General features: G+C 43.5%; 5 protein-coding genes, 1 long non-coding RNA gene, 1 other non-coding gene and 1 pseudogene across 9 annotated transcripts; 2 read left to right on the forward strand and 6 right to left on the reverse strand.

The window, feature by feature from the left end:
* Nucleotides 1-9,747: 9,747 nt before the first annotated feature.
* Nucleotides 9,748-36,604, reverse strand: Tmod2 (tropomodulin 2). The gene is made up of 10 exons (XM_048332164.1): nucleotides 36,538-36,604; nucleotides 28,821-29,002; nucleotides 27,486-27,642; nucleotides 26,193-26,315; nucleotides 21,699-21,785; nucleotides 21,049-21,179; nucleotides 20,043-20,150; nucleotides 14,510-14,653; nucleotides 11,389-11,533; nucleotides 9,748-10,382 (listed from the first exon to the last, which is right to left on the reverse strand). The coding sequence occupies exons 2-10, from the start codon at nucleotides 28,944-28,946 to the stop codon at nucleotides 10,348-10,350; spliced, it is 1,056 nt and encodes a 351-aa protein (XP_048188121.1). The 5' UTR covers nucleotides 28,947-29,002; nucleotides 36,538-36,604; the 3' UTR covers nucleotides 9,748-10,347.
* A 2,359-nt stretch (nucleotides 36,605-38,963) lies between these two features.
* Lysmd2 (LysM domain containing 2) lies at nucleotides 38,964-47,214 on the forward strand. Of its 2 annotated transcripts, none has more exons than XM_048332166.1 (3): nucleotides 38,964-39,157; nucleotides 45,688-46,001; nucleotides 46,893-47,214. In XM_048332166.1, exons 1-3 carry the CDS (start codon nucleotides 39,131-39,133, stop codon nucleotides 46,933-46,935), a joined length of 384 nt encoding a protein of 127 aa, XP_048188123.1. In that variant the 5' UTR covers nucleotides 38,964-39,130; the 3' UTR covers nucleotides 46,936-47,214. The 2 variants fall into 2 exon arrangements, with proteins under 2 accessions (XP_048188123.1, XP_048188122.1); XM_048332165.1 differs by lacking the exon at nucleotides 38,964-39,157 and adding an exon at nucleotides 39,845-40,135.
* A 2,123-nt stretch (nucleotides 47,215-49,337) lies between these two features.
* Nucleotides 49,338-67,919, reverse strand: Scg3 (secretogranin III). Its single transcript, XM_048332157.1, has 12 exons — nucleotides 67,829-67,919; nucleotides 66,966-67,018; nucleotides 66,410-66,461; nucleotides 66,093-66,308; nucleotides 63,147-63,289; nucleotides 61,991-62,140; nucleotides 60,012-60,192; nucleotides 57,999-58,115; nucleotides 56,541-56,624; nucleotides 55,140-55,277; nucleotides 50,635-50,715; nucleotides 49,338-49,649 (listed from the first exon to the last, which is right to left on the reverse strand). The coding sequence occupies exons 1-12, from the start codon at nucleotides 67,917-67,919 to the stop codon at nucleotides 49,531-49,533; spliced, it is 1,425 nt and encodes a 474-aa protein (XP_048188114.1). The 3' UTR covers nucleotides 49,338-49,530.
* A 13,800-nt stretch (nucleotides 67,920-81,719) lies between these two features.
* Nucleotides 81,720-180,414, forward strand: Dmxl2 (Dmx like 2). Of its 2 annotated transcripts, none has more exons than XM_048332139.1 (44): nucleotides 81,720-81,918; nucleotides 95,585-95,710; nucleotides 96,861-96,932; nucleotides 99,606-99,684; nucleotides 101,271-101,406; nucleotides 102,546-102,612; nucleotides 113,273-113,451; nucleotides 115,785-115,968; nucleotides 117,175-117,349; nucleotides 121,783-122,022; nucleotides 122,989-123,260; nucleotides 124,321-125,017; nucleotides 125,303-125,424; nucleotides 130,854-130,943; nucleotides 135,050-135,167; nucleotides 135,762-135,881; nucleotides 137,574-137,801; nucleotides 139,073-140,752; nucleotides 144,086-144,196; nucleotides 144,509-144,678; nucleotides 146,166-146,263; nucleotides 148,971-149,136; nucleotides 150,329-150,593; nucleotides 152,274-153,349; nucleotides 153,908-154,099; nucleotides 156,052-156,128; nucleotides 158,203-158,333; nucleotides 162,897-163,145; nucleotides 165,720-165,898; nucleotides 167,333-167,463; nucleotides 168,182-168,267; nucleotides 168,662-168,863; nucleotides 169,443-169,560; nucleotides 172,466-172,528; nucleotides 173,204-173,290; nucleotides 173,367-173,488; nucleotides 174,515-174,647; nucleotides 175,210-175,270; nucleotides 175,377-175,504; nucleotides 175,902-175,979; nucleotides 177,243-177,334; nucleotides 177,925-177,977; nucleotides 178,613-178,830; nucleotides 179,195-180,414. In XM_048332139.1, the coding sequence occupies exons 1-44, from the start codon at nucleotides 81,832-81,834 to the stop codon at nucleotides 179,402-179,404; spliced, it is 9,168 nt and encodes a 3,055-aa protein (XP_048188096.1). In that variant the 5' UTR covers nucleotides 81,720-81,831; the 3' UTR covers nucleotides 179,405-180,414. The 2 variants fall into 2 exon arrangements, with proteins under 2 accessions (XP_048188096.1, XP_048188097.1); XM_048332140.1 differs by having other exon boundaries at nucleotides 158,206-158,333.
* Nucleotides 90,496-95,236, reverse strand: LOC125340515. Its single transcript, XR_007208769.1, has 3 exons — nucleotides 94,756-95,236; nucleotides 93,336-94,707; nucleotides 90,496-90,506 (listed from the first exon to the last, which is right to left on the reverse strand). It is a non-coding gene; the product is annotated as an uncharacterized LOC125340515 (long non-coding RNA).
* Nucleotides 95,072-95,196, reverse strand: LOC125341268. Its single transcript, XR_007208947.1, has one exon. It is a non-coding gene; the product is annotated as a small nucleolar RNA SNORA11 (small nucleolar RNA).
* Nucleotides 180,415-183,675: 3,261 nt separating the features above from the next.
* Gldn (gliomedin) lies at nucleotides 183,676-215,669 on the reverse strand. The gene is made up of 10 exons (XM_048332156.1): nucleotides 215,268-215,669; nucleotides 206,064-206,115; nucleotides 199,395-199,412; nucleotides 198,684-198,791; nucleotides 191,419-191,565; nucleotides 190,848-190,976; nucleotides 188,188-188,268; nucleotides 187,867-187,992; nucleotides 187,077-187,227; nucleotides 183,676-184,565 (listed from the first exon to the last, which is right to left on the reverse strand). Exons 1-10 carry the CDS (start codon nucleotides 215,667-215,669, stop codon nucleotides 184,088-184,090), a joined length of 1,692 nt encoding a protein of 563 aa, XP_048188113.1. The 3' UTR covers nucleotides 183,676-184,087.
* A 26,861-nt stretch (nucleotides 215,670-242,530) lies between these two features.
* LOC125340513 lies at nucleotides 242,531-244,045 on the reverse strand (annotated as a pseudogene).
* Nucleotides 244,046-286,714: the final 42,669 nt, after the last annotated feature.

The raw sequence follows: 286,714 nt of genomic DNA on the forward strand, positions 1-286,714 counted from the left end.
ACTCAAGAGGCTAAGATCTGAGGATCCCAGTTCAACGCCAGCTTGGACAGGAAAGCCAATTCGATTCTTTTTTTTTTTTTTTTTTTTTTTTGGCCAGTCCTGGGGCTTGGACTTAGGGCCTGAGCACTGTCCCTGGCCTCTTTTTGCTCAAGGCTAGCACTCTTCCACTTCAGCCACAGCACCACTTCTGGCCATTTTCTGTATATGTGGAGCTGGGGAATTGAACCCAGGGCCTCATGTATACGAGGCAAGCACTCTTGCCACTAGGCCATATCCCCAGCCCGCCAATTAGATTCTTATCTCCAATTAATGCCAGAAGTAGAGCTGTGGCTCAAGTGGTAGAATGCTAGCCTTGAGCAAAAAATGCTCAGGAACAGTATCGAGGCTCTGAGTCCAACCCCCAGGATCAGCATTAAAAACAAAATTAGAAGACAATATTCCATCTTGTGGCTATTGCAGCTTATTTTCTGTAGCAAGAAATCAACTTGTCAAATGGTCCTAGAGATCACAGCTTTTCCTCCACAGATCAGGTTCAAGTAATATTTACTCACTACATTATACATGCCAATCACTGTGTCTTTTCAAACTCTAGCAAGGACATCGGTCCTGAGTTCAAACCTATTGTGCTGTCAAAAGAAAAAGAAGGAACAAGAAAGAAAAAGAACATAGTTTAAATGAGGACAGAGTAGGGTTTATATTTGTTTTTAGGGTTTGGTTATTATGGAAATGATTGACAAACTGGCAATCCAATTCTCTGCACCACATTACTGTATTACAAGCTCTAATCAGTGTTATCTTTGATCCTCCAGCTGAAATGACTCCTAAATCACACATCTCACTGAATCATAAGGAAAATAATTCAAGATTTAGGGGGAGGCAACTCTCTCCTTCTCAAAGGCTTCCTGTAGGATTCCATTTCCTTGCTATACATAAGCATATTTGTAATTCATAAGACAGTGAAGAAAAAATTTAGCTGTACACATAGATTTGAAAGTAAAAGGTAAGGATTTCTTTCTGGAGGTTGCAGTTGGGTAAAATGGAGAAGGAGAAGGGAATCAGAGAAGACAATGATCATGGCTGGGTTCACACACACACACACACACACACACACACACACACAAATTTATGGAATGGATCCAAGCAAACTCTGAAGCCTGATATCCCTTTGTGTCACTTCCTCTCTGCTTGTGAAATGCCACCTCTTGCAGAACTCAAATTTCCTAAACATCATCCACTGTAGTTCATTTTGCATTTCCCCACATTTTCAAACTCTATTATGTCTCCTCCAGAGATGAGTCTTACTATTTTGGTTTTTCTTAGCAGTCCTGGGGTTTGAACTCTGGACCTTTGTGCTTGCTAAGCAGACATTCTATCACTTGAGCCACCTCGCCAGTCCCTAAAGGAGCACCTAATAACAACACATTTCAACCAAATTGCCATGGGGCTGAGAATCATAATCACTCTTCAGTGAAAGCCAAGACTGATGACAATTTTCCCTACGAAAGAACAGACTTTACAGTCTATAGCTGGAGCGCGCACGCACGCTGCCACTGGGACTTGGACTCAGGGCCTGGACACTGTCCCTGAGCTTTTTTTACTCAAGGCTGGTACTCCACCTCTTGAGCCACAGCGCCACTTCTGTCTGGTGGTTTAATTGAAGGTATGAGTCTCAGACTTTTCTGCCCAGCGTGACTTCAGCTGCAATCCTCAGATCTCAGCTTCCTGAGTAGCTAGGATTACAAGTATAAGCTACTAGCACCTGGCCCAATCATTTATTTTGAGGAAACATTCCGTTTAAAAATTAGCCAGACAAGATTGATCTTTACTTTCACCATTAAAATTTATTAATTTCCAATGTTCTTTACATTTTCATTTAGATATACCAATCCATACACAAATGAATACATTACACCTTTGAATGCAGAAAGATCTTGGTTAATTGAAACAGTTAACATTACCTTGCCATTAGGTCTGAGTGACTAATTCCAAAGGGCCCAAAATCACACCAATTTGGGCCAACTGGGGTCCTTATTATCAGGACAAGAGTATTTTACATTTTATTCATTTTTCTTTATTACACATTTACTTTCCACGTGATGTTCACTTTTGCATTTAAAACTCAGATTGTGTGTGTGTGTGAGTGTATAACAAGTGGAGCTTGAACTCAACTTGTCTACCCAGACTGACTATCAAACAGGGACCCTCAGATCTCAGCCTCCTGAGAAGTTAGGATTACAGGCATGAGCCCCTGGTGCCCACCTCAAATTAGTCTGTGTTTCTCTAATGAATTAACCAATTTCTTGGTGCTAATGGAACAAGCTCTCAAGTGCAAATGCAACAGTGTGAATTTTTCCATAAGTGCTTAGCCAAGCAAATCTGTGACTATGAGTTTGAACAGTGTATACAAGTATTATTTCCTTAATTCTCCTCAACATGATACATATCATATAGGCAACAAGTCACGCACTACAGACATCAGAACTGGGAAGACATTACAGATTAGGAGCATGCAAGTATTTTACACTTTTCAATGCAAACAAAAAATGCCACTTAATTCATTTTCCTAGGGAGAGGTGGGAATGAAACAATTTTAGATAAAGGTATAATTAAAATAGAAATATTTCCACATAGATAGTTCTTTCCTTTAAAACAAAGTGGCAGAGATAAGAATTTTTTTATCAGATCAGAATATTTTCTTTCTTAACTGAAGATTGTCACTGGCACCATTTGGTAGTAAAATAAAATGACTCAAAAATGGTGTTTTCTGTCCACCTCATTCTACCATGTGGCCATTTTCTATTGATCCATACTTATATTCAATCCATAAATGTTTGCAATTCTGGGTTAGTTTCTGCCCATGTACACTGTGCTTCTAATTAGCTTCTCTGTTACCCAGGTAGTATGTACTTAAAAACACAAAAAACACAAATTTTAAATAAAATCCATGCCATGTTTACTGTCTTGTTTCCTACTTTGCTTTTCCTCTTCTCCTTTTCCACTGATTCTGAGGACAAAAGTATCCTTTTTATAAAAATGCTTTGTGACTGTTTTCTTATTTGGTTTTGCCTTTAGTTTTTGTTAAACAGTTTATTTTTCTACAGGGCTAGGGATTAAACCCACACTTGCCCAGCAAAGAGCTCAAACTCTGAACAATCTCTCTAAGCCCTTTTTGAAATACATTTTTCTGACAAGGCTACTTGTCCATCCAGCAGAGTTCTGAAGACATGTAAAGATACTGAATGGAATCGATAACCGATGGCAGAATATTCCATCTTCTTCCTGAACAGAGCCTTCTGGTGACGAATAGAGCTGCAATGTAGACATTATTAACCCACCCACATTCAGAGGCCCTGAGTAGTCTTAGAATCATATATGGGGGTGTTTGTTGTAAAGTGTGGGAGCTCAAGGGAGTCCCAGAGGTCATCTAACCCCCTCACTCCATTGTGTGTGTGTGTGTGTGTGTGTGTGTGTGTGTGTGTGTGTGTGCGCCAGTCCTGGGCACTTGAACTCAGGACTCGGGGTGCTATCCCTGAGCTTTTTATTTATTTGTTTTTGCTCAAGGCTGGCACTCTACCACTTGAACCACAGCGCCACTTCCAGGGTTTTTTTGGAGATTACTATCTATGGACTTTCCTACCCAGGCTGGCTTCAAACTATGATCTTCAGGTCTCAGCCTCCTGAGTAGCTAGGATTACAAGCGTAAGCCACTGGTGCCTGGCTTATTCCATTTTTTGTTTTGTTTTGTTTTGAAGGTAAACAGAGTAAGTGTAAAGAAAGTAGTTAGGCTCTCCACTGGAGAGGGACCCAAAGACCATCACTTCATTTTATAAATGATAAAAGATAACGCAGATGGAAAGTCTGGCCTTAAGTCACATTGTAGCTAGTATCCAAATCAACATTTATTTCCCCAAACATCACCTGGTCACAAGTGGAGCTTAAAACTCTTGTGGAATTGGAGGACAGCTAAGTTCAAGCAACATATATGAAGCACCTACTGTGTACAAGCACCTTACCAGATGGTACTAAAAAAATACAAACATCGATGAGACCTAGTCTCTTTCCCTGCCCCTACCCCCACTCTCTCCCCAAAGCCTTGCAAATGTGTCCTGGGAGGCTTTGCTTCAAGATCTTTCTTTTAAATAATCCTGACCAGGGCTGAGGTTGCTGGTGATAGGTCCTGGCTGTCCCCCCAAAGCTGGTTTCACTGTTAGAGCTAGGGAAGGTTTGTTATACAGCAGCGAGGCATGAAAATTCTTCCATTGCTAGGCCAGGCTCTCCTTGGTCTCCAGTAATAACTTAAACCTTGGCCTCCTCTATCCCCTAGTGGTGACTGAAAAGCAGTAATTCCCTGGATTGTTTCCCCAATTCCTTGTCACTGTTTTCTTCCCCACTTTGTGTCCTGTTGTAGGAATCCTACAAAGATTGGGGCCATTTTCCCAAGACACTGTCAAAGCAATCCTGGACACTGCATATTCCTTTACACTCTTCAACTACCTCTCTCACCTCCATCATAGCCAGAGTGCAATTCCCCTCTATTCTAAAACACATAAAAGATACATATCATGGTTGTTCAGCATCAAACAGATCCAAGAGGCAGTGGAAAACACTAGTGAGTTGAGAAGACAAACAAACAAAAAAAGATCTCCTGATTTTCTAAAGCACTTCCTAGTTGATACCCATGTTTTTAATCTGAGGATTATAGTTTCTTACCACAACTCTGTGAGGTAGTTAGTGAAGATACTATTCTCATTTTCTAGCTGGGTAATTGGAGACTTGCCAGACCAGGTGACTTGCCCAAAGTTACTCAGTTAAGGTACAATGGAGCCAAGTGCCTAGTGTTCTGGACTCCAAACCCAGGGCTCTTCCCCCTATATAGTCTATAATTGGCAGGCAATTAAATGAATTGCCCAGGATCATACACCTGCTAAGTGTTGGTAATGGAGTTAGGATTCACTCTCCAAGTCTGTTAGTATGGTACCTTTTCACCATACCAACTAGCTGAGCCAATGTGCTCGGAATGACTACCATGGAAGGGACCAGAAAGACTGGTTAGCAGATTACTCTTTTCTGCCTGTACCTCAGCCTCCTCCTTCAATCTCTCCCAAGTCTACAAGGGCATATTTTGATGCATGTACGGTTCCTAGGACAGAGCCCTAGAACCTGTGGCTGTTTAAAACTTGGAATCTCCTCCACTCATCTGACTGTTCAGACATGGGTATAAGAGTCTTAGCTCTCATTCTCCTTCACCATCTCAAACCATCCTCCGTCTCTTCTTGCCAGAACTGAGACTTGACTTCAGCGCCTGTGTGTTGTCCCTGAGCTCTTTCGTTCAAGTCTACTACTCTTCTACTACCACTTGAGCCACAGCTCCACTTCTAGCATTTTGGTGGTTAGTTGGAGCTAAGAGTCTCACAGATTTTCCTGCCTGGACTACTTCCAACTGAGATCCTTGGAACTCGGGCTCCTAAGTAGCTAGGATTACAGGTATAAGCCACAAATGCCCAATGCCAAGAACTCTCATACTGTGCATACCCACTGATGTTTCACATCCACTTTAAGTTCAGAGCACTGCACGATGTTCCCCTGGTAGCTATTCAGAAGACAGTGGCTTCCCCAGCGCCCGCGCCAGGAGCCAGAGAAGCAGCTGTTGCAGTATTTTGCTGTGCTGATTTCCTGTGAGGGAAACTGGTTCACAGGAGAACAGGCACTGGAATGACTAATGACTTGTGAGTTTGTACATGGAGATGAGTTTTTACTGGAAGATGAGCTGTGGGCTGTGAGATGGGTGTGAGTATGGGCCCCTCTAGGCTTGTGAGTCTCTGTTTCATCTAGGCCCAGAGGGGGATAAGGGAAGTGAGGTTGGAAGAGAGCATCTCCCTTCAATAGTGGTCCAGATGTAGCCAAATACTTCAGGATAGTATTTGGTGATCTTTTATGTACAAAAATATTTATATACAATGTGCCTTACTGAGATAGAAGGGAAGGGAGGACTCAATCACGTTGATGAAGACGGAATTCTATGCATGTTAGGCACAAGGGAAGATCTGGTGCAAAATGAAATGACTTCTAGGCTTTTTATATTTATTTCCTATGAGTCATCCTCCATATTCTGTGAAAGGAGGTGACATAAACATACAATCTCCAGGGGGGAAGTTCACACTTAACTCGGGTCTACAGTAACTCCACAGGCTGGGGGGGCGGGCGGGGGGAGAAAGTGGAATTGGGGAGATAGCATCTCCCTTCAATCAGGTGTCCAGATGTAGCCAAATATCTACTCAGATATCTGACAACACACACACACACACATACACACACAGACACACACATATTTACATCAGGCCTCCACAGATGAAGGTAGTGGGTTTATATATGCTAACAGGGTAAAAGAAATGCACCATGTACTCGTACGTGGGGAGATGGAGCACTGGACTAACGATAAGTTCTAGACTATCAAACTTGATCTAAGTCATCCTCCACACAGGCTGTGACAGGCATTGGTTACAGGAATGCTGTGATCTGGGTGAGTGACTTTCTATGGAAGCTGGACTGTACCACATTATAATGGGAATTACAGGAACCCTGGGACACATTTATCTCCCTTTAATCAGTCATCTTTAATCAGTCATCCAAGTATTACCAAAGATTATCTAGCAAAGCAGAGACATATAAAAATAATTTATATACATTATGTCTCATCATAATGGGTAGTAAAAGATTAATTATGACCATAAAAGAGTGTGTGTGTGTGCACGTGCACACGCGAGCCAGTACTGGAGCTTAAATTCAAGGGCCTTGTGCTCTTGCTTGGCTTTTTGGAGCCAGCTCAACTGTAAGATTTTTGGTGGTTAACTGGAGATAAGAATCTCACAAACTTTCCTTCCCCAGGCTGGCTTCAAACTGCGATCTTCAGATCTCAGCCTCCTGAATATCTAGGATACGGAAGTGAGCCACCGGGGCCTGACTATGAAAGAATTTTTACTTATACACTTAGGGTAGATAAGAGATGAAATCTTAGGAGCCCTGAGCTAAAGAATCTCAGAGACAGTGCCTAGGCCCTGAGCTCAAACCCCAGGACCAGCACACACACACACACACACACACACACACGCACGCACTTGTACAAAGAGAGAGGAAGTCTTAGGGTAAATAAGTGATTCAACAAAATGTATGTTTATCTTCTAATAGTTATCTTCAATGTGTAAATGTTACTTTTTAAGCTACTACTTAAAATACAAGTAATAAGAAGACAAACTGATTAGTAATCAATCCTACAAACTCTATTATACAGGACCCAACTATTTTATAAGCTACAAACAGTGCTATATTTTTTATAGTGCCTGTTATTTTGCCTTAAATACTATTAACAATTGGCTTGGAGAAAAGCAACAGGTTTAATCCAAATTTGATTTTTGTTTCTTGAATTTTTTTTGGCCAGGGTTTATCATTAATTGTTTAAGCCCCCACTGTGGAGCTATAGAGAATATTCTGTAGGGTCAAGATTTCTTAAGGATAAAGACAAGAGAGTGTGACAAATTCAAAGATAGAGAAGGAGAAATGGTTCTCCCATGATAACCAAAAGGTATGTAATTTTTAAATGTATTCATTTGAAATGTATATAATTTGCCCATTGGTTGCTAACAGTCTTCTTTTTTTTTCCTTTTTTCTTGGTGCTGGTACTGGGACTTTAACTCATGGCCTTGTGCTCTAATTTGGGGCTTGTTCTGCTCAAGGCTGTTGCTCTATCATTTGAACCATATCTCCACTTCCAGCTTTTTTTTTTTTTTTTTGGATGCCAGTCCTGGGATTTGAACTAAGGGCCTGGTCAGTGTCCCTGAGCTTTTGTTGCTCAAGGTTAGTGCTCGACCATGTCAGCCATAGTTCCATTTGGAATGTCATGGACGTTTACTGGAGATAACCGTCTCATGGAATCTCCTGCTCAGGCTGAGTTCAAAACTCCATCCTCAGTTCTCAGCCTCCTGAGTAGCTAGGATTACAAGAGTGAGCCACCAGTGCCAGCACATACAGTTTTTTTACCGGTTAATTGGAGATTTTAAAAGTCTCACAGACTTTCTTGCCCAGGCTGGCTTTGAACCATCATCTACAGACCTCAGATTGAGCCAGTAGAGCCTGGCTAATATACAGTTTTTGTTTGTTTAAACGCTCCTGCAAACAGACTCCATGTGCTTTTCAGCTAACAGGAACAGTATATTAATGTTTTTCCCACTAGCTCGTTTTGCTCCTAACAACTAGCTCAAGAACTGTGAGTTACTGACCAATGGAGGCCCACCTCTGCTAGGGTCTGCAGGTTCTTAAGCTCTGAATGTCACTGGCACAAGAGATGTCACTTTTACAAAGATCCGAAAAACAAAATAAAAGGATGAGCTGAAGAGAATGGAAGGAGAAAGGGAGGGAGAGAGAGGGGCCTTGGGCAGTGGCAAGAGTCATTAGTACAACCTCAGGCACCAGGCCAGGTAACAAATTGTGACGTGTGACATCTGTCATGTGGAAAAAAATGCTTCTTCTATCACCTGTTGATTTAATTTCTCATCACACTGTCACACCAAAACATTAAAAGATTACCATTATCAGGATTTCCATGGGCTTTGTCTCAATAGTATAATTTGTTTCAATAGTATATAATAGTATAATATAGTTTGCTGGTTCTGGGGTTTGAACTCAGGGCCTAGGTGCTGTCCCTGAGCATTTTTTATCAAAGCTAGCTCTCTCTCTCCCACTTGACCCACAACTCCACTTCTGGCTTTTTGATGGTCAATTGGAAATAAGAATCTCCACAGACTTTCCTGCCTTGGCTAGCTTCCAACCATGATATTCGGACCTCAGCTTCCTGAGTAGCTAAGATTACAGGTGTGAGCCACCAGCACCAGGTTATTCATATCCCCGTGCCCCTCCCCCTCCCCCATGCTTTCCAATGTCTGGATGGATCGTGGCATGAGGAAAGAAATCTGTATAACAAATATCAATGCTTACAGGTCATCCTGTGATCTTTTTCTGTGACATACAAAGCAAAATACATGCTTTTAAAGCTTGTCAAACGAATGCAATATTTTGTGCTAGACAACATTGGTTAAAGTGCAATTGTTATCATTGATTTAGGAATGTACAGTCATAAAATTCTCTCACACTAATTTGACACTTTCCTATCATGCTGGGATAACTCTATATAGCTTTACAAAGAAGTATCCATTAGGGCTAGGAATGTGGCTTAACAGTAGAGTGCTTGCCTCGCATACATGAGGCCCTGGGTTCGATTCCTCAGAATCACATAAACAGAAAAATCCAGAAGTGGCACTGTGGCTCAAGTGGTAGAGTGCTAGCCTTGAGCAAAAAGAGGCCAGGGGCAGTGCTCAGGCCTTGAGTCCCAAGCCCCCGGACTGGCAAAGAACAAAACAAAAAGTATCCATTAGAGTCATATGAAAGATTTAATTTAGGTTAAGGAGTCAGTCATGGTAGATGTAAGAATTCATTTTGCTATTTTTGGGTCTGGCTTGAAAGTATCTTTGTGGGTTAATAAACAATTTGTATCCATTTTCAAATGCTGCATGTATTATGTTTTGTCTTAGGTGCCAATACTGGGGTTTGAACTCAGGACCTTTACTCTTGCTTAGCTTTTCTCTTCAAGCCTGGAACTCTACTACTTGATCCATACTTTCCACCTCTGGCTTTTTACTGGTCAAATGGAGATAAGAGTTTCTTGGACTTTTCTGCCTAGACTGGCTTTAAACTAGGATCTTCAGATCTCAGCCTCCTGAGTAACTAGAATGACAGGTGTGAGCCACTAGTGCCTGGCTTTAAAGAGTCACAATGTTTTCTTATTTATGACAGTAATAACTTTCATCTTCAATCAAGTGGGCATCTGAGGGGAGAATTTGTGCTAAATAGGTCACAATTTTCTCCCTGAGGGGAAGATTGGCAATACTAACTTCTTATGTGATAAGCTGAACACTTTGTGAATATTGAGCCTAACTCAGAGCTATGCGTGTAAACAGAGATAGGTCTCTACCACAATCACAGTTACAAACACATAGTGTATGTGACAAAGCAAAAATAATCTTGTAGGACAGTGACTAAAGTCATTTTTCAGGGTCACCACTGTCCACGATCTACATCCATCCCCTTGTACAAAATGCCAGAGGTACAGAGGAGTGAGAAAAACACTAAGAATCCCATATAAATAAGTCATGGTCGCAAAGAGTAGCAATTAAATTATTAGTTGTATGGTTAACGGAAATAAGTGACCTTTGATCAAATGGTCCCATGGAGAGGAGAGGAGTTTGGTTCCGCTTGCCAACAGCTGCGTGGTGAAACGTTCCCTCTTCCCACAGACATTTACCTTCGGTCTCCTTCAACTCTCTTCTTACGAACTAAGTAAGAAACAGAAAAAGCTTGAGGCTGGGGATGTGGCTTAGGGGTAGAGTGCTTGCCAAGCATGCCTGAAGCCTTGGGTTCGACTCCTCAGTACCACATAAACGAAAAAGCCTGAAGTGGCGCTGTGGCTCAAGTGGTAGAGCGCTAGACTTGAGCAAAAGCAGCTCTGGCCGAGTTCAAGCCCCAGGACTGGCCAAAAAAAGGTTGAAAGGGATATTTCTGGAAATTCCAGATGTATGCTGGGTGCTGGTGACTCATGCCTGGAGTCCTACTGACTCAGGAGGCTGAGATCTGAGGATCACTGTTTGAAGCCAGCCTGGGCAGGAAAGTCCACGAGACTCTTCTCTCCAAGAAAACACTCAAAAAGAAAAAAGAAAAAAGAGGGAGTAGAGCTGTGGCTCAAAGGGGTAGAGCACTAACCTTGAACAAAAAAGCTCAGGGACAGTGCCCAGGCCCTGAGCTCAAGCCCCATGAACCGCCCCCCCCGCCCCGCCCAAAAAAAAAAAATCCAGACACACAAAACCAAATATAACACAAAGATACAAGTTATTTAAATCTCTCGTGTGTGTGCGCACGCACACACGCGCGCCAGTACCAGGATTTGAATTCAGAGCCTAGGTGCTGTTCCTTAGCACTTTTGTCCAAGGCTGGTGCTCTACCACTTGAGCCACAGCACCACTTCCAGTTTTCTGGTGGTTCATTGGAGATTAGAGTCTCAGGGACTTTCCTGCCTGGGCTGACTTTGAACCGTGATCCTCAGATCTCAGCCTCCTGAGTAGCTAGGATGACAGGCGTGAGCCACTGCGGCCAGTCTGCTATGTGGAAATCTTAACGACTGCTTGGAACACAAAGACTCCTGTGAGTGCAAAATAATGTGGCTTTGACGAAGGGCTGGGAGACAGCCAGGGCCGGGGTGTGCTATCTGAGGTGTGTCTGAAGGGGACAAGTGAAAACGCCACTTGCTCTCCCCAATGCCACCAGCGCCTGTCAGGATTGCATTACCCAAGTCATTATTCTTGGTGATGGCGGCTGCCACCCTGGTCCGAGGCCCCTGCTTGGTGAACTGGTATCCGAACTTGAGGATCCGGGAATTCTCCTCCAACATCTGGGCCATCTCCATCTCCACAGCGGTTCCCAGCTGCTGCCTCTGGTGGCAGGTGCAACACACAGGACCACCCGGAAGAAAGAGGAAAGCGTTAGTGTGTACCAAGAGGCAAAAAAAACTATTTTTCTCCTATAGTGTCATTTATGTCCCGCTTCTTGACTAGAGGCAAAATCCAGACAGAGAGCTGAATCTAAACTAAGCAGATCATTTGTGAAGGGTAAAGTGACTACAAAAGTAGTGTTAAAGTAAATTAAGATATGTGGTGTTTCTAAGGCATCAAAAAAAAAAGATTTTAAACACAGGGTCTTTTTTCTTCTTCTTTTTCTGTGATCAAAACTGAGGTTTGATGTTTTTTTGTTTTGTTTTGTTTTTGCTAGTCCTGGGGCTTGAACTCAGAGCCTGAGCACTGTCCTTGGCTTCTTTTTGCTCAAGGCTAACACTCTACCACTTCTGGCCTTTTCTATATATGTGGTGCTAAGGAATCGAACCCAGGGCTTCATGTAGACGAGGCAAGCACTCTACCACTAGGCCATATTCCCAGCCCAAAACTGAGGTTTGAACTCCAGACACTCTACCACTTGAGCTATGCCCCTGCCCTTTGCTACTTTTGTTATTTTTCAATTAGGGTCTCATGCTTTTGTCCAAGGCATCCTGAGACCTTGATCTTCCTCCTTACACCTCCCAAAGTAGTTGAGATTATAGACATGAGCCATCATGGAGACTTGGCTTGTCTGTAGAGATGGAGGTTTCCTAACATTTTGTCCAGGCTGGACTTGAACTATGATCTTCCCAATCTCTGCCTTCTCAGTAGCTGGGATTAGAGGCCCATCATCTCCAGACATGCTTTTAAATGATGAAACTGTCTTACAGTAATTAATTTAATTGTCGAATTTCCTATTTTGGAAATTATACTTAAACTTATTAAAGATCATCAACCATTTTCTTTCAACAGAGTCTAATGAATCACCAAGCTTGAGAGAAAAAAATCTGAGAGTGCCCAGGCCCAGAGTTCAAGTCCTACTAGCAACACAAAGACAAAAACAAAAAACACATCACATTCAAAAAAAGAGGGTGTGGGAAGAGGAAGTTGTATGGAGAGAAGACATATCTTTCTCAGTCTGGGTCTTTCTTTTATGTGTGTGTTCGCCCCAGGGCTTGAACTCAGGGCCTGGGCACACTGTCCCTGAGCTTTTTTGCTCAGGGCTGGCACTCTACTACTTGAGCCACAGCTCTACTTCCAACATTTTTGGTGCTGAATTGGAGATAAGCGTCTCATGGGCTTTCCTGCCTCTACTGGCTTGGAACTGCCACCCTAAGGTCTCAGCCTCCTGAGTAGTTAGGATTACAGGCGAGAGCCACACACTTCTGGCAAAATGTTGGATTTTTAAAAAATTAATGAATCAGCAAATTTTAAAAAACAACCCACACAAAAAAGAAACCAAAGTTTAGGCATGTGTCTTCAAGTCACTTTTTTTTTTTTTCTTTGCCAGTCCTGGGGCTTGAAGTCAAGGCCTGAGTACTGTCCCTGGCTTCTTTTTGCTCAAGGCTAGCACTCTGCCACTTGAGCCACAGCGCCACTTCTGGCCATTTTCTGTATATGTGGTGCTGGGGAACCGAACCGAGGGCTTCATGTATACAAGGCAAGTGCTCTTGCCACTAGGCCATATCCCCAGCCCCTCAAGTCACTTTTTTAAAACTAATTTTTTTCCTCTGCTCAGATTTCTTTAGCACTCTCCCTGGGGTTTCCTCAGTCTACATCACAGAGTTCACTCCCAGTGGCCTGCAGCCTCAGCAGGCCTTAGGAGGTGGTACAGGCCTTGGAGGAAGGGAACACGCTTTAGGCCTCTCTGGTTTACATAGCCAGCTGTGGACTTCAGGGGCTATCCAACCGAGAAAGTTGAGAGATTATTTTCTTTCAAATTCACACACCAGAGAGGAAATTGACTTTATTTTCTTGTTGTTGTTAGTCACGGGGCTTGAACTCAGTGCCTGGGTACTGTCCCTGGGCTTTTTTTGCTCAAGGCTAGCGCTCTACCACTTCTAGTTTTTGAGTAGTTAATTGAAGATAAGAGCCTCCTGGGGACTTTTCTGTCCAGGCTGGCTTTCAACCATGATCCTCAGATCTCAGCCTCCTGAGTAGCTAGGATTATAGGCTTGAGCCACTGGCGCCAGCTTTTTTTGTTTGTTTGTTTTGGTGCCGGGCCTGGGGCCTGGGCACTGTCCCTTAGCTTTTTTCACTCCAGGCTGGTGCTTTACCACTTAAGCTACAGCTCCACTTTTGGCTTTTTGGAGGTTAATTGGAGATAACAGCCTCACAGACTATTCCTGCCAGGGATGAGGTCTGGGAGTTACAGAAAGTGGCAGTGCTGCTTTGGCTGAGCACGGGAGACTGGAGGAATGCAGTGGTAGAGAAGATTTCGATCCCACTTAGGGTGTGTCCTGCTACTTTAAACCAGATCATCATCTAGAACCTTGGCTCCTTCTGACAGGTTCTCAGCAGCCAGCAAGACTGCATGAGGTTGGGTCTGCCTTTTGGATCTATTCTTCCTGTTCTAGCAGTTTTCAACCAAAGACAAGAAATTTCTGGGGAGTAGATAAGAAGTGTCCCCTCTGCTTCCTCCATTTGGCCAGAGTCCCAGAGAGAAGGAAAAGCAAGGCTGAGAGAGCACTGGACTGAGAGTCACACTAAAAGAGAAGGTGATGATGGTTGAACCCTCTTTGCCTGCCATCATAGTGTGTGTGTGCGTGTGTGCGTGTGTGTGTGTGTGTGTGTGTGTGTGTCTTCAGGTCTCAGGCTGATTCACTGTGCACTGTTTAATTGATAATATGCCCTGTTGCCATGAAGCAAGTTGTGAAAATTTCCAGGAGAACCAAGAGCAGCGTGAGGAGTCACAGTACAACTTTGCGTCTCAGCTGCTCTGTGCATGAACATCTGTGCCCTTTCTTCCTGCCCAGAAACCCCAACTGAGCATGCGTATCCACCCCTCCCTGTGTGCCCTTATGCTGCCTCTTCCTTACCTGGTTGTCAATCTTGATTTCGGTCAACGTGTCGTTTTCCCTCAGTGCATCCACCAGAGCCAAGATCCCAGTTCCCGTAATAAAATTGGACTCTACGTTTAGACTTTTCAAGGTCTTGTTTACTTTCAGCATATCTGCAAAAGCCTAAACATGCAGAAATAAGCAATGAATTGGAGTGTCTAAAGACTGCTTCAGTGAACCCCTCACACCTCCAAATAAAGAACAGATTTTGTTTTTTTTAACCACACATAAAGAAAACCTTCCTAGCCAGGCACTGGTGGCTCATGCCTGTCATCCTAGCTTCTCAGGAGACATAGATTTGAGGATCATGGTTCAAAGCCAGCCTGGGCAGGAAAGTCCGTGAGACTCTCATCTCCAATTAACCACCAGAAAACCGGAAGTGGCAATGTGGCTCAAGGGGTAGAGCACTAGCCTTGAGCTGAAGAGCTATGGTCTGAAGCCAGCCCAAGCAGAAAAGTTTGTGAAATCCCACTTCAACCCATACCTGGGTGCCTTTATCCTAAACCACAGGGTAGGCTGAAATTAAGAGGCTCAAAGTTCTAGGGCTATCTGGGCATAAAAATCAACAACTCCATCTTTTATTTATTCGTTCATTCACTCATTCATTTATTTATTTTGTTGGCCATAGGGCTTGAACTTAGGGCCTGAGGAATATCCCTAAGCTCTTTTCACGCAAGGCTAGTGCTCTACCCCTTTCACCCATAGTACCATTTCTGGTTTTCTGGAGGTTAATTGGAGATGAGAGTCTCACGGACTTTCCTACTGGGCCTGGTATGGAACCATGATGCTCAGATCTCAGCCTTCTGAGTTGCTAGGATTAGAGGCGTGAACCACCAGCACCCAGCCAACAACCCGTCTTAATGGAGAGAAGGTGGCCTAGGTGGCACTGAGTGTGTTCCCAGAAATGTCAGGAATCCTAAAGTAAATGGATTGTGGTCCAGTCATGTGTCAGGATAGAAAACGAGACCCAATCTCACCCTATGTCAAAAAATATCCAACTGAGAAGAAACGGGCCTGGCTTATACAAACTAACCTTGCTCTCTGCTCAGTCATAGGAATGGGCAACCACAGACATAGTTGAAAAATACCACCAAGAAAGAGGAAAATCAAGCAGACTGAAACAGGACAATAAACCATACAGGGAACAAAACACACACAGCAAAGTATAGTGGCTAACAACATCTGTAATCCTAGCTACTCAGGAGGCTGATATCTGAGGTTCACAGTTTGAAGCCAGCTTAAGTAAGAAAGTCTGTGAGACTCTTATCCCTTAACCACAGAAAAAACTAGAAGTAGTGCTGTGGCTGAAGCGGCAGAGTGCTAGCCTTGAGCAAAAAGAAGCTCAAGAACAGTGCTCAAGGGCTGGGGATATGGCCTAGTGGCAAGAGTGCTTGCCTTGTATACATGAAGCCCTGGGTTCAATTCCCCAGCACCACATATACAGAAAACGGCCAGAAGTGGCGCTGTGGCTCAAGTGGCAGAGTGCTAGCCTTGAGCAAAAAGAAGCCAGGGACAGTGCTGAGGCCCTGATTCCAAGGCCCAGGACTGGCAAAAAAAAAAAAAAAAAAAAAAAAAAAAAGAACAGTGCTCAAGCCCAAAGTTCAAGCTCCAGGACCAGCAAAAAGAAACAAACATCCCTACATCCCCCAAGTTGATACATTTCTGTATACTCTTGGCTTCTTTCCTTGACTGAACATTAGAAAGGCCTCTAGGACTTTAAGCAAAGAGCAACACTTGGTGTAGCACCCACAGACACTCATCAGAGTCCCCAAAGTAGTTCTCTTGTGATCCTCCCAGGCAGGATTGACTACAGCCACTGCAAATCAAATCACAAAGACCACAAACAGGACGAAAGAAAAGCAAACTGCTTTCAGGGAGTGAAATAAGGAAGTATTAAAACTATTTTAATTCTTTTTATGGTGGAAAAGACAAGAAGAATGAAGAGGAGAAGGAATTCAACAGGGGAACAGGTTTTTCAACCTCAACATGATGGACATTTGGGGAGTCTTTGCTAGGGGAGGTAGTCTCTGGGACTACAGAGTATTTATTTAGTAGTAGCTCTGAGACCTTCATCAACAGCACCCCTTCTAGTTGTGATACCCCAAAACATCTCCAAGCTGGGTACAGTCAGCTCACAGCTGAAATCCTGTACTCAGGTAACAGAGAACTGATGATCATGGTTCGAAGCCAACCTGAGCAGTAAAGACTTTAAAATCTCCAATTAACCAGCAAAAAAAAAAAAAAAGGTGGGGGGTTATCAATTAAGATGCATTGTGCTTATAAATTGATTTGCTGAATGGTCACCCCTTTGTACAACTTTAAGATAATAAAGATAAAATGACAAAAGCTACGCTGGGGATATGGCCTAGTGGCAAGAGTGCCTGCCTCATATACATGAGGCCCTGGGTTCGATTCCCCAGCACCACATATACAGAAAATGGCCAGAAGTAGCGCTGTGGCTCAAGTGGCAGAGTGGTAGCCTTGAGCAAAAAGAAGCCAGGGACAGTGCTCAGGCCCTGAGTTCAAGCCCAGGACTGGCCAAAAAAAAAAATGACAAAAGCTAGACATGAGGTATGGCTCAGGTGGTAGAGTGCCACTTATGAGCATAGAAGCTAAGTGAGAGGATAAAGCCCTGACTTCAAGCCTGGCATAAAACACACACACACACACACACACACACATACACACACACACACACACACACCCCTCTAGACACTGTCAAATGGCTTCTGAAGAGAAAATTTGGAAGTCTTTGTATGTGTCACACAATTTCTTCAACAGCAAAAAGAAAAAAAAAAAGCCACAAGTATGGTGTGCCATGTAAATACTTCGCATTTGGTCTTTTAAAATAAAAAAAAATGCATTAGGACTATTTTTTTGACAGTCACATTTTTTTGAACTCAGGGCCTAGGCACTGGCCCTGAGCCTCTTTGTGTCAAGGCTAGCACTCTACCACTTTTAGCCACAGCGATCCTTCTGGTTTTCTGGTAGTTAATTGGAGACCAGAGTCTCGTAGACTTTCCTGCCCAGGCTGGCTTCAAACCGTGACCCTCAGATCTCAGCCTCCTGAGTAACTAAGATTACAGGTATGAGCCACCAGTACCCAGCTAAATGCATTATTATTGTTGTTGCTGTTGTTGTTATTATTATTATAGGGATCAGGGCTTTATATCTGCCAGACAAGTGCTCTATCACTAAACTACATCCCAGCCCCAAATATACACATTTTAATTCGAATACCAGAAAGGAATGTAGCAAGCTTTGGGATTTTCTTTTGGTGTTAGAACAATAAAATGTCACAGCAACGGGTTTTGCACAAAAATAAAAAATAAAAATTGGAGGATCTCCCAGCAGGCAGCCAGGACCTTGCTAATTTCCTTTAAACTTGAGAAAATACTTTTATCATTCGGAACAAAACCTAGGGAGACTCAGCCAAACATAACCCTGGGCTGTAGGACCCAAGTTCACTTCAGTTCAACAAATATTTGAACATTTATTCTGTGTGCCAGGGATAAGAATGTTGATAAAACAGAGACTAGATTTCCTAAGTGTTCTGCAAATAATTGAGTAGAAAAACATTTTTAAAGAGAAATGTTCTTTTCTGTACTTCATAAGACTGTATGGAAATATATTTTCTGGGCTATTTAGATGGTAGCTACCTGAAATTCATAGCTGCTGAGCCTCTGAAAAGTGGTTAAGTCTGAGCCAGGTGCCAGTGGCTCACTCCTGTAATCCTAGCTACTCAGGAGGTTGAGATCTGAGGATTACAGTTCAAAGCCAGCCTGGGTAGGAAAGTCTGTGAGACTTGTATCTCTAACTAATCACAGAAAAGGCCGGAAGTTGGGTTGTGGCTCAAGTGGTAGAGCGTTAGCCTTGAGCAAAAAGAGCCCAGGGACAGCGCCCAGGCCCAGAGTTCAAGCCCCATGACCAGCACACACACACACACACACACACACACACACACACACACACACACACTCTCTCTCTCTCTCTCTCTCTTAGTATGAAGCCAGGCACTAGTGGCTCATACCTGTAATGCCAGCTAAGATCTGAGAAATCTAGTTCAAAGCCAGCCTGGGCAGCAAAGTCTTTGAGACTTTGATCCACCAAAAAGCCTGAAGTGGAGCTCTCACCTAAGTAAGAAAAAGCCAGGAGTGGCGCTGTGGCTCAAGTGGTAAGAGTGCAAACCTTGAAAAGCCTTGAGAACCTCAGGGACAGTGGCTCAGGCCCTGAGTTCAAGCACAAAATTAAACAAACAAACAAACAGGTGTGAGCCACCACAGCATGGTTCTCTCTTCTCCTTTCTTATGCAGAGCGGGTCAGAGCCCAGGACCTCGTGCATGCTAGGCAAGCACTCTACCACTTAGTCTTCCACTTATTTCTACTAGACAGTGCTATCCTAAATTCTTGATTTTCTTTTTGTGGCATCTTGGTTAGGAATGATAGTATTTTTTTCCCCCTACTTTTGGATCTTTTCTGTCCCCTGTCCCTCAGCGGGGACAAGTTTCATGCACATTCTTCAGCCACTCTGCGTTGTGTGGCACTTGGGGTATGGTGGCCCAGATGTCAGTACAGCTGGCTTCCATTTGCATGCTGTGCATTTCTTAGTGAAGTTACTCAACTTCCCTAAGCCTTAGTCATCTCCTCTGTATAGACATGATATCATCCACACCCCTTGGTCTCCGCTCAAGACAATTCTAGAAGCCTCGTGTTGGGCTCTGGGTTTGAACTTTAGATAGAAAAGTCTCTTGAAGCTTTTTAAAATTCACAGGCAAACATCTCGAATGCCTGTAATGAAGCACTTTTTCCATCTGTAGGAACATTCTTTCCTGAGAAGGACACAGGAACTGTCTGGGCTCAGCTCAGCCAGATATGGGTTGGACCCTAGCAATCCATCTTGGCATACGGCCAACAGGCTTTCTCTCTGAACCCTGAAGGACAGCAATTATGGCAGGACGTGTTAACTGGTTCTGGGTGAATAGGCATTCATTTGATCCTATCAGCAAACCGCAATTCTCAGGAAACTGAAGTGCAGAGAAGTTACTGTAGATGTTTCCAAACAGTCAAATTAACCTGAAAAGTATTACCAAAAAAAAAAAAAATTCTAGTTCCTGTCACAGCATAGGCTTTCAACACATAACTGTTGAAAAAAACAGTTTCAAAGGAAGGCCCTGGTGGCTCCCGCCTATAATCCTAGCTACTCAGGAGGCTGAGACCTTAGGATCCCAGTTCCAAGCCAGTAGAGGAAGGAAAGCCCATGAAACTCTTATCTCCAGTTCATCACCTAAAAAGCTGGAAGTAGAGCTGTGGCTCAAGTGGTAGAGTGCCAGCCTTGAGCAAAAAAAGCTCAGGGACAGTGCTCAGGCCCTGAGTTTAAGCCTCAATATGAGCACAACAATAAATAAATAAATGAATTTAACAGATCTACAGATTGTTACTAGAGAAAACAACTTACAAAGAGTCTCCAGTGAGTTACACAGCTTCAAATTGTGTTTCTCAACATTTTACTCACAATGGCCACAGGGTCGTTGCTGCGAGTAGCAGCCAGGCTAAACTTCTTCACATGACTGTTGGTCTCCAGGGCCTTTGCAAATTCCTTCAGGGTTGGAATTGGAATGTTCTAGGGAACAGAAGACAGGGGTAGTGGATAACGATTGTACAGCATACCTGTCCCAACATGAAACATTGGCAGGTCCCTGGGGCTCATGCTTGTCATCCTAGCTACTCAGGAGGCTGAGATCTGAGGATTTGCGGTTCAAAGCCAGACCAGGCAGGAAAGTCTGCGAGACTCTTATCTCCAGTTAACCACCAGAATACCGGAAGTGGCATTGTGGCTCAAGTGGTAAAGCGCTAGCCTTTGAGCACTCAGGGATAGCACCCAGGCCCCGAGTTTAAGCCCCAGAATTGCCACCAAAAAAAAAAAAAAAAAAAAAGAACAACTTTTTACTGTTTTGATTTTCTGATCAAACCCAAGATATTATATATTACATAATTAAGTATCAGTGTAGTGCCCTACCACTAAGTTACACTAGAAGCCCTTCCACATCTTTTAAATACCATACAGTATATATTTAGGTGGCTGAGGTTATATTATCCTAAGACAGTAGCACCACCTAGTGTCCAATAAGGGCATTGGACACAATCTCTTAAGAATTATGCACATATTCAACACACTTCAGTTTCTCTTTTTTTTCTTTTTGCCAGTCCTGGGGCTTGGACTCAGGGCCTGAGCACTGTCCCTGGCTTCTTTTTGCTCAAGGCTAGCACTCTACCACTTGAGCCACAGAACCACTTCCGGCTTTTTCTATATATGTGGTGCTGAGGAATCGAACCCAGGGCTTCATGTATGCTAGGCAAGCATTCTACCACTAGGCCATATTCCCAGCCACCACCCCAACTTCTTTTTAGAGGGGTATCTTGTCACAGAATCAGTGACTACAAGAGACTGCCATTTTGTGTGAAAGTCGAGCATCAGTCAGCTGACTTCACGCTCGGCTGAGGCAGACACAGGGACATACCTTGATGTTGTTGAGGTTGACTTCTTGCAGGCTGGGGTCATTGGCTTTTATCTGCTGCAGACTGGCTTCTACATTCGTGGGATTGGGTGGTTCTTCAAATATTGGCTTTACTTTTTCACCTTTGACCACATCTAAAACACAATTCTTAAATTATTTTATTATTATCTTTTTTTTTTTTTTTTGTATGCTGCTAGTAGGGCTTGAACTCAGGGCCCTATGCTCTCATTTTTTTTCCCCCACTTAAGTCTGGTACTGTACCAATAGAGCCATATCTCCATTTCCAGTTTTTCCTGTTTAACTGAAGATAAGAGCTCTGTCCAGGCTGGCTTTGAACTGCGAGCCTCATATCTCAGTCTCTGGAATAGCTAAGATTATAGGTGTGAGCCACGAGAATTCACTCCTATGCAACATTTTTTTTTTTTTTGGTGATTTTCCTCTTTTCACAGAACAATCCTACTAGGAAAGTATGTTCTGGGAAAGCCAATGGGCTGCCATTAGCTGTACTGAGACTGAGAACCACCACATAACCGCCCCGCCCCCCCGCCCATTTTCTGCTTCTCCACTCTGGCTTCATTGTTCTGAGCCCAATGATCCCCCAAGAGGCAACAGGCCTCCCTCCTCCTCAAAGTCCCCCATCCCACACGACTTACTCCTCACGGGCCCCTTGCCGCCTTTGCTGTTGGTTGTTTCTTCATCAAACTTTGGATTGTTGAGCAAATTGTGGACTCCAAGCACAGCTAAAAACCAAACCAACAACGGGGAAGCATTATTTTCAGAGAAACTCATCAGCATGTTCACACTAATTTACCCTTGAATAACTCTCTCTCTCTCTCCCCCCCCCCACCCCCCATACCTCCTTTAATAGCACTGGGGTTTGAACTCAAGAATCCCTAGTTTGGGGGCTGGGAATATGGCCTAGTGGCAAAAGTGCTTGCCTCATATACATGAAGCCCTGGGTTCGATTCCTCAGCACCACTTATATAGAAAAGGCCAGAAGGGGCACTGTGACTCAAGTGGTAGAGTGCTAGCCTTGAGCAAAAAGAAGCCAGGGACAGGGCTCAGGCCCTGAGTTCAAGACCCAGGACTGGCAAAAAAAAAAAAAATCCCTAGTTTGTTAGGTAAGTGCTCTATCACCTCAACCACACCTCAAGCCTTTCTGGCTCTAGGTTACTTTTCAGATAGGATCTCGATTTCCATCCCACCCCAGGACCAGCCGTAGGGCCTTGAGGCTTCTCTATCATTCTTTTATTTACTTTTTTGGTCAGTTGTGGGGCTTGAACTCTGGGCCTTGGAGCTGTCCCTGAGCTCTTCACCTCAAGGCTGGTGCTCTACCAGCCACTTCCAGTTTTCTGGTGGTTAATTAGAGGTAAGAGTCTCACAGATGTGCCTGCCCAGGCTGGTTTTGAACTGCAATCCTCAGATCTCAACCTCCTGAGTAGCCAGGATCACAGGTGTGAGCGAGCCACCAGCTCTTGGCTCTATAATTCTTTTAAATTATTATTATTATTATTATTATTATTAGCAGTACTAGGCTAGAACTCAGAGCTGAGCTTGCTAAGCTGATGCTCTACCACTTGAGCCACACCTCCAACCCTGATATTTTTTTTTGCCAGTCTCGGAGCTTGAACTCAGGGCCTGAGCACTGTCCCTGGCTTCTTTTTGCTCAAGGCCAGCACTCTACCTCTTGAGCCACATCGCCACTTCCGGCTTTTTCTATATGTGTGGTGCTGAGGAATCGAACCCAGGGCTTCATGCACGCTAGGCAAGCAGTCTAGGCCACATTCCCAGCCCCCAGCCCTGATTTTTGCTGGTTCATTGGAGATGGAGTCTCACAACTCGTCTGCCTGGGCTGGCTTCAACTGTGATCATCTGGGGGTCATTCAGCCACTTGAGTAGGGAGGATTATAAGAGTGAGCCTCCAGCACCTGGCCTTATAATTCTTTTTTTCTTTTTAGTATTAGGCTTGAACTCAGGGCCTGGGTGTTGTCCCTTAGCTCCTTCCCTCAAGGCTGATGCTCTGCCAGTTGAGCCACACCTCTACTTCCAGCTTCTTGGTGATTGATTGCAGAGAAGAGCCTCATAGACTTTCCTGCCCTAGCTGGCTTCAAACTGTGATCTCAGCTTCCTGAGTAGCTGGGATTACAAGTACGAGTCACTGGCGCCCAGCTTAATCATTCCATGTATTAGTGGCACAAACAGAAACATGGTGGTCCTCTCCATCTCTCAGTGCAACAGGAGTTTCCTTTCCCATCCTCAGAATCCCAGGGTGGAGCCGAATATTGACCTAGCAGCACAAGGTCAACCGAGCATGCTGTCACTCTCCTGTACTATGTTGAACTGTCACTAGGGGGCAGTATAGCACACAGGAAATCACAATGGGACAGGCTGAAACAGATTTCCCCCTGCTGGGGGAAATCCCAGGTGAAAAGCCGGGACTTCTGAGTCCCCATCCACTCTACTGTAAGCTACATATTAGAAAGGAAAAGGAAGGAATCAGCACAAGGAAGAAATGGAAAATGGCTAGAGCCAGCACAAACAGGAAGGAGTTAAAGCCAGATGGGTATGGTGGTATATGCCTGTAATCCCAGCACTTGGAAGGTAGAGGTAGAAGGATAGAGAATTTGAAGCCAGCTTGAGTATGTAGCAAGTCTTTGTCTCAAAAAAGCTAAGGGCTGTGGACGGAACTCAGTTGTAGAGTGCTTGTCTAGCATATGCAAGGCCTCAGGTACAACTAGAATTGTTAATAATTATTATAGAATTGCCAGGTGCTGATGGCTCATGCCTGTAATCATAGCTACTCAGGAGGCTAAGATCTGAGGATCCCAGTTCAAAGCCAGCCTGGGAAGCAAAGCCTGTGAGATTCTTACCTCCAATTAACCACCAGGAAACTAGAAGTGACACTGTGATTCAAAGACCACTTTGAAGAGTGCTACCCTTGAGCTAAAGAGCTCAGAGATAACTCCCAGGTCCTGAGTTCAATCCCCATGACCAACAAAAATTTTTTAATAAAAAAAAAATAATAGAGCAGTCACTCAGAATTTGAATCCTGTCACACACTTGTGTAGCTTGGGAAATAACTAAATGCCTGAGTCCATTGTTCATGTAACAGCTAAGCTAATCTTCATTGTTAGCTCCGTTGTTTCATTGTTTTATTGTGTGAGACAGGGTTTCATTTAGGTAGCCCAGGTGGCTTCAAATTCACAAGCCTATTGCCTGAGTTTCCTGAGTCGCTGGGACTGTTTTTATTTTTGGATAGAATCTCATTAATAGTTTTGCCCTGGTTGATCTCAAATCAAGATCTTCTGTACCTCCTAAGTGGCTGGGAATAGAAGCACAAGCCATCATCCCTGACTCTACGTTGTAACTTTCTTTTTTTTTTTTTTTTTTTTGGCCAGTCCTGGGGCTTGGACTCAGGGCCTGAGCACCTTCCCTGGCTTCTTCTTGCTCAAGGCTAGCACTCTGCCACTTGAGCCACAGCGCCCCCTCTGCCCATTTTCTGTATATGTGGTGCTGGGGAATTGAACCCAGGGCCTCATGTATAGGAGGCAAGAACTCTTGCCACTAGGCCATATCCCCAGCCCGTAACTTTCATTTTATAGTTTTCCTGTGAATTCTGCCTCTACGACCCTGCTCCAATCTGGCTGCTTCAACTAATCTCTAGACAACTGTAGCTAAGAGCTAGCCTTGGTTGGAAACCACATCAAGATAGGCCAGCCTGAGATGCTCTGTTTTAAGAGAGTAATTACCATTCCCCTGAGATTAACAGGCTTGCCTTTTGGCACTTCCTATCTAATCCTCGGTGGCTACTGGCCATCTACTTCCACAGCTTCTCCCAATCTTCCAGAAAGAGTCACTCTAGAGCAGATCACTCCATCTGCAGCCAGGTTCCCCTCCTGAATTCTTAGGGAATCCCAGACAGGGGAGGGAGGCTGAGTACCCACAGATCAGAACTCCAGCTGGATCATCTCTGATTCTATGGATTCAAGGATCAAGCATCTTTGGAATGATTGGTGTTTCTCTCTTTTTCTTTCCCTCAGGCATTTTCTTGGGAATTTAAGTCCCACCCTGCATTCTCCCTTCAGCCAATAGCAATAGAGATCACGGACAACCCTCGGGCGTAGCAGTAACCAAGAGGATCTCTCCACAGAAACCACATGGCTAAGCCACTCCCTGCCTGCCAAGTCCCTCTTCCCCCAACCTCGGTGACACCACTTCTCCAGGGATGCTCAAACACATGAAATTAACCTCATCTACTGACATCATCCCAGAAGGAAGGAAAATGTGCTTTACCCAGGAGCCGGTGGCTCACACTTGTAATCCTAGCTACTCAGAAGGCTGAGATCTGAGGATCATGATTGGAAGTCAGTCTGGGCTGGAAAGTCCATGAGACTCTTACGGCCAATTAACCAGCAAAAAAGCCAGAAGTGGAGCTGTGGTTCAAGTGGTAGAATGCCAATCTTGAGTGAAAAAAGCTAAGGGAACAGTGCCTAGGCCTTGAATTCAAGCCCCAGTACTGGTGCACCTGTGCATAGACACAGGCATGCGCGCACACACACACACACACACACACACACACACACACACACACACACACACTGCAGAAAAACAAAACCCAAACACCAGAAAAAAAATTTAGAATACAACAAAGAATAAAAACCAATTTAATCTGAAAGTTCTTGGGAAGCAAAAGGGCTGTCTTTTTTTTTTTTTTTTTTTTTTTTTTTGCCAGTCCTGGGCTTGGACTCAGGGCCTGAGCACTGTCCCTGGCTTCTTTTTGCTCAAGGCTAGCACTCTGCCACTTGAGTCACAGCGCCACTTCTGGCCATTTTCTATATATGTGGTGCTGAGGAATCGAACCCAGGGCTTCCTGTATATGAGGCAAGCACTCTTGCCACTAGGCCATATTCCCAGCCCAAGGGCTGTCTTTTTACCTGTTAAGTTCCCATAATTTTTTTGTTGGTAGCCATTTTGTAGAATGGGCACTAGGTGTGCATTTTACAGCAAAGTGTTTCAGAGTAGTTCAGTCACCGCATCAAGTCTTACAGCTACACTATGGCTGAGTGGGCAGGAGAAGCCGGAGCTGCCTGGAAGTCCCTGGGGGGAGGGGGTTGGGGACAGGGACAGAGATGGGGAAGACTACTCACCCGCCAGGTCATAGAGTTCAGTGTCAGAGGCGCTGGCCAAAGCTTCTTCTAGTTCTGGGTCCAACGTCACTTTTTCTTCTTTATGAGTTTCCACAGGCTTTTCTTTGGGGATGAAAACTCTCCCTTTAAATTAGAAGAAAAACAACGTATTATGTAGGCCTACAGGCTCAAGCTTGTAATCCTAGCAACTCAAGAGACTGAGATGGGTGATCGAGGTACAAAGCCAGTCTGGGTAGATAAAGCAAAGAGACTTTTAGTTGCTTGTCTTGGGGCTTGAACTCTAGGCTTGGGCACTGCCCCTGAGCCTCTTTTTGCTCAAGGCTAGCACTCTACCACTTGAGCCCTAGCACCACTTTTTCTGTTTATGTTGTACTGAGGAGTTGAACCCAGGGCTTCATGCATGCTAGGCAAGCACTCTACCACTAAGCCACATTCCCAGCCCCAGTCTGGCTTTGAACTGTGATCCTCAGATCTCAGCCTCCTGAGTAGCTAGTATTATAGGTGTGAGCCATTGGTGCCTGGCCCTAGAGAGATTCTTTTTTTTTTTTTTTTTTTTTTTTTTTTTTTTTTTTTTGCCAGTCCTGGGCCTTGGACTCAGGGCCTGAGCACTGTCCCTGGCTTCTTTTTGCTCAAGGCTAGCACTCTGCCACTTGAGCCACAGCGCCACTTCTGGCCGTTTTCAATATACGTGGTGCTAGGGAATCGAAGCCAGGGCTTCATGTATACGAGGTGAGCGCTCTACCACTAGGCCATATTCCCAGCCCTCCTAGAGAGATTCTTATGGCCAATCAACCCCCCAGAAACTGAAAATGGAGCTGTAGCTTTTTGCTGATTTACCAGAGATAAGATTCTTATGGACTTGGCTATCTGGGCTGGCTTTGAACCATGATCCTCAGATCTCAGTCTCCTGAGTAGCTAGGATTATAGGTGTGAACTAATACCCAGCTCAGCCATAATTCTTGTTGTTGGTTGTGGGGCCTGAACTCTGGGCCTGGGCACTGTCCCTGAGCTCTTCAGCTCAAGGCTAGCATGCTACCACTTGAGCCAGACTGCCACTTCTGGTTTTCTGGTAGTTAATTGGAGATAAGAGTCTCATAGACTTTCCTACAGGGGCTGGTATGGAACCACAATCCTCAGATCTCAGCCTCCCAAGTAGCTAGGATTACAGGCATAAGCCCCCGGTGCCTGGCTAGCCACAATGTTTTAAGATAGGGTATCCAGTTCATCAGCTCAGGTCCAACATTGAAATCAGGCCCCTCTCCAATGCAATATAGTAAAAGTAGCTTTCCTTACCTTTCTTTTCTCCAGTGAAGGGCACAACGTCTTCCCTGTCTTTCTGTTCCAAAGCCTCCTTCTCCAGGTACATGAGGAGGTGCTCCCGGTCAAAGGGGCCAGTGGCTGCTTTCTGTGTCTGGTCCTTCTGCCGGAATCCAGCCGGAAGTGTTGCACTCTGACAAGACAGAAGTGTGAGCAGAAAGGAAGGATGTCTGTTGAACTGACTCTCTCTTACTTCTTTGTGTGTGTGTGGTGTGTACATGCGTGCTAGTACCAGGGCTGAACTCAGGGCTTTGCATTCTAGCTCAGCTTTCTTGCTCATGGCTGGTGTTCTACTACTTGAACCATACTTCCAGTCTACTTTTTGCTAGTTAATTGACAATGGACTAGCAAAGACTTTTTATTTTTATTTATTTTTTTTTTGCCAGTCCTAGGCTGTGAACTCAGGGCCTGAGCACTGTCCCTGGCTTCTTTTTTGCTCAAGGCTAGCACTCTGCCACTTGAGCCACAGCGCCACTTCTGGCCATTTTCTGTATATGTGGTGCTGAGGAATTGAACCCAGGGCCTCATGTATACGAGGCAAGCACTCTTGCCACTAGGCCATATTCCCAGCCCTTTTTTGCCAGACAAGCATGGTCATCCTAACTACTCAAGAGGCTGAGATCTAAGGAAGCCAGCCTTGGCAGAAAAATCCATGAGATTCATACATCCAATTAATCACCATAAAACCAGAAGTAGAGGTATTGGCTCTAGTGGTAGAATGTCCAGGCTTGAGTGACAAAGCTAAGGGAGAGTGAGAGGCCCTGAGTCCAAGTCCCAGTACTGGCCAAAGAAAAAAAAGTATTTGAGGTTAAAAATATATATATTTGAGGGGCTGAGAATGTGGCTTAGTGGTAGGGTGCTTGCTTGGCATACATGAATCCCTAGGTTCGATTCCTCAGTACCTCATACTCAGAAAATGCTGGAAGTGGCACTGTGGCTCAAGTGGTGGAGCACTAGCTTTGAACAAAAGCAGCTTAGGGACAGTGCCTAGGCCCTGAGTTCAAGCACCAGGCCTGGCCAAAAAAAAAAAAAAAATGAGGTTATTAGATAGCTTTGGAAGTCCTTTCTTTCCCTAAATAACATTAGTTTTTCCCTCAATTAATGGGGGGAAAAATCTACTCTTCATTCACATGAAACTGGTGGTTGAGAAATACATTTGCATACTTCTCCATGAATTTGTCAAAGCAACTGACCAAGGACCAAGGAAGGAAGGATACAGAACTCACACTCAGAGTTGAGGGAGTCAAGCTGCCTGAGAGGTCCACGCTGGGCCATTCCCTCGCCACCCCATTCTGGTTCCATGTCACTCACCTCAGGATCAAGGTCATCTAGGACATTTTCCAACTGTTTCAGCTCCTCCTCTGACAGTTTGCCAAGAAGCTCATCTTCATCGATGTTCTTGTATTTCTCCAGCTCCTTTTGAAAGGGGAGTGCCATCTTGGTTCTTGTGCTGTCTCTCACACCCGGCACTTCCAAAGTAGGCCTTCACACCACTGCCAATGACACAGACAGACTGTTGGAAGTTTTGTCTAAGATTCACCAACAGGACTTCCTGTTACGGAGATTTTTTTAGACCAACACACTGAAAGGCAATATTCCTTTTTGTTGTCAGACTTGCCCATCTGGGAGGCCAATAATTCTGATCTTTTTTTTTTTTGTTGTTGGTTGTGGGGCTTGAACTCAAGGCCTGGACACTGTCTCTGAGCTTTCTCGCTCAAGGCTAGAGCTCTACCACTTTGAGCCACAGCACCACTTCTGGTTTTCTGGTGGTTCACTGGTGGTCTCACAGATTTTCCTGCTTGGGCTGGCTTTGAGTCGTGATCCTCAGTCCTCAGCCTCCTGAGTCGCTAGACATACCGGTGTGAGCCACAGGCACCTGGCTAAGTAATTCTGATCTTTATGGGGTATCTGCAAGGAGGCCTGCTCAGAGACTGGCCCCCCTAGATTCCCCATTTTCCAGTGATGACTCAGATAAAGGTGGCCCCCATGGGGAAACAGGTCACAGATTTGGGATGTGCATGCCTGGCTTTCTGGGCCCAGGGTACTGAGTGCTTTTCCACCAGGCTGCCCTGCCTTCCCTCCTTTCCCAGAGCAAAACAGCCATCAACAATGCCGTAATTGTAAGGCAGTTGTGAGCCACACACTTGCCTCTTTACAGAGAGAGAGAGAGAGCTGTGAAGAATACAAAATGGGGTTCATTCAGGAAAGAGAGTTTGGGAGATCCCAATGAGAAAGCTTTTGCCTAGTAACTGCCCTGAAAATTGACCAAGTGACACTCCAAAACGCTCCCACATGACCATGCTACTTTTTTCTTTTCTTCCTCTATCTGCCACTGCATTTCTATTCTCATTTCCTTCAGTTCACTTTGTCTTTTGGTGCTGGTCCTGAGGCTTGAACTCAGGGCCTAGGCACTGTCCCTGAGCTTTTTTTTTTTTTTTTTGCTCAAGGCTAGCATGCTTCCACTTGAGCCACAGCGCTACTTCTGTTTTGTTTTGTTTTTCTTTTACAGATAAGAGTCTCACAGACTTTGTGGCCTGGGATGGCTTTGAACCATGATCCTCAGATCTCAGCCTCCTGAGTAGCTAGGATTACAGACATAAGCCACCAGCACCCAGCTAATCTTCTTGTAAGCTTCAATTTCTATGTTCTAGCAAAAGCAAAGAAAAAGGACTTGTAAGGCTATAATATAGCCCAATGGTAGAGCTTGCTAGAATGAGAGAGGCTCTGCCGGGTTTGAAGGAGGAAGATGGGGAGAGAGTGAGGGAAAGAAAGGGCAGGGAGGGCAAAGGGAGGGGGCGGGGACATAGTTTTCTGGGTGCCAATGGTTCACACCTGTCTGTAATCCTAGCTACTCAGGAAGCTGAGATCTGAGAATTGAGGTTTGAAGCCAGCCCAGACAGGGAAATCTTATCTCCAATTAACCACTAAAAAGCAGGAAGTGGAGCTGTGGCTCAAGTGGTAGAGTACTGGTCTTGAGCACATGAAGTGCAAAAACAGTGCCCTGGCCATGAGTTGGAGTCCCAGAACCAGCATACACACAAAAAAAGAAGAAAATAATATCCTGTTTAATAGCATCAAAAACACACATTTGGCTGGGAATGTGGCTTAGTGGTAGAGTGCTTGCCTAGCATGCATGAAGCCCTGGGTTTGATTCCTCAGCACCACATACACAGAAAAAGCCAGAAGTGGGTGCTGTGGCTCAAGTGGTAGAGTGCTAGCCTTGGGTGAAAAGAAGCTAGGGACAGTTGCTCGGGGGCCCTGAGTCTAGGCCCCAGGACTGGCAAAAAAAGAAAAAAAATGCACAATGTGCCACACATAACTCTCTGAAATTGTGATATTTCTCAGAGCTGATGATATCCGACAAATCCAATGGCCTCTGTGTAAATGTTCTTGTGTAGTTTGTGAGCATCCTGTGTTTCTCCATGGGAAGTTGGCAGAGAGAACTACACGGAATGCCCCGCCCTGTTCTCATGGCCTGTGCTCTGCTTGGAACTGGGCTCAGATCCAGCTCCACTGGACAGCAGATGCCAGAGGTGAGTGAGGCCTTTGCCATCCAACCAAATAACACTGATGGTTCCTCTCCTGTTTTTCCTTTTTGCCAGGACTGGGGCTTGAACTTCAGGCCTTGTGTTCTTGTTTAGCTTTTTCATTCAAGGCTAGCATTCTACCACTTGAGCCACACCTCCATTTCTGGCTTTTGGCTGGTCAATTGGAGATAAGTCACTCAGATGGCTTTGAATGGAGATCCTCAGACCTCAGCCTCCTGAGTAGTTAGGATTGCAGGTGTGGGGGCTGGGGATATAGCCTAGTGGCAAGAGTGCCTGCCTCGGATACACGAGGCCCTAGGTTCGATTCCCCACACACCACATAAACAGAAAACGGCCAGAGGCGGCGCTGTGGCTCAAGTGGCAGAGTGCTAGCCTTGAGCGGGAAGAAGCCAGGGACAGGCCCTGAGTCCAAGGCCCAGGACTGGCCAAAAAAAAAAAAAAAAAAAAGGATTGCAGGTGTGAGCTACTGGTGCCTGAGTCCATGTTAATTCTTTATATTCATAGGTTAGTATATTCATTCAACAAATACTTATTCAAAACGGATCTTTTCCAGATGTTGCTGGAACAGTATCAGTGAATAAACCATGACACTCGGCATTAGCTGAGCTTACAGATCATCAGAGAAAGACATACTTAAGTCATCAAGGTGATCCTAGACTAGCGTACTAACAACTCTCAAAGCTAGAGGAGACCAAAAAAATCCTCATATTCCCTTAGAGCACAAGTTGAACTTGAAGAGTGAGAACAAAGGTAGTGTGCGTGTGTATGTGTGCGTGCGCACACACACACAAGTCCTGGGACTTGAACCTGGGGCTTAGGAGCTGTCCCTTAGCTCTGCAAGCTGCCATTCTACCACTTGAGCCACAGCTCTACTTCTGGCTTTTTTTTTTTTTTTTTTTTGGTGATTAATTGAACATAAAAAAGCCTCATGGAGGGGGTTGGGAAGGTGGCTTAGTGGTAGAGTGCTTGCCTAGCATGCATTGAAGCCCTGGGTTTGATTCTTCAGTACCACATAAACAGAAAAAGCCAGAAGTGGCCTGATGGTTCAAGTGGTAGAGTGCCAGCCTTGAGCAAAAGCAGCTCAGGGACAGAGCCTAGGCCCTGAGTTCAAGCCCCAGGGCTAGTAAAAAACAAACAACAACAGAAAGTCTCTTGGACTTTCCTGCTCAGGCTGGCTTCAAAGCACAATCCTCATATCCTAGCCTTCAGAGTAGCTAATACTACAGGCGTGAGTCACTGGTGTGGGCTACAATTTTTTAACCTTGAAGCAAACATAGATCCACTACGGAGAAGAATGGAACATTTTCATCGCTGTTAAAGGCAAATCTGTGTTGTGGGGTGGGGGTGAGAGGAGTTATTTTGTTCTCCAGCTCAGGGCTGGAATGTACCCCCCCCCCCCATTTCCCAGGCCCTGCCGGGCATTCATATTTGTTTTCCTCCCGTCAGGGATGCTGCAATGGAAAGTTTGTCCAGCTGCAGCCTCTCCTCCCGCAGCGTGTCTGTCCCATGGCAAGCACTCCCTGCGCAACCAGATCTGAGGCACGCACCGGGATGAGACACGTGCCTACACAGCCGGCCAGCAGCCCAACTGAGCATGCGCACAGAGCCGCCTAGGCTCATGGAAAATAGGACCTGAGCTGAAAGGGAGGGGGGCGGGTGTCTCTGGCCCTTAAATAGCTCTTCCTGTTACCCAGAAATTCAAGGCTTGAGCAGGGGAAAATGCAATCAAGAGAGGTTTTATTTGCTTCTCCCTCTCCTACTTCGTTTATAGTACTGTAAAAGGTGAAAATTAGATGCAACAAGCATCAAGGCAGCCTTTGCTCCTGCAAAAGCCAAGAGCCAAAGCCAGGCGCTGATGGCACATGCCTGTAATCCCTGCTACTCGGGAGATGGTAAGATCTGAGGATCATAGTTCAAAGACAGCCCGGGCAGGAAAATCTGAGACATTCTGTCTCCAAAATAACCAACAAAAAGTTAGGCCGGATGCATGGCTCAAGTGGTAGAGCACCAGCTGAGCAAGCTCAAGACCCTGAGTTCAAACCCTAGAACTGGAAGAAAAAAAACAACCCACAAAAACTGTAGGGACTAGAAGAATAACTAGTAACTAGTAGCTAGTAGAATGCTTGACTAATAAGGCTCTGAGTTCAAGCCCCAGAGAAAAACAAACAAAATCCATCATGTACATTCTCTTTTCTTGACATTATTCTCTAAATAGCAGTGCAAGAATTACGTAGCATGCCTCTGTATTAGGTATAAGTAATCAAAGATGATTTATAGCACAGGGGAGAATGCAAACACTAGGCCATATTATAAGAGATTGAGATCTGCAGATGGGAGGGCCCGGGAACCAATTTCTTTTGGGTACTGCAATACTTTGAAGTGGGTGCTAGGGGATGGGATCTCTTATGGGGCCTCTCAGTCTTGCTTAGCTTTTTAACTCAATGCTGGCTCTCTGGTGCCTGTACTACTTGAGCCACACTCCCACTTCTAGCCTTTTTGCTGGTTAACTGGAGAGGGGCTTAGATTTGCCTGCCAGGGCTGGCTTTGACTCATGGTTCTCAGTTCTCAGCCTCCTGAGTAGCTAGGATTACAGGTGTGAGCCACCATAGCTCTTGGCTCTCCAGCTCTTACCATCCTGCTGTGCTTGCTACACCCTGAGCTTGCTCAGTCACCTTGAAGGTTTCTTTCCTGAGTTGACTGGAAATTCTAAGTGTCAAAGTGGTCACCTCCAAGACACACATCTCCAAAGACAAAGAAAGTGGTCACCTCCAAGACACACATCTCTAAAGACAAAGAAAGTGGTCACCTCCAAGACACCCATCTCCAAAGACAAAGAAAGTGGTCACCTCCAAGACACCCATCTCCAAAGACAAAGAAAGTGGTCACCTCCAAGACACACGTCTCCAAAGACAAAGGCCAGCCTCCAACGTAAGTACAATATTCTTTCTACATTGAGGAAAATTAGCAAGACCATCTAACATACTCTATATTTGAATTTCCCCAATCATCTCCAATTTTTTTTTTTTTTTTTTTGCCAGTCCTGGGCCTTGGACTCCGGGCCTGAGCACTGTCCCTGGCTTCTTCCCGCTCAAGGCTAGCACTCCGCCACTTGAGCCACAGCGCCGCTTCTGGCCGTTTTCTGAATATGTGGTGCTGGGGAATCGAACCTAGGGCCTCGTGTATCCGAGGCAGGAACTCTTGCCACTAGGCTATATCCCCAGCCCATCTCCAATTTTTTGTTGTTGTTGTTGTCAGTCATAGGGCTTGAACTCAGGGCCTAGGTGCTGTCACTGAGCTTTTTCACTCAAAGCTACCACTCTACCACTTTGAGCCACAGCTCTTCTGGTTTTCTGGTAGCTAACTGGAGATAAGAATCTCACTTTCCTGCCAGGGCTGGCTTTGAACTGTGATTCTCAGATCTCCACCTTCTGAGTAGCTAGAATTACAGGTGCGAATCACCGTTGGTGGGGAATGTTATACAGGAGACTTATAACACATCTTAACAAATCATTTGGTTAAGGCGATGACCTCCTAATCTCTTCATGGTAACAACATAATCTCCCTAAGTAACCTGTGATGAGTACTCTGAAATAATGCAAAAATCCTGTGCCCTCTTGGCAAGTGTGGCTCACACTTGTAAATCTAGCTATTCAGGAGGCTGAGATCTGGAGGATTGAAGTTTGAGGCCAACTTGAGTAAAAACAACACATACACATGAAATAAACCCTCTAAGATTCCTTCTCCCAAATAACTAGCAACAAGCTGGTCTGGAGGCCTGGCTCTAGTTGTAAAGCATCAACCCAGTAAGAGGCCCTTCAAAACCCAAGTTCTGGAAGAAAGAGGAAGGAAGGAAGGAAGGAAGGAAGGAAGGAAGGCAGAGAGAGAGAAGGGGGAGAGGGAAGGAGGGAGGGAGGGAGGGAGGGAGGGAGGGAGGAATCTTGCTCCCACCAATCTTCCACTCAAAGGTTCTGTAGTAGTTGAGGAGTTCTTGCTTGAATGAACTGCGGAGTCAGGATTTGCATTTGGCTGGTTTGGGGCTTGTCTTATTCTTTGTATGGTCTATTTCGTTTTCAAACAATAACCATCAGTGCGCATCTTCACTTTCTCCCACCACACTGTGCTTCCTTCTGGCTGGAGCTTTCTCCTGCCTTCTTACAGATCACATCTGACAGCTCAGGCCCAGCCCTAGGGCACTTACTAACGCTTCATCTGCTGATTTCATCCTCCAGAATAGAAAGAACAACAACAAAAACCCCAGCACATTGCAGTCCACCCATTACTGAAACACAAATGGATCTCACAGGGCTAGAGAATACATAGAAGAAATCGCTCTTAGGTTTAAATATGGTGTGTGTGTGTGTGTTTAAGCCCTAAAAATAAAAATCTTTCTTCCTAACTAGGGTGGAGCTGCCTGCTTTTTGTAATTTTTAAAATATTTTGTAATGATGTTAAATATATGTACCTTCATGGGATCAATTCCCTGAAGAAAAGCGAGTCCTAAGTAATTTTACTTGTCCTCCCCACCCCTGTTTGCATGGAGAAGGAAGCTAAGAAGACAGGGTCCCCCTTGCTCCTCAATGATGACAGCCAGGTTTTAAAATGATCAAATGATCTCCTGCGGATGTTCTTTCCCCCTTCCGTGTCGGAGGAAGCACCGCGTGATTCAGACATTTAATGGGCACAGGCGCAGCGGTGCCAGCTGCCCCCTCTTCATGGCTAATTTGCATTTGCAAGGCATCACCTTCCTACCTTGGAATACTTGTCAGTAAGAGAAGAAGAGGGGGGGGAAAGAACACATTAGGTGCCTTTTAAAAAAAAGGGGGGGGGAGGGGACCAGCCTCTATTTCTGCAAGGCAAGGGGATAATTTTAGGAAGCCTAAGGAGGGCACGCAGAACCATTATTTCAATCAGAAAAAAATGATATATACGTATACATACACACACATATATATACACATACACATAACATGCACATACATACACACGTACACATGCCTGGTCCTCAGGGGCCCGGGCGGCTCCGGCCAGCCCCGTGATTGACAGCTCCGGGCTCTGCAGGGAAAGACGCCGGCGGGGCGGCCCGGGCCCCATCTCCACGCATAAGGCCCCTGGGGTGCGCCTCCCGCCACCCCACGACGGCAGGAATGGGGGGGGGGGTAACACAGCGGAACGGGGACATAAAATATATAATAATAATAATAATAATAATGGTAGCAGACACCGCTCAGCCCTGCAGCCGGGGCGGACCCGGGACCGCGCCCTCTGCGGCGGGCGTCTCCGCGCCGGGTTGCGGGAGGGCTGCGGAGCCGCCTTGCGGGGCGTCCCCTCCTCCCCCCTACCCCCATACACACACGCGCAGCCCCCATCTATCCCCCTCCCACCTCACCCCCACAGACTCCCCGGGAAAGAAAGAAAGAAAGAAAGAGAAAAAAAAAAATCCCCGGGCCGAGCCTCCGCCACCCTCAGCCCCGCGCGCTCACCGCTCCGCGCGCCCATCCCACAGCCGGCGGCGCCGCGGGCCCGGCCGGCCGTCCGTCCGTCCGCCCGTCCGCCGATCCGTCCGTCACCCTGGGAGAAGTCACGGATCCCGGGGAGGGGGGGTGGGTGGGGGGGAGGGATGGTGAGCCCGGGGCGGCGCCGTAGCCCCGGGGCGAGCGCGGCAATCAACAGGCGGCTCCGGGTCCGGGCGCGGCGGCGGCGGTGGCGGCGGCGGCGGGCGCGCGGTGGCGGCGGCGGCGGCAGCGGAGCAGCCTGGGAAGCGTAGTTTTCTCGGCGGCGCGCGAAGGCCACGCGGGGGCGAGGGGGAGGGGGAGGGGAGGGGGAGGGGGAGAGGGAGGGGGAGAGGGAGGGGCTTCCCCTTTCCCCAGTCCCGGGGTACCCAACTGGACACCACGTGGAAAATGAACTCTGCGACTCCGTGCGCCGGGGATGGGAGGGGGAAGAGCTGGGAGTGAGGGAAGGGGTGACATTATCCAGAAAGACACCCACCCCTCTGTGCATCCCCTTTATAATAAAAACCCCAACTACAAAAGCTGACTCAGGCGACAGACACCAGGCCCCTCCCCCCCCTCCACACACACCCTCGGATTTACTGGCTAGGGGGGGGGGGGGATCCTTGAGAAGGAGGAGTAGCTGGGTTCTTTCTGGGGAGGGGGATGGGGTAGGCAAAGTGAAGTTTAATGAGGCTGATGGGAAAAGTTCTATCTTGAGACTATTGGGAGTTCTTCCCACTCCCCCCCCACTTCATGCCAGTATTAGAGTTTGAACTCAGGGCCTCAAGCTCACCCTTAGCTCTCCCCCACCTCTCCCTCAAGGTGGATGGTCTGCTACCTGAGCCCCAGTTCTGCTTCTGGTTTTTCTGTGGTTAATTGGACCTAGGAGTGTCTTGGATTTTCTTCATCTGCCTGGCTGGCTTTGAACAGAGATCCTCAGATCTCAGCCTCCTGAGTTCCAGGAGGATTACAGGCCTGAGACTTGGTGTCTTTATCTGTCAAATAGGTTGGAAGTTAAAGACCCTAGCAGGTGCCTGTATGTGCTGCTCAATAAGATGTTCTACTTGGAGGTCCACAAGGGAGTTCTTGGGTTCATTCCACTGCTGGAAAGGCCTTACTTACAGTGGTAAGGAAAAAAAAAGATTTCCAGGCCCTGCTTATTGCTATAATCCTAACTACTCATGAGACTGGGATCTGAGGATCAAGGTTCAAAGCCAACCTACGCAGGAAAGTCTGTGAGACTCTTATCTCCAATGAGCCACCAAAAAGCTGGGAGTGAACCTTTGGCTCAAGTGGTAGAGCTAGCCTTGAGCAACAGCACCCAGGTCCTGAGTTCAAGTGAAAGAAAGAAAGAAAGAAAGAGAGAGAGAGAAAGAAAGAAAATGAAAGAAAGAGAGAGAAAGAGAAAGAAGGAATGGCAGGCAGGCGAGAAAGGAAAAAGAGAAAGAAAGAAGGTAGGGAGGGAGGGTGAGAGGGAGGGAGGGAAAGATACATAGCTAGGCCTCATTGGGCCAGGTATATATTAAATCTATTTCTGTCATTGCTATAGGCGTTACATTCCATCAATGGATTTGCAAGGAGATAGACTTTCCTCTCTGCCAGGTAGAAGCTACAATGTCGAGTACTATCCAGTGTTTGAAGCATGAAAGTGAGCTGTGGGGTGATGCCAGACCAGGCCCCAAATTATGAAAATACATAGCGTAGTGGTTGGTGGTGGGGCTTCCAGAAGGTTTTCTTTATTTCGTCCTTCCTTTCTTTTCTTTTCTTTTTCTTTGTTTGGTGCTGGCCCTGGGGCTTGAACTTGGGACCTGGGCGTTGTCCCTGAGCTTTTTTGGCTCAAGGCTAGCGCTCTACCACTTGAGCCACAGCTCCACACCTGGCTTTTCAGTGGTTCATTGGAGATAAGAGTCTTAGGAACTTTCCTGCCTGGACTGGCTTTGAATCTCAGTCCTCAGATCTCAGCCTCCTGAATAGCTAGGATTACACGCATGAGCCACCAGCACCCAGATTTTTTTTAGTTTTTTTGTCTTTTTTTTTTTTAAGTTTGTTGATTCCCTGCCCCCAAATAAACTGCTGCAGAGGAAATTCCATGTTTTAAAATATTAATAACACCTATTATAATACCCAAATGTAGCTGGGTGCTGGTGGCTCACATCTGTTATCCCAGCTACTCAGGAGACTAAGATCTGAGGTTTTAGTTTCAAAGCCCGCCCAGGCGGAAAAGTCTGTAGGACTCTTATCTCCAATAAACCAGCAAAAAGGTGGAAACGGAGGTGTAGCTCAAATGGCAGAGCATCAGCCTTGAGCTAAAAAGCTAAGCAAGAGCCTAAGGCCCCTGAGTTCAAACCCCAGCACCCATATACACAGCACACACACACACACACACACACGGAGATACATGGCACATATGCATAGGATGGAGGGAGGGGGCAGAAGAAATAACACTGCATTTGTGAGTAGAGGTGTTGGGAGGAGGGCTTCCTAAAGATGAAGACTAGGTAGAGTTCTTCGGTGAATGTAATGATAAGGTCAGAGAGCCTGCGTTCTGGTTTCAGTGTCATCCAGGAAACCAGAAGGGAAGATGAATGCAGGTAGTAAATTACCCATGGTGAGCCAGGACCCCATACCCATTAGCGTGGCTTTCAAGGCAGCCCCAGGACTAAAGCTGGCGCTGGGTGGGCAGGGCAGGGCAGGGCAGGGCAGGGCAGGGCAGGGCGGGGCGGGGCGGGGCGGGGCGGGTTAGTTGGGGAAGGAGGCGCTCGCTCACCAGGCCGTCTATAGAAACACCTTGGAAGAAATTGGCCCCTGCTGGCTGGTCCCAGCCTAAGTGGGCCAGGACGATGCCTGGGGACCTGGAAGGGTCACTCGGGGATGGCTGGGGGGATGCGAGGGGAGGAGGGCGCCAGGTCTCTGGGCATTGGCAGAGCCACAAGGTCACAGCAATCTGGGGATCCCTCCCATCACAGTTTACCATTGCGGCGGCCAGGGCTGCGCTCTGGGGGTGCCGGGCTTTAGTCTCGGCTCTCCCACCGCAGGGCGAAGGGGCGTGGGGCGTGGCCAGGCCCTCCCCCCACCCCGGGGGGGGTGCTGCGGGGTCCGCCCGGCCTCCCCTCCCTCTCCCCCCCTCCGCACCCCTCCCCGGCAGGTGCGCGCGCGGGCGGCCGGGGAGGAGGGCGGTGCCCGCCGAGCCGGGCCCGCAGCCGCATCCCGGGGGGGAGGTGGCGGAGGCGGCGGGCGCGGAGGACGCGCCGCCCCCTGGGCGCGGCTCCGGGTCCCGCGGCCACGGCTTGGACCCATGGCGGCCCGGTCGCCCGTGTCGTCCCTGCGGGCGGGCGGCCCCCGAGCGCGGCCACCCCCGGGCCCCTCGCCACCCCCGGGCCCCGCGCCAGCGCCGCGGTCGCGCTCGGGCTCCGAGTCCGAGGACGCCGAGCTGTCGCTGAGCCTGGCCCGCACCAAGACCCGCTCGTACGGCAGCACTGCCAGCGTGCGGGCCCCGCTGGGCGCCGGCGCCCTGGGCCCGTGCCTGGAGCACCGCGTCCGCGCCGGGGACACGCTGCCGGGCCTCGCGCTCAAGTACGGGGTCACGGTGAGCGCGCGCGGCGCCGCGCCCGGCCGGGGGGTCCGGGGCCCGGGGGAGGTGGGGCCGGCCGGGGGGGGGGGTCGTGGGCCCAGGGGGGGTGGGGCCGGCCGGGGGGGTCCGGGGCCCGGGGGAGGTGGGGCCGGCCGGGGGGGTCCGGGGTCCGGGGGAGGTGGGGCCGGCCGGGGGGGGGATCCGGGGCCCAGGGGTGGTGGGTCGGCCTGGGGGTCGCAGGGCTCGGGATCGCGGGCCCGGGGGTCGTGGGAAGGCCTGGGGCCCGCGGGCCCGCGGAGGTCGTAGGCAGGCCCGGGGAGCCTGCAGGGCTGGGGCGCGGGGATCGCGGGCCCGGGGGTTGTGGGAGGGACTGGGGGTCTCGGGCCTGGAGGTTGTGGGCTGGGATCGTTGGGGGGCGGGGGTGACACGGGAGGGCCGCGTAGTTGGAGGCTGGGATCGTGTGGTGGTGGGGGGCTGGTAGCCATCCGGCCCTGTGCTCCTCCACAGTCCACAAGGCTGGCAGAGCCACCATCACCCTCGCTGGTTGTCCTGCCAGTGGGACCGGCTGCGAAGGTTCCCTTCCCAGGCTGCCTCCTTCCCTGTCCGACCCAGATTCATTCATTCATTCATTCATTCATTCTCGTTCTCTTCCTCTCTCCATTTCCTCCTTCCTTCCCTCCATCCCCCCCTCCTCACTCTTTTCCTCTCTCCCTCTCTCCTCTCTTCTGTCTTTCTCGTGTGTGTGTGTGTGTGTGTGTGTGTGTGTGTGTGTGTGTGTGTGTGTTGGGGCTTGAACTCAGGGCCTGGACGCTAGCTATCCCTGAGCTTTTTCTGCTGAAAACAGACACTCTACCACTTGAGCCACAGCACCACTTCTGGCTTTTTGCTGGCTAACTGGAGTTAAGCATCTCAACAGACTTTCCTGCCCAGGCTGGCTTTGAACCAGGATCCTCAGATCTCAGCCTCCTGAGTAGCTAGGGCTACAACTGTAAGCCACCCAGGGCCTGGCTCCAGACCCCACCTTTTGGGTGAGGAAGACCAAAGAGGATTAGGGCTTTGGCACTGGCTCTAGCCAGCCTTCACCTGCTCACCTGCCTCTCACCCCTGTGTATTTACTCAAAGCCCAGCTGAGGTCAGGCCTGTGCCTGTAAACAAGCTCTGTGAAAGAGGCTACTGGATGGTTCTGGGCTTTTTTTTTTTTTTTAATCCGTCTTTATTTAGAAGTGAAATTACACACCTGGGGTTCATTGACAACCATGAATGTGAGGCCAAACTGGCCAAGGACCATGTTGTAGCTAGGGAAACCAGAGGGCTGTGTTTATTACAAATTTATAAGTGTGTGTCTTGGGTAGATTGCATTGCACCTCTGGGAAGCACATAGAGACCTAAGGGAACACATTGTTTCATGAAAATTATTGATAATGCTGAGCTGTGTGATGGCTTATTATTATTCTTTTTCTTTGGGCCAGAAGTGGGACTTGAACTAAGGGCCTGAGCACTGTCCCTTATTAGCTTTTTCGCTCAAGGTTAGTGCTCTACCACCTGAGCCACAGATCCACTTCTGGCTTTTTGGTGGCTAATTGGAGATTAGAGTCTCATGAACTTTCCTGCCCAGGCTGACTTTGAACCACCATCTTTACTCAGATCTTCATCTCCGGAGTAGCTAGGATTACAGGCGTGAGCCACCAGTGCCTGGCTTATGATGGTTCTGTATCAGTTACAGTGTTCCTTCCTGAAACATCTTAGACAGCCAAGGAGGAGAAAGATAACCAGGTCTGTATCTTGCTCTTAAAGTGAAACTCTAGACATCACCAAGGCCGGAAACTCAGCTTGTATTTTGCTTATTTAAGCAGGTATATATTTTCCACCAAGTCTTTTGTTATCTAAACATTTTGCAATGAGGGCAGTTCTGTAGATGTCATTCCTTGCAGAATTGCCACTAAACTTTCCTGGAAGTTCTTGAAATGTGTGCACAGATCTCTAGTTCTCTTTGGACATTATTGAAGCCTGGATTGGATCAGAGCTAGAGAAGAGAAGGCTGGGAAACGTTGTTATTAACTGTGTGCAATACTTGCTGTGGACCAGACGTTGCATGAGTCTTGTTTGAACTTGATCTTGGTTAATTTGATGTTCACAAGAACCCTAGGAGATAGATTTAATTAACCGTTGTATGGGTAAGAAGAGGGATAAGAGGCAAGGATATTTTCTGAGTATATTTATTCATTGAGGTCAGGTTGAATTGACACAGTAATAAAGCACTTTCCTTCTTTCCTCCCTTCCTTCCCTCCTTCTTTCCTTCTTTCCTCTCTTCCCTCCCTCCCTCCCTCCCTCCCTCCCTCCCTCCCTCCCTCCCTCCCTTCCTTCCTTCCTTCCTTCCTTCCTTCCTTCCTTCCTTCCTTCCTTCCTTCCTTCCTTCCTTCCTTCATGCCAGTACTGAGGCTTGAACTCAGGGCTTCTCACCCTCCCTTGGTTTTTTCTCTCAATGCTGGAGCTCTACTGCTTGAGCCATGGCTCCACTTCAGTTTTTTTGCTGGTTATTTTGGAGATAAGAGTCTCATGGATTTGTCTACTCAGCCTGGTTTTGAACCTTGATCTATGAATCTCACCTTCCTGAGTAGCTAGGATTCCAAATGTGACCTCCTAGTGCCTGGATTGACTGGTCCCTGGCCCCTGCTGGATCCCGTACATCCCTGGGGGCGGGTATTATATTCCCCAAATCAGGCTGGTAAGAAATTTTAGCCCCTGGAGTTGAGCAGATGTGGTAAGGCAGGAGCCCAGGCTAGGGGCTGGGTTAGGAGGTGTAGCCTGGGAAAGATGTGATTTGAAGATCACAGAATGTGAAAAACACACCATCTGCTGCTGGCTACAGTCTTTGCTGTTGGTGCCTCTCCCAGCTTCCAACAGCTTCTGGTCTTCATCCAGCTTTACACACACACAGCTTTTGACTGAAGTATCTTTACCAGAGTAGAGGAAGTGATCTTGGGAAACTAAAACTCTTTGGGCCAGGTTGAGGAAACTTAAAGATAGTTCAAACCTCAGACATAATCTGGCCAGATCTGTGTTTATCCTCTCTGAGATATGAAAATTCCTTCCTTAGTCTCAGATTCTAGATTTAGCTATTGATTTTTCTCCCCTACATCCTGGCTCTTCCCAGTTGGATTCAAGCCTGAGGAGAAAGAAGGGAGCAAATAGATTAGCTCTAGGTTGCCATGGTGAGCTTTCCACCAGGAGGAAGCCCTGCACAAACCTTCTAGATGGTAGAGAAACTGAAAGTGGAAAGAGACCCCAAAAGCAGGCCGATTATTTGCATAAACTTTTCGTCTTTTTTCGACACCCTCCCTCTACCCGCCCCCCAGCTTGTCTGCTTGTCTGTCTTTTCTACAATCTAGAGTTCATCTTGTTTTCCATACCCACATATGATCTGTACAGTTGTACAGTTGTTGTTTTTTTTTTCCTGGTGCTCGGACTTGCTCAGCATTCTTGCCTTTAACTAGTGCTCTACCACTTGAGACTTGCCTCCAGCCCAACTTTTTTGCTGGTTAATTGGACATGGAGCCTCATGGATTTGTCTGCCTGGGCTGGCTTCAGAAGGTGGTCCTCTAGAGTCCTCATGAGTCGCTAGGATTACAAGTGTGAGCCATGGGCACCCATCACATGTAAAAAGGAGATGGTGAGATCCAGATGGAAGAATAGTTGTGAAGGTTGAGACAGTATGTGTCAATTCTTTTTTTTTTTTTTTTGAATTACAGGGTCACATTTTAATTCCTGAATTTTACAGTTCAGCATTAATATCACCACATGTATACAAATGGTGTAAAACAAGTACAGTAGTATATTTTTAATACAAAATAAACATGTTTTATGGAAAAAACTATACTTCATATCTACACAGACAGCCCATCTTTTCCAAACAATAGTCAAAATTAAAATTAACTACAAAATTTCCAAACAGGGGAAACTGCTTCAGTTTAAGCTACTCTGGGAAAATGGACCCATAACACATTACAAAAGGTGATCTAAAGACTATAGCTGGAATTACTATTTTTTAGAATTTTTTTTCCCAATGTGCATTGTTAATTGTAGTTTGGGGACTTTTTTTTTAATCTCAGCATGATCTCAGATCATAGATGAGCAAACTAACATTAAAATATTTACAGTTAACTTGTTCTAAAAATAAAACCTCTTAACTGTTTGCCTCAATTATTGTAAATTTATTCACATACATGGAATGTGCTTTTACTCTTAAAAAAGCAGCTTTCATATTACACCCTTTTTTTTTTTTTTTTGGCCAGTCCTGGGCCTTGGACTCAGGGCCTGAGCACTGTCCCTGGCTTCTTTTTGCTCAAGGCTAGCACTCTGCCACTTGAGCCACAGCATCACTTCTGGCCATTTTCTGTATATGTGGTGCTAGGGAATCGAACCCAGGGCCTCATGTATATGAGGCAGGCACTCTTGCCACTAGGCCATATCCCCAGCCCCATATTATACCCTTTTTGTATATGGGAAAGCTTCATGTGCTGCATGTGATTATGATAACCTAAGTAAGTAGCTTTATGGATCAAAATGGCCTCTAGATGTTAAATGCCATTTGATTCAGCACTATTCCTTTATACTTTAAAACTTGCCCGAAGCTTTCAAGAGACACAACTTTACTGACAAAATAGAAAGTGTCTTTTTATCTTCCACAAAAGATTGTACTGGTAAGTGGATGGAGACATCCTCTTCTACCCCTTAAGTTTTCAGAGTATCATTTGGAATGGAATACTATTGTACTGTTTCTTAACTGTGGTTATCCCCTAAAAGTGCTGATTTTAAAGTAATATTAGCCTATCCATTCTGAATCCATGATTTTGTCAAAATACAGTGAAATTAAGAATAGTTGTGGCTGGGGATATAGCCTAGTGGCAAGAGTGCCTGCCTCGGATACATGAGGCCCTAGGTTTGATTCCCCAGCACCACATATACAGAAAACGGCCAGAAGGGGTGCTGTGGCTCAAGTGGCAGAGTGCTAGCCTTGAGCGGGAAGAAGCCAGGGACAGTGCTCAGGCCCTGAGTCCAAGCCCCAGGACTGGCCAAAAAATAAAATAAAATAAAAATAAAATAAGAAAAAAAAAAGAATAGTTGTGAAGGTTGAGACAGTATGTGTCAATTCTTTCCTTTTCTTTTCTTTTTTTGTCAGTCTTGGGGCTTGAACTCTGGGCCTAGGCATTGTCCCTGAGCTTCTTTTGCTCAAGGCTAGCCCCACTGCTGACCAAAAAAAAAAAAAAAAAAACCCTAGGTAAAGCAAAAAACAGGGAGAGAACTGGGGGCGTGTGGCTCAAAGGGCAGAGCACCTGTCTAGCACATTTTCAAGGCCTTGAATTCGTACCAGAAAAACAAAACAAAAGAAACCCCAGGAATTGGTTAAATAAGTGACTTAAGGCCACTGAGTTGAAGGCTGTCTTACAGGGGAAATAGTGTGTGGGTGAGTCAGTGAAGAGTTGTAATTCTGGGTTTTATAATAGACCCTTATCTTGGATTGGGTAATTTCTAACTGTGTATCCTTTTTTTTTTTTTAATGAATTTAGATGGAGCAGATTAAAAGGGCCAATAAACTGTTTACCAATGATTGTATATTCCTGAAGAAGACTTTGAACATCCCGGTTATAGCTGAGAAACCTTTGTTGTTTAATGGACTAGACTCCACTGATTCTCCAGAAAATGAACGCAGAGACAGCCCTGAAGAGGAGCCTGAGGGGGCTGGGGCACAACTCCCCCCTCCCAGCCCTGACCCTCTTCCTGGTCAGCCCCAGGAAGTGTCAGCCAGAGATTTCCTGCAGAGGCTTGACTTGCAGATTAAGATTTCAACCCAGGCAGCCAAGAAACTAAAAGAAGAAAGCAGGTAAAAATTCCCTGGTATGGCTGGGTGCTGTTGGTTGCCCATACCTGCAGTCCCAGCTACTCTACAGGGTGAGATCTGGAGGAGCTTCATTTGAGCCTGGGCAGGAAAGTGTGAGACTCTTCTCTTCCATTAGTTAGAAGGTGAAGCTGTGGCTCAAGTGGTAGAGAGCTGGCCTTAGATGAACGAGCTAAAGGGGGTTGGGAATGTGGCTTAGTGGCAGAGTACTAGCCTGGAGCAAAAAGAAGCCAGGGGCAGTGCGCAGGCCCTGAGTCCCAAGCCCAAGGACTGGCAAAAAAATAATAATAATAAAAGCAACAACAAAATCTTCACTTTGTTTTAATAGTAGCATTGTTGGCTTGTAGCTTTGGAAAGCTGCCATGTTCAAGATTATGCAAACACCTTCAAAGGCTGCAGGGCCTTGGAGAGGACTTGTAAAATACAGACCCTCATAAAACATTTCAAACCCTGTCCATTTTCACTCCTACATAAGATTTCCTGTGAGCTTTCTTCTTTGATTTTCAATCTGTCAGTGGAGCAAATTTTTCCCTCTTATAGAATTGGTTTTCCTTCTTCCTCTATGATCTCAAGAAGGTGCAAACTGCCTTGGTTCCTTTTTCTCCCTTGCTACTAGGAAGCATGCAACTAAAATTGATGCAGGGGTTCAATCACTAACTTATTTGTTTATTTATGCAGCATTAAAAATTTAATTATCTTTAGTTGTATAAAAGTCATGCAACTTTTGAGATATGCCCAACTTCCTAAGTTGATAAAACTCCTGTCCTTTTTTTGGGGGGGGAAACCAAATGTTAAGTTATAATCTGTGTATGTTTTAATTTTCTGAAAGCACTTTTAAGCACAAATGTATATTCTGTTTGTTTCTCTTTTTTTCAGAGATGAAGAAAGTCCCTATGCAGCCTCGCTCTACCACAGTTAGGTTATTAGTGGGTATAATTCTAACCTGAAAGGTTTGGATTGTAAAATATAACAGATGAAGATTCTGGATTCCCATAGCGCCCTTGTAAAACTGTAATTCAGTAGATCTGTAATTTTTAAGTCTTTATTATGGCCTGACAGCAAAACTGTATTCTGAGGCTCACTTTTTTTTTTTAATTTGCCCATCCTGGGTCTTGAACTCAGGGCCTGGCGCTGTCCCTGATCCTCTTTGTGCTCAAGGTTAGCACTTACCACTTGAGCCACAGCACCACTTCCAGCTTTTTCTGAGTAGTTTATTGGAGATTAAAGTCTCACGGGGACTTTTCTGCCCAGGCTGGCTTCAAACTGTGATCCTCAGATCTCAGCCTCCTGAGTAGCTAGGATTACAGGCGTGAGTCACCCGTGTCCAGCTTGAAGCTCTCACTTTTTGTAGGTGGTCTTAGATTTGCTTTTGTAAATACTGGTTGACATAAAGTATCAGAGACTATTTCTATATTTAAGCTGAAGACTTTTTCTTTCTTTTGCGGTATTGGGAAACCCAAGGGCCTTGTGCTTTGAGCCACGCCCCCTACCACTTGAGCCACGCCCCTCTCCCCTCACCTGAAAACAGTTTATCTCCTGTGGAAAACACCATGGCTGTTTAAGTGATGCTGAATTTATTGTGTCTTTATAACTGAAGTGCTACATATATATATATATTTCAATATGTATTGCATATTCTGTATTAATAAAAGAATGAAATTTTGTCTTCTATTTTGTAAAAAAAAAACCCAAAAACCAAAAATACCAAACTACCAAAGTCTGAATGAGAAAAATAAATTATGTTTTCACATAGGAGTGACTTGTTTTGTTTTCTTCTTCAGGGAAAGATAAAATACATTTTGAAATTATATACTTTGAAATGGTGACTTTTCTGCCTGGGCTGGCTTTGAACCGTGATCCTCAGATCGCAGCTTCCTGAGTAGCTAGGATTACAGGCAGGAGCCACCAGGGCCTTGCTATAAATGCAATTTTGAAAGGGGGAAAAAAAAGTAGCAATAACCTAAGAACAAATTGATCTCAATCCCTACAGCCTTTGCCCTGTCCTGTGGCCTGTGAATGTGGAATTTTAACCAGAAGAATAAATAAATAAAAGATCCCCCAGATAGGATCGATAGCTGATTCTAGTTTCTTTTGATCGTACCACTAAGTCACTCAGTAGAGTGTCTTGCAGCCACTATCTTCTACCACTTGAACCTTGAACCTTCAAACTCTTTTATTGTTTCAGTTATTTTTCAGGTAGTGTGTGTGTGTGTGTGTGTGTGTGTGTGTGTGTGTGTGTGTGTGTGTATTTACCTGGCTAGCCTCACACTGTGATCTTCCTACTTCTGTCTCCATGTAGCTGGGATGTCAAGCGTGCATCACTGTGGCAAAGCTCTCTTTGGCTTAAGAACACAGTGGACATTTAAAAGGATCCTCTGTGGCATCCCTGGCTACTTTATGGTTGTCTCTAAGGTGGTGGCTCAGGCAGAGGCATGGCAGGAATCTGGGGTACTCTAGGGGAGCAATCTATTGTTTCTCAGAATAGAGGCTTGTTGTTGCTGTTGGCCAGTCCTGGGCTTGAACTCAGGGCCTGAGCACTGTTCCTGAGCTGCTTTTGCTCAAGCTTAGCACTCTACCACTTGGGCCCCAGGGCTACTTCTGGCTTTTTCTGTCTATGTGGTGCTGAGGAATCGAACCCAGGGCTTCACGCATGCTAGGCAAGCACTCTACCACTAAGCCACATTCCCAGCCCCCCTTGTTGATTTTACTGGTCCTTGGGCTTAAACTCAGGGCCTATGTGCTGTCTCCCTGAGCTTTTTTTGCTCAAGGCTGGTGCTCTACCACAGCTCCACTTTGGCTTTTTTTTTTTTTTTCTTTTTGGTGGCTAGAGAACTAGAGATAAGGAGTTTCATGGGCTCACTTCAAACTGTGATCTTCATATCTCAGCCTCCTGAGTAGCCAGGATTATAGGTGTGAGCCCCAGTGCCTGGCGTGCTCAGTGTTTTTAAGTGTCGGTGTGTGTGTGTGTGTGTGTGTGTGTGTGTGTGTGTGTGTGTGTGCTGTTTGACCTAAGAAAAACTGAGCAGCTTGAAAGAGCAGATGGCTCTCCAGGTACCAAGGCCTTGAGGCAGCGTGAGTTGGTTTCATCTCCCCAATAATCACACATGTTCTTGAAGGGGAATTGGCCTGAAAAACATAACCCACTTAATTCTTCAGGAATGTGCGTGCGTGTGTGAGAGGATTCAGTTTTCTATTTGGTTCACAGGCTCTTCTAGAGCTACACACACATACACACACACACACACACACAGAGTTGTAAACTGCAAGTCACAGCTGAAATAAGAATTCTACATACAAAACAAAATCGCAGCTTGCTACAACTTTACTTCTCAGATCATGTCTATGGCAAGCAAGAAAGCTATGTTTTTTTACCCACTTCTAAAAGATTAGCTACTGTAAGTTCACGTTCTAATAATCCTTGCATCAAAAAAAATTTAATCATAGAATTAGAAGGGCTTGAAGCTACATCATGTTTTCTGGGATAGTCCAGAGACTGCTGGATCTTTGCTCCACTTTACAGGCTGCTGTAAATCTGCTTGATAGCATTGGCTTCTTCGCGATCAAGGATGCCTTTCTCCACATAAGCATCTGCCTGTTGGTTGATGAAGTCTCTCATCTTCGAGAGATCGTAATCTGGAAAATATAAGAATATTATAAGCCAAGATCTGGAAGGAACAATCCCTTTAGAGTGATGAGCATTAAAAAGCATTTTGGTAATGACAGGATTATAGGAGATAGATTTGAACTCAGGACTTCATGCTTGTGGGACAGACCCATCATCACAAGCCATATTCCTAGTCTTTTTTTTTTTTTTTTTGCCAGTCCTGGGGCTTGAACTCAGGGCCTGAGCACTGTCCCTGGCTTCCTTTTGCTCAAGGCTAGCTCTCTGCCACTTGAGCCACAGTGTCACTTCTGGCCTTTTTGTATATATGTGGTGCTGAGGAATCGAACCCAGGGCAAGCACTCTTGCCACTAGGCCATATTCCCAGCCCCCATTTTCCTAGTCTTTTTTGCTGCTTCTTCCTCCTCCTCCTCTTCTTGTTGTTAATTGGAGATAATAACAAGATTATGGAAGATACTAAGATTTGAATACAGGGCCTCAGCACTGTTAGACAGACACTCTACCACTTGAGCCTTGCCCTCAGGCTTTTTTGCTTTTAGTTATTTTATTACCTCTGATTAATCACTCAAAAACTGGAAGTGGAGCTGTGGCTCAAAGTGATAAAGCACTAGTCTAGAGCAAAAGTAGCTCAGAGACAGCCCCAGGTCCTGAGTTCAAGCCCTATGACCACCACCACCACCACCACCAACAACAACAACAACAAAAGAAAGAAAAGACCTTTGATTTAAAATATCGCAAGAAAGGGAGGAGGTAGCTAACATAAGGTTGCCAAATGTTGACTATTGCTAATGATGGGCTATGTTTCACTGCTTCCTCTACATTTACTTGACATTTTTCATGAGAAAATATAAAAGAAGTCTGGAAAGGCTGATCTGAGAAATAAGAGAAAGGGGTTATTTTCCCCCCTGCATCAGAGAGGCAGCTGGTATATTGGGGGGTGAATTGGAGGAGACTGCAATGCCCTGCACTTTGGGAAAGAATCTATGGCAATCCTACCTTCTTTGTTGCCTTTTTTGTTGTGTTTCTTCAACCATTCGATATTTTTCCTTATGGCTTCTAAATAGGCTTCTGTTTTTCCTGGAAAAGACAAGAGAACTCTCTCATCAAATGCACCCCCTTGCCTCCTCTCCTCTCCCTCCTCCTCCTCTCCCTTTCTCCCTCCTCTCTCTTTCACTCCTCCCTTTACTCCCTTTCTCTCTCCTCTCCTCCCCTCCCCTCTCCTCCTCTCTTTCTCTCCCTTCTCCCCTGTCTTTCCCTCCTTTTCTCTCTTGCCTCTCCTCTCCTCCTTCTCCTCCCCATTCTTCCCTTCCCCTCTTCTCTCCACTGATTTCTCTCCCCTCCTCCTACTCTCTCTTCCCTCCTCTCTTCTCTTCCCTTTCCTCCCTTTCCTCCTCTTTCCCTCTCCTCTCCCTCTCTCCTTCCCTTCCTTTTCCTTCCCTCTCCTCCCTCTCTTCTTCTTTCCCCTTCCCAGCCTTCCTTTTCCTCTCTCCCTCCCCAGCCTTCCTTTTCCTCTCTCCCTCCCCTCCCTCCTCTGTCTTCCCTCATACCCCCCTTTTCTCTCCCTCTCTCCTCCCCTCCCCTCTCTGTGTCTCCCCACCACTCCTCCCCCATTCTGGGCTGGGACACTGGCTGGGGCCTTGGAAAGTGGGGAGACACGGGGTATGGCTGCGCCTTGCTGTTTCTGGTTCCACTTTCTCTTGTGGGAGCTGGAAAGTGACTCTCACTTGTCACGTGCAGGAAGCCCACAGGAGTCCCTCAGGAAAGCTCTGCTATTTTTCTGCAATTGATTGCAGCTTCCTTCGGAAAAACTAAATGGCTCATGGCTGAGGTCATTGGGTCTAAGCCTTAGAGCACATGCTGGGGCTGATGGGAAGCAGGCCAGGACAGAGAGGCGCCCGCTTTCCCAGCTGGGGCTACTCTCTGCTTTTCAACACCCTAAGAGAAATGTCCCTTTCCGTGCATGCATTTGTCCTAGCCCTGCTGTGCTGTCCTGTCTGCCTGTTCCTGCCAAATGAATCAGCAGGCTTACCACTGCATGGACTAAAGACGTTACACCTGAAAATGTTTATAGAAGTTCTTTTTTTATTTTTGGCTTGTACTGGTGTTTGATGTCAGGACTCTGAATTCATTTGCTAGCTCATGGCTGGTGCTCTACCACTTGAGCCATGCCTCCAGCCTTACTTTTTGCTAGCTATTTTGGAGATGGAGTCCTTGTGACTTTTCTGCCTGGACTGGCTTTGAACCATGATCCTCAGATCTCAGCCTCCTGAGTAGCTAGGATGACCGGCAGGAGCCACTGGGTCCTGGCAAAAGTTGTTTGATATAATGTTTAAGATGATGTTGTGCTTCTACAATTATAGTTTCAAGTGCACACAGCAAAAGCAACCAGTACTGGCATCATGCATGTGGCAAGAACCACCCAGCCACTCAGCTCAAGAATTTCTTTACCATGGTCCCATTTGACATGTCTAGAACGTGAGATGTGGAACACTGGAGGAGCACTGGATTGGGAGGCAGAGGACCCAGTTCAAGACCCAGCTTCCTTACTGTCTGGCTGTGAGATCTTGAGAATCACTTTACCTCTTGTGTTTTCCTTTACTGGTGTGAGAACTGTGAATTCTTCAAAGGCAATGTTTCCTCCCCCCGCCCCCCATAGGAAAATATACGTGTGTTGAAGCTGGGGGGTCATGCCTCTAATTCTAGCTGCTGGGGGGGGGAGTGGCGCTGAGTTCTGGGGATCAAGTTTCAAAGCCAGCCTAAGTACAAAAGTATATGAGACCCTCATCTTCAACTAACCAGCAAAAAGCTGGAAGTGCAGGTGTGACTCATCAGGTCATGAGTTCAAACCCCAGTACCTGAACAAGAAGAGGAAAGAGAAGAGAGAAAAGGAGAAGGAGAAGGAGAAGGACAACAATGATGATGACTAGGACTACAACTCATGAACGAAAGCCAGGTGGCTAGCTGGGTCTCCTGTGCCTGGGCTGAACTTCCCACACTATGTGCTAGTTTGGGGGTAGAGCTCCTAGCAAGCAAGCTTAAGGCCTTAAGTTCAACCCACAGGGTTACCAAAAGAAAGCAAGGTAACAACAATTTCTTTTAAAAATGGCTCATTCAGAGGAGAAAACTAGACAGGCTATTTATTTCTGGACATTTCTAGAAGAACACCTGTTTTTTTTTTTTTTGGCCAGTTCTGGGCTTGGACTCAGGGCCTGAGCACTGTTCCTGGCTTCTTTTTGCTCAAGGCTAGCACTCTACCACTTGAGCTACAGCGCCACTTCTGGCCATTTTCTGTATATGTGGTGCTGGGGAATTGAACCCAGGGCCTCATGTATACGAGGCAAGCACTCTTGCCACTAGGCCATATCCCCAGCCCCAGAACACCTGTTTTTATTGAGCTTAAACAAGAACATCTACAGACTTTAGTCAATGGCCAGATCATTTAATTGCATAGGTTGACTTCTCTGGTCTAAAAATGTTGAGTTGAGGGGCTGGGAATATGGCCTAGTGGCAAGAGTGCTTGCCTCATATACATGAAGCCCTGGGTTCGATTCCCCAGCACCACATATATAGAAAATGGCCAGAAATGGCACTGTGGCTCAAGTGGCAGAGTGCTAGCCTTGAGCAAAAAGAAGCCAGGGACAGTGCTCAGGCCCTGAGTCCAAGGCACAGGACTGGCACACACACAAAAAATGTTGAGTTGATACGCTGTTTAAGTGAAGGTTGGCGGGGGAATCACCTTGGCTATTTTAATTCTGTTATCTTGCCATTAATGACCACACTGCAGTGAGTTCATGAGTGTTATAATGCTGACGTCATCCTTTGGCTGATCATATAAAAAGATTTTCAGTGACTCACATGCCACTATGAACAAGTAAACATCCAACTGGCAACAGGAGTCACACTTAGATAATGGAATAAAGTTTTAGTGTCTTTTCCTTTGGTCTCTAGAGAGTAATTTGCTTGAAAAACATGGAGCAAGTTAATAGATAGGAATGGAATAAATTTTGTTTTATGGGCCTATTCCTACATTTTAGAAATGGTCGTTGAATCATTCAAATAATTGTACTAATTAGAAATCAATGTTTGGGAGAGAACAAAGAAAAAGAAGGCATTTTGTTTTCAAGACTCATAGTACTGGGCTGGGGATATGACCTAGTGGCAAGAGCGCTTGCCTCGTATACATGAAGCCCTGGGTTCAATTCCCCAGCACCACGTATATAGAAAATGGCCAGAGGTGGCGCTGTGGCTCAAGTGGCAGAGTGCTAGCCTTGAGCAAAAAGAAGCCAGGGACAGTGCTCAAGCTCTGAGTCCAAGGCCCAGGGCTGGCAAAAAAAAAAGACTCATAGTACTAAAAATCTGACTTGATGTGAAACCCTTTTGTGTAAAGTACTTGAAATTAAAAAAAATACAAAAAATGTGGCACACACACAAAAGATACTACTTATTAGTAGAGTGGTAAAATTTAGATTAAATTAAAGCTGTAGTTATAAGGGGTCTTCTTAAGGTGATTGAAAATTGTGAATATTCTTAGTGCCTTTAAGTAATTTACTTATTGATTGATTGGTTGGTTGATTTTGCAGTGGTGTGTGTATGTGTGTCAAACCCAGGGCCTCTCACTAGGCAAAAGTGCTTTACACTCCAGTCTTAATTGGTTCATTGTTTTAAAAGTTAGGTATAGCATAATATGGCCCTGAATTCCCAATCAAGTTTTAAATTGTGAAAGATAAGTGGTTTTGGCTATAAATGTAGGGAGAAATATTCAAACAAGATGCTATACTCCTTCCTTCCTTCCTTCCCTCCTTCCTTCCTTCCTTTCACTCTCTCTTTTCTTCCCTCCCTCCCTTCCATCTTTTTTTCCTTTTTTTTTTTTTTTTTTGGACTCAGGGCCGAGCACTGTCCCTGGCTTCTTTTTGCTCAAGGCTAGCACTTTGCCACTTGAGCCACAGCGCCACCTCTGGCCGTTTTCTATATACGTGGTGCTGGGGAATTGAACCCAGGGCTTCATGTATATGAGGCAAGCACTCTTGCCACTAGGCCATATTCCCAGCCCCATCTTTTTTTTTCCTTTCTTTTGTTCTTTGTGCCATTCCTGGGCCTTGAACTAAGGGCCTGGGTGCTGTCCCTGAACTTTTTTTTTGCTCAAGGCTGGTGCTCTACCAATTAAGCCACAGCTCTACTTCTGTGTGTGTGTGTGTGTGTGTGTGTGTGTGTGTGTATGTGTGTGTGCATGCGCATGTGTGCGTTTGTGTTTAATTGGAGAGAAGAGTCTCATGGATTTTCCTGCCCAGACTGGTTTCAAACCTCAGTCCTCAGATCTCAGACCCCTAAAGAGCTAGGATTATGGGTGTGAGTCTCTGCATCTTGCCTATAGGTCTTTCTTTATGCCCAATTAGCCTGGATTGTGATCATCTTAATTGTGAGTCATGCTTTGGGGATCTTTATGTGTTGCAAACTCTTGTTTCTTCAGTTTTATTGGCCACCCAGATCAGTCACTTCATTACCTTTTGGTTCATCTGTCTTTCCTCCTGGGCTCGAGGTCTCCTCTTTTGTGGAATCCTTCAAGGTCCCATATTCCTTCTCCATCTTTGCAGCTTCTTCCTTAGTGATATCTGTTTCTTCATGAGTTTTCTCCGATGATACTGTAATCAGATTATATGTTGTTATTATAAGGGTATTTTGTATCTGCATTTATCTGGAACTCATGGGCTTGGGCTTGCTGCACTTTCTTACTAATGGCTGATGTTCTACCACTTGAGCTACATACACCTCGAGCTCAGTTTCTTGCTGGCTAATTTGGGATAGAGTCTTATGGATGTTCTGCCAAGCTGGCTTCAAATCATGACCTTCCAGGTTTCAACCTCCTGAGTATCTAGAATTACAGGCCCCCACCTGCTAACAATGACTTTTAGAATGGATTGCTTTGTTTTGTGAGGTAGCCATTTTTTCTTTCCTACCAGCCACCTCTTAAAATCTCTAATAAAAGCTTATGTTAGCCAGGTTCTGGTGGCTCACCCTTGTAACCCTAGCTACAAAGAAGGCTGAGATCTGAGGATCATGGTTCAAAGCTAGCCTGGGCAGTCCAAGAGACTCTTATCTCCAATTAACCAGCAAAAAGCCAGAAGTAGAGCTGTAGCTCAAGTAATAGACAACTAGCCCTGAGCACAAAAGCTCAGGGACAGCACCCAGTTCTGGAGTTCAAGCTCTAGGACTGGCACCAAAAAAAGAAAGAAAGAAAGAAAAAAGGAACTTACATTACTTTTAGTGCTTTGGGTTGGTTAGGTTTCTATGCTGTAATTGGCCAAGAAACAGCTAACCTTTTTCTACTTAATCCTATGATTTAATTTGAATGTAAAAATTTGTTGAGATTCTTTTTTTTTTTTTTTTTTTGCCAGTCCTGAGCCTTGGACTCAGGGCCTGAGCACTGTCCCTGGCTTCCTTTTGCTCAAGGCTAGCACTCTGCCACTTGAGCCACAACGCCACTTCTGGCCGTTTTCTGTATATGTGGTGCTGGGGAATCAAACCCAGAGCCTCATGTATACGAGGCAAGCTCTCTTGCCACTAGGCCATATCTCCAGCCCTGTTGAAATTCTTGTTTTGTTTTGTTTTTGTTGCCAGTCCTGGGACTTGAACTCAGGGCCTGAGCACTGTCCCTGGCTTCTTTTTGTTCAAGGCTAGCACTCTGCCACTTGAGCCACAGCACCACTTCTGGCTATTTTCTGTATATGTGGTGCTGAGGAATCAAACCCAGGGCTTCATGTATATGAGGCAAGCACTCTTGCCACTAGGCCATATTCCCAGTCCTGAAACCGGTAAATTCTTTATTCATGTTTCCTGAAGCTCATTATTCACCACTCAAGAATTATTCCACTGAAAACTAGAATAAATTGTTAAGTAAATCCTACCTGGGGAAAGCTTGCTTTTATTGTCAGTGGTGTTTTTTTCTAGCTTGCTCCTGGTCTGAAGTGCAATAGTTTCATCCAAGTTTTCTGCAGGGAGGAGGAGAAGAAACTATAATTTTATTTCCTGAAAGATGATATCATACTTTTTACTAAAAATATTTAATTCTCCCCAGAAATATCACATCAGCAACTCCAAAATATTACACTGCCAGCAGGAAGCTTCAACCTAGATGTTAACCCTGTGAATCACAGACTCTCAAGACAGAGAGGCAGGTAAGTGAAGATCTTGAAGTTTCACCTTGTGCTTATTTAAATGTACAACTGCCTTCTGTGTTCCCATATCCATTGGTCAGACTTGGAGTGGGTATCTGTGGGTTGCACCTATTTAACACTTCCTCATTGTTACTGCACCTGGGTTTCTTCTTTGGGGAACCTTGTTTCCTCCTCTTCCTCTCATAAAATTTAACTCCAGTTGTAGTTGAGTAACCCAAACCTGACTAGTTAAGAGTCTTCCACCGCCCTGGATTAGAGCCAAGGAGGAGCACGTGACCTGATGCTAAGCTATAGTGATTGGCTTAAGGATGAGCATGTGACTTAATCTCAGCCAAAGAGATTTCATACAAGGACCATGGGAAGAAAGAGACTCTTCCTGCAGTAATTGCTATCTCTGTAGAAATGATATTAGGGCAGTTGCACCATTACTAGTTCCCACAAGAGAGCACTGGAATGAATCAGCACACAGAATTTGGGGACAGATTAGTTCTTTGCATTATTGGTGAATTTCATAAGCCCAAAGCCAGGCTATCCCTTATCCCGCTAAACAGTCTACTCTTGGTTATACAAGGTCACACTTTTCTTTTCCCTTTTCTTTTTTGTTGTTTAAGCCAAACTCTGGGGTTAAGCAAAATAGGGACTTCACTTAGTTAAATTGTAGTAAAATGCAGAGAAAACGAGTACAGAATAACTTCCTCATTTAGTGTCAATTTATGAAGTCTTTTTTGGGGGGCGGGGGTGAGGGGGTTGGGGCCAGTTCAAGGCTGGCCTTGATCTCCTGGCCTGAAGCTATCTCTATGCCTCTGCTTCTTGAGTAGCTGGGACAATAAACATGTCATCACAGCTCCACACCTGGCTATAGGAAATTAGTTTTAAAAATCATACACAGTCACATTTCAGTAGGATTGATGTGTGTATACACACACACACACACACACACACACACACACACACACACACACACATACAAAGTCTGTATGGAGATTAGAAAATATTACCAAGGTGGATCTATAAAGAGTTGAAAACTTCTGGTCAATTTGATTTGTGTATATTACCAAATAGGATCATTTCTGGTTACCTAGTGATCTGGGCTAAATCATCAAATTGGTGGGGTCATGGTTACCAAATCGCTAGTATCCTTCACAATGGAAACCATCTCAGGAAGAATAGAGCAGATGGGATTCTTACCAAGGTAGGAAACACCTTCCTCTGGTGATACTGTGCCATATTTCACCATCATCTTCACGAAGTCAATCAATGTTTTCATGATGGTGATCAGTGTTTCTTTCTCTTTTGCCTCTTTTTCTATATAAAAAAGATGAAATAATTTAAAGAAAATGAGTGCAAAAGAGTTTCATTCCTGGGCTGGGAATATGTCCTAGTGGCAAGAGTGCTTGCCTCATATACATGAAGCCCTGGGTTCAATTCCCCAGCACCACATATATAGAAAAAGCCAGAAGTGGCGCTGTGGCTCAAGGCGCAGAGTGCTAGCCTTGAGCAAAGAGAAGCCCGGGACAGTGCTCAGGCCCTGAGTCCAAGGCCCAGGACTGGCAAAAAAAAAAAAAAAAAAAAAAGAGTTTCATTCATTCCTTTCTTCCCTCCCTTCCTCTTTCCTTCCCTCCCTACCTCCCTTCTTTCTTTTTTCCTCCTTTTTTTTGTGTGATGGTACTGGGTTTAAACTCATGGCCTCATGCTTTTGCCCGGCTTTTTCACTCAAGGTTGTCACCTTGTCACTTGAGCCACAGCTCCATTTCCAGCTTTTTTGGTGGTTAATTGGAGATTCAAATCTTACAGAATTTCTGCCCAGTCTGGCTTCAAATTGTGACTCTCAGATCTCAGCTTCCTGAGTAGCTAGCATGACAGGCATGAGCCATCATTGCTTAGCTCTCTCCCTGCCTTTAATTTCTTATTTGGTTCAGACTTTGGATGAAAAGGACAGGAATTAACAAAGACCTCCATAGAGGTCATTAAAATTCTGGACAAATGAAGGCAATAAAAAGTCAAGTGAAGAGAACAGAAAGTTCAAAACAAAGACTATACCATCCAGTAAGGTTTTACATACCCACCCTCTCCCCAAGGTCACAGGTTGGGATGAAGGCAAGGTGGCAGAGGAGGTCCTGAGAAATAACTTGAAAAATGACTCCAGCTATCACTTTCTTTGGTGAAGGTCACAGCCGTGAACTTGATATTGTGCTGATGCTCTTCTCTGATGAGAAGTGACTCACCAGCATAGCAGCAGTGGTTCTGAGCTGGGCATCTGCTATCCACTGGGGCAAGGTGACTCAGAACAGACCCTCTAGATATACCACCTGGTCATGGACTGGGACTGAAGGACAATAGGACATTGTCCAGAAATGAAAGCTTGCTCTCAGGTGGCTTCCTGAAGGTCATAGAATATAATTACAGAGAAGTGTATATAAGGCTTGATCTAGGGCTGGCTCTTTGAACAGAGAGAGAAAGCTCCATCTAAGGCAGTACAGGGCATTTGTCCTAACAATAACAATAAAAAGATGGATGTTATTAGCCCCTTTGCAGATTCATCAAAAGTAAACATGAACTGAAATCCTCCAGTTAATGCAGTGCATATGTGAGAGAGAAGATCAGGACATGTTAAGGTGTTGGTTTTTGTTATTTTTGCATGTGGGGGTCCTGGGGCTTGAACTCAAGGCCTGGGCACTGTCCCCGAGCTCTTTTTGCTCAAGGCTAGTCCTCTAGGTCCATTTCTAATTTTTTGTGTATGTGGTTAATTGGAGATAAACGTCTCACAGATTTTCCTGCCTGGGCTGGCTTTGAACCGTGATCCTCAGATTTTAGCCTCCTGAGTAGCTAGGATGACAGGTTTGAGTCATTGGCTACCTGGCAAAGTCTTGGTTTAAAACAAAGCAAAACCAAGTAATTTCCCAGTATGGTTTGGACTTCCTGGTTTCTCTTTATCAAGGGTCTAGTTTAACTCATTTAGAAAGCTGAAACTGGAAGTGTCTGTGACCAGTGTCTTGGTGGTCAGAGCCACCAATGCCCAGGTAGTCCAGGCTCTTCGAAAAGAACAGTGATGTGGACTTTTTCTCCAAAGTTCACTGTGTCACTGAGGGTTCCATTTGGAAACTGAAAACAGGAAGAGAAAACTCTACACAATTTCCTAGAGTCACTATTTCTAGTCTACATGGTAAGAAAAAAAAAAAACCAACAAAAAACCCAGGTTACCTGAATCAATGCTTTTCAGAAGTGCATAGAAGTTTGGGAAATACTGGAGTTCCTCAAAGCTGTCCTCACTGTAGGTTTTAGTTCTCCTTTCTAAGCCATCCGTTAAGGTCAAGGCATTCGATACCGTTTCATCATCATCTCCATTACTGAAGCCATCTTGAATTGCTGCCATCGGAGGAGTCTCCAGCCAGGAAAGAGATCAATTAAAAGAAGAAAAAAAAAAGTAAGCCCGTGGACTGGGTGCTGGTGGCTCATTCCTGCAAGCCTAGCTCCTCAGGAGGCTGAGATCTGAGGATCAACAAGGTTCAAAGCCAGCCTGGGCAGGAAAGTCTGGGAGACTCTTATCTCCAATGATCCACCAAAAAGCTGGAAGTGGAGATGTGGTTCAAGTGGTAGAGCTCTAGCCTTGAGCAAAAAAAAAGATTCTAGACCCTGAGTTCAAGCCCCAGTAACAGCATCCAAAATTAAAAATAAATAGAATGAATGCTTCACTTGTATACTTGAAAGACAAGAAGTCCTCCTCCTTTGCAAGTTTTAGGAGGCCCTGTGTGTACCTAGCCCTAATGACTTAAGGTCACTGGGACTTAGTGAAAGGTGCTCTGTCTTGGGGGGGGGGGGGCTCCTAAAGTCTATCACGTGATCCTCAGCATTCAGCCTTCTGAGTAGCTAGGATTACAGGCATGAGCCATGGCACCCAGCCAGCAAGGATATTAAAGAGAATTCAAGACAAGGGACAGGGGGCAGAATTTCAGAGCTTGGTTGATACTAAGGGAGAAAAAAAGGAAGAGTGAGGAGTTTATCTAAGAGAAGAAAGGATGAATGACCAGGGTGAATGAAAGATGAGAGGCAGGGGCAGGTGGGAGAGCACAGCCTGGAATTGAAAGGTGGGTCAAGGTGGAGAACATAGCAGCCACTTTCCCAGAGGATTGAATCTGTGTGATTTTCTTTGGCGTGTGTGTGTGTGTGTGTGTGTGTGTGTGTGTGTGTGTGTGTGTGTGTTGGGATCAGCTGATGGCATCCCTAGGAATCAAACGGAATATCGGAAAAACTATGTGATGTTGGGCCTAGCACACTGGTATTATGTAAATAATTGTTATTATGTGATGTTATTTCACATATTATATGTTATTTTTATAGTGTGGAATGAGATTTTTAAAAACCCATTTGTGGGTCTGGGAATATGGCCTAGTGGCAAGAGGGCTTGCCTCCTACACATGAAGCTCTCAGTTCGATTCCCCAGCACCACATATATAGAAAACGGCCAGCAGGGGCGCTGTGGCTCAGGTGGCAGAGTGCTAGCCTTGAGCAGGAAGAAGCCAGGGACAGTGCTCAGGCCCTGAGTCCAAGGCCCAGGACTGGCAAAAAAAAAAAAAAAAAAAAAAAAAAAAAAAATTTGTGGGGCTGGGACCATGGCCTAGTGGCAAGAGTGCTTGCCTCATATACATGAAGCCCTGGGTTCAATTCCCCAGCACCACATATATAGAAAATGGCCAGAAGTGGTGCTGTGGCTCAAGTGCTAGCCTTGAGCAAAAAAAAGCCAGGGTCAGTGCTCAGGCCTTGAGTTCAAGGCCCAGGACTGGCAAAAAACAAACAAACAAACAAACAAACAAAAACCCCAAAACCCCAATACAAGCAAAACAAAAACCATTTGTTATATAAGAGTATGTAAATTATTTTTGAAGCAGAGATCATTTATATCTTTAATCTTAATGGTATCTTATGAATATACATTTTAAGTGGGCTAAAAGTGCTGCTTATTCCAAGTTTCCTTTTCTTGTTCTTTCTTTCTCTTTCCTCTCTCTCTCTCTCTCTTTCTCTCTGTCTCTCTCTTTCATTCTTGGTGGTACTGGGGTTCAAACTTAAGACCTTGAACTTACTAGCCAAGAGTTCTACCATTTAAGCTACACCTCCAGGTCTGCAAATTTCCTTAAGTAAGGTAGCAATTATGTACACACCATACATACCGCACACTTACATACCACTTTCTCTGGTATTTTTCCAGCCTGGTTTTCAGTTCTGCTTGTGGATTTATTGAGCTCCTCCTCATAATTGGTGGCTTCCTTTGAAATTAACTCTTGTAAAGCTTCTGCAACTTCATCTTCCAGTGTATGGGCCTGGCTTTCTGTGATCTGTTGGAAAGAGGCACAGCCTATATAGTTAGTATTCTAATAGTCTTGTGATTTAAAAAAATCTACATTGAAGTCTGTAGTTGAACATTTTTTTTCTTGTCCTAGTACTGGGGCTTGAACTCAGAGCCTAGTTGCTGGCCCTAACCTTCCTGCCTGGGCTGGTTTTGGAGTGTGTTCCTCAGATCTCAGCCTCATGAGTAGCTAGAATTACAGGGTGAGCCATTGGTGCCTGGCTTCTGAACACATATTTTTATGAGGAATTTGGTGTGTTCTTTTAGATGATCCTTCCTGTTACTTCCACTACATACTGGTATTAAAGTAATTTCTCAGTACCCTGGGAAGAAGTGACTTTGGGTCAGCCATGGCCAACTGTCAGTTCCCACCAGGTGGAGACTCATGGAGTGTTTTAGAAATACCTTTAGAGTTGCTTCCCTGCATCTGAGGGTCATAATGGGAGAAGTTTTGAGTAGCTGAGAATTTAGCACCTTACTAAATCCTCCAGGGCTTTGTCAGAGCTGAGGATCTAACATAAGCTTGGAAAATGAGATGAGTTTGAGTTTCTCAAACACGTGTTCTATGCCCTGGCTCAGGTGATTTCTCTTTCTGCCACACACCTCCTCCATCCTCCTCTAGCTCTTCTGGTTCTATCTTCCCTATTCTTCTAAGCTCACTCCAACATGTCTTCCTCTAAGGCCTCTTTCCTTTCCTCCAATTTAGACAAATCATTCTTCAGCAATCAATACTGCTTTTATGACTCAGAAGCATGAATTGCAGTGTGTGTGTGTGTGTGTGTGTGTGTGTGTGCGTGTGTGTGTGTGTGTGTGTGTGTGTGAAGTTATCTAGTTCTTCTGATAGCCTATAAACTCCCCAAGGGATTCCTAGGGTACTCAAGACAAAGGCGAAGAATTCATTGTAAATGCTAGGCTACTTGAATCAAGTGACTTGGTTTCTTGTGGTTCTCCAAATGGAGCAAATCATTTGGTTTCTCCTCATGCATACGATTTACCAGGCCAAGATTCAAAAGCTTGGAAACAATCTTGTCAAATACTCCTCTGTCGTTCTCCTCGTAAATCCTGGCAGCAATTTTATGGACAATGTCTTCAGCTGTCAGGGGAGTTCCATCCAGTTGATGGAGGCCATCAGGATCATCTAGACAAAGCAACCATGATTTCACAGCATAGTGATCACAGACTCATTACACGTGTCATGTTCTAGTTATCATCTGTACTCTGCTTTTCTATACTCAGACATATTTGAGGTAGGTTACAGTGGTATTTCATTTTATATAAACTCTTGATTGGAAATAAAATTAGGTGGAGAACTGGTGGTGCACATGTGTAATCCTAGTTAGTCAGGAGGCTAAGATCTGAGGATCACAATTCAAAGCCATGAGGCTCTTATCTCCAAAGCCAGCATGAGATACATAATAAAACAGTCTCTCAAAAAAATAATCAATTTATTTGTCACTAGCAAGACAGACAATGCTACACTTTTTTTGCATAGCATGCTGTGTGCATATAGGGTGTCATATTATTCAAAGCATCCTATACATTGCATATCTTGACTATATATTTATGCATTAGTCACAGATTGGTACTATCCCTATATGTCCTTCCTTTGCAGGAAAAATTTGGGGCTGGGGATAGAGGAACCTGCCACATACCTGGAATCATCATGTCTGAACTAAAAAATTTTATGATTTACCTGGAATAAGTACTTTTTAATTTATTTTATTTTTTAGTTGGTCTTGGGGCTTGAACTCAGGGCCTGGGCACTATCTCTGAGCATTTTGCTCAAGGCTAATGCTCTACTACTAGCTTTGAGCCATAGTGTCACTTCTGGCTTTTTCTGTGATTAATTGGAGATAAGAGTCTCAGAGGGACTTTTCTGCTGGGCTGGCTTCCAACTACACTCCTCAGATCTCAGCCTCCTGAGTAGCTAGGATTACAGGTGTGAGTCACCAGTGCCTTGCTCCTGTTTGGTATATATATATTTTTTAATTTCATTAAATCAAACGGTCAGTTCAAAGTGATTAAATTCATTTAAATTCAGTTACCCAATGTTTATCTATTTCTAGTCCAAATATCTTAGGTTAAAAAGTAGAATTCAAACTTCAAACATTTTTTCCCCTAACATAGACTTTGGTGTGACAAAATCTAAGCCATCATCTCCACTCCAAACATGTACATTTCTGAGCTCTCCTCTGGCTCTGACGTTCAATGAAACTCCAATTTAATTGGCAGTTATTTTCTGGCAAAGATAATTAGCTTAATTCTCTTGTTGCCATGGAACAAAATCAGGCATAGAAGAAAGCCTGCAGTCTGTCCTAAGCAGTGGTCTGCAGAATGGAAAATACTCCCTCTTTCTGGACTCCTGGCTACAGCCATTCATTTGTTCCTCTTGTTCTTTCATTTGTTTATTCACTTAATTCATAAAGTCATTCACTGAATTCATGAACATTCACCAGAACTGTAGTTTCTCTGTTCTTGTTTAATTCTCAGTTTAGTTTTGGAGAAAGACATCCATCATTCACTTACACATGTAAAAATACAGACTGCACTAAGTATCATGAAGGAAAAGGCTAAGTATTTTTTGTATTATCATATCGAGGCCCTGGATGGACATACAACTACATGTGGGAATCATGTTAAGGATTTTGGTTTTTATCTCAAGAGAAGTGGGGATTTACTAAAGGTTTTTATGAGAATTGGCAGCTCAACCAGGCCTGTAATCCCAACACTCAGGAGGTAGAGGCAGGATCCCAAGTAAGAAATCAGCCAGGATTACTATGTAGTAAGAAAAGGCCAATGGCTAGGGATGTAGCTTAGTGGTAGAGCACTTACACACACACACACAAACACACCCGTATACACTCTGACTGCCACATTAAAATAAGTTGGAGAAGCTAGGCCATTGGTGGTTCACACCTGTAATCCTAGCTACTCAGAAGGCTGAGATCTGAGAATCATGGTTCATAGTCAGACTGGGTAGGAAAGTCCATGAGATTCTTATCTCCATTAACCAGTGCCCAGGCCAAAGGACAAAAAAAAAAAAAAAAAAAATTGAAGAGAGGCAGAAGAGGGTGGCAGGAAGATGTGTAGATTTCACTATAGTTCAAATGAGATTTGATTGGCTATCAGACAAGAATGAGAAGTGTGAGGATAGGTTGTGTGTCTGTGTGTGCGTGCGTGTTTGGGGCTTGAACTCAGGGTCTGGGCACTGTCCTTTAGTTTTTTTCACTTAAGGCATATACTGTATTTTTCCCCCCAGTTCATTTGAGATGGAGTTATTAGCACTTTCCTACCTGCATTGACTTTCAACAGTGATTCTCTATTCTCAGGCCCTTGAGTAGCTAGGATTACCAGTGTGGGCTACCTTTGTCAAGTTTGAGATGTATACTTTTTTTTTTTAACTAATTTTATTTTATTTTTATTTATTTTTTTGGCCAGTCCTGGGCCTTGGACTCAGGGCCTGAGCACTGTCCCTGGCTTCTTTTTGCTCAAGGCTAGCACTCTGCCACTTGAGCCACAGCGCCACTTCTGGCCGTTTTCTGTATATGTGGTGCTGGGGAATTGAACCCAGGGCCTCATGTATATGAGGCAAGCACTCTTGCCACTAGGCCATATCCCCAGCCCGAGATGTATACTTTTTAAAGAAAAAACTTAAGAGGCTGGGGATATGGCCTAGTGGCAAGAGAGCTTGCCCTGGGTTCGATTCCCCAGCACCACATATACAGAAAACGGCCAGAAGTGGCGCTGTGGCTCAAGTGGCAGAGTGCTAGCCTTGAGCAAAAGGAAGCCAGGGACAGTGCTCAGGCCCTGAGTCCAAGGCCCAGGACTGGCCAAAAAAAAAAAAAAAAAAAAAAAGAAAAAAGAAAAAACTTAAAAAACATACAATAAGAAACTTTAAACTGTAGAAAATAAGTAGCAAAAAGTTCTTTTTAATAATTTACCTTGGAATTTCTGCTCCAATCCACTCTTAGTAGAATCATAATCATCAACCAGTTTTCGATTCTTGGTTGAATCAACATCTTCCACATTCAGTTTATTAGCTAGTGAAGAACTTCTTATGGACTGTCTGTCTTTCTCAGTTTTTTCCTTTTCTGTTATTGCCTTTAGTAGGTTCAAGTTATCAGCAAAAGAATAATTGCTTTCACCTAGTTTGTTTTCTGTAAAAAAAAAAAAAAGCCCCAAACCCAACACAACTATTTTAGTGAATGTTCTCACACCTTATAGTACATATTTTAATATCAGTTGGATTCTTTTTTACCTGGAGGGGATGTTTTTTTAATCTTAATCTTATCTGCTTCAGCTTCAGCAATCTGTAAAAAGAACACAGATCCCAGCTTTAAATCATTGCTTCGTGACTTACCAAGTAGAAGAGCCAAATGGTTTGATCTCCATGGGATTTAGTTTTCCTGTTTATACAATGTATCTAATAATGCTTATTGAAAGGCACTGTTATAAGAATTAAATGAGATTTAAAGGCTGCTGATGTGTTATAATATAATTCCTTTCTGTTATTATATTGGTTAAAAAAACAAACCTTTGGCAAACTAAGAAATCAGGACAGATATGATGTTGAACTTACTGGGTTCTTTATATAGTCAATGCTACGTATTACTCATTGAGTTATGCGCAGGCATAGAAATGACCAAAACTTATTTTTCACATTTTTATTTCTACCCATTTGTTATTAAATCCTCTGAAGTTTGTAAATTTGAAATGGCCAAAACATCACAATACAATTACATTAATGAAAGAATTACAATTACATTAGTGAAAGAAAGATGAAATAGGTAATTATCACTTTAATTCAAACTTACCTGTTCATTTAAAGGCCTTTCTGCACTCAGTTCTCTATTATGTAGAGATTGGTCTAGGATAGATAAAGACAAATAAAAATATAATTATTCATTGGAGAAATATCTATTTATTTAAAATGTTCCAAAAACAAATTAAAATAATTATTAGAAGAAATCATTCTGAATGCCTATGAAACAAACTAGATATAAATGAAGATTGCTAATAGTATACAATGGAGATGGAGATCAGCTTTGTCTTATGTATAAAAAGGTGATTCTGTTAACTCCTGAAATACACTGAGATATAGCTAACAGACTCATCTTTTTTGTTATCTAGCCAGAAATTAAATATAGAATCTTCACGCTTGGCTTACCAGCTTTCCTCAACTAGGAATAGCATAACTTGGGTTAGCGTTATTGGCACACTACAAGCTCTGTCATCATCTACTGTATTATAAATAGAGCATCTTAGAAAGGGTGCAAAACCTTTAGAAAGAAAGAAAGAAATTCCAAGCCACTTTAGAAGGAAGAGGCACCCTGGCCCCCCTTTCAATATAAGATCTTAGAAAAAGAAAAGCAACGACAACAAACAAACTAACTAACTAACAACAACAACAAAACACCAAAACAGCCCATGTGACTCTATCATTTAAAAAGCTAAGGGAAGAAAAATCCTGTCTCTTAATTCGAGCTGACTCTCCGTCCATGCGCACAGATAGGATCTAATCAGAGAACAAGGCAGGGTGATTTACAGCTCACAGCTCAGGCAGTGCATTTCCTCGTTCCTGGCAAAAAAAAAAAAAAAAAGAAAGAAAAGAAAAGAAAAGAAAAGAAAAAGAAAAAGAAAAAGGAGAGGGGGGAAGAAGAAAAAGTGTCCTCCTTACCTTGGCTGCCTCCAGGTTTAGGGAAAGCTTGGATCGAGCGACCGTGGAATATCAACACCAACATCCAAGTGCCAGCCCAAAGGAACCCCATTCTTTCACCCTGGGCTTCAGAAAAGAGCCTGGCGCCAAAGGCTTTGGGAGCTGCAGCTTTTGTGATGAATGAAAAGAGGACGGTGGGGTAGGAGACACACACACACACACACCCCAACAAAACAAAGCAAGAAGGGCCCAGAGGACTGGGCTGCAGGGAGGGAGAGCCGCAAGGCCCAGGGCGGCCTGCAGGCTCTGCTGCCCTGCAGGCTTAAGGAGATGCCAGGGGCCCGGCAGGTCTGCAGGTGCAGGCGGGCGCTGTCCACCCCGCGGGTGCTGAAGTTCCCGTGACGCGGGCACGGGCCCGGGCTTAGCTTTATTCCTGCGCCCTCCTGGAGAGGAAGTGAGGAGGGAGCCCGCATGCGCCCTGCCAGCCAGAGGCGGGAAGGGATGGCGTCAGCGACTCCAAGGCCACCTCCCCTCCCCTGGGAGTGGACAGGGCGGGGGGAAGGGCGGGCTGGTCTTGGCCTGCCTGGGTCCTAGGTGGGTTCTGAAGGCCACCTTGTCCCAACCTCTCCAGGAAGAACCCTTATTTCACTCTCCAAGCACCTGTCAAGGAGTTAGATAACCTTGTGCAAAGAGGGTATTTGTTTTTCCTTTGTTTGTTTGCATTGGGATGCTTCTTCTGCCATCTCTGCTCCAAAATCTCTTCCCTACCGACGCTACTTCCAAAGGTAGAGTCAATTCTATGATCCTGACTTTCATCATGTGGGTTGACATAACAGCCAGCCCTTGATGCTGTGGACGGGAGAAATTGCAGGAACGTTCTTCCAAATAGTCACATTGTGCCAGCCAACCTCACTCTTCTAGGTGTAAAAACACAACCCAAAATCATTGCCTGAGACAAGCGCAAGGGGCACATGTCTGTAATCCTAGCTACTCAAGAGGCTGAGATTGGAGGATCATGATTTGAAGCCAGCCTGAGTTGGCCTATCTCCAATAAATTACCAAAGAGCCTGAAACTGGAACTGGAGTTGTGGCTCAAGTGGTAGTGTTTTAACAGTGAGGAAAAAAGTTCAGAGACAGTGTCCATGCCCAGAGTTCAAGCCCCAGGACAGACACAAAAACAAACAAGAACTACTTCCTGTTTCCTTAAGATTACAGAGCAGAGACAGCTAGGATTTTTGTATTTGTACTGGTACTGGGGATTGAACTCAAGGCCCTGAGCTCTTGCTTAGTATTTTTGCTCAAGGCTGGTATTCTACCTTGAGCCTCATACCTCAGCCTCCTGAGTAACTAGAATGATAGGCATGAACCACCACTGCTTGTCTTTGACAGTTTTGTTGCACTTTGGTAAACTTCTTCACCAAGTTTCAATTTTAATCTAAGAACCTGGCTCATGCAGATATATACAAATACAGAGGGACTACCATTTCATAAACCAGGTAATGAGTACAATTCTTCTTTTTTGTTGTTGTTGGTTGTGGGGCTTGAACTCAAGACCTGGGAACTGTCCCTGGTCTTTTCTACTTAAGGCTAGTGCTCTACCACTTTGAGCCACAGCTCTATTTCCAGTTTTGGGGTGGTTAACTGGGGATAAGAGTCTCAAGGGCTTTCCTGCCTGGGATGACTTCAAACCTCAATCCTCAGATCTCAGGCTCCTGAGTAGTTAGCTACGATTACAGGCATGAGCCACCAGTGCACAGCTTATGAGTACATTCTTTTTGGACAATATCACCCTTTCCTTCACTTTCCCCCAGTTTTCCCCTCCTGTCTCTGCCTACAAGTTGAGTAGTTTATTTTCTACATAGTGTATACTGAATATCATGACTTTCCTTTCTGTGTCCCCCTCCTTGGCCCCCACAAGAAACCTAAATCAAAAACAAACAACAGGGCTGGGGATATAGCCTAGTGGCAAGAGTGCCTGCCTCGGATACACGAGGCCCTAGGTTCGATTCCCCAGCACCACATATACAGAAAACGGCCAGAAGCGGCGCTGTGGCTCAAGAGGCAGAGTGCTAGCCTTGAGCGGGAAGAAGCCAGGGGCAGTGCTCAGGTCCTGGGTCCGGGGCCCAGGACTGGCCAAAAAAAAACAAAAAACAAAAAAAACAACAGCACCGCCACCCCCCCCCCCACAATAACAACAATAAAGCTATGATTCCCTGGAATTTGTTTAGATAAATAGTATTTTAATGACCAGAGGAGTTATGCCTTTGAGTTCCCTAAGAGTATACTCCTTTCGTCTGTGTGTAGATTCTAGAGTCCTGTATCATGTCCAGTTATATTTTAGATCTATATTTTAGTTATATTTTAGAACGAAGCAGTTTATCATAACTACAGTCTGGGAGGTGCTTGCTATATTCTGAGACTATGCTCAGAGGCCTAGGGGCATTGCATACAAGCTGCTAACCAAAGACTTTTAAGTGGTGAATACAAGGAACGTAATGTGAGCCGAGTGCTGAGTAAGCTCTTTAGTCCTGATTTTTCAACAGAACTTGGATCTTTTTCTTTGAGCTACCACTTGCTGGGAACTAGTTTGTATAATGACCAAAGGGAAGGCTGGAGCACAATGCCGCCTTTGATTTCTGTACCCCTCCTTTTTGAGGAGCAGGTTTGTTATTGAAATATCTAAAAACAAACAAACAACCAAGCCACAAGAAAATTGCTCGCACCCTGGAGGTTTGTGAGTTTGGAAGTCACTCAAATACCTCCTTTAAGAACCTAAAATGTACATATTTCTGTTTGTTTGTATTGTCCTCTTTTTGTGTGTTGATACAAAATTGTATTTATGCATGGAGTTACAAAGTACTTCCAAATGTAACAGCAACTTCATGATAAACAGCTCTTTCTCGGCAGTAATACTGTAGTATTATTCTAGTATATGCCATTCTGTGTGTGTGTGTGCCAGCACTGGGGCTTGAAGTCAAGGCCTGGGCGTTGTCCATTAGCTTTTTTCTCAAGGGTAGCACTCTACCACTTGAACCACAGCTCTACTTTCCACTTTTTGATGGTTAATTAAAGATTCTCACCTGCTTTCCTTTCCGGGGTAGCTTTAAACTGTGCTCCTCAGATCTCAGCCTCCTGAGCAACTAGGATTACAGGTGTGAGCCATCAGCTCTTGGCTGTAATACCTTTAACATATTTCTTAAAAATGATATGGCCAACGCCATGCCACGTGTCTCTATCTTCGCGTCCTATGTCCTGGCTCATCTCTGGTCACCATGGCGGCCCAAGTCAGCTCTCCATTGGTGTTGGATTGGTTTGTTGGTATTGTTTTTGTCTTTCTTCCCTCTCTGGCCTGTTTCCTGATAGTGTTAAGTGTATCTGTGGGCTGCAGGCCTTTATAACAACTGGCTGCCTGCAGGCTGCTACTGCTCTAATAAAAACTCCAAGATTCGATCCTCCTTCAAAAAAAATGATATGGCCATTGTATGATATATCCAGTCAGAACTTCAGTCTCTTTATCCCCCTTGTAAATATACTTTCTGCATCATTAGGTGATTTTGTCACCAAGAGAGTCCCAAATTATGAGCCAGAGCTCAGGCGGAAAGCAGGAGAGAAACTCACGTAACTGAAGAGCCAAAGGAATAGGAAGGAAGCCAGTCTGGAACAATCTCAGGTATGCTCTGCAGACACCTACAGAGGGTTTATTTTATTTTTTATTCTTTTAATGTATTGTCATTTTCTGGCTTATGTGGTTGAGCTGGCCAGGGATGGGAAACAGACTGGCCAGGGATGGGAAAATGGACATGAGTCTTAAGTGTCACCACAGAACTTATGACAGACCTAGCACAACTGCATACACACACACACACACACACACACACACACACACACGGCTGGAGGTTCAGAAGTAGACCTCCAAGCCTGAGGTCAAAGGTCACCTTCACAGCAATCTATTATTTAGAATTGCATCTTTTTCTTCTGCCCCTATTCTCCACACCCCCATTTTCTTGTACCTCTGTTCCACTATTTCCGGCCCTTTGTCTCTTAAAATACCATATAGTTGAATCTGACTCTCCTAAATTCCTGAGATGGTTTCATGTCATGTAAACACTTATGAAAAAGTTTGAATGAATGAATGAATGAAGCTCGGAGCCCTGTGTTTTTCAATATCTAAATGGTCAAGCTTTTCCAAGTTAATCCTGATTTTAACTACAGTGATGTCACTCTCTCTCATCCTCTTGACCTATAACTCTATCTGCTTCAGCTCATGGTTTAAAGTAACCAGTAAGATAGGAGCCTTTTTTCCACGTAGGGGTGGAACTCTAGGGTTATATTAGATAAAAATGCAATCAAGCATAACTTTTAGAATATTTTTTTCTGATTTAAAGTAGGAACTACAAAGAAATTAAAGTAAATGACAATCACAGGAAACCACCTCTCTTAGGAATGAGTACATTTGGCAAATAAATTTTCATATATTTTGAATATATAAATACATACACATATTTTATAAGCACAAACTGCATGTCAATATATTAATTTTTCAGTATGATTGGAGCTAGGAGGAAAGTAGAATTATGTGAAATTTAATTACAACTGTAAAAATGGGCTCGGGAAAATAGGAGTAGGAAGGAATATAAAATATGCTAATAGGTCCTGCAAATATGTTAGTGAATATGCTAATATACTTTGAGATATGTTAATGTTTGTAAAGACATCAAAAAAAGTCTCCCATCTGATAAACCTTTTTAACAAGAAAAACATTACAAGCTTTAAGAAAAAAAAGAAACCTATTTGTTGTAGCCACCTTCAAAGGAAAGTTCTAGAATTACAAAGCCACTGTACTGACCCAGTATTAGTTGGAACAGTCCTACTTATTTTTCCATTCATGTGACATTGGACATCACCTTAAAGGATTGGATTTACATGGAAAGTTCTCTTGAAATAACAGATGGTACTGATTTCCTCTCAAACATTTAGGAAACACTAGGAAATGCTGCCACCAGGTGGCTACTAGAAATTTCATTTGGGTTCCAGTTTCTTCTAGACTGAAAGTCCCATGAGGCAGGGACCTAGTTGCTTACTAGGTCTCTCATTGTGATAATGACTCCTACAAAGGAAATAGCCAAATATTTATTGAATGAATAAATGACTGCTACTCATTGCTCATGAAATTACTAACTAGCATTGTAATCTCAGTGACTCCCCAGATATTCCAGATCAATGCAGACTAAAATAAAAACCCTTCTATTACTACAGTAATATTTGCTTTTTTGTTGTTGTTGTTTTGAGTGGCAGTTACGGGGCTTGAGCCCAAGGCCTTGGACTCTCTGCTAGTGTTCTACTACTTGAGCCACAGTTCCACATTTGCCTTTTGGAAATTCATTGGTGATAAAAATCTCTTGAACTTTCCTGCCTGGGCTGGCTTCAAATTGTGAGCCTCAGATCTCAGCCTCTGGAGTAGCTAGTCTTTCTATGCTGTCAGTTTGTCTTGCAGATTCTTTCTGCAAGTTCTTTCTGTCCCTTCAGATTCTGTCTCTGCTATGAGTTATTTGTGTAGGGGTGAATATCAGCTCTTCACCATGAGGAAGTATTGATGTACCTCCCCCTTTCATCTCCTTTTTTTTTCTTTTTTTTTTTCTGGTCATGGGGGTTGAATTTAGGGCCTGGGCTGTACATGAGCTTTTTTACTCAAGGCTAGTTGCTCTTCCACTTTGAGCCACAGCTCCACTTCCAGTTTTCTGGTGGTTAATTGGAGACAAGAGTCTTATTAATTTTCTTTCCCAGGCTGGCTTTGGGCCATGATCTTTAGAGCTCAGCCTCCTGAGTAGTTAGGATTCCAGGTGTGAGCCACCAGTACCCACACTTTCACCTCCTTAGAAGGGCTGTGGTTTTGGACATTCAGTCCTTGTTGGTGATTGCAATGATGGTTGCTTGGTGCAACTAGTTTTTCTCTCAGCAACCCAGAAAAACATAGCAAGCCCATTTTGCTATCTAAGTCTAGGATAAATTAGAGAAAATTATATATTTGGCTCAAGCTCCAGCTTCACAAAATGAATTCATTTCTCTAGAGGCACAAAATGGACAGTTTACTTAGCAGGCTGTGGATAATTTAGTAACAATTTTCAACTTTTGTTCAGTTCTTACTCCCTAACCTCAATGCTCCCCCAAACCACCTTCTCTCTCCACAATTACCGTCTGCCCTCCCAACAAGATGATGAGGCCTTAGGAAGTTATGTGAGTTGTGAACTATTTGTGATATTTTTGCTAACTCAATTTACATAATGTACCCCTTCTACAGTTAATAAGTACTTAGACTAATAAATATTTTTTTAAGTTCTTACTATAGTCCAGGCATTCTGCCAAGCCTCAGGAAGTAAAACAACAATAACAATTGCTCAGAACATCAGGATTAGGAACAACTCTAACAGAGACAGGAACAAATAGTGGCTTAAACAAGACAAATTTATTTATTTCTCCTGTAGTAACCCAAGGCTGATAAGAGAACTTCAGAGTTATCTTTTTTTTTTTTTTTTTTTTGCCAGTCCTGGGGCTTGAACTTGGGGCCTGAGCACTGTCCCTGGCTTCTTTTTGCTCAAGGCTAGCACACTACCACTTGAGCCACAGCACTACTTCCAGCTTTTTCTATATATGTGGTGCTGAGGAAGTGAACCCAGGGCTTCATGTATACGAGACGAGCACTTTTACCACTAGACCATATTCCCAGCCCCTGCAGAGTTATCTTGAGTACTTAGTATCTCTAGGTATGTGTGTGTGTGCGCGCGTGCGCCAATCCTGAACCCAGGGCCTGAGTGCTGTCCCTGAGGATTTTTTGCTCATGGTTAGCTCTCTATCACTTGAGTGACAGCCCCACTTCTGGTACTTTTGTAGTTAAGTGGAGATAACAGTTTCATGGACTTTCCTGATCATACTGGCTTTTAACTAGGACCCTAAGATCTAAGCCTTCAGAGTTGTTAGGATTATAGGCCTAAGCCATCCGTACCCAGCAGAGTTTGTTGGAGTCAGCTATGCCTTTAAGGGGCCACAGCTGACCTCGGCCTGTCCCTCCCCTTCCTGTCTTTAACAGGAAGAGAAGCCCCTGCTCCTGGGGCTAGCACATGTGCTACGGCGGAGGGGTACCCCAGGGGCCCATCCTTGGGGGGCTGGACCTCTGCCCACAAAGGAAGTCTCCTGACATCACTTGAGGGACAGCCCCTTGGGACCAATCAGGGGCCCCTCTCTTGTGCCCGCCTTTGGGATATATCTGGGGGGCTCCTCATTTGAATAAACAGAAGCCCTAGAGGTTTTCTCCAGGGGTCCACGAATCCGTGTTGTTCTTGGCGGTTTTGGGGCACCCTGTGACCACACGCCACCGAGGGTTACCTGTGGCCATCGCTCCCACATGAGAGCGATAAAGGACCACCCAGGAAGGGGCGGACAAGCCCCTTCCCCCCCAAGCAGAGGGGAAGTAGACGTATCCTCATGTTCCAAGGTGGTAGGGTGGATAGAAATGAGGAACTGATAACAGATATATTAAAGATTGGTATTAGTGGCTGGAGGCATGGTTCAGTTGGGTAGAGTGTTAGCCACTGAGCAAAAGCAGAAGGTACCAAGTTCAAGTTCCAGTCTTGGATTAAAAAAAGATTAGCATTATAGTATTTTAAGACTTATGAGCAGAAATTACTATTATTATTATAATCATCATCATTATTTATTCTTGCCGGTTGTGTGGCTTGAACTCAGGGCCTGAGCACTGTCCCTGAGCTCCTTTTGCTCAAGGCTAACATTCTTCCACTTGAGCCACAGCTCTACTTCCCAGAAATTCTATCTATAGCCATAGTAAGAAAAAGAATCACACAGACAATTTCCCCCTGACTCTTGTAGAGAGCCCTGTGGTGGGATGTGGTAGAAAGACTCCAATATGGTGCCCTATATTCACTTACTGGAATTCACTCTCTTGAGAAATACTCTCCCACACTAAATTATGGCTATCTGTTTGACTTCTGAAGTGAAGCTATGAAAGACACTGCCATTTCCTCCCTGGTCTTTCTCTTTTGCTTCGCTTGCTGTAGAGGGATAGCATGAGTTGAGGACACATAAACGTGTGGAGAAGATCACATAGCGACAAGCTATGGCCTCCATTCAACTGCCAAGACCATCTTGCCCACCACGGCAGCGGACCTCATCTTGGAAGCAGGTTCTTTATTTTTCAGTCGAGCTTACAGATGACTCCAGCCCTAGACCTCTCTCTCTCTCTCTCTCTCTCTCTCTCTCTCTTTTTTTTGGCCAGTCCTGGGCCTTGGACTCAGGGCTTGAGCACTGTCCCTGGCTTCTTTTTGCTCAAGGCTAGCACTCTGCCACCTGAGCCACAGCGCCACTTCTGGCCATTTTCTATATATGTGGTGCTGGGGAATTGAACCCAGGGCTTCATGTATACAAGGCAAGCACTTTTTGCCAGTAGGCCACATTCCCAGCCCCTCTCTCTTTCCTTTTTTTAGAGAGCTTTATTGAGATAATAATTTATTTACCACAAAACTTACCAATTTCAAATGTTCAATTCAGTGACTTCTAGTAAATTTACAGAGGCACACAATCATGACCACAATACAATTTTAGAATTTTATATGGTGCCAAAATGAAACCTTATGTCCATTAGTAGTTTCTCTCTGTTCTACCTTTGGCCCTAAGAAACCACCAATCTATCTTCGGTAACTGTAGATTCGCCTTTTCAGAAAGCTTCATAGAAATGGCATCATACAATACATGGTGTGTGTGTGTGTGTGTGTGTGTGTGTGTGTGTGTGTGCGCGCGCCAGCTCAAACTCAGGGCCTGGGCACTGTTCCTAAGCCTTTTTTTTTTTTTCCTGTCGGATGTGGGGCTTGAACTCTGGGTCTGGGTGCTGTCCCTGAACACTTCAGGTCAAGGCTAGCACTTTACCACTTGGAGCCATAGTGCCACTTCTAGTTTTCTGGTGCTTAATTGGAGATAAGAGTGTTATAGACTTTTATGCCTGAGCTGGCTTCAAACTGTGATCCTCAGATCTTAGCTTCCTGAGTATGCAGGATTACAGGTGTGAGTCACCAGCGCCTGGCTGGGGTAAGTTTTTATTCAGTAACGGATAATTAGTATGCATGGGTTTTGGACTTCTTCTGGAGAAGTAAATTCTTCTGATATTTAATATGCTTTTTATATTTAGCTCAAATATTGTACCCTAAAGGTACCAATTCTGAATCAGAAAATTTCTGATTTATTTTGAGGTCCACACAAAAGGTTGGCTGAATGAAGAAGATAGAAAATTTTGGAGTGTCAAAAAGTGGTCCAGTGTCCTGAAATGCAGGAAATTTGTCATATTACTTGGGAATGCATTTTGTCTGATCAGACTGTGCGCACAATAAAAGGCTCAACCAGTCAGTTGCGACTTTGAAATGTAGGTATTAAGAAGTCATTTGAGCTGCGGGTGCCAGCAGTTCATGCTTGTAATCCTAGCTATTCAGGCTGAGCGCTGAGGATCCTGGTTTAAAGCCATTCTGGGCAGACAAATTATAGGTACTCTTATCTCCAATTAACCAGTGAAAAGCCAGAAGTAGAGAGGTGGCCCAAGTAGTAGAGCACCAGTCTTGAGCAAAAAAAAGTGAGAGTGGGAGGCTCTGAGATGAAGCCCCATGAGCAGTCCCCCTTTTCCTCCAGTCACTTAGGGACACAGAGGGAAACAAGGAAAGGAACTGGTATATACAGGCTTCCGGTTTGGAGTTGATACTCAGAGGAACAAGGAAGGAAAGGAGTTCCTTTGCTATGTGAATGAGTCAAAGCCTCGTGGAGTGCTACAAAACAAGAACCAGTTGTGAAATGGTTTAAATAATGTGGAATTAGCAATGTGTTCTTGGCAACTTTAGTAGGATTTGTTGTCTAATGATGGTTTTGACTCCATTTCTATTGCAATGAAGGCTAAAGAGTAAGAGATTCATCCAGAATCCAGTCTTATCAATGTTTTTCAGGCTTCAAGACATTTAAGTCTGAAGGGTAGAGATTAAAATCTGTATGACTTTGAGAAACAAGGTTCATTTCTTGTTATATAGCTTATTTTTTGTTTTGTAGTTAAAATACTAGTTTTTGTAGTTAAAATACTAGTTCTATGATACACATTAAGTTTTACTCCTGCTATTTGGTATGAACTAACATTTGGTAAAATAGTTGCCTTTATGTATGAATATTGTGTTGGAACTGCCCCAACTTTAATGCTTCACTGTAAGTTTTTTTGGTCTAAAGGAATTAAGCCTTCTTATAAAGGAATTTATTAAATGTATTGTATTTTACTGCTTGCTTTATACACATTTTAATGAGTTGAGATGTGTCCATGCATAGCACAGGGCCTCATGGATTATTGATCATTTTTATCTTTTTGTTGCTTGCTAAATTTTCAATATATTTCTTTTTAGCTATGTAGCTTAGTACATTTGTTCATAATCAGTAGTACATAATTAAATATAGATAATCAGTGATTTCTTATAGCTCAGTACATTGTACATAGTGCCAAAAAAGACAGGAATTACAGCATATTTAACTTAGGGAGCTGATTTGCCTTTTGCCTGTGATCCCAGAATCAGGCAATGCCTCATTCTATAAAAGGGAATGGATATTCTGATGAGGTGATCAGGGGATGGTTGGCTTTATAGAAAAAGGCATAAGGGGCTGGAACATGGCTCAAGTGGTAGAATGTCTATATAGCAAGCCTAAGGCCCTGAGTTAATTCCTCAGCAACACACACACACACACACACACACACACACACACACACACACACACAGCCAGCAACACAAGGTTCTCCAGCATGAGTAACTTCCTTTCCTTCCTTCCTTCTCTCCCTCCGTCCCTCCCTTCCTTTCCTTTTCTTTTTCTTTTGGCCAATTCTGGGTCTTGAACCCAGGGCCTGGGCACTGCCGCCACACTTCTTTTGCTCAAAACTAGCATTCTACCACTTGAGTCACGGCACCACTTCTGTCCTTTTCTGTTTATGTGGTACTGAGGAAGCAAACCCAGGGCTTCATGCATGCTAGGCAAGCACTCTACGGTTAGGCCACATTCCTAACCCACTTATTCATTTTCAAAAACAACGTGTGTGTGTGTGTGTGTGTGTGTGTGTGTGTGTGTGTGCCAGTAGTACTAGGGCTTGAATTGAGGGCCAGGGCACTGACTTTTAGCTTTTTCAGCTCAAGGCTAGTATGCCACAATTTGAGCCATAGCTCCACTTCTGGTTTTCTGGTTGTTAATTAGATATGAGTGTCTCAGAGGCTTTCCTACCAGTTTAGCTTTGAACTGCAATCCTCAGATCTCAGTCTCCTGAGTAGAACAATTATATTCTTTTGGGATAGATGTGTTTTACATAGGAGGAATTTCAAGGTGTTTGGGGATAGTCAAGGAATGCTTTTATTGACTGTTGAACTAAACGTATGGTTTGTTAGTCCAACAAGGGGAGGAGAACATTCCCAACAGAGCAAAAGGATGTTAGCACAGCTAGGCTGACAGAACAGCCTGAGATAAAACAGGAGGATTAGGCAGAAGCCACACTGAGTGTGTTTGTCAGCCAAGCTAAGGAATTTGGACTTTTAACAGATAGGGAGTGGGAGCTACTGTAGGTCTTTACATTGAGGAATTTTCCTTGAAAAAAAATTGATCTGGGGGTGATATAGCTCAGTAGCTGAGTGCTTGCCTAGCATGTTGCAAGGCTCTGGGTTCAATTCCCAGTACTGCCAAAATAAAACGTACTATCAACAAACCAGAATTTTCTCTGGGGGGATTGAGAGTAAAACCTGTCAAACCAGTTGGGAGGCTATTTATGGCAGTTAAGTGAGAAATTGTGGTGGAGAGGATGAGGGAATGGATTGGGGACTTCCTAAAGGGACCCTTGAGGTATGGAGATGAGGGAGAAAATGCCTTGGGCCATTGGGAATCATCTTGGATTGCTCCTGCTCTGTTCCCTTTTTCTTTTCTTTCTTTCTTTCTTTTTTTTTTTTTTTGCCTTCCTTGGTTTAATGCCTCAAAGTGCTCCAAAGTTGTTTTCCTAGAGTAGTTCTGATTTTTATGAATTCATGCTCTGTAACATCTAACCCCGCTCCTGTCCTATATCCCCATCTCCCATGCAGAATGAAATCTAGACCTCTTGGTAGAATTTTAAAACTCTCTCCATGTCTGGCAGAACAAGACAGACCTTCTGGCTTCCTTTAACTCTTTCTAATTACTATTTCCTTTTCCCATTCTAATCATCTACCTCAAATTTTAAAAATTTGTGCCTCTAGTTCATCCATTTAGCTTTTTTTTTTTTTTGGTCCTTTTTTGAACTCAAGGCCTGGGCACTGTCCTTGAGCTGTTTTTGCTCAAGGCTATCACTCTACTACTTGAGCCACAGCGCCACTTCCGGCTTTTTCTGTGTATGTGGTGCCAAGGAAATCGAACCCAGGGCGTTGTGCAGGCTAGGCAAGCACTCTACCACTGGGGCCAAACTCCAGGCTCCATTTAGCTTCTTTAAGCTAAAAGGGCAGGGCTGTTGCTAACTTCTCCAGAGGAAGGCAGCTTGTTTTTTGTGTTTGTTTTTTTCTTTTTGGTCCCAGCTTATTCAAAATCCTACCTAGTGTTATGTATCCACAACACTTTATCCATCTCTAGGCAACATCCTTCCTCTTCTGCGATGCACGGTTGCTTAGGTGGCATTATTCTGGTACCCTTGCTTGCCTCTGTGTCATACACAGCACGAGCTAAAAAAAAAAATAATTGCGACGAATTGGCCTGGAGCAAAGATCTGATCTTTATATTTAACCACTCAAAATCTAGCAGACGGTCGGGGGGGAGGGGAGGGCGGGAAATCAGGCGATTCTGCCATTCCCTGACATCACCCAGGAAAAAGAGTATAGAGGAAATAAATACCCGTCTTTTTTCGGGGGGATGGTGGGGGAACTTTCATTCGTTTTAAATAAGCATGCCATAAGGCCGGAGCAAAACACTTTTCCGTCAGGGTGGCACAGCCTGTCTCCTTAGCTGCAAGATGTAAGTCAAATACAATCTGTCCTTCCTATTGAAAAAGGCTGAAGGGCTCTACACTGTCCCCGAGGTGGAATTTCCCAGTGACAGTGTCCTTCTCCGGAGGTCAACTGCACCGGCCATCATCACCCACGCGAGGAGATGGAACCCGCAGCCCCACGGGCGAGCTCGGTGTCCCCCGCGTCGAGCGGCGGCGCGGCCCCGCGCGCGCTCTCCGCCCCGCCCGGGCCCCAGGCTCCGCTCCAGAATCTCCCTGGGAACTCCCGCCTGCGCGCGCAACCCAGCTGGACGGGGTCGGGGGGAGGGAAGGGGGAGGAGAGGGGCGCGCGGCGCGCGGTTACCCTGGAAACCACTGCGTACGCGTGCGCACGCGCGGGGCCGGCGCTGCGGCGAGAAGGGGGCGGGGTGGGGGGGGGGAGCCGGGGAGGACCGAGCCTAGAGGCTCCCAGCTGGGGAACCAGGCGTAAGGCCCCGCCCACTTTCCCGGCGCTCCAGGGCTGAGGGCGGGCGCGTGCCCGCGCGCTCGGCCCGGCCTCCCCTCCGGCGGAGCGTCGCTTCCCAGCACGCGCCGGGCTCGCGCGCGCTCCCCCCTCCGTCACGCCTCACCTCACGGCTTCCCCCCTCCCGCCCCCCGTCCACGCGCTTCCCCCACCTCACACGCACCGGTGCCCTCCTCCTCCTCCTCCTTCTCCTCCTCCTCCCGCATTTGTGCGCCGGAGCAGCTGGCTGTGGGAGCATCCGGGCATTTGCGCAGCCGAGCGGCGACCGGGCGGCGGCGGCGGCGGCGGCTGCGGCGGCTGACGAGGACCTTTCCCATGGCCGGGCAGAGGCGGGGGGGAAGGTGAAAGCCGGGCGAGGCGTTGAGCCGGAGCCCGCCTCGGGGTGTGTGGGTTCCCGAGAGAGGCGGTGGGGAAACGGCGGTGGAGGGCCGGGCACGGGAGAGGTCCCGTCGCCCCTCTGGCGCATTCCTCGGTCCGGCTCGGGCTCCGGCGGCGATGCATCTGCACCAGGTCCTCACCGGGGCTGTCAACCCCGGAGACAACTGCTACTCGGTGGGCAGCGTCGGGGACGTCCCCTTCACGGTGAGCGGCTGGGGGAGGGCTCCGCGGGGGCGGGGGGGTGGCGGGGGGGGCGGCCCGGGACTCCCCGTCTGGGCCCACGCCGCCCCCGGAGCCGGCGAGCTCCCCCTCCCCCTCCTCCCCCGCCCCGTTCCCCGCCCGGGCAGCCTCGGGGACGCGTGGGACGGTGCGTCCTGCGGGGGACGGGCTGGGGTGGCGGGACTGGAAGGTTCCTCTGGGGAGCGGCCCTTGGGGGGACTTGCGGCGGAGGAAGTTGGGGGGGCTGCGGCTGGAACACCCCCCCCCCCTCCGAGCGTCTGCTTGGCACCTGCCCTGCGTTGCGGGAGGGAGGGTAGGGAGAGGGGGGAGGGAGTCGTCTGGGAGCCCGGGGAGGCGACGCGGCGTGCCTTGGCTTCCCTTGCCCGTTGGGCTCCGGTGGCCTTCTGGGGCCTGTGGCTTCCAATCCCTGATCTCCTGATAATGCAGTCTCTTCTTAGCTTCTGATCACAGGACTCTTATCCTTTCCTGGTAATGCAAGACTCTTCAATCACCAACAAGAAAATCGAAAAAAAAAAAATCGAGGGGGTTGGGGAGAGGAGGGAGGGAGGATCCCCAGCACGATTTAGGATAGAAAGGGTTAGAGAGTGACTGTGGCCTGAACGGATGGCTATTTCCTAACCCCTTATAGGTAATATTTTAAAAGATAGTCTTTTTTTTTTGCATATGTGTTGCCACAAACAAAAACGTGTGTCAATATAACAGCACCTCTGACTAAGAGGAAACAGACATCTGTCATCCGTCTTTTTTTATTGATTAAAAATGTGCGATGAAAACGAATGTAAACATAGCCACACCTTTGATGGTCTAGAGGAAACGGCATCTATCATCAGGGTTGTTGTTTTTTTTTTTTGAGACTGAGGCTTGTTCAAAACAAGCCCCAGAGAATCTTTTAAATCACACTCCCATGTTATAACATGAACTTAAAAAAATTATATAGGTTCCTCCTTAGAAGGATCTGTGTATAGACAGAGACTTCCCTTAAATGTACATTGTTATTGATAACCAACCTGCCTGATCAAGTTGGGAAAAATAAATATGCTTTTTAGAAAAGAGGAAGCCCTTTGATCAGATGTCTGCCTTGTAGCTGTATGAAAACTGCCAAAACAAAACTCCGCAAAACTGCAGCATCATTATGTAGCAGCGCACCCTGGAACAGACTATCTGCCTTTTAATGTTTTGTGAATCATTGAAAAATAACACTAACAAGGTTGTTTCAGGCTTTATTAAATTTTCAATGTAGCCAGCTTGGTTTAGTCCCAGTTTAGAATGAGTCCTTTAAAAACAGGATTTTCCTGACATTGTTACACCTATCACTGTCTGTGGCTTTATCTGTGTTTTGTGTACACTTGACCAAAGGCCCATAGAGGTAGGACTTCTAATGTGTAGAGACTCTTTAGGGAACTAAGAAATTGTTTTGTTTTTTAGTGTTTCCCCAATATATAGAGCGAACTCAGGATTAGAAAGACAGGCTTTTTATCAAGAAACAAACCTAGAACCTTTGGCTATGGGGTATTTTCTCCACAGGTGGAACATTATTTCACTGTAGGGCTGGTATACACAATTAAACAGGTACAGTGTTGTCTGGAAAAGCCTATTTAAGAACTTGAATGCTTATCAGGTGAGATTAGGCACTAAACCATCTGTGTCCAGATTCTGGGAATCATTGTGAAATCCTCCACCTCCCTAATTCATTCTCTCTTCAAGTCTGGCTGCCTTATCATGTTTACCCGTTTTCATCTCTATTTACCCCTTTTCATTTCCACTGTCACCACTAGGACTGTTGGAGAACCTTATTTGTATTACTTCACATAAAAACTTCTAAATGGATTTCCTTACACTGAGCCCTGATTGCTTCAGTAAATCCTTCACAGCTGTTAGGATAATTTTCTTCAAGCACCATTTTAACATATCCCTCCTGATTTAAGAATGTAGTTTTCCTAATAGCTACATTAGGGCATTTAAACTGGTTGAATGTTCTTCTGAAGTCTGACTTTATGTTAGAATGCATGGACTCCTTACCATGGCCCCTCTGCTCTATACTGGTCTTACTTTATTTAGCCTCCATGTTGATGAAGTCAGGAGATTTACTTTCCTCTCCTGAAATACAATTAGTATTTGCCAAGTTCAGGATGCTTCTCTGTGACTATTATACTGTACCTTGACAAATGCAAATATAAGCCATTTGCATACCACCTCATTTTAATACCTTACTATGACTTCACTAACCAAGTTAAATTTTGCTGAGAACTAGGAATGATCTTGTGGGCTCCATGAAAACAGATTTGCTTAAAACATGAGAGCAGGCTGCTTTCAAGCACTCTAGAACCAACTAACAAATTTAAAGCCTAATATTTGTGTATTAAAAAATAAAAAATGAAACTCATTTACATAGAGTTTTTATAGCAATCAGGTGGAAACAAAAATTAGTTCTGGTTCAGATGACTGAAAGGGGACCAGGCAGGGCTGGAATGAGTCTTGTGACTACTCCTATGGTGGGCTTTTTTTTAGTAGTGTTTCCTTCTAAACAGAGTTTCTTCTCTGAACCCCAACTGTGTATGTGTGTAAGGCCTTACAGACATGGTTGGTATAAAAGAAAAACTGCTCTGCAGCAAGCCAGTTAATTCTTAGTTGATATGTTTCCTGGTAATTTGGGAACCTTTTCAAGGTTGGAATGAGTCTTGTGACTACTCGTATGGTGGGCCTTTTTCAGTAGTGTTTCCTTTTAAACAGAGTTCCTTCTCTGAACCCCAACTGTGTATGTGTGTAAGGCCTTACAGATATGGTTGGTATAAAAGAAAAACTGCTTTGCAGCAAGCCAGTTAATTCTTAGTTGATATGTTTCTTGGTAACTTGGGAACCTTTTCAAATAGGATAATTTATCTCAGTCTATAAACTGGAAAATGTTGGAAGAATGGAATTGTTCTTTAAAGATTTTCAGGTCCTTATGACATTGTAATAGTTGGAAACAGTGTGCCATATATTTCACTGCACTTAGTGGGTGGCATTCTTGGCTAGGCTGTGAATTACTGTTTGGTAATGTCATATTGTCTCAGTTTGTGCTGTTTGACATGATGCTGTTTGTAGCAGACAGGCTCAGTGGTGCCTGTAGTTTTAGTGGTGATAGGTAAACTATTATCATTTTTTACGTGTGTTTTGACATTTAACAGTAGTTTTAAAGATATGTTCAGTTGTGCTTTTGAAAAAAGTCATATATTCTGTGTTAAAAAGCATTATCTTTTAAGTTATGATGGTTTTTTACTTGTTTTGGCAGTTAATAGCAGCTTTTTCTTTGTCCAAGACTGGGGCTTGAACTTGGATCTGATGCTTTTGCTCATTGGCAGGCACCCTGCCACCTGAGCCATGCCTCCAACCCAGATTTTTGTTTTTTAAAACTTTCAATTGTGCCCGGGCCCCAAGGGCTCACACCTGTAATCCTAGCAACTGAGGAGGCTGAAATCCAGAGGATCACAGCTTTAAGGTAGCCCATGCAGAAAAGTCCTGGAGACTCCATCTCCAATTATTGTTGGCATGTATGAAAATAGAACAATGAAACATGTTGTACTTGTCTAGAAAATAGGTAGGGAGGTAAAGGAGAGTGGTGGATGGGGGATATTGGTTGTAGTACATTGTAAATATGCATGGGCATGTCTCCAAAAAATTCCTCTTGTATATCTAATGTATGTTAATAATCACTTTTTCAGTGTGAAATCTAAGTTTTTGAAATATTGTTACTCTGAAATAACTTAGATCTTGGGTAGGCCAAGGAGATGCTCTACCATGCCTGAACTTGGTTATACTTTATTTTTTCTTTAAGCTATTTTTAACTGCTCTTCAGATAAGTGAATGATATCAGGCTTTATGCAACAAGTAGTGTCAGTTTCTCAATTACATTATCACTTCCATGAAAAATAGTCCTTAAGCTTTTTTTTTTTTTTGCTTTTCTGTAAATATAAGAGATTACTTTTGGCCGGAGGTAGCAGGGAGTTAGACAGAAAAGTGCTTCCACACTGGCTGGTTATTTGTATGTGACCACCTTATACACATGTTGAGCACCTATGCATAGGAATAAGGGAAGGACTTTAGAAGGGGTTTGTCCATGAGACATTGGCTCATTTGCTCATGTAGTGTAGTTTCTTGTTCACTTAAACTGATACACAATACTTCAAACTTTGTGGATTTTCACTTAGTGTTAATGAATATTGGAATATGAGGTTGTGTAAATTCTTACTTCCTTATGGATTAAGCCTTCCTGCTTATGGTGGGAAGGAACCTCAGGAAGGTCCTGAATAAGGCCTTCGCCACAACAAAGTATGGATTTACAAATCTCCTAAACATTTGTAATTGAAATTCCTAAATTGGATGCTCTCTCAGTATTTAGACCTTGATTACATGGATGCGGACCTCTTTAGATGTTTCTGGGGGCCAAAAGAAAATGGAGCAGAAACAACATGGTTGTGAAGTAGGACTGGAGGCCATGTTGGCTTGAGCCCCTCACTTGTGACTTCACCTGACTTCAGTCATCCACAACCACTGCACTGATTTTCTGGCCCTGAAAGAAGTCAGTTCAGAGCATTTGTGAAGAACAGTGAATCTCTGGGCTCTCAGCTGAGGAAGGGCTTTTCATAGGTTTTGCACCTAGCAGGTAATAGAGAACTTGCCTGGCACAGTCCCAGGCAGTATGGGGCCGAAGATAGGGCCATAGGGTAGGAAGATGCCCTACCTGATACCTTTACCTCTTAGTAGTATTTCCTTACAATTGGGATAAAAAAGATTTTTTAAAAGAAATAATAATTTGTTTATCTTAACTTTTAGGACAAATCAGAGTCTCAGCATTCAGTCACCAAAAAGAGCACAGGATGTTGGTTAATAACCACAGGACATAGTGGTAAAATAAGTCATGCCTGGCCAGTTAAATTTCTGTGATAGAAAAGTATTATTTTAAAGGAATAGTAATAGAATATCTGCGTTTCTTTTTTTTTTTTTTTTGGTCAGTACTGGGGCTTGGACTCAGGGCCTGAGCACTGTCCCTGGCTTCTTTTTGCTCAAGGCTAGCACTCTGCCACTTGAGCCACAGCGCCCCTTGTGGCCATTTTCTGTATATGTGGTGCTGGGGAATTGAACCCAGGGCCTCATGTATACGAGGCAAGCACTCTTGCCACTAGGCCATATCCCCAGCCAATATCTGCGTTTCTATCTTGCCAGTTTTTTTTTTTTTCAGGCAGGAGAGAAAGTTTATTACCGAACTGCTGGCCTGTGGCCGAGATGATCCATGGCCGGAGAGAAGGGAGAGAGAGCCAGTTTTTTTTTTAATTAGTAGAAATTATAGGGATTTAGTTTTTTGGAGTTTGTAGAATCTTCTCACATTTTTTATCTGGAACCCTAATTCATGGTGTAAAATGATATGAGAGCAGGTAGCAGATACAGTTTACAAAAGTGATATGACTTTTTCCTTCTCTTAGAGATAGTTCCTGAAACCCTGAAACCCTGGGACTTGGTGTATATATGTGAGAACCATTGCCTGTACTGTTCATTCTCTGTTTTATTCCATGGTAGTACTGAAGGTTTCCTTCATGTTCACCAGTTCTAAGCAACAAAAATCATGTTTTTTTTTAAATCTTACATTGTTAGTGGTACATGAGTCAGTAGGTGTAAAGGAGTTTGCTGGATAGAGTCAGACTTTTATTAACATTGGGCATAGGAATTTGGTGGGGGAATTGGAAAGGGATAAAACAGATGGCTCTGTTAATTTAAGTACGTTTTCTTCATTTCCTCTAAATACTGATTTCTCTTGGGAGTAGTACCATTTAATTATACTAAGTCATCAGTGATGTTTTCCTCCAGTGACTTCGGGAGAAACTCAGGAAATTTGAGATCATAAAGCCATTTTGCAAGTGGGCAGAGACAACCACAAAAAACCCCATACAACAGGGGTTGGGGATTTAGCTCAGTGGAAGAGCACTAGCCTGGCAAGTGCAAGGACCTGAGTTCAGTCCTCAGCTCTGCAAAAACCAAAAACCACACACATACACACTCACACACAACATTATTAGCTTACACTCCGTTCACAGATAACAGTGAGCTCCTGTGGTAGTTGTGGTTCAAGATTAATGTTCTTGACTTTTTTTTTTTTTTGGTGTAGCTAATGTAGCTTTGGTTTTGTAATGTGCTAGCAGTTTTTCCCTATCATCTCTGACTTTGACTTTGTACATTTAAGAGGATCTAGTAAGCAGGAGGTATTCAAGTGGATAAGTACTTCTGTAGCATCTTATATCAAACACTCTTTTTATGTTGATGAGTGTTGATCTAAACTGGAGGTGATTTACCACCCCCCCCCAAAATAAAAAAACAAAACCCAAGGGAGGTTTGGCAATGGTACACATTTTATTTTTCTTTTTTTGTGGAACTACAGACTAAAGGCCTCACTCTCACTAGGTAGGTGCAATACCACTTGGGTCACCCCTCCAGCTCCTTTTTCCTTTGGATATTTTTGAGAAGAGTCTTGATTTATGCTTAGGGTTAGCCTGGGCTTTAGTTCTCTTATTTGTGCTTCCCAGTGTGGCTGGGGATGACAGGTATGCATAATTGAGCTCAGCCATTGTACTTTCTCTGTAGTTCTACCACTGTCATAAAAAGCCTTAATGAGCATCTTTTTGCTTGGATTGGCCTTAAACTTCCATTCCTGGATCTCTTCCTCCCAAGTAGTTAGTATTATAGGCTTGAACTACCTCGCCTAGTTGGCAGTAGCATCTTAAATGATCTCCCTGCCTTTTCCCTTTTAGTCTATTTTCATTTATTTTATTCTCTCCACAGATTTAGTTAAAATATAAACCTAATCTAGGGAATACTGTCATTATGTTTGTGCATATGTATGACGTGTGTGTATGTGTATGTGTACGTATGTGTATGTGTGTATGCCAATCTTGGGGCTTGAACTCTGGACCTAGGCACTGTCCCTGACCTCCTTTTTGCTCAAGGTTAGTGCAATACCACTTGAGCCACAGTGCTACTTCCAGATTTTTCTGTGATTAATTAGAAATAAGAATCTCAGGGACTTTCCTTCTTGGGCTGGCTTCAAACTTCAATCCTCAAAACTCAGCCTCCTGAGTAGGTATGGTTACAGGTATGAAGTTGTTTACAGCAGCCCTGTCTGCCTCTTTAAAGTCTATAGCATCTGTAGTACTGCTTCTTTTCTTTTTTGGCCAGTCCTGGGCCTTGGACTCAGGGCCTGAGCACTGTCCCTGGCTTCTTCCCGCTCAAGGCTAGCACTCTGCCACCTGAGCCACAGCGCCCCTTCTGGCCATTTTCCATATATGTGGTGCTGGGGAATCGAAAAGAGCTTCATGTGTAGAAGGCAAGCACTCTTGCCACTAGGCCATATTCCCAGCCCATACTGCTTCTTTTCTCATTACTGCCATTGGTTAGTTATGTCTTATTTTTTCTCAACATGTTCATCAATTTCATTAATCTTTACAGAACCCACCTGTAATCCTAGCTACTCAGGAGGCTAAGACCTAGAGGACTTCTGAATTTTTTAAATCATAAAGAGATCTTGATGATTGTCACTTGTTTTTCTTGTATTGATTATTAAAATGATGGATAACTGATTTCTGAAAATAGAATCAGTTTTCTATTACTAGTAAAAGTTCTACTTGTTTATGGCACATAATTATAAATACTTATTATAATTAAATAATTGTACAAAGGGGTTTCATTTCCAGAAGTCAGGTTATATGTACAGTGCATCTTGATTAATGTTGCCCTGTCCTTCATTCTCCCCCTTTTTTCCCCATTCCATCTCTACCTTCAAGTTACTTGGTTCAATTTTTACACAGTGTACATTGACTATAATGACTATATTTGCTTACCCTTTCTTCTTCCACATGCACTCTTGTTGCTCTTTTTCCCCAACTGAACATGTTTCAGTTTTGTAATGCTCATTTTGTTGAACAGTTGTTCCGAGGAGTTGCACCGTTAGACTCTTTCCCTAAGTATACCATCCTGAAGTCAATTTGTTTGTGTCCATTTGCGCATAACCCTGTATAGGTTATTGTGTATTAGAGCTAACTTCCACATATGAGAGAAAACATACACTGTTTGTCTCTGTGAGCCTTGTGTACTTTGCTTAACATATTTCCTAAGCCTATCTGTTCCCTGAAAGTAAAATTTGAATATATCTTACCTTATCTTTTCCTTTGTTTTTTCTTGTCTTGGGGCTTGAACTCATGTCCCTGAGCTTCTTTTGCTCAAGGCTAGCTCTCTACCACTTGAGCCACAGTGCCACTTTTGTTTTTTGTTTTTTTTTCTGTTTATATGGTATTGAGGACTTGAACCCAGGGCTTCATGCCTGCCAGGCAAGCACTCTACCACTGAGCCACATTCCCAGCCCTCTGTCACATTTTCTTGATCCACTCACCTGTTGTAGGGCATTTGGGTTGTTTTCATGTCATGGCTATTGTGAATAGTGTGGCTGTCAACATTGATAAATGACGTTAGTAGAATTAGCCAGTGAAACCAGTTGGGTCTGGAGTTTCCATTTTAGGAAGTTTCAGAAACTTACATTGATGAAATATGAAAACATTGTTACAGTCATATAGCTGATCTTGGGTGTTTTTGTGGTTAGTGGTTTATAGAGTTCTATATAGAGAGTTGTTTGTGGCATTGCATTATTTTTTAGTATCTATAGAGTTAGTATTGATACCCCTGCTTCTGTTCTTTTTTTCCTTACCGTGTCCTCAGCAAACAAATGAACAGCACTAAAAAAATGTACATTAATAATGCATTTTGTCTGGGTGCTAGTAGCTAATAATGTGTGTAATCTCAGTTACTCAAGGGGGCTAAGATTTGAGGATCACTTTACTGTGTTCCCTACCCTGATTACCATGACAAGTTCCACATTTTCTCTAGAGGGCTGTTCAGAATATTTCCAATTTTTATATCAGTATTGGTTCTGTTCACAATATCTCCAATTTTTATATCAGTATTGGTCTGGTCAGGACAAGAATAGAAGCAACCTGAAGTGAAGGCAAAATCTAAAACAGGTCATAATCCAACCACTCATGAGGCATATGCAGGATGATTAGAGTAGAACTTGGGCTTCATAAGTAGACCCTTTCTCAAAACAAAACACACTGAACCAATTAAGAAACTGGTTGGAGGAATGGCTCAGTTGGGTAGGGGGCTAGCCTGTGAGCAAAAGTGGCAGGTACTGAGTTTGAGTCCTGGTCTATATCTTAAAAAAACTAAATTATTTTTGAGAGCAGAGCACTTCCTTTGTTTTTAATAATTAAGTGACAGGGTTCATTGCATATCTTTTGTCATTCTAAATGTTCTCTTTTGTCTAAATGTGTTGTCATTCACTTAAAAGTTATTAATGCAAATTAACTATAAATATTGATGGATTTTGTTGTGGCATTTCTATAATGCATATACTATTCCTTAATCATATCCACCTTCCCAACTTCCCTTTCTTGCATGCTCTCTACTTTCTGTCCCTTGCATTCCCTCTACTAAGAATTAGTCATTCTAAAAAGCAAGACTTTGCAAACTCTTCTTCTTTCTTCTTCTTTTTTTTGGTGAGGCAGATAATATATACCTCAGCTTTGGACAACAAATTTGATGCCAGAAGGTGATTCTAACCTTTCATACATGGTGGCTAGCTACTGGGGCTGATCCTTTTATCCATGTTATTGTGATTTCCTTTAGAAATTTTTGGTAATTAAGCCTTGAATGGTTTCTTTTTAGCACTGACACATAAAATAGTTGCTTATAAGAGATGGCTTTTGTCTTCTTGTTAGATCTACCTTTTAATGAGAGTATAGGCAAGTGGGAGACAGCTGTTTTGTCATGGCTAATAGAATAGATTAATTACTGCAGATTCGCTTTTTCAGAGTAATTTTCCTTTCAGATGTTGCTAACATCAGTAAACAAATGTTTTTCTTTGTGAGTGTGCAAGTAGGCTTAGTTTGGACTGTGTTTTTTCTTTCTTTTTTTTTTTTTTTTTGCCAGTCCTGGACCTTGGACTCAGGGCATGAGCACTGTCCCTGGCTTCTCTTTGCTCAAGGCTAGCACACTGCCACTTGAGCCACAGCGCCACTTCTGGCCGTTTTCTATATATGTGGTACTGGGGAATCGAACCCAGGGCTTCATGTATACGAGACGAGCACTTTGCCACTAGGCCACATTCCCAGCCCCTGTGTCTGTTTTTTCTTTAATATAGTGTTTAGAATTTTGTTCCATCTATTTTGTTCGTAACTTAGTAAAATTTACTAGCTTTTGACTAATATTGAACATTGTTTTCTTAAACTTTAAACAGTGCTCTCCAATATTCACTTCCTGTATCTCTATTTTATTTATTTTTTATTTATGTGTGTGTTTGGAATTGAACCTAGAGCCTTGCCCATGTTCTACCACTGAGCTGTAACCCTAACTTGGGATTTTTTTTTGGTTGTTCTTTTTTTTGAAGATCAGTAGCTTTTTTGAGGTTGTTAGGAAGCAAAGCAAAATTTATTTTTTCTTTACTGCTTAATCACAAATGCAATGTTTTCTTTATTTCTTTCTGTCCCTTTTCCTGATAATAGATTTTATGTTTATGTGTTTGTGTGTGTGTGCTTGTATGCTAGTACTGGGGCTTGCACTCAGGGTCTTGAGTTCTTGCTTGGCTTTTTTGCTCAAGGCTGGCACACTATCACTTTAGCTACACCTCTAGTCTGGGTTTTTGTTGATTGAGATTTGTCTGCCTAGACTTGCTCCAGATCTCAGTCTTCATATGTCAGCTTCCTGTGCAGCTAGGGTTACAGGCATCATCACTGTAACCTAGACTGACAGTAGATTTTTGTTCTTTGATATTTGTAGTCAAGCTTTACCTTTTTATTCATACCACTAGCAGCTTTGCTTTGTTGTATGGAAACTTGTAAGTGTTCTGTTAATTTGTTCTTTTCCTGAGGTGAGGAGATTCTAAAAGGGCTTTACAGTTGAATTGCTTCACTGGTCTTTACATGGGTTAGTTTTTTTTCTGTAATATTTGTGCATACTATTTAGTTTCTCATTTGTTTACTTTGCTCATTCAGCACTCTTTAGTGGACTTTAAGCTGTTGGTGTAACTGTATTCTCAGTCATGCAGAAAGACGAGCTTATTTTCAGATTCCGTCTTTCTGCTTTCTTAACTATACTGAGAAAGATTTATTTTGTGGGGGGTGGTGGCAGGCATTAGTTGACAATGGACAAGTCCAATAATACCAATTGTCAGTTTACAGAGAAAGAAGTTTAAAGGCTGATGAATACATGAAAAGATACTTGTTTCCTTGTCATAAGAACAGTTAGTACATAGTAAGACTTTGTATCAGGTGAACAAACTAAACCTAAAATAGAATGGAAATCTTTACACCATCTCACTGTTGGTGTTTATTGTGTGCTACTCTGAGCTAGATGATATAGTAAATTTGTTGAGATTACAGAAATTTCATGGTATTAATGGAGTAGATGTATGGTGATGCAGTGGAAAGAGTAGGGACTTTTTTTTCCCCCAGCACTGGGGATATGAACTCAGGCCTCATGTTGGCTAGGCAGGTATTCTACCACTTGAATTATTTCCCCAGCTCTTGTTTATGTTGGTTGTTTTCAAGATATGTATGACTATATGCTAGAACTGGTCTGAGCTGCATTCTTCCTACTTGTGCTTTCCCCATACCTGGGTTTTTAAAATGTGCATGCCACAGCACCCAGCCATTAGTTGAGATGAAGTTTCTCAAGCCTCTTTTTTTATGAAACAATAGTCCTTACTATATGAACCCAGACAAATTACATAGATCTTCTCTAAGCCTCGGTTTCTCCATGTTAAAAAAAAGAGCCTGGGTACCTAATAATTATGTTCCCAAAGACCTTAGCAGACTGTTAGCTCATAGAAGATATGATATTCAGTAAATGGTAAGTTATCAAGGAAGGCTTTGATCGATTCTCTCTGGCAGGTCTTCCATGTCTGTGATACTGTCACAGTCAGCTTGTGAGCGAGCTTGGCCAAATTATTAGCAACAAGGCTCCACTCCACATACTACAGGCTGCTTATGTGCTAGTAGTGGGATTACAGTGGCTTACAAGGATAGAGAAAAGTTCTAGCCTTGATGATTCATTTGCTAGCATCATTACCTTTTATAAAGGCATTCAGATCTCTTGGGTTTTGAGTTTCAGAATGCATGTCTGCAGTCTGATGAAACAGGTCCCTGTTCTCCCTGTTCTTCCATACTTGGGTGGTTTCTACATCAGATCAATAACCTTTTGAAAATGAAGACTATTCTTTCCCTGTGCCTTTTCTAACCATTAGTATACAATAATGGTTCCATTTTAGCAGTGTCTGTGGATATTATACAAAATGATAGGTATTGTCTAGGTGTGATGCCACAGGGGAGCCGTATCAGACACAGTTACTGAATTTTATAGAATTACTAGTTCTAGCAGGAATTTGAGACCATGTTAAAATTAAACTTTTAGTAGCTGGATAGTCTTCTAGTATATGGATTTTGAGTAATTTAACTTCTGCTGATCTGATGGACAATATGATTGTTTCCGGCTTATATTGTTATAATATGACAATGATGTTCTTATGTATATATTTTTTATCAAACTTTTATAAATATGCTTAGAGGGAAAAATAGAGAATTGTTCGATCAAAGGGTATGTTGTGCTAAGAATTTTGATAGGTACTGCCACATTTTATCAATAAAGAGTCTGATATAGTAAATCTGGGGTGAGACTACCAACCTACATGTTTTTTTGTGTTTTTTTTTGTTTTTTTGTATGTGTTCCAACCTGCATGTTTTAATAAGTTATCTAGGTAGTTTTCATGCAACCAGGTTTGAAAACTATTGCAGAGTCAGAAAAATAATAGGATCCTCTGCAGCCAAGGAGTATGGTAATATGGAAAAGATTCAGCAGTTATGGCCATAAAAGAAAGAGTAAAAAGCCTTTTCCAGTCATTAAGTAGTAAGAATGTGTTTGTCTATGGTAGCAATTGCTAGGAGTAGACTGCCTTTAGAGAAGCAAGGCAGAAATGCTTTTCCTTCTCCTTTTCCTCTTCCTCCCCTTTCCTTCTTTCCTCTGCCCTTTCCTGTCCCCTTTCTTTTTCATATGTAGGGCACTTGCTTATAAAAAAGCCATTTGTGTTGTATCTTCCTCACAGTAACTCCAGGTTCTTGCTAGGTGTATTCTAAAGAGTAGCCATTTTTCAGGCCCCAGCTATCAGCATATCCTGATACAATTTTTTGTTGGAAGATACTGCTTAGAATGCCATTATTACTTTTTTTTTTTTTTTTTTTTGGCCAGTCCTGGGGCTTGGACTCTGGGCCTGAGCACTGTCCCTGGCTTCTTTTTGCTCAAGGCTAGCACTCTGCTACTTGAGCCACAGCGCCACTTCTGGCCATTTTCTGTATATGTGGTGCTGGGGAATCGAACCCAGGGCCTCATGTATATGAGGCAGGCACTCTTGCTACTAGGCCATCTCCCCAGCCCCCCATCATTACTTTTATATGAATTTTAAAGTTCTTATTTGGAGATATGTAAAAATGTGTCAAAGCTTACCTTTTATACCTGCAACAAAATTCAAGATAAATGTTATACATGCAATTTTTTTTCTTTGTAGGCATATGGCTCCGGCTGTGATATTGTTATTTTGGCAAGTGACTTTGAATGTGTGCAGATCATTCCTGGTGCTAAGCATGGGAATATTCAGGTCAGCTGTGTGGAGTGTTCTCACCAACAAGGACGGGTAAGAGATTTAGTTCTTTACTGAATGTCATTTTAATGTACTTAATCATATCAGGATATTCCTATCCTTAAAAAAAAACTTCTCTACTATTTTCTTTAAATTAATATATCTTGCTTAACTGTTGATGAGAATTGTGAAGTTGTGAGTGGTTATATAAATTGTGAAGTGCTGTTTCCCTGACAACATATTAGCTCATAGTTCTATAGATATATGGTGTGTTGAAAGGTTGTTTTTTTTTTTTTTTTGCCAGTCCTGGGGCTTGGACTCAGGGTCTGAGCACTGTCCCTGGCTTCTTTTTGCTCAAGGCTAGCACTCTACCACTTGAGCCACAGCGCCACTTCTGGCCATTTTCTGTATATGTGGTGCTGGGGAATTGAACCCAGGGTTTCATGTATGAGAGGCAAGCACTCTTGCCACTAGGCCATATCCCCAACCCCAAGTTTTTTTGTTTTTTTGAGATGAACTCTTATTATATTTTTCAAACCACCCTCAAGCTGGCATGCCAGTGATAATCACTGAACAAATTTCTTGGAGTAAAGATTTTCAAAATATCTAAGATGAAGCTGGATAAAGTGTGTACAATCTGTAGTCTCAGGCAGAAAAAGCCAAAGAGCTGTGGCTCTACCTATAAATTCCTATAGGAGGAGCATGTGTGTATGTATGTATGTATGTATGTATGTATGTATGTATGTATGTATTTGGTGCTGGTCCTGGAGACCTGAGTTTAGGGTCTGGACACTATTGCTAAGTGTTTTTGCGCAAAGCTAGCCCTCTACCACTTGAGTATTGTTCTGCTTCCAGCTTTTTGGTGGCTAATTGTAGATAAGAGTTTCCCTGACTTTCCTTCCTAGGCTAGCTTTGAACTGTAATCCTCAGGTCTCAGCCTCCTGAGTAGGGTTAGTCATGAGCCACCAGCACTGGGCACGATAATTTCTTTGAAGAAATAAACATTGTATTTCTAAAATAAACTACTGAATTTTCTCATACAAAGAAGAAATAATTAAATCTATTATACTTCCAGGTTTATTTATAGAAAAATATATGAGGTTATGTTTAGATGGTATTAATTAAAATTTTACATAGTTGTGAGAAGAGTTTATTTTATCCTTTTCTGAGTGCTAATGCTGTGTTTATTATTGCTCCTTTTTAGGTTGCAGCTTCATATGGTAATGCTGTTTGTATTTTTGAGCCACTGGGCATAAATTCTCATAAGAGAAACAGTGTAAGTATTAACTGATTTTAGAACTCTTTTAGAATCTGATTAATTTTACTATTCCTGGTTTCAATATTTTTAGTATTGATTATTTTCAGTTGACTAATTAAATTTATAGAATCTAATAATAACATGGGTAACATGGGCTGGGGATATGGCCTAGTGGCAAAGAGTACTTGTCTCCTATACATGAGGCTCTGGGTTCAATTCCCCAGCACCACATATACAGAAAACGGCCAGAAGTGGCACTATGGCTCAAGTGGCAGAGTGGTAGCCTTGAGCAAAAAGAAGCCAGGGACAGTGCTCAGGCCCTGAGTCCAAGCCCCAGGACTGGCAAAAGAAAAAAAAAAAAGAATCTTAATAACAATAAAAAGCTCTGTAAGATCCGGTGCTAACAGTGGGGTAGAATATCTATAAAGATTCTTTTTTTTTTTTTGCCAGTCCTGGGGCTTGGACTCAGAGCCTGAGCAATGTCCCTGGCTTCTTTTTGCTCAAGGCTAGCACTCTACCTCTTCAGCCACAGCGCCACTGCTGCCTTGTTCTGCTTATGTGGTACTGAGGAATTGAACACAGGGCTTCAGGCATGCTAGGCAAGCACTCTACCACTGAGCCACATTCCTAGCCTGGTCAAGGCCTTTTAAGAATCCTTTTAAGTTTCTAGAATACTACTTTCTGCCATTTCCTATGGTCACTAAAGTGGCAAGTAGTGTAGTCTGAACTACTTTTCATGATAATTTAGTCTCTTGCTCTAATCCCTGCTCCCACCTTCATTCTCAGTAAAGATGACACTTTCCTTAAAACTCTCTTCTTAAAAACTTACATATTTCTCTCATATTCAGTGCTAAAACGTTTTAAAATACAAGGCCTGCCTCTCTCCCTCAGCACCACACTTAGAATGACATGTCATGTTGCTGTCCTCTGTGACTCATACCAGACATACTAGCATTTTCACTGCCCCTTAGTCCCTTTCCCTTTTTAGGAATTTCTTCTGTGTCACTCCAGGGTTAGATTTTTTTTTTTCAAATTTTTATTATCAAACTGATGTACAGAGAGGTTACAGTTTCATACGTTAGGCATTGGATACATTAGGGTTAGATTTTTTTTTGGCCAGTCCTGGGCTTGGACTCAGGGCCTAAGCACTGTCCCTGGCTTCTTTTTGCTCAAGGCTAGCACTCTGCCACTTGAGCCACAGCGCCACTTCTGGCCATTTTCTGTATATGTGGTGCTGGGGAATTGAACCCAGGGCCTCATGTATATGAGGCAGGCACTCTTGCCACTAGGCCATATCCCCAGCCCGGGTTAGATTTTTTTTTAGGTCTTTGCAATTTCCTCTCTTTGTGTTTTACACTTTTTCCCAAAATATTTATCTTGTTTGCTTATTTATTTTTTACTATTTGAATGAAAACTCCAAGGAGTTTTGTTTCTTTTGTTTGCTGATGCATCCCAAGTACTTAGAATAGTATCTGGGACATTGAGCTCCTAAGTCAGAATTTAATGGAATTTAAGGCTTAGCAAAGTTCACTTACCAGTAAGTGGTATAGCATACCACATTGAGAACCATTCTCATTTCTACTTTGTATTTTATCTTAGGTAATAGAAAATTTTATATGGTTAGGATTATCAGCTCTTAAAAATTACTACATGGGGCTGGGAATGTGGCTTAGTGATAGAGTGCTTGTCTAGCATGCATAAAGCCCTGGGTTTGATTCCTCAGTATATAAACAGAAAAAGCCAGAAGTGGCACTGTGGCTTAAGTGATAGAGTGCTAGCCTTGAGCAAAAGAAACTCAGGGACAGTGACCAGGGCCTGAATTCAAGTCACAGGACTGGCCAAAAGAAATTACTACATGAATTTTGAACTTAAGGTTTTATTCTTTCATTTGGCTTGCTTACACAAGACTTGTGCTCTACCACTTGAGTATTTCGCTGATTAATTGGAGATGAAGTCTCTTAGACTTTTCTGAATGGGCCAGCGTTGAACCTTGATGCTCTGATCTCCGTTTCCTGTGTACCTGGGATCACACTGGTGCCAGGCTTATTTATTTTTTTGAGACAAGTATCACTTAGTTGCCTAGTCTGGCCTTGAACTCCTGGGTTTAAGTCATAATAGAATTGCTTGGGAGGTATTTCCAGTGTTCTTTTGGACCCTGAGCCCTTAGGATTATGATAACTTACATTTCTTTCTAATATACATTTTAATAAAACATTTTGAGCATCTGTGTAACAAGTATTGTAAGCATTGAAGATTGTTATGACATTGTTCTTGTCCTTAAAGATCTGCAATTTAATAGGAGTCTCAGTCATATAGACAAAGAATCCTGTGTGATGTACTTGGAATGGAAGAATGGAGAGAAGCTTGGGTGCTGGCAGGATGATAGAGAAGGTTTCTTAGCAGAGGTGATGACTGAGCTAGAACTTCGTGAAGCCTGGGAATTGGCCAGTGGAGAGGGGAGGAAGGTGGGAAAACAGGGAAAGAAGGCTGAGAGAGACCATTTGTTTAGGTGTGGTGAGCAGCTCAGTCTGGTAGAATGCGACCATTTAAGTTACTTAAAAGTATTTGAAAATAGTGTGTGCAACATTTATATTTTATTTTAGATCATATGGTCTTCAGTTATAAATAAAATGATCAAGATTTTGAATATTTTTAAAAGCATGTTTTTTTTTCTTCCTCTGCCTGCTTTAGCAACTCAAGTGTCAGTGGCTTAAAACTGGGCAGTTTTTTTTGAGTTCTGTGACTTACAACTTAGCCTGGGACCCTCAAGGTATGTAGCAGTTATACTTAGAAATTATGCAAATAAAACCTCTTTTAAATATATGATTACCAAGTTATTTTTTTTAAATAAGAAAGTGATGAATGCTATGTTTGCCTTTGTTGAGTGAATATGCCTTTTCCTTCGTATACATTGCTTGGTGTAGGGCTTAGTTTACTCTTCTTTGCTCTCCAGTGTTTTAGTTCAAGAAACACCATCTTTGGGGCTGGGAATATGGCCCAGTGGTAGAGTGCTTGCCTAGCATACATGAAGCCCTGGGTTTGATTCCTCAGTACCACATAAACAGAAAAAGCTGGAAGTGGTGTTGTGGCTCAAGTGGTAGAGTGCTAGCCTTGAGCACAAAGAAGCCAGGGACAGTGCTCAGACCCTGAGTTCAAGCCCCAGGACTGGAAAAAAAAAAAAAAGAAAAGTACCATCTTTAATTTCTAGAGATAGAAACCTTTGACAGTTATAACTTTATTTTCTTTTGCATTCCGAGTTAATGAAGATTACTATATATTCTATATTGAAAACAATTTAATCGTCTAGTATATCCTGAACATGAAGGATTTGCTATTCTACTTTTCTCCCTCCCTCCTCTTCCTCTCTTGCTATCTCTCCCTCTTTCCCTTCTTCCCTCCCTCCTTTCCTACTTTTCTTTTCTATCTTATTTATCTGCTCCTTTCCTTCTTTTTTCTTTTCTTTTTTTTATTAATTGAACATAAATTTTTTTACAAGGTGTTGTACAAAGAGGGTGCAGTTACATAGTTCCTTCTTTTTTCTAGTCAGGGCCTCTCTGTGTAACCTAGCCTAGACTCAAAGTTTGCCATTTTCTTGCCTTTGTCTCCCAAGTGCTGGAATGACTGATGCATACCACCAAGCCGGCTCTTATTGTTTTCATTCATTCACTTATGGTATTGAAACTTTGAACTCAGGCCCTCAAGTTCTTGCCCAGCTTTTTCAGCTCTACCACCCATATGTCCACTTGCATTTTTTTTGTTGGTTATTTGTTTTTTGTTTTTGTTGCCAGTCCTGGGGCTTGAACTTGGCCTGAGCACTGTCCCTGGCTTCTTTGTGCTCAAGGCTAGCACTCTGCCTCTTGAGCCACAGCGCCACTTCTGGCTTTTTCTATATATGTGGTGCTTGGGGAATCAAACCCAGGGCTTCATGTATACAAGGCAAGGACTTTACCACTAGGCCATATTCCCAGCCCTGTTGGTTATTTGGAAATAAGAGTGTCACAGATTTGCCTGCCAAGACTTACTCCAATCCATGATTCTCAGATCTCAACCTCCTGATTATGTAGATCTTTCATTTTTTAAATAAAGATTTGATGAATACAAAGGGTAATCACTCTTTGCCCTTGTAAGCTTTTCTTTTTGCTCTATAAGGCTTTCCCGAAGTCTTTCTTAAGAACTATTCTTAACTGTCTTATGGATTCTTTTTTTCTTATGGGGTTAATTTTAATTAGATAACAATATCAAGTGTTTTTCATAGACAGTACTTTATGTTTTTCACATAATAGTTCCCAGATCTGAACAAAGCATTTCTTTCCCAATAATCTTTGTTTATTCATCAGAGTATTCTTGAATTTTCAGATAACAGATTGTTGACAGCAACGGATTCTATTCAGTTGTGGGCTCCTCCAGGAGGTGATATTCTGGAAGAGGAGGAAGAAATTGATAACAAAATTCCTCCTGTTTTAAATGACTGGAAGTGCATCTGGCAGTGCAAGTTAGTATTCATCTCTTGTTATGTTCATTACTTTGACAGTGCTTCTTAAATTACATTTCCTTCTATAAAGATCTTAATTTTTTTTTTTTTTTGGCCAGTCCTGGGCCTTGGACTCAGGGCCTGAGCACTGTCCCTGGCTTCTTCCCGCTCAAGGCTAGCACTCTGCCACTTGAGCCACAGCGCCCCTTCTGGCCGTTTTTCTGTATATGTGGTGCTGGGGAATCGAACCTAGGGCCTCATGTATCCGAGGCAAGCACTCTTGCCACTAGGCCATATCCCCAGCCCCAAGATCTTAATTTTTTAACAGTAGCATTGAATTTAGAAACCTAGAAAGTAGACTTTTTCTGGCCCAAACCCATTATGCTCTTATTCTTCAATCTGTGCTATAGATAATTGTTCACAAAAAGGACAACATTTTCTTAGTGATAGATCCAGGGTTTGAGCTAAAAAGGTGAGCATAGGAATTTCTTTTATGAATGAGATAACGAGAAGGGGAAGAAGTGTGAGGTTTCAAATGAAGGATGCTGAATTCCCAGCATTAGTGTAGGTTATGCGAAAAGGATTAGGTAACCAGGAATGGTGATGAGCTGGTTTTTCCTTTTTTTTGGGTTGTTTTTGTGCTGGTCTTGGAGCTTGAACTCAGAGCTTAGATGCTGTCCTTGAGCTTTTTTTTCTCTACCATTTGAATCACAGCTCCACTTCTTCTGGCTTTTTGATCGTTAATTGGAGATAAGAGTCTTATGGACTTTCATGCTTAGGCTGGCTTCAAACGTCAATTCTCAGATTTTAGCCTCCTGAGTAGCTAGGATTATAGGCATGAACCTTGGGTGCCTGGCTTGAGCTGTTTTTTTTAACATGTTATACTTAGGGTATTACTGAGAGTGGTAGCCAGAGATATCAGTGTCTGTATATTACATACACTCTTGTCTTTGTAAAGTGAATTTTGGATTCACTTTAACTTGATGAGTTAGTTTTTAATTAGTTTTGATTAAGATGAAACATTCTGATTATATTTGTAAGAGGCAGAAATATCTTTGTTCTGATCATTGTGACTTGAATGTTTGAAAATCTTGATCTAATGATTATATATACACTGTCCAATTTAATAAATGCTTTTTAAAAAATCTTATTGCTTTTAGAACTTCAGTGTCTGTACATCTGATGGAATGGTCTCCTGATGGTGAATATTTTGCTACTGCTGGAAAGGTAAAGAGCCAAATAAAATCTGAAGGAAAAAAATTACAACATATATTCCTTTATTCATCTTTATTTCCATTTTCTCTTCTGCAAAGCTTGCCTGAGGAATAATAAAAATGTTTATGAGGCTGGGAATATGGCCTAGTGGCAAGAGTGCTTGCCTCGTATACATGAAGCTCTGGGTTTGATTCCTCAGCACCACGTATATAGAAAACAGCCAAAAGTGACACTGTGGCTGGGAATATGGCCTAGTGGCAAGAGTGCTTGCCTTGTGTACATGAGGCCCTAGGTTCGATTCCCCAGCACCACATATATGGAAAACGGCCAGAAGGGGCGCTGTGGCTCAGGTGGCAGAGTGCTAGCCTTGAGCAAGAAGAAGCCAGGGACAGTGCTCAGGCCCTGAGTCCAAGCCCCAGGACTGCCCCCCCCCCAAAAAAAAGAGGTAGAGTGCTAGCCTTGAGCAAAAAGAAGCCAGGGGGGCCTGGGAATATGGCCTAGGGGGGCCTGGGAAGATGGCCTAGTGGCTTGCCTCCTACACATGAAGCCCTTGGTTCGATTCCCCAGCACCACATATATGGAAAACGGCCAGAAGGGGCGCTGTGGCTCAGGTGGCAGAGTGCTAGCCTTGAGAGGGAAGAAGCCAGGGATGGTGCTCAGGCCCTGAGTCCAAGCCCCAGGACTGGCCCCCCCCCCCAAAAAAAAAAAAAAGCCTGGGACAGTGCTCAGGCCCTGAGTCCAAGCTCCAGGACTGGCAAAAAAAAAAAAAATGTCCTGGTACTAAAAAATGTAGAATAATAGACATTCTGGTTGTGTGTGTTTGTGCACATGTGTGCACATACTGGTACTAGGACCTAAACTCAGGACTTCTTACTCAGTGCTCTACAATTTGAGCCATGCTTCCAGTTCCAGTATTAGAACATTTTTTTTCTTTATTTCACAGGGGTTTAACTTGGTATATCAACTCAGGCTTTCTAGTCTTTTTATTTTTTCCTCCTTTTTAAGTGACTATCCTATACTAACTTTGCTATGTGTGCAAGACAAAAATGGGTTAACTTTGAGAAAGAACTAGAGATAGGTAGCTTACCCTCCCCCTCCTTCAGATATCTTTCCTGTCCAGTTCCAACATTTTCCTGGTTAATTGGGTATAAGAATCTTAAGGACTTTGACTTAAGACTTTGGGTTAACCTTGGTTAAGCTTAATGGGGCTTTGAACCTTGATCCTCAGAGTTTAGCCTCTTAGTAGCTAGGATTATACCCATGAACCACTGGTCTCTGGCAAGACATTGTGTCTTTTTTTGTGCTGATCCTAGGGCTTGTACTCAGGGCTGTCCTTGAGCATTTTTTTGCTCCAGGATACTCATCTACCACTTGAGCTACAGCTTTACTTTAAGCTTTTTACTGTTTAATTAGCATAGGAGTCATGGGCTTTCCTGCCCAGGCTAGCTTGAAACCTTGACCCTCAGATCTCAGCCTCTTTAGTAGCTAGGATTACAGACATGAGCCACTGGCCCCTGGCACATTGTGCATGTTCCAATAAAACTATTTGATAAAAAAAAATCACATTTAAAATGTGTAAGTATTGTAAATAGAATTAAAAATTCCTTATCTCACTTTACAAGGTAAAACTGGGTTTTTAAGAGCACTAGAATCCACCCATAGCTTTTTGCATTAATCTCTAGTTGTAAAAGCACTGAACTGTACTGTTTTGTAATTGACTAATTAGTGGGTACAGAGGTAGTTGCTCAACAGTTACATGAACTCATAGACAGGAAAACTGCACAATGTAGCAGATAGGAGGTTGCACTTGTGCAGTTTAGTGTTTCCAGTAGGTATCTATTTCCAAGTAAAGATGAATATAAAAATATTTTGAGGGCTGGAAATATGGCTTAGTGGTAGAATGCTTGCCTTGCATGCATGAAGCCCTGGGTTCGATTCCTTAGCACCATATAAACAGAAAAAGCCAGAAGTGGCACAGTGGTAGAGTGCTAGCGCTAGCCTTGAGCAAAAAGAAGCCAGGGACAGGCCCTGAGTCCCAAGCCCCAGGACTAGCAAAAAAAATTTTTTTTTTCATATCTTATAATGATTGCTGCATATCTCAAAAAATATGATATGAAAACATTTGTGACTTCTCAGACAAATTCTTAGGTACTGCTAATACTACTTTGGTTTGCTTGTTGAAGCATTTCCTTCTTTAAGCAGTTACATAAAGAATTCATCTTCCAAGTTCATAGTACATCTAGGTCTTTGTTTTCTTGGTTTCCTTGTTGGTAGACCTTGAGGTAATGATTCAAGTATCTGTAATTAATAAATGAGGAATGAGCATAAGAAGTCTACATACTTAATATGACAGTTTGCCCTTTGTTAAATGTGTTAAGTGGTTAAAATTTTATAGTACTATTGGTCCTCAGTATTCCTCCCACACATCATGTTCTTTACATATGTTCCTTATACACATTAGTAACTGGCTGAGAGCTACGGAGGAGAGAGCATGGGTTCTTATCACTAAGCCAACTCCTAGCAAACTGCAGACAAAAGAGGTAGATGGTTTCAAGTTGTAAGTGGCATGCCCAGAATGGTAAGGCCTGTGGGAGTACACATGATGTGGCCAAAGGATTCTAGTATTAGGGTTCTTGAGTCAGAGGACCTCAGCTAAGAAACCTGGTCTAGAACTTGGACATTTTGTTTTCTTTTGAACATGTCCCTAGATCTATGTGAAATTTTAGGTACAGGTAAGAAGCAGGAAAGTTCATTTTTTTCAAGTGGGTATCTACTTGTCTTGAACAATATATTGAACACACTCTTTTTTTCTCCATTGCTGTTAGGCTACTTGTTGCTTGTTTTTGGTCGGTCATGGGGCTTGAACTCAGGATTTGGGTGCTGTCACTGAGCTTTTTGTGCTCAAGGCTAGCATTCCACCACTTGAGCCAAACCTTCACTTCAGGCTTTTTGTGGTTAGTTGGAAATAAGAATCTCACAAATTTTCTTGGCCAGGCTGGCTTCTAACCACAATCCTCACATTCAGCCTCCTGGGTAGTTAGAATTATGGGCATGATCCACTGGTGCCTGGCGTAAGCATTAGTTTTTAAGTTTTTTTTTTTTTGTAGTTCATTATTTGATTCATAGATTATCCCCCAAAAATGGGTCAGAACCTACTTTAATTATGTTGGTGCAGTTGGGGATGGTCCTAGAGTTACTGGGGGTGACAACTTTTATTTTATATTATCAATAAAACGTACATAACTAGTGGAGCTGTTAGGACAACAGCTTCCCAGTAGTGAGAGTTATGTGCAAGGACATGTCTTCACAGAATCTCATGGGGCAGGCATTATTCCTTCTGGGACAGAAGCCAAAATTCCCAAGGATTCATAGCTAGAAAGTAGAGCTGAGCTTTGAATGCAGATGTGGGATATCAAAGCACCGCAGTTAGCTGACTCTGACTTACGGTTTTACTGAGAAAACTCGGGTTGAGTATTAGTAGAGGTTCTGTGAGCACCAGGTTGGTGTATGCCTTCTTTCAGAAAGGTTCATGTAGCATCTTCCAGGCTCCTAGGGACACTGCAGCTCAGAGTGTGCTCTCAGGCGTATGTTGTCATGCCACACAAATGGTATGAATTTGGTCCTCATGAGGCCTGTTTTGTGTGTATCAGTTCCCAAGGGAGACATTTTCCTCTGCTCAGACTAGGGTAAAACTGTTCTTGGCCATCTCCTTCAGAGAATTTTTTTTCTTTCTTAAATATACTAATTTTAAACCTCCATATAGGAAGGCTCTTTAGGTGAACTGACTTTTTGCCTTTCATGGGATCTTGGCTTTTTTTTTGTTGTTGTTGTTGTATTGCAGGGCTTGAACTCAAGGCTTGGTGCTGTCCCTGAGCTCTTTTGCTCAAGGCTAGTACTCTTTAACACTTTGAGCCACAAAGCTCTACTTCCAGTTTTTGAGTGGTTAATTGGAGGTAAGAGTCTCATGGGGACTTTTCTTCCCCAGCTGGCTGTGAGCTGTGATCCTCCGATCTCAGCCTCCTGAGTAGCTAGGATTACAGGTGTGAGCCACTGGTGCCTGGCGTGAGCCACCAGTGCCCAGTGTGGCTCTTTTATTTTTGTTCTGGTGTGTATTTGAAACATGCTCTGTGCCACTCTGGGTTCCCCTGTGACAATCTAATCATTTGCTTCAACATTTGTTTACTACGGATGCTTGCCTGAGAAAGCAAATGCAATAAGAAAGAACTTTGATACAGTTTACCTCTCTGTTTACCTCCCTGCATTTGTCTATATACATTCTGTCTTCCCTGTTTTACCATGGATGAATGTACAGGTCAGTTCTTTTACTTAGGTGTGTACTAGATCCTGTTCACTTTTTTTTTTTTTTGGGCCAGTCCTGGGCCTTGGACTCAGGGCCTGAGCACCGTCCCTGGCTTCTTCCCGCTCAAGGCTAGCACTCTGCCACCTGAGCCACAGCGCCCCTTCTGGCTGTTTTTTTCATATATGTGGTGCTGGGGAATCGAACCGAGAGCTTCATGTGTAGGAGGCAAGCACTCTTGCCACTAGGCCATATTCCCAGCCCCCTGTTCACTTTTGCTTAACCCTGGGGTATCAAGGTTGTGTTTGCCTCTTCTCCCTTAGGCCAGTTGCTGCTTTTCTACTGGGTCATCACATCAGCATGTGCTTATGCACTGATTGTGTATCCTCCATATTCATTCATTGAAGCTGTAATCTCCAGTGGGATAATACTTGGTGATGGAGACCATGGGAAGTAGTGTGGTCTGATGAGGTCATGAGGACAGGGCCTTTATGGTGGCACATGGAGATTGCTGTAGCTGTCATGTGAGGGAGGCACGGTGAAAAGGTGGCTATTCACAAACCAGAAGAAAACCTTCCTCAAAATTTCACAGTACTGGCACTCTGATCTTGGATTTTCACCCTCTAGAGCTGTAAAGAAATACATTTTTATTTAAACAATCACTATATAGTGTTTTGTTTGGTCTGCCTAAGCTGACTCATACAGCTTAGCATATGTAATGTGCTGTAGTCTTACCAGTTGTAAAACAAGCAACAGCAATAATTGAGATACTTTCTACCTTTCCTCCTAGCTTCTGCCACGTTGCCTGGTCCTTCTGGAACCCAGAAAGGGTTGTTTTTGGTTGCTGTCTCTGTCTTTTTCTTGATTTTCAGTTGAGCCCAGCAGTGTTCCTCTCACTGTCATCAGAGACTTCCCGTTACTGAATCCTGTGGTTCTTACTTAACCTGTCAGCATGATTTAACACAATTGGTTACTTCTACTTTTTCAAAATTGAGACGGTTCAGAGAAATCTCATATCCATCCCTCTGTTCCCAAATAATGTATAGCTACCCTATGCTTCCCTCACATCTTCCCCTTCCAATAGTACATTTGTTGCAGTTGGCATTGGCAAAGTCAGTACTTTACATTAGGGTTCACTCTTGGTGTATACATTTTGTGGGTTTGGAAGACTTTTATGAATATATATCAGTACTCAGTATTTTCATTGCTCTACGTTGCCTACTTTTAATTCTGGCTAACCCTCCTTAGTTTTTTCATAGCATCTCATCTCTACTATCTGTAAATGCTGGTACAATATACCCAGGGCTCATTTCTTGGGCCATTCCTTAGATGGTATTTATTCCTTTGGTAATCGTATCTCAAATGGCAGTTTTATGTGCTGATGGCATTCAGATTTGAATCTTTTGTTTGAACCTCCCCCAATTACTAGTCCTGTTTCCACTATTTCCCTTATTATGGCTGTACCTTTGGAATATAGCCACTGAATGTTTACCTCTTTACCACCAACATATTATCTGCTTGAGGCCATAATTTATTACTTTTTTTTTTTTTTGCCAGTCCTGGGGCTTGTTTTTTTTTTTTTTGGCCAGTCCTGGGCCTTGGACTCAGGGCCTGAGCACTGTCCCTGGCTTCTTCCCGCTCAAGGCTAGCACTCTGCCACTTGAGCCACAGCGCCGCTTCTGGCCGTTTTCTGCATATGTGGTGCTGGGGAATCGAACCTAGGGCCTCGTGTATCCGAGGCAGGCACTCTTGCCACTAGGCTATATCCCCAGCCCCATAATTTATTACTTAAATTATTGTATCGTTAAACAATAATTCTTCCAGTTTGTGCTGTGTTACTCTGGAAAGCTCTGGAAAATTATTTTTAAAATGTATGTCATATTAAGTCACTGTAAAGATGTTCATCATGTTTCTTTTTTTCTTTTTTTTTTTTTTTTTTTTGCCAATCCTGGGCCTTGGACTCAGGGCCTGAGCACTGTCCCTGGCTTCTTTTTGCTCAAGGCTAGCACTCTGCCACTTGAGCCACAGCGCCACTTCTGGCCATTTTCTGTATATGTGGTGCTGGGGAATCAAACCGAGGGCTTCTTGTAGACGAGGCAAGCACTCTTGCCACTAGGCCATATCCCCAGCCCCTTCATCATGTTTCTGATTCTTAGCTATTGTGGGATATTTGTGTCATCCATGTGTCAGAACTGCCTAAACTTTGTTTGGTCTTTCTGACAGAGTCAGCACTTTATATATATATATATTTATTTATTTGTTTGTTTATTTATTTATTTATTTTGCCGGTCCTGGGGCTTGGACTCAGGGCCTGAGCACTGTCCCTGGCTTCTTTTTGCTCAAGGGTAGCACTCTGCCACTTGAGTCACAGTGCCACTTCTGGCCATTTTCTATATATGTGGTGTTGGGGAATTGAACCCAGGGCTTCATGTATACGAGGCGAGCACTCTTGCCACTAGGCCATTCCCAGCTCCAGAGTCAGTACTTTAAAAACTAATAAAGACCCATGCAAGATAATCCATATTCATTGTACAAACATCTTCTGACTATTTGAACTCTCATTTGTAATGGTCTGAAAGATACTTTTAGATATCAAAAATAAATAATAAGACTAAAGGCATGTCCCTTTAAATGGGGCACTAGAGTTTTAAGCTCTCAAGGCAGTTCCTTATATGTATTCTGAAATCCCTGTTTTCTTTCTTTGACTTTTTATTGTACATAACTTTAGCAGGAGCTTATTGAGTTTTTCATTGTTTCAGTCTTTGTTTCACTGAGCTGCTTATTATGTCTAGTTCTCCTAGGACCCGTTTCATAATTTTTATGGAAAGATAAAATTGCTTCATGGTAAGAATCCTGTGGGGGTTGAAAAAAATCTGTCTTGGATTTAAGAAGCTTATTTTCTAGGGTTTTTGAGAAGATACACAAGTAATTAAGATTCTTTTGATAAAAAGAACAGAACTAATGGTAGAATGTTAGGCAGTTTTTGTCCCCCCCCATCTGTTCTGCTTTGTTAATAAGTCAAATTTGTCTGATTTGATTAAACAGATGGTCACTGTGTAGATCTCCCACTAGAAGGCCTTTTCACCGCCTCTGCTACTCATGACAGGATTTTAGTTCAGGTGGTAGGGAACTCAAATCCAATTATTGTCAGGATCTTAAAATTACAGTTAATTAAACACTTTTGCTGGTAAGAGCCAGTTTTTATAAATGTGGTAAATTAAATTTTTCTTGGGCTTAGGAGTATTTGGAATTTTTTATCTGACCTTAAAGGAAAATTAAAAAGAACTGTATCTCTCACATAACAGACACTTGACTGCATTTTTTTTTTTTCCTGGTTGTGGGCCTAGGTGTTGTCTCTAAGCTCTTTTTACTCAAGGCCATTGCTCTACCACTTTGAGCCACAGCTCTATTTCCAGTTTTTAGGCCATATTCCCAGCCCTTGAGCCTATAATTTTCTAGTAAGAACCAGCAAGTATGAGGATTGAGTTCCTCTGGGACAGAATGTGTGGCATCAAGGCTGAATGAACCCTCAAGGCTGGCAAGTTACTAGATCTCCAGCTAGGAGCCACCTACACCTAGCTCCTATTTCATTCTTGATAAAAAGGTAATATTTGGTTTTATATAAAGTATTTTAGAGACTGGGAATGTGGCTTAGTGGTAGAGTGCTTGCCTAGCTAGCATAAAGCCCTGGGTTCAATTCCTCAGTACCACATAAACAGAAAAGGCTGGAATTGGTATTGTGGCTCAAGTGGTAGAGCACTAGCCTTGAGCACAGAGCGGCCCAGGTACAGAGTGCAAGCCCTAAGTTCATGCCCCAGGATTGGCAAAATAAACAAGTTAATTGATTAAATATTTTAGTCCCAAGTCAAGCACCAGTGGTTCATGCCTATAATCCTACCTACTCAGGAGAGGAGGAGCATGGTTTGAAGCCCCAGTGCAGGCAGGAAAGTCCTTGAGACTCTTATCTCCAATTAACCACCAAAAAGCCAGAAGGGAAAGTTTGGCTCAAGGGGTGATCACTCAAGAATGCTAGCTTTGAATGAGAAAATTCAGGGACAGCAACCAGGACTGGAACATACACATAAAAAAATTAATCCTTTAACAGATCTACTAGTTTTGCTGATCTTCTAAAAATAGCTACAAGTTCTCTTTTTTTTGTATTTAATTTTTATTCATGTTTTTATTTACAGTGAGTTTACAATGAAGTTTTTTTTTCTTTCTATGCCATTGACTTTTTTTTTTTTTGCCAGTCCTAGGCCTCAGGGCCTGAGCACTGTCCCTGGCTTCTTTTTGCTCAAGGCTAGCACTCTGCCACTTGAGCCACAGCGCCACTTCTGGCCATTTTCTGTATATGTGGTGCTGAGGAATCGAACCCAGGGCCTCATGTATACAAGGCAAGCACTCTTGCCACTAGGCCATATTCCCAGCCCCGCCATTGACTTTCTCATGTAAGTATTTAAAGCTATTCATTTCCTTCTGAGGTATTGTGCTTTTTATTCAGTGCAACTTCTTTAAATTTTCTCTTATAATTAGGAGTACTTTGTGTAGCTGCCACATAATTTGGAATTTTCTGGAAACTTTGTTTTTTGATGGCTAAATTCGTTCTGTGATGGTTTTGTGGTTTAGACAGTAACAGGGAAGTGGGATGATTTACTTGGGGGGAACTGATGGGGATGGGAGGAGAAGAGTACTACCTGTGTGTGTGGCTCTTTGCCTTTGCTTTGTGACTTCTGAGGGACTCTGAGGTACCGCGAGGTTTGGGAGTACATGCTCTGAAACCACTGCCATGTACTGTGAATTTGGTTATATGAAAGTGATGCTAAGAAGAGGGCACTTAGGAAAAGCAAGCAGTACGTGGCATAGGGTGGAAAGCAAGCAATACATTGTTACGTAGTTGTTTCACAATAAGCACCTCAGAAGGCATAACCTTGCAGTTAAAATATCCCAACTAAGTGAGGCATCAGTAGCCTCATCATGTCATTTAAACTTTTTAATACAGTTGTCAGAACTATTGCTATATCAATATATATCTTTATCTATTTATCTATTTTGTTCGTCCTGGAGTTTGAACTCAGGGCCTGGGTGCTGTCCCTGAGCCTCTTTTGCTCTAGGCTAGTGCTGTACCACTTGATCTACAGTGCCACTTTGGCTTTTTTGAGTAGTTAATTGGAGATAAGAGTGTCACGGGGACTTTTCTGCCTGGGCTGGCTTTGAACTGCAGTCCTCAGATCTCAGCCTTCTGAGTAGCTGGATTACAGGCATGAGTCACCAGCACCTGGCGGCTTATCTCTATAAATAGTTTAAGTTGACTTGGAAGTTCTTTTTTTTTTTTGGCCAGTCCTGGGGCTTGGACTCAGGGCCTGAGCACTGTCCCTGGCTTCTTTTTGCTCAAGGCTAGCACTCTGCCACTTGAGCCACAGCGCCATTTCTGGCCATTTTCTGCATATGTGGTACTGGGGAATCGAACCCAGGACCTCATGTATATAAGGCAGGCACTCTTGCCACTAGGCCATATCCCCAGCCCTGGAAGTTATTCTTAACAGCTCCCCAAATGCTTTCTCACCACTTAGAGTAGGGATCAGTAATCTATTAGTCCAAGTGCTAAGAGCATGGTTTTTGCATTTTTATTTATTTATTTTTGGTTTTTGCATTTTTAAAGGTTTGTAAAAATGATGAAAAAGAATCTTATGTTGTAGTCCTGTGCAGCATATAAAGCCTAAGTTATTTACTACCTATGTTCCTTTATAGAAAAAGTTCATAATTTAAGACAGGTTTCATTCCTCCAAAAATCTTGAAAATGGAAAGAATGATAACAGTGACTGAAAAGATACAAAGCACCTTTCTTACCTCTTCTTAGCCAAGAAGCTAACATCACAATCTTGAGATGCTCTTCCATGACACATGGATTAAAACAAATATTTTTTTTTTTGCCAGTCCCCAGGCTTGAACTCGGGGCCTGGGCATTGTTCGTAAGCTTCTTTTACTCAAGGCTAGCATGCTACCATTGAACCATAGCACCACTTACAGTTTTTTCTGCTTATGTGGTACTGAGGATTGAACCCAGGGCTTCATGCATGCTAGGCAAGCACTCTACCACTAAGCCACATTCCCAGCCCCCCATGGATCTTTAAATGGAGAACTTTTCCATCAGTTTCCATTAAAAAAAAAACACCAGTACACAGAAAATGACTAATGGTGAACAGATTGTCCATTTATTTTTCAAGAATAATCTTTAGAAATCATTCTAGCTTTGATTTTATACTATGTATAGATTGCACAATGATGTTTTAGATACATCTTAATTTTTAAAACTTTATACCACTTAAATTTTGAATGGTATATATACATATTTTTATTGACCTATATATTTTGCAGGATGATTGTCTTTTGAAAGTGTGGTATCCTATGACTGGTTGGAAATCTTCAATTATACCTCAGGATCATCATGAAGTGAAAAAGAGACAAGCTTCTACTCAGTTTTCCTTTGTTTACTTGGCACATCCTCGAGCAGTGACAGGTTTTTCATGGCGTAAAACAAGCAAGTATATGCCCAGGTTAGATAAATGTACCTTGGTTTGTATTTTTAACGTGCATATAAAAACAATGACAATAAGATCATTACTGTATTGACATGCTAGGTATTAACAGAATAGATTCTGAACTGAGCTGTCTGAATTGTAGTTCTGCTGTTGTGAATTTGTGACTCTGGTTCCCAAGCTCTCTATACCTCTAGGAGAGAGAGGTTCAGTGAGCAACAGGAAGGATGTTTGCAAGTAAACAGGAAAGCATACATTCAGGGCAAATAATGTGGTAATAAACTGATAGTAATGTACATGGTGGTAAAGTGGCTCAAGTGGCTAGGTGTGCCTTTTAATATCAAGTCTTATCAACATAACTTTTTAAAGGACTTGCTTAAATTTTTAAAAATTGCTATTCTACTGGAAATACCCATTTTCTATCATGTAAGTTACGTTGCTTTTTGTTAAACTACTCAGGTTCTTGAATTCTGGGACTTATGTTTCCTCTACTTGAGTCTTCCAGGAGTTGAAGCATGCCACCCTACCTGGCTTCCAAGTATTTTTGAAAATTTCATTACAGTGATTTCCTCAGTATCTCTGTGTGTGTGTGTGTGTGTGTGTGTGTGTGTGTGTGTGTGTGTGTGTGATTCTGTGACTTCTCACACGTACTAAAACCTGCAGTTGTTCTAGTCCTTCATACAAAATGATGTGGTATTTACAGTTAACTACATACATCCTTATACTTTAAAGAGTTTCTAGGTTACTTTAATACCTATTGCAATGTAAAGGCCATATAAATAGTTTTTATATTGTATTGTTTAGGGGATAATGACCAAAAAAATCTGTTATTTAGTAGAGTTGTAAATTTTTTTTCTCACAAGTAGTTTTGATCTGCAGTTGTTTGAATCTACAAATATGGAACCATGGATATAGAGAATTGCTATATATGGTTTTCATCATTGTTATGATTTCTCTTACGGGTATTTAGAAGAGCAAATAAACTAGAAAAGAGCTCACACAAATGATTCCTCATATTTAAGGAAGCATTGGGTACTCACAAACCTGCTGCCTAGAACTTTGCTTATCTGTTTGCATTTTTTTTTTCCTTTCTGATTTTGGCGCTTGAACTCTGCCTCAGGACTCTCGCTTATCTTACTTGCTCACAGCTGATGCTCTATTGTTGGACTCACACACACATTTTCAACCCAGATATGTCTGTGGGTTCTTAAGGGAGTGTTGTTTCCCCTCTTAAATATATGTGGGAATAGTGTACACTTGATAGGAAACAGCCTACATTATGGAGTTAACATGGAAACAATTATAAATTTTTAAAGCCCAAATATAAGGCATTGTCTTTAAATTATTTGAATCTAGAATCTATTGAAAACATTTGGAAAATATTTCTCTATGTAATGTGTTTTTGTTTTTTTTTTTTGGGCCAGTTCTGGGGCTTGAACTCAGAGCCTAGACTCTGTCCACAAGCTTCTTTTGGTCAAGGCTAGTTCTTTACTGCTTGAGCCACAGCTCCACTCCTGGCTTTTTTTTTTTTTTTTTGTAGTTTACTGGAGAAAGAGTCTCACAAACTTTCCTGCCTAGGCTGGCTTTGAACTGTGATCTTCAGATCACAGCCTCCTGAGCAGTTAGGATTACAGGCATTAGCCACCAGTGCCTGTCTGTAAGCATTTTTTAAAAAAAAGAAAAATAGTTCTCTACAACTTGAGGGCAGGGAGGTAGAGAGGGAAAAAAATGGGAGAAAGTGAAGGAGGAGTGACACTGTTCAAAAAAGAAATGTACTCAATATGTCGCCTTTACAATTAAAAAAAAAGAAAAACTAACAGAAATTAAAAGAAAAACAGGCTTTTCTTTTTGTAACAAGCTGCTTATTTTACTTTTTAGCTCAATGGTTTATACTTCTGTATGATATTCTTCTAAAAGTTTTATTATGAAATAATAAACATTTCTATTTGTTAAGAAGGGTAAGGCAAACTGATAAAGCTACTACCATCAGATCAACTATGTAGTTTAAATATAATTACATTTTATTATTTTATTAGGATCATCCTGTAGTTGATAATATTAGATTTTCTCTCACTGTTGAGTTCGTTTTGTTTAGAGGACACTGATGTTCCTTCAGAGCCTACTCTTCCAGAGCACATGTATAGTCAGGCATTACTTTCTGTGGCGTTCGTCAAGATGCTCCTAGTTTTTATGATGTTCACAGTGGTACTATGTTGTGTGCCCTTCAATTTTTTTTCCATACAGTGATTTTTACACTGATATCATATTTATACATGAAAGAAGTAAATACTAGTAGTTTTTAATTGTTGGCATTGATGTTGGTAACAGTATTTGTTTCTTTTTGTTGTTAGGGGTTCTGTGTGTAATGTGTTACTAACTTCATGCCATGATGGTGTGTGTCGGCTCTGGGCAGAAACATTACTACCAGAAGACTGTCTTTTGGGTGAGCAGATTTGTGAGACTACTACCTCCAGCATTGCCAGCACCCTTTCTCATGCTGGAAGACATAAAGATAGAATACAGCATGCTCTTGAGGTACTGTACTACTTATGATGCTAAATAAATTCTTGTGCTGGGAATTGATAAGCTAAGGTGCTGATGGAACACATGGTGCATGCAGTGATGAAATTAATGATGATAGGTTCTCACTTTATACTTACAAGATGATTCATTTTTTTGCCAGTATGAAGCTAGATAGAAAAAGTAATGATCGGGGCTGAGCATATGGCCTAGTGGCAAGAGTGCTTGCCTCCTAGACATGAAGCCCTGGGTTTGATTCCCCAGTACCACATATACAGAAAACGGCCAGAAGTGGCGCTGTGGCTCAAGTGGCAGAGTGCTAGCCTTGAGCAAAAAGAAGCCAGGGACAGTGCTCAGGCCCTGAGTCCAAGGCCCAGGACTGGCAAAAAAGAAAAAAGAAAAAGAAAAAGTAATGATCTTAGAATTGTAGTCTAGGTAAATAACATAATTTTCACTTTTTCTTTTGCATATCAAATGTCAAGAGCCATAGGAATAAATAGCTATGATTATTAAAATATGTAAAAGTTCTTGAACTTAAAGTTAAGTGTTTTTTGTTTTATAAGGATTAAGAATATTCAAGGGCATAACTGAAATTAAAAGTGTAAGTCATGCCAGGTGCTGGTGGCTCACACCTGTAATCCTAAACTACTCAGGATGCTGAGATCTGAGGATTGAGGTTCAAAACCAGCCCGGACAGAAAAGTCCATGAGACTCTTATCTCCAATTAGCCACCAGGAAAACAGAAGTGGCACCGTGACTCAAGTGGTAGAGTGCTAGCCTTGAGCTGAAGAGCTCAGGGACAGTGCCCAGGCCCAGAGTTCAAGCCCCAGGACCGACCAAAAAAAAAAATAATGTTAAGTCAGAACAGTTGTCTTTTTTCAATTTTAAAATGTAGTGGAACGAAGTACTGAAATATTAACTAGTTGTTTATTATAGTATTTACATACCTCTGCAACATTTTTATCTTTAATTTCCATCTGGTAAATAAATAAGCCTCTGGTAATAAAGAGCTTTTAGAGGTCTTTGTGCCTTCTTTGGGAGGTTGAAGGTTCAGCTCCATGGTGGAATACTTTGTCCATTTTGTATTAGGTACGGGTTTAATCCCCAGCACTGAAGAAAAAGATGAAAAAAAAAAGGTGATAGGTTTTTTTTTGTTTTTTTTGACCTTTATTAGCTCTTTCAGAGTTGGGTTCAGCAATTGGTTTTTAAATTTTATTTTAGACAATACACCACTTGAAAAATTTAAGGAAAGGACAAAGGAGGTCTTCTGTTCTCGTAACTCACACTGAATTAATGCATGACCAGATGGCAACACATGAAGTTCAAAGACATATTTCCCACCACGCCAATGCACTGTGTCACTTTCACATCGCAGCCAGCATCCACCCTGCCACAGGTAAAGGCTCGTAAGGGCTTCCTTCTTATTAATATGTTGGAATAAGGTAAATAAATTGAAAAAGTGTCTGTTTTTATACTGTTTTAAAAACTGATTTTTTAAATACTTCTTAATTGGAATAGGAATATAAGGTACCCTTTCTTATATTGAGACTGAGATTCACAGGGTATATATAATTTCTGTAGATATTTTTTGAGCATCTTTGTCTAGAATACATCAAGGGTTCCAAATCCGTAGACCTTTAGATGAACATGTGAACACAAATGGTTGTAATTGGTATGATTTTTCTCCCTTAACATTTTCACTGTTCTTTACAGCACTTCTTTGCAACCTTATCTAAATACACTTTTAGAAGCATTTCTTGTTTTCTACTCCTAGATATGTCACAGGCATATGCCAAGGGAAAGATATTTTTTTGTGTAACCTGGATATTTTCTTTCACCTTATCTTCCCATGTGGCTGAGAAGTAATAGGAGGCGTTTTTTTGTTTTTTTTTGGGTGAAAATGCAGGAGAAAGGCTGTGAATTTCATGATATTGCTGGTAGAAATATGCTGTTTATAACAGTTACTTTACTGAAGAGATCTGTTGCTTCAGGGTAAAGAGGGTTTTCACTTTTTTGTTTTTGTTTTGGCCAGTCCCTGGGCCTTGGACTCAGGGTCTGAGCACTGTCCCTGGCTTCTTTTTGCTCAAGGCTAGCACTCTGCCACTTGAGCCACAGTGCCATTTCTGGCCATTTTCTGTATATGTGGTGCTGAGGAATCGAACCCAGGGCTTCATGTATAGGACGCAAGCACTCTTGGCACTAGGCCATATTCCCAGCCCCAGGGTTTTCACTTTTTATGAATTGTATTCATATCATCCTACTGTACATACATGCTATTTAAAAAATAATTGTGTTGCTGTGTGCTGGTGCTTACACCTATAATCCTAGCTACACAGAAAGCTGAGATCTGAGGATGGTGGTTTGAAGCCAGCAGGCAGGAAGACTATTGAGACTCTTACCTCCAATTAACCAAGAAAAAGCTAGAAGTGGAGCTGTGGCTCAAGTGGTAGAATGCTAGCTTTGAGCACAAAAGTTCTGGGCCATAGCCCAAGCCCTGAGCTCAAGCCCTAAGAATGGCGCGCGCGCACACACACACACACACACACACATTGTTAAAAATATTTAACATCATGCATTTATAGGCACTGCATTGTAAACAGAACTTTTAGTTTGACAAAATTGATTGCTAAGTGAAAATAATGTTGTATGGCTAGGACTTTTCCATTTTTTGCTTGGTTTTGTTTTTTGCCACTCCTGGGGCTTGAACTAAGGGCCTGAGCACTGTCCCTGGCTTCTTTTTGCTCAAGGCTAGCACTCTGTCACTTGAGCCACAGTGCCACTTCTGGCTTTTTCTATATATGTGGTTCTGAGGAATCGAACCCAGGGCTTCATGTATACGAGACGAGTACTTTACCACTAGGTCATATTCCCAGCACCAGGACTTTTCCATTTTTTTGAGGAAAAAATTGCATTTACTATATACCTAAAGAACAGTACAAGGCACACCATACCCTTTGTGCTAATTCACCATGTGTTAGCATCTTGTCATTCCTGTTTTTGTTCTCCCTTCTCTGTGTGAATATATGTTTTTACTCCCTCTTCTTCGGCTGGTCATGTTGTTTAATATTATTCTTTACTTGCGCAATATTACCCAGCTATTTCAGAACATATTTCCTATCAAAAAGGGAATTTTAGTCTCCGTAAACACTATACTGTTACTACATGCAGGGAACAAGGATAAATAATACGTAATTTATTTTCAAATTCAGATTTTTAAAAAAATAAGTGACATTTGATTGTCATTTTTCTTTAATTTTCTAATATAGAATAGTCATCTGTCCCCACAGTTGTCAAAAAAATGTATCTGGATCTTAAAAGCCTACCTCTCAGTTTTCTTTTCAAATGTATTACAAGTTGACTGGGCATTGGTGGCCCACGCCTGTAATTGTAGCTATGCAGGAGGCAGAGATCTGAGAATTGAGGTTTAGAGCCAGCCTGGGCAGACAAATCCATAAGACTCTTCAGTTAAGCAGAAAAAAATCTGGAACTGGAAGTGTGGCTCAAGTGGTTGAGTGCCATTCGTGGGCAGATAAAAAGCTCAGTGACATCACAAGGCCTGAGTTCAAGTCCAAGTACCAAGACTCCCAAGACCTCCTCCAAATATTTTGCAATCTGGACTATTTGTATATTTTAATATATAGGTTCAATATTTTTAGCAAGAAAGCATATAGGCCTGTAGGTGCTGTAGTGTTTTAAGGAGTTGTAATCTTTTTATTATTTCATTTATACTATAAAGCCATAAAGATCTGTTATCCTGGAGTCAGAAAGAGAATAACTTACGAGTATAAAACAATGACATATAAGTAAGGTTTTTTTGGTTGGTCATGGGGCTTGAACTCTGGGCCTGGGCGCTGTCCCTGAGCCCTTCAGCTCAAGGCTAAAGCTCTACCACTTGAGCCATAGCTCCACTTCTAGTTTTCTGGTGGTTAATTGGAGATAAGAGTTCCTGGACATGGGGCTGGGGATATAGCCTAGTGGCAAGAGTGCCTGCCTCGGATACATGAGGCCCTAGGTTCGATTCCCCAGCACCACATATACAGAAAACGGCCAGAAGCGGCGCTGTGGCTCAAGTGGCAGAGTGCTAGCCTTGAGCGGGAAGAAGCCAGGGACAGTGCTCAGGCCCTGAGTCCAAGGCCCAGGACTGGCCAAAAAAAAAAAAAAAAAAAAAAAAAAAGAGTTCCTGGACAGGCTGGTTTTGAACAGCAATCCTCATATCTCAGCCTCCCATTTAGCTAGGATTATAGGTGTGAGCTACGTTGGTTAAGTACTTCATTTTCTTAAATGATATTTTACCTTTAGCTTTTTATTTCTTTGCAAAGTATAACTTTTTTCTTTCTGTTGATTAAATTATTCTAAATCTGGATTAAAACAAAGGATATTAAATTTTTTGGCTTATACTATTTAGTATCAACTAGTCACTGTTTCTTTTTAGACTGAGGACTGAATCCAGGGTCTCATGCTAGGCAAATATTCTACCATGGAGCTACATCCCACCTTTTTTGCTTTTGTTTTTGTGAGATAAGTCACTAGGTAAAGATACTTTTCTGTAGTTTTCTTGCTTTCTGTGTTCTTTCTTGGCATTATTTCTCCTTAACCTTATTGAAATGTTTCAATATTCAGACAAGTTGGAAGAACAGCATAGTGATTTAGTAAACACTTGTATTATAGTCTCCAGTTGCTAACATTGACACAGTTGTGCTTTGTTCTGTTTGTATGTACCTATATGTACCTATGTTCATTATGCATGTATGTAAGTGGAATTTTCCTCATCTTTTCAAACGAAGTGCACTTAGCATCTGCTAAGAATAAGGAAATTTAATCACAATTCATATGTAAGAAAATTTTATGAGATCCAGCTCATACTTGAACTTTCCAATTAATTTTTTTTTTTTTTTTTTTTGCCAGTCCTGGGCCTTGGACTCAGGGCCTGAGCACTGTCCCTGGCTTCTTTTTGCTCAAGGCTAGCACTCTGCCACTTGAGCCACAGCGCCACTTCTGGCCGTTTTCTATATATGTGGTGCAGGGGAATTGAACCCAAGGTTTCATGTATGCGAGGCAAGCACTCTTTCCACTAGGCCATATCCCCAGCCCTGGCCAATTAATCTTTTTTTTATAATGACATTTCTGCTTTATCTTTCCATCTCCTTTCTCCAAACCAGGTTTTAGTCAAGGTTTATTATGTTGATATATTTGTGGGGTTTTTTTTTCCAGGCCTGGGCTTGAACTCAGGGCCTGAGCACTGTCCCTGGCTTCTTTTTTGCTCAAGGCTAGCACTCTACCACTTGAGCCACAGTGCCACTTCCGGCTTTTTCCGGCTGAGGAATTGAACCCAGGGCTTCATGTATATGAGGTGAGCACTTTACCACTAGGCCATAGTCCCAGCCCTTCTGTATTTGTTTTTTCAATTAATACCGTAATTTAGTAAGTGTGTGCCATTCTTTTTTTTTTTTTTTGCCAGTCCTGGGCCTTGGACTCAGGGCCTGAGCACTGTCCCTGGCCTCTTCTTGCTCAAGGCTAGCGCTCTCCCACTTGAGCCACAGCGCCCCCTCTGGCCGTTTTCCATATATGTGGTGCTGGGGAATCGAACTGAGAGCTTCATGTGTAGGAGGCAAGCACTCTTGCCACTAGGCCATACTCCCAGCCCAGTGTGTGCCATTCTTAATATTTACATTTACTATTAAATTCAGTTAAGGTTGGAAGCAACATTAAGTCTTTGTCAGTGAGGATCACCTTTTTGTAGAAGTATGCAATTAGTCATTATGAATATTTTTCATGGTTTTTAAAGAAATTAGAATCTCTATCAAAATTTCACCTATTTTGTTCCCACAGATATTCCAAATGCCCTAGTTGGCACTGCATTCAACATTGATGATGGAAATGGGGGATTTGTAGTTCACTGGTTAAATAATAAGGAATTCCATTTTACATCATCGACTGAAATATTTATGTACCAATTAAGAAAACTTTCAGAAAAACAGTTCGATCATGAAAGCAATGATGCAGATAGAGAAGATGAGGAGCGTTCACAGGAGGAAAGAGAGAGGGGTTTACGTATGAAACTGGACCATGGTTAGTATGCTGTTTGATTTCTCTCGAAAAATACCAACTTTCTCTGGCATGTCTTATAGTTGTAAATTCTGTTCTTTCTCTTTTTAACTTTTCTACTTATTTCATAATTACTGATTATCTCCTATAGACCAGGCACTGTGCTAGGTCCTGAAAACACCACCTCACTGTATACCATTTTTTGTTTTGTTCTTTTTTTTGTGCAGTGTATCAAACCCAGGGCCTTGTGCATGCTAGACAAGTGCTATATCACTGAGGTACAGCCCTACTCTGTTTATTTTTCTTTGAGATAAAGTCTTGCTAAGTTGCCCAGTCTGGCCTCAAAGTTGGAACCTTTCTGCTTCAACCTGCTTATAGATGTGTGCCCACATGTCTGGCAAACAGTCTTTTAAGTTTAAAAAAATTACTTTTTTCCTTTTGGTCTTGGGGCTTGGACTCAGGGCCTGGCTTTTTCACTCAAGGCTAGCGTTCTACCACTTTGAGCCACAGCAACATTTCTGGTTTTATGGTGGTTAATTGGAGATAAGAGTGTCATGGACTTTCCTGCCTGGGCTGGCTTTGAACCAAGATCCTCAGTTCTTTTCCTCCTTAGTAGCTAGAATTACAGGCATGAGCTACTGGTGTCTGGCTCACTCTACGTTTTGTTGGAACATGTTTTGCTTGGAGGTCATATCCTTTTTTTTGGTAACAATAATAATAATGTAAGTGAAGTCTTGGCTTATCTAAAAGTAATACAGGTGTTTTTCTTTTTGGTGCTGGTACTGAGACTTGGACTCAGGGTTTCAAGATGTCCCTTGGATTTTTCACTCAAGGCCAATGCTCTACTGTTTGACCTCACTTCGAGTTCCTAAATAGAGTAATTTTCAATTAAGACAAAAATAGTTTGCATGAATTGGAAAAGGGATTTATAGTTTTTAAAGGCATTTTATAGTATTATGTATATTCTGATAAACATGTTTTCTGATTCAGAATTATCCCTGGATAGAGAATCTGAGGCAGGTACAGGATCTTCAGAACATGAAGATGGAGAAAGAGAAGGAAGTCCTAGAACCTGCTCACAACCTAGCATCCCAATGCCACTGCCTACAGTCCTGCTTGACCGGAAGATTGAAATGCTGCTAACAGAATGGAATAAGAATCCTGACATGCTTTTTACAATTCACCCTGTGGATGGTACCTTTCTAGTATGGCATGTAAAGTATTTGGATGAATATAATCCTGGAATATTCAGACAAGTCCAGGTATAGTTTCCTGATTAAACAATTATTACATTTCTTTACAAAAGAAATAGATGGCTGGGCTGGGAATGTGGCTTAGTGGTAGAGTGCTTGCTTGCTTGCCTAGCATGCACAAAGCCCTGGGTTCGATTCCTCAGTACCACATAAACAGAAAAAGCCAGAAGTGGCACTGTGGCTCAGGAGGTAGAGTGCTAGCCTTGAGCAAAAAGAAGCCAGGGACAGTGCTCAGGCCCTGAATTCAAGCCTACAGACTGGCAAAAAAAGGAAAAAGATGGCTATGTAGACTTTGAAGATTTTCAGAATTACTAAAAAGTTTTGTCTTTGAGAAGTCACTGACAAAGAATACTTGCTTTTGCTTTCATAGATGACTAGTGGCCATATATTTGCAAATCTAGTTCAAAGAAATGTTTTGCCTTTTTGTTGTCAATATTGAATTTTTGAGTATATTTATGTTGATTTTTCTGAAAATTGCTAGCCATTTAAATAAAGGTAAGAAACTACCCTGAAAATATGATTCAAAATGAGCCCCTCTCTCTAGTTTTATTTATTTATTAAGACACCTTTTAAAAAAAGTTTATTTTGGGGGGCCAGTCCTGGGCCTTGGACTCAAGGCCTGAGCACTGTCCCTTGCTTCTTTTTGCTCAAGGCTAGCACTCTGCCACTTGAACCACAGCACCACTTCTGGCTGTTTTCTATATATGTGGTGCTGGGGAATCGAACCCAGGGCTTCATGTATATGAGGCAAGCACTCTTGCCACTAGGCCATATTCCCAGCCCCGTAAGGCACTTTTATCTGTTATTTTTCTTCAGTTTTATTGCAATTTACAGCCATGATTATGTTCGTTTTGATATGGAAGCAGTGCATTTGAAACTTTTATTTTCTTCCATGTTCTCTTAGGAAATGAATAGTGATATGATATTTCATCAGCTTAAGAAATGAATTAGACCATAAAGAGGTTACTAGAAAGCTGAGATTTTGAAAATTGAAGTGTTTTTGGAAAATTATATTTGAGAAGAAAAGAAACTCCTTATGTACACTGAGTCATATATTTGTGTTTTTTAGGTTTCTTTTTCTTCTCGGATTCCTGTTGCATTTCCCTCTGGGGATGCCAGCTCTCTTAGTAAAAACATCATGATGTATGCCTGTATAAATGCTATGAAAGATTCCCACCACACTCCATCACACCAAGAGCTGATGCCTGAAGACAGTCCTTCTGGACCACAGCTGCACTCTAGATCACACAGTATAAATATGAACATTTTAGCTCCCACAGTCATGATGGTCTCTAAGCACATAGATGGATCTTTAAATCAGTGGGCGGTCACTTTTGCAGACAAGTCTGCTTTCACCACTGTTCTGACTGTATCCCACAAGTTTCGATACTGTGGCCATCGATTTCATCTCAATGACTTGGCGTGTCATTCAGTTTTACCATTGTTGCTGACGTCCTCTCATCATAATGCCTTGCTGACTCCTGAATCAGATTGTCAGTGGGACTCAGATAGTAATTTAAATAGGTTAATAGATCCTGTGAAACATACAAAAGGTTTGTCTAAACAACCTATTAGAAATGCAGCAACCCGAACATTTCATGACCCAAATGCCATCTACAGTGAACTTATTCTGTGGCGTGTAGACCCAATAGGACCTTTGTCGTACACTGGAGGAGTGTCGGAATTGGCTAGAATTAATTCTTTACATACCTCAGCTTTCTCTAATGTGGCATGGCTTCCAACTCTTATTCCCAGTTACTGCCTTGGTAAGTGTTCATTTTTTTTTAGTTGCAAAATTAATGAAAGCATTGAAGCTATTACTTATACACAGAATGGTTTTATTTGCCTTTATTAAGTGTTCAGATGTTGGACTTTTAGAATTTATATTTTTGTAATTTTTTTTACTTAAATTTTGTCTCAATTTTATATCCATCAATTGTATCAGGATTTAGGCATAGTTATGCCTAAAAAGAAAAGTGTGACTATTTCTTATACTTAAGCTAGTAATTAAAAAAAAGCTACCAATTATAACCAGAATCTTCCTTTGTCAGGCACATATTGCAACTCTGCAAGTGCTTGCTTTGTCGCATCTGATGGAAAAAATCTGAGACTTTATCAAGCTGTAGTAGATGCAAGAAAATTATTAGATGAACTGTCAGATCCAGAAGCTTCTGTAAGTATTTGTTAATCTTTATTAGTATGTCTATACTGATAAGGACTTCCCTTTTCACTTTGGGGCTTTTGTTTTAGTGGTGTTCAGGGAATGTTAGAGTGAGAAAATGTTCTTGGCTGAGATGACAAACGTGGCAATTTTTTTTTGTACCATTCCTGTGGCTTGAACTCTGGGCCTAGGTATTGTTTCTCAGTTTTTGTGCCACAGTTTTTGTGCCACAGTTCTACTCCAGCTTTTTGGGGGGTGGTTAATTGGATCTGAGAGTCTCAGTGAGCTTTCCTGCCCAGGCTGGCTTTAAACCATGGTTCTCAGATCTCCTAAGTGGTATGAGCGACCGGTGCCCAGCATAACTTTTTAAAAAATTCATATTCCAAGATAGCCATATTACAATTTTAGTGTACATACTATATATCAATACGTGTAGCACACGAAGGAACAAATGTGATGACTTTTCTCTAAACTGTTATTTATCCTTGACATTTTTGAGACTCTTGGTTCCTTTACTTTCACTTTTAATGCATCTTTACCAAACTGTACATTTTTACTGGAAAATTTGAGCTTCCCCAAGCTTGACCCACCTTTGAAAAAAAAATCCAATGGTTTAGGCCAGGCACACAGCTCGTGCTTATAATTCTAGGCACTTGGGAAGCAGAGATCAGGAAGATGGTAGTTCCAGGCCAACCTGGACAAAATGTTCATGAGACTCCATCTCTACCAACAAAAGCTGATGTGACTGTCATCTTATCTACATGGAAATTGTAAAGGGGTACCTCATGGTCCGGGTACCTCATGGTCCAGCCATACCTTGGAATAAATGTAAGACTGTTCAAAACATTAAGTACTGGTGGTGATGTTCAAGTGGTAGAACACTTGCTTAGTAAGTGGAACACCCTGAGTTCAAACCCCAATACTACCAGAAAAACATTTCCTGTGGTTAGATATGTATGTTATCAGTAGTAGTAGTATTGTATTCTAGTTGCTGAACTGAAACTCTCAGTAGCTAATATATAGATTTGAACAGTGAATTTTTCATTTACCTAACACATCTCCTTATAAAACAACTATACTAATAAAGATGTTTCCAGTATTGGACACCCAATAATGTCCTTGTGTATCCATGTACCTCTCCTGTAAGTTTTAGTGTCTGCCTTTAGGAAGCTTTAAATTTAGCTGTGGAGAGGAATTGTTGATTTGATGTTAAGTAATCATTTAAGACAGAAGAAGAGATACCTAGAGGTGTTATGTAATTAGTTGCACAGTATGGCCCTTGATGTCTTTTATAATTTAGAGAGGAAGACATTAGATCAGGGCAGGAATACTAATTAATGTCTGGCCCAACTACTGTCTTTATAAATGAGAACAGCATTTTGGTTTGTTCTTGATGAATAGGTAAGATTTAGAACTGTTACTTAGCTTCCAAGTATTTAGAAACTCTCCTGCCATCAATGCCTAGTTAGAATCCATTGTGGTAGGAAAGCACACTATGTGACCTCTCAGTCTCTTAAACTTTGTTGAGGCTTGTATTACTCAAGACACAGTTTGTTTTAGGGTGTGTTCCATAAGTGCTTGAAATGAGCTGTTGAATTATGCTGTTTGTTCTTGGCTAGAGTGCTCTGTAAATGTCAGATAGACCCTATCAGTTCATCCTGTGTTGTTGACCTCTTAGATAGCTTTCCTGGTTTTCTGTTGAATTGTTCTGTCAGATAGCAAGAGGGGTGTTGAAGCTTCCATCTATAACTGTGAAGGTAGGGGCTGGGGATATGGCCTAGTGGCGAGAGAGCTTGCCTTGTATAACTGTGAAGGTGTCTTATTTTTTTTCCTCAGTTCTAAAAACTTTTTCCTCATATATTTTACATAAACTCGTGTTTTTGCTGCACATAAATGTTGCCTGAAATCAAGATGTCAATCATCTTGACAGTATTTATCATCTGAAATCAATATGTAGTTCTGATTGCCCTTCTCCTCCACCTCAGCTTCCTGAGTGCCCGGATTATAGGCATGCGCCTCTGTGCCCAGCTCTCTTGTCTCCTGTTATTTGACTTAGTATTCATTGTACTCTACTATGATTTTATCATTAATTTTATCTGCAGAGGCTCTTTTTGCAAATAGAGTAAGATTCTGGGATTCTGGATGAACATAAGCTTTTTGGAGACACTAATTGAACTCATCACACTAATCATCTTTTTCTCTCAGTTACATTTGGTGCATAGTTAGGAACTTCTGAAGTCCCTTGGAGCATTTGAGTCCTCTGCTGAAGGAATTCTGAAGGAGAGCCCTATGCTGTAAGGAATTCTCAGGATTTTGCCTTTTGAAAACACAGTGTACAGAATGTGATACTTACTGTCAATCTTACTAAAGATGGCATGACCATGTTCTGTCAAGTTTTCATTATTGCTGCTCATCCTTTTTATGTTTTTATGTTAGAGCAGCACTTCTCCTAGTTACTTCCCTTGTAATTGTGCGTCAGTGTAGCAAGTTGTCATATGCTTTCCTAGTCCTTAAAATAGGATTTTAGTCAATGCTAAGTAAAGGCCAGCTTATTTTTTTTTTCATAGTAGACATTGAAGAGATTTGAATTTTTGCTATAGGTAGGAAGATTACAGACTGAGGCTATCTCTTATCCCCATGTCTCTTTGTTGCTGTTGGTGTAACAAATTATCAGACTTGGTGATTAACACAAGTTTATTATCTTAGAAATTTATTACTTATGATGGTAAGTTATTATTTATTATCTAAAATCAAAGTGTTGCCAGGGCGGTGTTCCCTCTGGAAGCTCCTGGGGAGAATCTTTTACCTTTGCCTCTACCTGCTTCTGGAGGCCATCTGTGTTTCTTGGCTTCTAGCTTCTCTCCATCTTTAACAGTAGAAACACAGCATTTTCAAGTTTCTCTTGCCTCTGGGATTACTGTCACATTTATTTCTTTGAATCTGACCCCATTGTTTCCACATAAGCAACTTTATGATTATATTGGGTCCGCTGGAATAATCCAGAATTATCTCCTTACCTCAAGATTCTGAATTTATTCACATATACAGAGCTCTTGGATTGGAGCTAAGGGAACATATTGACAGGTCACGTCTTTGGGATTGGGCCCATTATCTTGACTACCACAGTAGAATACTTTCATACTTAAAGTGGAGATTTAAGAAATTAATAACTGACCATGGTGGTTCACATCTATAAACCCAGCTACTTGGGCAGTAGACATGGGAGGATTGAGATTTAAATATGAGTGTTTTGAGTTCCTAAGAAATACTATTCTAAACTGTTTAGATGTGTGTGTGTGCATGTGTATGAGTGTGTGTGCCCTTGTGTGTGTCCCTGAAATTTTGTGCCCAAGGTACATGCTCTATGACTTCACCCTAATTTTGGTATTATTCAAAGTGCTTGGTAGTGTGAGCCCAGAGTTGTTAGTTGTGGGCAGGCAAGGTAATTAATTATATTACATACTGTAGCTGGAATTTGTGTGGATTCTTGTGAGTGTATCTCAGTGTTGGCTTCATATTGGAAATACCTGAGAAACTTAAAAGACTTCTTGTGATTAAATTGTACCCTAGACCAGTAAACCAATTTAAGTGTGAGTTTAATCTGTCTGAGTGGGTCAGTGTGCAGTTGAAATTGAGAATCAGTGGTCTACAGCAATACTTAAACTTTCATGTCCACATGAATGTGGAGATCATGTTAATTGTACGTGTATTACTTCAAGGCCTGAGTGTACTTTTAGAAAACTTCCTGTTGATGTTGGAAGGTTCCACTGCTGGCAGAGAGTTGTGGTCAGGAAAGGTGATAATATTGCATATTGTAGCTAGAATTTGTATCCATTAATCTATTGTATTAAGTATTTATTGGTATAGCAGAGCTTTACTGTGTGTTATGGAAATCTTAACGTTTTAGCTTCACAAAATGAGGGTTGTAGTTGGATACAGATTTCAGTGAATGAACTCAGCAGACTGTCAACACTTTAAATCCCGAATTTTGGGTAAATCGCTTAAAGCCATAGATTTAGCCCTACTCAGCCACTTATTTCCCTTCTTGATCTAATAACTTCAAAATCTGTTCCCATAGTACTCTTTGGCATACTGCTTATACAAATTGGAAAAATTCTACAATTCCAATGTATATGTTATTTCCTGTTAGAGCTGACCTAAGGCTAGACTGAGAATTAAGCCCTGTTATGTCCTAGAGGTATTAATAAATAGTAGAGCCTCATGCTGAGGGGAAAACTTTGAGGCATTTACTTTAGGTGAACTCATGGAAAGGTTTTTATATAAGAGCTTGTGGAAGGTGGCAGAGGAGGGACTGCTTTTCCTTTCAGCAGAAACTTCTGTGGACTTGAGGGATCCAAAGTTTGGCTTTATGTGTGTGTTTAAACATGCTTGACCCAAGAGAGTTCCCCTTCTTGGCATGACCACTGCATTCAGTCTGGCCTAGTTATACTTTACTCTTGGCACACTACACGCTGCACAGCTGGACCTGGTGGGCTAGATCAGCCTTGTCTGTCCTGGGATTTAACCTGAATAATGAAATGTTCAGACAATTAGATGCCTTGAAATTGTGTAGTATTTACTTACATTGTCACTTTTTCTGATGACTTAGTTAACTTTAAGAATGAGATGATTGTGGGGCGCAGGTGGCTCATGTCTATAATCCTAGCTACTTTGGAGGTTGAGATCTGAGAATCATGGTTCAAAGACAGCCCCCAGGCAGGAAAGTCCTTGACACACTTTTTTTTTTTTGCCAGTCCTGGGCCTTGGACTCAGGGCCTGAGCACTGTCCCTGGCTTCTTCCCGCTCAAGACTAGCACTCTGCCACTTGAGCCACAGCACCACTTCTGGCCGTTTTCTGTATATGTGGTGCTGGGGAATCGAACCTAGGGCCTCGTGTATCCGAGGCAGGCACTCTTGCCACTAGGCTATATCCCCAGCCCTCCTTGACACTCTTATATCCAATTAACTACCAGAAAACCAGAAGTGGCACTGTGGCTCAAGTCGTAGAGTGCTAGCCTTGAGCTGAAGAGCTTGGGGACAGTGCCCAGGCCCATAGTTCAAGCACCACGAATGGGACAGTCATAGAAAGTTGAACTTTTGTTAGTTGTGGGGCTTGAACTCAGAGCCTGGGTGCTTTCTGTAAGCTCTTTTGTTCAAGGCTAGCACTCAGCCACTTTGAGCCACTGCATCACTTCTAGTTTTCTGGTGGTTAATTGGAGATAAGAGTCTCAAGGAGTTTCCTGCCCAGGCTGGCTTTGAACTGTGATCCTCAGATCTCATGAGTAGCTAGGATTACAGGTGTGAGCCACCAGCACCCAGCAAACTATTTCATTTGAATGTATTGCCAATGTCATCCCCTGTATATTTAGGGGAACTTTTAATATCTTATACACTGTATTAGATTGATAATACTCATAAGTTTGTGTTTTTTTCATTTACAGAAACTTATTGGAGAAGTGTTTAATATCGTGAGTCAACAGTCTACTGCTCGACCTGGCTGCATTATTGAACTTGATGCAATAACTGACCAAGTAAAAACATGCTTGTGAATTTATGATAATATACTCTATCCCAAAATGTTTTATGCACACATGATATATTTCAGTTTCAGATTAATTCTTGTTTGGTACTAAATACTTTTGTTGATTCTCAAGTGAAAATTTAGTGATTTGAGATTATTCTTTGGTCAAATAGTATCTGTATCTTTCCTCTTTAAAGAAACTGATTCAGTCAAGGACACCATGGCCCTGGTCTTGAAGTGCAGAGGGAGAATGTAGTGCAGCTGTGTGGAGGCTGGAGCTGTTTCTCCTTTTTTTTGTTGTTACTTTTCATCTCAATGACCTCAGTGGTAGTTGCTTGTGTAGGCCTCAGCGTTTTTTTTTTTTTTTTTTTTTGGTAGTTAGAGATCTGAGTCTCACAGACTTTCCTGCTGAGTTGGCTTTGAAGTATAATCCTCAGATCTCAGCCTCTTAAATAGCTAGGATTGTATGAATTTTTTTTTTTTTTTTGCCAGTTCTGGGGCTTGATCTCAGGGCCTGACCACTGTCCCTAGCTTCTTTTTCTCAAGGCTAGCACTCTACCTCTTGAGCCACAGCACCACTTCTGGCTTTTTTTTGCATATGTGGTACTGAGGAGTCAAACCCAGAGCTACATGCATGCTAGGCAAGCACTCTACCACTAATTCACATTCCCAGCCCCTGTGTGGATATTTTTTATGAGGTTCATTACAGTGCAGGTGAGATAACGTGTAAGTACACGTGTACTTCCTAATCACACTGTTTCATGTAGTCAGGAATCCTTCCTAGCTAATACCTTTGAAAGAAAGAGATACCTTTCTCTCTGTAGAGACTTTGTAAAATCTAGTTAGCTCTGATGATATTAGTTGATTCATGATCATGGCTGTGAGCCACAGGATAGAACTAACAATCATTTAAAAAAGATTACTTTGAGGAAGTAAAGCATTTTTTAAGTAATGAAAACGGGGCTGACTATTTAAAAGAAAGTACAGAGTTATGTAATATTTTCCATGGTGTCATGCACACTGTATTGAGGAAAATATAATAATTTCCACTAATGTAGAGAAATTACAACATTGAGAAAAATGTAATCAATTCCAGTAATGTAGAAAAATTGCGACATCAGTTCTTTGTAACTGAAGTAGAGCTCCCAGACTCAAATTACTAATGTCTTCTAGGAAGGCCTTAAAAAAAATTTTTTTTTTCCAGTCCTGGGGCTTGAACTCAAGGCCTGGACTCTGTCCCTGAGCTTCTCATGCTCAAGGCTAGCACTCTACCACTTAAGCCCACAGCACCACTTCCAGCTTCTTCTGAGTAGTTTATTTGAAGATAAGAGTCTCACAGACTTTCCCTACCTGGCCTGGCCTTGAGCTGGGATCCTCAGATCCTAGCTACTCAGCCTCCTGCGTAGCTAGGGTTATATATGTGAGCCATTGGTGCCAGGCTGAGGCCTTTTTTTTTTTTTTTTGGCCAGTCCTGGGCCTTGGACTCAGGGCCTGAGCACTGTCCCTGGCTTCTTCCCGCTCAAGGCTAGCACTCTGCCACTTGAGCCACAGCGCGGCTTCTGGCCGTTTTCTGTATATGTGGTGCTGGGGAATCGAACCTAGGGCCTCGTGTATCCGAGGCAGGCACTCTTGCCACTAGGCTATATCCCCAGCCCCCTTTTTTTTTTTTTAACCTCAAGCTCCATGCTTTTTGCTTTAAGTCTGGAAGAGGGGTAGGTTGGACTCCTCTATCAGTAGATATCTTAATTTTTTAATGGACTGGATGTTAAGTTCATCCCTTCAGCCCCATCTGCACCCTTCACACTGCCCATTGTCCACCCAGCATTCTTTCTTTTCACATTTTCTCATCTATTTGTGGCTGTCTTTAATATAAGGAATGTGAACTACAAGTATTGATAAATGATGGGCTTCATAAATGAGAGTTTAAAACTCATTATAGATTTGTTTTTATTATGTTCTCTGATTTTTTTTTTTCTTCTTTTTGGGAAGGTATATGGAGAGAAGTTGTGATGCAGGCAGGGTCTTGCTATGTACTCGAGGCTGGCTTTGAACTCATGATCTTCCTTCCCCATCCTCTCAAATGCTGAATTTTAGGTGTGCACTACCATGCCTGAGTTCTCTGCTTTTTGTACTCTTTTGTACTTCACCCCTTTGTTTGTTCTTTTTCCCTTGAAGAGGCCTCCTTTACTATGAATGTCTCTACCCGGACAGACATCCTGAAACTTTCAATTCAGTGGCTTAATCTAAACTTTTAGTCCTCTTAGTTCCTTCTAAGTAAAGAGCTGGATCTCCTTTATTGTCTTAAGATTATAGACTATTCATTCAGTGCCAAGATAATTACAGCTGTTTTGTTTTCTTAAAATCTGTGTTGCAAGGATAGGAATGTGGCTTAGTGGTAGAGTGCTTGCCTAGCATGCATGAAGCCCTGGGTTTGGTTCCTCAGCACCACATAAAACAGGAAAATCTGGAAGTGGAGGTATGGCTCAAGTGGTAGAGTGCTAGCCTTGAGCAAAAAGAAGTCAGGGACAGTGCTCTGGCCCTGAGTTCAAGCCCCAGGACTGGTGAATAAAAAAATCCGTGTGGCAGTCATCTGTCTTGACACACTTGCATAATAAACTTACGTTTGGATCTAGAGTTTTCCTTGAGTGTCAGTTCCCCTTTATGGTTCTAAGTAACCATTTATAGTTATCTTTCCTTTTCTCTGTGTGATTTCAAAACATGATCATGTAGCATAGCCTCTAACGGTGATATTTCATGCTTCCTTCTAGTGAGATGCCTTGCATACTTACATGTTCATATATTTCTCCAGAGATGTGTCATTAGTGACTTATTAGAATCCCTCATAATTACTGCTACATTGGTCTCTAGTAGGTGGATTTTGAGTATTTCTGAGGTTTTGATTTTTTTTTTTTTTGTATCCTCAAATAGAATTGGAAAAGTTACTTATTCTACTAGCCCAGTGAGCCTTATATAGCTGGCATAATCCTCTCTAGCTAGTCATGAGATGTGTTGCTTTTTTTTTTTGGCCAGTCCTGGGTCTTGGACTCAGGGCCTGAGCACTGTCCCTGGCTTCTTTTTGCTCAAGGCTAGCACTCTGCCACCTGAGCCACAGCGCCGCTTCTGGCCGTTTTCTATATATGTGGTGCAGGGGAATCAAACCCAGGGCTTCATGTATACAAGGCAAGCACTCTTGCCACTAGGCCATATTCCCAACCCCGAGATGTGTTGCTTTTGAGCTGAGAGTCAGTGGATCACTTTATTAACTATAGTTTTTGTGGCAGTGGGAAGAGGGGCAGTATTGATGGTCTTGGGGTTTGAAGTCAGGTCTTGCGCTTTCTGGGCCAGCATTGTCACACTTGAGCCATTTTACCATTTCTTTTGGCATGGATTGTTTTTGAAATAAGGTCTCAATTTATGCTTGGGTGGCCTGGACTATGATCCTCTTATTTGTGCTTCCTCATGAAGCTAGGATGACAGATATGTTGCTGTCTAGCTATTGGTTGATTTTTGTTATTTCTGCCACCCAAAGTAGCTAGGACTACAAGCTGAGCCAAGATTCTGCTCTGTCTGTTGTCTGTCTGTCTCTCCCTCCCTCCCTTCCTCTCTCTTTTTTTTGGGTGGAGATGTTGACATTGTTTGTTTGTTTTTTCTATTTTTTAAGAAAAACCTAATTATCTGTTTGAACTAGAGCTTTTCTGCTCTTGGCTTTGATGGCATTAAAGTAATATTTTTCTGAAATAGTTTTAATTTGCTTGCTGCTTTTACTTTTCTAGTTAGTGGGTTAATAGAAACGTGTTAGATTTTGTTGGATGCTGGTGGCTTATGCCTATGATCCTAGTTACAAGTTACTCAGGAGGACAAGATCTGAGGATTGCAGTTGTAAGCCAGCTGGGAAGGAAAGTCCATGAGACTCTTATCTTCACAGAGCACCAGAAATAGAGCTTGAGTGGTAGAGTGCTAGCCTTGAGCAAAAGAAGTTCAGGGACAGCACCCAGGGCCTGAGTTCAAGCCCCAGAAATTTGTTAGATTTGTTTCTTCTTCTGTGCCAGTGTTGAGGGGTGGGTGGGAAACAAGGAATTTTCAAAGATGAAAACTTCATTTTTTTCATATTTGTAGTGTGGCTCAAATACACAGTTGCTTCATGTGTTTCAAGAAGACTTCATTATAGGATATAAACCACATAAGGAAGATCTGGAGAAAAAAGAAACAGAAGTATTTTTTCAGCCATCACAAGGTATATTTTAAAATGAGTCTGAGTTTACTTATTTTATTTATTTATTTTTTCAAATTTTTATTATCAAACTTGATGGTACAGAGAGGTTACAGTTTCATACGTTAGGAATACTTATTTTATTTTTTTAAAAGGTATTTATAAGCATTATAAATATGAATTGTCCAAAGTCATGCTCTCATAACTCTTGGTAGGTACATCAATTCTGTCAGAGTTGTTTATAGATGAAGAGGGCATGTGGATGAAAACTACAGTTTGAAAGACAGCTCAATGGCATTAGACTTTAGCCCAGAAATTATATTTAGGAAATTGTTTTGAAAAGTAACTGTATGCAGTGCTGTAACTGTTTTGATTAGCACTGAGAGTGAATTTGTTAGAGGTTCTGAAAAGTTCAGTTAGTTTTCCCAGACCAATGAGAAGTGCAGGAAGCAAGATGTTTTACCCTCTGAAATGTAGTGTTGTTTTTTTTCTTTTCACATAGTATTCTCTCCCCAACTGTGATGCATATTAATGAGCATGTTCAATGTTTAAAATGTTTTTATTTTATTTTTTTCTGGTCCAGTAGTAACACAATTATTCTTTGCCTCTGAACAATAGGGTATAGACCACCACCATTTTCAGAAAAGTTCTTCCTAGTAGTAATTGAAAAGGATAGAAACAATTATTCTATTCTGCATATGTGGCACCTTCATCTTAAATCTGTGCAAGCATGTTTAGGTAAGTAATTATATAATTTTATACAAAAAATTAATTTTTACAAAATGCGCTTGAGATTGATTTAATTTGATCTTATTGTAAAGGTGATATACTGAGGGGTTACAGTTACATAGTAAGGTAATGAATATATTTCTTGTTGAGCAGTGTTGCCCCCTCCCTCTTTTTCTCCCATTTTCCCTCCACCCTGATTCCCCTTCCCCCCAAGTTGTAAAGTTCATTTCTAACATAGTGCCTTGTGAGTATCACTGTTGGATTGGTTCACCCCTTGTCTTTTGTCTCACAAATAAAGTTATGATGAATTATAAATTGAGTTGCTGAATTGAAATAAGCCTCTGCCAAACCATTATTCAAGATAATATGGAAACAAGTGGTTTATCATTGATGTTATTTTCAATGTACTATGTGAAATTATTTCTTTTTTCTTCTGTCCATCTTTCCTATGATTTAGCCCCTTGTTGTCACTGTATTTGACTCTGGTACACTGGGTATTTGATGTATGTCTATCTGAATTAAGTAAGGGAAGGGGAACATTAAAATGGCGAGACAAAGGGTAAAAGGCAAACCAATGCAATAGCAATACTTACAAGACAATATGTTGTAAACTAACTGTACAGCTGGGGGTACTGGGGAGGAGGGAAGGTTGGAGAAAAATGAGGGAGGAGGTAACAAGTTGGACAAGGAATGTACTCACTACCTAATGTATATAACTGTAACTTCTCTGTACTTTACCTTGACATTAAAAAAACAAAACAGATTACACAAATTGCACTAAAAAAAGATAATAAGATGCATATTTATTTAATTTTATTTTTTCTAAGCCAGTCCTGGGGCTTGAATTCAGGTCCTGGAGCTTTTTTGCTCTATCACTTGAACCATAGCTCCACTTCTGGCTTTTTTGGTGCTTAATTGGAGATATGAGTCTCATGGATTTTCCTGCTCGAGGTAGCTTTGAACCATGATCCTCAGAACCCAGCTTCCAGAGTAGCCAGGATGACAGGTGTAAGCCTCCTGCCTTGGGCAGACTTCCCCATTTTCCCTCCCTAATGGTAAATTATGTTGTAGGAGGCCTAATGTCATATGTCTACTTCTCCTTCATTTATCTTCTTTGGGGAGGAATCTCTTTAGATCTTTTGCCTTTTTTATCATGAACTTGTTACATTTTGCTCTTGAGTTTGAAACTGCACCATCTTTTCAGAAATACCTCTGCTGCATATGAAAACTGCAAATTATTGGGATCTATCTCAAATCAACATGATAGGTTTCTTTGGGGTTTTAGCCTTAGAATTTGTGTGTTACCACATTTCTCAAGCAATTTTTCCCACCCCCCCAGTGGTGATACTGAGGTTTGAACTTAGGGCTTTGTGCTTGTTAGGTGGCTGCTCTCTGTCTTCAGTTGAGCCACTTCACAACTCCTCAAAATGTAATGTGTTTTAAAGGTTAACACTGGCCTGCATAGCTCAAGGTTTCTTTCTACCTCTAAGGTCTTATAGTTTCTCTCTGTTTCCAGTGAAATCATTAATCATGCTAAAAAGGAATGTAATAGTTTTAAAAATAGCTATTTTATAAGGTAACCAAGCAAAAGTCTGAAAATTGACCTTGCCTTCTAACAAGCCATAATTCTTTAAAGATTAATAAAATATCATTCTAGTTATATGGCTATGTATCTCATAATTTGATAATTTCTTTTCAAAGCAAAATCTTCAGACAGCGTTTCATCTGAGAATCTACTGTCAGTACCTGGACAGAAGAATGTGGAGTCTTCTCCAGAAACCTCCCCTAGTGTGAGCCCCATGCCACATTCTTCATCAATTGCCAATCTTCAGACTGCTAGCAAACTTATTCTGAGTTCTCGACTGGTGTATAGCCAACCTCTGGATCTCCCAGAAGCAGTTGAAGTGATAAGAGCAACACCCTCAGCAGGTACAGGATCTTAAAGACAGAGCAGTTGTAGCTCTGAGGGATAAAATAGATGGAATCTTCTGAAATATGTTCTACATTGACATAAAAATTTATATTCTAGAAATGATACATTTGCTTAAGCAACATATCTTTGTTATCATTTTGTAATGAATGTAATCAGTTGGATAGAAAATGGTGTAAATATTTAATGAGAAGTATACTTTGGAATATTATGATGGCAAATTCTCAGGAAAATACATTGACACATGAATATGGAAGCTCTTTTTTTTAATGCTGGTACTGGGGCTTGAATATGGCCTCATGCTCTTGTTTGGCTGGCTCTCTACCAGTTGAGCATGCCTCCAGTCCAACTGAAGCTCTTTCTAAAAAATATTTCTAAGACTTTCATCTAGACTCTGCTAACTATGTCTCATCTTTATTAAGTATATTTGAACAGGGATGACATATATTTTGGGGGGACATGTAATATAAAAGACTTATTTTTAGTCTCACTGTAAAAAGAGTGAGATCTATTAATTTGTGTAGCTGTCTGGAAAAGATTTGATAGTAGGAGTAAATTGGGATCTGGTTTATTTGTAGACTGATTTCAAAGGGCAAATTGTAATGACTGTTGAAGCATCTATGATCAAAGTAATAAAATATATAGAATGAAAGTCCAATGAAACATGTCATGGTGAAGGTATGTATACACTAAGGCAGCTAACACTTTATAATAAGGTTTGTTGCTTCTTCACTTTTGAGATTTTTATCAATTAAATAGTTACACCTTTTAAACTTAATTATCCTAAAAATTGAGCTAAATATTTATTATCATTGCATATTTTGATATTGCCAATAGGCCTTTCAAAATTTACATAGTCATTGGCCAGTGGATATTTAATAAAGGATAGTTTGTTTGGTGTTTTTTTGCCAGTCCTGGGGCTTGAACTCAGGGCCTGGACACTGTCCCTGAGCCTCTTTCTGCTCAAGGCTTGCACTTTACCACTTGAACCACAGTACCACGTCCAGATTTTTGGAGATAAAGAGTCTTAGGGACTTTTCTGCTTGGGCTGTCTTCAAACCAGATCCTCAGATCTCATTCTCCTGAGTAGCTAGGATTACAGGCCTGAGCTACCACCCTCAACATAAAGGATAGTTTTTAAAGGAGGGGACTGCTGTATTACTTTGAAGATGCTTATAATAGCTTTAAGTGATCACATTACATAGTTTGGTGATTAGCATGTTAATTTTGTGGATCTATTATTGTAACAATCTACTCTTTCTTTTTCTAGGCCATTTAAGTTCTTCTTCAATCTATCCTGTGTGCCTTGCACCTTATTTAGTGGTCACAACTTGTTCTGACAATAAAGTACGCTTCTGGAAATGTTGTATGGAAACCAACCCACAGTGTAATTCAAGTGATGGGAAAGAAACCTATCGTTGGAGGAGATGGCCCCTGATGAACGATGAAGGAGAAGATAACAGCAGTACAGTGAGCATTGTAGGAAGGCCAGTTGCTGTGAGCTGTTCATACACAGGTCGCCTTGCCGTGGCTTACAAGCAGCCTGTGCACCACAATGGTTTTGTTTCTAAAGAATTTTCCATGCATGTTTGTATATTTGAATGTGAATCCACTGGAGGGTCAGAATGGGTTTTGGAACAAACTATTCATCTTGATGATTTGGTAAAGGTTGGGAGTGTACTTGACTCACGGGTTAGCGTTGACAGTAATCTGTTTGTATACAGCAAGTCGGATGCACTTTTAAGCAAGGATAGGTATCTTATTCCAAATATCAAGCACTTAGTACATTTAGACTGGGTGTCAAAAGAAGATGGCTCCCACATTCTCACGGTGGGGGTTGGTGCTAATATCTTTATGTATGGGAGGCTTTCAGGAATTGTAACTGAGCAGACCAGCAGTAAGGATGGTGTAGCTGTCATTACATTGCCACTAGGTGGTAGTATTAAGCAGGGAGTTAGGTCAAGATGGGTTCTTCTTAGATCTATAGACTTGGTGTCCTCTGTTGATGGTACACCTTCACTACCTGTTTCTCTCTCTTGGGTAAGAGATGGGATCTTGGTGGTGGGAATGGATTGTGAAATGCATGTGTATGCCCAGTGGAAGCATGCTATGAAATTTGGGGACACAGAAGCCTACAGTCCCAGTGCAGAAGAGACATTTCAAGATCATTCTGCCTTTAAGTCTAGCATGTTGGCAAGAAAAAGCATTGCTGAAGGAACAGCTATTGCTGACGATGTGTTTTGCTCACCAACTGTAGTTCAAGATGGTGGTTTATTTGAGGCTGCCCATGCACTTTCTCCTACCCTCCCACAGTATCATCCAACTCAGTTGTTGGAATTGATGGATTTAGGGAAAGTTCGGAGGGCTAAAGCCATTCTTTCTCATTTAGTAAAATGCATTGCCGGGGAAGTTGCAATAGTTAGAGATGCCGATGCTGGAGAAGGAACTAAGCGACATCTTTCTCGAACCATTAGTGTAAGTGGCAGTACAGCAAAAGATACAGTCACCATAGGAAAAGATGGTACTCGAGATTACACCGAGATAGATTCTATTCCTCCACTGCCACTACATGCATTACTTGCTGCAGACCAAGATACATCCTACAGAATTTCAGAAGAGAGTACGAAGAAGCCTCCGAGCTATGAAGAACATACTGAAAACCAGCCAGAGGATCATTATTCAGAGCTGTTTCAAATCCAGGATATAACAACGGATGAAATTATTGATTTAGAGCCAGAAAAGAGAGAAAGTAAATCAAAAGTAATAAATCTTTCTCAGTATGGGCCAGCTTACTTTGGCCAGGAACATGCTAGGGTACTCTCAAGTCACCTTATGCACTCGAGTTTACCAGGCCTTACCCGCTTGGAGCAGATGTTCCTTGTTGCACTGGCGGATACAGTGGCTACTACTAGTACTGAGCTTGATGAAAACAGAGATAAGAACTACTCAGGTAAGTACTCTCACTAAAAATGCATAAAGTTACCACTAGAAATGTTGTATAATCTGCATAATAATCCACATGTTCAATTGTGTTTTTTCTTTCAAATCTTGCAAGGAAAAGCCCTTCCTCATGGACAGTCACTATTTTGTGATATACTTAGTTGTAAAAGGAAAGACAATTAAAACAAGCTATTACTTGTACATATGATGCCACAGATTTATGATAATCTGTGTGTGCATGCTCATATGGGTTCTTATAGCAAAGTCATATTTTTTTTTTCTAAGCAGATTCATTCCTGTGATAGTCTTCTTTGAGTGGTAATAATGGCTCATTTGTTATCATGAGACTTACAGAGACCTCATGGGCTGAGATTACTAACTTCTCATCTCTAGATACAAATAACTTTTTACTGTTACATATTTTTTTTTAACAAAACTTCTCTCAAGAAAGACATTCTCAGCATTTAATGAATATATCTTGCCTAACTCATTCTATAACTAAAAAGATTTTGGCTGTCTTCTGAAACTGGATTTCATTCTCTCCTATGCAGAAAGTTGAAGGTAATGGTGTTGATTGTAAACAATGGCATTAGCAAAGGAAACCAAAAAATAATTGATCTTTCATTCATTCATTCAATAAATATTGTGGAAGAGTGAAGAATTACTGTGTGCCAGGCACATTATGTACTTTATCTCATTTAATTATAACAATCTTCTAGTAGGTAGGTTACTATTATTATATTTAATTTTATAGATGAGGACACTGGTCCTTAGGAAATTAAATGGCTCATCAGGGGCATTAAGTGTACGGTTCATATGTGGAAAAATTGTTGCTTTTAGACACATCCTCTTTTTAAATGTTCAAAAGATTTCCAAATTTGGGGGAAAAAATGTTCCTCAAAGCCAGTTTGAAAGTCTCTCTTTTATAGGTTTACAGCTTTGCAATATATCCACAATATTTCCTCTCTGCAGACTAAAATAACAAGAGACCTTAGATCGTTTTACCTCTGACCTACTTTGTATGTTAGTTAAGGAGAAAAAAGAAAAAAAACTAAAACCCTCACAATTTCAAGGTTGTATACAATAGAGCAAAATTTTGCCCCAGAATAACCTGAATTCTTTCTTTTTTTTGCATACTTAACATATTTTCAGAGTTTGTACCCTGAAATGTTAAGAAACTGGGCATGCTATAATCCATGAAAAGTAGTTTAAGTATTATGATATAAAGTATCATTGGCTGGCTGATAGTATAAAAACAGCCTGTTCAGTGGACATTCACCAAGTAGATAAGGCAGGAATGAATGTTTCCATTTCACAGGTAGAAACGGAAGCTCAAACATTAAGAGTTGCACATCTATTAAAGTTAAAAGGATTCTAAGTAAATCAGTTCTTCCATTTGTTCAGGTGAGACAACTTACAGGCATTCTTGGTTCTGCTTTCTCTCATCTTTCATATCCATTCCACTGGCAAATTCTGTCACGTTTAGAGTGATTTCCCATGACCTCTGCAGTTCCTGCCCTGGCTCAAGTGACAGTGCCTCCTGCCTCGTTACTGACTCAGTCCCCCCAACTGCTTTGTTTATTTATTTATTTATTTATTTATTTATTTTGGCCAGTCTTGGGCCTTGAACTCAGGGCCTGCGCACTGTCCCTGGCTTCTTTTTGCTCAAGCACTCTGCCACTTGAGCCACAGCGCCACTTCTGGCCATTTTCTATATATGTGGTGCTGAGGAATTGAACCCAAGGCTTCATGTATATGAGGCAAGCACTCTTGCCACTAGGCCATATTCCCAGCCCGACCCAACTGCTTTATTTATTCATGGGAACTCAAGTCTTCACATAGGAACCATGATTCATTTGAAACCAAATCATACTGAATTCTCTTCTGCTCAGTATTACACCACTGGCTTCCCATGTCACTTTCAAATAAAAGCCAGTGTCTCTGCAATGGTCTTCAAAGCCCTCAGTGGTCTGTGCTCAGTTCCACTCCCTACGTTGACTGCCTTGCTATCTTTTCTCTGGGTCTTTGCACTTATTACTTCCTTTGCATGCAGTATTCTTTAGATTTATACATGGCCCATTTCCTGCTGAAATTTCACTGTTCTGTGAAGTTATTTCCTGGCCACACTGTATACATTAGATCACTCTTATTTCAGCAGTCACTGTTTGTACAGCTGCTTTATTTCCCTCCATAGTATCATGTTCATATACTTATCTATTGTTTCTCACTTTGTCCTAAAACATAACCTTCATAAAAGTGTTAACTCTGCCTTTTTCACTACCCATTTCCCAGTATTTAAACTGTAGTAGATTGTACTATTTACATGTAGTAGATTATAAATTTGTTGGGTGAATGAATGGATGAATGAATATAGGTAATTGGAAATAAGGTGGAACTTAAGCTTGCCAATTGAAAAATTTGTTTTTTTTTTGTTTTCTTTTTTTGATTGTGGAAAATATTCTACTCTTTACTTCATTTGTCAGTTTGGCTGGATACTATCTACTTCTGCAGTGCTTTACTCAGAAGTGGGCATGGTTTTGGATGAATAAGTTTCCTGTTCTTTCAACTTTTGGCTAAGTGGAATCAAATTTGCATAAGTAAATGTATGGAATCAAGGCTGAGGTTCAGTTTAACCTGTAACACTAGCTTGAAGAGTCAAATTTCAAGTGATAATACTTTATTTCATAAAACTAAACAGCTAGATGGTGTTATGCGCTTAATTTTTGTAACATGATTTAACTTTAACAAGTTATATAACTCACCTGTCTTTAGGTATTATCTCAATTCATATGAGAAATATTTTTAAGCATTATAATTTACTACAGAGAATGCCTATGTTATCAGATTTCAAGATTTCTTTCATCTGTTATAAGTAAATGTAACTATTGTTGTTATCTGTACTAATGAGTAATTTAATTTTTCCAAAAACATTTCCTTCTTAGGAGTTTGAACATTTACATGATTTTTTGTAAAGATATTAAAGTGTGGGCTGGGAATATGGCCTAGTGGTAAAGAGCTTGCCTCATATACATGAAGCCCTGGGTTCAGTTCCTCAGCACCACATATATAGAAAAAGCCAGAAGTGGCGCTGTGGCTCAAGTGGCAGAGTGCTAGCCTTGAACAAAAAGAAGCCAGGGACAGTGCTCAGGCCCTGAGTTCAAGCCCAGGACTGGAAAAAACAAAACAAAACAAAAAGATATTAAAGTGTGCACAAAGTAGTACATGAAAAATAGCTATTTTGTGTATATTGTTATTAGTTTAGTGTTTATTTTATAACATTTAAATCAATTTGTAGCCTATTGAATTTCTTTTTCATTAAACATATTTCTGCTTGAAATTACAGGAAGAGACACCTTAGACGAGTGTGGTTTGAGATACTTGTTAGCTATGCGCTTGCACACATGCCTTTTAACATCTCTGCCTCCTTTATACCGGGCACAGCTACTTCATCAAGGTAATCTAGTCTCTCGTTGTTTGAATCTTTGTGCTACTTTTGTTTAGTATTGGGTAGTATTGAAGCATGGGGGCAGGGAGGGGTTCGGGTTGTATACAAGCAGTAGGTGAGTCATAGCATACCAATCTACAGCATTAATACCTTCCTGTCACCTAGCACCCACTCACATTTTCCTGTGTATCCTTATAGTACAAAATGCCTAATGATGACAGACTTTATTTTTCCTTTATCCTTTGAAAATTCTTTTCAGAATGTAACTATGCAAAAGATTGTTGCAGTTCCAAAGGTTATTAATTCATGCTTTCTATTTAGGTGTGTCCACCTGCCATTTTGCTTGGGCATTTCATTCAGAGGCTGAGGAAGAACTGATTAATATGATCCCAGCAATTCAGCGAGGGGACCCTCAGTGGTCTGAGTTAAGAGCTATGGGAATAGGTTGGTGGGTGAGGAATATTAACACCCTTCGAAGATGCATAGAGAAGGTAACAGCCTTAAAGGAAAAAGGATACTATCTTCCAGAAAAATATGTTATGAAGAAATAGTTTGTATATATTAAGGTCTTGAAAACTTTTTTTTTTTTTTTTTTTGCCAGTTCTGGGGCTTGAACTCAGGGCCTGAGCATTGTCCCTGGCTTCTTTTTGCTCAAGGCTAGCACTCTGCCACTTGAGCCACAGAGCCACTTCTGGTTTTTTCTTTATATGTGGTGCTGGGGAATCGAACCCAGGGCTTCATGTATACAAGGCGTGCATTTTACCACTAGGTCATATTTCCAGCCCCAAGATCTTGAAAACTTTTTAAATGAAATTTTTTGTAGATTACAAAAACTTGACTTCTATAAAATTTCCATGTGGTGTAATTTTTTTTTGCTATACACTTCAGCATATTGGGAAATAAGATTTGGTCTTTATGGTAATAGTATTCAGAATATGATTACATATAATAATGAGGCTTATTAATTTTTGAACTTACAGAATTGATTTATTCTGTACAACTTTAGTAATTTTAGTTCTGTGGCCCAAAGGATGTTACCATGTTCAAAGGAATAATACATGGAAAGTTACATACTTACTAAAACTTTAACAGCTATGGATTGTGGGGTATAGCTCAGGGCCAGAGTACATACTTAGCATGTATGAGGCTCTGATTCAATCCTCAGCACCATTAAAATAAAGCAAAATAAAATAAATTTATAACTCCTTCAAAATAATCTTGAACCATCTGTATTTTAATTACATGCCAAAAAGAATGAATTGGCCCTTTAGCATTACCAGATTTTGACTGAAATGTATCAGAAGAGTATATTTTAATTTTTTGTACAGACTTGAACTCCAAGTCTTAAGTTTTTTTTTTTTTTTGGCCAGTCCTGGGCCTTAGACTCTGGGCCTGAACAATGTCCCTGGCTGCTTTTTTTTTTTTTTTGCTCAAGGCTAGCACTCTGCCACTTGAGCCACAGCGCCACTTCTGGCCGTTTTCTATATATATGGTGCTGAGGAATCCAACCCAAGGGCTTCATGTATATGAGGCAAGCACTCTTGCCACTAGGCCATATTCCCAGCCCAAGTTTTAAGTTCTTGCTCACCTTTCCTGCTCACAGCTCTACCACTTGAGCCATGTTGCCAGCCTAGCTTTTTATTGGTTAATTGGAGATATGATCTTTTGAACTTTTTTGCCCAGGCTGGATTTGACCACAGTCTTCAGATCTCAGTTTCTTGAGTAGGTAGGATTACAGATGTGAGTTATTGGCACCCAGCTATGTTTTCTTAAATTAACACATACCTTAACTATTGAGAAAATACTGTAATTTTATAGATATATTATAAATTTAGTTTGTATAGCAAAGATAGTGGTATTATACCACATGGAAATTTCCCACTCCCGTGGTTTCAGCCAGTCATAGACATAGCTAGAAAGCATTAATTGTTGATTGTCATTATTTTGTCAGTTAGAATACTATTTTATTCACCACTAGGTTGCCAAAGCTTCTTTTCAAAGGAACAACGATGCCTTGGATGCTGCATTATTCTACCTTTCCATGAAGAAGAAAGCAGTGGTGTGGGGTCTATTTAGGTAAGTTACCTCAACACTCATCGTGATTAGTAGATAGGGATTGTGTGTCAGATCAGAAACCTAATTGTGAGGAGGTAACAAGTTGAACAAGAAATATACTCACTGCCTTACATATGAAACTATAACCCCTCTGTAATTCACTTTGACAATAAAGAAAAAAAACAAACCTAATTGTGAAAATGATTAGGTGTATGAGCTTGGACAAGCCAATTTACCTCTTTATGCCTTGGTTCCTGTCTCTATAAAAATGAGCAGGATACATATTTCCAAACTAACATAAAAGGAGGGTTTTTTTTTTGTTTGTGTTTTTTTTTTTTGGTCCTGGGACTTGAACTCAGGGCCTAGGTGGTGTCCCTGAGCTTTTTCACTCAAGTTTAGCACTCTACCACTTTGAGCTACAGTACCACTTCCAGTTTTCTGATAGTTAATTAGAGATGAGAGTCTCTTGGACTTTGCTGCTTGGGCTAGCTTCTAATCATAATCCTCAGATGTCAGCCTCCTGAGTAGCCTAGAATTACAGGTATGACCCATTGGCACTCAGCTTTTTTTTTTTTTTTTTTAAGTTTGCTAACACATTTGAAGACAGGTGCTGATGACTCATGCCTGTGATCCTAGTTCTTCTATAGATGGAAATCAGGAGGATTGAAGTTCAGAGCCAGCCTTGGCAAAAAAAAAAGTTTGCAAGATCCTATCTCAGTCAGTAAAAAGCTTAGTAGAGAGGTGTATACTTGTCATCCCATCTATAAAGGAGGTTCACAGTTCCAGATCAGTCTGGGCAACTCTACAGAAAAAGTGTGGGTGAAGTGGTGCATACCGTCATCCCTCCTATAGTAGGAAGCATAAATAGGAGGGCTTGGGTGGCTCCGGTAAAGAGTAAAACTCTATCTCAAAAATAACCAAAGTGAAAAGGGCTTGGGGCATGGCCCTAGTAGCAGAGCGATCATCTGCCTAGCAAGCATTAATCCCTGAGTTCAGCCCCCAGAACGACTAAAAACAAAACAGAAAACATATAGAAAGCCAAGTGTAGTGTAGTGGCTCATACTTGTAATCCTAGCTACTTAGGAAATAGCAAAGATTGGAGGCCAGGCTGGCCAAAAGCTTGAGAGCTGATCTAAAAAGGGGAAGGAGGTGGGTGGACAAACGGAGAGAGGAATGATGGGTGAAATCAGTCATGAGTCACTGAACATACATGAAAATGGAACTAGATAACTTGAGGGGATAGGTAGAGTTAGGGGAAGATGGGAGGCAGAATGATGGAACGAGGACACTGATTAAGATTCATTATACCCACATATTGACATTAAATTGAAACCCCTTTGTATGACTATTTAGAGATAATTTTAAATTTAAAAAGCAATAAAAAAATGGCAAAAAGGACTGGGTCTGTAGCTCAAGTGTTGCCTAGCAATATAGAGGCCTGGAGTTAACCCCAAAACTTCCAAGGAAAAAAAAGCATTGGGAAGTAAAAGATATTCATGCTTTTTATTTGTGTAATAAGGTATTTTCCTTAGTAGAAAAGATGGTTGAAAATTATCCCTACACCTTGTTAGAAACACACACCGACTCCCCAGTGTCAGAAATGAATAGAAACATAGAGATATAGGAGACTCGTCAAGGTAATTTACTTGGGCACAAAAAGGTGCAATATATTATCCAGAGCTAGGCAGGCACACTGGGCAGGGCAGTCTGCTAGGTTTTTATCTCAGTTCAAACTATCCGTCCTTGTCAAGGAGTTAGGCTCACATTCTAAGTACAATTGATTGCCAGAGTTAGAAAGGAGGCTATTCTTTAATCCTTATCAAAAGTTTACTTGTTTTTCTCCCTCTCATTATGGTGGGCTGGGAACAGGGTGGCTGACAGATACAGTTGGAGGAGGTTGGTGAGGTCAGTGGAAAGTGGATCTTATTCCTTTTAACTCCATTGATAAAGATTTATCTTCCTAACATGGCTAGCTAGTTACAAGCAGCACATCTGGTAGTTTCAGTTTAACTCCTTTGACACAAGATTCCTCACGTGGCTGACTGCTCACAAACAGTACAGATAATAGTTAAAATTGAAGTAAAAAATGCAAATAAATAATTCTAGGAAATACCAGTTTACAAGACAGAGGCACTTTGGTTTGACAGAAAAGACTGCTTTTTCCTCACAAACTGAAGTTACTAAGCTTTTCCATCTTTTTTTTTAACTTCTCCTAACAAAAATAATTTATCCATATGAAGAACAAATGCCAAATATGTTACAGGCACATTGCTGAGCTTACTAGGAACAAAACAGACTCTCTCCTACTGTCCTGACTCTATAATAGGTATCTCCACAAACAATTCTATAATTAATCTGCTAGCATCTCCATGTTTAAATTTAGGAAACTGAAACTATGTAACAGGAGTTCCCTTACCTGATTGAGGCAAGAACTAGGAAAATTTAGCCTGGAAAAGTGACATTCACTGTAGATTGAAACAACAGGGATTAACTTAGGCAAGTCATTTCTGAGCAAAGAAGAAATTTTGGATATCATTTGAGGCTTTATATTTTTATCACAAAGAATTTTATTTTCTAAACCTACTCTTCAAAACTAGTGATGCTAGTGAATTGCTGCAGACAGTTTTACATATCAGTGTTCAGATTTGACTTGGTTTGAACTTTATCTATCTCCACACATTCTGTAGAGAATCAAAATATTTTAATTTTAAATCACTCTGGTTCCTAGGTCACAACATGATGAAAAAATGACAACGTTTTTCAGCCACAACTTTAATGAAGACAGGTGGCGTAAAGCTGCTTTGAAGAATGCTTTTTCTTTGCTTGGAAAACAACGTTTCGAACAATCTGCTGCTTTTTTCTTATTGGCTGGCTCATTGAAAGATGCCATCGAGGTAAATCAATAAAAAGACATGCTAATAAAAAAAACTGCAAGATTGCAGTTTTTGTCATGTTTGCAAGGACAGATAATAGTTGTAGAAATTGCCACACCTCAAATAATGGCATGATGATGAAATTATGAGTAAATTAAGGAGAGATGTGTAATTTTATATGTGGCACAGTGCATATCAAGGTAATGTATGTATCTATGAAGAATGCTGAATATGGTTTATGAAATCGTTTTATCAGCTATCTTGTAATTCTGAGCCATTTGGAAAACATAGGTCATAACAACTTTATCCTGTGCAGAAAAACAGCTATTTTAAGTTCTTTCTCTTCCAAATGAAATTTATAAACAAGACACAAAAATAATGATTTATGTTGTTCTTTACTATATTTGTCTTAGGTGCCAGAAAATGAATGTAAGGAGATAAAGCTTTGCATTTTTGTGATCCTGGCAGGTGATCATGAGAGTAATGAATGTTTTTATTTATGGTATCTCCCTATTAAGTTACTTACTAGCATTATAAATAACCCAACAGGCGAGGGGAAATGAGATTAAAAATAAATAAGCAGGAAATCTCTAACAGTGAAAATGTTGTAAATTCAAAATTATAATAGTTTTAGAGTTATCTAAGGCATATTTATAGTTTTTAAAATGACAAATCTTCACATTTTGAAATGGGAAATTTAGCTTTGAAGATAAGCGAAGAAGAGAAATGTTGATTGACTGCAAATTGCTTATGTTGTATGACTGACCTCAGGTTTTCAGGATTCATAGTTACAATTGAAAATGGGCTTTTAAAGATCTATTTAATACTTGTTTGCTAAGTAAAAGTCCTTTTGTAGTCATAAAGTATGAAGATGTTTATATGAAGATATATTTAGGAACTAAGAGGAACTGATGTATTAACTAAAAATGTCATAAGTAGTTAATTTTGCAAACTGACATAAGTTTGAGATACTAACATACTTTGTTTTATGCCTATTTTATAAATGATCTTTCTAGGCTAGAAGCTGCTAATAAGTTGTGGCGTTTTCTTCTTTTTCTTGTTATTTAATTTTCTCTACCATGTACTTAACTGCCTTTCACTGTTGCAGCCTCTTGAACTTTTCCAACCGCTTCTAAACATAGTTTCAGATTGCCAGTGGGATTTTTCATACCATTCAATAAAATAAGCACTTTCTACTATTTAAAATTTGCAGGTATGTCTTGAAAAGATGGAAGACATTCAGCTAGCCATGGTTATTGCCCGTTTATATGAATCTGAATTTGAAACTTCTACTACTTACATATCCATCTTGAACCAGAAGATTTTGGGTTGTGAAAAGGATGGCTCAGGATTCAATTGCAAACGATTACATCCTGACCCTTTTCTGCGTAGTCTTGCCTACTGGGTAATGAAAGATTACACTCGGGCCTTGGACACATTACTGGAACAAACACCAAGGGAAGATTCTGAACATCAAGGTAGCCATTTGATGAGTTTTTCTTTGTAGTCTTTAGATAATTTCTGAACTTCATTTTATTCAGATTAATAAAATTGTTACCAAATTTGCTTTTCAGCTTTGAGAAATAAAAATAAAATTGTCTTGGGTGGCTAAGATAAGGCACTTAGGCATTTGTAATAAAACCTAAGTGTTTTAATATAATTTGATGACCATTGGGAACTTCTTCAAATTTCTGACCCCTTTGGCTAATAGCTCTCATGATTTCTGGTTTGGTAATGTATGTCCTGCCCCTAGCCCAGAAAGAATTGCTCCTTTTAGTAATGTTTAGAGATTGTAGGCTGGGCCCAAGAATACACAATACTCTTGATGTGGTCATTATGTCTAGGCTGTGTCAATGAATGCAGTTACCTGAGAATTCCAGGCATCACACTATAGTTTTTAGTTCAAATGTAGATTTTAAGTGTGTGTTTCAGATTTGTGTCTTAGAATGGGAGGTGTGGGTTCTTATGGAATTAATATCATTGGCCTATCATCTTATATGCATGGTTATAATTTCAGAATAAGAATACAAATGTATGTTTGCTAACAACATGATGACTAAGCTCTTTTTGGCAGATATTTTTATGTTTATGATATATTCCACTAAAGATAGGCAGCAAATTTCTTGTTTTAAAGTCATTTTTGACTTTATGGTTCTTTATGGTTGATATAAACATTCCCTTAAGTTTGCACATACAAAAATTGAATTTTCTCTTAACATTACAAAAAAGGTTGACATTTTGAAATAAATTCCGTAAAACCAGGGTATTTTCACAGAATTCTAGTTTTTTTCTGTTTTCCTTTTCCCCTTTAGAGAACCAATTACATTTGTGTGTGTGTGTGTGTGTGTGTGTGTGTGTGTGTGCGCACACGCGTGCAGTCCTGGGACTTGACCTGGGCCTGGGCACTGACCCTGAGTTGATTTTGTACAATTCTAGCACTCTGCCACTTGAGCCATAGCACCACTTCTGGCTTTTTCTGAGTATCTTTTGGAGGCAAGAATCTCATGGCCAAAGCCCAGGCAGGTTTCAAACCATTATTTTTAGATCTCAGCCTCCTGGGTGCTAGGTTTACAGGCACGAGCCACCAGTACCTGGCTTGTATTTTCTTTTATGTTTAAAAAAAATCTAAACAATTTGAGCCTGATAGTACACATGCCTGTAATCTCAGCATTTAGGAGATAGAGGCAGGTAGATTAGGAATTCAAGACCAACCTAAGCTAGATTCTGCCTCAAAGAGAAAAAAAAGGACAGGGAATACATCTCTGTGTTAGAGCATTTGCTTGCCAAGCATGCATAAGACTCTGAGTTCAATCCCAATCTACATAGGTGTGCGCACGTGTACACACACATACACACACACACGGGTAAAGAAGCATGTGATTATCTCCTCTCTCCCCTTTCTTAGAGAAAAGGCAGTTACTGTATGTACTTTCTGTACCTTCTTTTACTTCATGTATCCTGGACATCACTCTATAGCAAATAGGGAACTTCTTTTTATTTCACCTATGTGTTTTTCATGATTATATGAAGGCACCATAGTTTAACTTGCTAGGTTAATATTTGTCTTTATTCTAAGTAAATGCTGACGTTTTATTCTTTTTAAATACAAGTACAAATTATTACAGTCAACTAGTGCTTTTTTCTGATTTTTTTTATAGTTATCATCAAATCTTGTAACCCTGTGGTATTCAGTTTTTACAACTATCTTCGAACACATCCTTTGCTTCTTCGAAGAAATCTCGCTTCACCTGAAGGAACTTTGGCAACCTTGGGTCTCAAAACTGAGAAAAACATTGCTGATAAGATTAACCTTATAGAGAGAAAGTTATTCTTCACCACTGCAAATGCTCATTTTAAAGTTGGATGCCCTGTTTTAGCCTTAGAGGTACTTTCCAAAATTCCCAAAGTAACCAAAGCATCTTCTTTACCTGAAAAAAAAGATCAGCCTGACTTCCTTTCTAAAAAGATGGATGATGGGCCTTCAGGATCAGTAACTCTGAGTGATGGCACAGGAAGTTCTGGCACTGATTCGTCAGCTCTAACTTCCTCACAGTTTGACTGGAGCCAGCCAATTGTAAAAGTTGAGGAGGAACCTCTTAATCTTGACTGGGGTGAAGATCATGATGATGTCTTAGAAGAGGATGAAGATGCTGTTGGTTTAGTCATGAAAAGCCTAGATACAAGTGGGAAAGATGGACAAGATCGGAAGGCCTCAGATCCTAACATGTTACTGACCCCTCAGGAAGAGGATTATCCTGAACGTGATACTGAGGTCGATGTGATTGCGGAACAGTTAAAATTCCGAGCTTGCTTAAAGATCCTAATGACTGAACTGAGAACTTTGGCTACAGGTTATGAAGTAGATGGAGGAAAGCTCAGATTTCAACTCTACAATTGGCTTGAAAAGGAAATTGCTGCCCTGCATGACATATGTAACCATGAGGCAGTTATTAAAGAATATTCCAGTGAAATGTATTCTAAACTAGAAAGTGATCTTTTGGATCAGGAAGAAATGGTGGACAAACCAGACATTGGCTCCTATGAGCGCCACCAAATAGAAAGACGAAGATTACAAGCTAAACGAGAGCATGCCGAAAAGCGAAAGCTGTGGTTGCAGAAGAACCAGGACCTTTTAAGAGTGTTTCTTAGTTATTGTAGCCTTCATGGGGCTCAAGGTGGTGGGCTGGCCTCAGTAAGAATGGAACTGAAATTTTTGTTACAAGAATCCCAGCAGGTAAGAACATCGTTTCTTTTTAGTAGAGGTTAGCTCAGTAATTATAGTACCTCTTCCAGTTAGGACTTAGCTGACTGCCTCTCTGTTCCTTTGAGGTAGATATTAGTTAGAAATACACTTAAAACTGGAGAACACAGGGCTGGGGATATAGCCTAGTGGCAAGAGTGCCTGCCTCGGATACACAAGGCCCTAGGTTCGATTCCCCAGCACCACATATACAGAAAACGGCCAGAAGCGGCGCTGTGGCTCAAGCGGCAGAGTGCTAGCCTTGAGCGGGAAGAAGCCAGGGACAGTGCTCAGGCCCTGAGTCCAAGGCCCAGGACTGGCCAAAAAAAACCCAAAAAAACTGGAGAACACAGCTCTCATTTTTATACCTTTTATATCCAGCACAGAATCTGCTCCATTACTGGGTGCTCAATAAAATCTTGTAGAATGAAACAGTAAATGAACATACTGCTTTTACAAACTCAAGTGTTTATCACTAGTATTTTATCAGATAACATTTGTTTCTCTTTCATGTTAACTACTCTGAAAGAAATAATTCACTGTCACCTGCAGGAAACTACAGTAAAACAGCTCCAGTCTCCACTGCCCTTGCCTACTACTCTACCTCTGCTTTCAGCCAGTATCGCTTCAACAAAAACCGTCATCGCCAACCCTGTCCTTTACTTAAATAACCACATCCATGATATTCTTTATACTATTGTTCAGATGAAAACACCACCTCATCCCACTGTTGAAGATATGAAGGTAATATGAAGTTCATGATCATTTAAGTACATGCTGAGAAGTAAATATGTTATACTTGTATGTCCTGTCATTTGAACTTGTAGAAAATATTTTAAAGTATGCCTATATTTCCCTTTTTACTCCTCATCAGTTCAAGACTATTATTTAAAAGTACTTGTGGGGAAATTACTGCCTTCCTTTAAGGCAAGTAATACTTTTTGGTAATAAAACTAAATTTTGTAGCCAGAAGGAAAATGTTCCTTAGAGTCCCCATTGCTTTAAGGGAACCACTGAGTTAAAATATTTATGACTGTTCACATGCCAAGCCATTGTGAAGATGGAAGTGGAGGAGAAGAGTCCCCGAGAGTCAGAAATGCTTCCAGAAGAAGTATCGTTGTTACGCTTTCCTCTGTGATTGTGTTCACTGCAGGCTGGGCAGTAGTTTGGGGCAAACAGTGTGTTGGCAGTGTCACTACTCCAAATTGAACCTGTACCCTGTGCTGAACACTTTAAACATGAGGGCTTCCAAGAGGCACTCAGGAGCTTGCAGGGATGGAGCACTGACCCGCTGTCCTCGCACCAGTGCACATGCACGTGTGCGCGCACGCGTGTTCTGCGCCTTTTCTAGTTCCAGAGGCATTGTAGGTCCACAGTGTTTTTCTAAATCAGTGGATGCAGTTTGGTTTGACAGGAATGCCTAATCTAGACTTGTGAGGAACCTAAGATTTATTGGTCATGTCACCCTACTAGAGAATTCTAATCCATAGGGTGAATTCATCTACATCAGCATTTCAGCAGAACTTAAATGACTAGTTAGGGGAAGATATAGAGAAAAACATAAAACATACAAATTCCAGATAAATGTTCCCATTTCCTAGAAATATGGACAAGCCATTCAAAGATTGTGAAACTATTTCTAAGGTCCTTTAAGTTTTAGTGAGTGTAAAAATACTGTTTTAGGGCTGGGAATATGGCCTAGTGGTAAAGTGCTCGTCTCGTATACATGAAGCCCTGGGTTTGATTCCTCAGCACCACATATATGGAAAAAGACGGAAATGGCGCTGTGGCTCAAGTGGCAGAGTGCTAGCCTTGAGCAAAAAGAAGCCAGGGACAGTGCTCAGGCCCTGAGTTCAAGCCCCAGGACTGGCAAAAAAAACAAAATCAAACAAAAATACTGTTTTAGTGTCACATTTCAGACATTTACTGTGACATTTCAGCATTTTGTATTAATATGGAGAAATTATAAACTTTGAAAGTACAAAAATGTGCTTAATTGAATAGCAGCCATTTCATACAGTAATTGCTATTTTATTGGTAAGATCAAATCCTATTGTCATCAAGGAAATTTAATATGACAAGCTTAAATGGAAGCCCTGAAAATTCTCTACTTTGTCCCATGTTTTTCTGCACAGCACTATGGAAGCTAATAGTCTGAGCTTTCTTTTCTTGGGCCCCTAGAGAACAGGCTCACAGGGAGTGAATGTTAGATAAAGATAGAGTGAGACCAGCCAGCTCCCTCTTGGCACATAAAGGTGGAGGAAGGCTACTATAGATGTTTTGAAGCAGTCTGTAGTCTCACACAGGATTTAGTCTTTGTTTTTCCTTTTTTTTTTTTTTAAGTCTAAAGTTGTTTTCAAGTCTTTTTTTTTTTTTTTTTTTTTTTTTTTTTTGCCAGTCCTGGGGCTTGGACTCAGGGCCTGAGCACTGTCCCTGGCTTCTTTTTGCTCACGGCTAGCACTCTGCCACTTGAGCCACAGCGCCACTTCTGGCCGTTTTCTATATATGTGGTGCCGAGGAATCAAACCCAGGGCTTCATGTATACGAGGCAAGCACTCTTGCCACTAGGCCATATTCCCAGCCCCAGGATCCAGTCTTAATGATAGTGCCTGATCCATGAGTATTTCTGATTTTAAACTGTTGCTGTTGTGTAGAGTTGTTAGTACAGAATGTAATTGTGGTTGTTTTGGTTTTAGGTGCACACACTTCATTCACTAGCAGCATCACTCTCTGCGTCCATTTACCAAGCACTATGTGACAGTCATAGCTACAGGTAAAGAAAACTCACCCAAATAGTATTCACACAGAAAAAGCATTGAACTGGCATGGAAAAAATCCCCAAATATGACTGGCATGTATACTGTAATAGATGATAGAACCAGAAATACAATAATTATTTGTTTTTAATCTAGTTACAACAGAAATACAGGAAATGACGAAGAGTAAATGTAAATGGTCTTCAGTACAATTGTTTTGGCTTCCAACAAAGAAATTTTATTGTCTAAAATAATTTTTCCTCAGGAGTGACTTCTCTTTTCAGTTTTTATTTGTTTAACTAGTTTTTCAGTTTAAAAAAATCCTTTAAAAAAATGACAAAATAACCCAGACACCAGTGGCTCACTAATCCTCACTACTCTGGAGGCTGAGATCTGAGGATTGTGGTTTGAAGCCAGCCTGGGCAGGAAGTCTATGACACTTTAGTTAACCACCAAAAAAGCCATAAGTGAAGTGTGGTAGAGCGCTACTCTTGAGCCAAAAACCTCAGGGGCAGTGCCAAGGCTCTGAGTTCAAGCCCCAGAACTGGCACCAAAGAAAACAAAGAAAAAAAGAAAGAAAAATTATATTCTTAAAATTAAATTATTAAATCACATTTACTTACCTACTTATGTATGATGTAGAAGAAATGTTTGAATTTTTCTAAATGTCCAGTTGTTTTTATCAGCATATACTTTGCATTTTCATGAAAGAAATAGAATCACTTGGAAGAAATGACTCAGCTTTTAAATAAGTTATATTAGTAATGATGAAATGAAAGTATATTGGTCATGATGAATGATAAATTGACACCATACAGTAACCCCTTTGTATAACTACTTAAAGATAATTAACAGTTCACATGAAATTTATCTTAAATTTATGTCTAAACTTATAAATTTAGCAGCCTTTTATGGGTTCATTTGGTGATATTAAATAAGGAGTTATTCTCAGAATGGCCTATGCTATAATTTCTGCCTAAGTAGGCCATGTCTAACTCAAAATATTTGGGCATGTATGAAAGGAAGAAAGCTGATTTAGCTGGTGTGGTAATCTAAATGATACAGAAAATTTGTTTGATATCACTCACTAGTTAAAATGGGACCAAATGAGAGTTCAGATCCATTGTTTTCAAGTATCTATTTTCTAGTTCTAGCTGATTTAGTATCTTTGTAGCTCAGTTTACTATCTGCTTTCTTATCTCCTTTGATTCCACAAAGATGGAAATAAATATTTAAGGACAGTTGTTTTTAGGTTTTGATGTTCTTAAAATATGATGCTTCAGGTTTTGGTGTTCCTATTTTTTTTTTTTTGGCCAGTCCTGGGCCTTGGACTCAGGGCCTGAGCACTGTCCCTGGCTTCTTCCCGCTCAAGGCTAGCACTCTGCCACTTGAGCCACAGCGCCGCTTCTGGCCGTTTTCTGTATATGTGGTGCTGGGGAATCGAACCTAGGGCCTTGTGTATCCGAGGCAGGCACTCTTGCCACTAGGCTATATCCCCAGCCCTGATGTTCCTATTTTTAATTCAAAATTAAGCTTACCCAACTTTGCAGAGTTAAAAAAGAAAACAAATTAGCACTCTGAATCTGTCTACTGTATCTTAGACCAAAAATAATCTCTTTACCTCAGACTTTAAAAAATTATGTAAGTGCAAATGGAAGAGCTGTTACTAAGTGACTACTGGAAAAAATTAAAGAGGCCTCTTAGGTTCTCAGAAGGCTGAGATCTGAGGATTGAGTTTCATAGTCAGCTCAGACAGACAAATCTGAGTGATTCTTACCTCCAATTAACTAGGAGAAAGTCAAGTGGCTCAAGTGGTAGAAAGCGAGCCTTGATTGAAAAAGTTAAACAAGAACAAGAAGCCCTGAATTCAAATGCCATTTACAGCACACACACACACACACTTGAGGGAACACCAAGAAAGATTTGTAACTAATCTCAAGAGCTTTCTAAAATTATCACTAGAATAGTGAATTAATTCAGCATTAAGAACGTTTAAGATTTTTCATACACCTAAAATGGATTATTTGCATTAAGTGCAGTTGCTAGTTACTGCTCTTAGGATGATAAATTACTGAACCTCTTTGTTTTTGGTAGTCAAACAGAAGGAAATCAGTTTACAGGAATGGCATATCAAGGACTTCTTTTAAGTGATCGTCGAAGACTCAGGACAGAAAGCATAGAAGAACATGCAACGCCAAACTCATCTCCTGCTCAGTGGCCTGGTGAGATATTCATGGGCTCCCCCCCCCCCTTACCTCCCAAATACTGTGTGTGCGCGCATGTGCATGCCAATGCCAATCCTGGAGCTTGAACTTGGGTCCTGGCTGCTATCTCTGATTTTTGTTTTTCCTCAAGGCTAGCCTTCTATCACTTAAGCCACAGAGCTCTACTTCCAGCTTTTTTGGTGGTTAGTTGGGGATGGGTCTTTGTAAAACAAGTTCTTAACATCTATCATAAAGAAATCATTGTAGCAACACACCAAGATTTATTTTCAACATCTTGGCATTTCTTATAGAAAGTTACTATATCTAAGTCATAAAATGTAAAGACCAGAAGAAACATTTAGTGGAATCCTATGTGATAAAACACAAATAATTTTAGATGTTTTTGAAATAAGCTATGTGCAAAAAGCAGATGTGACTGAATTCTAATGTTTTCTTTCTTTCTTTCTTTTTTTTTTTGGTTGTGGGGCTTGAACTTTGCGCCTGGACTCTGTATCTCAGCTTAGGTTTTACCACTTGAGCCACAGCTCCACTTCTACCTTGATGGCTAATTGGAGATAAGAATTTGCACTATGATCCTCAGATCTTAGCCTCTTAAGTGGCTAGGATTACAGGTGTGAGTCACCTGTACCTGGCCCCAATACTACTACTACTACTACTATCACTACCACTACCACCACCATCATCACTACCAACCACTACCACTACCACCATCACTACTACTACTACTTCCTCTTTTTTTTTTTTTTTGCCAGTCCTGGGGCTTGAACTCAGGGCCTGAGCACTGTTCCTGGCTTCTTTTGCTCAAGGCTAGCACTCTACCACTTAAGCCACAGCACCACTTCTGCCTTTTTCTGTTTTTGTGGTGCCAAGGAATTGAACCCAGGGCTTCATGTATGCGAGGCAAGCACTCTACCACTAGGCCACATTCCAAGCCCCCCAAATACTTCTTTAAAAGGGAAAGTTCTCTTTTAAAGCTATTGTCTGGTTTCCAATCGTTGCTTTTTTGGATTGGTAAATGATTTTTTATTTGTTTTTGATGATGACTTTGCTATCCATAGCAGTTTTATTTCTTTCTCTTTCTTTTTTCTTCTTTTTGACAGTGCTTACTGCCGTTGAGCCATTCCCCTAGCCATTTTTCACTGGTTCATTTAAAGATGAGGTCTCCCTTCCCAACTGGGCATGTGCTTGACCTGGTTCTTTTTTCTTCTATGCTTCCTGTTGGTGCTGGGCCACAGGCATGTGCCACTGTGTCCAAGATGCTTTCCATGGAGATGAAGTCTTGCAGACGTTTTCTATGCCTGTTGCTGACCTAGCACTACAATCCTGCCAACCTTCCATGTGGCATGAGGTTACAGCATGTACTACTGTGCCCACCTGTGGTTTGAGAAGTGGTCTTAAACTTTTTTTTACCTGATTTGGACTCAAACTGATGCACTCATTCTCTCAAGTAGCTCAGATTATACCCATGTGAGCCACCGAGTACTGGCTTCAACTAGTGATCCTTAACTATTATCTCAGAAATTTCAGGCTTAAGAAGTTGTGTTGTGGCTCAAGTGGTAGAGCGCTAACCTTAAGCACAAAGGTTCAGGGACAACATCTAGGCCCTAAGTTCAAGCCCCATGACTGGCAGTAAAAAAGCAAGTTGTTTATTGAGGGGGGGAGAGGAAAAGTGGGAGAAAAACGAAGGAGTAACAGTGTGGGACAAGAAATGTACTCATTGCCATACATATGTAACTGTAACCCCTCTGTACATTACCTTGACAATAAATAAAATTTAAATCATGTTTAAGCCAGGTTCGCACCTGCATTCCTAGCTACTCCGGAGGCTAAAGTCTAAGAATCATGGTTCAAAGCCAGCCAAGCAGGAAAGTCCCGGAGAGTCTTACCTCTAACTAACCACCAAAAAGTTGGAAGTAGAACTGTGGCTCAAGTAGTAGAATGCTAGTCTTGAACACAAAAATTCAGGGATAGCATTCAGGCCTTGAGAGCAAGCCAAAGGACCAGTACTGGGGAAAAAAAAAAAGGAGGAGGGAAAGAAAAGAAATTTCAGGTTTAAAGCCAGTTGTATTGGGCTGGGGATGTGGCTTAACGGTAGAGTGCTTGCCTAGAATTCATGAAGCCCTGTGTTCGATTCCTCAGCACCACACATACAGAAAAAGCCAGAAGTGGTGTGTGGCTCAAGTGGAAGAGTGTTAGCTTTAAGCAAAAAGAAGCTCAGGGACAGTGCCTAGGCCCTGAATTCAAGCCCCAGGACTGGAAAAAAGAACACAAAAAAAACCTCAGTTGTGTTGACCAACACAAAAAGCAAGGACCTAGACACGCTCTGGTGGCTAACATCTGCAGTCTAAGCTACTTGGAAGATAAATCTGAGGCTCATGGTTCTAAGACAACCTGAGCAGGAAAGTCTATGAGACTTTCTCTCTAGAACCCAACAAAAAGCCAGAAATGGAGCTGTGCTCCACCACTAACCTTGAGCAAACAGTCACTAAGTTCAAGCCCCAGGATTAGCTCTCCCCAGAAAAAGAAAAAAGAAGAAGAAGGGCATAATATTGTTCATAAGAGCATATCATCTTAGAGAGTTGGAGTGGAAGTCCCAGCAGACTTTCACAGTCACAGCCATTCCAGAGTGTGAATGTGTATAGAGGGCACGATTGGCATGCTGGTTGTCATTCCTTCTCTTCCTCATCCTTTTTTTTTTTTTTTTTTTTTGCCAGTCCTGGGCCTTGGACTCAGGGCCTGAGCACTGTCCCTGGCTTCTCTTTGCTCAAGGCTAGCACTCTGCCACTTGAGCCACAGCGCCACTTCTGGCCATTTTCTATATATGTGGTGCTGGGGAATCGAACCCAGGGCTTCATGTATACGAGTCAAGCACTCTTGCCACTAGGCTATATTCCCAGCCCTCTTCCTTATCCTTTAGATCAGTTCCTTCAAACTTTCTCCTTTCTCTCCAGGGGCCTGCATATTAAAAATCAGTTGAAAGTTGAAGTTAGTTAAAAATCATTTCAGACTTAAACATTGCAAAAGCACAGAGAATTTTTACATAACCTTCACCCAGATTCCCAAAGTGATAACATGTTTTATGCTATGTGTGTGGGTATCTGCAGGTATATATTTTTTAATATTTGGCACTGTGTTGCAGAGAGGGTTTCCTTTCTCTCTTTCTGTCTGTCTCTGTCTTGGCACCTCAGCTGAGGCTAGCTTTGAATTCTCTGCACAGTCCACTGTGTAACTGGCCTCAAATTCATGTTCCTCCTCCATCAGCCTCCTAAATGTGCGTGTGTACTATCATGTTCAGCTTTCTCCTATCTTCCATGACTTTTAGTATATTTAAAGAATATTTACTGTTCAATTACTTTTGAAGTTGGTCACTGAATTTAGTCTTTTCTGATTTTTTTCTTAATATTAGGTTGAGGTTATATATTTTTGTCAGGGAACCCACAAAAAAAAGGTTGTGCCTTTCTCAGTACAGAGGATCAAGAAGCTCATCCTGTCAGCTGTGGTTATGTGTGCATTGACTTTGGTCACTTGCTAAGGTAGTTTCCAGCAGTTTTTTCCCTTACAAAGTTACTGGAATTATTTCTTCTTTGCAGTTAAGTATTTTATGCATGAAGGTGTGCATGCATGCATATGTGTTCACATGTGGGTGTGCACGTATGTGCGTATGCATGTGTTCACGTGTGTGTGCGCGTGTGTGCATATACCAGTTCTTGGGTCTTGAGCTCAGGGCCTGGGCGCTGTCCCTGAGCTTTTGTGCTCAAGGCTAGAGCTCTGCTATTTGAGCTACAGCTCCACTTCTGGCTTTTTTTTTTGGCCAGTCCTGGGGCTTGGACTCAGGGCCTGAGCACTGTCCCTGGCTTCTTTTTGCTCAAGGCTAGCACTCTGCCACTTGAGCCACAGCGCCCCTTCTGGCCATTATCTATATATGTGGTGCTGGGGAATTGAACCCAGGGCCTCATGTATACGGGACAAGCACTCTTGCCACTAGGCCATATCCCCAGCCCACACTTCTGGCTTTTTGGTGGGTAGAGATAAGAGTCTCACAGACTTTCCTCTTGGGGCTGTCTTTGAACCATGCTCCTCAGATCTCAGCCTCCTGAGTAACTAGGATTACAGGTGTGAACCATGGATGCCCAGCCACATATTGGTATCTTTTTTTTTTTTCTTTAAAAAAAGTTACTGTAAAGGATTGATATGCAGAGGAGTTACAGTTACATAAGTCAGGTGGTATTGGTAGCTTTTGGGGTTTTGTAAAATTTGGGATGTATAAATTATGTAAAATTCTAGCATCTAGTGATGGTTTCTGTCCAAGTCAGATACTGCTGTGGAGTGACTAGATGGTGACTTTGATTCTGTCACTGGGAAGAGCTTTCCCTTTCCCTGTTGTACTTAGCAATTCACTACTCACTGTGTTGCTTTAGACTCATAGATTCTTAGTTTGTTACATTATAATCTATTCCTCTAGTTGTTTATTTGGACAAGTTGTAGAAATATTTATGTTGTAGGATATAGACAGATAATTTTAGCTAAATTTCACGTTTACTGTATTCTGTATCCTTACAGGTGTGAGCTCACTTATTAATCTCTTGAGTTCAGCCCAAGATGAAGACCAGCCAAAATTAAATGTTCTGCTGTGTGAAGCTGTTGTTGCTGTTTACTTAAGTTTACTGATCCATGCTCTTGCTACAAATTCATCCAATGAGCTGTTTCGGCTTGCAGCCCACCCGTTGAATAACCGAATGTGGGCTGCTGTTTTTGGAGGGGGTGTGAAGCTTGTTGTAAAGCCTCGAAGACAATCAGAAAACATTTCAGGTAAGTTGATATTGTTTTAGGAAATCTGAGCTTGAAAATCAGTAGTGTAAGGTACAACCACTTGTGTAGGATGGTTATTAAATTATACTCATGTTGGAATAATAAACAGGTTACTATATGTTTGAAGAGGTGAAGAAGAATGAGCAGAAAGGTAAAGGTAAGTGAGGAAGGAGACAATGTGAGGGAAAAAGACCTGGAGAAAAAGGTAGGTTTAAGTTAGAGAAAGCAATTTTAAGTAGCCACCACAGCCTTTACAGCACTCGGCTTCAGATTAAGCTGTGGCCATATAGAAGACAGCTGGAACAGCTAGCTGGCTTTCAAAACTCACCCTCCCCCTGCTCCTTCTGTTCTTCCTGTCTGGGTAAGAATAGTTTTTATTCCACACTAGATGGGGCTTTGGTATAGACTGATGCCCCAGAGGAGGTTGAAACTGAATCCATTGTAACCAAGCACAGGAATGGTCCTGTTCCCCATGAGGAACTGCTGCACCAGTGCACGCCCGCGTACCCATGCGCGCGTGCACACACACACACACACGTACACACGTAGGGGCGTTCTGCGAACGGTGTCCCACATAAGCTGCAGTGGGGAAGAGGTCTCACCAACCCCTTGACTTCTGCTTCTATTATATACCTTTTCTTCCTGCTTAATTGAAGTCTGCTTCCAACTGAAAACAGTTTCCACTCCAATAACTGCCTTTTCCTCTTGAATATTCTATTTTCTGTTGTGGTAATTTCTGTCCATCAAGTCATCATACGTAACACTGCTGAGAATAATTTGTATTTTTGTTCACAGATTCACTACTATCTATTATATGGTAAGCAGTGTTCTGGGTTTTGGAGATAAAGGACTGAAAAAAATAAGGCTCTCACCCCCATGAAGCTTACATCTATTGGTGCTGGACACACAGTAACACCTGACCAAATGTGAAGTGTTAGGTATGAGGAGAACTAAGGTCATAGTAAGGATCACAGGAAAGTGATAGTTGAGTTAGGGTAGAGAGAATTTTGAGCAGAGCCCAGGGAAGTGGGCAGTCACCGTGCAGTTATCTGGGATCAGCACATTCCACGCAGATAAGCAGGATTGAATTTGGCCTTTTGCAGGAACTACAAGAAGACTGTAATAGCTGTCATGAACTGGGGGAAGAGGGTAGTTAGAGAAGGAACTGGGCAAAACATCCTCTTGGGTTTTAAGAAGAGGAGTGACACAATCTACGTTTTCAAAAAGAACCATTCTAGCTACATTGTGGAGAATAAACTTAAAAAACAAGAATAAAAGCAGGGAATCTGGGGGCTGGGAATATGGCCTAGTGGTAAAGTGCTTGCTTCATATACATGAAGCCCTGGGTTCAATTCCTCCGCACCACATATATAGAAAAAGCTGTAAGTGGCGCTGTGGCTCAAGTGGTAGAGTGCTAGCCTAGAGCAAAAAGAAGCCAGGGACAGTGCTCAGGCCCCAAGTTCAAGCCCCAGGACTGGTAAAACAAAACAAAAACAACAAAAGCAGGGAATCTGGGCAGGAAGCTCTTGTAATAGTCTACTTAAATGGTAATGGTGAGCCAGGTGCAGGTGGCTCATGCCTGTAGTCCTAGCTACTCAGGAAGCTGAGATCTGAGGATCACAGTTGAAAGCCACCCTGGGCAGGAAAAGTGGTGAGTGAGACTCTGATCTCCAGTTAACCACCAGAAAAAGACCAAAAGTGGTGCTGTGGCTCAAAGTGGTAGAGCACTATCCATGAGCTGAGGAACTCAGGGACAGCTTCCAGGCCCAGAGTATGACTGACCAAAAAAAAAAGAAAAAAAAGAAAAAAAAGATAATGGTGGACTATGGAATATGACTGGAAAGCAAAATGGGGTATATCCATACAGTGGCATGTCAGCCATAAAAGGGATGAAGTAGCCGGGTGCTGGTGGCTGTCTCAAACTTGTAGTCCTAGCTACTCAGGAGGCTGAAACCTGGAAGATTGGTTCAGAGCCAGCAAAAGGCCACACTTGAGGTGTGTGGCTCAAGTGATGAGTGCGAGGCCTTAAGCCCAAGCCCTGATACTGGCAGACACAGACAAAGGGGAATGAAGTAGTGCACGGGCCTTGAAATGATAACTGAAAGATACCAGACACAAAAGGTTGCATTTCACATGACTCTATTTCTGTGAAGTGCCTGGAATGGAAAAATCTGTAGAGACAAAGCAGATTGGTGCATTGATTGCTTATTAGGTCTGGGGTTTCCTTATCCGTTAGGTAAACTCCCTGGTTAACTCTAGACTTTGTGCTGTCTCCTCTCCTCTCCAGACTCCTTTACCCCCTCACTGCTTACCCAAAGCCTTGGTCCTTTATGTCTGTGTTTTCCCCCATTGTGCCTTTTCCCATCTTACTAAGACATGGCAAATCGTATCCTACCTGTCTGTTGAATCTTTCTTGAGCTACATATCCATCTTCATCCTTGCATGACCTGCTAGAAAGCTGATGGAAGAACTGGAAAGATAAGCAGCACCAATATAAGTAACTGAGTCTAGAATAAAACGCAGCAAAAGGAGAATTAAAAGAAAATGATAGGTTTTTTAAACATCTTTCTTCAGCACCTCCTGTTCCTTCTGAAGACATAGATAAACACCGTAGGAGATTTAACATGCGAATGCTGGTCCCTGGAAGGCCTGGAAAAGATGCCACCCCGCCCCCAGTGCCTGCAGAAAGACCGTCTTACAAAGAAAAGTTTATTCCTCCAGAACTTAGTATGTGGGATTACTTTGTTGCCAAGGTAAGGGGTATGAGGTGTGCAGCAGTTTTATTGACTTGTATTATCATGGTCACATAGAAACAACAGGGCAGCTTTTGGATTGTTCTCTCAAATCCAGAAACTGATGGTCCTAGTAAATTTACATATAAATACACACTTGGTGGTGGGTGAGACACATGAAAATCCTGTGGGATTTATTAATACATAACCTGCACCTTCTCTGTCTATGACTAGGATACTTGTGTTTACTCTCTTGACTCTCCTCTTAATAGTGTCCTGGCCAGTGTAGAATGAGGAAGTGGTGGACATTTGGGAGTTGATTGGGCTGTAGTGAGGCCCTGTTTCCAGAAAGCAGAGAAAACCGTGGGAATGGAGTACTCATGGTGACCGCATCCCTTATAGCCCAGGTCACACTGCAGGGCGCATGGTCGTGTATACTCGCTTTGCTTTTGTTGATACACCTTGCTGTCTATGCCCATAAGGAAACAGCTCCCATTGTGCCTCTTCCCTTGTTAACATTTTTACTGCTACCATCGTAAGAGTTCTTGAGGCATTGATCCCACTGTTTCAGGCAAGCTGAGCTGCACTTCAAAAAGTCTTTCAAAGTGAGTTTTGAGATCTTGTTTTGCTACATAAAGACTTTGCTTATGTAAATGATATCAGTAGTTCTCAATGTATGGTCCCAGAATGGCAGCATCTCCTAAGAACTTGACACACAAAACCTTGTGTTCCAGTTCACACCATTTCAGTCACAAACTCTTTAAGAGTGAGAGCTAGCAATCTGTTAGAACAACCTACCTGCAACCTTTGGGACCACTACGTTAGGCAAATTGTGGGTACAGAATTGCAGGTTTATAGTCTGTCAGGATTCTACCAGGAATTACACTGGCCTGTCTCTAGCCAATTGTACTTAGTTAATAAAACGGGGATCTGTGTATGCTAAAATAAATACTTGCCAAGCATTTATTTTTTTAAGCCTGGTGCCTTTGGCTCACATCTGTAATCTTGGCTTCTCAGGAGGCTGAGATCTGAGGATCATGGTTCAAAGCTAGCTCAGACAGGAAGTCTATGAGACTCTTACCTCTAGCCACACACAACAGAAAAGCAGGAAGTGGAGCTGTGGCTCAAGTGGTAGAACATTAGCCTTAAGAAAGCTCAGGGATAGCATCCAGGCCCTGAGTTTAAGGCCCAGAACCAACACACACACACAGAGGATAGACAGACAGACAGACAGATAGATAGATAGGAAAGAAGGATAGATAGGTAGGATAGATACCACCATTTATATGATGATCAGATTTCTCTAGTGACATTTGTAGATATTTTGTATAAGAATACCATCATGTTCTCACAATGACAAGATTGCCTTAGTTTACATTTCTCAGAATGTATCCTGATCATTAAGCAATGTATTACTACTATTTAATATATTTATTAAACCATCTTTTCCTGCAGCCATTTCTTCCTCTGTCTGATAGTGGTGTGATATACGATTCTGATGAAAGTGTTCACAGTGAGGATGAAGAAGATGATGCCTTTTTTTCAGATACACAAATACAGGAGCACCAGGACCCAAATTCCTATAGGTGACTAAGACCTTCCTTTCCTTCTTTTCTTTTGCAGAAAACCTTGATGTTATTAATTTTAAATTACATTGGTAAATTTCCAGAAGGTAGAATATTTACTTTCAAAGAATAGCTTCCATGCACATTGTAAGCAGTATTTTATGTGTGAATGCGCACACGCGTGTGCCCGCCTCTTGCCCCTACTTAGAGTGCACTTTGTTGTTCATGTGTGACTCTGCCACCCCAGCCTGGCTTTATGCTGATTATTTTGGAGATAGTCTCTTGGACTTTTCTGCATAGGCTGGCTTCAAAGCATGATTACAAACTAGGATTACAGGCGTGAGCAACAGTAACATCATCAATGAAAAAAAATTCTTGAATGTGCTACTGGAACTTTATATAATTTTACTTATATATTATTAGATTCTGTATGAATATTTGAAAACTATTATTCTAGTAGGTAATTTTCAGTACAATATGTCTTATTATATATCTTATCCTTGGGATATTTCAAAAGAGCTATTTTTGTGTAATAAAAGTGACAACAGCTGTTTCTCTGATATGAAGACTGGAGTAAACAATTGACAGATAACATCATTTTGCTTCTCCCATAGTTTACTTTCTTCCCCAAACCTCCAGTGTTGGGGATTAAACACAGGGCTTCATGCACATTAGGCAGGTGCTCTAGTGATTTCATTTTTCAACTGGAACTTTTTTTTTTTTTAACTTTTTTGAACAGCTGGGCTCTTATACATTTGACAATGGTTAAGCTGGTACTTCACAATGTCAAGAATTTCTTTCCCATCGCTGGACTAGAATTCTCTGGTGAGTTTGGAATTTGAAAATCATTGTTAATTAAATACAATTAAATGATGCTACCAAATTTGTATAAAAGACCATTTGGCACTTAAGAAGTTGAACTTATTCTAGGCTCCAATCTATGGTTTTAATTCCTAGCAAGAATCACTGTATAGAAGATGAAAGAGCAGCAAACCAGACTTTGGAGGCTGGCCATTTTCTCAGCTCATATTAGAAAGCTGGCTTTCTATTTTTATTGAAAGCATCCAAAATCTAAATGGTATTAGATTAACACTTTCAGAGATATATATATATATATATATATATATTCAGAAGTCTCCTCTCTTAATGGATTTTGGAAATAGATGGATGATGATCAGTATATTTTATCAAAATAAAATGACATTCTGTTGTCTTTTAGAGCTGCCTGTAACATCACCACTGGGTATTGCTGTGATTAAGAACTTGGAGAACTGGGAACAAATTCTGCAGGAGAAAATGGATGAGTTTGAAGGCCCACCCCCTAACTATGTCAACACATACCCATCTGACCTTTCAGCAGGAGCTGGACCAGCTGTTCTTCGGAATAAAGCAATGCTAGAACCTGAAAATACTCCGTTCAAGTAAGAAAGCTGTTACAATGCCAGTAGCCTGCAAAATACCTATCACTTTGAACCTGCAATCTACTTCTAGTATTTTCTGAGGAACATATCAGAAATTTGGTTAGGAAATTGTTGTAATGCGTCTTAATTCAGTAGATACATTATATAACCAAGAGAAAAGTATCTTTATATTTCTACATCTTCTATATTTCTGTAGTTATTTTCAGAACTCTTAGAGAACATTTTTTTGTATGATCTACATTTGCAAATAAGGTGTTCCTGACCTTTTTATGGGTAAGTTAGCAATAGACACATTAACTGTTTCTACCTTTGGCCTTAATCAAAGTATTGAGAAACGACACACCAAGTTTTTGTTGTTTTTAATCTCTGTCTGCATCTTGATCCCTTTGGATAACATTTTTTTTTTAAGATTGTGAGGCTCCTTTGGATGGAGAACATATTTTTTAGATTGTAAAATAATTCATAAAATGTTGTTGCTTAATTGCTGTCTCTTTTGTATTAGATCAACAAGTTTCTGCAAGTATGCTGTTCATTTCTAATAAACTAAAGCAGTGTGACATGTTCAAATATTTCTTGTAGGTCCCGAGATTCTTCTGCACTTCCAGTCAAGAGACTTTGGCATTTCCTAGTTAAACAAGAAATCCTCCAAGAGACGTTTATTAGATACATTTTCACTAAGAAAAGAAAGCAGAGCGAGGTATTGAGAGAATTATTTTGTTGTCATTTTGTAGTTTTCTTTGACATTTCTAATTAATTTGCACTTGATTTACTTTGAAACTTTTTGGTTGGAACACACTTTATTATCCTAAAAACATTATGCTAATAACCAAAGTTTATAACAGTGAACTTCTTTTAAGGTAAAACTCTATAGAAATGAAACAACATACATTAAGTCCCTTGATAAATCACATGTAATCAAGTGCAAGTTGATATTTCTTTTAAAATACTTGCTGTTAGAATTTTATAATTTTGATAGGTCATTAAAAATTTAATAATTTGAAGAATTAAACACACAGAAAAATCAATTCAGTGAATTGATAGCATTGGAAGTTCTTAAATTAGTTCTTTTTTTTTTTTGGCCAGTCCTGGGCCTTGGACTCAGGGCCTGAGCACTGTCCCTGGCTTCTTCCCCCTCAAGGCTAGCACTCTGCCACCTAAGCCACAGCGCCCCTTCTGGCCATTTTCCATATATGTGGTGCTGGGGAATCGAACCCAGAGCTTCATGTGTAGGAGGCAAGCACTCTTGCCACTAGGCCATATTCCCAGCCCCCTTAATTAGTTCTTAAGTGATCTTTTAGCTGTATCTCTAAATGTCATTTAATGGAAAATAGAACATAGCCCTCATTTAGAAATGAATAGGTTTTAATAAATGCAACAAATTCGGGGTAATTTTGAGAGAATAAAGCACAAAATATAAAAAAGATGAAGTACAACTATCATGACAAAGCAAGGCAGAAATTCGACACCACATTGTGATCTTAAAGCCAATCTAACTAGCACTGTCACATATGGTTCAGGAAGCATGGGACATTTAGGCGGTTGACCCACTCACTGCCTTATGAAAGAGTCAGGAGCATTTCAGTCTGCTCAGTGAGGTAACCAAAGGCTTGGCAAATGTAGTCTGAGAAGAGAAAAATTATATTTCATTTGGGAAAGGGAAAACGGTAGCCGTTCCCACGGCGCTCCCCACACCTAGGGCAGCAGACCCACTCACCACGCGCCGGCTTGCTCTCAGCCCTGAGCACTGCTTGCTCTCGGCCCTGAGCAGTGGTTTTCCCTGTGGATTTAAAAATTATCCTGTGAAGTAGGGGGATGAAATGTAAAACTTCCTGTAAAGTCTTCGTTGTATTTGTTTTCATTTTGAAGGTACTTGGCTTTGACTTTAGGGCCTGGCGCTTGGTATGCAGGCACCCCATTGCTGAGCTCCTACCCTGGAGCACACTAGTTGTATAAAGTGCCTGTTTTTGAATTCCTGTGGTAGTTGGGATGATAGTCAGAACAGCAGTTTCTATTGTGCCCCAGCTGGCCTTGAACATCAATCCGCATGATCTCATCATCCTGACTAGCATCACTTACAGGTGTGAGCTGTCAGCACCCCATAGCATTAACTTTTTTGGTAGCAAAAGATCCTGATAGGGTCTCGGAATGTGGCCTAGTGGTAGAGTGCTTGCCTAGCATGCATGAAGCCCTGGGTTCAATTCCGCAGTACCACATAAACAGAAAAAGCTGGAAGTGGTGCTGTGGCTCAAGTGCTAGAATGCCAACCTTGAGCAAAAGAAGCTCAGGGACAGTGGCCAGGCCTTGAGTTTAAGCCCAAGGACTGGAAAAAATGAAAGATCCTGGTAGTATTGAAATTAAGGAGTTAAAGAGGTATAAGATTTGTTAGAGCCACACTATTTGCCTTTGATTTAAGCCCCTGGCTGACTCCTGATTTCATAAGCTAAGATATACGAATCTGCACCTAAAGTTATATTATTAAATCTATCTGTATCTAAAATAATGCTCAGTAAGGAATCTCTTATTCATAGAAGGGCAATTCATTTAATTGGTTTTTCTGAGTGTTTAATTCTTCAAATTATTAAATTTTTAATGACCTACCAAAATATGTTTTAACTATTGATAGGGTTTTATAGCCTTTGAAATGTGGCTTGTGGAGGAATAGAATTAGTTTTACTAAGTGTGGTTAATGACTACTGAATAGTGCACATCTGCTGAAAATGTTTTTATTAAGAAAAAAGGTTTGAAAAAAACGTTGAAAGCTGAAAACAAAAGCATCCTAGCCAGCCAGTGTTTTTATCGTTAAAAACTGTTAGGTGGGGAAGTGGTACTGTGGCTTAAAGCAGCAGAGCAGGGACAGCTTCCAGGCCCTGAGTTCAAGCCCCATAACTGACAAAAAACTGAAAAAGTAAATTTTTTAAAAATTCAAAATTTACAGAGCACCAGTGGCTCATGTCTGTAATCCTAGCTACTACAGAAGACTGAGATCTGAAGCCAGCTTGGGCAGGAAAGGCAGAAGGACTCTTATCTCCAATTAACCACAGAAAAGGCCAGAAGCGGCACTGTGGCTCAAGTGGTAGAGTGCTAGCCTTGACCATAAGGCCCTGAGTTCAAGCCCCAGGACCGGCAAAACCAAACCAAACCTTAAAAACAGTTGGGTGGGATTTTAGTAATTGACAGCTTTGGTAAAACTTCAGTGAATTACATTAGAGATAAATTCTAAAAACAATTACCCAAAAAAATGTCTTGAGAACTGTGGGCTATTATAAAGCTCGGTGGTATTGTGCTTGCTTATTAGCATTCACTCCCCAGACTTGGAAGTTTGGGTGGGCGAGAAAGTGGGGTTTATCAACATTCATGTTAAAGAAGTTATGTAAATGACAAACAAGCTTTATTTTGAAGTAGCATGTCTCTGTGTGTATGTAAATAGCCATAGTAACTTTGTCTTTTTTCTGTGTTTATCTGATGACATTTTATTCATTTTTTCCTTTAGTTTTCATTTTTGATATCGTTAAATGATGGAGTAACCATTGTAGCTTAAATTTTTTCCTTTATGATTTTGTTTTGTGCATGTGTTTTGTGTTGGTGACATGTGGTTTATTTAGTCTGTAGAAGAACATGTGGAGCAGGTCAAACAAAACCACGTATCAGAAGATTGCCACCTCAAGGTAGTATTATTCCAAGTTCTACTGAGTGTCCCTTGAAGGTCAGGGCGCTGACCTCTCTCGCACTAACCAGGACTGCCCCTCGGAGCTCCACACGCCTGCGCCTTCTCCCAGCCCAGGGCTGAGCCAGGGCTTCTTCCTTTCTTGTCCCTGTCCATCGCCTGGTCCAGACAGTTCTTCAGCATGACTGACTGGTCTTTCCTTCTCACTCTGCCTCTTCTCTCCTTCCTCTGATTTCTGCCCCTAACACACTTCCTTCTCAGCCTCCTGCATCCTTTTCTCACCTTCTTTCTTGCCAGCGTCTCCTTCTTCTGGTCCCATCACCTGAATCCTAAAGGGCTTCACTTCTTGAGTGGCTCCTGTGTCTTTCTCTGACTCTCCTGCACTCTCTTAGCAATGCATATTCTTACTGCAGATAAAGTGTGCACTTGGGAAGAGCTGACATGCATATTTTCATTAGTAATTTAAGAGTAACAATACCTTACAATCATATTGGAAATCTTCATAATTGGGCTGATTATAGGGCATCAACAAAATTTCCAAAACCTGATTCTCAACGCACTAAAGTTACTTTCTTGCTGCTACTACATTTTCTTCTTACCCAGCTTGTGAATGTTGTGGGCTGTGCGTCTCTGTAGAGCTGCCCTGCAGAAACTGAAAGTGAGTGGTGTTTTCCAGGTTGAAGCTGATCTGGGTTATCCTGGAGGAAAAGCAAAAGTCATTCATAAGGAGTCTGACATGATCATGGCGTTTTCTGTTAATAAGGTAAAAGCTGATATTATAAAGAATATACTCCTTTTCTCAGTAAAATCACTGAAATCAGCTCTTCTTTGCTTTCCAGGCAAACTGCAATGAAATTGTTTTGGCTTCAACACATGATGTTCAAGAACTTGATGTCACTTCTCTGCTGGCCTGTCAGTCTTACATATGGATTGGAGAAGAATATGACAGAGAATCTAAAAGGTCTGTCCCACACACAACTAGAAATGTTTTCTTCAGTAAGCACCTGCTCTAAGAGACTGTTGGTTAGAAAGATATCACTTGGGTTGCGTAAGAAACAAATGCAATTGTGTTAGTGGCCAGTGAGAGGTTCTGCCTACATTAATGAGCAAATGACTTATTTTTTCCCGTTAAATGTTTCACAGGAATTGTTTTTGTATGTGTCCTGGGTCTGGGACTTGAACTCAGGGCCTGGGTGCTATCCCTGATCTGTTTTCCTCAAGGGCTGGCACTCCACCACTTGAGCCACAACTCCACTTCTGGCTTTTTAGTGGTTAATTGGCAATGAGAGTATCAAGCCTGGGCTGGCCTTGAACCTTGATCCTTGGATCTCAACCCCTGAGTAGCTAGGATTGTAGTATGTTCAGAATAATCTAACATGAAACCCTTAAGGCTAAGAACTCTCTCTGACATCCCTCCAAAACGTCAGGAATCCCACAGTATTTGGTAAATTTAGATGACTTGTGTGTATCTTTGGTTTCAGTTTCCAAAGTACATTGACCAGATTGATTGACGAGTCGCAGTCACTGAGCAGCGTTGTGCATCTTCCTCGCAGATGGGGATGTAGACACTTTTCCCTAAAGCCGCCTGGAGTGGCGCGCGCGGCTTCTCTCGGGTTTTTGTTGAATTCTTCTGTGTCAGTGTACAGTAGAACCACACTCAGCTCATGGAACTGAGTCACGTTTCGTCCTCAAAGTTACTCACACTTTCGCATGACAGTACGTTAGGAAAACAGTAAGAGTTTGCTTGCCTGTCACGTGTGGTATATGGAAGACTGAAATACAAATTGGTTCCAGTTTGTACAGCAATAAAGTCCCCAGCCGTGAGATGTTCAGCTGGATCAAGTTAACCAGTACCAAAACTGGCTATAGGAAGACTTATGCCTGGTTTTTCTCATGGATATTTAGCTTTTTAAAATAGAGAATGGCCCATGGATACATGCCGTCTCCTCTCAGAAGCTTCCGAGTAACCCTGCGCTTCCTCCCACAGTTCAGAAGACGTGGATTACCGCGGCTCCACCACCAGTCTGTACCAAGCCAGCGCAGCCCCCCATCCCCAGGCGCATCCGCCGTCCTCGCTGCCCTGGCTGGGCAGCGGCCAGACCAGCACCGGCGCCAGCGTGGTACGTCCCTAGCTCTTGTGTGCTGCTCAGGTGAGGGCGAGGAGCAGTAGGTATGCAGCTGCAGCTTGCACGACTGCTTGTCACTCGCACCCAGCTAGGAGTGCCGCACCAATCTTTGGCCATCACCGTGCCCTTGCACCAATGGTGGCAGGTGCCTCGTGGCACTTCTCATAGTTGAGGGGGTCCCAGTGTCACATTGTAAAGAATCCAGATGAGCTGGGCATCGTGGTGCATGCCTGTAAGTTCAGCCTTGGGAAGCTGATGCAGGAAGACTGAGTTTGCAGACCAGCTGGGACTATCCCCTAAAACCCTGTCTTGAACAAAGCTGGAGTTGTCCCAGCTTGTCTTCAGGGAGGAGCACCTGGAGGAGAGTTCTCTGTGACACTCACTAAAGCAGCTCATAGCCTCAGTCTACACCACAGGCCGTCCCGTGCCCGTTCCGGGCTTCCGCAGCAGCCTTCCCGGAGGATGCGCCGTAGGAAGCGGGAGCGGGTTAGAGCTGCCTGGGCACGGCGTTCCTGGCTAGCCTAGGTACACAAAGCCATTTTCTCTTCTTTTAAAGCTTATGAAAAGGAACCTACACAATGTTAAGAGAATGACCTCCCACCCTGTCCATCAATACTGTAAGTTTCCCTGGTGAGCTCAGGGTCTTTCGTGCCCTGTGTGACTGTGAGATTTACTTAGGGGATTGAACATAGCTCAGTGCTGACCTTGGCCTCCTGTGTTCAGATCTTACAGGCGCCCAGGACGGCAGTGTCCGAATGTTTGAGTGGACGCGACCGCAGCAACTCGTCTGCTTCCGCCAAGCGGGCAATGCAAGAGTGACTAGGTTGTATTTTAACTCCCAGGGCAACAAGGTTAGTTCTTGGAAGTCAACTAAATCATTCCAGAAATAAGTGTGGCTGTAAGGAGTAGATGATTATCAGAACTGTATCTAAAAGAATTCAGTGACTCTGGATTGAAGCTGAGCAGGCAGTTGGTGGGATTCTTTCTATATCGACCCGTCATTTCGTGTGGCTCAGTCACATCCCCTTAAAAGACAACCCCCCCCCCACCCCCCGTCAGGAAGTAGCTGGCACTGCTGCCGGTCCTGCGGCAGGGCCTGGCTGTTCCCACAGCGGCGATGGACTGCGTGTGGAAAAGAAGCACTGGGTTGTAGGAACCACAGCCAAGAGCCCCAGGTAGCATCTGAGTGACTCCTTTGGTAGGAATTTTGAGGAGCTGTGTTAACATGCACCCGCCCCGTTCTTCCAGTGTGGCGTTGCAGATGGAGAAGGGTTTCTGAGTATCTGGCAGGTGAACCAGACGACAGCCAGTCCCAAACCCTACATGGTAAGTGCCCCTCCCGCAGCCAGGGAACGCATTGTTTTTTGTTTTGTTTTGTTGCCAGTCCTGGGGCTTGGACTCAGGGCCTGAGCACTGTCCCTGGCTTCCTTTTGCTCAAGGCTAGCACTCTACCAATTGAGCCACAGAGCCATTTCTGGCTTTTTCCATATTTGTGGTGCTGAGGAATCGAACGCAGGGCTTCATGTATACGAGGCGAGCACTCTACCACTAGGCCATATTCCCAGTCCGGAGAACGTGTTGTTTTTGAAGTGTATTTCACACAGTGAATCTCAGGGTAGCCTCATCCTTGAGCTCACCATCTGTACCCTAGTTCTTTAGACGGAAATGACCTCAAGACAGAAATCTTGCTTTTTACCTTGGAGTATACGACCTTGACCTTTGACGATTTTTCATGTTTTTTGTTTTTTTTGTATGTGGTCAAATTTAGGATACATGTTTTTTATTACCTAAGTAAAAAATATACTTTTAATCTATATAGAATTTACAAAACTCATTAACAGGTTCTGAACATGTATTCAAATTTCCTCCACAATTTTGCTTCTTACCAAATTACAAAATAGGATTTAATCCTCATGGACTGCTCATTAATCCAAATTATATTAAAATACTTGGTGAGGACGACAAGCATGCCTTTGCTTAGTGTTGGGCGGAAGGCAGTGCCATCTCATAGATGGAGGTTCGGAAGCTTCCTTCAGTGTAGGCAAGGAATTGGCACTAAGCTGAGTTCATTACGTGAGGAATAGGCTTTTTGCTCTGTTAACACAGGTTGACTTTGAAATCCTAGATTAAAATGAACCTCTTGCCTTAGCCTCCAGAGTAGCTAGGAGTATGGGCATGTGCTCTTACATCTGGTTAGTTCATACTATTTTGACATCGTATATTCTTTTCTTATTACATAATATTAAAAATTCAGTCTTGGGCTGGGCTGTAGCTCAGTGGCCAAGCGCTTGCCTAGCAAGTGCAACGTCCTGGGTTCGATCCCCACTACCCAAAAAGAAAACACAAAAAAATACAGTTAAAAAAGATTCAGTCTTTAATCCTATGTTTTAGCTCTTTGCAGTTAAAAAAATTGGATACTAGCAAAATAATATGCCAATATCTGTTAATGCGCTCACTACCCTTCCTCACACTTGAGTTTAAATCCGCTCTCGCGGTGAGTCGGGCCGCTCCAGGACAGCATAGCGCGCCTAGCGGATGCCGCTGGCTTGCGTGATGCTTGCGTGACGCCAGTCGCCTTTGTGTCCCCAGAGCTGGCAGTGCCACAGTAAAGCGGCGAGTGACTTTGCGTTCATCACCTCGTCCAGTCTAGTGGCGACGTCCGGACAGTCCAATGACAACAGGTAGGTTGACAGGGAGACAACACATTACCCACCTCTTAGTCAGAAAGCTCTTTTCTCTGGAAAATACGGACTTGAAAAGTTGTATGTTCTTTCTTCATGAGTAGTTTTCCTTAGCAAAAAGAAAAGCAAAACAAAAAAATTCTCCTACCGTGCTCTGTGGGTAAGCATGCGGGATTGTTACCTTAACGCTGTCCAGTCTTCCTGAAATTGCTGCTGCTCCCATTGGGTTCTCAGAGTTGAGCACCCGGTGTACAGCCGCGCCCTAAGCCTGCGGGTCCCCCCCCCCCCCCCAGGCAGCATGGCCTTTCTGCTCGCAGTGCTCCCTGAGGCACAGAGCGGGGACCAGGAAGGAGAGGGAAGGAGATGGGCAGGCGGCGAGTCCCTGGCAGGTGCGATCTCGGGAGATGGCTGCCACTGTTGTCAGTGGATGAAGCCTCAGCAGGTCTGTCCCTGGGGCCCTCGCTCCGTCCCCATCCTAGCTAGGAATCTTGGCTCTATTAATGTCAGAAAATACCTGTGTTTTGTCTTGAGCTTGTTCCTGTGATAACTCTGGGCAGTTACGTATGGGGTATCTTTTGTTTCTTTCAAAGAAATGTCTGCCTCTGGGACACATTGATCTCACCGGCCAGCAGCCTCGTTCACGGTGAGTGAAGGCCGTGGCTTCCCGTGCAGCATGAGGGAATGCTCTCCTGGCTCTGTGGTGTGTGCTGGTTGAAAATGGAAACAAAAATGAGGCAGCCTGGCTGCCTCGCGGGGGTCGCTAGTACCCGTGGCATGGAAAGTGGGCTGTGCAGCTATTTACAGCGCGCTCGTTGGACTCGGGAAAGCGGAGCTAGAGGAGTAGAGCTAGCCTGCTTGCTCAGCTGCTGCTGCCCCCAAGGACTTGATTCTCTAATGGATTTGGGTAAGATGCGCATTTTGAAACGTAGTTATTCTCATTGTTGGCTTGCAACATTTGTTGCTGTAAGCACTTGTTAAGTTGTTTCAGTTAGCGTGTGGGCATTTTTTAGTCCCGTTAACGTTGGAAGCGCTGTGGTGGAGCCATAGGAATGAGCCCGCTACCGGCGGGGCGCGGGCCTGGCTCAGTCACGTGAGCGCACCCCGAGAAGCTGGGCAGCGAGGGGGGTGGGGGGCGGGAGGCTTCGGCCTCAGCGGTTCAGCTGGCCGGTGCCATGGCCCGCAGGACGCGGTGGAAGAAGCGCCGAGCCTCCCGGCGCCCTGCACAGGGTTAGAGCGGGCGGCGGGGAGCGGGCTCTCCTGACCAGCTTCTCCCCGCAGGCTTCACATGCCACGAGCACGGGGCCACGGTGCTCCAGTACGCACCCCGGCAGCAGCTCCTGATCTCGGGGGGCAGGCGGGGCTGCGTGTGCATCTTCGACATCCGCCAGCGCCGGCTCGTGCACACGTTCCAGGCGCACGACTCGGCCATCAAGGCCCTGGCGCTGGACCCCTGCGAGGAGTACTTCACCACCGGCTCCGCCGAGGGCAACATCAAGGTGAGGCCCGGGCCCGCCCTCCCCCTTCATCTGAGCGCAGGGCTTGCTTGGTGTCCCCCTCCCCTCCTCACCCCCTCTTCCAGCTCTCCCTCCTCCATCCGTTCTCCCCTACCTTCTGTGTCCCCTCCCTTCTCTCCCTTCTGTCCCTTTCTCTCCCCCCCCCATGCCCTCCCTTCCTCTCTTCCCCCTCTCCTCCTCCCTGGGTCCCCTCTTCTTTCTCTCTCCATCTCCTGTGTGTGTCTCGCGTGCACGCTTACTGGCACTGGGGATGGGACACGCGTGGCCATGAGAGGAACAGGACGGTGGCGCGGGCGGGCCGGGAGCAGAGGGGCCGCGCGACTCAGCCTGTGCCCCCTCGAGCCAGGTGTGGAGGCTGTCGGGCCACGGCCTGATTCACTCGTTCCGGAACGAGCACGCCAAGCAGTCCATCTTCCGCAACCTGGGCGCGGGCGTCACGCACATCGACATCAGCCAGGACGGCCGGCTCTTCTCCTGCGGCGCCGACGGCACGCTGAAAACCCGGGTGCTCCCCAGTGCTTTCAACATCCCCAACCGGATCCTCGATGTCCTCTAGGCACACGCGGCACCCTTCCACACACGTGTCCATCAGGAACACACGCGGGACTCGGCCTGCTGCTCTGAGCTGCTCACGCGCTGTACAAGTCGAGGCCGACCCCGGGTGGGCAGGGCGAACGTGCATGCTCCCCGTTCCGCGCACCTGCCACGTCCAAGCCCGCCCCGGCGGAGGGCAGCTCCCCCTGCAGCAGCGAGCGAACCCCACTCACAGCGCCGGAGGGCAGCTCAGTAAAAAGGCGGCGAGGACCCTCCCACCAAACCAAGGAAGAAATTGCAGGATTCAGGCTCTTCCTGTCCTCGCCGGGGAAGCACGCCCGCCCTCCCGCGCCCCAGACGCCCCCTCCTCCCTATCCCTAGTGTTCCCACTGAGCTAGTACTGTAACTTGCAAATGAGTGCAGATTTAAATGCAATGGTTTTCTCCTGATTTGCACATTCACATTTTTTGGACTGCTAGTGTTTTCTTTTTAATATAAATATTTGCCTTCATGTTAGGAATGTAACATGTGAACATGACATTTGTAGTTAACCAAATATGCTTTCCTGGTCCAGTTTAGTATTCTTTTTTTTTCCTTTTTACGTACTCAAGGTTAGCTACAACATTGAAGGCTCTGTTGAAGCTACACCACTAGAACATTTCATATCAATTAAAATGAATGTTAGGCTTTTGTGGCCAGTTGATGAGATTGGTGATATTATTTATTGCCACAGCCTATTGTATAAACTATGCAGAGTTAACTATTATTTGCTTGTAAAATATTTGCAAGTGTCATCAAATATTTTGATGTATTTCCTTGGTTATGACCAAAACTGTTTTTGAGATATTGAAGCCAATGTCTGTGTGTTTAAATGTTTACCAGCAAATTGTCTCATCATGTTATGAGGGTGTTCAATGCCTGTGCAGTAAACAGTGAACTATAATGGTATAAAAGCACCTTTCTCTGAAGGCAATGTGATGTTCATGCTGTGAAATACCTGTGTAAAAGAGAAATAAATGTTATTTGTTTGGAGTTTTGTAGTTTGGCCTACTTAAGTAGACTTGTCTGGCATTTGTGTGTGTGTTGGGGGTGGGGGGAGCAGCAATTATCTCACAACAAAGAAAAGCCTGATGGGTTTACTACAGCACCCAGACCCCGCAACCAACCAAGCAACCACCGAGCCAACCACCACCACCAGCTCTGAAACGCCACATTCCCGAAATCAGATGGCATCATCCAGGATGGACTGACACTGTCCTACCTGATCACACAACCGCACACGGAAACCACGGCTCCTGTGTGTCCTCGCGGCGTCTGCAGCCCTAGACAAAGCCTTAGGCAGGGTTAGTCTGGAGATGAGCTAGAAAGCTACCGTGATCGTTTGTCACAAAAGGCATCATTTCCAGAACATTTCCCATAGAGAAATGAGGCAATTCTATGACTCACACGAGTGAATGGGAGGCGCGCTACCACTTTAGTCATGCCTCCAGCACCTTTTTGCGTTGGTTATTTTCAAGGCAGGACCTGGCTGTATACCCGGCCAGCCCAACCTAGGATCCTCCCTTGTCTCTCCCCGCGCTCTAGGGATGACAGGTGCGCACCCCTCACCCAGCCACTGGTGGAGATGAAGTCTAGCAAATTCTTATGCTTGGGCTGGCCTTGAATCACCATCCCCCAATCTGCCTCCCAGGTAACCTGGGATCACAGGATTGAGCCACTGCAACAACTGACCAAAGGGGACGTTTTTATTCTTGGCCCCAAATAGTTTGTGTTTAATTCCCTTGTCCACTCTGATATATCAACAAATCTGCATTGTGTTTATGTATCTGTATATACAATTCTAGGTATTGCCATTGTCAGGTTTTCCTATAGCAAAAACATTACCAATGATTCTTCAGTATTCAACGGAATTAACAAATCATGTATTTCTAGAGAGTCGCCTTCGATATAATTGTACAATAAGATTATTTGGTTTGGTTTTTCCTCTTAAAGATCACCTATAAACACGAGGTTAAAATAAATCAATTCGGGCTGGGGATATAGCCTAGTGGCAAGAGTGCCTGCCTCGGATACACGAGGCCCTAGGTTCGATTCCCCAGCACCACATATACAGAAAACGGCCAGAAGCGGCGCTGTGGCTCAAGTGGCAGAGTGCTAGCCTTGAGCGGGAAGAAGCCAGGGACAGTGCTCAGGCCCTGAGTCCAAGGCCCAGGACTGGCCAAAAAAAAAAAAAAAATAAATAAATTCACCATGGGATTGTGATGAGCACTGATTCTTTTATTTGATGAAGGAAAGCTAAATTACAACCGAAGAGACATCCATTGTATATGCATTTGTCGTTCAGAATCTGTGGCACAGACTGGAGATTGTGACTCTCAAGCAAAGGTCTGGGAAGAAGTCTGCAGCGTGGCCGCGGTGTGGAAGGCTGGCTCCACGCTTTCCCTCGTGTGAGGCCATGTGCTCTGGATTTGAGAAGCTCTGACGAGACATGGTTTTATTTGGAAAGTGCTTTAAAGCAACTCTGGTTGTAAGTTCAGTTACAAACACCCACACCGCATCATGACTTAAAAACATGAGCTTGTATATTCTATCCTAGCAGTGGGCCTGAAACTTAAAAAAATCGAGTACTGTTTGTGGGGGAAAAATATTACATCTTAATTCTTTTAGTCTAAAGATAAACTGGCAACTAAGTTGTAAAGTTATTCATTACCCTTAAACTTTAGTTTTAGCTGTACTTGTATGACTGAAGCAAAGGAAAAAATCATCCCAGTATGAAGTATTCTAATAGTGAGCATAAGAGTTCTCACAATAGCCAGCGAGTCAGGCACAGTGGCGCTTGCCTATAGTACCGGCTACCAGGGAGGCTGAGGCAGGAGGGTTGCTTGAGCCCAGGAGACCGACACCAGTCTGGGGAACACGATGAGAAGAGAGCCACAACTTCTGAACTATTTTTTTTTTCTGACAGAATAAGCACTATTTCAATAGCTAAATTCTTTATTTTCTCTTTCTATAATTAGTATTGTATATATGATCACAAATACTATTACTACTAAAAAGAAAAGAAAGTAGGAGTTTAACAATAATATGCACATCATTAGCAGTTGCCTGGGTGATGTTAGGGGGCGGGAGAGATTTAAATATTCAAATCTGTGGAGCCCCTAAGTTTAAAAATGCTTCTATTTATACGGTAGAAGCCGGAACTCAGGGACATGGAGAATGGATTGGGGCCCAGAGAACATTCCAGGCAAGTTGCTGACCCGACTTTATGGAAGAGTGCCCCCAAACCTCTTCTGGGTGCTGAGCACAGTGATTTCTTTTCCCGGCTTCCTCTCTATCCAGTGCTGGGCTGCAGGTCCCGTGAATAACCAAGACAGCAAGAGCTATGCATGTTCCAGTGCATTTAGAAGCAAGTTCATCCTTCTTCTGGAACCACCAGGAGCTAGATCATCCTTTAAAGCTGCTTGGGAGAAGCCTGCAATCCTAGCTACTCAGGGGGCTGAAATCTGAGGATTTCCGTTTGAGGCTGGCCTGGGCAGGAAAGTGAGGCATACCAGAAGCGAAGCTGTGGCTCAAGGGGTAGAACACCAGCCCTGAGGGCAACAGTGCCCAGACCCCGAGTTCAAGCCCCAGACTAGCATAGGAGCATGCCCAACTCCCCTCTCAACGCTGACTCTCTTCTGAAAACTGCAGTTCTTTCTATGGTTCTCACAGATTGGTGCCCACTTACTGGGCATTCAGCGCTCTGGGACTGGGCTGTAACTGTGGCAAAAGCAGCCAGAGACCTGAAGAGCCAGCAGTTACGACCCCAAGACACGAATGGACATGCAGAGAAACCAACAGGTGCCCGGAAGGGGCTGTGTTTCACTAAGCAACCTGCGCCTGCGCCTGTCTTGGCTTTTGCTCATCTTGAAGCAGCCAGCAGGTGCTGAGGACAGCGCCATTTGCCGGAGGCAGGTGCGCCTTCAGAGACAAGCCATGAATGCGGGGAGCCAGCGCGGCTTCCCACGGTTCCGAGCAGAGTCAGTGTGGAAACGCTTACCGCTCAAGCACCAGGGGATGTCAACTCACAGGGAACTTGGCTCACACTTGACGAACCCCCTGAAACTTTTATTCTCATAGAAGTTACCAGAAAAATGACAGCTGGGAGCAGAGCGATGGCTCAAGTGCTAGAATGTCAGCCATGAGAGCAAGACCCTGAATTCAAGCCCCATTACTGGCACAAAGAAAAGGGGAGGGGAGGGGAGGGGGGGCAGCTGAGAGGACAGGAGACAGGAGAGAGGAATCATGGGAGTTAGAGGAAATCTTGCCAAGCATCTCAGACAATCTGTGAGCAGAAAGAAAAAGGCACCAGGCACTCAGCGATGCCTGCTTTCTAGAAAATAATAAGAGTCCTAAAATAAAATTTGACCTCTCAAAAAAAAAAATCATCCCAGCCAAAGGTTGTCTGTTACCAATGAGAACTCCAGGGCCCGGAGAGGTAGCTGGTGGAGGAAAGACCACGTCAGCTATTCTAACTCCCAATCTGTGGCTCCGTTACTAAGTGATCCGCTTTTGAAGGAGGCTCACTGACCAGATAAACACTCACATAGGAGACTCTGGTTCTAAGGACCTGGCTACCCCCTACAGACAAGTTTCCTGTTGGGATAGAAAGGGCCTCAGAGAACATGTAACGGGTCTAGAGGGGAGGGGCAGGGTGGTCAGCACATCACTGGTGTAATGTTGCTGACAAAAAGTGCAGAGGATAGAGCATTAGCTGGCCATCTTCCCATGAGTACAAACGCCGGTCCCTCATGTTGTAGGACAGCATGGCGAGAACAGACGGGGAAGTCCTTAGAGCAAAGTTTGCATTGATCTGTTTCCCTCCTAGCAAATCAAAGGCAAATGTAATCCTCGTGTCCTTGGTGTCGGTGACGTAGAGGATTCCTTGGGCCACGAAGGCATTGCCGGCTTTGGATTTGGGGTAGGTGGTATTGATGTGCTGTACCACTGAGAATGTCCTCTCTTCCAGCTGTGCAACCAGAATGCTCGAGCCGTCCACACTGGAAGCATAGATAATCCAGACTCCCTTCTCATCCACAGCCAGGTTGAAGTAAGTCTTGGAATTTGCAAAAAGGTATTTTCGATCAAAATACAAGGCATTTTCAAGCTTCAGAGTGTGGGATATTTCCTTGCCAAATTCAAATCTGAATCATGTTAGGAAAGAAAGAAAAGTAACGATGAGGTACTATTTTGGTAGACAAAGATGGTTAGGCTACTTACTTCATCTGAGTTGGTTAGGTCTAGGGATCCCGGCCTGATAGCCTGCATTGCTAACAAGCGCCACGTAATACTTGTTCTATTGGTCCTTAAACCCCCCTCCCCCCCAAAAAAACCACAAAACAAAAACAAAAAAGCCAATTAACTACTCAGAAAAAGCCAGAAGTGGTGGTATGGTTCAAGTGGTAGAGCACTACTTTTGAGTGAAAAAACTCAAGGACAGTGGTCAGGCCCTGAGTTCAAGCCCCAGGACCAAAAAGAAAAAAAAAAAGAAAAACCCTAAATCCGGGAATGACAATTCAGGTTGTTAGACTAAAAGGAACACCAGATGGCGCCATTAGGCAGCAGTGGAGGCATGGAATGTGGGAATCTATGTGTATTTCAGCAGGATAAATCTAAAGTTACCAAGAAACCTTTTTTTTTTTTTTCCAGGCAGAAAAGAGTTTTTGTTTTTGGGATGGGGGGAGCAAACGTCCAGCCCACACAAGATGGAGGTGTTCGGAGACAGAGGGTGTGGAAGAAAGAGAGAGAGAGAGCTCGAGTAACCTCTTAAAAGCTTGCCGAGAAGCTGGAGCGGAGGAAGGGAGGGAGGGAGGGAGGGAGGGAGGGAGGGAGGGAAGGAGGGAGAGAGGGAGAGAGGGAGAGAGGGAGGGCCCTCTCATCACAGCTCACAGGAGCCAACGTTTCTCTGAGAGCTTGCAGTTCAAGACCTCCCTTTGGCCCTGTCTGTTACCTGTACCTGGCAGCTGCATTTCTTGGGCTCGTCTTTCCCAGCAAGAACAAGCTCCTACTCCAGCCTGCCGCCTCGCAAAGAGCAGCCCAGCTCAGCTTTATCAGAAGAAGCATGTTCTTTAAGAAGCCAACCCTCATTCCGGGGCTTTTTTACCCCAGAACCTACTACTACTACCTACTACCCTACTACTCTACCCCTGGACCAATAGACCCATTTGTAAGATGGCAGCAGGGAGCTACTGGCTAAACAAGAAGCATCAGGCAGGAGTGTGACTGAGATGACGGATGAGCAGGAGGTAGACCAGTTGTCCATCTCTACCAAACAGATGGTAAGTGTCAAAAGAGGTATAGTGGGGCTGGGGATATAGCCTAGTGGCAAGCGTGCCTGCCTCGGATACACGAGGCCCTAGGTTCGATTCCCCAGCACCACATATACAGAAAACGGCCAGAAGCGGCGCTGTGGCTCAAGTGGCAGAGTGCTAGCCTTGAGCGGGAAGAAGCCAGGGACAGTGCTCAGGCCCTGAGTCCAAGGCCCAGGTCTGGCCAAAAAAAAAAAAAAAAAAGAAAAAAAAAAGAGGTATAGTTGGTGTCTGAGATTCCTATAGTAAATCTAACTGCCCAGAATCCTAGAAAACCATCCTAGCCCCTGAGCACTCAAGTGCCCCAAAGCTAGGACCTCAGTGAGGGTATGAGGAAGTGAGAAGGGACACAGTCTCCTTCCAGGTCTTGGTCTTGAATGATTAGCACTGGCAATCTTAACACTAGGATTATGTTTCACACACAGGTGGAGCCGGAAGGAGGCAGAGGCTCCAGTGAGGTCACAGAGGGCCCCCCAACTGCCCTTAACAAGCAGGTAGAAGAGTTGGAATCGGATACCAGGTGTCCTGAGGTTCATTGTCTCTTGATTTGCTCAAGACAATCCCCTTCTGCCTCTACAAAACCCAGAGTTCTGTTTCTTGTTGAACCACAAAGACCAAACCTTTGTGGTTTTAATGGTCTTGAGTTCTGTGGAGAGGAAGACAGGCTCAGGTGCTGACCTAGACACATTTGCACGGGTGACCTGCTCCCTCCTCCAGGGAAAGTGCAGATGGGAGGTGAGCTGACCCCCCTTCCCCCCTCCCCCCCCTCCCCCCCCCCCCCCCCCCTGCGCTCCACCAGGATGACAGAGCAATCTGAATGTGGAGATACCGGGTTTGGGGTTGCGGTCCTAGTATTCAATGATTTGTGTTGTGGCATGAAACTCAAACCCAAATATTTTCTAGAGCAAAACTAATAACAAGAAGCATGGTGGTTCATACCTGTAATCCCAGTACTTGTGAGGCTGAGAAAGAAGGATGAAAGTTCCAGGCCAGACTAGGTTACACAGTGAGACCCTGTCTCAAAAAGCAACCAACAAACCAACCAACAAAGGCGAGCTATCATCCAGACATAAGAGGAAGCTCTGGGTTCTGGCTACGTCCTCAAAAGGTAAGAAAGATGTGGCTCTTGCCACTCGTGACTCCTTCCCCCTGCTCCTGGCCTCCCCCGGGACCAGGACTGGTACACTGGACTCCCTTACTGCCTCCGATCCACATGACTATGGGCCAGCGCTGGGAACATAAGATGGCAAAGACATAGTCTTCTCCCCTGGGGGGCTCAGGCGGCCCTGTGCAGTGGGAGCCATGTGAGATGGAAGAGCAGGAAGGCACGTGGTCCAAGCGGCTCACCTCACTATGGTGTTGGAGCCCCCTTTGTGGTAGTAGAGCGAGTTGTTGTAAACAGCGTGCCCACAGCCATGGAAGTAATGTGGGAGGTGGATGAGCGAGTAGCTGCCATTCAGCAGTGCCGTCTCGTCTCTGAACTCCTTAACCATGATGCCTGCGGGAGGAAGGAAGGGAGAGGAAGGCTGTTACTTGCTGCTGTGGGCAATCCCACCTGGGAGGCGAGAAAGGGGAAGGGAAGCCATTCCCTCTCTAAGGTCCTCTGTCCACTCTGAAGAGCTTCGTATTCCCAGACACAAAGTCCAGACCACCCTATGGGTTTTTTTAGACAGAGTTATCATAGCCTCTGCTCCCCTAAGAGAAGACATGCCCTCACCATACCCCCTGATAATATTTATAAAGTCTTTGAGAGTTGAATGCTGGTGGCTCGTGCCTATAATTTTAGCTACTCAGGGAGGCTGAGATCTTAGCATCAAGGTTCAAGACCAGCCCAGACAGAAAAGCCGTCATTGCTTATCTCCAATTAATCAGCCAGTAACTCAGAAGTGGAGCTGTGGCCCAGGTGGTAGAGCACCAGACCTGAGTATAAAAGCTAAAGGAGGGGGAGGTAGCCAGGCCCTGAATTCAAGCTCCAGGACTGGCAAGAAAAAAAAGGTGCGGGGGGGTGGTGGTGGTGGTGGTGGGGGGAATGACAGTGTATTATATACCAGCAAGGACAGGGATTTAACCCCCCCCCCAATAATAAGCCTGAGATAGGCAAAAGATGATAGCTACTATCGTAACTCAGTGCAAATACCTGAAAAGTGTTCAGTCACCCAAATCCGCTCATCACTCTTATTAGCACACTCTCTGATCCAAGTTCCAAATGTCTCTTTCACTTTCAGTACTCGTGTTGGATTGCCAATGGATGTGATCATGGATTCTGAGAGAGAGAGACACAGAGAGAAAGAGAGAAGGAGAAAGTTACCTGTCAATCACGACTTTAAGACACCCAGTTTCTGAATTTCAAAATGTACTTATTTTGTGGGGTGAGGATGAAGCCCAGGGCCTTCTGGATGCCAGGCGAATGCAGTTCCAGTGAGCTCCCCTCCCCCTCCTCCCTGCTGTGACTTGGTACCTGCTTGTGGGGGCTGGCGGTCGATTTTCTCATCAACTTTGCCCACCAAGGTATCATCATTCGGTATGACACATGTCTCACCTACAAGGATCACAACAATTATAATAAAGCACTGTGAGATTACATAGCTTGTGTGTGGGGGTGGGGTGTGTGTGCACGCAGGTGTGTGCATATGTGTGCTGGTACTAGGGCTTAAACTCAGGACCTCTCCCTTAGCTTTCTTTCACAGCGGACTGACACTCAACCACTTGAGCAATACCTTCACTACCAGCTTTTTGCTGTTTAATTGGAAATCAGTCTTACAGATTTATCTGCCTAGGCTGACTTGGATCCTCAGATCTCAGCCTCCTGAGTAGCTAAGATTACCTGGAGAGAGATTATATTACTTTATAGCCAGAATCCCCACCTCATTTCAGGTCAAGTCCCATGAACATCCCCTTGAATAGGCCCATCAGGTTCCTTGCTTGCTTTCAAAAAACCACACGGTATGTTTTCGATTCCTCCTCCCCGCAACTTGGTGCTCCCCAAGAAGCTCCCTGCCACCAGACTTGTTGAGATAGGAGAGTTCTAAGAGGATGTCAGCGTCTTACTCTGTCTGGTGCTGTCATGGGCTGGGCAGTTCATTATGGATCGGTTCTGGAGTCTAGGAAGACCCAGATGGAGGAACACACCTGGAAAGGGCCTTGGCTATGGCACGGCGCGGCACAAGTCTCTGCATGGCGGCAGAGAGTGGGGAGGGGGTGAAACGTACCCTCACAAGGAACCCTGTCCTGTAGCAATGATGCCCACCCATTCGGGGGGCAGAGCACTCATGACCTAGCCCTGCTTAAGGCATCTCAACACTGCTGTGCTGGGCACGGTTTCCCCCATGTGAGTTTTTGGGGATACACGGAGACAGGAAAGGACAAATGGGGCTCACGCCAACCCACTCAGGCCCTCTGCAGTCTGAGGAGGGAGAGGCTTGGGAGCCTTCCTGGTCCACCCCTCTGGTGGGTGGCATCCCTGTCTTCCTGGGATTGCATGGGGAGTGGAATCACAAGTCTCAGAGGAGGAAGGAGCCTGCAGGAAATCCTGCTCAGAGACACTGGAACCCTCATACTAACCCCCACCCCTGTTCCTCGGCCTGAAGGCCTGTCGGAACACGGGGCTTTGGCCAGTGGTGAAGTCACAGCTGGGCCGCGAGTGGACTCCATTTGGGCCTTGGGTGAAGTGGGGCCTTGGTGGGTGGACGTGAAATCAGGAAGAGAAAACGCTAGCCAGTGCCGAGATGATAGGCAGGGTCTTGGTTGCACAGAGAGGCTGTGGGCTGGTGTAGATTGGATGAATCAGGCTTTGGGGCAAAAGCCAGACAAATCCTCATGAGTTCAAATCACCCTATGCTTGCAAGGGCGATAGGGGAGCCTTTTGCTCCCAGGGAAGCTCCCAGGGCCATCTGCGGGTTCTCAAGTAAAATAACAGCGGCAGACCCTGCACCGTCTCTACTGATGGCTAACTGGATGAGCCATGTTCCCCAAGAAGTCCTCTGACACTGAGGAGAGCAGCCTCTTCTCAGGATCTGTTACAACACCTACGTGCCATCCTTATATCTAGCATTTCCACTAAGGAAAGGGAACTGGAGCAAGAGAGAGGCCAGTTCAAAGGCCAACATATGGCAAGCAAGGACTCGTTATGAAGAAGCATCGTGAGAGATGATGGTCTCTCAAGTTGTTTCTATGTTTCTGGGCTGGACTTGCTGACCAGCCACTGGAGAAAGATGACACAGCAGACATGCTTCTCCAGCCTTTGGCAAATCTGAATTCTGCAAGAGCTCCAAGCGGACCCTCTTTTCCAGGGAAGGCTTCTGCTGAGCTCACTGGAAGGAAGAGCGAGGGCTGATCCTGCTGACCCCCGGGGAGGAGTCGGGCTGCGACTCTGGCTAACTCCTGGGCAGAATCATTATTAGGCTCCATTACTGAGCGGGGAGAGGATGGGTGGTGTGTGAGAGCTTGAATTTAGGGCTTCATGATTGCTAAGCCAGCACTCTGCTACTTGCCTCTAGCTGCCCTGATTACCTTGCAGTTCCCTAGCCGCCTCCCCCTGGGTTTGAAATCCAACACTGCCCCTTGCTAACTGAGTGACCTTGGCAAATTATGTAGCTTCTAGGGAGTCTGTAAGTTGGGGACAAGGATGTTAACACCATAGGATAGTTGTGATATCAAAGGAACTTAGTACCAGGCCTGGAATACTGTCAACACTTGATAATCAGTGGGGAAGATTCAGGGCAGGGGGTATAGCTCAGTGGTAAAGTTCACGCTCAGCCTGCATGCGGCCCTGGATGGGATCCCCTACCCGCCCCCTGCCCACCCCCACCCCCACCCCCCCTCCACACAGTTATTATTTGTGGGCTGTTAACCAATTTGACTGCTTGTGATCTCCAGCACATCCAGGAGGCCCTTTAGGAATTCACTGCTGTAAAACATTTACAATCGAATAGCAAGACTAGCTATGGCTGGCATTGGAACAGGCTGGGGCAGGGGGCGGGATGAGGGAAGGGAGGAATAAAAAGAGGAAGCGAACTCCTCTTAGAGCAAAAGCCCCTCCTTCTGTGTTTCCGCGTGCTCACGAGGCCTGAGGGATCAGTAGTTAGAGCCAGAGGCAGCTCTCCTGGGCAGCTTGCTGACCTGGGCACTGGCCGTTGAACACATTTGGCTGGCGAAGGCCTTTGGATCTCCCCCTTCCAGGGGGCCCAGGGGGCCCGGGGGGCCCAGGAGGTCCAGGTGGGCCGGGTGGGCCTTGGTCACCTTTGGCACCTGGAAAGAGGTTGGGGGAGAGAGAGACAGAGACAGAGAGAGCTGAGTGCTGGTGGCTCATGCCTATAATCCTTCTTATTCACCAAGCTTAGATCTGAGGATTGTGGTCTGAAGCCAGCCTGGGTAGGAAAGTCTAAGAGACTCTTACCTCCATTTCACCAGGCTGGGAATATGGCCTAGTGGCAAGAGTGCTCGCCTTGTTTACATCAAGCCAAATGAGAACTCAGGATGCTAAAGTTCAAGGCACACACGCACACACACACACACACACACACACACACACACACACCCCTACCCCTGTACAGAATTCTAGAACACACTATAAAACATACGATAAGCCACCGAAGGCCAGTCATGTGGAAGACAGAGTGGCCTGGATTGAAAGCCAGGTAGTCTCTCCCTGGCCTGCCATGAAGGGGCCCAGGCTCCCCTGCCCCCTCACCTGCAGGCAGGACATCATTGGACACGTCTCCTTTGTCTCCCTTCTCACCCTTCTGCCCCGGAGGGCCCTCATTTCCAGGTAAGCCCAGCTCCCCAGGGTCTCCCTTCTCCCCCTTTTCCCCTGGATTTCCTGTGGCTCCTGGTGGTCCTGCGGAAATAAAATAACACAGTAGCATATTGTGGCGGAAAATGCTGACATGGCACTTTACTTGATTATATTTTGCACAGCAACTTTACAAACCAAACACATAATCCTTAACCATTTTAGTGTTACAACATGGCCATCCAGTCATTAAAGAATAGTATTTGAGGGGCTGGGGATATAGCCTAGTGGCAAGAATGCCTGCCTCGGATACACGAGGCCCTAGGTTCGATTCCCCAGCACCACATATACAGAAAATGGCCAGAAGCGGCGCTGTGGCTCAAGTGGCGGAGTGCTAGCCTTGAGCAAAAAGAAGCCAGGGACAGTGCTCAGGCCCTGAGTCCAAGGCCCAGGACTGGCAAAAAAAAAAAAAAAAAAAGAATAGTATTTGAGCTGGGCACTGGTGGCTCACACCTGTAATCCTAGCTACTTGGGAGGCTGAGATGGGAGGATTGTGGTTCAAAGCCAGCCCAGGCAAAAAAGTCCCTGTGAGACTATCTCCAATTACTACTACTACTAATAATAAAAAAGCTGGAAGTAGTACTGTGGTTCAAGTGGTGGAGCATTAGCCTTGAGCACAAAGAGGCTCAGAGACAGCACCTGGGCTGACTTCAAGCCCCAAGATTGGCAAGAAAGAAAGAGAGAAAGAAAGGAAGAAAGAATAGTATTTGAATTCATGTTTAGTTCCCGTGCCTCTAATCCTAGCTATCCAAGAGACTGAGCTCTGAGTTCAAAGCCAGCTTTGGCATAAAAGTCCATACAGGGAATATGGCTCAGTGGTAGAGTGCTTGCCTAGCATGCATGAAGCCCTGGGTTCCAATCCTCAATACCACATAAGCAGAAAAAGCCGGAAGTGGTGGTGTGCTCAAGAGGTAGAGTGTGAAGTGGTGCTGTGGTTCAAAATGGTAGAGCATTAGTCTTGAGCTGAAGAGCTCAGGGACAGCGCTAGGTCCTGAGTTCAAGCCCCATGACGGACAAACAAGAAAGAAAAAGAGTTCTTAATTTTGGGCTGGGAATGTGGCTTAGCAATAGAGTGCTTGCCTAGCATGCACGAAGCCTTGGGTTCGATTCCTCAGCACCACATACACAGAAAAAAGCCGGAAGTGGCTCTGTGGCTCAAGTGGCAGAGTGCTTGAGCAAAAAGAAGCCAGGGACAGTGCTCAGGCCCTGAGTTCAAGCTCCAGGACTGGCAAAAAAAGAAAGGAAGGAAGGAAGGAAGGAAGGAAGGAAGGAAGGAAGGAAGGTCCGTAAGACTCTTATCTCCCATTTGCCACCATAAAGCTGAAAGTGGAGATATGGCTCAAGTGGAGGGCTGTTAGCCTTGAGCATAAAGGCCAAGTGAGATCTTGAGGCTCTGCGTTTAAGCTCTGGTACTGGTACACAGACACAGACACACAGACACACACACACACACGTCTTACTGAGATGCATGAAATTCAGCTGCATCTGGGAGACAGAAGGCCCAGACCCATGTCTCTGCCAGCGTTTGACGTGGACAGTAGCATGGGCTAACAGGTGAGGAGCTAGGGGTCACAGGTAAGAGGAGTCCGGGATCCCTCCACAGTGGGCATGAATCTGCCAGGGACTGTGCACTGTAGTAAGAAGTAACACGGTGACATATCCTGACTGGAGACAGCACACCTTTCCCAGTGGTTTGGGGCACCCGGCCCCTTCACGGGGCCACCTGGCTGGAAAGTGGCCCACTCACTGGAGCAGAGCCCTTCGACAGAGCCACCTGCGCCAGAAGATGCTCCTTTGTCACTGTTTTAAATAGGCTGCTTGGCATTGTCTAGAGGAGACAAAAGCCTAGCTTGTTGCCATAGAGCTCAGCCTGCACCACACATGAAGTGTAGCCGACACCTCTGAAGGTCTCACATGGGCCGGATTTGGCAGAGCTCGGGGAAATTGTATCTGCTGGTGACTATGGCCTTTTCTTTTGCAGACACAAAGAGCCTTGCTATTTTAGGATCTGATTTCCCCTTCCTTTTTGCCTCACTACCTTTTAAGTCTTTTATTTTCTTTCTCAAAAAGGCCAGGTGTGAAACAGAGGAATATTGGTATTGGAATGCGGCCCCTGCGGCCGCCTTGAGGGGAGACTCTGTCTCCTTAGCTGGGAAAGGAAAGACCAGGGGTGTTTTATCCGCATGCAGTCTGCCTTTAGCCTCTGCTCCACCATCACAGCTGAAAACAGCATCCCCTTGTTCCTCTTGGTAGAATTACCTTGGCCACACATTGGCTGGGGGCGTGTTAGAAATAAACCACCACTCAGGCCATGCGCCAGTGGCTCACGCCCACAACCATAGCCACTTGGGAGGAGGCTGAGAGCTGAGGATCTGGTTTGAAGCCAGCCCGAGCAGGAAAGTCTGTGAGACTCTTATCTCCCATTAACCAGCAAGAAGCCAGAAGTGGAGCTGTGACTCAAGTGGTAGAGTGCCAGCCTTCAGCAAAAAAGCCAAAGGACAGCACCTAGGCCCCGAGTTTAAGTCCTAATACTATCAAAACAATAAACAAACAACAACAAAAACAGCAAAAACACCTACCACCCAATTGCCATTCACAATCAGAGAAGCTGTGTACAGTGACTCTCTACAGGGTCTGTACTTCGGCACTGTTGTCCACGACTCATGGCTGACTTGGAGTCAGTTAGAGAAGAAAGGCCAGATTCTACTCACCTTTTTGTTGTTGTTGTTGTCTGTTGTGGGGCTTGAACTCAGGGCCTGAGGGCTGTCCCTAAGCTCTTTTGCTCAAAGCTACTGCTCTACCACTTAGAGCCACAGCTTCTGGTTTGGAGGGGTTAATTAGAGATACAAGTCTCAAGGGGACTTTTCTGCCTGGCCTGGCTTTGAACCTCAATCCTCAGATCTCAGCCACCTGGGTAGCTAGGATTACAGGCACGAACCACCAGCGCCTGGTCCCTAGCACTCCTGCGCTAGAGAAGTGTCTCTTTGCTATTTTTCTCTTGATGTTGCCCACTCAAAACACCAAGTGCCAACAGCATTAGAGTCTGGAGCTGTGCTACAGCTTTGGGCCGGGGTCAGTTCTAGCATCTTCACAACAGGGGGGGAGGGAGGATGATTTATTTTGGATAGATACCCATCTGCCAGTGACTAACTCAGAGAAAAGGGACGGGAGAGTATCACACAAAACTCAGTCTCAAGACATGAATTGTGCCGGGCACTGGGGGATCACGCCTACACCCTTAGCTACTCAGGAGATCTGAGAGCTGAGGACTGTAGTTCAAAGCCAGCCTGGGAAGGAAAGTCCCTTTGCGACTCTTATCTCAATTTAACCATCAGGAAACCACTGGGAATAAATAGCACTGTGGCTCAAGTGGTAGAGCGCCACAGCCAACAACATCATCATCAACAACAACAACAAAATGACATGAATTGTGACAAAGGCATTCTTTTATCTTTTTAAATAAAGATAGGAGTTTTGTTTTTTTTAAAGACACTGTTGCATTAACACTTAGGTGAGAAACAGAGAGGCAGATGCAAGAAAGGAAATGCAGACTGTCAGGCGTCATAGAAGATCCTAGTTGAATGCTGGACAGTACTTGCGTCTTTCACTCTAAACATTCTTTCTCCTCCAGTTCTCGTCCTTTGTTTCTTAGACAGGGTCTACACCGGGCTGGCCTCAAACTGCTTCAGCCTCTTGAGTCCTGGCCATAAAGGCATGGCACTCACATCTGGTTTTTGCTGTTTACTTGAAGATAGTCGTAGACCTTCCTGTCTGAGCTGGCTTTTCACTGCGATCCTCAGATCTCAGCCTCCCGAGTAGCTAGGGTCACAGGCGGGGGCCACGGGTGCCCTGCTCTTTATTAGCTTCTCGGTGTTAGACAAGTTACACCCTTCGTCCAACAGTGAATGTACTGAATCCCTCACTGGGCATTCCCAGGCACTGACGTAGGGACTAAACAAAACAGAAATGGTCTCCCCACAGGCTTCGTGTTCTACTAGGGACTCAGACCATGGTAATACAAGTAATGAGCACCATTAGGTAATTCCAGGGAGGGGTAAAGCTTTGCTAGAGAGCAAGGCAGTGATTGAACAGGCCGCCACAGGCAGGACCACAGAAATGCAAAGGCCCTGGAAGTGAGCAGGGATGCCTGAGCAGCTAGAGAAAGAGGAAAATAAGCTTTCTGCATTTCTGAAGACTATGGCAAACAAAAACCACCCCCTCTCCTCTTGGCTGGGAGGACTCAGGGCCGCTTAGTAGCACTGTGGGGTTGTTTAAAGGCTGATGAAAGCCAGTGCTGTCCCCCTCTGCCCCATCCCAAGCTCCGAGTCACAGGACTTGTTTCCTCCTTCTGGAATGTACTCCTGCTGCTCCCCTCCCCCACCCTGCCTGGTACGCCACGAATGATCCTTCAAGTCTGGGCCCTGTGAACACCCTTCTGGGCTGGGAAGGTGGCTTAGTGGTAGAGTGCTTGCCTAGCATGCATGAAGCCCTAAAAGCCAGAAGTGGCAACCAGGCCCTGAGTTCAAGCGCACACCCAGCAGGTCACAGCTCTGCCTGCGATGGCGCAGTCCTCTCCTGGAGGCGGTTACCGCCTGCACCCCATCTCTCCTTCAGTTCTGACCTACGGTGTGACCTTCCTGACCTGTCACCTCTATTATTGACACTCAAAGGACCCTGTTGCCTTCAAACATATGTCTCCCCTGTTGACTATTGATGCTGGCTAGCCTTGCCCCCAAAGATGGAAGGTTCCAGAACAGGAGCTGTATGGGTTTCCCTTTTATGCACTTGCAACCTGTTCAATAACAGTCCCTGTGCCAGCTGCTGCTCTTCTAGTGGCCAGCAGATGCTGTATGTTTACTGGGCTACACCCCAGGCCCCCTCCTACCATGTTTCCCCCAAGGACCACACTCAGGCCTCGTGCCTAGTGGCCGGGAAGGCCTTGAGCCTTCATCTGACTGCAGACCTGCATCTCTAGGACCCCCGCATGGCCCCTGGATACATGCTCCAAGTAGCTCAGCTCTGGACATGCCGTGACTACTTCCCTAACCCAAGTCAGGAGTGGGGCTGTCCACTTCAGGAGGAGCGGACCACTGTCCATCCAGCTGTAGGACAGACGTCAGTATGTCAGTGTTGACTCTCCTCACTTCCTGTGCCTCCCCCCACCCCCCACCCCACTGCTGGGATTGCCGACCTCACCCCTAAATATCACTCAACTCCCTCAGTCTTGTCACAGGCCTCACACATGGGGACTCCTCAGGGACGCCTGACGGCTCTCAGGACAGAGCTCTGTCCCCTCTGTGGCCCTGCACCCCAACCTAGGGCCCAGGAATGAAGGAAAAAGACAGCTGTGGGGTGACAGAGACAGGTGGCCTTTGCTCTAGGATCTGAGCTAGCTCAAGGCTGAGCAATGCTTCCAGAAATCTCTTCTTCTAGAGCCAGGCTCTTCAGATGACCTTTGGTCTTCTACAAAAGGCTGTTCGTAGGGCTACATCCCCCCCCCCCCCACTTCCCCTGGATTGCCCGTCATTGGATAGCAATCAATCCAACGTCTTTAGCTGGGATAATGGGCACGACCAGCATCCAGGCCAAAGAAAATTGGTTTGTGTGTGTGTACTGGGGCTTGAACTCAGGGTCTCATGTTCTACAGCTTGAGCCACACCTCCACTTCCAGCTTTTTGGTAGTTAACTGGAGATGAAGAGTCTTACGAACTTTGAAGCCCAGCCTGGCTTGAAACACAATCTTCAGATTCAAACCCAATCCTTACATTGTCACCTCTTGAGTAACTAGGATTACAAGTGTGACTGGTATCCAGCCCAAATAGAATCATTAGACAAGCTAAGTTCTGTCTAGGGTCCATTTGTTCTCCCCAATATTTATGAGAAACTCTTTGAAATTGTCTAATTCCCCATTTTCCCCTCCCTATTCTAGTTCTCGAGTGGAACCCTTGGGGACGCCTCCTGCCTTGATGAGGGTATGTGCCTCTTCTCTTAGTATGGTCCTCGGGCTGCACCACCAGCCCTTCCCAGGGCTCGGAGGGAATGTCCCTTTGTGCCTACAGGGACAGATTCATCCTGAATCTGTCCCCATCAGCCGCACAGCTGGCTCTACCACTGGGGTGGGGCCACAGGTTTGGAGTCGCCTGGATAAACCCAAGGAATGCCTGCAGCTAAGTCCTATCGCTGACGATCAGAGTCTCTAACATCAGAGTTACCCCACAGGCAGTGGCCCACAGGGCTCTGCGACGCTTCCCGAGGCCTGGGCTGTGTCCACTGTGATCCGCAGCACTGCCCCCAGGAATACAAACAGGGGGCCTCGCCAAGGGGCAGGGGTGCTCAGCTCTCTCCCGCTCAGGGGCTCTCGCTGAAAAACCCAGGATCTCCCAGGCAACTTTGGGGACAAGAACTAAGAGGCTGAACAACAGTATGTGGTGGAGTCTCCCTGCCTTCTCATAGTGGCTTTGACTGGAGTTCGAGAGTCAGGCCTTCTAGAAACTTCCAGAACAGTCTTCACTCCCCCTTCCCCCTTCCCCCGGCATCCCAGATGACTGCCTAGTGTTTCTCCACAGACAGTACTCAGAGTTCTTCTTCTAACATCTATCCCCCCCCCGCCCCCGCCCCCGCCCCCCCCTCCCCCCGCAATCCTGCTCTTGGCTCCTGTCAGGCCCTATGTCAGCCTTGCCACTCCCTTGAGACTAAGAGGGCACCCTGCAGGCTCAGTGCCAGCCCTGGGCTTGGCTGCCTTCCTATTCAGACACTTGGAGCTACTCCTCAAAGAGGGAAATCTTTTAGTCCACTGACTGTTATCCAAACCCAATGACTGGCTGGGAAGGAAGAGGTGATAGAGGGCAAGGCAGGAACAGAGCCTTGTGAGAACATGGGGTGTCACATCTGTGGCTGTCACACAGGCCCCTGGAATGTCCCTTCTAAGGCTGCTGTCCCTGTCTTCACACACTTCCATCTGCATTGGAGAGAGCTGGGGGACAGACAGCTCCTCGGTCTGACAGAAACGCTGGCCAGGGCCAGGCTGACACAAAGCCCTTGTGTCCCGGAATGTACAGCTTCCAGCTGAGATTAAAAGATGCCCCCAACCCCTTTTGTCCCATCCCACATGCCATCATGGAGACAAGACACACGAAAATGCATGAGAACAACTGTGGAAATACCCATTTTTCCTCTCTTCCCATTCGCTCCTTTTTCGCCTTTTGAGCCCTGGGGACCAGGCAGTCCATCCGATCCATTGTGTCCTGGTAACCCACCCACTCCGGGAGGACCTGTGCAAACAGGAGAACGGGAAGAGTTAAACATTTGTATCTTCAAACATTCTTTTATCTTGCCTAGGCGTAGTGGCACCTGCCCAGAATCTCAGTTTTGAGGGAGGTACAGATAGGAGGATCAGCGCCAGGGTGGGTAGAGTTAGTGAGACTTCATCTCTCTAAACAAGCCAGGTGTCATTATTCTATATTTGCATGTCTACATTCAAAGGAGGCCTCAATAGGTGGCTTGTTATCTGAGGCCAGCCCCAAGAAAAACCATGAAAGACTCTGTCTGGTAAAACATCTATAACTAAAAAGGGCTGGAGGTCTATCGTTCAGGTAGTAGAGCACGTGCCTACAAACACCGTACTGTCACCCCAAAGAAAAATTCATTGAAGTTAATGAGATTTCTTTCAGCCAGTGACCAGACGTGATGGATGTCTTCCCCTCCCAAAGCAGTGACAAGAAACAGGCACACAAAGGGAGGGAAGAGGAGCACAGAGAGACAGGGAAGTGGCCAGGAATACCTCTACCGTCTCCCCCCACTTCTGTCCCTCAAAGAACCCTGGAGATCTGGCCACCCACATCCTGCCCTTGAATCAGGAAAGTCTGAGCTCTTACCTGGTGGGCCAGGTGGTCCTAAAATAGAAAAAGAAATTCAGATGGCGATCCACACGTGGAGGGCAGAAAACCCCGAATCCCAGACCCTTCCCTCCCCCTTAAACGTCTCAGTCACCTCCTGACCCTAAGAAACCATTCCTCTATCTTTCATATTCATCCCAAAGACACTACAGAAAACCCCAAATGGAGACTCATTCACCAACCAAACCACTTTTGCTTGTTTTAATGGACCACGAATAACCTGGGCGCTGGTCTCACTGCCGGTTCCTATAGTTATCTCTGAAGGGGTCAGCTTAATTAACAGGGTGGGTGGCATGAAGGTAGCCGGCCCTGCACTGCCCAGGCAGAGGCAGGAATCAGCATGTGGTGCTGCTGTCATCCTGGAACATGAGACAGTCCCGAGGGCTCTTGCCCAGCCAGCTTGTCTCCTCTGGGCTGGCTTACTATACCTTTTATTTTATTAGATGAAATGGTCTGATAACACTTCAGGGCCCAGGTCAGGTAGCAAGCATCTTTTACACAGGGAACAAGTAAAATTACCCAAGGGCCTAAGCAGTTTGGATAAATCATTTCCACAGTTTGGTTTGGTTTGGTTTGGTTAGTCGATGGTTTGAACTCGGGGCCTGGGCACTGTCCGTGAGCTCTTTTGCTCAAGGCTAGCACTCTACCACTTTGAGCCACAGCACCATGTCCAGTTTTTGAGGGGTTAATTGGAGATAAGAGTCTCATAGGAACTTCCTTTGCCTGGGCTGGCTTTGAACCTCCATCCTCAGGTCTCAGCCTCCAAAGTAGCTAGGATTACGGGCCTGAGCCATGGCACCTAGTTTCTTCTGCCCTTTTCTGAGTACTTTATTGAAGATGAGTCTCACAGATGAATTGGGAATATGCCCTACTGGTAAAGTGCTCACCTCGTATACATGAAGCCCTGGGTTTGATTCCTCAGCACCACATATATAGAAAAAGCTGGAAGTGGCGCTGTGGCTCAAGAGGTAGAGTGCTAGCCTTGAGCAAAAAGAAGCCAGGGACAGTGCTCAGGCCCTGAGTCCAAGCTACAGGACTGGCAAAAAAAAAAATAAAAGAAAAAAAGAATCTCACAGACTTTCCTCCTGGCTAGCTTCAAATTCAGGTATCAGCCTCCTAAGTAGCTAGGATTATAGGTGTGAGCTGTGGGCACCAGCCTAAGTTGTCTTAAGTTCCCTGGTCTTTTAGAGATCTGAGCAGCAAATGCCCAGTGGGTTGTAACTTTCAAGATTCAGGGTGGGAGAAAAGAGGAAGCTTGGCCTGGATGGTATGGGTAGAGATGAGATTGAATCAGATCCTGGGTGGAGTGGGCAATGAAAACACTGACTTCCAGGGCTGGGAATGTGGCTTAGTGGTAGAGTGCTTGCCTAGAATGTACAAATCCCTGGGTTCAATTCCTTAGCACCAAATAAACAGAAAATGCTGGAAGTGGCGCTGTGGATCAAGAGGTAGAGTGCTAGCCTTGAGCAAAAAGAAGACAGGGACTGTGCTCAGGGTTTAAGTCCCAGGACTGGCAAAAAGAAAAACACTGACTGCCAAGTCAAGAGGTCTATCTGAGAGGCAACAGGAAATGATAGTAGGTTCCTAAACAGAACATCATGATAGAAGACCAAAGTAAGATATCAATGGGATATATTGTTTATATCTAGAAGATGAATAGAAACAGCTGAACCCAAATGAGTAGGCGAACATAGAGAGACTGCAGGAGAGATACAGAGGAAGAGATAGTATTGTAGAAAAGAAACTAAGATCTTTGTAGTTAAAACCAGATACATGACAGTGATTTGCACCTGTCATCCTAGCTACTCAAGAGGCTGAGATCTGAGGATCATGGTTCAAAGCCAGCCCAGGAAATACATGCACTGCCTTACATATGAAACTGTAACCCCTCTTTACATCACTTTGACAATAAAGAAATGAAAAAAAATAAAACACCCAAAAGCCATCCCTGGCAGGAAAGTCTGTTAGACTCTTATCTCCAATTAGCCCCCAGAAAACCGTAAGTAGTACTCTGGTTCCAGGTGGTAGAGTGCTAGCCTTGAGCAGAGAGTGTAGAGACAGCTCCGAGGCCATGAGTGACCAAAAAAAAAAAACAACAACCAAAAACAAAACAGGCACATTATTGAGAATAAATATGAATCTAGCATTCTCTGCAACTGTAGAGAAAGCTATAAATGTAACAAGTATTTTAGTGGAATGAGCAAGAGTCCACATCCGACTAGAAGGAAACCTCTCAGATAGTAGGGGATGTCCAATACAGATACACGGAATCTGCACATGTAGGGGCTCTGAGGAGAATAGGGATTTAAGGGGAAACGCTCAATGCATACAGGCCCACTTTGGGCCCATAACAATTTGGTGTTACAAATTAGGTTGGCCTATGGCCCAGTCCCTGGCTTGACCGACAGAGGGCGCGGGCACACTGAAGAGGCACTGCGGACAGTGACAGAGGTCAGGCAGACATCTATCAGATTCTTCACTACAGATGGCGCCACACAAGAGCCACATGCAGATAAAGATGATTTGTCTGCAAGAAGCAAGCCGACTGTGTACAGTGGGTTCCAAGCCACCCCCATCCCCCAGAACTGTGTCTGTAGTGGGACTTTCAGCTTAGCAGGAGATATACAGTACAGGACACTTTAGCCCTGGCCAAGGTCTCCTGATACTGTTGCTTGTTTTCCCTCCCATTTTCATCTTCTTTTGAGACAGAAACTTACTATATAGCTGAGGCTGACTCTGAATTTGCCATTCTCCTAGATCAGCTTCTGGAGTGCTGGGATCATAGGTGTCTGCCACCTGCCCTGGTATGAAGTGTTAACTAGGGTGCCTTGAAGCTCCCAGATATCCTGGCAACAGTTGTTGCTGGATGGGCCCACAGAATTATCTGCAGTACTTGTGAAAACAAAGAGACCTGGTATCCTCTGGGGATTCTAGTTCATTCTGGTTCTACAGAATGAAACAGCAGCAGCCTGGCTCCTGAGTTCTCACAATTCCTTTTTCTCCCAGTCCTAGGGCTTGAACTCAGGGCGTGGGCACTGTCCCTGAGCTTCTTCTGCTCAAGGCTAGCGCTCTACCATGTGAACCACAGCGCCACTTCTGGCTTTTTCTGTTTATGCTTCATGCATGCTAGGTAAGCATTCTACCACTGACACATTCCCAGTCCCAAAGCTAGAATTTCTTGGGAGAGTCACACAAATGTCACTTTGTAGAATAAGAAATAAACTTTGATAGGTGAAGTAATTCAGTTCTTTAAAATTGTGTATATATATATATATATATATATATATATATATATATATATATATATTCTTTTTTGGTACTGAGGATCAAACCCACGCTGTTGCACTTGCTAGGCAAATGCCTTGCCAATGAGCTACATCCCAATCCACCACTGAGATTTTATAGTCTCAATTACCCAAGCATGGCCTAACCTGTGTGTGGATACACACGAGTACATGCATACATCAGAGCTTGAGCCCAGAGCCTCTCTCTGTCTCACTTGGCTTTTTTTACTCTTGACTGGTGCTCTACCACTTGAATTATGCTTTCATTCAGGACTTTTACTGGGTAATTGGAGAGGAAATCTCATGAACCACCCACCTCACATATCAGCCTCTTGAATAGCTAGGATTACAGGCATGAGCCACTGGATATTTATTTTGAGGTGGTATAGGGATCTTGCACATGTTAAATTGATGCCTCATCAGTGAGTTATAAGCCCTAGCTCCTATGTGCTTTACAAAAGCCTCTCAGGAGGCTGATCTGAGGATTTCTGAGTATTGAGGTCAAATCTAGCCCAGGCAGGAAAGATTATGAGACTCTTATCTCCAATTAACTACCCCCCTCCCTCTGAAAAAGCTGGAAATGGAGTATAGCTCAAAATTGTAGAGCACTAACCTTGAGCACAAAAGCTTAGGGATAGCACCCAGGCCCTGTGTTCAAGTCCAGAATTGGCATACATACACAAAAAAGACTTTAATGTAAAGCTAAACCTTGCTCTAAGGGCCCAAATCTAGGCTCTGCCCTAGAGAACCTTGTGCCTAGTATTCCTTCTGTGTGCGCGTGTGTCTGTATTTAGGCTTAAACTCAAGGCCGGGCTGCTATCCCTGGGCTTCTTTGCTCAAGGCTAGCACTCTACTCCTTGAGCTTCAGTTCTGCTGCTGGCTTTTTTTGGTAGTTAACTGAAAATAAAAATTTTACAGCTTTTCCTGTCCAGATTGGCTTTGAACTGAGTTGCTCAGATCTCAGCCTCCTGAATAGTTGGGATTACAGGTGTGAGCCACCAGCCCCTGACTTCTTTCTGCCTGGCATTCTTTCGGCTCTGTGGCTTGAGGCTCTCAGCCAACTTTTGAAGGTGCTTAATTCAGTCCTGGACCAAGCCCCTCACTCCCCCACCCCTTGCCCCAACCCAGGAGGTATGGGCTATCCCAACGAGTTCAGCAACATGATAGTTCAGATGTTTTCCAAGAGAATCTTCTGGTTTCACTTTGCAACTTGTACTGTTCACAAGTAATTTTAATTGGAGAGCTTTCCGTGTAAAAAAGAAGCCTAATTTCAAACTGGCATGAAAAAAGAAATGTTAGCTTTTGAAAAGCATTCTGAAGAGCCAGACAATCACCCATTTTCAACCCATTTCTACACGGATGCAATCTCTACTCGCAGGTACTCCCTCCTAAGAGGTCTCAATAGCTCTGTCCCGCGCATCCATTGTGTGGCTTGGCTCGCGGGAAGTGTCACTGTAACAATCAGAAGCGAAGAGGCTTTTCCTGGGCTCTCAACAGGGCTTTTGTACTTGTCACTCCATCCATCCAAGTATTTCTGTAGCCCTCATTACTGTCTCTCATGGGAGCCCTGAAAAGGGACCTCCAGTGATAGACGGGAGGCTCTTGAGCTTTGAGAGTTTCAGAATAAAGGACCAGGCTGCCCCAAGATGTTTAATTTCCAATAAGGGCTGAAATGTGGCTTGAGTCATTCAATTAGCATCTCCCTAAAGCCACGGGATTACTATCTTTCTCTCTGTGGCTAAAATAATTGAAAGAGAGTCAGCCTAGGATTTGGAGTTCTGTTCACTCCCTCATGAGAGCTCAAAGTATATTCTGAGACATCCAGACCAAGAAATTCACCTTTAGTCCTAGCTATTCCAAGTAACAGGAACTGAGAATAACAAGGAGAGGAAAGCAGCTTGACCAGGAGCTGCTTGATCTTTGCTAAAGAAAGGAATGAGGAAGACCAAGCGTAACTGCCTAATGGATGCTGTTGCACTCAGCTCACCTGCTTTAGTTTATTGCAGGGGAAATTCCAGAGATAGAGAGATTTAAAGAAAATTAAGAAGTTAAATAGACATGCCGTAAACATAAGTTACACCCAGGAGCAAGAGTATTTTGCTTGCCTAAATGATTTATTGCTTTGTTTGTTGGAATTTACTGGACTTGTAATTGCTATTTGTAATCACTAGCCACCAATTCTGCTTCTGGATGTCTGCTTGCTTGCTTGCTTTGCCTAACTTGCTCGACCACCGTGTGGTTTTCGCCTTTAAAAATGGCTCACTTTTGAAGCTTGGTGCTGTACTTTGCTCCCCGAATGATGGAGTACAGACACCATGTGATTAATAAAATCCTAGCCCAATTAACTGAGTGTCTTGGAGTCTCCTTTGAACTTGGGATCAAACAATTTTCTTCATCATAGGTTAGAGTCCCACCGTGGCCTAGAGTCCCACTTTGGTGACTAGGATTACAACATATTCCATTAACAAGTACCCATCCACTCTTTAATGCATGACAGGAAGCAAGAGCAACTAGGGAAGACACTGTAGAAAATGGCCAGGTAGGGATCGTGCCAGCCTTCTCCACTCTGTGATATGCTAAAGTGATCAGAAATCAGTGAAAGAAAGCAAAAGCTTTGGCTGCTTTCCAAGCCAGTGGTCAACTTTTAATGTTCAAGAATGCCAGGCACTGGTTGCTCATACGTATGATCCTTGCTACTCAGAAGGCTGAGATATGAGGATCACAGGGCAAAGCCAGCTTGGGCCGACATATACAAGACCCTATTATCTCCAATTAGCTAGCAGAAAGGTGGAAGCAGAGATGTGGCTCAAGCAATAGAATGTGAGCCTTGAACAGAAGTGCTAGGCCTTGAGTTCAAGCCCCAGTACCAGCATAATGAAAACCTAAACACTGATAAAGGGGTTGGGAATGTGACTCAGTGGTAGAGTGCTTGCCTAGCATTCATGAAGCCCCGGGCTCAAGTCCTCTGTACCACATACACACTCACAAAAAAAGCCAGAAGTGGTGCTGTGGTTCAAGTGGTGGAGCACTAGCCTTGAGCAAAAGCAGCTCAGGAACAGTGCCCAGGCTCTGAGTTCAAGCCCCAGGACTGGCAAAATAAATAAATAAATACATACATAGTAATCAAGTTCAAGGGAGTTGTGCTTCTGCTTTACCATGTACTATTTTAATGTAGATCTAATTTCTCCATTTCGGCAGAGTGCTGCCCTGCCTGGAGCCCTCTGGAGGCAAAAGGGGAACAGGCTGTCTGGAGTCAGGTCTAGAGGCCTCGCACTCAAACCCACCCAGTGTTCTTAGGTGTTTGCCACTGGCCCTTCGGCTGGCTGGTGGCTGTGTGGATGCTTGTGGTCGACGGCCGTCCTACCTGTCAGACAGATGCCTTTGGTGCTGTTGCAGAGGTCCACCATCACCCGGATCTACAGGGAGACAGCAGACAGTGAGCAAGGAATCCTGAACCTGACTTCTGTGCAGACAAGCAGAAAGCAACAAGGAAAACTCAACCAGGCAATATGCAAAAGCTTGATGGAAATCGGAACAAAAGCCTGGACGAGATCTAAAGCTGCTTTGTATAAGTGCTCATCTCTCCACATCATCAACACGATTGCATTGGAGAAGGTGGAGGACTGTGTAAGCAATCAACACCCTAGTGTCCGACAGGCTCCATCTGCACAAGAAATCACTTACTGATGAGCACGGCAAAGGGCATTTAACATCTTTTCTTTTTTGGCCAGTCCTGGGCCTTGGACTCAGGGCCTGAGCACTGTCCCTGGCTTCTTCTTGCTCAAGGCTAACACTCTGCCATCTGAGCCACAGCGCCCCTTCTGGCCATTTTCTATATATGTGGTGCTGGGGAATCGAACCGAGAGCTTCATGTGTAGGAGGCAAGCACTCTTGCCACTAGGCCATATTCCCAGCCCCTTAACATCTTTTCGAAATCCTCCCTTGAGGGGTGAGCCCCTCCGCGCCTGCACACGGAGGCCTCAGGCTTGAGCCACCGGGGTGCAGCCAGACTTTGTTCCTTGTTTTATTCTCTACACAGTACAGTTCAACAGCCATTTACACTTTGTTAGGTATTGTAAGAAATCCAGAGAGACTTTAAAGTCTGTAGGAATAGTTGCATAGGTCTTATAATCTCGAGACTCTGGTTCTAGAACTCTGCCTCTGTGGATTTGGAGGGATGACAACTTATCCTAACATAAGATTGAAAATGTACCAATATGTTGGAAGCACCTTTCCATCCCAACAGCAATCTAAGCAGAAGTACTGACTGGGTAGTAGGATTCTGCCCAGGTAAGAACACAGAGGATGTAAGCCCAACGCTGGTGGCTCACATTTGTATTTCTGAGACCGGAGGACTGTGGTTCAAAGCCAGCCAGCACAAGAAAGAAAAAGGAAGGGGCTGGGGATGTGGCTTAGGGGTAGAGTGCTTGCCTACCATGAAACCTTGGGTTCCATTGCTCAGCACCACATAAACAGAAAAAGCTGGGAAGTGGCGCTGTGGCTCAAGTAGGAGAGTGCTAGCCTTGAGCAAAACAAGCTTAGGGACAGTGCCCAGGCCCTGAGTTCAAGCCCCAGGACTGGCAAGAGAAAAAAGAAAAAAATTAAAAAGGAAAAAGAAAAAAATAGAGATTGCAGTGTTCGTGGGTACACACAACTCATGTCACGCCAGGAATCCCGACTCCAGGTTCCAGTTTCTTCTCTATTACTACTCCAGTGATTATCTTAACCAGGCCAAAAGAATGTTTATTTACTGCTTTTGTAGTAGTCGTTTTCATAAATGAATGTAATCAGCTACACTACAGGACAAAATGTATTATCTTAACAAGTATGTAATTGCTCATTGAGAGGAGCAGAAAAGACTGTACAATGCTTCATTGGTTGCCTGGGGGACCCCAGCTGAAGGGGTCTTTATAACAACAGGAACATCAATAGGCAAAATGAGCCTTTCTTCTTGCTACTCATCACTGGTCTAGGACAGGATTAGCTGGAAACCACAGGGAAGGATTTTCATTTCCTGAATGTCTGGCTTCATTGACATGTTAAGTGTCCACATAGACGGTCTCCAGCAAATTACTGCTATCTTCACTTTGGAATATTCTTCAAACAAATTTTAGGCTATGTAAGATTGTACTGAAGTGAAATATACAGTATGAAATTGTGTTCAGTAGGTAAGATCAGAAACTTTTCTTTCCTGATTGTGTGCGTTGTATTGTGGTATGTGTGTATGTGTGTGTGTGTTGCAGTACTGGGATTTGAACTCAGGGTCTGAGCAGAACTGTCTGTTAGCTTTTCTTGTATAAGGATGGCACTCTACTCCTTGAGCAACATCTTTACTTCCAGCTTGTTGGTGGCTAATGGGAGATGAGAGTTTCATGGACTTTCTTCTCAGGGTTGGCTTTGAACCCCAATCTTCAGATCTCAGTGTTGGGGGCAGGTGTTGGGGGGAAACCCTCATGGCAGTCTGAAATGAGGTCAGGTATACTGGGTCCATCCCTGGAAAGGTGGGAATTTGCACACTGGCCAAGACCTTGTGAAAGCAATCTGCCAACTTCAGTAAGAATGTGGAGCTATGATGTCCTTTGTTTCATTGTGTTTTGTTTTTTTGAAGTTTCTTTAGATACCCCAGGCCAACTACTCAGGACCATGTGACTGAAGCAGAAATCTTTCCGATTCTTCTCTCCCTAACCACTACCCTAAATATAATAAAACACAAGTATGCCTTTTGTCCTTGATAGCAAGAGTCAATGATAGTAAACTCATTAGCTACAGATAAATCAGCTTAAGTACTTTAGTCATCCATGATCTACCAATCACAAAAAGGCCAAAATACTTCCTCCTTTATGTTTTAGAAACTGCTGTAATTGCTGTCAAATCAAGACTTTTTCCCAGCTTGATTCTAAAGGGAATTTTAAAAAATTAAAGAAGAGGAAGAGTAGAGACAAGAGGATAACGGTTTCAGGTCAGCCTGGCTGGGGCAAAGTTAGTGCAAAACTCTACCTGACACACGGAAAGAAAAAGGACCCGGGGTGGGGCTGAAGTGCTAGAGTACTGCCCACAAGCAAAGGCAGGGGTGTTGCACCCAAGGGCAGTAGGAGTTGCAGAAGATAAGTCTACAGTAGCCTGGGAGAGCGGCATGCCAATACCTCTGGGACAGAGCCCTTGGAAACACTCTAGGGACACGGATGAATATTGGAGGCATGCAAAAGTGCATGGCTAAAGTTCCTGAAGGATCTCTGCTTCCCTTCCAGGATCATGAAGGCCGTGTAAATGTAGAACATCTGGCTGTTTCTTCTTAGGAACTGCAACAGGATCTTGAATAAGTTGCCCAGCCCCTCTGACCAATTAGGAAACACAAGATAAATGATAATTCATACAAGTTTGTATGTTTCAAAAAACAAACAAACAAACAAACCAAGAAAACCACTGGGCACCTGTGGCTCTCGCCTGTAATCCTAGCTACTCAAAAGGCTGAGATCTGAGGATCGTGGCTTAAAGCCAGCCTGGGCAGGAAGGTCTGGGAGATTCTTTTTTTTTTTTTTTTCTCCTTCTTTTTTGCTCAAGGCTACCACTTGAGCCACAGCACCACTTCTGGCTTTTTCTGTTTATGTAGTACTGAGGTATCGAACCCAGGGCTTCCTACATGCTAGGCAAGCACTCTACCACTAAGCCACATTCTCAGCCCAGGGAGACGCTTATCTCCAATTAACCATCAGAAAACCAGAAGTGCCCCTGTGGCTCAAGTAGTCTTGAGCTGAAGAACTCAGGCACAGTGCCCAGGCCCAGAGTTCAAGCCCCATGACCAACAAAAACAAAAACAAAAAAACAATGAAACCTACGGAAAGTGTTTTAAGAAAGGTCCAGGGTGTCAAGGAGCACCATGGGGAGTGAGATGGACTGGAATACCTTTGTACACATGTGGAAATGCTACAGTGATACCCCATCCCTTGGACAACTAACATATGCTGATAAAAAGTTGAAAAGTGAAAGTTATTTTGTAGTAAACGGCCCATTGGCAAATCCTGCCATTTTAGAACTTATTCTGGCCAATTGCTTCCTTTTATTTCCATATATTTTTAACACATGTAAATGGAGTGGAACAGCTGTGGAATGAAATTATATTAGCTATGACAAGATACAGGTGAACATTTGATCTTGATAAAGACAAGAACATGCTAAATATAAAAGTGAAACCCATCATTGAAAGGCCTTATAACATTTGACTACATGAACATAAAAACATTTCAACCACCTTCTCACCAAAGGACCTAAGAAGTTAGAAAGAAACATCAGTCTGATCAAAAGGTGCAATAAACGTATCCTTAGTCACACACGTCAGCTTGAGTTACTTTATTCTTTACTCAGTGACTGCATGGCCCTGCACAGGATGTTTAACTTCTGTGTAAGCCCCAGGGATCTGTGTACAAATAGGAATAATGATGACTAGCTCACAGAGCTATTAGCAAGAACTTCCTGAAAGACATAGCTAATTTCCTAGAATAACACCTGCCACATTGCGTAACTTCTCTAAAGGTTTTTTTTTTTTTTTTTTGCCAATTCTGGGGCTTGAACTCAGGGCCTGGGCACTGTCCCTGAGCTTCTTTGGGTCAAGGATAGCACTCTTATTGCTTGAGCCATAGCACCACTTCTGGCTTTTTCTGTTTCTGTGGTACTGAGGAATTGAACCTAGGGCTTCTTGCATGCGAGGCAAGCCCTCTACTGCTAAGCCATTTTCCCAGCTCTAAAGATTTTTATTAGTATCTGTTGTTCAATGAGAGGGCTTTAATGAGACACGTACCTACACACAATGCATTTCCTTACCCTCTTTCCTCTTCTTTTGTGTTGTTACTTGGGTTTGAACTCAGGGCCTCACAATCTCCCTTGGTTTTTTTCACTCAAGGTTAGTTCTCTACCACTTGAGCCACAGCTCCACTTCCAGCTTTTTACTGGTTAATGGCAACTAAAGAGTCTCATGAACTTTCCCACCTGAGCGGGCTTCAAAACACAATTCTCAGATGTCAGCCTTTGAGTAGCTGGGATTACAAGTGTTAGCCACCAGAGCCAGGCTCCGCTAGAGCATTTTAGTTGGAACATAGTTTTCCATTACTCATTCCTAGTACTTCACAGTTTATATATGTATCCAAGGCAGGGATCCCCAAATTCCCAGCACTCTGGCAAGCACAAGAAACATTTTCTGAGTGGCAGATGAGGGAGTGACTCTGTCAACTACTTTCAGAGAAACTCTTCCAATTGCATTTGAATCATCATTAGTTGGTCTCTTTAAAACTAGAAGAAAATTATGTCTATTTCAAACACACAGCAGTTAAAAACCCAAAGATCTTCATAAAAGCAACTGATGGGCTGAAAAATGCTCCTTTTGTGGCTGAATCACAACCTAAAAGCTTGAGTTTGTTTCATACAAATGACCTTTAGTCTGTACATAAAATGCATGTAAATTAAGCTTGAATGTCAGCTAGCTTTGGCAAAGGAGTTTTTTTAGGTGGTATTTTTTTGTTTTTTTGCTTTTTTTTTTTAAGCAGTGAGGAGGGAGTCAGAGGAATGTAAACAATAAAAAGAAGTCTTTAAAAAGCATGTAAGTATGGCTTTTTGTATGTCAGTACTAGGATTTGAACTCAGGGCCTCACATTCCCTTTTATTTCACTCAAGACTGGCTTTCTACCAATTGAGCTGCACCTCCACTTCTGGCTTTTTGCTGGTTAACTGGCGATTGGAGTAGTCTCATGGACTTTCCTGTCAGGGCTGGCATTGAACCACATTCCTCAGATCTCAGCTTCCTGAGTAGCTAGGATGACAGGTATGATTTCCACTCCCCACCCCCAGCTCCTGGCTGCTCTTCTTTTTTGCTGTTTGGACACTGGTGGAAAAGGAAAGGTAGAATGATAAAGCCTCCAGAGTATCAGTAAAGGTAAGCTACAAAGAGAGAGAGAGGGGAGACTGAGCTGCTGCAAAGAGATGATAAGAACACAAAGACCGAAAGACAGATGACAAACGCAGGGTGTCATACGGGAGTTGGGAGCAGATGGGCAAATTTCCTCTCCTTCCTACCACTCTTGGGTCTCCAAATCTCTGTTCTCCCTTCTTGTCTGGCTTAGTGCTTCCTAAACACCCCATGCCCCGCCCCCAATACACTGTCTCTTTCCATACTTTTCTTCTAAAGACTCACTTGATTTCCAAAGATTTAATGTTATTTGGCTATACCAAATAAATTATACTTCAGGAATAATTATTTTACTTTTTTTTTTTTTTTTTTTGCCAGTCCTGGGGCTTTAACTCAGGGCCTGAGCACTATCCCTGAGCTTCTTTTTGCTCAAGGCTAGCACTCTACCACTTGAGCCATAGCACCACTTCTGGATTTTTCTCTTTATGTGGTACTGAGGAATTGAACCCAGGGCTTCATGCATGCTAGGCAAACACTCTACCACCAAGCTACATTCCCAGTTCCTGTCTTGCCTTCTTAACCATGTCATTTACAGCTGCTGGCCAGCTTCTGGTCAGAATGTGCTGATCAGAATCTGCAGGCGAGTGATGTGCTTTTGGCCAAAAAGCACAGGAAACAGGAAGCATCAGATTGTGGAGGCTCATCTTGGATAAATGAACCAATCTGGAAGGTTCATTTATTAGTCTGCTGTCAAATGTCTCTGAGGACATACAGACTCCAGAATGAGGCCTTTGTTTTTTTTGTTTTGTTTTTGTTGCCAGTCCTGGGGCATGGACTCAGGGCCTGAGCACTGTCCCTGGATTCTTTTTGCTCAAGGCTAGCACTCTACCTCTTGAGCCACAGCGCCACTTCCAGATTTTTTTTATATAGGTGGTGCTGAGGAATCAAACCCAGGGCTTCATGTATACAAGGCAAGCACTTTACCACTAGGCCATATTCCCAGTCCCGAGGCCTTTGGATTGATGCTGGGACCTCATACTATTCAAGATCTCTGTGCTGTAGAAGCAGGATCCATGAACGGACACTTGGGACTCATATCTGTAATTCTAGCTACTCAGGTGGCTGAGATCTGAGGATTATAGTTTGAAGCCAGTGTGGGCAGAAAAATCCAAGAGACATCTCCAAAATAACCAGAAAAAAAAACTGGAGTGAAAGTGTGGCTCAAGAAGTAGAGCAACAGCCAAGCAAGCAAGAGTGAGACCATGAATTCAAACTCTGGAATCAGCAAAAAAATAAAGATTAAAAAATAAATAGGATCTGTGATGTAATATAGATCAGATCCGTCTCTTAATCTCTATGCTACAGGTGCCCAATGATGTCTGTTAACCAGCAGAAAGCCGGAAGTAGAGTTGTGGGTCATGTGATAAGAGTATCATCCTTGAGTGAAAAAGCTAAGTAGGAGCATGAGGTCCTGAGTTCAAACCACAGTACCTGTGCGTACACACCCACACCTGCTCACACACTCATCAGACTCTCAAGTCCTACTTTAAGGCTTCTGAATCACATCCACATTTGAAGAACACCTCTAGGATATTGGGGTGCACAGTCAAGTTAAAGCTGCACTGTTACAGTGTTTGTTGAAGGGTAGTGCTGGGGCCATCTGTTGTTAGACTCCCCAAGGGAAGGCGAGGGCAGGAGATGGACCCCAGCGACCTCATATTTCTCTGAATCTGCTCTCTGAAGATGATGATTCCATAGTTTTGAGGGGAAGGGAATCTGGAATGTGCATTTGAATGAGCTCGCAGGTGATTTCCAAGCACACAGTATGAGAATTGCTCCTGAGAAGCAAGTCAGCAGTGGGATGGCTGTACTCTCCTGGCCTCTCTTCAGCTCCCTCAGTGACCCACAAAGAGCAAAACACAAATAAGCACCACAATGCTTGCCTAACGTGCTTGCCTCGTAACCATGAGTTCAACCCCTAGTACTTCCAGAACGTATTCTGCTAGTAGGAATCAACAAACGCTCCTCAGTCAGGCAATGTGATGTTTCTGCTTTGGTCAGTGACAGGGGCTAGGGACTCTGCTAGGTCACCTAGAGTTAAATCTAGCTTTCAGAGACACAGAAAGGAGTGTCTCCATTCTCTGGTGTTAGTGGCTGAATAGGCTGCAATTTGGACACAAAAGCCTCTACCTTAAAAGCAGGATTAAAAAGATAAAATGTTGATACAGGTCAGATGGATTTCTGTATGAGCTTTTCAAAAATCCCTACAAATGCAGGGTGATTTACCAAGAGGGAGGACAAGTGCTTTCCTCTAAGGAGTTTTTTTTCCTTTTTACTGGGATCTTTCTTTGAAACTTTTGCTAGGGCTTAGATTTTGAAATGATAATGTGAGTAAATTTTTTTTTTTAAATGAAGCCAGGAATGGAAAGCTTGAACTCTCTCAAAGTATGCAGTACTTGATTGCACTTTAAAAGCATTCTACTTCACATAAGATACTTAAAAGCCTCTAGGATAACAGATGCTCTCAGTAGATTTGTCTTCAGATAACTAGGCTTCTGAAGTGTGGAATCACTGGACTTGAAATGACAACTGTATTTTTTTTTTTTTTCTAATTGCAAAGTGAAACAAGGCCATAGCTATTGTAGTGGATGGGGTGAAGAGAGAAGCTGCGATGGGATCTAAATGTGTTCATTAGTTGAAGAATTGTGAATTAAAATCAGCAAAGGCAGCTCGGTGCACACCTGTAATCCCAGCTCCCTAGGAGGCTGAGCACTGAAGATCTCCGTTTGTACCCAGACCTGGCAGAAAATTCCACAAGACTCCATCTCCAGTTAGCCAGCAAAACGTTGCGCTAGAGGAGTGGCTCAAGTGATAGAGTGCCATCCAACAGGGGACAAGCCCAACCACAACTCCAGACCCTAGTACCACGGCACATATTCCAGGGCACATGCGTGTGTGCGCGTGCGCGCGTGTGCACACACACGTCAGCAAAAACAAACTGGAAACAAAAAAGAAAGAAAGACTTGGGAGGCGGGGTGGTGCAATGCAGCTGGCTTGAAAGGTCCTGGAGATGAATCTCCAAAATAACCAGCAAAGAGTTAGGCTGAAGGCCTATCCCGGCTTTTTGTTGCATTTTTTTTTAATTGCTTGGTATCGATTTCTCCTATTGGTAATAACCTGAGTCCCAAGGGCACTCACTTCTCAGCGGCCGGGTCTCAGGGGAAGGCGGTTGTTCTTAAACAGCCACCAATAGGTGGGCTAGCTCGCAGGGATCGACTCAGGCCAGGCCTGGTGAAAAGTCACCTAGGTGGTCACTGGGCTGAGACAAGCCGGTGTTCTTTCAGAAAAGTTGCCTCCATCCTTCCAGAAGCCTCCACCCCCGCCACCCACCCTGGGCCCAGGTCGCACCAGAACTTCCGTGGCCCTGTTTCCATCCAGAGGAGGAAGCTTTGGCTTGAAGTTGGGGAGCATTCGGGTCTTAAACCGCCACCCACACCCCTCCCTCATTTACCCGAGGGCTTCGAAGGCCCCCCCTCCCCCTACGGACAGGACCCTGACCCCCACCCAAAGGGTGACGCCCGACTCGCAGCGGGCCCGGGGAGGCCCTGGTGGACCCCCTCCCCCTCCCCCCAGCCCGGCGGGGGCGCCTCGGGCAGCGGAGCCCCCGCCTACCGGCACCATGGAGTAGGTCATCATCATCAGCATGTCCTGGCTCTCGGCGCGGACGTGCGGTGCGGGTGCGGGCTCCTCCCCGCCGTGGCCGCCGTGGCCGCCGTGGCCGCCGTGGCTGCGCTTGTTGCGGGCGGCGATCGCGGGGTCCGGGGGCAGCGCGGGGCTCGTGCGCCGGGGCGCGCGGCTCAGCTCGGCCAGGAAGGCGCGGAGGGCGCCGTCCTCGCGCTGCTCGCGGCCTCGCTGCGCCTCCAGCGCCCGCAGCGCCGCGCTCAGCCCGCGCCACTGGCACAGCGCGAACACGGTGCCCGCGGCGTTGAGCGCGGAGAGCAGCGCCACGGCCGCCACGGCGCCGCGCAGTCCCCAGCCCGGGGCCCCCCGGCCTCGCTCCGCACCGCGGGCCATGTCCAGGGCTGCGGCCAGGCCCGGCACGGCCGCCCGGGGCGTCTTTATAGGCCGGGGCGAGCCGTGGGCTGCGGGCAGCAGCGCCCAGTCACGCCGCCCTCGGGGGCCCGTCTGGCGCGGGGGGGGGGGGGGGGCCGGGACGGTGGCGGCGGCGGCGCCCGGGCTGCCCGGAGGGACGGCGGGCAGCAGGGGTGAGACGCGGAGTGGAGACAGCCCGCGGAGGGGAGGGGGGGGCGGCCTCCGTCCCGTCCTGCCCGCGGGCCGTGCCAAGGCCCAGACGGGCAGAGGAGGGGCAGACAGAGGGGGAGGCCAGGAATTCTGATGGCCCCGAGAAGTCTCTAGATTCCATGCCCTTCTATTCCCCCCCCACCCCCCCCCCACCGCCTTCTTTTGAAGGAAATCAGTGTGCTCGGATACCAAAGTGCAGCGCCCACCCTTTCGGCGGGAGAGCCTCCGATCTTTTCCAGGAAGGGGGAGGCACTCGAGGTTAAAGAGACACCCCCCCACCCCCGAGAAGAGCCGGTCCCCAAAGGGGACTTCCAAGGACTCTCCCTGAGACCCCTGCCCCGGGGGATAGCGGTGCTCAGTGGGAAACTGAGGAATCGGGAGAGCTGGTGCTAAAGCCATTCTGCCATTCTACGTCCACTGCCACTTGGGGGGTTTAGAACACGCCCTGTGACCACACAGAGGTTCCTCCTTACTGGAAGGCTGGACAGCCTGGTCAGCCAGCCTGTGATCTCCTCCCCACCCCCCACCCCCCCCAGTCTGGGGCTTGAACGCAGGGCCTGAGCACTGTCCCTGGCTTCTTTAGCTCAAGGCTGGCACTCTACCACTTGTGCCACAGCGCCACTTCCGGCTTTTTCTGTTCGTCTGGTGCTGGGGAATGGAACCCTGGGCTTCTTGCATGCTAGGCAAACACTCTACCCGCTAAGCCACCTTCCCAGCCAGCTGTGATCTTTCCCTGCTTCCCATCACCACTTCACAACACTTGTTATCTCCTGTGATTAGCTGGAGGATTGTCATGGGCTTATCTGCTCTGGTTGGCTTCAAACTATGACCCTCAAATCTCAGCCTCTTGAGTGGCTAGGATTACAAGACTGATTCACAGGCTTCTGCTGGGCTTTTCTTTATCCCCACACTCCTCATCTGCTGTGATGCCCACCCTCAACAAACATGCCTTGGGACACAGGACTCAGAAAATTTGAGGCATGGCTACCTGGTGTGATGAGTGGTAGGACCCCCAGAATATTACACTGGGGTCAGGAGAGGGGCAGATGAAGAAAGGGTTGGACCAGATTTCCTTTCCTATAAACCCTCTCTCAGATTCTATCCCCAATCCTTCCAGGTAGGACTGACAAGAAGGATGGGCATGTCACTATCACCTGTCTTCACTTATCCCTAACCTCACAGCGTCTCTAAGCTTTCTCCCTTGCTCTGGTCATATTCCATTTCCCCTGTGTCTACTGTCTATGACCTTCTTGGTATCACAGTGCCACACATTCACTTTCCTCTTCCACTGCCTAGCTCAGTGTGGTCTTCTTCCCCATAGAGCCTCATCCTCTATGCCAGCCCTAAGGAGTCCCTCTTCCTGACCACTCTGCAAGCTGCAGGGGTAGCTAGGATTACAGGCATGATCCACTAGCACCTGGTAAAACCAAACTTTTGTTCACAAGGCAAGCGAGTACTTATGTAAGTGCTGTGGCTCGGGGGTTGGCTCTGTGGGACTCTCCAATCTCTAGTTTCCTAAGCCTCTTCAGAGTTGTGGAGAAGCAGACATGTCTGCATAGTATGGTCTGCTTGGTACTCCTCAGGACAGGCTGCTACTTTCCACTTATTAATAATAATAAAAGTTAGCTATCAGTCTGGCTTGCTTTGTTGACTTAGAAAGTTCAAGATCCAGTAGGGACACAGAAGTGTCTGATTTCCCTTTTCTGGAGACCAAAGAAACCAAGAACATTGTGTGCTGCCTTTACAATGAGCAGCAGTTTTTTCCATTAAAAGGCAGATACTCTATTTCCTAAGGTTAAATAGAATCGTCCCTACAAATGATTCTAGCTAGTTAACTTTAAGGTTTTGGAGAATGAAGTCCAATTCAAGAATATACCCCGACTGTAATTCCACAGCAGGCCCTCTGGATTGTGAAATTATTTCCATTTACCCTAAGGGCCTGGGACTGGGCATTTTGGTCTTCTGTGATGAGGGCAGCTGTGTTGTGATTCCTGGTTGTACTCTGTTGCCTGTTGCTCACCCTGGTCCTCCCTCCCTTTTTAGAGAAAGTCTCTAAAATTTTAAAAATTGAGTATATATCTCTCATTTGACCTCCTCTGATTTAGTTCCAACTACTATTTTGTTTTAGCTGCTTGGGATTGAGTCTTACCACGTAACCTAGTCTGGTCTTAAATTCACCATCTTCCCGCCTCAGCCTTCATAGCCAAATGGGTTTACATCTTGGTGGGTACCAAGCCAAAACCTAAAGTGGCTAAGCCATCAATAACTGGAGAAAAGATTTATTACCTACATGGGAGTTATTTCCAAAGCACTGCATAGGAATTTTATCTGTGGAGCCTGTGTATATTCATATGGGAGCACACTTTAAGGGTGGGCACATTCCTGAGCATGCGCGGTTAAAGGCAATTAATTTAAGAAGATGTACACACATTTTTGGGAATGCGTAACTCAAGGTCACAAGATTAAAAGGGATAGAAATGCCTTTAGGATACAGAGAAGGTGTGGCTGTCCTAAGATGGGTGTGACATTGGGTCAGGTGGCTCTCTACAGCTGAAATATGTCCTAGTCTTATATCTGAAAGCAGATAGTAGTCTTTTCTTGGAAGAGAAGCTGAGATACATTCCCCCCCATTACTGTGAGAGACAGATTTGCCAATTCTAACATCAGCAGACCAAGCCTGACCTCAGAGACCAGTCTGCCTTTTTTTCCCTTCCTGTCTGGAGTTACAGCCTTTTAAGGAATAAAAACCTGATGATCTTCAGAAACAACTGAAATAGGTATAGAAGTGCCTAGACTGGGTTCTCTATCATCATGAGAATCACTCATGACTGAAACTGCTAAATCCACTGAAGTAAGTTAATACTGTAAAGCTCTACTTAGGAAACTTGAACCACTGTTTTTGAAAAGATAAAACAAAGACTTACATAGGTAGTGTACTTCAGTTTCAAAGTGTTTTTCTTATGTCACTTGGCTCCCCAAATAAGCCTGCACAGTGAGAAGTGCAGGCCTTCATTTATATGTTTATTTATTTGTAATGTGATGCTGGGGATCAAACCTAGAACCTTGGTCAAGCTTTACGATGAGAGAGCCAAGGGATACATCTAACAGCTTACATGTCCAGCCCCAGGAGTGAGTATTTTAACCTTTTCTTAGAGGAAACCAAGTCTCAGAATAGTCAACTGACTGTCAGATGTCATGGTTGACCTCAACATACATCATCAACATTCATCCATGCCTAGCTCACTGGAAATAGGAACCTTCTTGGCCTGAAGCTGGGGCCAGTCAGGAATGTTTAAGTCAACAGATAGGAAGTAAAAGAATAAGACAGGAAAAGAGTTCAAAATGGTGAACTAGAAAAGCTCAGAGTACAAGATTTAAAAGCAGAACAGAGCAAACACTGAACACTAGAATATGTAAGACAAAGAACAGCGAAAATCAGGCCCTGTATAGCACTGTTTGGAATGTGTTGAACGTGTAATGTGAGATATGATGTCCTAGAAACTAGGCAGCAAAGTTATCATCTCTGCAGTTCACAGACCAGTGTGGGTCCTGAAGAAAATGTACATTTAGAGCCTAGAAGCCTTATCTCTCTTCCAAAGTTCAGGAGCTAGAGTGACAAGCAGGATTAAATAGGCTTCCCCTCTCAGAAGGTTGAGTGAGAAAGACCAATGGAGGTTCCTGCTAGTACTGAGCTTGGGGAAGATGTGCTCCCTCTGAAGAGCCCAGAGCTTCTTCTGGCTGAGCATTGATGAAGTCCCATGCTCTGATAGCTCATATCTACAATCCCACCTATTCAGAAGGCTGTGATCTCAGAATCACAGTTTAAAGCCAGTCAACTCTAGGCAGACAAATCCTTGAGACTCTTATCTCCAATTAATCAGCAGAAAGCCAGATGTGGAGGTACGGCTCAAATAGAGTACCAGCTGTGAGTAAAAGCACAAGGTCCAGAGCTCAAGCCTCAGTAACACACATACACACACACACACACACACACACACACACACACACACACACAGAGCAAATTGAATATTAAAAGCACTAAACAAGGAGTCTCCTGAGTAGCTAAGATTACAGGTGTGAACCATCAGTGCCTGGCTTTCTAGCCCTGGTGTGTGTGTGTGTGTGTGTGTGTGTGTGTGTGTGTGTGTGTCTGTGTGTGTCTGTGTATTGGTTCTGGAGCTTGAACTCAGAACTTTGCATTCTGGGCTTTTCTTTTTTCTGAAGACTGGTGCTCTACCAATTGAGCCACACCTATCTTCTGTTGTTTTCTTTCTGGATACCTAGAGGTAAGAGGCCCCCACCCCCTCTCTTTCTCTCTCCCATCCTGGGCACTGTCTTTGAGCTTGTTTTGCTCAGGCTAGCACTCTACCACTTGAGCCACAGCGCCACTTCCGGCTTTTTCTGTTTATGTGGTACTGAGGAATTGAACCCAGGGCTTCATTCATGCTAGGCAAGCACTCTACCACTAAGCCACGTTCCCAACCCCGAGGTCTCTTGAATTTGTCTACCTAGTCTAGTTCCAAACCAGGCTCTTCAGCTCTCAGCCTCCTGAATAGTTAGGATTACAGGTGTGAGCCGCCACCACCCAGCTTGATTTTTTTCTTGTTACAATAGATTTAGGGAAAATTTAGTGTGCATAGGCAGATTTTATCATCTATGGATTTCATTTAAGTGCAATGAGAAGACACAAATTATTTGTTCTAAGAGGTACTGGAGGGGGCCTGAGAGCCTCTATTCTAACTGAACCTATACTTGTGAGGGTCTGTTGAGCAGAGACTGGGCCTCATGAGCCTACGTACAGCGATATCACTGGGTTCCTGATAAACTTATCTCTCACTTTGAAAAAACTTTGGAAATTAACAAGTCCTCAAGCAACTGGGCAGTTGGTTTCTAAGGCAATTTTTAATATACCACTGACACGTTTCTTTCTTCAATTAAAGGGTGTGGCAGGATTGAGAGACTTCACACATAGCTCCCCACAGGGGCTCGCAGTTCTGCCTGGTCCATGATCTCCATGGACAGCTGTGTCTTGGGGAGACTCCTCCCTTTTCCTCTATGCTGCCTGTACTTGCTTTACTTGGACTTTCCCCCTAAGTTTTATTTTATATCTTCTCAAATGGACTGCAAATTCCTTGAGGGTAGAGGTTAATATGATGTGTGTAACCATAGGTTACGTCATAACCTAGGGTAACCATTAAGAATGCTGAAGGTGGGCCGGAATAGAGCCTAGTGGTAGAGTGCTTGCCTAGCATGCATGAAGACCTGGGTTCAATTCCTCAGCACCACATAAAATAGAAAAAGCCGGAAGCAGTGCTGTGGCTTAAGAGATAGAGTGCTAGCCTTGAGCAAAAAGAAGCCAGGCACAGTGCTCAGGCCCAGAGTCCAAGCCCCAGGATTGGCAAAAAATAAATAAATAAATAAATAAATAAATAAATAAATGAAATGAAATGAAATGTGAAAGCAAGGCTTTCTGTGGCTCAACCTGTAATTCCAGTAGAGATCCGGATAACCTCATTTCAACAAACAAGCCAGGCATGTTAGTACAAGGCTTAGATATGTGAGAGGCATAGGTAAGAGGAACACAGTCTGAGGCTGGCCCAGACAAAAAAGCTCTATCTGAAATATAACCCAAAGACAAAAATGTTGAAGATGTGGATCAAGTGGTAGGGTACTTGCCTACCAAGTACAGGGCTCTAAGTTCAAACTCCAGTAGCTCAAAAAAATTATATTCATATACATATACATGCATGCATACATACATAAAAAAGGATCCAGGCCACCAATCGCTCACACCTGTAATCTTAGCTACTCAGGAGGGTGAGATCTGAGGATCATGGTTTGAAGCCAGCCCAGGCTGGCTTCTTATCGTCCAGCAAAAATCTGCAAGTAGAGGTATGGCTCAAGTGGTAGAGCACCAACCTTGAGAGGAATAAGCTAAGAGACATTGCCCAGACTCTGAGGTCAAGCCCTAGAACCAGTAACAAAAAGAAACAATATTGAAGGAATGGTTGGATGCATGCACAGATGACTGAATGATTGTTAAGTGGCTCTACTTCTTTAATTCTAGTGTTTGTGCAAGTCAAATAGAGTGCTTCGTGCTTTCTCTCTAGCCAGCTTGCCAGCTGAGCCCCTAATGGTGCCTTGGGCTTTACTCAGGAGTTTAATTAGCCCTGGCACATGATTTTGAAGGAAATGGGGAATAATAATGAACACAAGCGAGAGAGATCTGGAGTGTCATATGGCATCCCGTGTCACTCTCAATTTTCCATGTGGGGCTGGACTAAGTCCTGGTAACTTCTAAATGTTAGATGTGTTTATGCTCTTAAGCTGCTGGCTGCTTAAGACCTAATATTGACTACTCCATACAAAATAAAGAGCTACTTTTGCATAATGAGTGGTGTATACAAAGCCCATGGCTATAGAGTGTGTGTGTGTGTGGGGGGGGATCAGGACTTCATTGGGATTAATGTACTGGGCTTGCCCCTGACTTTCACCAACTACTTGTATGATCAAAGACAAACCAGCTTCTACTTCCAAGTTTAAATAGCTAGAATTAACTGGGTGCTGATGGCTCCGGGAATCCTAACTACTCAGGAAGTTGAGATCTGATTGTAGTTCAAAGCCAGCCAGGTTGGGTCAGAAGATCTGTGAGACTTAACCACACACACCCACACCCACCCACCCACACACCCACACACACACACACACACACACACACCCCAAGCTGGAAGTGGAGCTGTGGCTCCAGTGGGAGGACATCAGTCTTGAGCAAAAAGCTAAGGGACTGTGCCCAGGCCCTGAATTCAAATCCCAGTGCTGGTGTGCATATGGGCATGTAATCCATGTGAATGGTAGATCAACCTTGAAGCAACAACTTAGGCTTCCTGCTCCTCCCTGCACTGCTCCTCCCAGAGCCTGGGGTTCACTAGTGACAGATGATATGACAATCCAAAACCTATGTCACCTAGTACAATTTCTTTTCTTTTTTTGGTGGTTCTGGGGCTTGAACTCAGGGCCCGGGCACTGTCTCTAAGCTTCCTTTGCTCAAGGCTAGTGCTCTACTACTTGAGCCACAGTGCCACTTCCAGCTCTTTCTGAGTAGTTCATTGGAGATAAAAGTCTCATGGGGACTTTTCTGTCCAGGCTGGCTTTGAACCTCAATCCTCAAGTTTCAGCCTCCTGAGTAGATAGGATTGTAGGCCTCAGCCACCAGCATGCAACTCTTAGTACAATTCTTTCCATATTCAACCTTTTATACTTTTGGCCAATAGGCTGTGGAGAATTTTCTGTTATACTACTCTGTTCTATTTCACAATTTGCAATTTTTGAGTTTAAAGGACAGTACTATGCCACGTGTACTTACCTCCTCTCTTTAGGCACTTAGTACGATTTTGGACAGAACAAAGAGTTCCAAGCGAAAGTGTAGATCCCTGTGATTTACTTGGCATAATGTCTAAACCTGAGCCACATCCTACTTGAGCCTTTTCTTGTAGTTGAAAATTCTACCAGCAAGAATTCTTTTCACTGAGAGGTAAACAGCATGTGGTATTTCAATCCGTTTTCCTCCACTATCAGCTCTTGAATGAAATATGGTAGCTGTGGGTCTCTTCCTTTATTTTCCTGAAAGAACTTTTCTTTTAAGGACTTGGAAGTTATATGGTGGGAGGTTCAAGGATAAATTGTACATTAGATGACAGTGATCAAAGAAGCCTTTGCTCTGGCTCACACTTGTAACCCTAACTACAGAGAAGATGGAGATGAGGACTGATGTTCAAAGCCGTCCCAGTACTAACATAAAAATGAACTAAGCTGGGTGCTGGTGGCTCATGCCTATAATCCTAGCTAGCTACTCAGAAGACTGAGATCCGAGGATCATGGTTCGAAGCCAGCCTGGGCAGCAAAGTCCTCATGAGACTTTTATCTCTAATTAACCTCCCCCAAACCAGAAGTGGAGCTGTGGCTCAAGGTGGTAGGGCACAGCTGCAAAAAAATAAAAGTCTCACGCTCTTGCCCAGGCTGGCTTTGAACTATGATCCTCAGATCTCAGTCTCCTGAGTAGTTAGAATGACTGTGAGCCACCAGCACCCAGCTACTTTTTCTTGAAAGTAGCATGTTGTTCCCTTTTGTGTAGAGAAGGAAACATTTTCTTTTTCTATTTATTCTTCTTGGTTATTTTCACCAAAAATAAGGTGTGTGTGTGTGTGTGTGTGTGTGTGTGTGTGTGTGTGTGTGTGTGTGTGTGCTGATACTGGGGCTTGAACTCAGAGTCTTGTGCTCTCACTTAGCTTTTTTGCTCAAGGCTGACCTCTACCACTTAAGCCACAGCTCCTCCTCCAGTGTTTTTCTGGTTAACTGGTGATAAGAATTTCATGGACATTTCTGCCCAGGCAGTCTTTGAACTTTGATCCTCAATCTCAGCCTCCTGAGTAGACAAGATTACTGGCATGAGCCACCAGCACCAGGCTGATGGTTGCTCTCTACAGTGTACTAGTAGTAGCCTATCAACTCTTGTTGTTTGCAATTATTTCCTTGATAGCACTTTCAGATCATTTCCAAAATTTATTTAGGAACGAATCATTATAATATGAGCCTAATGACTACTAGCAATTTCCACACTACTTCCCAGGCAGTTATACTTTTATAAAATATTTTGGTCCTGGTGCTAGGAATATGGCCTAGTGGTAAAGTGCTCTTGTCGTATACATGAAGCTCTGGGTTCGATTCCTCAGCACCACATATATAGAGAAAGCTGTAAGTGGCGCTGTGGCTCAAGTGGCAGAGTGCTAGCCTTGAGCAAAAAGAAGCCAAGGACAGTGCTCCGGCCCCGAGTTCAAGCCCCAGGACTGGCAAAAAACAAAACCAAATAAAACATATTTTGGTCCTTTGGAAATGATCAGGAATACCTAACTGAAGAAGAGTACCTTCCTGTGGGAGGAAGAAGGGCTAGACAGGCCTCCATACACGCAGCCTCCTTTTATGTGCTGCCTGGCTTTCAAGTAACACTCAACTTGCCATCATGGAGCTCACTTTGCTGTTGTTGTTTTGTTTTGTTTTTTGTTTTGGCCAGTCCTGGGGCTTGAACTCAGAGTCTGAGCACCGTCCCTAGCTTCTTTTTGCTCAAGGCTAACACTCTACCTCTTGGGCCACAGCACCACTTCTAGCTTTTTCTGTTTTATGTGGTACTGAGGAATCGAACCCAGGGCTTCATCTATACAAGGCAGGCACTCTACCACTAAGACACATTCCTAGCTCAGAGCTCACTCATTTTAAGAGATATCGTGAATATCATAAGAGGAACATTTTTTTTCTTTTTTGGTTATGGGACTTGAACTCAGGGCCTGGGCATTGTCCCTTAGCTCTTTTGCTTAAGGCTAGAGCTCTACCACTTTGAGCCTCAGAGTCACTTCTGGCTTTCTGGTGGTTCATTGGAGATAGACGTCTCAAGGTGACTTTTTAGCCTGGGCTGGCTTAGAACCCCAATGTTCAGACCTTAGCCTCCTGTAGCTAGGATTACAGGTGTGAGCCACTGGCGCTCGGCGAGGGGGACATAATTCTGCAGAGGTTCAAAAGAAAAATCCCAGGAAGATCCCTATCCTCCCTGATTTTCTCCACGATATAGAAAACCCCACAGACTTTCTTCCCTGTGCCGGGCCAGTGTCCTGGTATCCCATTATGGCTGACGGGAGGTATCCTGTGGTGCAATTCAGTCCGCGGGGATCCTAAGTTTGGAGGGTTTCCTTGGGAGGAAAAATACACACACACACACACACACACAAAAACAACATTTGGGATCTCTGTGGTGAGTTGGGAGGTAGGGAGGGTTGGGGAGGGAACGTGCTGGTAGCATGTTTTCCTGTCCCCTTCTTCCCGGCAGGACTCTGGATGTCAGAGCTAAGGAAATAATGACAGAGAGTAGGGGGTGGGGGGAATCCGAAGCAGAAACCTGGAGCTGGGGCATGGGTGTCTGCGTGGAATTTTACCATTTGTAGGCACTTCGCATTTCTTAGAGGGACATCAGTGGCCAAGGGCCGCGTTACACACAGGGAACTGGAGGCTAGAAAGGGCCAAATAAATGTCCCAAGACCACACGCACTTGAAAAACAAAAAAGGAGAGCCACACCCAAATCCAAAAATTTGGTGTTGGAAGGCTCTCATGCCACAAAATAAATTTGTCTCTTGGTTGGTTCAAGTTCTACTATTTCAAAGTAGTTTCTTTAGAAACATAGTTGAACTATTTTTCCTCATAGGATACCTGTAGTGTGTGTGTGTGTGTGTGTGTGTGTGTGTGTGTGTGTGTGTGTGTGTGTGTGTTGTTGCTAGGGATCAAACCCAGATCCCTGAGCATGCTAGACAAGTGTTCTACCACTGGGCCACATTCCCAGTCCCTTGCGCTTGAATTCTTTAGGAAACTTTATAACTAAGCCTTGCTATTTCTCACCTGAGAGCTACTTCTGTTTCTATAGAAGTTCCTTAACAGACAAGGAAGGAGAGGGGACATGAAAGGTCAGGTGTGGTAAGCAACCCCACGGCCTAGATTCTTGGAATGGTAATGACGTGGTTTTAGAGAGATTTTCAAGGATAGTGGTGCTAGCAGTTACTGGAAGGGAAGGGAGGGGAAGAGCAAGAGGTTGGTTTCCTTCTCATTAAGCCAGCAAGACCTGTTCAACATACCTATAGTTTCAGGATTCATTTGGTGCAGAAGAAAACCACAAAATTCCCTACAGAAATGATTGAGGCTAGGCCTGGGAATCTGGCTTAATTGTAGAGTGCTTGCCTAGCATGCATGAGGCCCTAGGTCCGATTCCTTAGTACCACATAAACAAAGAATACAGTTTTAAATTTTAAAAATAAAAATATTGAGGCTTGGAAGTTTGGAATCTGTGTTACAGCACTTTAGGCAACAGTTCAGAAGTGAGATGTGGGTAGACGCTGGTGGCTCATGCTTGCAATCCTAGCAACTCAGGAGGCTGAGCTCTGAGGATTAAGGTTCAAAATCAGTCCAGGCAGGAAAGTACATGAGACTCTTATTTCCAATTAACCAGCAAGAAGCCAGAAGTAGAGTTGTGGTTCAAATGGTAGAGCACTGGCCTTGAGCAAAGCTAAGCAAGAGCATGAGCTCAAGACTCAGTACTGGTGTATGCACGCACGGGCCCATTCTCTGTAGACCTCCACATCTGGAATGTGCAGTGTTTCGTACTAGGGAGGGAGCTCACAGGGCTATCACAGCTGGAGAGAGACTTAGTCTATATAATGTCAGTGAGAAGGTGGTAATTTGCCCAAAGCCACACACTGATTTGGTTTCTCCTAAGGTTGTTTTAGTCAAATGCACTTGCAGTACCCTAGTGGAAGAGGGTAGAAAGGGGGGAAAATCTGTATATATAGTTGTTTTAGCCAAATGCACTTGCGGTACCCTAATAGAAGAGGGTAGAAAGAGAAATATATGCTGGGGCTTGAACTGAGGGCCTGAGCCCTGTCTCTGTGCCTTTTTGCTCCAGACTAGTACTCTACTACTTCAGTCACACTTGACTCTGGATTGTTTGGTAGTTAGTGGGAGTCTCATGGACTTTCTTTTCTAGGCTGGCTTTGAACCTTGATTCTCATATCTCAGCCTCTTGAGTGTGTAGGATTGCAGTTGTGAGCCACCGGTACTCAGTGCAAAATATTTTGTTAAGCCTGAAGTTATAACACATATTAATTCAGAAATTTCAAGATGTGCCAACTAGGGCCTAGGATATATATATATATATATATATATATATATATATATATATATATATATATATATATATATATATATATGTATGTTTTTGTTTTTGCCAGTCCTGGGGCTTGAACTCAGGACCTGAGTGCTGTCTCTGGCTTCTTTTTGCTCAAGGCTAGCACTCTACCACTTGAGCCACAGTGCCACTTCTGGCTTTTTCTATATATGTGGTGCTGGGGAATTGAACCGAGGGCTTCAGGTATACCAGGCGAGCACTTTACCACTAGGCCATATTTCCAGCCCCAGGCCTAGGATATGTTTTTTAAGCTACTTGGTAGTGTTAGTGACATTGAGTACTTCCATTTTTTTCTTACTGTTTAGAGAAGTAACACTACAAGAGTAACAGGAGCAAACATAAAACTGATCTCCAATTGCCAAAACAGTTCCTTTCTCTAAATATAGTATATGAAACAAGAGACATTTGCATAAGGAAAACTCTTTTTCCTATTGTGCATCCAAAGCATGTAAGGGCTGGAGGGGTTCAGGGAAAAGCCGTGCTTGCTGTTGGGTCTCTGCTCAGCTCTCTCAGCAGGTCTCATGAACACATGCACATGGGCATCCTTCCTGGCATTTACATTAGGACATCTTCCCCTGTAGATAGCAAGATTCCCAAACTCACTGAGCATTTCTTCCTCCTGCACATGAGGCTCAAGGCTCTTGGCAGGTTTTCACTCGGTCCTTTGGCTGTGGGGCCCATCTCTGCACCCCCCCCACCCCCCTGTAGTGAGAAGGCCATATCAGAGAAGGGCATGGGTATAGACCTATATCTCCACCTCCTTTATGTCTCCCAGAAGGGGTTAAGCACATCTAGATTCATCTGCTACTCTCAGGAATTTTATTCATTGTGCTTTACTGATAGTTTATCTCCTCTCTACAGGGAGCTCCTTGTGCTCTCCCCCTCTGCCCCAGCACCTAGGCCTTCCCCTTTCCCAACATGTGATCAGCTTCTTCTAGGGCCTAGCATCTAGACAGTGCCATCCTTTACTTTACTACCTTTACTACCTGTCTTCCCATGTTTCTGATAGTGCGTGCTCCCCAGGTGCTTGGCAGACAAAGACTGGGAGGACTTTGGCTACTGGGTACTGGGTATAGGGTGCATGGTTAGCTTTCGCTGGTACTTTTCTTCCTACCATAGGGCTTTAAGCTGGAGGCCAGGGCTCAGTAGCATGATGCTTTCAGTGACCAGAACATGAGAGGTGACTAGGGATAGGAGCTAGCCCAGGGGAAAAAGGATGGAATTATAAGATGATCTAGGATCTTTGGGTCTCACCATAGCTCCTGGCTTTTAATTCCCACAGGCTGTTATTCCATAAGTGACTCATACTGAATTGTTTTAGACCTCTGGAAGAAAAGACTCCTTCCCATTCTGTCCTTTTCTCCAGTTTTTCCTAGTTCTTTTTCCCCAAGGCAGGGTTAATGCAAGTAGAATTTGTTCTTCCTAAGGTAAGGCATAGAAATAATATGCTTTAGGTCTAGGGTGTGGCTCTTGTTTCACAAGCAAGAGGAGGAGTTCAAAGCCCTCTGCTAACAAATATACCTTTTAATCCTACCGGGTCTTTGAGTCATGGTTAGGACTACAAAACAAGCTTCTATCTTGGTAGGAGATTACAAGACCCTTAGGGGTCGGGCCTTATGTCCTTCAGGAATGCAGAAGAATCTGCCCAGACCAGACTACCGAGACCAGTGACTTTCCCCAATCAGAGTATTTGAAGTCAGATCCTTTGTGTCCAATCACATTTATACTGGTGGTCCTTCCTTTAATAATGGATATAAAATGAGGTCTTCTTAAAAAAACAGCAACCCACAAACACCAGGCTCCACCTTTGGGACAGCTGAGCTTTTGGAGACTTGCTGGAAGGAGAAGACCAAGGTCTGGCAGGTGGATGTAGCCCACCTCCACAGGGTTTGAAGCTTCTGCGTGGGACCTCCTTGACCTCACTACCCTAGGTATATCTTATTTTTATATCCCTTGAAATTTCTTTTGTAATAAACCCTATAAGTACAGTTTTATTTTCTGAGTTCTTTAAGCTACATTAGTAAATTAATTGAACCTCCAAGGGGGATGTAGGAACCCTAATTGGCTGCTGGACATCAGAAATTCTGAAAGCTCAGACTCAGTCCTCCAACTCTAGGATCTGATGCTATCTCCTGGTAGACAGTGCCAGAATTGGAGGGCATGCTACAGGTGTGTGTTGCTGTAGTCTCCTGGTTGCTAGAGGGGAAAAAATGTTGCTATTTGGGGCCACAGGGGAAATCCGAGTTGAGAATGCAGTCGGAGAAACTGGGTCTGAGTTCACTTTTCTTATTTATGTATGTATGTATGTATGTATGTATTTTTTTTTTTTTTGTTGGTCATGGGGCTTGAACTCTGGCCTGGGTGCTGTCCCTGATGTCTGTAGCGCAAGGCTAGAGCTCCACCACTTGAGCCACAGTGCCACTCTGGTTTTCTGTTGGTTAATTGGAGATTAGAATCTCAGAGGGACTTTCCTGGCTGGGGCTGGCTTTGAACCTCGATCCTCTGATCTCAGCCTCCTGAGGAGCTAGGATTACAGGTGTGAGCCACTGGCACCTGGATACTTTTCCTGGTTAGACCTCTGGCCCTCAGTGCTTACTTGATTTTCCACATCTGTAGGAAGGAGAGGTGCTGTCTGCCTCTCAGTGCTGGGACAAAGTTAACATAGGTTAAATAAAAAAACAACTAATAGCTACAAGGCCTGCAAAGTGATTTCACCCTAATATCTCATAGGAACCTCACTGCAGGGTAGGCATGAGTATATTTTCTATTTTACAAATGAACAGGCTGAGGTTTAGGCCAGGCACAGTTCCTCAAGCCTGTAATCCCAGCTATGAAGGAGGATATGGAAATTGGCTCCATCTCAATAAGCTGGGGGCAGGCAGGGGTAGGGGTGGTGTGGTGTTGGTGTTGCAAATGGGTTATCAGAGGCTGGTCTTAGTCAAAACAGAAGGCTATGCCTGTAATCCTAACTACTCAGGGAGGCTGAGCTCTGAGGATCAAGATTTGAGCCAGCTCTGGCAGAAAAGTACATGAGACTCTCATTTCCAATTAACCAGCAAGAAGCGAGAAGTGGAGCTGTGGCTCAAGTGGCACAGTGCTAGTCTTGAGTAAAAAAGCTTCGGGACAGTGCCCAGGCCCTGAGTCCAAGCATCAGGACCAACACAAAACCAAACAACAAAAAATCAGGGGATTATCTATTAAAAAAAAACCAACAACACAACAACCCACAAATGGTTCAGGGGGTTGCTCCACTGGTAGAGCACCTGCCTCACAAGTTCCTGAGTTCAAATCCCAGTACCATCTTTTTTTTTTTTTAAAGGTGTTTGGGTTTTTTGGGTGACTATTCATAGATTGAACTCAGTTTGAAGCCCAGTCTGAACTCTGGTAGTGTCCTTCTCTAATACTTCGGTGACACACAGGTCCCTAAGGCCTTTCATGTACACTGTCTACTTCTCGCTGGGTTGTCATTATATATAGGAGACATGGAAGGCATATATTTTTTGCTGGATTGCCAAAGCCCCTGAAGCCTTTGAGAACCATGCAATCCAACTGCTTAACTGCCTATCACTTATGGATAACAGGTATTGGCCTATGAAGATGGTATAAGAAAGGTATAAGCAGCCGGGTGCTTATAACCCTAGCTGTTCAGGAGGCTGAGACTGTAGGATCACGGTTCAAAGCCACCCAAAGCAGGAAATTCCATGACACTCTTATCTCCCATTAACCACCAGAAAATGAAGTAGAGCTGTGGATCAAAGTGGTAAGAGTACTAGCCTTGAGTGGAAAAAACTCAGAGATAGCACCAAGGCCCTGAGTTCAAGTCCCATGAGACAAAAAACAGGTATAAGCTCTTCTTAGATCTTTGGAACATATCTCAGTGTCTGAAAGTTTAAGAACCACAAGGGCTTCTGTGTCTGACAGATTCTGCTTCTAGCTACAAAAGCTGTTTTTGCTATCAACAATGAAAATGACTCACAACTCTCAGGTATTTCAAGTTGTGCATCTGAAAACGGGAACACTGATTTCAGTATTTATAAGGAACTGGAGGAATATCTAATAACTTTAAAATCTGCTAGAACTTAGGCCAAGTCTAATGTAGTTATAATCCATTTTGGTTAACGCATCCTGAACTTCCGATTAGGAGACAGAGCATAGAGGTGATAAACAGGTTGAGCTTGGAAGGGAGTGGCAGGAACTTGGCAGATAGGAAGGGAAGTTGTGTCAGATTGGCTCCATGTGGACTGGGCAAAGCCTAGCAATGTGCAGCATGGCCCTGCAGAGTTGGACAGTGAATGCTTTTGAGGTTCGGCTACTGACTTCAGCTCTTCAGGTTTCCCATAGACTTTCTGTGGAAAAAAGCACAGTGACCTTGGTGGTGGTAGTAGGGAGATGTGGTTCATGTTGGGACACTGGACAGACCGCATTACTGAGACTACGCAGCCTAGTAGACAGACAAAAATCTATGTTCCAAAGGTTGGCAATGAGAGGAGTTTCATTTCCAGTGACTAGTTATTTCCTGAAAGACTGTTAGCCAAATCATTCCTACCAGGATAGCCAGAGGCAGGACACAAGAAACAGAGTATCCCTGGCCCCATGGAAGAGCCTGCTGGAATCTGTAACTGTAAGGACTCTTGACTGTGCTGTCGCCTCCCTAAGAGATCTCCACTCACTCTTGTGGGGTCATGGGCAGAGTGGGGCTCATATGATTGCAAGATGGGACACAAGTCATGGCTGTAGGGATTGTACCCAACTGGAACCTGTCAGGTGGTCTTATTTCTTGACAGCTCACCAACCCAGGTAAGTCCTTCAAGTCAGGAGTTAACAGAAATAGTTGGAATTATTGTATTGTTCTTAAACTTGAATACTTTTTAATAGCAGCACTGAGGTTGGAATGCAGGGCTTTCACACTTAAGGAGTAGGTGCTTCACCACTTGAGCCTGACTGAATGAATACTTTGTTAATCGGTGACCACGGGAACAGAACCGCGAACAGAAACCAGGCAGTGACTGGGAAAACTAAACAGTATGGTGCTAAGAATGTGGCTTTTTGTGTTCAACAACCATGCTTTGTACATCAACTTGGCCATCAAGCAAGTTTGAATGGATGGCTTCATTTCTCCAAGCAGAGGTAGAAATTACATCCCCCCCTCCCCACTCCAGGGAGGCAATAAATTAGGTCAGTAAATGATATGTATAAAGCAGCCGGCACGGTACCTGGGACTCTGCTCTTTCTAGAAAGGAGAACAGTGTCCTGGCTACTGCAGTCTTGTAAGAAGAGACCTAGGAAGTGTCCTTAAATTGAAGGTAGAGCTGGATCCCAGATTTCTGGCAGATCCGAAAGGCTCTTCTTGGAGCTGTGAGGGTGTGATCGGGGTTGGAAGCACAGTATGGCTTCCTGGTTGCCACGCCTCTGCTGCCTCTGCTCTGAGTTGTCTGGGAGGCAGCCCAGGACTGTGAGGTACTGCCGGACCTGGTGTCTATCAGGAGGACTGAAATGGGGTCTGCTACTTTCTGGCTGCGTGTCCTTGGACAAGTCCTATTGGGGGAAAAGTCTATTTGTCACAGGATAAAATCTTCACCCTCTTCAGTCTGGAGTTACATTCCCTGCCTCCCACCACAACCCCTCTTTTGCCCACATGGTCCTGCCAAGGTCTGTGCTTCCTGTATCCCCACACAGAACCATCTCGCCCAAGTGTGTGTCTAAGTGCTACAAGCCTTTGCCTCCCCTGCAGTGTTGAATACAGGGACGTCTCTAAAGCAGATGTGTTTAATCAGGTGGATGTGGTCACATGCCACAGAAAACTGTAAGCCTTAGAAGTTTAAACCAAAGTCCAAGGTTCAGAAGAAGCCCCCCAGCACTGGACAAGTGGATCTAGATGCTGGGAATCCAGCTCATGATCTAGTATGGCTGCCCAAACTTCAGGGATCTTCTGTTCCCTTCAGCCAGCAGAAAGAATGAAGAGGGCAAAGGATGTATTCTTTTCCTCAAAGGAAGTCCCACAATTAATTAACTGTCTATATCTTAGTGTCTAGTCTAAGTCTCAGAGTCATACTTAACTGTCGTGAAATAAGACCTCTACCTGATGAGGAAGGAAGAGAGGGGTGGACACTGGCATATTTATGAATAATATGGCTAGATAGATGAGATAGGGAAAAAAGACACTATCTTTTGAACAAATATAAAAAAGACTTGGGCATTAAAATCAGAAGGTAAACTGAGAAAGCAAAAATGCTCTCTTTTCATACTTCCTTTTTTTTTCTTTTTTGGTCAGTTGTGGGGCTTGAACTCGGGGCCTGGGCAATGCATCTGAGCCTCTTTGTGCTCAAAGCTAGCACTCTCGACCATTTGAGCCACTTCCAGTTTTTGAATGGTCAACTGGAGATAAGCGTCTCATGGGGCCTTTTCTGCCCAGACAGGCTTGAAACCAAGATCCTCAGATCTCAGCCTCCTGCGTAGCTAGGATTACAGGCGTGAGCCAATGGTGCCTGGCTCATACCTCCTCTCTCCCCCTGCTTTTTTGTTTTCTTTTCCTTCTTTTAACATCAAGTTACAAGATTGAGAGAGGAAGGGCTGTTTAAATCCAGGGACAAAGGATGAAAAAGTCATGCCTGGTAAAAGAAAGTCCTGCCAGTTATACCTAGGTTTTGAATAGGGTCCCAACTCCTTTACCCACTCAAAACCATTGTCTAAGGATGAGGAGTTAGTACACTGAAGTGAAGGTATTTGTCCAGAAAGTATAAAAGCAGAAGATAGGAGCCCTCTTTTTTATGGCTTAGGAAGCATAGAGAAATCTTTATGTAGAGTTGTAGTTCTTCTAAGGTTGTAATTAGTCATTTTAGGAAGGAAATCATACAACAAAGGAAATAGAAGTATAACATCAAGCACAGATGTTGTATGACAAAGATGATCAGCGTAGAGAATACATTTTAAGTCTTCTAGTATGAAATTCATTGATTTTTTCAACAGTAGCTCCAGGGACCACATTCTATCTACCTCTGTTTACTGGTTTTCTGTTAGACTGTTCCCTTAGTACTTCCTTCTTAGTACTTTCCCAACCAGTACTCTTTTATCATGCAGCATAATAATGTCTCAGAAAAATCAAAAGATTAGAAGCTGCTAAAACTAAACTGGAAGAGGAAAATAAGCTTCCTAAAAAGCAAGTAGAGTCTATAAAATCTTTTGAATTTTTTTTTCAAGTCCTGGGGCTTGAGCTCAGGGCCTGGGCACTGTGCCTCATATTTTCCCTAACGGCTAGTATTCTACCACTTGAGCCACAATTCCACTTCCAGATTTTTGGTGGGTAATTGGAGATAAGAGTCTCATGAATTTTCCTGCTCAGGCTGGCTAATTCTCAGATCTCAGCCCCTTGACTAGGTATTACAGTTATGAGCCACAGGCACCAGGTCATTTTGAGTCTTTATTTCCCATTTCCTACTTGGGAGGAGGTCAGTGTTCAATGAGATAATCTAGACAACACAAGACAAGTATGTGTGGGCCAGGCATACATGCCCTGTGAATATATGTGTTGGGAGGGGTGTTGGAGGGAAGGAAGTATGTTCCAGATGGAGGGAGAATGTTTATGGTGTGTATAAAGAGCTGAGAGGACTAGTGATGGATGTAGAGGGGAAGGAGTAGGGAATGTTGGGTAATGTGGACAGGGACGATTAAGTGAAAGATTCTGGAAGGCTTGAGTTTATGCTTTTATTTCCAGGTCATGAGCTAAAGAGCTAGAGGGGTCAGGGTGTGTGTGTGTGTGTGTGTGTGTGTGTGTGTGTGTGTGTGTGTGTGTGTGTGTGTCCCCTCAATGAAGCTGTTGCTTGGCTTAAAGCTGGAAATGACTCCTGTGAAAGAGGGAATGAGGGGAGTTGATGAGCTTGGGTATGAGAAAGGTTTTGTTTTGTTTTGTTTTTTTGTCCAGTACTGGGGCTTAACTCAAACTAGGCACTGTCCTTGAGCTGTCCTTGAGAACATTAGCTCAAGGCTAGTGTTCTACCACTTGAGCCACAGTGCCACTTCTGGCCTTTTCTGTTTATTTGGTGCTGAGGAATTGAAACCAGGGTTTCATGCACGCTAGGCAAGTACTCAACCACTAAGCCACATTCCCAACCCAAGAGAACTGCTTTTTTAAAATTGTGTTTGGAGATACTAGACTTTAAACTCAGACTTTGAACTCAGGACCTCGGACTTGGTAGACAAGTGCTCTACCACAGCTCTGAAAGATCTCTGAGACTGACTTCCCAACAGAAACAAGAACAGAGGAAACCAATATTCATGAAGAAAAAATTTCAAATAACAAAGACAGAATAGAGTTGTCTGGGGAAGGAAATGGCTCTATAACCACGAGTTTGGATGTGGGCTAGAGGTTTTGGAGGGCAGAATAGAAGAGTTGGGAATGGAGCTGGGCATCGTGGGAGTTAGGTGGGTGGGGAGTACATTCCAGGCTGAACAATGATGTAAGTTCGAGGGTTCAGGCGGCACAGAGTGCAACTAGTCATGTCTTTCTTTGGAGAGTGCTGTGAGCTGGTTCTGGGGAGAACTGTCAGTGGCAACTACAACTGCTGTGAAAAGAAGGGTGTACCCTAGGCCACACTACGAGTCTGTGGATCACTAGACAGCCCAGGATGACTGAAAACAGACTTCTACAGCTAGAAAGACAAAAGTCTTTTCTCTCCCTCCCCCCCCACCCCCCAAGAAATGCTCTCATGCTCCTGGGCCTTTTGCTGTCACCTGTGAAGATGTGTTGCTCTCAGGTATTGCTTCCCTCCTTGTGGTATCTGGAGAGCTCTGCCTAGCAGCCTGAACTGGTGAGCAAGGCCTTCAAACTCATCATGACAGCTGCTAGGATCGAAGGCTGTGGAACACACAGCAAATAACGGTGTGTAGAGGGATGTGTCTCTTGACAGGTGCCATGTCTTCCCTGAGCATCCTACCCCATGCCTTAGGGTATCAGTCTCTGCCCCCCCCCCCCACGATGGCAGCCTCATCCTAACTCTTCTTGTTAGAACCCACTGACATCTCCTGCTGTGACCCAGGTTCAGCCACTGACTCTGACCTAAGGATATCTACCTGATTCTTTGCTAGCCTCTTGGCTCTTGCTAGTGTTTTCTAAAAGGAGCATAATTATAATGCAGCACTTCATGGTTGTTATTCAGTGCTCTAAAATGTTATATTTTGGTGTATGTGTATATGCATGTGCATGCCTGTGTGTGTATGAGAGAGAGAGCGATTGAGAGAGAGGGGGGAGGAAGAGAGAGAAACAGAGACAGAGAGACAGAGATGGGGGGGGTTGGCTTGAACTCAGGGTCTCATGCTCTGCTCTTTTGCTCAAGGCTGGTGCTTGAGCCACACCTCTACTGCTAGCTTATTTGTTGGCTAATTAGAGATAAGAGTCTCCCTCTGCCTGAGCTGGCTTGGAACTGGGATCCTCAGATCTTAAGTTTCCTGAGGAGCTACCAGCCAGTGCCTACAGTACAATGTTATGTCTTAACAGGAATTTTATCACTCCCACTTTACCAGTGATAACATTCATTAGTAAGAATTTCTATGTCCAAGACCACCCAGTTGACTTGTCCACTGTCCTGTGCATCCTGCGTAGTCAGGGGCTAGCAATACTGAACTGTGCCCGATGTGGTTGGTGCTAGCCATTTCATAGATGGTATGTTTTATTTTGACAAGGACCTTTATGAGATTAAGCACTCTTATTCCCATTTGACCAATAGGAATACAGGGGTTCAGAGAGGATAATAAAACCCAAAGAACACACAGTCCAGAAGGGACAGAGGTGGTATACAAAAGCCTGCCATCTTCTAAGTCACAAGAGGGTAGAACTATCTTTCTGGAAAATGAAGGTTCCAGTTCTCAAGCAAAAAGGCAAAGAGACTTATAGAAATAATCACAGTAGGGTCATGTACCCCCATCCTTTCCCACCCCTGGCTGTCAGGGAGGGGGCCCTGCTAGTTACCTCTCCACTTTCCCTTTCCCGGTCTCTTTTGTACACTATGGAACAGGAACATGGCCCTGATGTAGATGCTATGGGCTGCTCCCCCCAGCCCTGGGCCCCTACTTGATGGCCAGGACTACTCACTCAGCTTTGCTTCAGGTTGCATATCACCAAGGCTGAAACAGAAGAGAAGGCCTGATTCCTTGTAGATGAAATGTATCCACCTACCTTGACTCCTCTTTGTTCTGAAATGGTAATAGCATGCAGTGACTGAGTTATGACACTCAAGAGACACCTTCATATTTTTCTTGGAAACAAAGAGACCATATATGAATAAATGAGCTCAGTATGGCTCATAGAGGGCGGGGGTGGGGAGAGAGTGAAAGCAGATATGTGGGTCATACAGCAAAGGCCATCTGAGTTACTCAATGGTAAAAACGAAGGAGGGAGGCTAGGGCTGGGGATATGGCCTAGTGGCAAGAGTGCCTGCCTCATATACATGAGGCCCTGGGTTCGATTCCCCAGCACCACATATACAGAAAATGGCCAGAAGTGGCGCTGTGCCTCAACTGGCAGAGTGCTAGCCTTGAGCAAAAAGAAGCCAGGGGCAGTGCTCAGGCCCTGAGTCCAAGGCCCAGGACTGGCCAAAAAAAAAAAAAAAAAAAAAAAAGAAGGAGGGAGGCTAAGGTGGCTTGGTGGTAGAGTGCTTGCTTAGCATACATGAAGCCCTGGGTTCAATTCCTCAGTACCACATAAACAGAAAAGGCTGGAAGTGGCCACTGTGGCTCAAGACAGAGTGCTAGCCTTGAGCAAAAAGAAGCCAAGGACAGTGTTCAGGCAGGCCCTGAGCCCAGGACTGGCAAAAAAAACAAAACAAAAAACCCCAAAACGACCAAAAAAAACAAACAAAAACAACTAAGGATGCATTTCTAATCCCCAAGCTCATGTGACTAAAGTCTTAGCACATTCCCAAACAGTTGAAGAGGGAGAAATGAGATTTTCCTCCTCAGGGTATGGGGACTGAGAATTTCCTGTGTCTAATACTATTGCACTGGCTTTTCCAAGTCAAGTGGTCTGGCTAGGGGCAAATGAAGGGATGAGGAAAGGACAAAAAGGTCTTGGAGCCAGCTCTCCACACTGGGCTTCTGCCTGAAAGAACTGAGAGGATCTCTCCTCATTGGGGAGGGGTGTGTGTGTGTGTGTGTGTGTGTGTGTGTGTGTGTGTGTGTGTACGCGCTCGCGTCATTGGCCGCTTGCCCAAAGGCTGAGGCTCACAGCTTAGCTCCCATGTTGCCCAGGAGTCTGCATCTGGAGGTGGGAAAGAGAACAGGATCAGAAGTCAGGAGAGCTCACTCTTTCTTCAGCAGTGTTGGATAGTCTGCAGTTGCAGTAAAACCCTCAACCGAGACAGATGAGCAGACGTGTGTGTGCGTGTGTGTGTGCGTGTGTGTGTGTGTGTGTGAATGTAAAAGAAGGCAATGCATGTGGAATGAAATTCTGTTGACTGTCAATGCTCTTCAAATGGTAATTATTACAGACATGGGCAAATAAACCGTCTGGCTGACTTTACTTCAAACTTAGAATCACAGGCAAGGGGGAATTTTTTTTTTTTTAATCTCTTAAGAGGTTGATGGGGTCGTTGAAAATTGGCTATCCTGGGGTTTGAACTCAGACCCCTACACTTACTAGGCAGGTATTCTTGAGCCACTTGCCACCCCTTCCCCTGCTTTTTTTTTTTTTTTTTTTTGCCAGTCCTAGAGCTTGAACTCAGGGCTTGGGCACTATCCCTGAGCTTCTTTTGCTTAAGGCTAGCACTCTACCACTTGAGCCACCACTCTACTTCCAGCTTTTTCTGTGTATGTGGTACTGAGGAACTGAATCCAGGGCTTCATGCATGCTAGCTAGGCAAGCACTCTACCACTGAGCCACCTTCCCAGTCCTCACCACCCCTTTTTATCATTGGTTATTTTCAAGATTGGAACTTGCATTATTACCTGGCTGGTTTGTACTGAGCTCTTCCTGTCTGTGCTTCCCTGAGTTGTTGGAATGAAGGTGTGTATCACGGTGTCCAGCCTTTGTGCTTTCTCCATAGCTTGGACGACACTACCTTTCCCAGACATTGGTTGGGATGTGAGTCCCACGAGCTTCCCCCTCACCCTCCCAGGCTGGCAGTGAACTGAGATGCTCCAATATCAGCCTCTCAAATAGCTAGGAAGCTTGAGCCATGGCACCTAGTAATAATAAAAGGTTGTTTAGGGTTTTAACTTTTTTTTTTATTAGTTTACATTATACAGAAGAGTGAAAAGTTTTTAGCAGAGCTTCTTATCCTTTCTGGTGATGCCAGGCTTTTCATAGTGCTTTCAGGGTACAGAACCCCACAGGGGCAGCTCTAGGAAGGCCCGATCTTCACATTTGGTGACCATGAGCCTCCATCTTTGGTTCTGTTCTGTGGTCATTGTCATTTCAGTCACTCACACTACTATAGAACCCCAAGTTTCTTCTTTCGCATAGGATTTTAAGTTTTGATTATTCATTTATAAAAGAACAAGTCCACACATAGGACCATTTGGTTTAACTCTGACAATTTTCAGATGAGGACCTGAGACCCACGCAGAAGAGGAACTGTTTTTTTGTGTAACACACACTTAATCCCCAGGGGTGACACCTACTCCTGTGTCTTTTTTTTTTTTTTTTTTTTGCCAGTCCTGGGGCTTGGACTCAGGGCCTGAGCACTGTCCCTGGCTTCTTTTTGCTCAAGGCTAGCACTCTGCCACTTGAGCCACAGCACTGCTTCTGGCCATTTTCTGTATATGTGGTGCTGGGGAATTGAACACAGGGCTTCATGTATACAAGGCAGGTACTCTTGCCACTAGCCAGCTCCCCTCCTGTGTCCTTTTACTTACAGAGGAACAAGAGTCACAAATTCTACATATCCATAGAAGGAGAACATTGATGGTAAAGATGCTAGGAAATGGGGGACCTCTGAGTATGTGTGTGCACGTATGTGTGCATGTGTGCCCTGGTAATAGGGCTTGAACTCTCACATAACTTTTTCCACTCACAGCTGGCACTCTACCACTTGAGCCAGAGCTCTACTTCTACCTTCTTGCTGATTCACTGGAAAAAGAGTCTCGAAGACTTTCCTGCCCAGGCTGGCTTTGAATCACAATCTTGAGATCTCAACCTCCTGAGTAGGATTATGGACATGAGGCACCAGTGCCCAGCTGAACTGTTTTATGTATTCAGAGAGTAACTGTAATTAAGGAGGAGGATGGAATGGAATGGACCATTTTATTTATTTTTTTTGGGGGGGTGTAAAAATTTAATTTCATATTTTGAATTCATATCATGTACATTAAGTATTATATAAACTTGTTCCTTTAGGGTATTCAGTATTTGGCTTAGTCAGATTTATTGGAGAAATACACAACTTAGCTGTTTTTTTTTTGTTTTGTTTTGTTTTTTTTTTGGCTAGTCCTAGGCCGTGAACTCAGGGCCTGAGCACTGTCCCTGGCTCCTTTTTTGCTCAAGGCTAGCACTCTGCCACTTGAGCCACAGCGCCACTTCTGGCCATTTTCTGTATATGTGGAGCTGAGGAATCAAACCCAGGGCCTCATGTATACGAGGCAAGCACTCTTGCCACTAGGCCATATCCCCAGCCCAACTTAGCTGTTTTATTTCCTCGAAGTATCAAATTAGCCAGGCACTGGTGGGTCACACCTGTTATCCTAACTACTTGGGAAGCTAAGATCTGAGCATGGAGGTTCAAAGCCAGCCTAGGCAAAAGTCAGTGACATTCTCATCTCTAAGCATCAAAATAAGAACAACAACAACAATAACAAAAAAAAAAAACCCAACCAAACAAAAAAACCAGAAATAGAGTTGTGGCTCAAGTGGTAGAGTGCTAGACTTGAGTAAAAGAAGCTCAGGGGCAGCACCCAGACCTTGAGTTCAATCCCCAAGACTGGCACACACACACAAAATTAAGGTATCAAATTAGAAAATGGGACATTAACTTGTAAATTGTTCCACATTCTTCTGACTTGCTTAGGGGTAACTGTAGCATTTACATTTACTCCTAAGATTGGCCAAAAAAAAAATTGTGATTGTGCAAGGATTTTCATCTTTTACATAAATAGCCTCTTACCCCAACACCTCCTTGTTAGACTTAGTATTGATGAAAAATAAATCTGAAATCACTAGCACCAAACACTGTAACCAGGTGAAAGCCAAAATTAATCTTTGGGTTTAAAGGTGGGGTGGGAGGATACTGCATCTTTTAGCTCTCAAAAATAGGAAGTGTTTAGCAGCTTAACACTTCAGCTATAATACAGAATGTATTACACTTGAATTTACTTTGAAATATAGCATACAACCAAATCAATTTTGAATAGACTGGCATGTTAGCACTAGGGCAAACTAAAAATACAGGGACCTTTAAAATGAGGCCATAGCATAAAAAAAAACAAAACAAAAAATGTCCATGGTCTTACACTCTGTAAATTCATACTAAAAATAGCCTTGTAGGATACAAGCCAAGAAAACTTTACATATACTACAGACTTATTACATGTGTTTACATGGCTCTTTCTTCCCTCAGTACTTAAAACTTTCACATACAACTCCCTTTTAGGCAAGCTTTGTCAGGGTATATGCGAGGCCAGATGACTGTCAGACTCGCTTGAACAGTGCTGTCATACAAAAATGTTCCTCAAAACTACTAAGGGGCTAGGGAGCCAATGGCTCACACCTGTAATTCTAGCTACTCAGGATGTTAAGAATTCTGCAATCACAACTCAAAGCCTGCCCAGGCAGGAAAACCTGTGAGTATCTCCAGCCCCCCCCCCCCCAAAAAAAAAAAAAAACCAGAAGTGGAGCTGTGGCTCCAGTGGTAAGAGCACTAGCTTTGAGCAAAAGAGCTCAGGGAAAGCACCCAGGTCCTGAGTTCAAGCCCCAGGGCTGGCAATAATAATTAGAAAACTATTGAATGATCTTTAGTACTATTTCTGTAAAAAAGTTTTGGTACATCTATTGGCAGATATTTATCTACTACATTTAAGAAATCAGACCACTGGGGTCTACTTTGCCTCATTTTAATAAGACCCAAGCACCAGTTACATATTTGCTACTGTACAATTCAGTAAAATGCTGTTACTATTAAGGAAAATTCACATTTTCTTCTGGCAGTGCATTAAGCTATTCACGTTACTGGTTTAGGTGTTCCTAGGACATTAAACTTTCAAATATCAGCCTCGTTTTCAATCTTTGTACATTTTTACAAGTAAACTTGACCTACAAACCTTAAATTGCTCTCCCAACAGAAAAGATTAATTCCTTTAACACTCCTCCCAAATCTAGCCTTCAGTGGTGTCACTTTAAAAAGTTACTCATTTGAGAACACGCTCAAGTACAATCATTTAGTTATTTGAAGTTGCACTGGTACTATTACACAGTGAACACAGTACTAAAAACAGGATATAGTTTGTATTTTTTACATTATTGGTAGTTTTGCACAAATAGATTCATTCTCTAATGAAATTTGAGACCGGTCAAGCACCGTTTATAACGGTGGCTAAAATTAAACATTAGTACCTAATCTTTTTTTTTTTTTGCGGAAATTTCTTTCTAAAGTTCCTTATATTCACAAACTGTTAGTGCTTTTTTTTTATTTAAAAATTTTTTGCCAGTCCTGGGGCTCAGGATTCAGGGCCTGAACACTGTCCCTGAGTTTCTTTTTGCTCAAGGCTAGCACCCCACATCTTTTGTGCAATTCTTTTCTTTTCTTTCTTTTTTTTTTTTTTTTTTGCCAGTCCTGGGCCTTGAACTCAGGGCTTGCGCACTGTCCCTGGCTTCTTTTTGCTCAAGGCTAGCACTCTGCCACTTGAGCCAGAGTGCTACTTCAGGCTGTTTTCTATATATGTGGTGCTGGGGAATCGAACCTAAGGCTTCATTTATACAAGGCAAGCACTCTTGCCGCTAGGCCATATTCCCAGCCCCCAGTACCTAATCTTATACCTGTACTTTAAGTAAGGTTTTCAGCTGAAAGGTCACTGTTTCCTTATCTGAAGGATTCAATGACACAGGAACGCAGTGGCTGGGTGGTTTGGGGAGAACACTTGGAGATGGTGGCTCACTGAATTTGGCTCCAGCATAGTTCTGATTAGCTTGAGACTTAAAAAAAAAAAAAGCATGCTAGGACTTGAGGCATTCCAATTTGTATTATTTGGGAAGTTTTGGGTCTTCCCCCCATTTTTCATGGCTTGCCATGCAGCTGCTGGTCAGTTATAACCATGTCCTCTTTCTTTTTTTGTATGAACAGTCTTCATCTGGGAATTCTGACCCCTGGTCTTCTGTCTATTAAGCTGTGGCTGTTTCTTACTAACATTTCTAGATTGAGGGTCTGAAATGTTAAACCTTTCTCCACCACCCATCTTCAGCTTCTTCCTTTTTTTTTTTTTGCCAGTCCTGAGCCTTGAACTCAGGGTCTGAGCACTGTCCTGGCTTCTTTTTGTTCAAGGCTAGCACTCTACCACTTGAGCCACAGTGCCACTTCTGGCTTTTTCTATATATGTGGTGCTGGGGAATCGAACCCAGGGCTTCATGTATACGAGGCAAGCACGCTTGCCACTAGGCCATATCCCCAGCCCCATCTTCAGCTTCTGTGTCACCTTCCAGTCCGCTTTTCCACCTGTACTCTGCCCAGGATAATAGGAGTTGCTTTCTCCTGGATCCTTTCCTTTGTCTCAAAACTGAAGTTTTCATGGGCCAATCTGCCGAGTTCAGCCGAAGAGCTGAGGCCAACATCTGAGTCTCCTCAGCACACAAGCTGGAGGGGAAGTCCTGGCAACTTTGAGCTCCTGTGGCTGCCTTCCAATGTCGAGGCCCCCTCCCTTTCCTGGGGAGATGAGGCATGGATGAAGTAAACCTATGTGCACCAACAAGCTAAGTCTTGGTGACTTCGAGCTCCTGTGGCTGCCTTCCAATGTCGGGGCCCCCTCCCTTTCCTGGGGAGACGAGGCATGGATGAAGTGAACCTATGTGCAGCAACAAGCTAGCTGAGGACAGCATACACCTCCAACCCGACCCCTCTGGCCTCTACCTACAAAATCTGGAATGGACCATTTCAATTGGACCCAGGTTTCTAGAATATACTTGGAATCCATTTCTTTTGGTTGATGCTCCCCTAGAACTTTCACTGTCAGAAACTCATTGGTAAAACCTGAGTTTGAGAACTGTCCATGCCCAGGCTTGGTGGTGTCAGGTCCTAGGAATCATTAGCTCCAAGTTTTCTTTTTCTTTTCCTTTCTTTCTTTCTTTTTTTCTTTTTTCCCCCTGTAAGTCATGGGGCGTGAACTCTGGGTCTGGGTGCTGTCCCTGAGCTCTTCAGCTCAAGACTAGTGCTTTAACCACTTTGAGCCACAACACCACTTCTGGTTTGCTGGTGGTTTATTGGAGATAAGCATCTCTTGGACTTTCCTGCCCATGCTGGCTTTGAACCAGGATCCTCAGAGCTCAGCCTTCTGAGTAGCTAGGATTACAGGCATGAGCCACTGGTGCCCGGCCAAGTTTTCTCCAAGTTTTCTATCTTTGAGCAGACACTTGAAATGGATATTTACTCCACAAAGATGCAGAGGTGTCCATTATGTGCTATATGGGAGACATTAAAGATGGTTCAAAACATGACTTCTACCTTCAAGGAGCTCACAGACTAATGGAATTTTTTTAATCTGTACCAAATGGAGTCCACACTTGAAAACTTCTTTCCCAAGGCATTTTATAGACCCCAGAGCTCTAGAGGGTACTTCCTAGCTTGACATCCGGAATCATCCCTTACCTTCTGAGAGGATGCAATAGTAAAGCATTTAAGACAATACAGAAAGTACTGTTTTCCTTTTTTATTTTTTTTTGCCAGTCTTGGGTCTTGAACTCAGGGCCTGACCACTGTCCTTGGCTTCCTTTTGCTCAAGGCTAGCACTCTGCCACTTGAGCCACAGCGCCACTTCTGGCCATTTTCTACATATGTGGTACTGGGGAACTGAACCCAGGGCTTCATGTATATGAGGCAAGCACTCTTGCCACTAGGCCATATTCCCATGGCCTTTTTTTTTTTTTTTTTTTTTAAGAACTCTACACAAGCCCCCATGGCTATGTGTAACAGTCTTCAGGGCCTACTAAACATAGTCTTAGCACAAGTGCCTTATAACTCCAGCACTCAAAAGGGAAAGGGAGACATTGGAGAATATCCAGAGTAGTACTTGATGTGGAGAAAGCACTGAATCGGATCTTAAAAAGAAAGAGTAAAGGGAAGCTGAGGTCATCTGTTAAGGGGATAATCAATCCTTCACAAGCAGATCAACCACCCCTTGACTTAGCAGTTCACTTGCTATTATAAAATCAAAGAATTAATAGCTTAACCAACAGACATTTACTTCTCACAGTTCTGGAGGCTGGAAGTCTGAGGTCAGGAGCCAACAGGGCAGACCGTGGGGAGGAACCTCTTTCTCATTGTAAACTTTCTTTTTAGCGTCACATGGTAGAGAGACAGCTAGCGTTCTCTGGGGTCTCTTCTTACAGGGGTTCAAACCCTCATGGCCTAATTACTTACTAAAGGCCCCATTTTCCAGATACCACTGGGAGTGAAATTTTAATATTTGGATTAAAGGAGAATGGAGCATAAAAGCATTCAATCAATAATATTTCCCAAGCCCTTTAGCCCTCGAGACTATTCACTCTTCTCTTTCTGTACTGAAGCATCGCCCAGAGCAGTGTTGAAGATAGGAAGCAATAATAGGGCTCAAATTATTTAGCCAGCATTAGTAGGTAGTGTACTCTAGCACTAGTAGATGTCATACATCAGCAACAGTACATCGATAACAATAGGTGCTATACATCATCTTCAGTAAATGTCATACATTATTAGCACCAGTAGGTACTGTACAGCAAGCAACTGATTACCTGTGCACCCATTATCTTATCATGTTTAGGATACCCCAAAAGGCCTGTGTGGTTAGTGCCATCATTGTTGTATGGTGCCTGGGCCTGTCAAAACATGGGAGATAATGTGATTTTCTCAGGTTATTAACCTTTAAAACATCAACTAGAACCCAGGTCTCCTAAGTGTGGGTTTTTATCTTCACCATGCCACAGCCTCTAAGATATTAGGGTCTGAATATGTTCCCTTTTTCATCACTACAGCCAACCACAGTTTCCTGTGACATGTGGGTCATACTAGGGGGGAATGTGAGGAAAAATGATTCAACCACCAATAGTGGCATGTGGATAGATATTCACAAGATGAAAATGCCCATTGGGAACTCAATCCTAGCTTCTCCGGACCCAGATCTCCTTGGAGTATAATTCAAGCAAGTGCTTACCAGCACTTTAAAACAATCAGAATGTACAGAAAGTCACCATGAGACAAAACAAAACAAAGGGAGGGAAAGGCAGGGGCCATTTCCCAGGACATGTTCCTCCTATCTACTCTCTAATTGAACAGTGAACTTCTGAGTCCTGACTGTTGCAAGCACTTTATTTTGAGCAGAGATACTTGTACTACAGAGGTCATTAGATACTAGTTCTTAACCCTGGTGTGTCTATCTCCTCCATGTCTCTAATTTCTAGGCACAGACAGCAGGCAGGGAATCAATCTGATTTACAAGTGCTACAAAGAGGAGGCAAGGACATTGGCAACCTGGCATGAAACTGGGGTGAAAGTGAGACTAGCTTAATCACACCTCACAGGATGCTCCTCTTTTGAGGCACTATTTCCAAAAGGAGGTAACTGCAAGCTTATCCCTGGGGACCAGCAAATATATGGAAGCCTGTGGAAATTCAGGGCTTAAGTAGCACCTTCTGGTACCAATTTGCACCCAACAAGCATCTTTATAATTTGGCTTGTATGTACCCCTCGAGTAGGTCTTTCATGCTATTATAATGCTCTGCTCCAGATGTGACTAATACTTTAATTTTTGCTATTCTCAACTAGTCATGAGCTAGTTCTTCAAGAATATCAGAGTAAACCCACAATAATTATAGTCTTCTGAAAAAAGACAGGGAGATTCTTGGGTTCATCATCCTCCACTAAGTAAGCAGGGTCCCTTGAGCAGCCCCAGATCCAGTTGATTTTTCTATGTACTATGTTTTGAATGCCTTCCTAGCCTCACCTTTTCTACTGCCATTGCCCCAAGCCTTATCACTTTTGTCATACATTTTCATCAGGCCTTCTGCTGCCCATTCCAAATCAAATACTACCATTTGTGAATCTCTTCATGAAACACGTTTCAAAGAAAAATTTGATACAAAATCCTCTAGCAGCTTTCCATTGAATATAACAAGTCTAGATTCGACAATTAAAGCCTTTCAGTTAGTTGCTTATTCCAAACACTTTTCCTGCTTCCTGTTGTGAGTCCCTCCTTGAACCCAACTGGTCTTATTGCTGCATAATCATGCCCAGACTTTTCCACTGTCCTCAGTCTTTGTCTGCCTTCCTTCATATCTGCCTGCCCTCAGCCCTCTCTTCCTCATTCCTCTGAGGAATGAGCCTCCACTGAGGGAAGCGCATCCTTGCTTCAAAGATGGGCTCATGTGTGGGCACCTGGATTCTAGGTGATTTTCCTTGTCCTGGGCAATAACATTTTTGCTGGACCAATCATGCCACATATAGTCACTTTTTATTCTTCTCAAAAAGCATGGAATGTGCTTCCATGTGTGCATGTGACAGTAATACTATGTCATTTCTTCCCCGTAGCATAGGAACTCAATATCGTATTGCTCAATATACTTTGTAATTTCATAAAGATAACTTGATCATTAAAAATGGGCCAGGGGCTGGTAGCTTACGCCTGTGATCCTAGCTACTGAGGAGGCTGAGACCTAAGGTATCAAGTATGAAGCCAGCCTGAAGAGAAAAATGCAGGACTGGAGATGTGGCAAAAAGCTGAGATTACAAGGCCCTGAGTTAAAGCCCCAGTACTGGCCTTTTTGGTGGGGGGGTGTGGTGCAGTTCTGGGCCTTGGACTCAGGGCTTGAGCACTGTCCCTGGCTTCTTCTTGTGCAAGGCTAGCACTCTGCCACTTGAGCCACAGCGCCACCTCTGGCCATTTTCTGTATATGTGGCGCTGGGGAATCGAATCCAGGGCTTCATGTATATGAGGCAAGCACTCTTGCCACTAGGCCATATCCCCAGCCCCAGTACTGGCCCTTGAAGTGATTGAAGAAAGTAGATCGAGGGTTTCTTTCTTCCTCTCTTCTTTTCGCCTTTGTTTCTCATTCTCTCTTGGTTACTTTTCCTTTTTGAGCATGTTATATAACCTCCAATTATTTCTGATGTTAAAAAAAGTTCTTCTAGATCCTTTTAAATGATCCAAATGATTCACTAGTTCCAAAATACCTGCTGTGACCCTCCCAAAAATTGAAAGGGAGAGAAGGAAAGAAAGAGGGCAGGACAAAATATTGACTTTTTAAAGGGAAAGACAACAAAGTTTGGGCTGTCTCTGCTTTTGTTTTTTTCAATATTTTGAAAGGAGTAGGAATGTGTCAAGAGAATTTGCTTTTATATTTTTGAGAAAGGAGTTTTAGAAAGAAAGTAACTTTAGCCTAAAATTCAAAGCTTACTAGGATAACTAAAACACTTGCTTTAATGTCTTGCCTGGCTTCCTTCCTTGGAATGTGAATTTCATCTCAGCTCTGATTCCCGTGTCTCCCCTCTAGTCTCTGTGGGGCAGAAGTCCCAAAGACAGCTCATTTGAGCCCTTCTCTTCCAAAGGGAAGGACTTGGGTTTGAATTCCACCAGGGGATTCAAGGCAGTGCCTCTGAAGGGGAGGGTTAGGCTTCTTTATAGGACTTTATAGTCCAGCAGTTCTGGCTACATGCTTCCCTGCTTCTAGCTTATTCTACAGCTCTAGCATTTACATTTCACTTCCACACTTACCCCCCCCTCCTTTGCCCTCTATATTTGTTCAATTGTGCAATTATCACTAATTTAGTAGTAGCTTAAACCAATGTAAATGTATCATTTGCTCTGCTCAGGGTCTCCACCAGATCAAATCAAGGTGTTGAGTTGCAAACTCCTAGCCGTTCCTGTCCCATGGCCGCAACTTCTGGGAAAGCTATACTTTCTTTTTAGGGCTCATTTGATTAGGTCTGGGGCCTTGATTAAAAAAAAACAAAACACTTGGCTTTTTACATTATGATGGGCTTGTTTTACCTTTTTGTTGGCTTGTTACATTATTGTGGGCATGGAATTGCATCATATTCACACATTCTACCCATTCTTAAGGGTAAGGCACTCTACAGGTTGTATGTATAGGGATCTTAGGGGTCATCTTCAAATCCTGCCTACTATACCTACCCCCTCCTGAATTAGATTAATAAAGTTCAGTTCTCTGTTTAATATTTTGGCAGAACAGGCTCAGAGATGGATTCCCTTTTCATTTCTGGGTCCTTCTCTCCATATGGCCTTCTGGATTGCTTTTCTCTCTGCCTTCCTACCCCTTATCTCTCATCCCTGCGATTTACTCCTGAGATTTACTTGGTAAAATAGGTGCAAATGTGTCAGTGCAAAAATCAGTGCAAATGATTATTGACTTTCTCTTCTCCCTACCCTCTTCTACCAAGCAGAATCAGAACCTTAGTCTGCTTTCTGTAACCAAATACCCAAGACTGGGTAATTTCTTTTTCTTTTGGTACTGGGGTTTGAACTCAGGGCTTTCTACTTGCTAGGTAGGCACTCTACAATCGATCCATATCTCCAGATCATTTTTGCAGAGGTTATTTTTGAGCTAGGGTCTTGTTGCCTATCCCAAATGTGCTCCTGGATTAAGGCTTCCCATGACAGGTGGCTGCCAGCTTCCCTCCCTTGAATGGGAGACTTGCAGACTCTGTCTTGGTTGGCCTGGAACTGTGCTCTTCCCAATCTCAGCCTCCCAAGTAGTTTATGATGACAGATGTGTATCACTGTACACAGCTACGGGTTGAGAAGGGGTCTTGTGAACTTTTTGGTCTGGGCTAGCCTCAAAGTGTGATCCTTCTGATCTCAGCCTCCCAACCAGCTCAGATTATAGGCACTATACTAGAGCCTGGCTCATGGCTTTGGAAGCTAGGAAGCCCCAAACGTGGTGCTAGTGAAGACTAGACTCCTTCAAATCATGGCAATAAGTAGAAGGGACGACAAGTGAATGCACACAACAGGACAATGTGAGGAGGGATTGCTTCACTTTTTAGCAACCCAGTCTTGCAGTAACTAATGTAGTCCTACCTCCCAAGACCACCACAACAGCAATCAAATTTCACCACGAGTTTCAGGGCAGACAAGCCATACTCAAACTATAGCAGGAACTCTCTGTCCTCTGTCATGACCTATCTCAGTGCCAGAAATGCTCTGCTGATTTGTGGGGTTGGGATGGCTCCATCTCCTCTTAGCTCCCAAGTCTCTTCAGGGTAGGACCTCTGGCTCATCCATGCCTTTCATCTCAGAGGTGAAGCATAGTGAAGGGTCTCACAACAGGTGCTTAGTAAGTATTGGGCCAATGAATAGAAGGTCCAGCATCAGGCTGTAGGAAAATGGGCTCTCATCAGTTGACCCTGAGCATGCAGGGTGAAGATAAACACTGAAGGAGAGAAGGCACCTTGTTTGCATTTGGATTTTGCCATTAGTACATTCTGGCTACTTTCTCCATTCTTCCCAGGTAGCTGAGTTTTTCCCACGCATGGGACGTACACCTTGGGTCTCATATCTCAGTTCTCAGATATCTTTCAAAATTGCATTTCTTTCTAATACATGGAAGAGTCCCTACATTGAAAGGAAGTAGGAAATCTCTGCTTTGGGGAGTAGGAGTGCTAAGTGACCTATTTTAAAATGCAACTCTACAGATCCACCTATAGAGCTTTTTGTTCCTCAAGCATCTGTTTAAGATGAGCAACTTGATTACTGGAGATTTTCTCTTGAGAGAGACTAAAAGGCATTGCCAAGTCACTGTGAATTTTGTGGCTTAAGAGGATTCTCTTAGATTTTCTGGATCATAACTCTAATAATCTTGAGCACACTTGTCCTTCTTTACAACTTAACCAAAGTATGGAGTTAATATTTGGAAAATGAGGCAAATGTAAAGGAAATAAACATTTTGTATAATCTCACAAGCCACTGAAAATTATCTCTGGGTGTGAGCTTGTAGTGAAAAAAACAAGGAGAGGTTTACTCCTAGTAAGGTCAATACTGCAGTCTCCTGTCCACACTTCACAGCAAATACTAGCTTAGTGATGCTGGGGTAGAGAAGTACAGTCGTGTGGAAATGGTTTTATTTGGCGAGACTTGCTACCTGATTGGCAGCTAAAGGGAGATAATTAGGGGAGAGAGTAACAATTCCTACCATAACTCCTGAGAAAATGGTAAGTACTCATGCAAATCAAGCAAGAACTTCATCTCTATAATTATGGAGCCCTTGACATGTCTCCAAATCCAATAAAACAATATATTGAGTTTTTTAAATTGCCAAGCAAACATATGATTTTTCTTTTAAACAAAGAACTTCTTACAGTTAGTTGAGGGTTGGAGCTTGGAAGAACTGAGAACTACTAACAGTCTCCCCTCCATGAACTCTGCCCAGTGGAAAAGCCACTGGGACACTTTGCCGTGCAGTACACACATTTTTAACTTTTTTTTTTTTTTTTTACTCTAGCTGCTTCACATGCTTCTTGTTGGCCCCAGGTCCCAGGCTCTCTAATCTCAGTCTGTGGTCTTCAGGCTCGTTGAAGCCATTTCCTCTTCCTGACCAACCCACACATGCGATTGTAACTTGAGTTTGTCATCACTTCTCCCCTTGAGCTTGCTTCCTCTTCCTCCCTTCCCATGTCTCCTGCCATTTAATCAGCTCCATTTGGTTCAGTCTCTTAGATGAACCATTCCTACCATCAGTAGCTAGTCCACGAAACACACACACACACAACCTGCTGGCTTCCCTTCCTTGCCTTGTCTCAAGCCGTTCCCACTACCGGGGAGCCCGGGCACCACCACCACCTTATAGAATCTCTGCTTAAACTCACTCATGTCTCTCATGTCTCCCACTTTGTATCTCCTAGTGTGCATGTGTTTACTGTGGGCTATGGGTGCTTTCATCTGTTTATGCTGTTGATGTCCTTGCTTTTATAGTAATGAAAATAAGAACAATTTCCTTATTAAAGAGGCTTTGATGTACCCTCATTAAAACAGGATAGACAGAAGGAGCAGAAAAGTATTTGAAAGTAGTAAGGAGCTATGTTTAAGAGGGTATCGAGAACCAGCCCTCTACCCCTCAAAACTTCCCCTTTCCTTATGTTTTCTGTCACCAAGGGGACTACTTAATTCTCCTTCACCCATTACTCTCATTTCCGTACTGTTCTCTCCAAGCTCATGGGGCTAAGCAACCATAGACTAAACCCTCTGTAATCATGAGCCAAAATAAATCTTTCTTAAGTTGTTCTCTCAAGATTATTTTGGGCAAATCAATGGTAAGACTAACACAGTGAATCGTAGGCCTAAATATAAAATGCAAAAATCCTAGAAAGTAACATAGGAGAAAAAAAGCAAACCTGAGAGCATCTTGGGGTTGGAGATAACTTTTAGACCTCATAGCAAAGACATTCAGGAAGGAAATATGGATAAGTTAGATTTCGTTAGAATTTTAAAACTACTCTGTGGAAAGACAGTAAGAGAATGAAAAGGCAAGCCACAAACTGAGGAAATATATTTGTGAAAGGCCTGAGAAAGTCTTGCTATCCAAAATATGCCAAAAACTTAATACTAATGAAGTAAACCATCTCACTGAAAAATGGGCAAGGAATTTAAGAGGAACCTCATCAAAGGAGATATTCAGGTGGCAAGAAAGCATCTGAAAAGATGTCCCTCCCCCCAAAATCATCTGTCAAACAAGGAAGCACATTCCCCCTCTTCCCTTGGTTGAAATCTTGACAACACAAAGGCACACAAAATGCTGAGCAACAGAAACTCTCACTGCTGGTGGGAATGCAAAATGGCAGAGCTACTTTGGAAGACAGTTGGCAGTTTCCTACCCAAGTGAACATAATCTTACCATATGACCCAGCAATCACATTCCTTGCAACTTACACAAAGGAGCTGAAAACTTTTGTCCATATGAAAACCTGCTCAGGGGCATTAAAAGTGTTAAGAGCTGGCCAGAACCCATTGTTTCTTTTCCCTTCCAGACTTACCACTAATATTTGCCCTCATTCCTTAACTCCTCAATCTAAATCCTAAAGAAAAGCTTCTGTGGTGTCCCTTCCTGTTCTCAGGTCATATGAATTGACTCTGAAAAGGTAATGTCCACAGCTGCAAAGAAAGTACAGATGCTGCCAGGAGCTTGAGGTATATGAAGTCTCAATTGTTTTTTGAGGAAGAGACAGAGCTACGAAGAGAAAGATTCTGCCCCGCAGGGAATTTTGTGTCCAGTTAGTTATCTCCTTACACTCCTTTAGTGTCCTATAAAAGCCCTCCACAATGCTGAGCCTCTCTGAAGACAGAGATTTGAGACAGAAAAGTCTTCATTTTCCCAGGAGCTGGCCTTGAATAAATCTATTTCCTTCCAATAAAAACAAAAACAAACCAAAACAATCTTAAAAAAAAACAACCCAACAACACCTAAGTCTTCTTTTGCTTTGTCTTGTCTAAATCCTCTCAGAGAACATGCCATTGAGGAGCAAAGGTTTTACACCCTCACCTCATACAAACCCCCAATCCCTAGTCTCCACTCTTCAGTGCAAAGACTGCTGGGAAGGGCAGCATTCTAAGCTGTTAACAGCTGAAGGCTTCCTGGAGGATTCTATAGGCAGTGACAGTTAGCAGAAGATAGAGAAAGAGAGAGGTCCTTCAGGAATGGGTTGGAAGAAGAAGAGGAAAGGGACGTGGCTAGCTTTAGTAGGAAATAAGATTCCCCCAGCCTAGGGCCAACCTCCCAGCTTCCTGGTAGGAGGGATAGTTCCACAGTTAAGAGTTTCACTTCTTAGCCTGCTATTCCTGCATGCCTCCCATGCCTCTGTCCCTGCAGGGGACGGAGAGAGGAATCAGACATGGATGCTACCCTAGAGGGGCTTACTGTCCAGTGGTTAAAAAGTGTCAAGTACATAGCAAAGGCAATTTCCAAGGGTCATGTAACTTCAGAAGAGAAAAAGATGCAGGCTGGGCAAGAAAGAAGCTTTGCCAGAGGAGGTTGCATTTGAGTGGGACCTTGGCAGATGACAGGGACCTTTCCTTGGGGTGTATTATAATTGTCTTCTTGCTATTGAGCCAGACATCTGCAGGGCATGGCTGGAGTCTTGTGTGTGGGGTTTGTGGGGAGTTGGGAGGGTGCCTAGAGGAAGGGACAAAGCCAAGGAGACTATGGCACTGAGGACACTGATGATTTTCCCTCAGTGTTGCTCAGATTCCTCCCTGCCTCAAAAAAAAAAAAAAAAAAAAAAAAGAAAGAAAGAAAAAAAGAGGTCATTGCTTACAGGAAGGAATGGCAGAAAGTTGAAACACAGTCTGGGATTTGATGTGTCCTCTGAGGGCACTTAAACCAGCCTTCTCTCCTCCCACCAGTCTAGGAGTCTCTGACACTCAGGGGGAGCTGTGACAAGTCTGTGGGCTCAGGCAAGAGTCTCTCAGTAGATTCTCTCCTTCACTGTAGAATGAACCAGATAGGATCCCAAGGAGTGAATTGTACTCTGCTTTGGTCACTTGAATTTACAATAACTTTTAACGTTTAGTTCATGTCTGCCAGCAGAAGCAGTGTGTACCCCTAATTTGAGGAGTATGTGGTAGACAGAGGTGATGCAGGGAGGAGTAGAGGTGGTAACGGCTGAGGAGATGGCAATGAGCACTTTGAGAACCCCAAAAGATGATCAAAAAAGAGTAGTGGGGAGGCAGAGGGAAGGATGTAAGAAGTCTAGACTTCTTTTTCTCTTGGTTGACATTTTGTGGAGCACACAGGATTTTGTAAAACAACATTTTTTTGGCAGGAATATCATTACAGAAAAATCTTAACTGTTTTTAAAAATATTTGTGCACTTTTCAAGAATAATCTTTCATCCCTAGCAGCATTACACCCTCTGAACCTTTTGTTTTAAAATATCAGCATCACCAGTATTTTCCCTGGATTCTAGTCATTCTCAATGGGCACAATTTAGCCAGCAGTTAAGTCAAGTCTTACAAAGACAAAGCCATCCAATAGTATTGACCAAAAAATTAGGTCTAGACAATCAAAGGACAAAGAGCAGAAGATTCAGACCAGAGAGTAATAGGACGTTTTGGAAGGTCAGAGAAAAGAGAAGGACAGGTATTCATGGTGGATGGGCCAAAATAGAATCCATATGTCTGACTATGGTGGTCCCTGATCCTATGACGCTTAGGGAAGAGAGGAACCTTCATTCTCTGACCTTTTATACTCCCAGCTTTGGTGGGAGGACCTTTGGGCCTTAGAGGTGAATCTCCTGCATTGAAAATGAAGTAAAGCCAGATTCTCATTAAGTCAGGACTAGAAAGGTTAAATTTTCTTAGTTTGGAAAACGTACTTTTTGTACCATCTCAACTTAATGCTTAGTGTTTGCCCTTGTGAGGCAAAGAGGACTATAGAATAGTGTGGATAATCTCAGGGTAGCAGAGAGAGAAGACATACTATAAGAGGCATCATGGCTAAGTCCAGTATAAGAAATTATCTTTGGGGGGACTTTCCTATATGAGGGTATTATTTCAGCCACCAAGCTCAGACTTGCCAGATTCCTGTCTGGCAAACCCCCAAGGAGGATGCTTCAAAAGTCCACTCTATGCCTCTTCCAAGACCAAGCTTGGAAGGATTACTTTAACCCTGAATGTGGCAGGTTCCTTGGGATCTGACTTCTCTTCTGACAGCTTCCCTTCACCCTGAACTCTGGCTATAAGGTCTTCCCTAGGAAGGTAGTCTCATTTCTTGGTGGTTCTGGGGTTTGAATTCAGGGCCTCAAGCTTGCTAGGCAGGCACAGGTTGATTTCGTTTCTTAGCTTTCTGTTCACCTCTTTCTCCTCACTGATTATCTGATCACACTTGGTTGGTCTTCCACTTATTTCATGTTCAATTATTGTTTTCTGTCTCCAAGGATAATGATTTTCTTGAATATATCCTCCTTACTGTATTTTTATTTTAAAAAATACAAACAGAGGTAAACAGAGGTTCCCAAGCATTTGGGTATCTGAAGAAAGGGATAAAGGATGATTCCTTTGGGGGAAGAGCTGTTGCTTGCAGGAAAGGGAGTTGGGTCCAATATGAGTGCTAGAGGAGAGTGTGGTATTACTGGACCGGGAGATTTCAGAGTTTTAGGTTGGGCAGGTGAGGTAGGAATGGGCCTTTAAACAGCATCTTCCAGAAACTCTCTGTCCTACCAGTTGACAGAAGAGCAAGGGGGTCGTTTGTACTCAGTGCTCCCATGAGCGACTCAAACCTCTTTCTGTCTTACCCTACCATCTCCCCTGGAAGTGTACTGCTATGAAAAGCACCTGTGATTTTTACTTTTTTTTTTTAGAGAGTAAGTCTATATGAGACACTAATAGGCTGGTAGAAGCCCTCTTGTGAGCTGTGATTTGTGCAATAAGCATAGAACACTCAGTAACTTATGTAGAAAAATGTTAGAAAACCCCCAAAGAAGCCAAGTCAAGAAGCTGAGATGAGGTCAGGAAGTTACCTTCTTTTCAAATAACTCTTAGGGGTCATTTGCCTCTCAAACTCCTTCAATGGATTTCTATGGAAAAAAAACAAGACTTGTGCTGAAAGTAAACTAAGAACTTCCTGGTGGCTCAGGGCCTGGGAAACATGCTGATGGGCAAACTTGAGGAGTATATATGGGGTGACTGATATTGCCTATCCTATTGAGTAAACTGGCCCTGCATCCTGTGCAGACACAGCTGCACAGTCTCCCATCTCCCCTTCTTCCCAAGGACTCCTTTCCTCTGGGACTCCCTCACATGTCTCCACCTCTGTAGACCCTTCCAGGAATGTGCTATTATGGGAGCTCAAATTTCCTGTCCATAGCTAGGCACAATAACCATTTGGTCTGGTGTTCCTCTAAAGCTAGATAGCATGTTAGTGAAGGCCTTGTTTCCCCTACCAGCCTCTGAACTACAGACTGCTGCGCTCTAAAGGTAGAATTACCAGGAACATGCTACTTGTTTACTCACTAGTTGAATTACAGCGATTCCCTGCTGAGGCTTCTGTCTCTATGTGTGGAAGCTCCTTGGGGGCTTTGGCTTTGTGAAGGCACAGCCAGGGCTGCAGATGTAGTGTTTGAGCAGCTGTGGTAAAGTAACCCTGATACCATGACCCCATCTTGTTTCCTCCCTCCAGCTGACCTTGAAGAAAAGGCCATGTTGGAAACAGCTCTGTCCTAAGAATGACTAAGAGCTGTGGAGGCAAGAGTTGGGAAGAAAGACAAATGTCAGAATTCTTGGACAATTCTGGGTAGCAACTAGCCAGCTTTTGGGGGGGCGGGTAAGAAGAGGTGATGGAGCCTTCCACCTTTGGGGTCAGCATATGCCTGGCTGGAGAGCAAAAAGGCCAAATATCTGTCAGCTAGGCAGCACCTCTTTATGAATGAACTGCCTTTGTTTTTTCAGAGGATGGGGATAAATGTGTTTATTGGCTCAATAGAAAACCATGTAAACCAGGGACCAGAAAGAACCTTGGTGGTAGCAAGGAGCTCAGCTGCTCTTCAAATAGAAGAGGTCATTGACAATGGACAGAAAGAAGTACCTAGGGCTTCCAAAAGAAGGAAGAGAAGGTCCTGGCATGGAAGAAGGGCCCTGACCTCTCTCTGAAGCCATTGGAGGCAGAAGACTGAGTAAGCCTTTGCTGGCTCTAGTTAATTTACCCAGACTGACTGTGGAAGCTAGCAGATAGCTTGGCTCTAGCCACCTCCTTTGCCAACTTCCCACTAGCTAGGCTGGCAAACTCACAGCAGCTCAAGCCTTATCTTCCTAATTGCAAAGAAGCAGAGATTCCTACTATCACCTCTTCTGATGGTGATTCTTTGCCTCATACTCAGTTCCTCTGTCTCACTCTGCCAAGTATCTTGGTTAGCTCCCCAGCTACAGCCTACATTGGACTGGATGATAATCATTAGCATTAGAACAATTTTTTTTTGCCAGTCATGGGTCTTGAACTCAGGGCCTGAGCACTATCCCTGAGCTTCTTTTGCTCAAGGCTAGCACTCTACCACTTGAGCCATAGCGTCACTCTGCCTTTTTCTGTTTATGTAGTACTAAGGAATCGAACCCATGGCTTCAAGCATGCTAGGTAAGCACTCTACTACTAAGCCACATTCCCAGCCCTAGAACAACTCCTGAGTCAACAATCACAAAGAGATTCAAGAGTTTCAAAGGCAAAAGACCAAACTCAATGGAGGGGCATAAAAGGGAATGTTCTGAATCATTGTTCGTTCAACAAAAGGGACACATTGGATCTAGTTTAGAAGTGACAGAGCTGGAAGGGTCCTTATTGACGAGCAATACTACTTTGCCCACGCGGAGGCAAATGCTTCCTTTCCACAGGTTTAGGGCAGACGGTAGTAGCATTTAGAGCTGAGCCAGAGCTAGAAGCCAGGTCTTCCTAATTCCCACAAGAATGTTGTTTCCACAGAGACAGAGTATGTATCTGGATTCCTTTGATACTTTCAGTGACATTTTTTTTTTTTTTTTTTTTTTTGGTGGTGCAGAGGGCTTTGTGCTTGCTAGGAAAGTACTCTACCACTACATCCCCCACCCACCCCAGATGTCAATGCATTTTTGAAAACATACTCATGATCTCTCAAGTGAATGTCTTCCCACGTGTGCAGCATCAAGTGGTCAATAAGAATACAACTCATTAACCTGGCCCATGTAACAAAATATTCATTTCATAGGCTGTATTTCTCATAGTGTAGGTTTCATAAAAGTAAATTATCCTACAAACTCTAAACAAGATAACTTTAGTCTGAGACCAGCAACTTCATAATTTCTATGGTAGGCATGAGCTGTTTTAACAGTTCATTGAAACTAACAGAGGAATCCAGAAATAGTCCCTCAATAAGGAAGAAACATGTTGTTCTTATGCACGTCCTACCACATAGTAGCTGCATTCCAGCTGCAGAGTCCTTTTGGCTCTTGATGAAATTAAATTCTCCCCCTGTCCTCTTGCTCTGATTCCAGGCTTCATTCTATAGCTAGAGGCAGAGAAGCTGGTCCTCTCTCCAGCTCTAATTCAAGCTTCAAGTTTACCTCAAATGTCTTCGGTGAAGCTTTCCTGGATCCCCCCCCATTCCTCTGAGTAACCCCAAACTCCCCCCTTTAGATTCTTAGGTCTTGTCCATAATGTCCATACAGTCATAGTGTAAAGTCACAGACAGGCCCTAAAGATGGTTCTTAGAAGTTTATGATTTGTGAGTCTCACCTTCAAAACTACAGTGGAAATGGTGCCTGTGTGGGAGAACTGGACCTCACACCCAGCTGGAATGACAGGATACTACTCCTGGGGTGGAGGGGATGGTATCAAACAGGGAGGCACGAGAGGAGGGCACAAAAAATAGGTGAGTGTTGGCAGGAAAGCCTTGTTAAAATCATATATAATGGAGTCAAGAGCTTGGGCTTACTCACTAGCAAAGAAACTCCTCTTGGAGGAAGCCAACACATAGCCACAGCAACTATGTGTCATATTATCAGGAGGGGATTGAGTGTTTGAGGCAGAAAGCCACTATAAAGATCACAAATTTCTTACCCTACCTTATGAGGCTCTGTGCCCCTGCTGGTAGTAGGCATGTTAGACAGAGGCTGCCATAGTTTGGTTTGAGGCTAATCTGTTGAGGACAGGGGGACTGGTGTAATCCTGCATGAGGGGCCATGTAGACACAGGGGAGAAGGGATGGTTGGGGTGTTCTCTTTTGGGTATGCTGCCAGTTGACTGTGTGGTATAACCTGACAAGATAAATTCCTCAGTGAGATGATCCTTCCACAAACCTGTTCACTACGTCTCTGGTGAGAGAGCTATCCAAAAGCCTGACAGTCAGCCATTTTGGATTTCTCATGATCTTTGAACTGGCCTCTTACAAAACAGCTCACAGTACAATTGGTATTCTGGGATAAAACTGTACATACATTCTAAGAAGGGAGAGCCTGGGTGTCTTTTTCTGTGGTAGTCAAAAGATAGATTTAGTTTTTACATTTTTTTCAAACAGTATTTTGGAGGTATATAAACATTAGTTTTCCAATAATGGGTCCCATGTCATTAATTTTACAAAAAGGAATGTTGGTTGTTTTTTTAATGGTGTGGGGATGTGCTAGAAATCTTGCTGTTAAATTTTGCTATATAAGACAAGCGAGGGAAAACCACAAATTCTGGCCAGCCAAGGACATTTTAACAGGGTAAAATCTCAACATAAAGGACAGACCTTTATATTGAATTTTGTTCTTTGAAAGAAAACAAGACTTCATTGTCCATGTGTTTAGCTTGGACAGACATTGATGAATGATTAACTGAAGATGATCAGTTTAGAGGTGACTATGTCATCTGACGAAGGCCAACACTACTGCTCATTTGTCCTTTCTAGAACCTAGTCCTCACTGTGAAATGACTTAGAATTTCTGGCCTGTTATACTCTGTGTACCTTTGGCTAGTCACAGAAGCCTATCACTTCTACACCCATTCTTTTCTATTTCCCCCTCCCACCTCAGAAGAGGAAAAGACATCTCTGTTCCTCAGATTCTTTCTCTCAAGGCCTCATCTGTCAGAACCCCTGCCATTTTTATGGGTTGTTAAAAATATAAAATCTAAATGTCCATTGCTTTGGGCAAGCCCCAGATTGAACTAGAGGCCTTTTCTAGGTACCATTTCCCACCTCTTTCCACCACAGCCAGTCAGTTCTGGAAAGTGTGTAGTCTTGGTCCAAGGCCCTTAGATCTTCTTGGCTCTCTGCTTTACCTCTCTAGAAACAACTAGAGAAGGGCGAGGGAACTTCCTGATGTCTTGGGCCTCTTTACACTATGCTTTCACCTGCCTTTCTTGGTCATGTCACTTTACACTGTGTCACCCCTCTCTCTTCTCACTCTTCTCTCCACTCCCCCAACTTTTGCCTTTGCTGATATTGTGGCTTTTGTAACAGTAGGGTGTAGACAGCTGTCCCAAAGCCAGCCAGGCTGGACAAGAGAAGCCCTGAGTTGTTCTGCACTTGTTCTACCTTCTCAGAAGAATCCAGATGAAGTGGTGCACCAGGAATGTCTACTAGGGTGGAGGAAGCGAGTATCTTTCTGAATTTTGACTTGGTTCCCCCCATTTTTATCCTACAGTCTCTTACCTGGTTCTAGCACAGCTTCCAGGAGCCCAAATATTCTTTCTTTATATGCTTAGATACTAGGGTATTAAAACACCAGCTTTGTATTCTCAGGACTCTAAATAGAGCTCATGGTATCACGGGGCTTCAGTTACAGTGATGTGAAGCCACTGGCAGGAGCTCCACAAGAAAGAAGCTATGGGGCTAATGGAAGATCCCAAGAACACAGAGGAACCTAACTGCTCTGCACATCTATGTGAGGCTTTTATCTTTTTCAATCACCTCACCATTATCAACAAAGAATAGTGTGAGGTCGTTCTCAGAGTAAAAAGCACTTCAGAAAAAAATATTCTATTGTAAAATCTGTGCTCCACCTCATCATTTTTTTAAAAAAAAAGAGCGTTAATTCACTTCAAGCCCACTCAGCTGCTGAAGAATTTTGAGTATTCAGCTAGAGATCTTTGTAATGAACAAGTAGCTCGATTATTCTAGTCTCATTATACAGTGTATCAGACATTCTTTGGCATCAAGAAATTAAAGCACATTTTCTGGGGCAAATGAAACAATCTTGGATTTGAAGACTGGGTATCCTACATAAGTAGTTCTTGACTAAATGTAGTTCCATTTAAAAAGAGTTTTCACATGATTTAACCTCTTATAGTCTGGTTTATTCAAGTGGGTCTTTTAAGGCTCAGACTTGTTTAGTAGTGTATTTAAAATAATTTGTGCCACCAATCCTACAGTTGAAAAGTATTTGCCTTAGACAAACTTGTGAAGTTGTTACCACAACTCAGCAGATGAGTCTCAGCTACTCTCCCTGTTTTATCCAGTGTTTCCTCCAGAGGCTGACCTTTTTTACCCAAGACCACCACGGCCAGGTGGGGGAGGGCTCAATCCCAGTTCTCCTAGGCATTCCCCTCAAGATTGAGCAAAAGCTAGAGTAGCTGGAGTCTGGAGATCCACGCCTTAGTTTGAGAGAAAATAGTTTCTCTTGAGAAGAAAGATGCTTTTGTCCGAGGCAGAAGAAACTCCTCATTTCTCCCAAAATAAATGTGTAGTAAGGATGCCCACTGGCCCACATTCCTTTATGCAGTTTAGAAAAAGGTTTCCCATTTGGATGGATACAGACAGCTTGGCAAGAGAGCAGGAATGCATTTCAGCTCCCTGAGACCTGTGGAAAGGGAGTATTGTCTCAGGTGGAACACTGTTTCCCCTGACAGTCCCCTTCCCAACTTAAAAGCTGAAGAAAGGTGCAGAGGCCAAATGATACATGGAATCTGTCAAAGTTAGGCATTATTTACCAGTTGATGACCTTTGGTGTTCCATGGAGCCCTTGGCTGTCACATTGGGAGTCATTCATGGCACGTAGCACAAGGCTGCAGGAGATGATCTCCAAGGTTCTAGCATACTTGTTAGAGCAGACGCTCTTCAAAATTCACTTGTCAGCAAGGGGTTGAGGCTAAAAAAGATGCATTATAATGGTCTGTCTCAGGCCAGCAGGTAAGCTGATGGGGATGATTTCACCAATAGCCAGGGAATAAGAAAGAGCTGAGTGATTAAGTGTATGTGATTGGGTGTCCTCCTTGCTCAACTCTCTCATGTCTCCCCTCATTATTCTATTGCCAAATGTCTTGCTGTTTCAATAGCTCTGTCTCCACTACCTAGTTGGCTAGGTTGAGCTGAAGAGAGATCACACAGTGTTTATAATTGCTGAAGCCACTGGCCTTTCCCTCCCTCACCTATTCATCACTGTGAGGTGTTCTAAGCAGGGGGCTTCTCCATCATTGTTTAACACTGACATGCCTGGATTCCAGTTAAACGGCCTCTCCTGATCTCCCTTGTACTCATGGCTCCCTTTCTGCTTTATTAAGTCATCAGCCAAAGGCATCCATCATAGTTCTCTAGTCAGAGCTTTGTCTCCAGATATATATGTCTTCAGTCTTGGAAATCTTTCCTGCTCCTGGGCTGTTCCTAAAAAAGGTTCCTGCAGTTGCCTCTCAGATGTGTCTCTTGTGCTCCTAAACCTCCATGGCCATTTCTAAGTGTTGTCTGGCAGTTCCTTAATGTGTTCCAAGCTGCCATCTCCCCACTGTAGTTTGCTCCTCCTTTTAGCTTCTCTAGAGAAATGAATATTCAAGTGGTGACACATCTAGGTTGGAATACTGGTTCTCTCATTTTTTCTGTGTGGCCTTTGAAGCAAAGTCTCCTCCCCCCCTTTTTTGGGTGCTGGTCCTGGGGCTTGAACTCAGGACCTGGGCACTATCCTTGATATCCCTGAGCTTTTTTTGCTCAAGGCTAGTGCTGCTCTACCATTTGAGCCATAGCTCCACTTCCAACTTCTTTAGTGGTCAATTAAAGATAAGAGTCTCATGAACTTCCCTGCCTGGGCTGGCTTCAAACCACAATCCCCAGATCTCAAACTCCTGAGTCGCTAGGATTACAGATATGAGCCACTAGTGCCTGACCAGGTCCTTTTTTTTTTTTTTCTCTCTCCTGTTGTAGAAATGCTACTAATGCTCATTGGTATACAATAAGCTCTTGTTAAATGCTGCTTCCCCATCCCATTTCTTATTATTAACATGAATGTTTCCTTGCTAAAGTGGGTGTGGAATATCTGGTTATCTTACAGTATTTCTCTTTTCCTTAAGCCTCCCCAAATTGATGTAAAAAACATCTCTCCCTTTTGCCCCCCCCCTCCTTCCCATCTTGAAGGAAAGTTATCTGTTCTCCCATCCAATCACCTTGACTATCCAGACCACCTGAAAAAGTTTTCATCACTTCCTGCTCAGAAACCCTCCAATACTTCCACCTCCCAATTTCAGAGCTTTTTCCCCCCAAGGCTTTTGGAAAGAATAGTTGATAATATGTCTCAAACTCAAATTTTCTGCTAAACTTAAGTTGGCTCAACTATCAGGCATGCTGCTGTGGACATGGGTGATAATTAGGGGAAAGAAAGAGGGGAGACAATGTAGCCAGTGCCCTACACAAAGGTAAAGTATCCAATCTGGGGTTGGTCATTGCTCTTGGTAATGATACTCAAAGTTAAGTGGGGTTTTGCCTAGATCTAGGTAGGTGCAAGGCTCCAACCCTTAGAGAAAGGGGACCATGACAAGTCCCAGCCAGAGGATCAAAGTCTGACCCAGCCACATGGAAGTAAAAAATCCACAGAATCTTAGAAAATGGATGCAAAATCCTATCTGAAGCAATACAACAGAACTATGTGCTAGTTCTGGGTTAACCGAAGCAAGGTTAGATCTGTACTCTAATAATGGACCATCAGCTGTGGTTCTCCCTGTTCCCTAGTTTGTTTCCTTTTTCGCATGTGTATTGCAAAAAAATGCTGGCTTCATTGGTTTGAGTTCGCCAGACCTGCCTCTTTCCACAGAGGACGGCCAAGTCCTCCAAAGCTTTCTATGCTAACTACCTGGTTAACTGGAACTTTTCTAGCTAGGAGGTGATGGCTGGGGTGTTGTTTGTTTGTACAGGTCCGTCTTAGCCACTAACCAGGATGTTCCTTCCACTTGTGGAAATCCTTTCTCACTCACAGAGAGATGTAGGAATCATAAGAGACCCTATCATTGTCATTTGGCCACAAAGTATTCTTTTGTCACTTTAAAGAGCTGAAATTCCCTCTATCTAGTTCAGAAACAATATGATGTTCTACCATGTATGGTTATGGTGCTGAGAATTTAGCAGTACCACTCACATCTCTTGTCCTAGCAGCTTCTATGTAAGCCTCCTATGGGGTCTTTTTTATTAATAGCTAACATTTACTGAGTGCTTACTATGTGCCAGGCACTGTGCAAAGGGAAACACAATGTCTCATTTCTAGGTGGTTCCTGGGAAACTGTGAGAGAGTGGAGAGCAGGAGCACAGAGGAGGTTTTACTACTACTAGCCCCTGCTGGGCTGGCGGCACGAGTGCTGTGTGGGATATTTTGGGATACCTGGCCATCTGTACCTAACAGAAAAGACCTGTACTCTAATACTTTCCCAGCCCCTTCTGATCCTCTTTACCTCCATAGCTTAATGCTGAACTTTTCTTTCTAAGCTTTGTAAGTATCTCTAGAGAAGTAATTATTTCCTTCCTGATAAGAAGAAGAGATGAAAGATTCAAAGCAGTTTTTCCCCATAAGACACGTAGAGAGAATGACCAGAAGACATAGCTGCTGACGAGCAGGGAAAAGAGGGGTGCAGAAGCTGCTGAGTCCTGTAGGCAAATCTCTGCCCTCAAAACATTGTAGAATGCCCCACACCACCAGCTTCATTGTAGCCTCTAATGGAAAGGAACCAAGAATGACTGCCAAGCAGACCCAAGTCATGTCCCCATTGAGGACTACATTATATATTTTTGAACAGGAAGCCTGAGAAAGGAGAGCTCATAATTGTCCCAAGCATGGCACAGGCAAGTGGACCAGACAGCTCCTCATCATGGGTCCCCCTTGTCTGCAAATGTAGGGTTGCGTTTTTTTTTAATGGTTTTGGAATTTTGTGTTGTGTCTTAAAAAAAGAGGGAATTTGGGAATGTAAATTTCCTAGTTAAAAAAAAAAGCCACAGAGAGCAGGATTGTTCCAGATAGTTTAGCATCTGGTTGTCAGAGACCTATATCTCCCCATCCTTTCCTCCTGTAAAGAATGAAATGAACCCAAACTCCTAGCTCTTTACAGTAACAATTTCAGAACAGCCCCAGCACATAGTTCAACTTCCTGAAGTATGTGTGTGGAGGGGATATATAGGTCAGTGCCTTAGTATATTAGTATTCCCTGAAGGTTGGTGATGGAGTCTGAACAATGGCAAGCAGAACCTTCTCATCAGCAGTGGGCTAGATAGATGCTAAGCACATGGGCAGCATGGAGGGCAAGCAGCTTTAAAATCCCTCATCTGTCAGAATCTGAGGCATAGAGGGGAGGGGGCAGTTGTAGCTGAGGACAGTGTTTAACAGGAAGGCAGCTGTAGGCCATGGTTCAGATCAGGGTTTCTGTTTGGGGGACAGAGTTGGGAGAGAGGGAGGCCAACAGAACTCAAAGACAGTTTCTCTATAATGGGCTGCAGGGTTAGGGAATGAATAGCAGAGGACAGTGTGTCTTGAATATGGAATGAGTAAACACACTCTGATGAACTGGAGGTATCCAGACATGAAACCTTGGGCATAAGATTCCAGGTTGCAGGCGGGGAATCTGGAGCCAATGGGATGATGAGAATTATGTGACTCCATAGGAGCTGTGGGCCATTTGTGACCAGCTCTGGGTCCACTTTGGATAGGAGGAAGGAGAGTGGTTGCTTAAATAAGAGTGCCTATCTCAAGATATGAGTGGACTGGGAACGTGGCAGGATTGGGTATAGAGATTAACTCAGCTTTCAGGACCTCAGGAAGCCCTGAAGGACTGGGTACAAGAGGAAGAGAATAAGCAGTTCATTCATTCATCCCCAAATCACTGCAGCTACCAGGGATAGGAAGGTGGGTAAGACATGGTCCTTACTCTTGAGAGGTTCAGATTTCTTTAGGAGAGATGGGGACTCAAAGGGCTTAGGATGTGGACCCTTAGTCAAATTTATGGTGCTTTCAAATTAATGAACAGAAGTAGAAGGCTACTTCTACTACTTCCAGCAATACTCATTAGCTTATACACATAGCAGTTTTAGTCATCCATAGGTATTATTAGGCCACTGATCTTTTTCACACTCCCCTTTCAGTTCGCGTCCAAGTTGCACACAAGCTTTGATGCCTCTCCAACCTCATCCCCACAAGTCAACTAGAATTATTTTATCATTTAAAAGTTTTTGGGTGATGTCTAAGAAGGCCCTTAAAAATGTAAAAGTTGCCTTTGTTAGAAGACTAAAATACCACAGAAAATAAGCTTGGTGACTGAGCAAGGCTGATGGTCCTACTCTCTCCTGTAAAGAATACAATGAATAAGGAGTCCTCCTTCTAGAGCAATGACTCCATTTCAGAAAAGCTCCCTCTATACACATACAGTCTACTTCCCATTTCTCTTGATAGTGCAAGCAAGAAGCGAGACCACAAGTATGTGGAATAGGTCTAGATCAGAAACCACTTCTGCTGTATTCCATAACTTGATTCCAAAATTCAGTTTTAGCCATAAGAATGGGTTCAACAGTCATTTGAAGGGTTATAACTAGACACCTGGAGGGAGGGAAGGCAAATGAGGGTATTGAAGACAGGAGTGGAGATCTGGCCCAGGCAGAGTTTGGGAGAAGGGTTGGGCACAGGAGACAACATGGGGCCTGTGGATACCATGTAAGAACAGCAGAACTAATGGCTGAAGCTGTCTGAGAACCCTGGTGAAGCTCAGCCTCCTCAAGGAAAGAGTGTCTGTAGATTGTGACATGACATGATATGGAGACACCTCACTTCAAGCAGGCTCCATTTCCCGACTGCTTCAAAACAGACCCTGTCCTGATTTGCCAGAGAGCAAGCCCTCATCAAACACCGCATGGCATTAAGCAAGTGCCTCTTGGGAACAACTGCACTTAGCCTGTGCCAGTCTTTACCTTCTGACTTTGTCAAAATTTTCTCATTTTTTAACTTCCTTGAAGGACATAATCTTCATTATTTTAATGGAGATTGGTTCAGCTGGGGGGAAAGGGAGGGTGGGAAGGACAGGATAGGTAAGGAGGGAAATCTGATATATTCTCTAGCTAGTTCCCCAAAGCCTATTTAGTTTGGGGTTCATGCATGCCTATGCACAATGAGTGACATTTGGGTAAGTAATATCCAAATGAGGGAGGTGTATGATGCTAAGACCCATTCCTATGAATCCCACCTTTTGCTATTTGCTACCTCAGGGACTAAAATGTTGAATAGGATGAGTCAAATCTCTTTCTGGGGGCATCGTCCTGTAAGGATGGAGCAGTATGTCTTGTACCACTCAAAGGCCTTCTACAAATACACTCTGAATTCCCCAGAGCTTGCTTCTCTGTGTCTTAAGGTGAGGGTGCAGGTCAAGTTCTCCCTTGTATCCCAGCCAGTGTCTGTCCTATGCATGGGTCCCTGCCTTTTATTTCCTGCCGTGTGATTTTCATCAGTCTTCCACTGGTTGCCTGCTATATGTAACCTGCAGAACAGAAAGAGTTGGGAGCCCCTGATAGTGGTTGGAGTGTATGTGCTGGGGGCCAGATGGGCAGAGAAGGTGGTGGTATCCTCTTGAGAGAGTACCCAGATCAGGTGGGCCTTTGTTTTCCTTGAGGAGTACTACTTTCCTGCTAGGGACAGTGTCCAGACACAATGGGCTTTGACCATGCCTGGTAATCAAGATATACTTGGCTTTGAAATATGAAGAACTTTGTACTCTACTGGTTGAAGAGTATTGGCTCAAGAATTAATCTTAGGGATGGGATGGGAGGGAAGAGAAACAGCACACACACAAAAATAGGCAAGAACCTAATGACAGAGAACTTGCTGCTTGGCCTTCATTTCAGCATCCCTCATCTAAAGATGTATACATAGATCAGGCTTTCATGATAGTGTGCAGAGGTGGTGAGAGTAGGGAGTGCTTGTGTACAGATAAGATATGGCTGAGAAGAGGAATCTACAGGTAGACAGCAGAGACTAATATGGAGAGATGGACTCTATATAGAGTTCAGGAAAGAAGAAAATGGAGACTAGTTTGATTTTACAAGAGGGAATTTTGCTGCTAAAGTGTGCATCTGGGAATTATAATTGTATTACAATGAGTAACGACTCCCAGTTTCTCTCAGGATTAGAAGGTACCAGTTATTAGGTCCCTATTCACTTGTACATATTAGTGAATCTTTTTTTTTTTTTTTTGCCAGTCCTGGGGCTTGGACTCAGGGCCTGAGCACTGTCCCTGGCTTTTTGCTCAAGGCTAGCACTCTGCCACTTGAGCCACAGCACCACTTCTGGCCGTTTTCTATATATGTGGTGCTGAGGAATCGAACCTAGGGCTTCATGTATACGAGGCAAGCACTCTTGCCACTTTGCCACTAGGCCATATTCCCAGCCCCCATATTAGTGAATCCTATGAGGACAAATCCATTTTAAGTTCAAGAGGACTCCCATCTTTTCATCTATATTTCCCCCACTATCTCATCATAGTTTTTATTTCCTCTGCCCCCTTGCTTTTCTTTTTTCCTCAAAACAACTACTTGCTGATGAACACAATTAATACCTGAGAAATGCCAGGCAGTAACTAGATGTAAATTACCAGCTGTGAAGAGGGTCAACTAGGGCCAAACAAATCTAAGAGAGGAACACCGTGGTTCTTTCTCCAAGAAAAGCAATGAAATTGGACTGTGCTGGGGTGCTTATTAGGCTCTGATCTTTTGTTAGATTAATTATCACATAAATTGCAGTACATGAGCTTCCCACCTTGAATGTCTAGTATCTCTATCAAGACAAACTGGACACAAGTGATTGTCCTGGAGCTCAGGGTGCTTGGTGTACTCTTCACTGTGGTCTTTGTCAGAGGGTATCTGAGAGTCTTTTTGGAAAAAGTTGCTGTTGCTTCCTCGATGGCAGGCTGGCTGCTACAAAGCTGATATGACTGGAACTTTGTGGATGTAGTGGTGGAGATGGTAGAAGACATATTTTCTGTGACAGGGTTGGAAAAGAACAAAGAAGAGAATGCTTTTCAGCAGGAGAGATAAAACTGTTACAGGTCAATTCTCCTGGATAGTTGATCAGGTGCACTGTGGGTGAGATGACACTCCTAAGAATTCAAGGAATCTCATCTGACCCTGCTTTTGAGGTAATTATTGGAGAACTGCTTGGCATTCCTATGGAGAATAAGTGGAGCTGAGATACAATCTGGATGGGGGAGCAAGGTAGTGAGAGACCTTTTGCTGAGTACAGCTGAAGTACAGTCATGAGGGCTTCATCTGTTATGAGGATCTGGTAATACTACCACATGGGCTAAGATCAGAGAAATCAACTCTCACCATGTGTTGTGATGTCTGCTTACTCCTTGTGGACCCCCACCACTAGCCTTTGTATCTCAGGTCTTAGCATGCCAGAGATCCTTGTGGGCTATGACAAAGATTTTTCTGAACCCAAGAGGAAACTAGTACTAGGTGGAAACTTGGTTTCAGGGCTCCTAGCTGGCATGGTTGGTTATCCCCTGGGAAAAGACTTTCTTGTCCCTCCCCCATCTTTCAGAATTGTCCTAGATTTCAACGAGAGGCAGCTGTATTTTGCTGGCCCCCACTGCCTAAACCCTACAGTTTTGGGTAGCTTCTGAGCTGGATGTGACTTCTCCAGAGCAGATCCCTTTCCCCTTTCCCTGGAGCTCCAGCCTCTCAGAGTAGGTTTCAGCCCAGCTATAAGGCATCTGGCACAGTGAAATGGCTTGGAACAAGCAACCAACCTTGTGTGACAGTAACCTAGCTCCTAGTAGCTGCTTTGGGAACTTCTGGAGGGCAGCCTTCATTCTCATGGTCCTCTTTTGGCCACTTGACCTCTTCTGTGACCCACTTTCTTGATAAATGGGAGTTGGGTTGTATTTGTTATACAAGTGTTCTGAGTCAAGAATGGGTCTTCCTGTATCTAACGAATGAGGGATCTCTGTGAAGCCTTTTATTAAAAATAATTATTTATTTGTCAAAGTGATGTACAGAGGGGTTACAGTTTCATACGTAAGGCCATGGGTACATTTCTTGTACTATTTGTTACCTCCTCCCTCACTCCCCCTCCCCCTCCCCCTTCCCCTCTCCCCTCACGATTTGTTCAGTTGGTTTACACTAAATGGTTTTGCAAGTATTGTGTGAAGCCTTCTTAAAACTGGCATTTGTTGGGTTGCAGCCAGGAGAGGCATTATCCTGGGGGGAGATAACTGGCAGGTGAGTAGTAGTAATAGACGGCATGCATCTGGATCTATGGATGCTTAGATGGAAGCTACGTGAGGAGGCACTGGTTTCCTTCCAGCAAGAGACACAGTAGACTGCAGCAGCAGTCACTTCTTTGTTTTATTTATTTATTTTTGCCAGTCCTGGGCCTTGGACTCAGGGCCTGAGCACTGTCCCTGGTTTCTTTTTGCTTAAGGCTAGCACTCTGCCACTTGAGCCACAGCGCCACTTCTGGCCTTTTCTATATATGTGGTGCTGAGGAATCGAACCCAGGGCTTCATGTATACGAGGAGAGCACTCTTGTCACTAGGCCATATCCCCAGCCCCAGCAGTCACTTCTTTAGAGGATGCCTCTGGGCTCAATATCTCTCTTGAGTACCATCTCCTTGATCTGGGTCCCCATGGACAACAGTGCAGCACCCTCATGGCTGAGTCTGGAAGAAAGAGCACCCAGGCTGGGCAGCTTCCCGGGAGTGTTAGAGGCTCTATAGTCCAGGTATTGTGGCTCCTGCCATACTGTGGAATCCAGAAGGACATGGAAACATACTTCTTGATGCAGTTATTTTCAAAGCTTCATATTAGGACATTTTCAAGAGAGTACTCCTGAGCCCCAGGCTATCACCTTTAGTACAAACAGTTATGTCTATGATTTTAAAAAATTATTTGGAAGCTTCTAGTTGGGATATTTGAAGCAGAGCCCTTATGGGTCCAAGCTATTTCCCTTAGCAGCGCTGAGTGCTGACAACTGTGTGGATCCTTCATTGACAACTGCATCTCCTCTTCTAAGCAGGCAGACAAGAACCTGCAGCCTGCCAGTGCCTAGTATCCAGGATGGTGCCCGGCTTAAATCTTGGTAGATAGGAAGTGGTCAAAGGCAGGTGTAGACCCTCATGTCCTAGAGATAAAAGCTAAGAATCCAAAGCAAATGGCATCAGGGCAGGAGGTAGAGAGCAGGATGGATGGATAAAAAGGGCAAGCTTACATCCCAGGGACTAAGACTTAGGACCTCAGTCCTAGGTCTTAAATGCAAATGTCTCTCCAGAGCCTGCTTGTGAGGAAGGAAATCAAACACATAGGGTCTGGTTTGACTCTTTTAGACCTACTTCTCTTTTATTTTCTCCCTTGACTTACCAAAAACATGATGATTGCATTGTAAATGCAAATCCCTGTGCTAGTACTTGGAAGTGGAAACGACAGGTACTAGTTGGTTCCTGTTCATGACCTTCCTCCCTTCAACACTTGATCTCTCTCATTTCTTCCCCTGTGTAGCCTAGGTACTAATGATGTATCATACATTTCTTCCATCTCTGATCTCTTCCCATTCTGCTTCTGCAGCACGTAGAGAATTTGAGGTTTTGCAGGGAGGACAGAGATTAATATTTGGTTGTTATATCTAGAGTTCTGTGATACTCTGATAGCTTGGAGTGGAGGAAGTCAGTGTTCCAGTTCTTCTTGTAGCTCATTTTTTTAAAGTGAGTATGTCTCCTATCTAAATAAATTCCAACTGGTTGTGGGTTTTGCATCGACTCCAAGTCTTTGGGCTCTTATTTGCTTGATTTCTTCTCACCTAAGATGAAGTCAAAGGGACTTTGAAGGATGGAGGAGGCAGAGGAAGAAGTAGTGTGGGAGGAAGTTGTGTAACAGAGCTAAATGAGGGTTGCATGTCTAGCTTTAATTTTTCCCTAACACTTTAGATTCTAGGAACTTGAAATGCTGCCATGCCTTTGAATATGAAAGAAATTTAAGATTCTATGCAAGCATATAGTAAGTAATCCTAAAATGCAAATGTTCCTAGGAGAGGTTACATGTAGTTGATTATTGAGGGGAGGGTCTCATGAACAGCTGATGGAGATCCCCAAAGCCATATCACACCTACTTAGCCACTGTATTTAAATCTATCCCTTGACTAATCTATATCTGAGGACAAAAGATAAATTGTTTTATCCAAGCATCTCCAACCCCCAGCTAGTACATACTTTGTCCTGAACCAGTCGCAACATAAAAACATTTGGCTAAGATCACTTCAAATTTCTAACTTAAATTTTCTTAAGCATAGGGCTTCCCCCTTAATTTTTAATTGAAAAGGACTAATAATACTAATCATAAAAAGCTCCACAATACTGACATGTATTAATATTCCAAACTTCTCTCAAGTTTTGTGTGAGTATGTGTGTGTGTGTGTGTGTGTGTGTGTGTGTGTGACAGAGAGATGGGGGGGGGGAGGGAGAATCTGCATTTTGCAGCACCTGTCAAAGGGCTCCCTCTCCCAACAGAGAGCCAAAGTTTCAGAGAATCTAGCGATAGAACTCTCATTAGCATCACTCCCAAGTGGAGGGAGAGTACGCACAGATCTCTTCCTCTCCTCATGGTCAGTTTTCTTTTTGTGATTAGTAATTGGCTTGGCTTGGTACGCTGTGATCTATTAAAAAAAAAAAAAAAAAGGCCAAACATTCGGAAGGCTAGCTGCGATGACACAATTTGGTTATAATTTATGTTGGCCCCTGACATATATATTTTTTGTAAATGATTTGGTCTCTAAGCAACTGATCTCTTAGCAACAAGAAGCACCTTTATAAAAGATGGCACACAAAGAGTGATTGCCAGAAAAGCTACCCGGTTCTTAAATCAGCCGCGCATCATTAGCAAAACTCACCAGCTTCGAGTCCAAAAACTAGAAGTGACCAGCAGACCCAGGTAATCCTCCTATTTGCACATTTTTCCTGGAAAAAAAAAAGGCAACTCATGCAACTATTGAAAAGAACAAAATTCTTTGAAATATGCTCATTTTTGAGATCTTACTAGTTTGTTTTGGCTAACTTTATAATAATAGAATGTATTCTTAAATAACTGGTTCTGGAGTTTTAAAAAAGTTGGGCATAAATTTGGTGATCAGAAAACAATTTACTCAAAAATTATTTTGCTGTCATGAGAATGGAAGTTTTGTTTCTGTGGAGTTTCATTTGAAGGGACAAAGAAAATCAACACTGTGGGAAAAAAGAAAAAATGTTATCCCAAGTGGTATGCATCGTTAGGGACATGAGTGAGTGTATTTTTTTCTACTGTATTTTTAAATTGCTGAAGTATTTTAAAGAGAGAAAATAATTGACTTTCAAACTTCAGGTGTTTAGTGTCAATTTCTCTAGCAAGCAACAGTTTTTTTGTTGTAAATATTCAAGAACTGAGTTTTCTCCTTCTTAGCACAAAACCAAGTGTTTTTCTACTAATTTTTATCACATTAAAAAAATCATTACCAAACTAAAAATAGGAGAAATTACAACTGTCTGTATCTTGTAAGCTTTTTGTGTTTATTTCAGGTACTTAGGGATTGAAGATTTAAAATGCTTTTCTAGAAAATTGGAGCTCGATATGAGAAATAATTATTTCATCTCTACCACTTCAATTAATACTGTGTGTTTATAGACCCACTTGGGGGTCTCAAAGCCCAGAAAAGAGATGAGGATTTTATGGAAGGAACATACAAAGATCTTCCTAATTGAAGTTGGAAACAATGTTACACAGAGATATCACAGATCTAAAAACAGACTTTATAAAGGACTGCAATTTTAACAAAGACAAATTTGAGATAGTGATGCTGACTTTATATATAGAAACTGTGGTGGCACTTTTGTTTAAATAGAACCACATGCTGACATTATCTCCAGCCAAAAAAGATGGGGGTACTTTGTTTGAATGCAAAGCTTGGGGATTAGAGCAGTGACAATCCCAAACTCTACTAAGATAAGTCACCTGAACAGTGCAATACAGTGCAATAGTTATACTTGATTTAAAAATCAGCTTCTGATTTGTATTTCTGTTATTGAGACTAACTTCAGATAGAATTTCTTCTTGTGATGCCTTTGCATGGTGTTAATAAAGTAATCTACTAGACAAGCAGAGGAGCATACAGCTTTGTCCTTTAGAACTAATATATATTTCTTACTCACATTGTGGGGATTGTTATACAAAGGTGTTGATGGCTTTTTTTAAGTTAAGGAAGTTGGATAAATAACTATCCAGTTTGTTTGGTTGTACCTGGATATGTTTCCAGGTTTTAAGTACACCATAGCCTCCTATATATTCACAAGGATTAAAGGCAAAGCAAAATCAGGGTAACATTTGTATTCCAAGTAGCACCTAACATCTTCATAGTGGTTCTTTCAGAGTTTTCAAATCCAGTCACTGTCATTTGAGGTTCATAATCTTTTGAGTGTTTGTATGAAGGAAGCAAAGGGACCAGTGGTACCACAATCATTTCGCTGGCTTTGTTATCTGACCAAGATGGACAAATAATTGCAAGATTTGAGATGATACTAGGAAATACTGTCAGCAGATTGCCCACAGAGACCTAAGACAATTCATTCTGCAGTGTTAGGATTAGCTGTGTCTGAGACTGATAACATATGAATGAATGAAATGAATGAATGAATGATCTCATGTTAAATACAGCAATTAAAAATAGTCTCTCAAGCAGGCAGAGCTTCCCAGAAAAAAAAGAGTTTTCACTTCACAAATGAAACGATCACAATCCTTATTTGGCATCTAAAAAATCATAGACAAACTTGATGGCTCTTCTCTGCAAAGCTTTTGGCTAGAGTCAAGTTTGAGGGAGGATGAGGGCAGGTAACAGTGGGCAGGTCCACTCAAAACAGCCCTGCTGGGTGGGAGTATCATGCTGCCAATGGGTTCCTTTACTCTAGATCTCTTGATACCTGAATGGAAATGATCAGGCAGGAACCTGATCAGTTATTACACAATTGACCCGTTTTTCTGTGGTGAAAGGAAAGTAACACTGAGGCAGCCCCTCTCCATAGGGAACTTACCAAGTATGGGACAATTTAAAGTACACTTTTGTTTAACCCTCACAACTATCCAAAGTTAAGGTATAAATGCAGTGCAGCCTGACTTCCAAACATGTGCTTTTTCCTTGGGCCACAATGGCATATACATCTTCTTAAAATGATATATGAAACTGTCGACTGGCGATCACAAAAGAGACTCCTGTTGGAATGACTCTGGTCCTGCATTGTCAAAATTGCCACAGTCTAGTAACTAGAAGTGACATTCCATTCAGCTGGGGCAGCAATGGTCAGGTGGCAATATCAAATGATGCACAAATCAAATGAAGTTAGGTGGGACATTTTAAGGTATCCTTCCAGTGAGAACAGTCCGAGACAGGCCTCTCGGAACATTTATAGGGGCTGAACTGGCAGAGAGGAAGCCACATCAAAATGCAGAGTTTTAAGTAACTTGCCACTAAGGAAAAGTGGAAGAACTGAGAGCTGGGGCGGATGGGGGAAGGGAAGGGGTGTGGTAGAGGGAGAGAGGGTGGAAAGGCTGAGAAAATAGAGCTTTCTTTCTCCCAAGGATGTTGCTTCCAACTTGCAAGGCTGTAGGGTCCCCCTCCCCACCCAAGCTTATGGTGCTGCTCCCTGACTAAAGGATTAGCCTTCGAAAGGTTCTTTAATAATACTTTCCTAAGACAGGATTTGGGTAGTAGAGTACTTGTGGAGTCATGAATGTCAGGGCAGTGGTACCTAGCCTAGGAACAAAATCCTGCAAGCATCCCTTTTTCTTTTCATGCTTATATTAATCAGCTCAAAGACTTTAAAGGGTCTTCTTCCCAAAGTGGGCAGTTTATGTAGATGCCATACTTGAACACAAGTCTTTTTTTCTTTTTTGCTGTGTGTGTGGGAAGTATGGGGGTGCGTATGGAACTCTGCAGCTCTTTCTAGGATGGCACTTGTGGGCAGATACAGATTATCTCAGGTTCAATGTAGAGGTAGCCTGTCTTGAACTTGGCATGATCATCCAGTGAACTAAGATGCAGAGGTTTACTTGATACAGTGGAATTCATCTCTGAAAGAGAGACTAACATCCCAAAAGTACTTCCACTGAGAACTGGGTGATCCCTCTAATTATACGCCAGATGGCTGATGGACAGCTTAGGAAATGAACCTACTCATGGTAAGTTCCATTTTTACACATAAATGAGTAAATTTTGTGTAAAATGTCCAAGCAATCTTCATGCCTCTGACCCCTATGGCTCTAATGTCCAATCAGATGTGCCTACTCTCTTGACTTTCCTGCCTGGTGTGTGGTGCTATGACATCCTGACACCACGGAGAATGCATGCCACATCCCTCTCCTTAGATAGCACACACAGAGTCTCCTTTCCTTTGGAAAGGTGTTGATTTTCTCGTCTATGCAGTTAGACAGAATTGAGAAAAGAGCCTAAATTCTCTTTGACTCCCAGGCCAGTGCTCATTCTCCTGTGACACAACAGTTGTTCCTAAGAAAAAGGTAAGAATTCACTATTACCTCTATTTTACAAAGAGAGAAACTGACAGCATAATAAAGTTTGGGGCACTCAAAAGTACATGAAAGTTACTAAATCTGTGGAATTAACATCTCTGCAGGATTAACAGTTTTTATTCTCCCTGCTGACTACAAAAAGGCAGAGATCTGTTAAAATAAACACAACAGAATATTCAAAAGCTAAACAGCCTATTGATCACATAGTTCCTTTCCTGTATGCAAAAATGAGGCATATGAGGAAAAATATGTCCCTACCATTTTGGGTTTTTTTTCAAATTTTTATTATCAAAACTGATATATAGAGAGGTTACAGTTTCATGCGTTAGGCATTGGATACATTTCTTGTACTGATTGTTACCCTGTCGTCCCTACCATTTTGAAGCTTAGTGTCCAGATTATACCATTTATGGAATCCCTGAAAATAAATCGGTGGATACCCATATATCTAAAACTGTCATAGTCAAACCCAAAATTAAATACCCAAGGACTGCAATACTAGTGGATTCATCTCTTGTTGGAACAAACTGGTTATACATTTTTCAACCAATAGCTAATTCTAACATCTTATCATACTTAATCCTGGTAGTAGTTCAAAGGAGGGTCTAGTTAAAATACTCTTGAGGAGCAAATCAGAAAGCTCTAATTCTGCTAACAGTTCTATAAGCTTAGCAAGAAGTTGAGAACTCCTAGGTACTGAGTTCAAATTCTGTGCTAGAAACTGTTTACATGGATCTTCTTATTTCATATCCATAACCTGTAATGTGGGATTCTGGGTACCATATTCCAGGGAAGAAAGCTCACATCTTTCTGCACTTAGATAACCTGCCAAAGAAGGGAAGACCATAAGATGTTTGTATGTGCAACAGGTCTTTATTACATTCAGGCAAGGTACCAGGAAATGGTCTAGAAGCTAGTGATATAAAGTTAAATAAGACATGGTCCTTGTCTTGAAAGAAGCTCACAGACTAATGCTACTCATTCCCAATTAATTTGGGAACTTCTGCTCTTTAGGGTTTCAGTTTAGTAATTAAGTACTAAGTAAACCCTAACAGATACTAGGACACACATCTTGAAGTTGAAAAGGTTAGGAAAGAAACAGTAGCCTAAGAAAACATAGTTATGGTTTGGAATGAGGAGAAAAGTCAAAGATGGACTGAAAATGGTCATTTATGGTAGGCAGAATAGAATAAAACGGGCAGAGGTATGTAGGAGAGAGTGGTAAGGTCACTTAAACCTTGGATTTCTTCTCCTGATTGAAGATATTCTTCATGGAAAAATGATACAAAAAGATGAGGTTAGAAGTATACAACATTGATAGAAATCCCTAAAGACAAGATTAAGCAGTTGAATTTAGTGAGTGGGAAATAGGGAGCTCAGCATCACGTTATCTGCTAAAGGAGATTCTTGATTTTTTTTTTTAAAGATCAGAGTATAGTTGTTTATGACAAAACATTGAGGAAGAAAAGAGTTTTGTTTCTATTTGGGGGAACAATTTAGACACTCAGTCTTTGAAAACTCAGAGGACAGAACTCAACCTGAGACTAGTACTGAGAAACCTGTGAGCTGGGCTTGGGCTTGATGATCAGACAGAGGAGGAAAATAAAGGGAAAAAAAGAGTGAAGGCTTGGTATATCTAGAAGTAAATCGAAATTTGGGGATTAGCTACCTGTTTGGAGAGAGAATGATAGTTTGTCCATGAGGTTTAGATTTTCTAAATTTGCCCATCCTTGGAAATTTTAAATATGCACCCTCTCTGACTACAAAGCAAGGTATACCAGTCTATGAAAAAAATGTGTTCTCAGAGGATAGGGAGAACAACCTCAAAAACATCTGGATGCTAAAATTCAAATTATCAGGGTGTCAGAATGATTTTGTGGGGATAGGAGGACCATCCTAGGTGTTCTAAGTGTAGTGGCAATAGCAGTTAACTGGTAGGCATGGCAGGAGGGATCTTTAGAGTCCCGACAAGTGCTTGAAAGGACAGCTCATAAACGGTGAGCAGGGAAAAACAGAAGACCTCAAACAACAGACTGAGTGGACTAAGAACTGGGATCAAAGATGAGGGAAAAATATAGCTGACCCTTTAGACATTAACCAGAAGCATACCTAGATGATTTGATTCTTAGAAGATGCAGTAAACAAGTGAAAATTAAAGAAGTGAAAAATTGCAAGGGATCATCAGATAGAGTGAAAGAATGGTCACTGCTACTCAGAGAGAGCAATCTGGGAAGAACAGGAAGCTGGAAAACCAAATTGGATGGCAGACATCATGGAGGTCTACCTCCATGTGTTGAATGAGTGTAAGATAGTCTAAAGACCTGAGCCTCCGCAAAGACCGATTTTGGACCCTGCCGGTGTGTGGCCATGGAATAGTCAGCTTCAAGTAGGAGGAAAAAGCATGAACTCTGGAATCAGACAGATGGGACTGAGTCCTTCAGAAAGCAATCAACTGTGAGGTCATAGCAGAGAAATGAATGTCTATTCTATTCGACTTTTTACATTCAGAGACTAAAATGTGACAAAATGCCTAGCAGGTAGAAGGGAGGTGCTCATCAACAACCAGCTCCCCTGCCCCAGGAAAGTAACTGGTTAATCTATATCTCTTGGAACCTTAGAGTTCTTTGGAATTAGCTGGAAACTAGTTTTGAACATGAAGACGCTCCAGACAGGAACTTTGGATGACCCTGTTGCTCTCAGCACACAACAGGATCCCTTGGAAAGTTGTTATTAGGGAGAGAGAGGGGACAGGCAGAGACAAAACTACTAGGAATAGTAATAAATTCAGCAAGGTTTCAGGAGACAAAATTCAGTCATATTCATTTACCAGATACAATCAAACAAAAGAAAAACAAAAACAATTCCCAATATTGTAGTTCCCAAAACCCAAGAAAATACTTATTGGAGTGCATTCCGAGGAAGCTTTCAGACTCCAATGAAGGGGGGAGACCTTTAAAGAAGAGAAAGAAGGAATACTGTGTAGAAAAGGTTTCAGCCAGCAATGAGGAGTGAAGACTGCCTGTAGAAAGATCTAGTTATTGGCTGGAATGGGATACTCTAGAGTCTACGTTTTTAATGGGCCTTGCCCAGAAGCCAGTAGGACATATAACACAATTTAGGAAATAGGTAAAATGTAATCAGTGGCCAGTAAGCTCATATTAAAACAATTATAATCATTAGATATCAGGGAAATGCAAAGTAAGACCACAATCCATTTCCCATATGGCTGAAATTCAGACTGAGGAGAATATGAAGCAACAGGAACTCTCACATACTGTTGATGGGAACAGAGTGCGTAATAATTTGGAAGATAATATGGCAGTTTCTTAAAAGTTTAAACATGATCTTCTATGTGACACAGCCCTTTCAAGTCTTAGGTTTTGTTTCTTTTTAAACCTCCAAACCAGTAAAACATACACTCACACAAAGAGCTTGTTACCCTAGTTAGTGTTCAAGTCCTTATTTGAATTAATCAGGTGTGGTGACTGGGTGGACTGTGGGATCAATGTACAAATGCTAATCTAAGAGACAGGTCAGTGGTGGTCTGGGGATGCGAGTGGAGCAAGAATGGATTATAATAGGTTGATGAATGTTAACTGTTGGCCATGGTTCACAACTATGTATATCTATATATGCTAAAACTCATAAAGTTGTATGTGTTAAATATCTGGGGTTCTTTATTTGCCAATTATGCCTCCATAAAGTGGGGTAATGAATCTGCCACTTTATTGTCCTACTTCTCTACTTAGTATCTGGCCTGGCCCAACCAGAAGTGTCACAAAATGCTTCCTTCAGTGTTTTAGTTTGTTTGGATGGGGTCCCCACATGAGGGCCTTGCCTCTCTCTACCCATGCCCTGGCATTAGGGGACTACTTACGAGTTTAAGGATTTGCGGTCTTTATATTGAAAACTTTAATTTCAATCTTTGAATTTGTGTTTTGTAAGCAAAGTCCAGTTGGACAGTAGATGGGCTCATCCTGGGTGGCCTTTCCTAATTTCCATGTGACAGGTTCTCTGCCACTGGTTCCTCCTTTCCCAGGGGATATGCCAAGGACTCCCAGACAGGAGGGAACATTAAGGCTAGGCACACAGCTTGGGACTGAGTAGCAGGGTTGTCATTTGCCCTAAACTCCAAAGAACAAAACATTAAGTAGCAAATGACAGCCACTTATACTGGTGGAGAGAGATACTACTGGAAGGAAAAGGCTCCCTTCCTGATTTTTGAATCAGAGAATTCACTTTGGCAATTTTTGACTGCACAAATTCTATAGGCACCTTGGCTGCATTGTTCAAAACAGACTGAAAGCTTCCAACAACCCCAGGGGAGGGGCACGAGAGAGGTGACTTGATTCACTCTTCCTGGAGTGAGAGAGCACTGGAAAGAGGAGTGTGGAAGGTCAGGCGGGCTTGTTATCTAGGCCAAGAAACGTGCTGATAGAAGTGGAGAAAGTGCTGTTCTCATCAGCTTTCTTCTTGATGCTGACCTCTCTGTTCTTTGGTTCCCTATCCAGTGTGGAATAAGGGTGAAGCTCCAAATACTATGCTTGGGGGTGGAGGAAGTAATCATGGCAACAGCCAAGTTCACAGGGAGTAGTAAAAGGCATGAAAGCTCACTTTTGATCCCTCCTAGCTTTCCCTTCCACAATTAAGTGCCTAGTCAATAACCTCACAGAAACAAGCGAGCAAAGGGCAGACTAGACCTGGAAACCCTCCTTGTGCCCTCCTGAAATTAGTGGCATCTCTTGATTTGTCAGTTCTTTACCTCCAGCTTCCTTTACACATTCAGATCAACTTAAGAAACCTCATCCTACAAGGAGGAGAGCAGACAACTTCTCCTTTTTTTCAGGAAATATAGCCTACAAATCTACTAAAATTCATAAGTAAAAATTATGAATTACTTACTTTGACAAGCAGTGTTTAGAAAGGGCAGTGTTGCTTCTCCTCCTAGGCAGGAGGAAACATAATCATTGAGGGCATTTAACTGGGAAGAGAACCTGGTGGCTTGGGTTCTAACTTTGTCACTAATTAGCGGTGAGACTTTGGGTACATAGTCAAGCCTGTTCTCTGCGGGCTATGCAAGTGTCTTTCCAGAAGAATGCACTGCGTACATATCATGGTGGTCATAGGCTCATTTGCACATGCCCTTCTCTGTTCTTCCCTCAGCCTGGAAGTTTTGGGGGACAGCAAACACTAAACCATTTCCTGTGCTGTATCCAGGCTTTACACCTGATTTGAGGATACTTGCCACTTCCTTTAATGTTGGATGAAAATAGAATAGCTGTATCCCCAGGGGTTTGGTTTTATCAAGACCCCAAGGCTCAAGACACTTGGCTCTGTGAAATGAAGCTCAAAGAGTTGTCACCAGGGAAATGACAATCAGACTGTAATAATAGACAGTGGGAAACAGTTGGCACTGAGGTAAGCAGAGTCCCTTCCCAGTGGAAAGGGAACAGTCATGGCTTAGCAACAACTGATTGCTACAGGGAACGGGGAGTTCAGTGTGGCCAGATCTTCTTTCTCCTCTCAGGAGAAGATGGAAATTGGGGGAAGGGGTAACTAATAAATGGTAATAAGCAAGGTACCTCCCTTGGAGATGAAATGAAGCTCAAAGAGTTGTCACCAGGGAGATGACAATCAGACTGTAATAATAGACAGTGGGAAACAGTTGGCACTGAGGTAAGCAGAGTCCCTTCCCAGTGGAAAGGGAACAGTCATGGCTTAGCAACAACTGATTGCTACAGGGAACGGGGAGTTCAGTGTGGCCAGATCTTCTTTCTCCTCTCAGGAGAAGATGGAAATTGGGGGAGGGGGTAATTAATAAATGGTAATAAGCAAGGTATCTCCCTTGGAGATAGAGAGGACACAGAACCCTTGCTAGTCTGCCTTGCCCTGGGAAAGGTAGGTTCCAGCTTATGGCAGTGTAGTCTGGGATGGAGGATGGTGAAGGAACCTCTGCATACAGTCTTGGAAGTCTAGATGGAGGTAATGTGCTCAAGCAGCTAAGGAGAAACTGGGATAGCTGAGTGCAGTATACGAAAAGATGCAGAGAGTGGTACTGGAAAGACAGATGAAGTGGGATTTAGCATAACCAGATGCAATTGGTTCAGATGCACAATCATTGATTACTTTTGAAAAGCTAGTGACCCAAATCCATGTTTGTGTAATTTATCAAAATATGTACTTTTAGAGAAGCATATGGAAGAGTTTTCAAAGAGCCTCAGAAACCATGTCCTGGAAACCATACCCATCCTAATTTGGTGGTCAGTTGTCCTTACCTAGCAAGAAAAACAAATCCTGGATTTATTCACACTTCTACCTGAACAGACTAGAATTACTGGAGAATGTGATACAACACAGCCTTCAACACTGCTCAGATATTTTTTACAATGTTTTTCTAGATGCTCCTTTCACAATCATTTATCTCTTTTACACTCGGATTTTTCCAACCTCTTTACTCCTAAAGAAGTAGCTTAAAAGGGAAAACTAGTAGGTTTCATTGCACCCCACTGGACTACTTCACACCTCCTCCCACCCCAACCAGCCCAGCCCACCACAGGTACCCTAGATCATCCTATTGCTCCTTCCCTAGGCAGGGATCTGGCTTTAGGAGCTCTACACTCTCCTTTCCAAATCTTCAACCTCTCCCTCACTACTGGATTATTTTTCATTGGGTGTTCAGATCTTTGCTAGAAGGCCCTATTTCAAACAAAACCAAGCAAGCAAACAGAATTTCCTCAACCCCACAAGTTCCCTGCAGCTCTCAACCATTCTTTCTCCTCTCCATTTGCAGCCCTATTCCAAATATTGAGGCCAAGGCACTGTCTTGCCTTTGGCTTTCTTCTTCTTTCCATTCTGGCTTCCTGTATATATCATTGCTTAAAGGAAACTTCTGTCCATGCTGCAGGCACTGAGAGCACACTTGCCATAGCCAAGGGAAACGTCCTGCGTTCATGTGCCACATAGCACTAATGCAAATAACCACATCTTCCTTCTGGAAACACTCTCTCCTCTTGTCTTCAGTGAAGAAACAGGTATTTCCTGAGCCTATGCAATCTGACTGTCCTTAAGAGTTTGGGGATTTTATTTTGCCATTTCTTCCTCCTCCAAAATCTTTCATCTTTGAGCCCTTTGTGGGCCCCTTTCACACCACCTTTTCGCTTTGTATTTCAGTTTCTCCCGTGGTCTTAAATACATCTCCACCGCACTGCAGTTTGGTCCCTATTTTAAGGTTGACTGAAACTATTACAGACCTGACAATACTTAATCTGGATGGCTATCCATAGACTTTTCTCTAAATGATAAGCTTTAAGGGCAACAGTAGATAATCACTTAATTTAGCTTACAAAGATATTGACTGGGCATGAGTATCAACCTCTACTTGGTGGGCCAACAATGCGTCTTTATGGCATTGTCTAGTGACTAGGAGGTGTCATGTTGTTCTTTGCTCTAGAAGAAGTCCTCTTTGGGTAGGACCGGCAATGTACTTGGCTCTCCTCACTTCCTTACTGGAATCCTCTTTTCAGTATCACTATTTCTATGAAGCTCTACTTGACTTCCCCAAGAAAGTCTTTACCCAGCTCCAGAACCTTGTTCAAACGGCCAGGATCATGATCTGCCTGCTGGATGGATAAAAAAGCAAGTACTCATGCAGCTGGGTATATAAAGGCATTGTGCCATCTGGTGAAATGGCTATTTCTAAGTGGAGCTGGTGAGGAAAAACACCCTGTCATTATTTCTCTGACTTAGAAGAAATTGATCAAAGGGTCTTCCTATCCTCTCTGCTTTCCAGATTTTTAAGACACAGTTTTTGGAAGCATATGTTAATAATAATGCTCATTCCCCTTTCTCTGATGAGTTATTAAAGGTCTTGGATAATCCTGAGTCCTGGGCCTTGGACTCAGGGCCTGCGCACCTTCCCTGGCTTCTTCCAGCTCAAGGCTTCTTTTTGCTCAAGGCTAGCACTCTGCCTCCTGAGCCACAGTGCCCCTTCTGGCCATTTTCCATATATGTGGTGCTGAAGAATCGAACTGAGAGCTTCATGTGTAGGAGGGAAGCACTCTTGCCACTAGGCCATATTCCCAGCCCCTGTTACTTCCTTTTAATTTTAGAGTAGTCCCTTAACTCCCAAACAGCCTAAGAAACTACCACTAAGCTTTTAACCCTAACTTTATACCCTGAGAACCCATGAATATCTTAAAACAGGTCTGATGGTTCCAGTTAACCACTTCTCGAGCTCTGTGTGTGTGTGTGTGCGTGCGCGCATATGTATGCACACTTTAGAATGTAGACTTTTAAACAAAACTAGACAATTTAGTTTTGTTAGATGCTTGGTTTAAGGCAGATATGCTTTGGGTTGGCTAAAACAGGGTTTTCCTTATTTAGTACCTCTCCTGACTTCACAATTAAGGCTTCTAAGATTTCCCAGTAATTCTGGGAAAGCATTCAAAATGTTTAAATTCATGTCCTGTGCCATCACCAAGATATGGTACTCCACTATCTAGGTTCCACAGGATCCTAAAGATTTCACATAAGGCAGAAAGACTGCCTAATTGGAAGGCAGTCCTGATTCCCATGGACCTTCTCTGAGAGTCAACCCTTCCACTGCTCTGCTTGATAAATTTTCTTGCTCTCCAGTCCTATAGAGTTTATCACATAAAGCCTTGCTGTTTTT

Source organism: Perognathus longimembris, chromosome 23 (assembly GCF_023159225.1).
Source record: "Perognathus longimembris pacificus isolate PPM17 chromosome 23, ASM2315922v1, whole genome shotgun sequence".
In the NCBI taxonomy this organism is placed as follows: domain Eukaryota; kingdom Metazoa; phylum Chordata; class Mammalia; order Rodentia; family Heteromyidae; genus Perognathus; species Perognathus longimembris.

What these genes read in the sequence shown, in the direction of transcription:
- Tmod2 (XM_048332164.1), bottom strand. Translation starts at nt 28,946, where the DNA reads ATGGCACTCCCCTTTCAAAAGGAGCTGGAGAAATACAAGAACATCGAT. An exon ending in TAGATGACCTTGATCCTGAG is followed by an intron (nt 27,643 to 28,820) that starts GTGAGTGACATG and finishes CTGTCTTGTCAG; the next exon opens with AGTGCAACACTTCCGGCTGG. An exon ending in TGAACTCTATGACCTGGCGG is followed by an intron (nt 21,786 to 26,192) that starts GTGAGTAGTCTT and finishes TTTGGTTTTTAG; the next exon opens with CTGTGCTTGGAGTCCACAAT.
- Lysmd2 (XM_048332165.1), top strand. Translation starts at nt 39,845, where the DNA reads ATGGCGGCCCGGTCGCCCGTGTCGTCCCTGCGGGCGGGCGGCCCCCGA. An exon ending in CGCTCAAGTACGGGGTCACG is followed by an intron (nt 40,136 to 45,687) that starts GTGAGCGCGCGC and finishes TAATGAATTTAG; the next exon opens with ATGGAGCAGATTAAAAGGGC. An exon ending in AAACTAAAAGAAGAAAGCAG is followed by an intron (nt 46,002 to 46,892) that starts GTAAAAATTCCC and finishes TCTTTTTTTCAG; the next exon opens with AGATGAAGAAAGTCCCTATG.
- Scg3 (XM_048332157.1), bottom strand. Translation starts at nt 67,919, where the DNA reads ATGGGGTTCCTTTGGGCTGGCACTTGGATGTTGGTGTTGATATTCCAC. An exon ending in TCTGAAAAGCATTGATTCAG is followed by an intron (nt 58,116 to 60,011) that starts GTAACCTGGGTT and finishes TTTTTTATATAG; the next exon opens with AAAAAGAGGCAAAAGAGAAA. An exon ending in AAAGACAGATGAACCAAAAG is followed by an intron (nt 50,716 to 55,139) that starts GTAATGAAGTGA and finishes TGTCTTTTCCAG; the next exon opens with GAAAAACAGAAGCCTATTTA.
- Dmxl2 (XM_048332139.1), top strand. Translation starts at nt 81,832, where the DNA reads ATGCATCTGCACCAGGTCCTCACCGGGGCTGTCAACCCCGGAGACAAC. An exon ending in CAGCATCCACCCTGCCACAG is followed by an intron (nt 117,350 to 121,782) that starts GTAAAGGCTCGT and finishes TTGTTCCCACAG; the next exon opens with ATATTCCAAATGCCCTAGTT. An exon ending in TGTCAGATCCAGAAGCTTCT is followed by an intron (nt 125,425 to 130,853) that starts GTAAGTATTTGT and finishes TTTCATTTACAG; the next exon opens with AAACTTATTGGAGAAGTGTT.
- Gldn (XM_048332156.1), bottom strand. Translation starts at nt 215,669, where the DNA reads ATGGCCCGCGGTGCGGAGCGAGGCCGGGGGGCCCCGGGCTGGGGACTG. An exon ending in TGACCTACTCCATGGTGCCG is followed by an intron (nt 206,116 to 215,267) that starts GTAGGCGGGGGC and finishes GTCTCCCTGTAG; the next exon opens with ATCCGGGTGATGGTGGACCT. An exon ending in TGGGAAGAGAGGAAAAATGG is followed by an intron (nt 191,566 to 198,683) that starts GTATTTCCACAG and finishes TTATTTCCGCAG; the next exon opens with GACCACCAGGAGCCACAGGA.